Below are 288,358 nucleotides of genomic sequence, written 5' to 3'. Positions count from 1 at the left end.
AATCTTCAAAGCCTTTACGTATTTGAAAAATAAAGACTGGGTTTTTGATTAGCATTCATGGTGTTCCTTTGAGACTGTGTTAGGCTTTTTAAACCCTTCTTCAAATGTTTGTATCAATCTTGTTACTTCAGGACTAGCTACCATCCATCGCCTCAAAACATCTGGGTTTTCTGTTAATCTTACTCCACCTCCATCCCCCTTAACGTAAGCATTGCTGTTCATGCACTTGGTCCAATGCCATTGCAGAAAATAATCTCTCACTAATGTCGGCAGTAAACTTCCCACCTGAAAACTCCTCATGAATTCTCGGGTGTATCTCTGGCAGATTTTTCATGTCACGTCAATGCACTGGAAGCTATCTGGTGGTTAAATAGAAAGAACCAAGGAGCTCACATAGGACTCAAACTTGAAGCTTGAGATTGATGTCAAAATTTTCAGAAGCGAATTCTCTAGTTCCATCATTGTACTCCAATATGCGAAACTTTGAATTATTTCACAATTGTCTTCACACCGTTCTTAAAACGGAAGAGGCTCATTGGCACCATGTTTTTCTCCATGTCCATTAATATATTGAGTATAAGCTTGTTTTAACAAGATAAACAGGGCACATAATGACACCTGGTGTGCATATCTTGCCCTTGTAATATGATGCAATTTGATATAAGACTGAGCTCTACCCGAAGATGTTAAGCCAGCCTGAATGATACATTCAACCCATCCACTGCCATCTGAAAGATCTCCTAGTCCACTCATGATAGTCTTCTCCAGATGTAGGGCCACGATCATCACAACATATCTATCTTCACCAAACTTTTCAGGACATGTCCACTGAGCACGTTTTGCAATAGCATACAGGGGACAAATAATATCGGGTAAGTTTCATTGAGATAACTTACAGCATCTGCTACTACTGACATTGAGTGTCTAATCATAGCAAGAGGGTGCGCAACGTCTGGAAACATAGGCAGTAATCCACAGAGAGTTAAGTGTTTTTCTCTACTTAATGTCAGAATTAACTTTTATGAAGTACTGTTAAAAAGTGATATTATGTCCTAGCAAACAAGATTGGAAAATTATTTTTCACAACGTTACTATGCATGATATCGGATTAGTATTGGCAGAAACATTACGAATACTCTCATGTATTTTTTTGGGTACATTAAGGTCACGTGTTTTCACCCGGGATCATTTCAGGAGCAAAAAACATTTTTAAAAAAGGTTTTCAGATATATTTCCCGATCTCCCCCAAATTTTCCTTTTTCCATACCTCACCGGGGTATTTACAGTATTGCAATCGAGAAATTGTATCATTTTAAAGAAAATGAAGTATTAGCCATAAAATTCATTGGATTATTAATTTATCCAGAAATTTTAGATGGCAACTTTCCCTGTTAGTTTAAATTTCCTACTTACAAACAGGATTAGGAAATACTTTTTTCTCATGTTATTATATACAATATTCCAATGTTATTTGGCAAAGAGATACCATAAGCCCTTTGTATTATTTTAGGGTACATTAGGTTCGCGTACTCTTACCTGGGGCGGCTGTAGGAGGACTTAAACTTCCAAAAATGATATTTTTTAAAGAAAAATTCCCGATTTCCTCCAAATTACCCTTTCCTTGTACGCCATACGGACATGCGCCATGTTGCATTTAAAAGCCTGTTTTATCCTGAAGAAAATAACGTATCAACCATGAAATTCGGATGAATAGTGTTGAAGCAGTAGCTACTTAAAATGAACATTCTGAAAAATAGCCCTATTTTTCAAGATGGCGGCCATTTTCCAATATGGTGGCCAAAAACTTATGGCCTACCTCTAGATTTCTTCTGCCGAGTATAAACAAGTATTCCTGAAAGTTTATTTTTTTTTTTTTTTTCAGAAGTGCACAATTCTTACAGAATTGCCCACAACTTCCGCACTAGTAAGAATAACATTTAAAATTTATTATGAAAGCTGAAGAAATAGTTATTCTTCTTATAGACTCTCTTACAAATAAGAAGAAAAAATTCCTAGAAGAAATCCCTCCCTGTAACAGAATTCCCCACCTCCAAAGATTAGCCAGAATGGGAATTAGGCAGCATGGGGATTATTGAAGTTTTCGTAATCTGGAAATAAACTTTTGGTTTGCTTTATATATATAAAATGCCTGCTCCCCTAGAAAAATTTGCAGGCTACACCCCTAAATGACTATGTAGTGGTTTCTGCAAACGTATTGTATTGCATATTACATTAGTAATTTAGCGGTTTTTTTTTCTTATACATAACAACTATCAAAACACACTGTGAAATATAGTAACTGTATTGCATAATAAATGTTCTTTGTTTAATTTTAAATTTACTGCGTTCTTAATGCATACAGTTGGTAGGTTAATGTTCACTCATGAAATGTCCAGTGAGCTCTTGTCCTAATTAAGTAAACTTTGGTGGATTTTTGTCCTACTATTAATAAAATATACTCCACACAGTATATATATATACAATTCTGAATGTTTGCTTGGTTTCAGAAGTCTGGCAAAATATGATTTTTAAACATTTTTCTTTTATTTAATTTTTTTTTAAAGGAATTTGTCTTGGGATTGTCTTATCTCCATTTAAAGAAACGAATTTCTTAGCCACTTATATAATTAATTCTTAGAAAGAAATAGGTTATATTATGTAATTCGTGTATAAGTGTAGAACAGATAATGATAATAATAATCTTAGTAGTACAAATATAGCTATTACCGTTGGAATTAGCTACGTTCGTAACATTATCGCCTACTAGTTGTTGCATTGTCGCAATTTCGTGTGATGGTACGTCTGTGAAGTTGTCCCGCCCACCTAACGAATTTTTCTTTTTCCTATCTACATCGTTAGTTTATCGTTAGTTTACGTTAGTTTTGCTAAAATTATCGTTAATTTCGAAAAAATAAAATTTTTATTCAACAAATAAGTGGGCAGGCCAACTTCACGGTTTCCCACCCACAAACGAATTTCAAAAGTTTTTCATATCACATCGTTAGTTTATCTTAGTTTACGTTAGTTTTTCTAAAACAATCGTTAGTTTTGCTAAAACTATCGTTAGTTTCGCAAAAATAACGATTTGATTCTAGAAATAAAGTTTCCCACCAACTGTGAGTTAGCCCGCCCATATTGAATTCTCATAAAATTCCAACTCATATCGTTAGTTTACGTTAGTTTTGCTAAAATTAACGTTTGTTTTGCAAAAATAACGATTTTATTCGAGAAATAAGGTTTCCCGCCAAATGTAAAGTTTCCCGCCCATAAAGAATTATATCATAAATTTCCATTTCACATCGTTAGTTTATCGTTAGTTTACGTTAGTTTTACTTTCCTTAGGGACATACTGGACACATTCCAGTGTACCTGACGGAACATGATAGGCATATGCCTGCTATGTAATTGTGCTGTTAGGGTTTACATTTGGCAGGAATCTTCATTTCTCGAATAAAATCGTTATTTTTGTAAAACAAACGTTAGTTTTAGCAAAACTAACGTAAACTAACGATATGAGTTGGAATTTTATGAGAATTCAATATGGGCGGGTTAATTCGCAGTTCGCGGGAAACTTTATTACTAGAACAAAATCGTTATTTTTGCGAAACTAACGATAGTTTTAGCAAAACTAACGTAAACTAACGATAAACTAACGATGTGATATGAAAAACTTTTGAAATTCGTTTGTGGGTGAGGAACCGTGAAGTTGACCTGCCCATTTATTTGTTGAATAAAAATTTTATTTTTTTCGAAACTAACGATAATTATAGCAAAACTAACGTAAACTAACGATAAACTAACGATGTAGATAAGAAAAAGAAAATTCGTTAGGTGGGCGGGACAACTTCACAAACGTTGTGATGGTGGCTAATTTCAGAACTAAAGCAAGTGAATGAAAAAGGCACAAGATCTAATCGGCCCAAGTCCTAACCGACATAAGACCTAAACGGCACAAAACCTGAAAATCATTTCGCGGCACAAGTCCTAAACGGCAGAAGTCCTAAAAATCATTTCGCGCCACAAGTCCTAAACGGCACAAGACCTAAAATTTAGGTCTACTGCCTATATTTTTAGGACTTATGCCGTTTAGGTCTTGTGCCGTTTAGGACTTATGAATGTCACCCACGCGTGCTTATAAAGAAATCCATTTCTATTGTATTTGAAAAATGCACTAAAACATTATATCAGGTAGTCTAAAATGTATTGAGCCTTTTGCACACGAAATGGCATCTGTGTACAAAATCTCAAGAGTGTATGAGTCGCAGGATCTTGCATCGTTTGGCCTAATCCTCGTTTCGCCTAACCAATTATCTGACACTTTTATGACAAATAAGAGATAAACTTTATGTCCGCCATTTTAGGCGAAATAAGGATACTCGTTTGGCCTAATCCTCGTTTTACCTAAAATGGTGGACTGTAAAAAAATCGTGGAGATAAAACTGGAGGGAAATGTTTCGAAAAAAAAATCCTCTACTATGTGAAAAACAGAAATACAGATGCAAAACCAGTTAAATCCCTTTTCCATATTCAGTTTCATAAACTGTTAAATCCCAAACCTGCAAATAACCTAATGAGAAAAGCAGAATCAAACTCGGTTAATTCCATATTTCAAACAATTTGAAGTTTCGTACTGTATAGGATTAGTTTAATAATCTGAATATTTATTGCAACTCTTTGTAAATCATTCGAAATTTTATTTGGCAGAATTTGAAGTGTGTGCTTTCATTATTTTTTTTAATTATTGAACTAAAAATTGAAAAAAAAGAAAATGAAATCTTTAGTTTTACGTCCCACGATTATGCCGGTTAGGTTAAAGGAGACGGTGATAATGAGAAATGAATGAAATGGTGGAATGAAGAAAATGGGACGAAATGGGAGAACGCCGAGAGCTGGGATCGAACCAGGGACCCCAAGCACCGGAGGTGAACGCTCTACTACTGAGCCACCGCGCACCCTGGACTGAAAATGGAGACACTGTTCGTGAAACTTTTCTGTGCTTATTTGCTTTTCTTTAATAATTACTAGACAAATGCATGCAAAATCGAAAGAAAACGATACTCTAAGCAGCGATGATCATAATTTTGTTATCAGATAACACCAAAATTGTCTAGAAAACGTACGAGGGTCACTACGAAAGTTTTGAGATACGCATTATTGTGGCACAGTATTTGAATTCCAACAGTTGCGTTCGGTAGTGGTATCCAGAGCGAAGAAGCGAAGCAAGTTTCAACTCGCTTCACCTATCGGCGTAGCCGTATCGCCTTCACTTGTTTGTTGATGTGAGCAGTATTCGGCTGTCTAGAAAGGAGCTCGAAAGGGAACATTTTCGGGCAATGATCTGTTACGATTTCAAAAGTGGTTTGAACGAGACACAAAGCCGTGACCGTTTGCAGGGGGCACTTGGAGACCTTGCTCCTTCCCGTGCTATAATTTTTCGGTGATTTTGTGAATTCAGAAGAGGCCGGACATCGCTTAAAGATAAAGAGAGAGCTGGACGTCCGACAACAGCTGTGTCAGATGAAACCATTGCAGCTGTGATACAAATGATTCGAGAAAATCCTCGAACAACTTTCAAGGACATTTAATCTACAGCGAACATTGGATCGCCAGCAGTAACAAAATTCTTCATGATCATCTTCGGCTCAGGAAGGTTTCATCTCGTTGGGTGCCTTACACTTTGACTGAACAGCAGAAGCGCATGCATGTGGAATGGTGTGAAGAAATGCCTGTAAGATTTGATGGAGGCAATTCTCGACGCGTCTCTGACATTGTTACTGGTGATGAGACTTGGATCTGTCAATTTGACCTTGAAAATAAACGCCAGTCTACAGTTTGGATCTTTCCAGACGAAAATCCACCCACGAAAGTGAAGCGACCGCGAAGTGTGGGGAAGAAGATGGTCGCAACTTTCTTCTCCAAATCTGGCCATGTTGCAACTGTTCCACTTGAAGAACAAAGGACTGTTACTGCTCAGTGGTGTGCTACTGTTTGTCTAACAAAAATGTTCCAGAAGCTTCGGGAACGGCGTCCAAGAACTGGATTGCGTGAGATCCTGCTTCATCATGACAACGCGTCCGCACACACGGCCAATATCTAGGGTGACCAGACATACTCTTTTTAAGAGTATTATACTCTTTTCGAGGTTCATATACTCTATACTCTTTTTTCTTCCCAAAAATATCGAATTATACTCTTTTGTGGTATTTTCAATTTCATATAACATTTAATGCATTTTCCCATTAAAATCGCATTTTTTCCCCGTAAAAACTTGAACGTTGACAACAGTGTTTAGTACTTCGTAGTAGCAGACCCGCTGCGCTGTGCTGCGTTTCTCGTCCTCGTTGCATTGTAGGGTTGTCAGATTTTCTTTTTGCAAAAGAAAAAATAATATAACTGTTTTTATTACTTAGTACTAAAACTATAGTAAAGACGGCAAAATTAAAGTGATAAATTTATCTAAACTTTCAACGTTTTAATTATTAAATTGTTAATTAAATTGATTGAGTACCTAGAATGATTTATATTTTCGGAATTTATATCTGGTATTTCTACAGTTCATGACACGGGGTTTTGTTTTCCCTTCAAACTGAGTCAGTTCTTGGTAGTAGGAATCGCACAGTGATTATTATTCTAATTAACGTGCGTACGTACACTCAATCAATTATATTATCGAGGATTGGAAGGATTTATTTTATTAACAATGTCGCGAGGAAAATGTCAGTATAACCAAGCGTTTGAAATAAGCTATCCTTGCATTAAAAGGGCCCACAGTAAATATGTTTACAAAGCATGGTGCACGGTATGTAAAAAGGAGTTCTCTATAAAAATAAAGGGAAATATGATATAGAACAACATATAAAATCTAAGTAGCACACTGAATGCATATCAACTTCCGAAGCAGGTAAGTTAGATAGTTTTTTCACCACAGAATCTTCAGAAGAGCTAGATTTAATTCGACTAGAACTTGTGTGGTCATACCATAAGGTTAAACATAATCACTCTTTTAGAAGCATGGACTGCACCAGCGAACTTTTGAAATCAACAGTGAATAAAAAATTTGCATGTGCGAAAACGAAAACGGAGGCTTGTTAACAAATGTGGTGGGAGTGTGGTCAGAAAATATTTTAAGTAATAGTGTTAAAAAGGTTCATTTCGTTGTTGTTGTTTGTGATGCTTCCAGTCGTAAAGCAACCAAACTCATGCCTATTTTAGTGCGGTACTCTGAAGTAGATACTGATAATAATGTAAAAACATGTCTTCTAAAAATTCATAGCATATCAAATGAAACCTCGGAAACTGTGTCGAACGTATTAATGGGTACATTACGTCAGTTTTGTTTGGAAAATAAGGTAATCAGTTTTGTAGTTGCACCAGTAAATTTTGGGAGCATAAAAAATAAAACAACAGGAAACGTGCATAGCGAACTAGAGTGCAGGTTGAAGAAAAAGTTTTGCCTATCGGGTATGGGGCTCGAGAGTAATACCAATCGTTGTTGAGAATTTGTTTTTTAAAATATACAACCATTTCAGTATTTTTACTGTAAGAACAGAAAATTTGAAAAATTTTTGTGAGTTCATTGGCTGTCATTATGAGGGTCATAGACGAAATTCTTGTCTCTACTTCCATGTATAGAAAAAAATATATACGTCAGTATGAACCACTTAAGGGGTACTTTTTGAGTGATGAAAATGCTCCAATAGCTATAGTCAACTTCTTTCGAGACGAAACACGTGAGTTGTGGCTGTATTCCTGCATACTCAGCTAATCTTGTTCACTAAAACAATTACAAAAATTGAGAGGGAGGATGTAACAGCGACTGAAGTTTCTGTTGAATATTTTGAACTTCTGAGGAAATACAAAGATAGAATTAGACACAACTTTTTTCCCGTTTTCTGCTAGAAATTTACTTACGAAACTTGTAAAAGAAGGGAATATAAAAGAGGAATATGCCTACTCAGTGTCAAGAAGGTTTTACTTTGAAGTGATAACATACTTAGAGATGTGGTCACAACGTTTCTTCGGAGAAGTAAACAAGATGAAACATTTACTACTTGGCACATCAGTTACCTATGAAGAATTTCAGGAGTCATTTGCATATTTCTATGAGCAGGTAAAACATGTAGACAGTTCGTTGGAATTCAGTGATAATGATATTTTTGACACTTACTGTGCAATATCCAGATGTGTTAAAGAACACCTTGAACAATGGGAAGAGAAAAGAGAGACAATGATGGGCAAATGGAAAATAGTGTACAAAGATTTAGTGCGGGCTGGGTCAAATTTAAAAGTGATTGTGCCACTCGTGCAATTCTTGTTTACTTTACCGGGCACTATGTTGATTGGAGAGGCTCTTCAGTGCTATTAATAACACTTACTGGAGCGAGGAAAAAAGTCAACTCACAGTGTCGACACTGGAACAAGTGATGAAAGTGAAGTTCAATGTAAGCATGACCTATGAAGAGTTCAGACTGGCAATAAAGGATGACATTAACTTGCTCAAGAAAGTAAGATCGTCGCAGAAGTATGAATGATAGTGAGTAAAACTGTTTTAAGTATTTAACTCATTTGATGCGCATTGGATAAAATACTGTAATTCATCTTGTCTTCATACTTAGTCATTTTTTTTTTTTTTTTTTTTTTGGATATGCTCTTTTGGATTTATAAAAATCTGGTCACCCTACCAATATCACAATTCAGTTTTTAGAATCTACGGAGGTCAAACTTATGACTCATCCGCCGTATAGCTTTGACCTCGGCCCGTGTGATTTTTTTCTGTTCCCCAGGATCAAAGATCGCATGCGTGGGAAGAGATTTTGCAGCCCTGAAGAAGCTGTAGTGGCTTACGAGAATGAACTTTCAAAACTTGAAGAAAAATACTGTCAACACTGCTTCCAAGAATGGTTTTCAAGGATGCAAAAGTGTATACAGTGTAATGGTGAATACTTTTAGAAAATGTAAGTGTTAAATTGATTTTAAGTATGTAAGTTATTTCACATCTCAAAACTTTCGTAGTGACCCTCGTACAAGACACATGAAAAACTGGAAACGAAATGTAGCCAAAAACACAAGGTGAGTGGACTATCTATGGTTAAAAGTCGTTTGTTTTGTATTTCAGGGTAACTCTTTACTTTGAACAGAACATTGTTGGATTAGGTTCTTCTCTAAACGGTCTCTTCAGCTTCAGCAGAACCTCTTTCTTAAAATGTCTCATGTCAATTATCATTCAAAATTATAACATGCTTCTGGTACAACATGTTAAAAATTTTGCCACTTATTTACCATTTCTGATTCTCTTTCTGCCACTGTTTTGCTCAAACTCAACATTTGCACATTTTGTTTTGCTATATTTCAAATTCATATACTGGGATAATTGGCAAATTAATATTCACCCTATATTAGTCCATAAAAGGTTACAAACTCTTCCAAAATATAGTCATTCAGTTTAGAAATGTATACGGATAAGTATAATTAACTCCGCTTGTAGTTATGAAGGGTTTGACGATTGAAAGCAGCTCAAAGCTCACGTTTTACAAAGAGGTTTTTGAGGAATAGAAAACCGAGAAAATGGTGATGCACCAGAGGATGACGACGATGTGGATTTCCATTTAGTAGATGATGATGGAGTAGAGGAGGTTACATAATTCAATTTTATGCACTTTGGATCCATTGTTTTCAATTTAGAACAAAATTAATGTAGCATTTATGTATCCATATTCATTTGTGCCAATCTTGTGCAATGTATAGTTGATAATATATCCCCCCCAATATTTTAGTAGGCATAATACTAATTTCCGACTCTGACTTCCTTTCTTTTAGATAGGTTTTGTATCTTGAGCCTCAACAAAAATGGCCGCTCGTCCAGATGCAAAAGCTGTTCTTTCCATTTACTGTACATACGCAAAACTTGTTAAACCCAAACTATTTTCTTCAATAACGCAATTCACAGACTAGTGTGATTATACAGCTTTCGACAGACCCAACACTCACATTATTTTTAATTTTTTAATGTTCTCTGGTTTCTAATGTTATTTTACATTATGACGTGTTTAAACAGTTTTTCTCGATTTGTCACAAATTTTAAAATGTGAATTTAACGGGTTTCTCTATTCACCTACTCATATATATTCTAAATATCCATGGGGGGCCGCGGTGGCTCAGTGGTAGAGCGTTCACCTCTGGTGCATGGAGTCCCGGGTTCAAACCCTGCTCCCGCCAAGTGAACTTTGTGGTGGACAAATACCGTGTAAGTGGGTTTTCTCGGGGTTCTCCCGTTTCCTCCCACTTTCTTCATTCCATCATTTCATTCATTTCTCATAATCACCGTCTCCTTTAGCCTAACCGGCATAACCGTGGGACGTAAAACTCAAAGATTTCATTTCATTTTTTCTAAATATCCATGGTCCTAGTAAATACATAAAAAATTTTGGTAATCCTAACTCCTCAAAAATAGTTAATATAATATTAATCTATATATTTTGCATTTCTTAATAATTAATATACTTGGGAATTTTCTCTTGTATAATTTCCCTCTAGTTGAATTTCCACGATTTCTTCTCATTGTCCGCCATTTTAGGCGTAAAGAGGATTAGGCCAAACGAGGATCCTTTTTTCGCCTAAATTGGCGGACACAAATCTTATAATTTATCTGCCATAAAAGTGTCAGATAATTGGTTAGGCGAAACGAGGATTAGGCCAAACGTAGCGACACGGAGTCGCAGTGGGTTAGATCCAGGCTTGCCAACCATACGATAATTTATCGGGCGACTCATACACTCTTGAGATTTTATACACAGGTGCCATTTCGTGTGCAAAAGGCTCAATACATTTTAGACTACCTGATATAATGCTTTAGTGCATTTTACAAATACAATAGAAATGCATTTCTTTGTAAGCACGCGTAAACTAGTCACAAATGCAGAAATGCCACCGTTTACAACCTACGTGAGATTTACAGGGTTTGTATGATAAGTAATGAGACCAGGTCTGGAAACATTGTTTTATTGATCTGATCTGTACAGGGACTTAAAAGCTTTCGAAGTACTCTCCTCTTGCGTCGATGCACTTCTGCAATCGATGTTTCCACGCTGCAAACGCCCCCTGGAAGTCAGCAGCCGGCATGTCCTTTAGAAATGTGGTCACGGCTGCTTGGATGGCTGTGACGTCTGCAAAACGGGTTCCTTTCAAGCGTGGCTTCAGCTTCGGGAAGAGGAAGAAGTCGGCCGGGCTCACATCTGGGCTGTAGGGTGGTTGTGGAAGGACTTCCACCCCAATCCGGGTCAAAAAGGAGGTCACTAAGAAGGCGGTGTGGGCAGGGGCATTGTCGTGATGCAACTTCCACCGGCTAGCGATCGCCGGTCTTTTCCGCTTGACGCTCCTGTGCAGTCTCTCAAGGACTTGTTTGTAGAAGGCGGCGTTGACGGCTTGTCCTTGGGGTACAAACTCCTTGTGGACCACCCCCACATTGTCAAAAAAAACAATCAACATTGTTTTCACCTTTGACTTCGACATTCTGGCCTTCTTGGGGCGCGGGGACGCAGGAGTGTGCCACTCCGCGCTTTGACGTTTCGTTTCAGGGTCGTACTGGAACACCCACGACTCGTCACCTGTTATGACGTCATCTTCAAAGTTAGGGTCACTGTTCATGAGGTTCAACAGTTCCTGACAACAATCAACACGTCGTTGCTTTTGTTCGTCAGTCAACACTCGCGGCACCAGTTTCGCACAGATTTTTCTCATTCCCAATTGTTCCGTCACAATCTTGTGCACTGTTGTGTGGTTCATATCGAGTTCATCAGCAATCAATCTCAACGATAATCGACGGTCTGAGTTCAGGAGATCCCTCACTTTTGCCACAGTTTCGTCCGTAGTCACTGTTGTCGGGCGTCCAGCCCTCTCCAGATCCTCAACGCTTTCCCGGCCGTTCCGGAACGCACTGTGCCAACGAAACACCTGGGCTTTGGATAGGGCTTCCTCTTTGTAGGCCTCCGTGATGAGAGAAAGCGTCTGAGTAGCCGTTTTCCCCAGGCGAATGCAAAATTTGATCGCATAACGCTGTTCGATGGAACCCTCCATGTTTGTTGATTTTCCGCCGTGACAAGAATGTTCACAAGGGCTTTGTCCAAGGCTTGTCCGCGCTCCACTAAGGCTCGGAGCCAACTGACGCGCGGTGCGTTGCTTTGCTCGGACCCCCCCCTACATCCTCCATCACCGACAAACCCGCTCCAGCGACACGCGCGCCGCGGCGCGGCGAGTCTCATTACTTATCATACAGACCTTGTAACTTGAAAGGGGAAAATTTTGTTTTGTTGATGCGAAATTTGTCTCAGAAATAAAGGAACACTGCAAGAGATCAATCACAAACCTCGTAAGAATGTGTACTTTTATGTTAAAACACACGAGAAGAACCACCAAATTTCTGTTACTTTAAACGTTGAATAAATTAACAACAATAGTGATGAAACAATAATTACATAAATTTCTATTTAAGAAAGAGAAAAAATAAAAACTCCAACATCTAAAATTCCAGAAGATTGAAGAATGAATACAAGGAACTATTTGTGACGACAGTAAAATAGAGGTGCTTGAAAGGCGTTTAGAAGTGTCCAGCTCATTAGTTTGGAGCTATGATGTAGTGCAGCCCTAATCTATAGAATGGTACAATTTGCCAGTTAGTGGATGGAAATTTAAGTCCTTGAAGTGCTTGAAGAAGACCGACTTATTCACTCAGTCAGATAGTTGGATTATATTCATGAGTGGTTGATTTTAAGATGTAAAAGAAAAATGTGCTCAAGAATCGATAGTTATCGAGAGACTGGAGCTTAATCCTCTAATGATACCATCGGCTGCCGTGACTCATTGGAAGTAAAATCAGAGTGGTCTTCAGGTTGCCCCAGAAAGTATTTTGTTCCTTCCTTTCAAAATTAATAATAGTTGATATAGGAGCAAAATTTTATTCAGCACTACGAAGGAACTTACGAAACCAGGAAGGATCATTTTTCCCATTCTAAAGAATAAGTAAATCATACAAGTTCTCACTCAACAGAAGTGTTTACTACAAGGAAAATCAAAGAACTTGAATGGAAATCAAAATTTTTACATTCACCGAATTTATCGTATTAAAGAGTTATTTGAGGAATGATTTTCAAAATTAACCAAAATTTCTCCCCGAGACACAATATATTATAAAGGTAACCAAGAAAGTTCTGTCGCTTTTTCACCCAACACCTTCGAACATCGATATGTCATCTTAGACGTACCTGAAAGATCAAAAATAGTTCTCATCAGCATCGACGACCTTCTGCCAACGTTCTGAAAGGCCATGGATTCCATCGCGGTAGAACTTGATGGATCGTGAAGCGAAGAAGGTATCAAGTGCATTTTGCACCTTTACTAGCGATTTGAACTGGCGTCCTCTAAGGTGCTTGTGCAAAGAATGGAACAGGTGATAATCGGATGGTGCAGTATCCGAGGAGTATAGCGGATGCAATAGTGTTTCCCATCCAAGGTATAGAATGATCTCCCGCGTCATCCTATAGCCACTTGGGGCTTAGTTCTGCCCTGTAGCACTTTGCGATTAGAAGTGCTGGCTCCAGTATTTTCAGTCTTTCTTGAACACGACTCAACTGCTGACAGTTCATAGTTGCATTGATGCTCTGACGAGCTGGTAGCCCTATAATGGCCCCATGCACGAGAGGTAAGCGCTCTATCACCGTGTCCCCCTTGAAAAGAAGTTAATCTTAAGTTTAGGCAGTGTATATTACATATGAATAAGTAAAAAAGAAGTCAATCTAAAGTTTAGGCAGTGTATATTACATATGAATAAGTAAAAAGAATAAACACTAAAGGATATAATGAAACACGAATTATAAAACATCACCTTAGAAATCTCAGAGTTAATATTTTAATCAAGTACTAGCTGAACCTGCGCTGTCTACTCAGTGCATCGTTCTGTTATGACCATGAACCTCCTTCCTACTGTGCATGTCTTCCTTACTCACGCAAGTAAAGGATAGAAGACTCACAAAGGAAGTGTATTGCTATGTATAGATGTTGGAGTGAGTTTGTAGCACTTTTTTTCCTAATAAATCTATATTCGTCCGATACGCCTCACTGCGTCTCTTGAGGCCTTTGAAGTTGCCAACATGTAATAAATAGGTTTTGCCATTCAGATTTAAGCAATGTCCGGCAACCCGCCATACGTAACTTGTCTACTGGTTGCCTAACACCGTAGTTTCGGCCTGCAACAATCTTAATCTTACGTGCTCGAAACGGCACCTAAAATGTTGAATAAAGCAATAACGACACGGTTTTTGAAAATTTGAATGAGAACTGGACAATCTACACAAAATTTGGAATCGACCAAGGAAAACAGCGCGTTTCTAGCACATGTGGTTTTCGAGATCTCATTGTTGATAGGATTGGGGACAAACATGTAAACCTAGCATTTTAATATATAGACTAGCTGAACCTGCGCTGTCTACTCAGCGCATCGTTCTGTTATGACCATGAATTTTCTTCCCACTATACATGTCTCCTTACACAAGTAAAGGATGGAAGATTCACAAGGAAGTGATTGCTATGTGCAGATGTTGGAGTGAGTTTGTATCAAATTTATAGAAGTAACACGACATCAAGTAGAAATATTTTTTCTAATAAATCCATATCCGTCCGAGTACACGTCATTGCGTCTTTTTGTATGTTCCTAAAATCCAATAAAAAGTTTTTAATATTTCAAGGCATTATAAAACGATGTTAACGTTAATTAACACAATTGAGTCCTTTTGAAGTTGCCAATATGCAATAAGTTTTGCCATTCAGATTTAAACAAATCGCCTGCGATTTCCGTCAACCCGCCGTAAGTAATTTCTCAACTGGTTGACTAACACCGTAGTTCCGGCCTGCAACAATCTTAATCTTATGGGTTCAAAATGGCCCCTAAAATGTTGAATAGAACAATAACGACACGGTTTTTGAAAATTTGAATGAGAACTGGCCAATCTACTCAAGATTTGGAATCGACCAATGAAAAGGGCACATTTCTGTTACTTCTGGTTTTCGAGATCTCATTGTCGAAAACATTGGAGACAAACATATAAACCTAGCATTTTAATAAGTAGACTAGCTGAACCTGCGCTCTCTACACAGCGCATCATTCACATATGAGCATGAATCTCCTTGTTATTCCTCACATCTGTACATGTTTCTTTACAGACACAAGTGATAGACGTCTTGTTAAAAATTGGCAAGATATACCATAAAGGGGAAATTACTTTCTCAATATCTCGCACCGTTTGCAAGATTTGAGCCTACTTGCGGTTGGCGTTTTTAATTCATGTATGATCAGTGTTTTCTTTCTTCTTGCATGCAGTATGTAATAAACAAATACATTACACATTACACAATTAATTGTAATGTCAGTGATATATGGTATTAATTGGGCAAAACACTTCAAACAATAAAGATTCAACTTGCTGTTAAAGTGGAGAAATGGTTATCCTTCGTTTTTCATTATCATTTGACCATGAAACAAACGCCTGAGTGGTATGGAACCCCTGTGTACAATTATGTGGTGTTGGAATATATAATGTGTAGGGTATGATGCTTTAGTTTTTTTTTTTTTTTTCAATTTCAGCACTTCCAGTGTACCGGTACAAATGTAATAAAGAAATAATGACCATGTTTTCTTTTTTAATATTCAATTAGGACAATCTACACAAAATTCGCAATTGATCAGTGAAAACGTCATTTTTCTAGAGTCTGTAGTTTCCGAGATCTCATTGTCGAAAGGATTGGCCACAAACATATAAATGCCCACAAACGTATAGTTTAAAAGAACTCCAAAGATGGCAGCACAATTAATTTGCGTTGATTTTGGAAAAGCCTTATCAAAATACAAAGGCTTTGAACAATAATTTTAAAAAGATGAACTTTATATGAAAAAAGTCTACTTAAATAATTTATTTAAAGTATACATAGTTTAAAATATTTGTTTCTGTTAAACGTGAAATCATAAATAACCGTAAATCAAAGGTTTGAAATCAGAGGTTATAGGTTGGAGCTCAGGCGCTTATGTTTTTTTCTTACCAGCTGTGACGTGCCACACGTCAAAACAGCTGTTTTTTTTGTAATCCTTTCCCCGATCCTGGGACTTGCTCCTCAGATATTCACTAAGCAACAGCTATCAGACTTATCTCAGCCAAGGGTAGCTCGTTGCGACACGTTTAGACTGGGGCATTTCCTCACCCAAGCAACTATCCGAATTTGTTGCTTCTACCTGCTTACCATACCTTATTAGCTGTTTTGTGTTTTTGTGCTCATCTTCATGGCTACTGGATCTCATGCTTCTTTTAATCTTTCCTTGGGCCCCTCCGCTCCGTCTGCATCTGCCGACAAGCGAAGGGAGAGCTCTAAACGCACTACACGTAGTGACGTTCATCAGAATCAGCCTCCTCAGTCACCTCAAACAAAGCGCCATCACACTCTCAGCGGATCACCCACTGCATCTGATTCATCTCATCGCATGGACGCTGAAACTTCTTTCACTTCAGTTAAACCAGCTATTTATTCACTTCTTCTTACCAACTATGATCCTCAGTATCTTGATCTCAAGAAGCTGTATCATCGCATCACCAAATACATTCCACGGACAAGTTTAGCACAAAAGGCATCAACATTAAAATACCCGATGATAAATTCGCATCTACACTTCGAAATACTTATTCATACGAAATCTTTGGTAAAAATACTTCTATCTCTCAACTCAATCCTCAATCAGCCAGGCAACCACCGCCACCACGCAAGCAACCCGCATTATCTGTTGTCATCCGAGGTGTTGACCCATCCTTCACAGATGACGAAATCAGTCAGGAACTCCAACTGGACGGACATTCCATCATCAAATGTATCCGTATTAAAAACGCTCAACGAAACACCTACATAGTTCGAGTTTTAACTAATTCACACGACCCCATCTGTTCTCTTCTATCGAATGGAGCCTTCATCTACCGTAAACGTCACCATGTCGAGCCTTCTCGTTCTCCTGCTCCACTTCCTATGCGCTGTGAAAAGTGCCAAGTTTATAACGATCATCCAACCGGCTCCTGTCCAAACCAACTTAAATGTGGATTCTGTACTGGCCCTCAAAGCACTCGCAATTGTATTAACCTTAACCAAACTCCTAAATGTTCCACTTATAACAAAACTGGACACGCTACCTATAGTTACAAATGCAAGGCTAAACCTACTGCGAATCCAATCAAACCAGAATTAACAGTGCCATTGAAACCACATGTTAGCCAAGCTGCATCTGCTCCTCAGGATATCTGTCAGCCAATCACAATTACCAATTCTTATCGTTTCTCACAGTTACACTACAAAATATTCATCCGCTACTGCGCAACCATATCCTCTGCCAAGTTCAACAAACTGCCAAAGCCATCCTAAACATCAACTTCACAGCTACTTTCTCTGGCCAAACTGTTTACTTTCATTCAGATCCGTTGCAAACAGAAGTTTAAGACTCACTACCCCACCATCTACTACCTTATCATCATTATGGATATTACTTTTCTCTTTCTGAATATTCGTTCTCTACCTCAACATAAATTCTTATTTGAGCAGCTCTTTTCGAAAAACATGTGGCGTGTTTCGTTTTGAGCGAGACACATCTTACAGCCCGCACCCACGTGCATCTGCCGCACTATACTATGCTTCGATACGATAACCAGACACCAGCAACGAGGGCAAATGGTGGGGTCACTATAGGATTTTCTCCATCTCTTCCATTTCGCGGCACTACTATTTCAATACATCCCTTATCTGAACATCTAGTTACTACTTTATATTTCAAACAACTTAACATCACCGTTGCGACCATCTACATTCGTCCAGAACATCCTCTTCCATATCAGTTTATTCAATACATTTCAGATGACTATCACACTTACATAATTCTAGCTGATTTGAATTTTCATAGTCGCACTCACCGTCAGCAACAAGATTTCCGCAAATACCTTATCACGTATACCACCGGCCATTTTCATCCACTACCCAAGCCTACTCGACCTTGTAGTAATACAACGCCGGATGTAGTTATTTCTTCTCTTAATCTCCAGACTCGCTGCAGGCTAGATGACCTGGATCCTCTTGGCAGTGATCATGTGCCAATACTTCTGACTATCACAACTCCATGTTTTGCTTCTCGCACTCCTCCTCCACTCCCTCGCTCTTATCCCATGTTCGACAAAGCCAACTGGAACGGTTACCGCACCTTACTTCAACATCAGTTAGAAAATATCCCGGAACCTGAAACAGAAAATAACCTTTATGTCGCATTAGATACTATTACCGCTGCCATCCACGCTACCTCTGCCCAACATATTCCGCTTCGCACCGCTCATGCTTACAAACCAGCTCTACCTCCTCATCTTGCATTTATCAAATGTACCCTTGAGTCACTGTTTTCACCGTCAGTATCAACGCACTGTCCACAACTACCTGGTTGCTTATAAACGCCGTCGCTGGATCGCTACTTGCAATGATCTCTCCACCACCATTCATCCCACAAAGTACTGGATGAGGTTCCACCAACTCGCTGGCCGCTCATCTCGAACATTTTATCTTCTCTTAGATGAAGACGAACCACTTACTGACGATACAGCTAAAACAAACGCCTTTACTCATTATCTTCAAGGAATTTTCACTCCGCTTTCGCCTGATCCGTCTCTTCGCTGTCATCCAGCAGATAATTTAAATCTTTCATCACCAGATCTTCAACCTAATCTCAATCATCATTTACCAGCCAACAATCTTCTCACAGCTCCTATTACGGTGGAAGATATCCGCAGCACAGTCGCCAGCAAACGCAACTCCGTCCCAAGTTCTGACCGTATTTCCTACCGCCATATTAAAGAGGCTCCGTATGTTCTTCATTTACTTGCTGCTATTTATACGTTTATTTTACGCACATCCTTCATACCGACTCATTGGAAATCATCAATCACTCTCATGTTTTCCAAACCAAATAAGCCACCCCATGCTGTCTCTTCGTACCGGCCTATTCAGCTCACCCTTGTGTTTAGCAAAATTCTGGAACGAATCCTTGTCACACGTCTACACCATCATCTTTCAGCTCACAATCTCCTTCCTCTTCCTCAAGCAGAATTTCGGCCTTCATACAGTATAATGATCAACTTATGCGCCTAATAACCAATATCACAATACAGTTTAACACATCTAAACCTTCCTGCCTCGTCTTATTCGACCTCGAAAAAACTTTTGATAAGGTGTGGCATCTTGGTCTTATATACAAACTCTTTTCTTTCCGCCTTCCTTTGTGTTATATCCGTTTCATCTTCCACTTTCTCTCTTGCCTCCTTAGTTATATATCTATTAACAATCACCTCTCACATCCTGTTTTTCTCCATTCTGGTGTTCCTCAAAGTTCTTCTTTATCTCCGTTATTATACCTGTTATATGTGGCCGATTTTCCACCATTATCAGGCAATATCAACTTATATCAATTTGTCGATGACACCGCCTTTCTTGCAACAGCTAATACTATTCAAGAGATAAACCGCACACTGTAGCTTGCTATTGGTACATTTCTCTCATGGTGCAGACGTTGGCGACTGAAACTCAATGCTGCAAAAACACAGTCGTTCATCTTTATTCCTCCGAACAAACGTTCTCGCGTCTACCGCAACCCTGCCAACTTCTCTGTTCATGTAGACAACGTTCCTCTTCAGCCTCAAAACGCTGTCACTTATTTAGGGATAGTCTTTAACAGACATCTTAAATGGATTACCCATCTCAAGTCCATCTGCACCAAAGCCTACAATCGCCTCAACCTTTTACGCTGTATCACTGGTACTACCTAGGGGTTGAACACACACACGCTCTTAACCTACAAAGTTTTTCTCCGCCCAGTTTTCACCTTCGGTTTTACCGCCTGGATTGCCGCTGCTCCCTCATTTTATACCAGACTTCAAATTCTTGAACGGTACGCCCTCCGCTTAGCTTTCGGTATCCGCCTTCCTAGCCCAACACATGAACTCTACTATCGCACTCCATTCCCCCATATTCGTTATCACCTTGAAACTTTACGCCTTCGATACATTTCTTCTCGGTTCAAACTCATCATCCCATGCTTCTATACACAATGCATCATTTTGCTTTACATCCTTCAAATGTCCTTCTCCGACATACCCCTCTTTACTCTCTACCACTTCTCCTTACCCTCTGACAGTCCCGACCATCTATTCATCACAGACTACATCACCACCACGGCATCACCTCGCATCATTCCATCTTATGCACAGTAATAATCTTGTTTAACTGGGCTTTTCCTGTCTCCATCAGATCCGGAGTTGCCCCCGAATCAGGAGATAACCCACATCTGTTTTGCTAACAAAACCTGTTGTCGTGACGTCTATTGTGCTGCCAAAATGTCTTGAGCCGTGGCAAAAATGCGAACTAACGCTCACACCCTCACACACCCACGCATTGAGCCAATAATGGTTCAGCTGTTGCTAAGCGAGAGAAAGCTGGTGGAATTCCTTCAGCTGATAGCAGCGCTTGCAACGGAAGACTAGCGATCAAGTCAATGTGGCATATCTTTAGTGCACCTCACTTCCATTTATCCCATCACCTTCAGATATGAATATGGTTAAAGGCCATAATGTCCACCTCTTCCTTTAATTTATGATTTACTGCTCTCTTGATCAGTAAATGTCCTCCAAATATATTTATGATTATGAACAATATAATGTTGAAATAAAGTTTAATAAATCTAATTGTACCCATCCATACTTTCCTAATAGCCATCATTCCTTCACTCCACATCCCAATATAAAGGGCGGTACTCTTTTGGCGCGAGCTAGTCGTCCGTGACTAGCAAAAAAAAAAAAAAAACTTATGTTGCTATTGTAGCATTTTAATAGAAAGATTGTTATTCTGCTGGAACAAAATATTTAATCTTTCCTATATGTAAGAAAAATAGACTCTCTTAAGTCCATTGTATCTAGTGTGTGTGTCTCCTAACGGTGACACACATACTCCTGGCAGTTGCTCACTTAGGACCTATTCATACTAATTGAAAAAAAGTAAAAGCAACGTTAGACATGATAGTATACAGATTATACTAAGTTTGTAGGATACAACGCTTATCGTGTCTTAAATGTAAATAAATTTGTGGAAAGTATTTATGGCAAGAAAGATTTTTTTTTTAAGTTTTTGTTAGACCGTACATTTACGTAGATTACATATACATTTATATAATTGTTTTGAATTCCACTAAGCTCTAATAAAGTTATTTGATTCTTTATTGCATGCACATCGTATATTTTTCTTCGTAGCCTCTGATTGGTGTTGAATGTGCCTTTCCATGTCTGAAGCCAGAACGAAAAAGCCCTCCATGACCTTTCTAAGTTTAGCCCTAAGCAATTTCACGGCTTTACGTTTCGTCTTGAGGCTTTAAAGTTGTACACCTGGTCGCTTCTCTGCTGTGCTACCTGCTGCGCGAGAGAAAGACGAGATTGGAAAGAAAAGCTCCATGAGCTCTTGGTAGCTTTGGTCCCTCCCTAAGTGCTTAAAGCAAGTTTTATGGCATGTATAAAAGTAGCTCTGATAATCCACTAAATGTCAGGAACATTTCACGACTGGTTGTTAATCATTAGTGTTATTTAATACTCGAAATATTAATTAGTAGCACGTAATAATATAATAGTTGGAAGAAACTAGTACGTCAGACTGAATTTTGATCTAATATTTGTAAAATCTCGTTCAGTGTGTGGCAATGTATTATCAATGCAATAGTAAACTAAAATAGGGACCTCTTTCACAAGTGTACTAGTACTGTAATATTAGTGTAGTACTGATAAAATTCAAATTTCTTGCTGTATACAGTAAAAGCCTTTTGTGAACGCTACTTCTGTTAATTATATTGACAGAGCTAATATTTTCTAAGGACTTCTACTGTTATGCTAATATTTCTGTTTCATAATGTTGCATGGTGTATAGATCTATGTTGGAAACATTTAAATCGTATATAACGTTGTAATTTTGATTTGTAAGGTATTAACAATTGCCAGAAAGAATATCTGATCATTGCACTAGTAAAAAGTGCCCACACTTGGATAAATTTCTAATTGCGATTTTTATTCTAATTTGAAGGCTCTCAATCCAAATAAAGTATTTTTAAAACTTATACGTCCATGCTCGCGAGAAAAATGACCCCAAAATTGAAGTCTTTGAAGTACCACTTATTGCGCTTGACGTTTCTAAAATACTTCTATTGGACTTAGCACCTTCAAATTAGTACAAAAAGTACAATTAGGAATACATCCAAACGAGGACACTTTTCTAATTGACATAAGTGTTACCTTAAAAACTTTGAGGTCGTATTTCTCATGACCATGGAAGAATACGGTACGTTTAAAAATCAGCGGCGTAGCGTAAGGGAACGCCGGTATGCCCGGCATCCCCTATTAATAAGAAAAAATACGTATTTCATTGTATATAAATTGTTTGCTTGTAATTATCACAATTATTTCCACTGCAATCTTCTGGATGTGCTCTCTCGCCTTACTTTGATAAGCGGAACCTACGCATGCGCGTCACTTAGATGCACACTTTCTATCTTTCCTCTTGTCGTATGCTATGTTCCTTGGGCATCCAGGCCTACTGCAAGAAACGGGGTTTTCGTCTGCTTTCTGTGGAGTGCGCATGCGCAACTACTTGCTTTCTTAACTCCATTCACCCCTTGCAACTCTATATTTTGCTTTAGATATACGCTGGCATATCTTCAAGTATTTCCAACTCTATCTATCTTGAACTAAGCTATAGTTTCTGTACAGAACGTACGAGCGCTAACGTCAAGGAAAGACAACAAAACAGAAATGGCTAGTTCAATGCCTTTTTGAAGCATGTCGGTTAAGTAAATAATAGTATAAAAAATAGTTATACTTTAATCGTAATTAAATGCATCGTAATTGTAATCGTAATTAAAGGCAAACTTTTAATCTTCATCATAAATACATAGTATGTCCAGTGGCGTGTCCAGAAATTCTTTGAGGGAGCTCACACACACAAGCATAAATATAAAGCATACTGTAGAATCGCGGCCACCTATCTGGTAGTCCAAGAGAGCCAGCATTCTTGCCCCTCGCAAAGATTGTTTGGGCCCTTCAGTCATTAGCACATATCCCGAGGAGATGAGGGGGACATGTCCCCTCCACCCGATTTGAAATTGTGATGATTTGTATCCGAATGCCACAAAGGAAAGTGGGATGAAATTGTTTCCCTTGACTTGTTTCATTTTTTAAAAAGAATCGTGTTTTTTAATATTTCATTATCATTTATTATTGTTAGTCTATTTTCAAATATTTGTTTAATTCCTGTAACGATTCCTATAATGCTATTTTGATCATCATAATTTTGCTCAAATAAGAGTATTGTTGCGACATACATAGTTGATTTTCTTTCATAGTTTTGGGGAAGTCATTATTTATATTATTACAAAACAAGTGTCCTAAAATTTTAATGTGGATCATTGTGGATGCGTAAATAGAACCATATCAATTATAAATATGCATGTATTCAGATTTCAGAATGTGTTCACGACACTTGATACGTATCACAATTTTATCTACATCGCCTGGTATATAATGTACAACAGGTTCACCTCAGAAATCAGATTCATCTACCGTAATATGAGTTTCATCACCCCTCCCCCCAGAGTAAGCCTCAAATATGCCCTCCTTCCTCAAATCTGCCCTCCTCCAAATGTTGAAGACAACTCTGATCCTCCACAGCATTGTTTTTCAACTTCATAAATATTTTGAACATCGCTTTAAAAAATGGGAACGGTCTTACCCGTTCCCCGAACGTTGAAGACAGATTTGCGCCCCTGCCTTCAGTATCTGGATATCTGACAACGAAATACATACACAGAAACAGGCCCCCAGAGTTGATTTAAGTGCTTTCTATTTGCATCTACAAATGATATACGTATACACTCAGGTCCATATTCACGAATGGGTGTCTGAGTTCCGGACTCAAGATGACAAATTTCTAGGGGCGACTTTTTAAAGAACGAGATTGAAGTATGGTATGCGGAGAAAGAAGCTGCCCACGAGAAAGAAATAGAGGGAACTATACTGGAAACAATGTTCATACAACAGCGGAGCCGAGTTTTCTTGTCACACGGTAGTGGTAAGAAGAAGCTGAGACAATTGCTTATTGGCTTCTGACGTAATCCACGCATTTGCTTCTGTATGCCCACTAGGCCACCAATTAGGGGGCCTCCCCCCTAAATTTTTTTACAACCCTATATGTCCCATCGGTATAGCTACGTATTGCTGATTTTAGTAGTATTGTATCGCAGAAGTGACTAACTTTGGCATCCCCATTTCGGAATATCACGCTACGCTACTGTTAAAAATATCTTCTCTGGAATCAGTATCCTCAAATTAGTATAAAAGGAGAAGTTAGAAATGTATTCATAACAGAGATGGAGTGGGTCAGTGGGTCAAGTGGGTCAAGTTTTCTGGGTAGGTCAGTGGGTTGTGGGTCAACAGCATGTGACCCACCACCCACCATGACCCACTGCGACCCACCGACTCAGTCTGACCCACCGATCCACTCGAGGCTCAATGCATTGTAGACAGTATCTTCTGAAGATTGGTAAATTTGTCTTCGTTTTACTTTCAAGACCTTCATTTCCCTTCCCTTTTCATTTGTTTCTGTCTACTTACCTGAGGTGAGTTTATCTAACCAAGTGTAAAAGGAACTTCAGGAACTTATGGATATTGATATTTTTAATAGTAATAATAGCAATAGGGCTTATACTACTACTTGGCTTTCGAGATCTGTGAGTTTTTAGAGGAGCTAACTACTGGAAAAAATTCATTTTTGAATCACTGTAATAAATAAATGATTATATAAAAATTGAATGTAACTATGTATGCCTGATTATCACGATCAAATTGCAAAGTCAAATGGAATTACTTTTGGTATATAGTCAGGCCTTAATCCAAACTGGGATGTTATATTACTTTCATTATAATACATAATATCCTAAGGAGGTAGTGAGGATCCGATGATTATATAAAAATTGAATGTGACTATGTATGCCTGATTATCACGACCAAATTGCAAAGTCAAATGAAATTTCTTTTGGTATATAGTCAGGCCTTAATCCAAACTGGGATGTTATATTGCTTTCATTATGATACATAATATCCTAAGGAGGTAGTGAGGATCCGATTTTTGCGGGGAAAAAAAGAGTATATAGCAAGCCGTTAAACTTACGAAGCTGAAATTCAGTGTATTAACTCTTTATTGAAAATAAACAGAATGTGTCCTAGCATTTTTTTTAAATTCTCCTTTGTGGAGGGGGGCACTTTCTATATATGGAAAATTGGTAGTGAGTTGGTTTGTAAAAATGATCGAAAACGATCGATATTAGTCAAGAAAAAAAATCAGAAACAAAAAATACAGTGCTTTACTTCATATATCCATTGCTTTCTACTATAATAATTGTTGAAGCTTATGTTTATTATATGGAGCGCTTACAGCACACGGCACCATAAAGTTGTGAGAAAAATAGACAAAATTTGTACTGTAAACTTAATTACACGGAAATTTTAAGTTTGGATTGTACGCATAATTATATGGATAATTTTACTCTTCTCCCCCCTTCCCTTTTCGTTGGTTCACTTACCTTGGTTTGGGACTTTCAAATTTCATCCTTTTTTTCACTGAAAAGTATCGATAATTCATCAAGGAAATAATTATACTATGATAATTTAATTGAAATTCATAGTAATTTGGCCCATGGCAAACAGCAGTGTGGTAATTGAAGGGGAAGAAAGAGGGAAATTCCCATTCACCTCTGAACACTTTCCAGAAACCTCGTTCCCTTTCGCTTTCTAGAGGGGGAGGAAACTTGGCAATGGCATCAAACCTTCATGTGTAATTACAAAAATTAAATTTATAAACAAATAAGAAATTATCAGTTTATCAGGCTTTAATTAATCATTTATGCACAAGATTCCCTATCGAAGGTGTGATAGATGAAGTTTCTGTTCTCCATGAGTCGACATTACCAACTGACATGATCGATATGGAAAAGATGTTGTATTGTGTGAGTATTTCAATACTGACCAAGAAAAATTGTTATCAGACTTAAGTCTAACAAGCAGATTGTCGATGAGGAGTTGCAGAATAGGGTAGTACAGTAAAACCTGTCTTCAACGGACCCTTTATTAAACGGAAAACTGTCTTAAACGGAAATATTTCAAGGTCCCATGAATTTTGGAGAACAAAACGTGTAAAAGCCCCTTCATTATGCGGAAACTGTGTTACGCGGACAACGGAAAGAAAAATAAACATTTAACGGAAAATTCTGAGTTCCGGACTACAGCGTTTAGATGTTTCGACATTCTGTGAGACATATACATTACACTGTTTGCGATAAAATGTTCGTTCTTTTCTTAAATATTTCTGGACAGTGTTGACCTTCCCCAACCACTACTCATATTCACCCCCACAAATTGTCCTTAATCCCCGCAACTTAATCAAGAATCATAAGGAAGGTCGGAAAGAAGAAAACGAGATATAGGAAGAAGAGGAATACGATACCGAGTTCCAAGAAGAGTGTAGAATAAATACATATCAAAATGCTCTCAGAAGTTTAAAGGAACTGCAAAAATTTGCCTTACGGAAAAATGATTCTGATTCACTTAGTATAATTTCTCATGCTAAAGTGTGTGCGGAAAGTCAAGCAGCAATGCACACAGAAAACCCTGCTTGGCTATTAGAAAGATAAAGAAAACGTGTGCAGAGCATATTTTGTATTCATTTTTTGTGTATTTATTCGTAGAAGAAAGAGTACTGTAATCGAACAATGTACGTACAGCAATATATTTACTCAGTATGCCCCTTTATAAGCATGTATTAAAAAAAAGAAAGGAAAGGTCTACCTTCACTAAGCGGAAACCTGACTTTAACGGAAATTTTTGCAAGTCCCGCTCGATTCCGCTAAAGACAGGTTTCACTGTATTATGAATTTCCATGACAAGAGTGCGAACGAAGATTTCTCTTATGAATTTACAGATGACTGATATTAGAAATAGACTAAGTGCTCAAACATTGTCTAACTTGTTGTTCATCAATGTTAATGGCCCACCGCTAGACAAGCTCAAAGTAGATGTGCTAGTTTTTTCTTGGCTGAAGGATGGACATCATTCCAAACGTTACCAACAGGAAATAAGCCCGATTTCAGATTTGTTTTAAGGTGGCAAATTACGAGTTATGGAAAATGTATACTTGTATTACTAATGGCTTATTTGTGTTATTCGACTTTGTACCTAATTTTTAATAAGTCTCTTCTTTGTTTTAGGTAAACTACCTTGAATAAACCATACTACTGAGAAACCATAACCTTTTCCATATTGTAAAGGGGTATTTTCCTGTGAATAGAAGTTTCTTTTGGAATGCGTTCAAAAATTAACACTTGGAAGAATACTCTCTTAGTACAAGTATATTTTAGGCACAAACTAATTTACCCCCCATCTCGAAGTGCTTCAATTTCCTCACTGATAAACACTTCACCAAATTATATCGTAAAGATCAGATCCACCGTTATTGTAACAGAGTGTTGCTTGAGCGATTGACTAGAAATTCAAACTCCGATTAGTGACAATTTCACAGTCTTGTTTTATTACAAGTGTAAACTCTTTAGTCAGTACAGAAGAGGCCGTGGATCGTGTTCAAAGTTGATGACGATGGATTTTGGTGAGTCAGAGTAGGTCACAGTGGATGAGAGTGGTTCATGATGGGTGGTGGGTCACGGTGGTGGTGGGTCGTGGGTCATGGTGAATCGTGGGTCACGGTGGGTGGTGGGTCAGTGGGTCGTGGGTCACGGTGGGTGGTGGGTCAGAATGAGTCACGGTGGGTCACAGTGGGTCATGGTGGGTGGTTGGTCAGAGTGGGTCACGGTGGGTGGTGGGTCGTGGGTCACGGTGGGTTGTGGGTCAGTGGGTCGTGGGTCAAGTTTTCGTGGGTCACGGTGGGTTGTGGGTCAGTGGGTCAAGAATCGTGGGTCACGGTGGGTGGTGGGTCAGTGGGTCGTGGGTCACGGTGGGTGGTGGGTCAGAATGAGTCACGGTGGGTCACAGTAGGTCATGGTGGGTGGTTGGTCAGAGTGGGTCACGGTGGGTGGTGGGTCGTGGGTCACGGTGGGTTGTGGGTCAGTGGGTCGTGGGTCAAGTTTTCATTGACCCGCGCCAACTGATTCATAAGCGTATGGGCACTTTTTACCAGTGTTATAATTAGATGTTCTTAAAGAGAAATGATGGAACTAACTTCGTCCACGTGCTTAAATTTACAAAACTCTTTTGAATCATTTTTTTTTTAATATTTAAAGGAATTTTTCTATTAAAGTGAAACGCAAAATAGTAAAGTAGATAAGAAACTAGGCAGTATAATCTGATTAAGGTCAAAATAAATAAAATAAATAAAATGTTTCTACGTTCAAGTAAATCATCTTAGGTGGAAACAATATTTTGAAATTTGACCTTTATCAAAACTCGCAATATATATATATACGCAAATGTCTTCCTTAGCTGCAAATGCAAGTATGTCATTAACTTGGGCTCTCAATGTCTCAGTTAAATGATGATTATATTTTAATGATTATATTTTAGATCTACTTGTAAATTGTATGTGACAAGCTCTTTTCCCTTCGAGGGATAGTTCTACCTTATTCAGCTGTTTCTCCCTGTCACTTCGAAGATGAACTATTTGTTCTTCCATGAGCAAGGAGTGAAAAATATGTTTCTGTGAAAAAATCTTTATAAATATTAATAGCATCAGAGATAAGAAATCTTTTCATTCTTTAATATTACACCTACAAGATCTTCTATCCTATCATGCATTGTAAAGATCATCGAATCGCATACGATATACACTATTCTTTTATTCTTGTTGATTGCTTTTTAAAAAGAAAACTCAAGTGAATGTACTGTATATTTCTTCACATGGTAGAAAATTTTCTTTTTTAATTTCCTTCAATTCTATTTCCGCGTTTTCTTTTTATTTTACGTGAAACAAGGATTAGACAAAAGCATCCTTATTTCGTCTAAAATGATAGACACAAATCTTATCACTTATCTGTCAACTGTCGTATCTGGATGAGATATTTGGTTAGGCGAAATGATGCGACACGCATCCACCCGCGTGGACAAACTATACAAGATGAGAATTAGCTGATCCGTAGACCTAAATGGACATTTCTTTTCTAACCAAAATATTTAATTAATTGATTCAATCACGTAGAATTAGTTTTCAATATGACATTACTAAAAAAATCTCAGGATATTTCCTAGTTACGGAGATATAAAGCATCAAACAATGTCAAAATGCGCTGCGTAAGTCACAAAAACGAAAAAGATCTATTGATGTGACGTTACATGTCAGGTTCACTCTAGACAGTCAGACAAAGAGCTTTAGGGAACGCTTTTATCAGGGGTGCCCACAAGGGGGGGCTATGACGCAAAGTGCGTCATTGAAATATTGGGGGGGTTAAAAATCTATATAAATATGTTTGAGAGGGTGTAAAAATTAATCCAAAAGATTTTTTTTCATGGAGGAACACCTACGAATAGGCAATTGAGGGGCGGGGGTGCGTCTTGGACATGAGGGGGGGGCACCACTGCTTTTATAATGCGTTTCTTACTATAAATTACGAATAAATATAGTGGAATAGTAAGTGGAAAGTAACAAAATCAGTAAAATACTCATTCTACATAAAATAGTTGCTTAACAAGGCCTATTCTATTAGTTAAAAATACACCGTAAGTCCTGTGATTACAAATATTTTAGATAGACGTATACTACCAGGGTTATTTTAAGCCTAAACTAGGCCAGGAAAATTCTACGTCTAACTACTACATCAATCCCAGTTAAAAATAATGCAGATTGAGAATATCCAGACCAGCATACTACAGCTACAAATATATTGTTTTTTCTTATTTTCTAAACTCGGCTCCCAGCCCCTTCAAAGTTCATTTTCTGTTAGCGCCCTCATACTTTACTCACTCCTTACCGTACATATTGCAATTTGTCAGCATATACAGCTATTATACGTAATTTCAAATGTAGTAAGTATCTCTGTTAATAAGGCTACAAATAAAACATTTCTTCACAAAAAAAACTCCTTTAATTTCTTTCTATCATTTACTGTATTAGCAATTACTCAATAAAAATCATTGCTACAACGATGGTTTCGTATGAAATATTGTTTTAGTCCAAGAAGAACTCTCATTATATTAGCAATTTTATGGTCTTATTATGCTTCCACAAAGGAAATGGAACTTTATTGCGGCTAGCGTACGCGACTTAGGTACTGGAACCCCAGGTTCGATTCCCGATAGGAGCTCACAGTATTTTATAACGTAATGGTAATAATAAAATAGTGGAAATGTCCATTAAGAAATATTGCAAAATCTTGAAACTTGAATCAATTGTGATAGCGTGTAATTTAAGTCATTACTAACATTATAATTCATGTGAACTCCGTTATTGCTCTTATTGCATCTCAAAAACCTCAGTATCAATGTTCAACGGTATTTTTTGTTTATGTTTTTAGATTCCTTCGAAATTACTATAAAAAGGGAGACGATATTTTAAATTTATATACATATCAAACGATACCGAACACACCGGAAGAAAATCCTATGAGCTACGTCATGCGTGTACATTTATGTTCATGTTTATTTTTGATTGAAGAGACGACTAAAACGAAACGGAAGGAATGGATTGACCTTTTACACGAAAACTATTTTCTCACCATTGCTCTTGGGTGGCTGACTTTCGTTGATCTGAACCAGCGTACTGTTAGTCACGAACTTCATGTTTGTTTCCCGCTTTTGCTGGACGTTGTCAATATCTTCAGGAGGACAAATTCTTCTGTCCACTCGGGAAAGTCTTTGATTTACGGGAAGAGAACAATTTGTCACAATTGATACAAAGAATGTTTAGTGTTTGCCTTTGGCCTAAATACTGTTTTCTTTGGTATTGTGCTTTCAAATTTCTTCTGTAGAGGTCTTTCTAGTAAAAATGTTTAGTTTCAATGTCTGGTGTGATTATTTCTAATTATTGTATGTTAGTATTAATATTATATCTAATTATTATCTATTGGTATTAATCACACTAAAAGGGGCAGCGGTGGCTCAGTGGTAGAGCGTTCGCCTTTGGTGCATGAAGTCCCTTGTTCGATCCCAACTCGCGCCAAGTGAACTTTGTGGTAGGCAAATAGCATGTGCGTGGGTTTTCTCGGAGTTCTTCCGTTTCCTCCTGTTTTCTTGATTCCACCATTTCATTCATATCTCATCACCGTCTCCTTCAGCCTAACCGGCATAACCGTGGGACGCAAAATTCAAAGATTTCATTTCATAATCACACTAGTTGGTGTAATGCTAGAACTTTTGATAGGTGTACACTCGATCATTTTTTTTTTTAATATAGCGTGTTCCACCCTCGTACACACTTGTCCCTTAGTAAATTTAAGGTGAGTGTATGCTGGACTATAAAAATATTAGGTGGGTATACGCCATGTTCTACTGTATACACTCCATTGTATCTCTGATTACATTGTCTCAGTATCATAATCATATGATGCGATTAAAGAATAATTTCATTAGACTAATGCGGTTAAAATTCGAATAATAGGCTATTATATGGGGGCTCAATAGTAGAGCGTTTACCTCTGGTGCGTGGGGTCCCTGGTTCGATCCCTGATCAGGTAAGTTTGTGATGGACAACAACGTGTCCGTGAGTTTTCTCTGGGTACTCCCGTTTCCTCCCACTTTCTCATTCCACCAATTCTTCCGTCATCATCATTCACTTTCCTTAATGATCGTCTCCTTTAGCCTTAAGGGCATGATCGTAGCACGTTAAACTGAAATATTTAATTTCATTTGATTTTTCGAATAATATGATTATATTAGTTCTAACAACATTATGCTTCGAACAATTGTTTGAATAAAATTAACAATTACTCGAATAACGAAAATCTTGCATTGATTTGTGAGCAATTACTTGAATAATTATTGCAAAATCAATCTCTACAATATTATTAGCATTTAACAGACAGAAATTATACACAGATAAAACATATACCGATCCGGTAGATTCCAATAAGCTTAACAAAATGATACGGATGAGTGAAACATCCTCACATGCTTAGTTTTCAAGAAAATCTTATCTTTAAAACCTAAAAATCGATTCTACACGATAACTACGTCACCATATCAAGGTAAACAATATGACGTGCTTGAGGGTAAATTCGCATGTATAGTTTTCGAGAAAGTCAAGAAAAACTAATTTTTTATACCATTGAAAAGTATGATATACGTTGCCAATCTGATGCAGTTGTTTGTTTTTCTTCTGCTAAAATAGATTATTTATTTGTGCACTGTATATGAAAAATACGCACTGTTAAGTATCTGCTATGTATATTGTTTGACTTCTTCTAACAGTGACACAGAGAGACTACTCCTAGTAGTGAGTACGTATGTAATCCTAATAGTGATGCACATACCGCTTATAATTATTGGGAGTAGAACGAATATTCTTCGAAAGTCTATTCCAAGCGAATATTTTAACAGAATTCCATTGGACTATGTATTCAGGCAAAGAAGGAATCAATTAACCCAAACCTTAAACAAAGTACTATATAGCCTATCCATTAGTCTCTCCAACTCTTCTTCACAGCTGTTTTTTGACAAATTCTTTTCCACGTTAGTAGAGTCTTCATTGATTTCGTCATACCATCTTCAATCAGGAAGTATTCTAGACTGTATATGTTTCATGTAGAGGTAGACACTAGCGGACTGAGAAAGGTTGTTCGGAGATGCGAATCGCCTCCTGAATGATTAATGTAGCATTTAACTACAGAGTTTTGTTTCAAATCAGAATGAAATAGAGCAATATTTTATATTTAAAAAGGGCAAAAAGTAGCCTTTGAATGGGAAGTTGTCCCCACCGCCCTCCCCGTGGATACGCCAGTGCATGTAGATTACTGTACTGTACTTTTCCTAGCCGCGGTGGCTCAGCGATAGAGAGCTCACCTCTGCTTCTTAAGGTCTCTGGTCTGATTCCACCTTGTGCAAATGGGTTTAGTGATGGATATATAGTCTACTCCTGTGTGGATGGGTTTTCACGGGATCTCCCTCCCCCCGTTACTTTCCACATTCCTCAATCTACTTTTTCGTTCATTCAACGCAGCTTCCTTTAGTCTCGGAGGACAATCATGGGACGTTAAATTTATTCAATATGTATAAATGTCCTTACTGATACAAATATTATGTATCACTTGAGGAAATATATTTTTGAAAAAGTTCTTAGAGTTTTAGGATATTGCAACAGGTTACATTGAAAATTTGTTGGATGTGTTATTTGCTAGCTGGAAATGTGTTTCTCTAAATTTAATGTGACAGTGTGCTAATCGTAAAAGAGATTTAAATATTACACAATAAGGTTTACTGATGTTATTAGTGTTATATTTGAGAATTACACATGGCTTAAATTATTACTCTTTACGAGATTATACAAGGAAACCCTCTACTTCGTTTCTGCATCTTTGAATGTGGAATGGAACGAATTCACAGCAATGACGAGATACGTAGAATAATTTTTTTTCTTTATTGTATTATCGTTAAAAATAATTCTTGTAAAATTATTATCCTGATAGTACACTATACAACCTGTCTACTTTGGCAGAAATGTAGTTTAACTAGAGTTCACGTGCTGAACATGAGTACAAAAATACGTTATAGTTCGCTGCACATGCGATTCTTATTTTTTAAAAAAAATGTCATGAGAAGAATTATTCCTGTCGTGGTCTTGAAGAGATAGAAAGAGAAAAATGATATATCACATCAACCTGTGTTTCCTTCTCCTTTGTTCTGGTTTGTTCCACAAGTTCGTTTAATTTATATCTACTAACAGCAACTGACTTATATTTAGTTCCAGGAAAGAAAGAATTTGTCCTTTTCTTTTTCTTTTGAAATTTTTTGGTGGAAATAAAGAATACTGAGAGCGTTAACTTAAAACTACAGCATAAATCACGTAAAGCAAATTAATTTGTAATTTGTTATTAATTCATTCTTCTAGCAGGTGCAAATATAAGTTGACAATTTATCTATATTAAAAAGAAATCGGACGAAGCTTTCCCGGGTTGCTTAAGAGGACATTCCAAATATCAATATCTATTTCCCTTTTCTATTTTCTAATTTTACAAAAAAAAAAAAAAAAAAAAAAAGAAAGAAAAATGTGTTCAAAATCCTGAAAATAAATATTAGACAATTTAATAACATTTCATAAATATTAATGCCCTACTTTCCAAAATTGTCATATTGTTCCTTGTTGAGTTATTGACAAATATTATCATTATTATTATTATTATTATTATTATTATTATTATTATTATTATTATTATTATTATTATTATTATTATTATTATTATTATTATTATTATTATGAACGGTAGTTGAGAGCGAACTGAAAAATCTTTAAACCATAGATTAAAATAGTTAATACAGAGAAATCTGTTTTATGGACATCTCTCAATAGCGCACATCTTCATAATGCAAACAGATTTTTTTTCCGGCTGTGGAAGAATACTCTGCCTTTTACAGACGCTTTCAGACACGAACACATTCTTCTATTAACCTCAACGTTTCAGTAACCTCTTCATAAATAGTACTTTCCACTGCCTGCGATGTCTGAGTACGTACAGTAGTTAGAGAAGCCTTGTGCTACATAGTAGTTGACTTCTCAGTCGAAATAAATAGTGCTGTGAAGATTTTGTATTTTTTTACACTTTCCAAATCTTCAATTCAAGGTCAATTTAAAGTACTGTAAATATATTGAAACAACGCTCCGTAAACTAATTAATTTCCTAATTTTGTAAATTTTAAGGCTCAATAACAAATATCCAAGCAATAACTAGCAATAAAAAAAATCAAAATTTTCGCAATTTGTTAATTAAAATAACAATGATTTTGACCTCTTTGTGTTAACTTGTGCTCTTTTACACTCGCGCAATTTCTCATTCACCATTAAAAATATACTTGTTTTGTTTTTAAGTAAATATAGTATAGCACTCCTGCGTGGTCCGAAGACCACACGGATATCTTTAAAAAAAAATCTCTCTAGCAGTCGCTATGTCATAATACTTACTGTCACGCACATATCAACAGGAAATCATGTGACTTTGTAGTTGGAAGTTTCAACATTCCAAATATTTGTAAATGGAATGTGGTTTCTTTTCTGTGTGAAAAAACAAAAAACATTCTTGTTATGTACGTACGAAATGATAAATTCAGTGTTTTGTGCAAGCTATTTGTTTTTCGTGCATGTTGTATGACTTTATATTTTTCATTGTTCCTCTCAGAGAAACAATTTAAATTTTTAAAATATGTTAAATTCATATGTTTCAACTGATACGATATTATTATCGGGAAGAACAGAAGTTACTTTCTTAAATGTCTACAGGAGTTAGTACCTTAATTAGATTACAACATATTTGTCTAATAATATTTTCTAAAACTTTTGCTTTTCAGGCCAAATATACTAGTCCAGGAACTTTAGCATTTTTCTTCGGAAAAATTAGAAGCCAAGGTTTTTCTTCACAAAAACGTTCATTAGCTCATTCTAAATGACATATCAAAAGTCCCCGACTTTCTGCTGTACGCTTTCCCTGTTTTCGGGGGGTGGGAGTGGGGGAGGAAAACGCAATTTAAAATACTATCAAAATCAGCTTATTTGCATGTTAATCTTAATATTCCGAATAAAAAAAAACAAACTTTACCGGGAACGCTAAGCACATTTGCTCGTAAATGTTTCACAGGAAGTCCCAAAGAATATCGGGTCGGGTTTCAGAAATATGACGTCATCAAAATGGCTGACACCAGAATTTGCAGTATTTTGTGGGAATGGTTATAACTTTCCGCAGAATAGTGGTAAAACCGTCGTTTTTGTTTCAGATTGAAGATAATTAATTACCAAATGTACGGAATGAAACGTGCTGTTTGCATTGTTAATGTCTTTCGAGATACAATAACAAATAAACTAGTTTTTGAGTACCTGGTTTTAAGTATAAATGCAAATAACCCTGTAATCATAAAATATTTCAAAATATATCTTCAAACAATGATTGTAGAGCATTATAAAGCCTTTCCAACGGTACCTGTACCTGCAATTTTTTGTATTTTGAAATGTAAGGAAGGTATGTTCTTTTATTTAATAGACCGACTCTTATAAACACAATATAAGCCTACTTTTTTAATTTTGAAAAAAAAAATGGATATAAGATTTATTATCGCATTAGAATCCGTAAGTCACACACACCTCAGACACAGATACAAAAAGGAGGATTTACAACGTTGGGCGATAGATTCTTATCGTTTGTAGAATGAGAAATGTAAAATTCAGAGTAATAATGAATAAGAAATGTAAACTATTCAACTTACCTGAAATTGTTTACTTATTGAGTTCCTTTGCTGATTGATAAATAATAATTGTAATTATAGCAGGTCGACCTGGTTTGTTACCTCTATTTCTTCGGCGTTCATGTATATTTCACATTCAGAGATTCCTTCCGTTGGAGTGACATTCAAACAGGATTGTCCGTGACAATTTGCACAAGCAAGAGAGCAGAACAGACCAAGCTTTCGACATCCATACACATTGCCGCATCCTTTAAATCATGAACAGAAAATCATTTTTAAAAGAGACGGTGGAGCAGGTGGCTGCGTTGATCGAATTGGTACTAACAAATTGTCTTTCATAACCCAACCCCACTCCTCAGGATTTAGTTGGTTTCCGAGTCATGTTTGTACGTGGTCATAAACCCGAAACAAATGTTGTTGTGCTGCAGCTGAAGTCGGTGGTAGGGCTTTTAAATTGACAGACTTATTTCTCTTCACTGATTTGGTGAAATAATGATAACAGTAATCATTTAGTGAAATGTCATTTGCAGATGCACCGTATAAAAAAAAAAAAAAAAAACAAAAAAACTGCCATTTTCAGTTATTTCTGCATGGGAAACATTACTTCGATTAAAAATTTCTACGACATGTTTTAAATCTTGACGTTTTTGTAGTAATTTCAAACAAGCTGATTTCCCCTTCTGAAAAATGGCAGATGTTCCATCACAGCCTGAAAAAGCATGTAGAAATAAAATGTGATTTTTGCATACACCTTCTAAACTTCTTGATGGGTAAATCTTCGGCTCTGTCTTTCCTTTTCCTGGCTTCAAGAAAAAATTTCCAAATTCGGCGGATTTCGAGCGGTTTGGGTACAAAACCTCGCGGACCAAAACCTCGCCTCTCAAAACCTCGCGGCCCAAAATCTCGCCTGGCCAAAACCTCGCCCCCCTAAACGTCGTTGGCCAAAATCTCTCGGGGCCAAAAAATCGCCTGGCCAAAACCTCGCCACCCAAAACCTCGCGGGCCAAAACCCCGCCTTCCAAAACCTCGCGCCCCAAAATATCGCCATACTCAAAATCTCGTTGTAATGATCTCGCGAAACAACAGAATTTCGCCTGGTCTAAATTAAGCGAGACGTAGTGTCGCCTGGGAAGAAATGTCATCAGGATAAAACCTCTTCACGACGATTTCTTCAATGTAGAATGTTCTATCGCCAAATTTACAAAACTTATTAGCTTTTGAAACTTGACATTTTGTATAACTCTTCTTGCACCACAAGGGCGCAAGCTCCAGATAAGACAATATTTTGCGAAATGCATGCCCTAAGAAGGAATGGAATGGAAGGCCTTGAATGAATTTTGCCGTTCTCCAGATCTAAAAAACTACTAAGCATAGAACCTTTACGTTTTGGTACAAATCTTCTCCTTGTATCATAAGAAGGTATGTTGCAAAATGCTCCTCGTAAGGGAGTATTAAAGTTTGGATAATTCTTGAGCGTTGGCTTGATCTCTGGACCCACGAGGCTTTGGCGGCGAGGTTTTGGTCACGCGATGTTTTGGGTGGCGAGTTTTTTTCCCGGCGAGATTTTGGGCGGCGAGGTTTTGGGCGCCGAGGTTTTGGCCACGAGAGATTTTGGCCCGGCGAGATTTTGTCCCGCGAGGTTTTGAGCGGCGAGGTTTTGGCCGGCGAGATTTTGGCCGGCGATGTTTCGGCCGCGTGAGTGCGGTTTCTACAATGAGGACATCAGCATCATTCTCTGCTTGTTTGACCCAATCAACCTACTTTTGTTGTTTGCATTGGCGAGAAGGTTTTCTTGGCTCGTAGTCGCAACCATGTTTCCATCAAATATAATTGTTGTTGATGCTGCTTTTGAGCACCGTCGAAGTTGCTCCATACCTTTTACATTTCTCTGAGGATTACCATATCCATCAAATACAATGACAGTGTTTTGACCGAAGTGTTTTTCCACATATACCACATATTTATCACAAATATCCATGAAAGAATCGTATTGACGCCACACCACTCGATGAAGAAGGAACCCTCCATCAACGACGTAGTTTGCGTTTCCGAGATCAGGATGAACATTGGTCGGGTTGAAGATGTTGAATAAGGATGATTTCTTCGTTTTTCTCATTCCAGTTGCATCAAAAAGAACCATTGGGTAAGGAGCCAGTTCGAAATTTAAACATGCTCGAAGGTCATCATCTGATCTTTTGATTACTCTGAATCGTTGAAACAACAGCAGTAGATCGACAGGCACATTAACATCATGTACCGTAAGGTGATTGTTCACTGTTTGAAGAGAAAGAACCCTATCAGTACGAGAATATTTTGTCATGAAAATTGTCACCAACTTTTCTTTCCATCATGGTTGCTCCACTCTTCAGTACATCGTAGCAGTTTATCTTCCCCCCATTACCTGTAACCCCTGTTGCTATACACATGATCACTTGTACAATTGGGAAAGGGTTGTGAGCACTGAACCACTCTGATACACTTTGTACTTTCCTAACATCTTCTTGGTCCAGTTTGATTCGAGATTCTTGTGCATCTACATTCTGTTCTTCACTTGTGAACGAAATCCTACAAAAGTTTTCTAGTCCTTCAGAAATGTTGCTCGCACTTAACAAACCAACAACAAACTTAGTTAAAACATTCTCTTTTGTACTTCTTCCATGCACAAGGCCTCCTCGTATCTTTGAAGAGTTCATGAGTGACTGTTCTATTACCATATCTGTTGGAGTTCCACTAAAAAATTTGTCTGATTGCTTAACAGTGAAAAAGTTTGCAGTAAATTTTCTATAGATGTCTCCATCCATTATGTTCTCCAACTTTACCATGTCTTGTACAAACAAGTTGGCACTTTTAGTGTACAAAAAATGTCCTGCGGCGTGGAAATACGAAATCATCCTCTTCACTGCAGACAAATATGCTTTCCAGTCACCCATCCTCTCTGCCCTAATAAACTCTTTGAGGATTAACACCATATCTAAATACTGGTCCCATAATTGTGCAGTTGGACCTCTCTCTTTTAGTTGGTTTTAGTTACAAAAAAAAAAATGCAGGTACAGGTACCGTTGGAAAGGCTTTATAATGTTCTACAACATTTATTTGAAGATATATTTTGAAATATTTTATGATTACTGAGTTATTTGCATTTACACTTAAAACCAGGTACTCAAAAACTAGTTTTTCTTTTTGTTACTGTATCTCGAAAGAAATTAACAATGCAAACAGCACGTTTCATTCCGTACATTTGGTAATTAATTATCTTCAATCTGAAACAAAAACGACGGTTTTACCACTATTCTGCGGAAAGTTATAACCATTCCCACAAAACACTACAAATTCTGGTGTCGGCCATTTTGATGACGTCATATTTCCGAAACCCGACCCGATATTCTTTTGGACTTCCTGTGAAACATTTACGAGCAAATGTGCTTAGCGTTCCCGGTAAAGTTTGTTTTTTTTATTCGGAATATTAAGATTAACATGCAAATAAGCTGATTTTGATAGTATTTTAAATTGCGTTTTCCTCCCCCATTCCCACCCCCCGAAAAAAAGGGGAAGCGTACAGCAGAAAGTCGGGGACTTTTGATATGTCATTTAGAATGAGCTAATGAACGTTTTTGTGAAGAAAAACCTTGGCTTCTAATTTTTCCGAAGAAACGTCCATTTTTTGACTAAAGTTCCTGGACTATACTGTATATACTAAAAATAAATAGAGATGGAGATTATTTCCGTGTTTTGCGTCCATAATCAACACCTAAATTATGAAGGACAGAGCTTACTATAAACGTGGACTCCGAAACACGACCAGGACTTGAATTCGGTGCAGTTGGCAAACAGATCATTACGCAAGATTAACCCTTAGTTATGGCTATTCGAGAATCCGTTTCCGATACGTTAGCTCCGCGGCGAACGCGACCTAGGTGGCTACTCGGTAATTTTATTTTCGCCAGAGTTATAAATTATACTGTGAGCCAGTCAGGGTTTCCAGGTATTTTTTGCCAGGTCCAGATCTATAATAACAGAGTTTCAATACTCTGCACAAAGCATCTTCCAAGCAACTGTTTCTTGCTAAAATCCCTTTGCCTAGGAACACGTCTTTACTTTTTTTCCTTCCTTTAGATATCTTTTAAACAGCAGGTGGTCTATTGTTCCGAAACGCACTAAATACGCTCGAGCCGACGTATTCTGCGCGTTGATATTACTTTCGCGTTTGCAGCGCATTCTGATTAGCCATTCGCATTTAAATACATGGTCAGCGTATTTCAAGCGTACACATGATCAATAAAAACGCTTCGCGAAAGCTTCAAATAGCCGCCCACTTACAGTAGAGGCCGATCTCCACCACATTATCTTGCCTTTAGTGTTGCCCACGAGATGAAAAGATTCTCGAATCTTGTTGCCAACAATAGTTCACTCAAATCTTAGAACTCAAACAGTATTACATGCTTCACAGTATAATAGCTATAGTGATTATACTTGAATATTGAAGATCACTTATCAACATCTAAAAATACACCACACAATAGATTCCAATAATCAGTGCTTTTATTCTAATTTTTTACAAGCGGTTCTATATATACAGAATGTACACACATGTATATTTAGAGAGAGTATGTGTGTGTGTGTGAAAGAGAGAGAAAGAGAGAGAGAGAGAGAGAGAGAGAGAGAGAGAGAGAGAGAGAGGAGTGAGTAGATGGGTAGATAGGTAACTCTCTTGGGACAATAAAAACATACAAGTAGACAAAGCAAATCTTTTACTGGATACCATAAGTGACAAGTAGAGACCTACACACCATCCTAATATTACAAGGTAGTGTGACGAAATTAGGTAACACTGTGAATATCTTGGAAACGAATTATCCAAGACAGATGGTTGTTGAAAAGTATTGGAAGCACCTTAATCCAGCAATGGATCGACAATCATTGATAACTGTATGTATGCGTCACCTTCACCACTACACTCATATGAACCCAGTTCTCATTCTTGATATCTGAGCATTTGAAATTAAGAAATAAATGCTTATACAATACCTTGTTCTGAGAGACCATATGTTTAAGCCTGTAGCTGTAATAATTTCTAAAAACAAAGATAGTTAAACTAAAATTTACTGTTCCTGGCTATAACTGGGGAAAATTTACTGTTATCTCTGGGTATAACAAACAATTCTGCAAACTCTTAAATATTTTAACAACCGGTTCTAGCGAACCGGTGCGAATCGGCTGAATAGCACCACTGCCAATAATAAATTTGGTTTAAATGCAATTACATTACAGCCTTCATAGACCTCTCTTGATGCGAAAGGCTTTTGATAACTCCTAGATAAAGTTAAGGAAAAAAAAAAACAGAGCATAAATTTTGTACATAAATTTACAAAACGAGTGAATAAAATTTTCGAGACGAGACGAAAGAAGTTTGAAAGAATCAAGACAAGACGAAACGAGAATAAATTCTTCGAGAATCGAAACGACATTAGAGTTGTACAGAAATTTACTGGATAAGACGAGAAAACCTTATTTCCCGTCTCGTCTCGTCTCGTGGGAGACACTGATTGGCTTCAAGAGGGCTAGATTACCGGACCACACCAATAAAGATGAGTCACATAAGTAGTTACATCCAAAATTGCTTTCGAAATTCCTATGTGACGCATCTTTCTATTAAACATTATGTGTATTCATGTATCGCAAGTTTTTTTTTTTTAATTACTATTATTAAGTAATACAAATAAGCTTCTCGTATAAATGATTATATTAGAATCTCTCACAAATTCATCTACTTCCTAACTGAATAAAAGGGAGATAACAGTGGTCCCGTAGTAAAGCACTAAATAGCTGTGCGTCCAAAACATGTAGCCCCATGGGTGAGAATATTGTGTTGCCATTGTTCTTCAGTTTCATGATACCACCCATTCTCTCATCATCATTCACTTACATATTCATTCATTTCCAGTGCTCTAGAAGAAGTAAGTATAGAATGTTAACTAAACCGTTAACCTTTCGAAGGTTCTCGCGTGTTATATTTTTGTATTTCTCTATCTTTTTTTTATACCGTGATCATTAGTTATTCTCTGATCTGTTTTCGCCATACTCAGGGTGTGTGTACAAATTATACAGACTCTGAAAAAGCTTACGACGAAGTTAACGAAATGATCGTCAGTTCAAAAATTATGAAAATATGATATTTATATCTGAGAACCTTTGAATAATGTTGAACTCTCGTCAAACAAACTTTTTAAACTACAAAAAAAGTTGTTGTTCAGTGGCGACTTTATTATTATTATTATTATTATTATTATTATTATTATTATTATTATTATTATTATTATTATTATTATTATTATTATTATTATTACGATCTCAAGCCTACCATTTCGGTACTCTGAAATCACTAAATCACACAAAATAAGAATTAGGGTATTCTTACGCAGTTTGTGTCATATTCAATATAGATAGAAATATGATGCAACCACACCAAATTAAAGTATAAAATTCATTACATCTAGACTTTATCAATATGTTTTATCCATCAATGTGCCTTATTGAATTATATTTTACTGAATTATGTATAAAAAGATAAATACATGGATAGTAATATTGATTGCATACGGAAATACATGCACATGATACAAAAGTAAAATAAACTGGATAGAACGAAAGGTTAAATACAAATATTTCCTCAATCGGTATTTTTTTGAAAATATAACATAATTTATATCATTAAAAATATAAAAATATTAAGCATATGTATGCTGTACTCCAAAGCAGAATATCAAAATATAGACTAATTCTGACTTTTAGCATTACTATTCTCCAGTAACAATTTTAATTTAGATTTCAGTTATGCACTACTAATGACTACGAATACCTTTTACACTAGCAATATTACTAATTACTAGTGGAAAGGAGTGTTTAGGAGGAAAATTGTCCAGGAACTATACAAAGGTTCTATTCCACGATTTTCCTGGTATGAGTAAGCAACATTTTGGATAGAACCCGAAAGGTTGGCTAGTCAAGGTTAGAACTCAGTAACTAAGGTTATGAAACTAGAATGCTAACAGTGTGTGAGCTATACCTAATGTTATTATATTCTCGCTTTCTTTCTTTCTTTCTTTCTTTCTCTCTCTCTCTCTCTCTCTCTCTCTCTCTCTCTCTCAGCGGTTTGCAACCTTTTTTGAGTGCCGTCACACTTTACTGAACGCCAACAACATTGCGATACATTTACTTGATCCTTTTATTAATAATAATAATATAAATTATAGTGTTGTGGTGTAAGAGTGTAAGTTTCTATGAAGTAGTGACTCTATGTACAGGGTGTTCGGAAAGTCTCCATATACACCAGTGTGAGTTCCATTAAATTCTTTCAAAAACCAAGAAACACATATAATCTACAATTAACTTATATTTATCACAATTTTTTATACCAGTGTCAAATTTCACATAAATATAAAGAGTGTGGTAAACCTTTGCATAAAATATTGCTCTCTGTGGCTTTTAATATGTCACGAATTAGATGCATAGAGACTTTCCGATAGATGCTGAGTATTGTTGTTACCATTGGAGGCGTTGACTGGTGGTCTATCTCAAAATTGATTTTAATTTAGATTTCAGTTATGCACTACTTATGACTACGAATACCTTTTACACTAGCAATATTACTAATTACTAGTGGAAAGGAATGTTTACTAGGAAAATTGTCCAGGAACTATACAAAGGTTCTATTCCACGATTTTCCTGGTATGAGTAATTATCATTAAATAATAATTATTAAATGATTTATGATTTTTATACTCTAAAATTTTGCGACACATCCTATGGAACTTCATGGCATACCAGTTGAGAACCATTGTCCTAATTAATTCCATCAGGTATTGTTCAACATTAAAAATCTAACTTACGCTCAGCACCCTACGACACTGTTTACACTCTTCCCTATGATAGTATTTACAAAATGTCATTAAGTTAACTAAAAATTGTTTCCACATGTTTTCTTATAAATCAAAAACCTGAGTGTACATTTTATGTCATAATTGACTGGCAGTCAAATTATTGTGCCATGTAAAAGATCTTGAAATTAAATATTAGTTCCTTTTACAGTAACTTGTAAGTATTAACTACTTCCAGAAAATCTCCCTATTGCTTTTTGTTATTGAGTTAATCGGACAAGTAGAAAATAGTGGTGGTCTGTAATTCGGTAATTTAACTTGGATATTTCTTGAATGATGTATGTTACTTATCTACCAAATACAAATATACATTTCCATGCAAAACGTGCTCATCTTATTTAGATGTAGCAGCACTAGGGTTACCCATAACACGAGACGAGACATATTTTTCGTGATGGGATACAAGCATCACTTTCCAATAGAAAAAAAAAACACGTTCTGAAAGAAGACATCACTTTCATTTGGTTTATTCGAGACGAGACAGCCTTAGCTCTTGCCTCGTAGCAAGTAACAAATTAAAATTTCTAGAAGTGTACAATCTCTAAAGTAACTCGCACGGCAAAATGGCGGGTTCATACAAAATGAAGCATGTTCAGTAATTGTTAACGCATAAATATACATAGGAAACAGTTTATCTTTCATGATTCATTTCAGCGATATCAATATGACTAAAAGTTTGTAAAAATCTCACAAAAAAGTAAGACATATAAGATTATTCATGAAAACAATGATTTATTTCCATAACTCACAAGAATCGATGCTTCAGTCACTAATGTATCACATCACAATTATTGAAATGTGACAGAAACATTAAGAAGTTTCAGTAAGACATGTTTTGTTGCCTATTTCTGCATTTTTTAAAACTATATTCTCGAATCGCTCCTTACAGAGATTTTTGGTCTCGGTTTTTCGTTTAATATAAAGGTAACCAAGGATGTTCTGTCGCTTTTTGTGGAGGTATGTCTTCCATTGGCCCTCACACCGTGAGTTGAATGCAAATGGTGATAAGGTGAAGGTCAGTTGGTGTGCGTATATCCAACATACTACCTGGTTGTGGCAGTTTAGTTACATCGTGAGCTTGCGTAAGGACAGAGTGAACATGGGACCTCCACAGAGCGTCATAAAGGTGTGTATGCTGTACGGACGCAAACTGGGGTCAACACCACTGCAGCGGGGCGGAAGATATGCCAGACCTTTGGTGAGGGTGTTATGACTATACGGGCAATTCAGCGGTGGTTAAACAATTTTATGGACGGTGATGAAACACTCGAAGACGCACCACGTGCCGGAAGACCAACACATATACAAAATGAAGATCTTCAGGCAGTAATTGAGGCGAACAGTGGTCAGATATATGCAGAACTGGGACTACAATTCAGTGTGAGTGGAGAAAGCATTCAGCATCACCTCCATCAACTTGGGAAGTACTACAAGTTACGTCGATGGGTCCTATATGATTTGGTTCCAGACCAGAAGGCAACGCGAGCAGACACCTGTGTTTCTTTGCTGTCTCGTTTGAGGAAGGGGCCATTTATGGATAGGGTGTTGACATGTAATGCGAAGTGGGTCCTGTACGAAGCTCCACGCCACCGTCATCATTGGTTAGCATTCCATGAACCGGTTCCAAAACAGCCGAAACCAGCACTGCGCCAGAAGAAGGTTCTCCTGTGTGTTTGGAGGACTGCTCGCGGCATCGTGCATCGGGAACTGCTACCAGCTAGTCAGAGCATCAACGTAACTGTGTAGTGTCAGCAGTTGAGCCGTGTTCAAGAAAAACTCAAAACTCTGGAGCCAGGACTTCTGAATCACAAAGGGGCCCTCCTGTTACACGACAATCCTAAGCCCCACGTGGCTAGGATGATCCGGGACACCATTCTATCCCTTGGATGGGAAACATTATTGCATCCGCCATAGTCCCCGGACATTGCACCGTCTGATTATTACCTGTTCCATTTCTTGGACAATCACCTTAGAGGACACCAGTTCAAATCCCTGGTAGAGGTGCAAAATGCACTTAATACCTTCTTCGCTTCACGGTCCACCACGTTTTACCGCGATGGAATCCATGGCCTTCGAGAACGTTGGCAGAAGGTCGTCGATGCTGATGGGGACTATTGTTGATCTTCGAGGTACGTCTTAGGTGACATATCGATGTTCGAAGGTGATGGGTGAAAAAGCGAGAGAACGTTTTTGATTACCTTTATAAAGTTATAAAATAATAATAATTTCTAAAATACAGAAGTAGAAGAGGTAAATATAAGAGTGAGTGGTGAAGTACGATTTCCTTGACCTTACAAAACAGGCAATATTTACAACGTCAGGAACTGATTGTTTCTATTCTGATATTTTATTTACATCAATAACGCGAATGCTGAATTTTATTGGATAACATAAATACATCAATTGATAGCTGGAATGAAGTTCCTGTCTATAACTTAGGTAGTTAATAAAATATCTTTCTCGTGTACTACAAGCCATTTTTGCAGATAGCACAAACGAAGGGAACTAATGCTTGATTCGAATGCGTGTCAGCCCAAAGCATCGAGCCTTTAGGCACTCATGAAAACAGCCTTTCGAATTTTTTTACGCGTGTCACGCTACTATGTGCATGCAACGGGTCATTTTACTTCTGGAAGGACTTTCGTGGAATTTTCTGGCCTCCATGAAAACTAAGGATAAGAATAACAATAATAAAAATAAAAGTTGAAATTGTTGTAACTATAGAGAACTAGTGCCATGTCCTTAGCCTCGAGTGTTCTCAATTTTAGCGGAAAAGTTTGTACTCGTAAAAGTAGAGAGCAATAAAGGCTGATGGAATGCTCTCGGCCAGTTTTGTTACCCAACGTTTCTGTCAATGAAGAGCAAAATCTTCTTTAAAATGATTTTTAAAACACATTTAACCTAACGATAAATAGTATCGAGAAATCACCCGATCGTCTGTGTGAAAATAAGGTAAATGGCCGAAGATTCCAGATGAGTCATCGAGCTTTTCAATTGCTTCCTCTTCGCTGTTACTATAAGAACGGACAACCCAGAACGTAAGATATTATTCGGGTGAAGTGTGTGTGTGTGTGTTTTTTTTTTTTTTTTTTTTCTTTATGAAAATTATTCAACAAATATAAAGAACAATACCATATACGAGGAATGACAATTTAACTTCCTAAATGGCTGCGTAGTATGGTTGCAAACGAGGAAAAACGAGACAAGTTTTTGTGACGAGGTACGAGGCAAGACAGAGTTCTTCCAATAAAAACAAATACCTTTCTATGAGACATTACTTTCACGATACTTTTTGAGAAGAGCAGTGGTGGCTCTTGAGAGAAATCACGTTGGTAAAAATATAAATTTTATCCCTGGAAGCTAAGGGAAGGAAGTTTCGTTCAGCTTCAGAAAGCTTTACACAAAAATTAGTACATTAGTTAAGCCTGTCACGATAAAAATCTGCCAGTAGAGAGGAAAGATTGTTAAATCTCTCGTAAGACATAATAACATGAACATTCATGTTAGTAAGTTACATACTTTAAGGAGCACGAACATAAACATCAAACTGAATTGATTCATTTATTAAATCTACTGCTAAATCAATAGTGATTTGTATGTAAACTTCTGCATAAGAAAGGAATGATCAAGTATACAGCATGTTCATTGTGAGAGAGTTTCTGGCGAAAAAAAAAAATCTATTACCGTTTAAGATCATCCTGTTAATCAACCATATACTTAACTAGCCTTCAGCTAAGAATAAATTCCGCTCCCAAATCTCCGCATTTTCTCGGCTTACGACATCGTACCTCGTATTTCAACCTTAGCTTCAGTCCTTCCTACGGTAAGAATATATTTATGGTGTTATTCTGTCCGAAAAATTTAAACTACTTCCTTCCCCCCCTCCGCCCCATAGAATACGCAACTCAATTAATGTGAAATTAGAAAATACCGTCGGCCCAAGTGCTGACTGTGCTCAGAAATTCATTCAAATGGTTCATTTGATTTTCCCTGAGGATAAGACTGACAACCTCAAAGTCATTTTTATATTATTGAGAAAAAAATTAGAAATTGCCCCCTCCCCTCCTCTAGTTAAAATCAAAATTTCCGGAAACACTGTGGCTTATGTCCACTTGTTTTGAATAAGGAGTTTATATACTAAATTCTACATCCTTAACACGTCTCTAATCTTTAATGATTTCGAGTTATAATAATCTTATTATGACAATTGCAGCCCCCCCCCCTTTCTCTTTCCTTGTAAGGGAAATGTCAAAAACGCTTAAATACGTTTGTAATCATTTTAAATGAAAAGTTACAATTCATTCACAGAAGTCTCGGACCAGGGATGATAACTTGGCACGAACAAGCAAAGTAAAATGGATTTGAGATTTGAAACATTGTATATCATATAAGAAGTCTTTATAGGTCAGGTGCTTGAAAATCTGTACCGAATAAGTTAAATAAATATAGGACGGACCTAGTAGACGTTCAGGAAGTTAGATGGGAAGGAAATGAAACAGAAGTCTGGAAATTTTATGTTCTTTTACGGGGAAGGAAATAAAGCTCACCAATTAGGAACAGAGTTTTTTGTTTACGGGTTGAATTTGTTAATGATAGACTTCCTTTTATTACTCTTAGGGGTCGGTGGTGTGATATTATTGTTTCAAATGTGCATACCCCAACAGAAGATAAGGCTTGACAATATAAAAATAGTTTTTACAAAGAAGTAGAACGGGTATCTGACCAACTCACACGATACCATATGAAAATTCTACTAGGGGATTTCAATGCGAAGGTAGGACGAGAGGATATTTTCAAACCGATTTATGGGGAATGAAACTTTACATAAAGAAAGTAAAGACAACGACATTAGACTCGTGAACTATGCAATATTCAAAAACCTTACCGTAAAATTTCCACATTTTGACGTTCTTAATACATTTGGACCTCACCAGATCAAATTGATCACGTTTTAGTAGATAGAAGAGCAGAGCCGGTTCTAGACATTTCTTAAGTGTAAGCAAACAATATTTAAGCGCCCCCATCTAAATTATAATAAAAGAGTAGAACATTTTAACGGACAGAAATTATTCAAATAATTGTTACAATTGCAAATTTCTTCAATATTGTAGTCTCCCTTTGTATATTAACGAAAAATAGCGAAATTATAACTAACTGACGAATACTGAACAAAGTTTCAATTTTAGTTATTAATAGATTTTTTTTTTTTTTATTAAATAAGCACAAGTAAGATATATACCTATGATGTATTTTGACAAGTGTAATTGATGCATAAAAATCGAAACAGAATAAAACTTATGAGCCTCAAGTCTAGCATTAACATAGGTTTGATTTTGACAAAGAGATATACTCTTATGCTTCATTAAAGGCATATTTACATACTATTTTCTAGTTATACGATTATGGTAATTAGCTTAATTTCTCGTTTTCTTTATTACTAAAAAGTTCATATTATAAAGAACTGTTCTGGCTTTCTACTTGGCAAAATCTCTTATTATTCCATTCGTATTCATTTCATTGAGTATGCCATTTTTAATGGCTATCAAAGCTAGTCCATTTAATCGTTCTTGAAATCGTAATTGATTTCAATCAATTCTTTATTAATTTTACCTGAACTTCTTTAATATACAATAAATTATAAAAGTGTGTGCCTTAATCGATATTTGTCTTCGATCCACTGGTGGAACTTCAAAATCAAGTCTCCCGCACAAAAATTCTTTTCAGGACCCCTTAGATCCATAAAACAATTCAATCCTTTCATGTCTCTTTCAACACAGACGTTCGAAATCAGGCAATGAGTAGGCTCTAACAGAATGTAAACACAAGCAGCTGCGAACCCTAGATTTCTCATTTGGGTCCGAAGATTTCTCGAACTAGCCTACAAAATGCAAATAATTTTGTGTATTTGCCTCCTGAAATTGTGCTAATTTTCTTAAAAATTAAAAGTTTTTTGGGATCCAGATACTTAGACCACTCCGTCGGTGCATCCCTGAACACAAATAAATAATAATCAAAACTCTACTCTACATTAGGACGATTACCAAATGTTTAAAAATATCATTCCACCGAAATTTAATACTAGAAAATGAATTGACAATGTTACACTGTTATAATACAACAAGCATATGTATACACTGCTGTAATTGACAGTGACGGTTCTTATAAAAGAAAAAGAAAAAGAAAAAGGGTTAATTATAATCCTAATGACTTTTCGATTTTGATTACAGTTATCCTTTTAGTGAACTTTTGAGTGAACTTTTTAGTGAAGACTAATTGTATTGAAACAAATTTTGAAATGCATTAAATTTAACATCAGATCCGTAACCGAAAAGGCCTTATCCATTCCATTTTAATTTAACAATTAAATTACTGCACTGAAGTAAAATAAACTTAAAATTTGAAAAGTTTATAGACTTACAAATTCTTCGTTAATAGTAACTAGTATTGACAACTCCCCACTTTAACATTTGTATGATTATCACTTTCGAAATTTTGTCCCGAAGTCGAAAGAAACTTTTTAGATCCTTCACTTGCCTCTCATCATCTTTCAAGTTTCGTAGCTTTCGTTTTCAATAAAATACTCACTTCATTTTTTATGTCGTTGGCCATAATTATTACAAGAGAAACGAAGTACTATTAAAAAGTTAAAAGACACATCATTCTAATTAACAAAAACGAAACGACTCAGGATAAAACCGAAAATGTAGATGAATGACAGAAGTTGACTAAAAGAGCACTAAGCAGTGGGCAGCGATTGTGAGCCCCTGATATTAGGAACTTAAGTTAAAATTTCCCTTAGAAATGATCAAAAAATCCATTTGTACCGCCTGTCTTTTCTTAGTATTCGCCCCCCTCCCTAGAGCAATGGACAACAAAAGCTAAAAGCTTGAACTTCAATAATGTGCATTTCATTTACGCTGATCTTTCTCCACCGTTAATTGTGGTAATTGAACCGAAGCTCTATGTGGGGACACTGTTTATGACAAGACAGAGCACCCCTGAAGACATTTTTTTCTACTTTAATAAGGTCACCCAATCCATAAGCAACACGTGCAATTGACTTCCTTTTGCTCTTTGATCCGTTCCCGTTTCAAAGACTATTTGGCAATGATATTCTACAGCAATGTCGCGGAAGGGTTGCTGGGAGAGGAATAAAGAATCAGTTATATTTGTATTTTGTACATATGGTGGATTGTGGAAAGAATGTCACTGCCTTTAGTCGTACTGTCGTAGTGCTTAATATAACATCTATTGGAAAGCTAAATTTTCCTACCTTTTATCTCATATTCACAAAATCTTCCTGTTTCCCTCTTTAAAAAGATTATCCTCTAATTCCCTGCGCAGCGGGAAATTTTCCTCAAACTAGCATCACTTGTGAGTGTGCATTGGCGCCAATTGATGTAAGAGTCCATTCAATTGTAAAGAAGTGTTTTACAGCCAACCACGCAAAGATTCGACTTTATTGTCCTTTTGATGTATTTTATCTGTATCTCAGTCTGTACAATATTTATGTCAAGTTATTTGGAAAACTGTTCATCATAACATTTTCTCTAATAAGTATTCACATTTAATTAAAACACAAAATTCATTTTGCAGTTTGGTGCTTTCTTCACCTGACGCCTTCCATGAGCGCGTAGTTCGCAGGATTCAACATCTGGCCCTGTAGAAGAGGACACTAGCGTAACTGATGTTCCATCATTCAGAGAAGCTGACTCGAACACTGATCACTACCTAGTAGCAGCAATAATAAAAGAAAGATTATCGTTGAATAAAGGAAACATTCAACATCTGCAAAGGGAGAAATTTAATTTAAGGAAGTTAGAGGAGAGCCAGGTAAGAAAGGAATACCAGATTGAAGTGAACGTAGATTCTCGGTTTTAGAAGGTTCTGAGTATACTAGTATTCATGATACATGGGCTGAAATTAGGGATAGCATTAAAATTTCAGCAAAAGAAAAATTGGGGTACACGGAAATATATAGGGACAAACCATGGTTCGATCAGGAATGCAGTAAACATAGCAGGAAAGAGAAAACAGGGAAAACTGCGTTGGCTACAAAATCCGAACGATATAATTACACAAAATTTCATTGACATTAAGTTGGAAACATCCAAAACTTTAAGAAAAAAGAAACGCGATTTTTGAAAGCTAAAATTAATGAACTTGAAGATAATAGTAAAAACAAAAAGTTCGGAACATATATAAAGGCATCAATGAATTTAAGGAAGGCTATCAACCCTGCCCTTATATTAAAAAAAAAAAAAAAAGCCAACGAAAGAATTCTCACCAATACAGATAGCATCTTGAATAGATGGAAATATTTCTTTGTCGATTTGCTTAAGACGCAGTCAAAATCTAATCCTCGTGGAGAAAGGAAAATGAACACAGCAGAACCGTATATTTCAGAATCTAACCTAACAAAGGTAAAAGTCATTATAAAGTAACTCTTATGCATTAATTGCAAATTTGAAGCAAAGTGATCGATCTTTATTGATTATTCATAGAATTTTTTAGTGTATCTTTTTTTTTTTTTTTCGTGAACGAACACGAAATGCAAATAATTTAGTTTAGCATACCAGCGGAAAGCATAATGGCTTTGAAAAATGCTGTTCGCAGAACAAAACGAAAACAGCTTCTCCCTATTTCTAATGCTGAAAATATATTTTCCATTGTTTACAATGAGAATTCCTACAACAAATGCTTTTCCAAGGTTATGTTTATAGGCATCCCGTTTTCCGATGATTATTCCTCAATGATATGTCCGATCGAGACATAAGATCCCTTATGACACTCAGCGTGCGGTCTCGAATCACCTTTTCAAATTTGAACGGTTCAGGCATTTTGGAGGTGTATCGGGACAAACAAACGCCTAACGATATAAATCGACTAAAGAGGAGCATCGCTTTGAAAAATTGTGTTCGCAGAACGAAACGAAAATATAAATTCATCCACTTCTTCTACATTATTACAAGAAATATTTAGAACTATGAAAGCATTAACTGAAAAATATTTAAAATTCAAGTTTAAGAATTAATGATAATTTTAGGTTATTATGTCTCGTTAACTATTGTGTGTATTGTTATCTTGTTAATGTTATAATGGAAGATGTAATAAGGGCATCAATCTCACCTTAATACAATTGGATTGAATTGGATTTGAGTTTAGTGTCACTTTCAGCACCGAGACTGTATGAGACGTATACCATATTAAGGTAGGTAGAACCTGAATCGCACCAGCTCTCATCGAGATTTCAACCCGGGTCTCCCTCGTAAAAAGATAATATGTTAACCACATAGCCATGAGAGTGTTTTTGAGCCTGTTGTTGTTGACCAGGAAAGACGTTTTTTAGTCTCATAATATTACATTTTTGTCTATTTTCTTGAAAACTACGCATGAGGATTCATCCTCAAGCATACCATTTTATTCAGCTCGAAGAAACCTATTGAATGATATGTGTCTCATCTTTGGGTGTGTTATTTTTTAAATTTATTTTTGTTGTTCTCATTCTTACTAATGTATAAGAGAACGCGTATTGTCTGTCTGTCTGTCATAAGATTTTTATATACAAAGAAGTCATCCAAATTTTGTAAACAGCTGGTTCTAATCTCGTACGAAGTCGTTTTTTATTTTCTACTCAGGGGAGGGATTGGGGGTCACACGTTCTGGTGGTTCAAAAAGTGTAGAGTACCTAAAAAATTCCTCAAGTTAGACAACTCGCTCTGTTCTACTGTGTTGCAGGTTGCATGCTTTCAATCCGTACTAAAAACGGGCATTTCTGCTAGTACGCTAGTAATATTGTAGAATTATTCCTTACGATGTTTCTGTTAACAATGATTTGACTTGTTACGATGTATCGTACCAAGTTTTGTCTACACTTATTTCGAGATTAATTTATTTTATACTCCGCCAAAATGGTATTCTCGCTTTCGTACACTATTCTCATTGCAATACTAGCTGCAGTTTAATTATTTCCAGACAACATTTTTCTTCCGTATCGGTTCTTCATTGCACTAATAATTTTTCTCTGGTGGAACTATCATGACATTATGTCGACATCTACTCTCTCTATATGAGGATACATCGTCTGCGTATTCAAGAAGTGATTCAGACCACTTGATAGTAGTTTTCTGTTACTATCTTTAAGTTTTCTAATCAGGTTTCTGAAGTAAAGATGACGATTAACGTAGATAACGCATCCAATAATAATAATAATAATAATAATAATAATAATAATAATAATAATAATAATAATAATAATAATAATAATAATAATAATAATAATAATAATAATAAAGGTACATCCTCCTATTCGCAACTTTCCAATATGATGTGGTCCTTGAGTGTGGAGATTCTAAGGATTTTGGCCATAGAGGAAATGATATGATCAGTACCACATTCACGTTCTACTATGCTAAGGTACAGCGTTTATGGCGTGTGAGGGCGTCGCTCCCACTTCCCTTTGAGTGTTGTTACCAATTGTGAGAGCTGCTGTGTTGTCATGTCTTGTCTATCTTGCTAAAACAGATAATGAGATGTATCTGTCACGTGCTCACCTGCTCGCGCTCTAGTGCGTCTGCATAGGCACGGGGTTACTGCCTTCATTTCAATCGTCTAACTTACACACCATTGATTGTATACATTTGTATCTGCATTGATTGCATACATTTCAGGTTTCCAGAGGCTGGCGAATCCCTGAGGAGAGTAGAATCATAGAATAAATCTTGGTCTCATTGTGGAACTAAACTGGGCTTCCGTTTAGTAAGTTGACTAGAGATAAAAGTGAGGGGAAACGCTGGGAATGTCGTTACTCCACTTCAAAAAAAAAAAAAAAAAATCTATGGCATCCCCTACTTCCTAAAAAATACAATGAGCAAAGATAGGCACGACGGACGGCGTGACTTCATGCATCCTCCTACCTTTTCAGATAATAATAATAATAATGTCTGAAACGCAGGTATAAATTTGGTGCAGTAAGAGGTTATTCACGTAAGTTTGATAATAAATACAGACAAATAGAGTGCATAACAAGATGCATATACATTTGCTCGTATTTGGATGCTTGACTTGCGACCCCACCAACCTCCTGTCTTCTATTGATAAAAAAATCCAAACTTATCTGAGAAAGAAAGTCTTCCTTCACTTTTCTGAAACAATAAATAATAATATCTACAATATTTTATCGTTTAATCTTTGATTTTTGACCTTCAGAAATATTTCAAATGAAAGAAATAACAGACTGACAATTTTATTTTTAGCCATACGTCAAACATATCGTATTGTGTACAACATGACCATTTATACAAGGATAGATAGCAGTGTTGTGTTCTATATTTTTGCCGTCAGTAAATGGATTGCCTACTCAGCTAACAAGTATAATAACGTCAGTCACTGTCACGATTATTTAGCATACAATGAGATCTGGGTTCAAGCCTCAAGGCCACGATTCGCACTAACATTTTCCTTCTTCTGTATAAATCGGCTGGGTGCGGTCTTCTCAGAAACATTGAAAGTTACTCGTTGTTTCGTCATCTCCCCACCTTAGATCAGGTATGGGAGGATAGACTGTTCCTGAGATGAATAATTTCTACTCGCGGATATTTAATAGCGAACTATATGTTGAAGTTGAGTTAGAAAGATTCTATAATACCTAAATGGTTGGAATTCTCGCTTCTGAAGTAGAAGTTTCGAGGTCAGTTTTGATGCATCTCAAGCTGGCTTCTTTGACATGGAGTTATAAATACACACACACACACACACACACATACAAAAGCCAGATTTTAGGGAAAACAGAAAATGACTTGTGGTTATCTTTTCAGGTGCCACTTTTGTTTCCCTGTACGACTCTACATTAAATACTTGTGAGTCCTTTCTTCAGTCCGGGACCTGGCTGCCTTGATTACTTTCCAAACTCGAAATGACATTGATTGCAAACATGTATGAGTTATGCAACCCGCAATATCGAAGTGTCATGTTGCTTGCCTATCTTTCAAAGTGCCTGGAATTTATATACTGTATCTTGTCATATGTATTTTACTGGTTACCTAAACTCAAACTAGCAGGCAAACCACTATAAACCAAGGAATAGATAGAATATCATTTTCGTTTTAGTAATAAAAATAAAAATAAAAACTCTTACGTTTTGTTCTTCGTTTGGGGACGAGTTCAATTTACTAAATTAAATTCATAAATGACTATTTTAAGAAAAATGTTAGTTTATCACTGTAATAAACTTCATTATTCACAATATTCCTTCTTTATTTACTGTTATATCCTGTCAAAATGTTTGAAATAAGGTATTTTGGTAGCGTTTTAACTTTCTCATCCTCTAATTTTAACAGGCTCAATAAATAAAGTTATAAAGTTAATAAAGTTTTGGTTAACTCATAAATAATAATAAGTGTTATTTATTCCATGAAATCTATTACATTTCAGAAAAAAAGTTTAGCGTCCCATAATTATGTACTGAGGCCAAGGGAGATGGAATGATCATAATGAACAAAATGGTGGAATGGAGAAAGTGGGAGAGTGAGAGAACCCCGTGAAAACCCACTCACATGGTGTATTTCCAACTCAAAACCCACTTGACGAGAGCTGAGACAGAATCAAGATCCCTACCCATTGCTAACGCTATTAAACTTTTTATTAAAACACTGTAAAAACAATTAGTCGAAACTAGAAACCCAGTGCATCCACCGACTTGGCCATTTTCTTTCTTATCAAATGAACTATTTTCTTTGGTTTTTGAATCTTTTCATGATTTTTCTTTAAAATACAGCAATTAAATGTATTTTTCATGATATAATGGGAAAAGCAAGGTGGAATATACTATTATTCTTTCATCAAAACTTGAATATTTTAAGTCATTTTTTTATTTTATTTATTTTTAAAATTTTATTTATTTATTTAGCCCTTGCATCTCTAGATCAAACTGAAGAATCATGTTTGATACAACCTCATTGTTGAAGAATATCAAGCTTTAAAAATTAGGGAGGTTGGTTGGGAGTTCAGCGTCCTTTACAGCAACGAGGCTATATGAGACGTGGACCTACAGTTTAACGTGGGATCAGACCTACACGAACTCTCAAACCCGGGTCTCTCGGACTAGAGGCGCGTACGCTACCTATGCAATCAAAAGACGGTCCACAAGAGAGAACATTCTGAGGTGTCTCAGTGGATTACGTAAATAGATGAATAAATTTAAAAAAACTAACCGTAACTTGATATTTCACATTAGAAATATTTATTCGTCAGAAATTAAACAGTATCAGATAAGCACATACCTGAAAAAGTTTGAAGAAAAGATATATGCAGTATTTAACGGTAGAGACATTCTGTTCAAAAGATGTAAGTTTTTCAGGCCAGACATCCTGAGTGAGGTTTTTTCACGGTTTTTCTCATGCACACCAGGGAAATGCTGGGATGATAGCTAACATACATGTTCAGGCCGCTTCCTTCTTTTCGCGTATAGTGTGATCGCTGATGGATGCCATCCCCCGTACGTGACGGGCCCAGAAACATGTTTAAACGAATATAGAAATTATAGTTTACATACCGTATATCTACACGCGAAAGGAGACGCATAAATGCATGCGGGAAATAAGTTTATTCCTCACCGTGTAAGTCTAATGGTATTTGAAGAGTATACAAGCTTTGATAAGTTCCTTCTCGGGATACATCCCGCAGAATGAAGAAACTGAAAAGGCAGAAACGAATGAATACCAAAAAAGGCACAAGCACGTTGTCATATGAGGAGGAATCGAAGGACGTTCCTTCATTGGAGTTGATCGCGCTACAACTCATCCGGATATTCCTACTTCAGATTCCAATAGTCAAATATTCAGATTCTAATATTCAACTTTGCGACTAGTTTAGTAAGATCAAGATCTAGCTTCTTAAGTTTACAGTGAGGCCGCGGTGGCTCAGTGATAGAGCGTTCATCTCTAGTCCCTGGTTGGATCCAAGTTCACGCCAAGTGCACTTTCTGGTGGGCAAACACCGTGTGCGTGGGTTTCCTGAATGTTCTCCCTTTTCTTCTCACTTTCTTCATTCCACCATTTCATTCATTTCTCATTATCATTGTCTCCTTTAGCCTACATGGCGTAACCGTGGGACGTAAAACTGCAATATTTCATTTTCATTCCATTTTCAAGTTTACAGTATGGTTAGCAGTTAATTGATAACTAGGAACAGAAAATGAAGTTATCAGTATATATATATTGTTCATATATATTGTTCATGCATATGAAGAATTGTATCATCTGTAAAGTCAGAGGCACTTATTACGAAGTCCAATTCTCTACACGGAGAAACATAACCACATTATTTCTTGGATGTTCTTTATTGTTGTGTAACTGTCCTGAAAATAAAATAAAATAAAATAAAATATTTTGTTAGGAGTACTCCCATATCGTTCATATATACCTCCAAATCAATTTAGCTGATTTTATTAGAACTTGTCATAGGTCTACGTCTTTGTGAGTATGTCACCATTCCCAATTACCAGTTGACTAAATATATTTTTCTTTTCTTTCTTTTATACTTTGTGTTATCATGAAGGCTATAGGATACATACGTGTATGTTGTAGGTGAAAGGTGTGCATTTAATACATTCCAAGGTCACGAGACACATATTAAAGTTTATTACGCAGCAAATAAAAGCATTTTATGCTTAACTTTTGTCAATAAAAGATAAACAAAAATTGTTTTTATTAGCGTAAGAAACCCTAGAATATCATAACTTAGAATATTCTTATGAACTTAATAAAATACAAGTACTATAAAAATGTATAATAAAATTCTATAGAAACAATGATGGTTATATTGATGTTATCAATTACATATGAGAACAATGTAAACTCACTGAAAACTAGAGATAAAACAATCATATAAAACATTAAAAATACTCCAGTGCAATAATTTCAATAATAAAAATTATAATATATAGAAGTTATTATTGAGCAGGGCGAGAAGTGTGTCCGTTTTATCTTACATGTAACCGGTTTTCTTCAAGACTTTTAAGGTCCAAACTGCATATGTAATAGTCACTCTGTTTGGTTAGTTGGATCGGAGTTCAGCGTCTCTTTCAGCACCAAAGCCATGAGACCTGAACCTCAGAACCAGTCAGGCGTTCAGCTATCAAGACTCTTCTACTGGAACCTCTTGCACCAAAGACACGCGCAGATAACTTAGTTCTGTGACCAAAGTGATGCCCGGGATATCTTCGTCATTTCTTATAGATTTTGGGGCGCTGAGTCTCAAAATAATGTCAGAAATTGCCTATTACATCACGTTTTCCCCCCAAAATCATCACCATTATTGTAATCAATCGTTAAATAGGGCAATTCATATAATTAAAATGTATGGCCTAAAGTTGTATTAATTAAACATGTATGTTAAATTAATAAAGTCTGTACTTTTTTTAAAGCATATATATCTGTTTTCCTTCCAGCTTATCACTAACTAACGTGATGAGGAATGTTCTATCAGTGGCCTAACTGATTCAAATCAGTTTTAATTCTTAGCCAGTGACTACAGCTACGGTTATTAAGGTTTTGATTAATTCTTTAGTTGGTCTTTGTTCGTATAGACTTCACTTGGGAAACGTTCAATTTCGATTCTTCAGGGTTACAAGAGGATATGTTAATTCACCAAATAGTTTTGGTTACATCTGTGGTAAGTATATATTAATGAAACAACAAAGAAATATCACGGATTTTCTTAAAAGGTTACTTTTCCTATTTTAGCACAAAGCTGGGGGATCAAGGCAAGTTTTGGGCAACCCATAAAGTGTGTAAATGTTGTTTTGAGAATCTTCGACTATGGTTGAAAGGTGCAACGTGTGTTTTTCGTTTTGGAGTGCCAATTGTGTGGCGTGAACAGCAGAACTATAGTTCTGACTGCTACTTCTGTTCGAAATGAAATGAAATCTTTAAGTTTTACGTCCCACGGTTATGCCGGTTAGGCTAAAGGAGACGGTGATGATGAGAGATGAATAAAATGGTGGAATGAAGAAAGTGGGAGGGAACGGGAGAACCCCGAGAAAACCCACGCACACGGTGTTTGTCCACCACAAAGTTCACTTGGCGGGGGCTGGGATCGAACCCGGGACCCCAAGCACCAGAGGTGAACAATCTACCACTGAGCCACCGCGGCTCCTACTTCTGTTCGAGTATTATGACAGGATTAAATAAGGAAAACAAGAATTCTATTTTATACCCTAACCTCTCAACTGCAATAGTCCAGTTGTTCATAATTCTGACATGCCTGTGCTAAGATCTCTCTCTCTACACTGGAACATATAAAGTTGTATTCGGATAAGAAACGTCCTGAGATGAACCAGGTGATTTCTAATTATTCTAAATATGGCATGGCGAGGATGACGTGGCCCGAACTTTTTTTCTCAAGAGAAGTTGAATTACCTAGTTAGGGATCTGGGTCTGTTTAAGAATTCTGCTGAGTTATCAGGATCAAATCAAAAACCTTACTTTGGCCAGGTACAACTTTTTCTTGGTATCGATCTCGTGAAAAAGTGTTTGTTACATATTTCCCTGAAGAGTAGTGTTTATGGATCGATGCAACGGTGTAAAATAAAATACTTTGTATACATTAATTGCAAATTTGGAGCGAAATGATCGATCTTTATTGATTACTCATAGAATTTTTTAGTGCATCAATTGTTTTCGTGAACGAATATGACATGCAAATAGTTGGATTTGGCATAATTATCAGCGAAAAGCATAATTGCTTTGAAAAATTGAAATTTCCTTTAATAATATTATAAGTAAAATTATATGATACACAGTTATTTTTCAGAGAAAATCTTAGAAGCTTAGATTAGTTTCGAAAAGTAAATTACCTAAGGAAATACGCATTTAGTAGATATGATTAGAGCGATGCTGCGGATGATGTTACTATTAGTATTAAGAAAGTTTTCAAATTGACGAGGAGATATTGGATAATTTACATACTTGAGTTATTCTTGTTTACAATAGCTACTTTTAAAAATAAATTTTCTTCTTTCCGTTCTTGAGATTAAAAATTAACTTTCGTTTTTAAAGTTAATTTTCCCTTTTGTTTCTCTCCTTCTGTCATTCTCTAGGATATTTTTTGCTCGGTGCATATTAGCAAGGCCGCCTAATTTGTCAAATGACACATAGCACTACTGGAAATGGATAAAACCGGTTTTTTATAAAAACCGAAAACCGGTTTCTATGGATAAAACCGTTTTTTATAAAAACCGAAAACCGGTTTCTAGAAAAACCGAAATCTGAAAACCGACATTTCGATATTCTCCAAAAACCGGTTCGGTTTTTCACCGAAATCAGTTTCGGTTTTCTCCAAAACCGGTTCGATTTTAACCGAAACTGGTTTCGGTGAAAACTTTTGGAAAACACAAAACTATTTCCGTGGAAACGGAATCGGTGTCCGGAGAACAACGAAACACTATTCTGGTCAGGAATAGAATCAATTTTGGAAGAAAAAAAAGTAACCAGTGTTGAAAAACTGAAACCGGATCCTGTGAAAAAACCGAAACCGGTTTCGGTAAAAAAACCGATAAACCGTTTTTGTGCCCACCACTAAGCACTACAGACATTTATAATCACTCTCCTTCCGTAAGCCCCAGCACTTAAGTAGAGTATGGCAGTCAGCAGCATGGGATTTATTAAATATATTTTCCTCACTTACAACACTCCAACCAATACCGTGAGTGACGTATCAAATTAAATTCTCATATAACTCTTTTTGTTTTCAAATAATAATAATTGAGTGTAGTTCGGACAATGAAGTATGTCAAAGGGTATAAGGTTAATGGAGATACCATCTTTATCCTTACAATAATCATTATGATTCTGACTACTTGAACTAGATCGTGTACGAATTCCCCCAGACCCCACTGCATAAAATATTAAGTATATTATCAACTACATTTGTTATCACACCAGTATTAAAATATAAATATAATGCTAGCTCTACACGGCCATCATTCATATATGAGAATGAATCTCCTTATCATTCCTCACAACATTTGTACATATTCCTTTACAGAGACAAGTCAAAGACATCTTGATAAGAATCGGCATGAGGTATCATAAAGAGAAGATTCTTTCGATTATTTTTTCAGTATCTCGCACCATTTGCAAGATTGAGCCTACTTCCGGTTGGAGTTTTAATTCATGATTAGTGTTTACTTTCTTCTTGCATGCAGTATGTGATAAACAAATACATTACATACACAATTAATTATAATGTCAGTGATATATGGTGTTCATTGAGCAAAACATTCCAAGCAATAAAGATTCGTGTTAGCGTGCAGAAATGTGTATCTTTCGTTTTTCATTATCATTTGGCCATGAAACAAACGCCTGAGAGATATACAACCCCTGTATGCAACTATGTTGTCTGGGGATGTAGAACTCATAGGATATGATGCTTTTTCAAACTTTCAACACTTCCAGTGTACCCTTAAATACGTAATAAAGAAATAACTGCCTCGTTTCTTAAACATTGAATTAGAACTGGACAATTTACGCAAAATTTGGAATCGACTAGTGAAAACGGCATGTTTCTGGCACTTGTTTTCGAGATCTCATTGTCGAAATGATTTGAGACAAACATATGAACTTTTCTTTGGAGACAAACATATAAACCTAGCATTTTAATATATAGATTAAAAAAGAAAGAAACAAATATATGAGGTTTGTGTATTAACCACTTAACCAATAACACCATTTAAATCTATATTTCATATTTCCTTTAACTATAAAAGAAGACAGGCCAGAAGACATAACAGAAAAAGAAGAAGACATTAAACTCTTCAACACCGACACTGTCTAATTTCCAAGATTATGTAATAAAATTAGTATTTTATTTCATAACACCCGTGAAGCAAACAACAATTCTGTATGATTATAGATTCATAGTCGTTCCTTCTACCATACTTTACACTCATAATACCTAGCTTGCTTTTCGTAATACTCGGTACTGCTTCAATAACATTATATAGTCGGAAACACAAACATGTTAAATCTTTTCCATGTGAAGTCGTTTGAGACCAGGGCTGAATTAAGGGGGAGGGGCTTAGGTGAGCTATAACCCCGGGCCTCCAGGTGGTCAGGGGCCTCCACTCTGATCAAAATCTCAACTGGGTATCTAAAAATAATCATGAAGATGAAATCATCATCATCATCATCATAAAAAATAAAATATGACCAAAAATATGAAATATATTCCCTTAATTTTTCTACTGTATACTTTCACAGAAATGTGTTAGGTGCAGTCAGCAGGAGCCATATATTTTCTGTAGCCCTGGGCTCTAGATGGGTTAATCTAGCTCTGTTTGAGACCAAGTAATTCAAACATAACCACCGATTCTTACCATTTGTAGAACATTTCATAAACGTTTTAAACATTCCCCACGCCACAGTCGCTGGGAATTCAAACAAAGCAACATATCATGTAGGCTCTCTTCAATTATATTAACCTCGCGAATATTCTAGAAATTTCCCTCTTTGCCTTTTTTAGAAGCAAAATTTTTGAAAACTGCAACACACGCTTTCGGTTATTATTATTATTATTATTATTATTATTATTATTATTATTATTATTATTATTATTATTATTATTATTATTATTATTATTATTATTATTATTATTATTTTAAAAAAAAAGAATTTAAATATCGAATTCCACACTTCCAAATTAAAGAAATCATCGCACTGGGCTTTTTCCTGGATAAAGAATAAAAACTTGAATATTATAGAAGTTGCCCTACTTTTTCCCCTTTAGAAAGGAAATTTTCGAAAATATTTCAAAGTGTTTTCTCTTATTTTTTAAATCAAGAGTTAATATACCGAATTCCATATCTCTAGCTTAAGCATCACATTTGGGAGTTTTTGAATAAAGAATGGGAAATTAAAAACATTTGCTCTCTCTCTCTATTCCTTTAGAAGTGGAATTTCCGAAAACGCAGCCTAAAACATGCGTTGAGTTCAGTTACTTTTACTTTTAATGACTTTATATGCTGAGTTTCAACTCATTAATTTCAGGGACTCGTGAAATACTCTATTGTTTCGCAGCAAGTTTTTAGTATATATATATATATATATATCTATATATCTATATCTATATCTATATCTATATATATATATATATATATATATATATATATATATATATATATATATATATATATAATTATTATTATTATTATTATTAAAAACTTCCTCATCCCATATTCACGTTTCTGTTCATGCTAATTAGTATGACTTAGGAGTTCAAGAGTGGGTCATTCGTATGTTTCTGAATACAAGATGATTCTGAATTCAAGAAAAAACCCATTTTTTAATTAACAGATTACCAAAAGGAAATCTACACTAATACTGAGAATATTTTCGGAACTTAGTATAAAGCTGCACTAAAAATCAAATCAGATATAACCTCCCTTAGTTTTAACTAAATCTACGAAAGATAAAGACTAAACTTGTAGGAGAGGAAGAGAATAAGAAAAGCTCTACATCATATTTCGCGAAAGCAAGATGAACCAACATTTTTGGGCACAAAATTGCGAAAAAAAAGTCGTCTTGGATTTACTAATATACGGTAGTAGTATTTATCTATATATTAAAATGCTAGGTTTATATATTTGTCTCCAAAGAAAAGTTTATGTTTGTCTCAGATCATTTCGACAATGAGATCTCGTAAATCACAAGTGCTAGAAACGTAACGTTTCGGCTGGTCGATTCCAAATTTTGTGTAGATTGTCCAGTTCTAATTGAATATTTAAAAAACGTGGCCGTTGTTTCTTTATTATATTTCTCAAGGGTACACTTGAGGTGTTGAAATTTTAAAAAGTAAAGCATCATATCCTACGAGTTATACATTCCAACTCAACATAGGCGTACATAGGGGTTGCATATCTCCAGGCGTCTGTTTCATGGTCAAATAATAATGAAAAACGAAGGATAACCATTTCTCCAGTCTAAGATGAATCTTTACTGTTTGGAGTGTTTGTCCAGTGAACACCATATGTCATTGACATTATAATTAACTGAGTATATAATGTATTTGCTTATTACATATTGCATGTAGGAAGAAAGAATACACTAATCATACATGAATTAGAAACTCCAACCGGAAGTAGGCTCAAATCTTGCAAATGGTGCGAGATATTGAAAAAATAATCGAAAAAAACTCCTCTTTATGGTACCCCTTGCCGATTTTTATCAAGACTTTCACTTGCGTCTGTAAAGAGTTATGTACAGATGTTGTGAAGGATGACAAGGAGATTCATGTGAATAATGCTCTGTTTAGAGAGTGCAGGTTCAGTTAGTCTATATATTAAAATGCTAGGTTTATATGTTTGTCCGCAATCCTTTCGACAATGAGATCTTGAAAACCACAAGTACTAGGAACGTGCCATTTTCACTGGTCGATTCCAAATTTTGTGTAAATTATCCAGTTTTTGTTCAAATGTTCAAAAACCTTGTCGTTATTGTTCTATTCAACATTTTAGGAGCTGTTTTGAGCCCATAAGATTAACGTTGTTGCAGGCTGAAACTACGATGTAAGGCAACCAGTAGAGAAGATAAGTATGGCGGGTTGACAATCATTACAGGCGCTTTGCTTAAATCTGAATGGTAAAACCTATTGCATGCTGGCAACTTCAAAGGCCTCAAGAGACTCAATGAGGCGTGCTCGGACGGATATAGATTTATTAGAAAAAATATTTCCACTTGATATCGTGTTACTTCTACAAATTTGCTACAAACTTACTCCACATCTATACATAGCAATTCACTTCGTTTGTGAGTCTCTTATCTTTTACCTCGCCTTTTGCGTGGGAGACCCGGGTTCGATTCTTGGCGGGAGCTCATGTGGTTCGGATTCCACGTTAATCAGTAGGTCCACGTCTCATATGGACGTTAAAATCAATCAATCAATCAATCTTATCTTTTACCTGTGTGAGTAAGGAGACATGCACAATAGGAAAGAAATTCATGTCATAACATAACGATGCGCTGAGTAAACACAGGTTCAACTAGTTATTATTATTTATTCTTCGCTGTCCCTTTATCACATTTTGCTATCTTCATAATTAATGTGAAGAGGCACATGTTCAACCTCAAGGGTCTGAATGAAATATTTTTAGAACTTCTTCTTTTTTTCATTTGTGCGGGAAATCCGAATTGTAGATTGACGATAGGGGTGTACATGCTTCGAACCTAACGTTAAGCTATAGTTCACTGTCTCATATACCTTATTCTTAAACAAAAGAAAAAGAAAAGAAAGAAAAAGAAAAAGGAAGAACATGAAATAAATGAACTCTGTAAACACACACATCTCCAAGAAAAAATATTGCTTTTTAAAACCAAAGTTATATATTTATTTTTTCTCATCATAAGAGGTGTGAGTGTACGAGGGTGAGAGAGAAAGAAAATAATTGTAAACAAGGTCTGTTGTTCACACTCCCCTTCCATAAACTTACCCATTTCCTTTTCGTACTGAATTCGCTATTCACCACAAATAAAGGGGAAACAAAAGGTGAATAATTGTTATCTGAGAAATCACCACAATGAGCAGGAAATGTGAGGAAGAAAAGGTGGGCGGAAGTATCCGTCTGTCTAGCTGTTTGTGCTCTGTTCGAGAGGGCGTTGTATTATCCTTCTCCAGTGTTTACAGTAGTAGTACACTGAAGCGACCATCCAGCGACTGGAAGGAAGGAACAGATTGGCGCGCAACGCTTTTTTTATTCTTTCTTTTTTAGCCACTTGTACTTTTTTTCATTGTGTATGCTGCGTACTTTTTTCCCTACCTTCCTTGAACTTCACCTGGTTGTCAACTGGTTGCTGTGCGGGTGCTATAAGCAAGTTGTAGACTCCTTGCAAGGTTTCCAATTGTTCTACCAATTGTAGGATCTAGCAAGCGAACCTGTGAATACACACCACAGCACACTGACAGTTCGCCTTGCTCATCGTGGAACCTCGTGCGTGCATCGAAGGAGTCCGAAGATTTCGTAGGAGCGCTGCCGAAAAGACAACGCTTGTGTTTACAACGAAGTGGCGTGATTTTTGTTGTGCATATACAGTTCATCGGTGCGTGTTTTGTGCTAAGACAAACAATGTATCGGATTTGTTTTAAAATAAAATATGTTTCAAGTAGACCAAGATTATTTGTGTACAGTGGATACTTAGTGCAAAGTGAAATTTAGTCTGCTTTCGCTCCAGGATTTTTCTGTACTTGTTTTATTAGAATATGAAATGGACTAAAGTGCGGACAAGAGAAATACATTATTGGAAACTCACACTGATTTTTTAAGCAAAGTAAGTACTGTTGTTCTCACATTATTACTTGATAATAGTTCAATAAAGTTTCTGCTTTAATTAAAAATATAGCAACTCCACCTAGCTTGTTTGCTGTGTTTGTCTCTTTACATATCAACATTTTATTCCTGAACGGGTGAGGTCAGCATTTACAAAAATTGTTTAAAGGCCAACATGTGATGGAATGCGGTAGATGGTTGTGTTATTGCAGAACACGTGGATCAATTGGAGTGTTTAGGAGTAGTATATGAAAAAAAAAAAGAAAGAAAAGAAAAAAAAGAATACTCCGTTACTGACTGTATGAGTATTTTACGCAAACCTGAGGTTGTTTGAGAGACCATAGGTTCGATGTCGATACTGATCATTCTCACTCACTTCACGACTAGTGTTCTTAAAAACATCACATTCGTATTTTCATAATTTAATCTTGAATATACACATATAATACATTTTGTATAGAACATATCATTGTGTAAAGCACAGCAACTATTGAATAATAAGTATATCATAAGCATAGTTAGACCAACAATATAAACTACCAACTTCATTTAGCTACTATATGAATACTGCTGTCTGCCAGGATTTGTATCCTCAGGGTTCTGATTTAATTCCTGATCCCTTAGATTTGCACAGGCGGTCATTTACATCTCAGTTTAGAATGAACTTTACCTAAGTAGTGATTATAATATTAAATAATTATCAGTTGTTGTTATCAGTTGGCCTATAATTTTATGGCTCAATTTCATTCGATAGTTGTTGTTGTTGTTGAAGATGTGAGTTTAACGTCCCTTTCAGCAACATGGCTATATGATACGTGGATCTACAGCTTAACGTAAGATCTGAATCACATGAGCTCCCACCGGGAATCGAATCCTTGTCTCTGCCCCGAAGGCACGTACGCTAACCATACAACCAGGAATAAATTCTTGGTTTAATAGTACTAAAACTTAAGATTTCTTGTAGAGATTATTATTATTATTATTATTATTATTATTATTATTATTATTATTATTATTATTATTATTATTATTATTATTATTATTATTATTGACAAATAAATCTTACCATGTCGTTATTAGCAAATCACGCAGGCTTAATATTAGGTTGTACAATCTTTATATTTTTCTATTGAAAAAAATGACAGATTTCTATTGAATAATATTTCCAGTTGTGTATTGTATAAATTGAAGTCAATAAGAACTTACATAATCAAATGCATGTATGAAAAGCAGGGAAAAGTTATAAAGAAAGAAAAGAAGTAATGTCAAAAATCTTTTTGTATTTGATAGGAAAACATCTCCAAGTTTTTTTCTTTTTTATTGATTAATTAAGGTCAAAAGCAAACGTAGCATCTTAGAATGTAATAAAATAAAAGAAAATACTAAACTAAATCGTGTTAATTGATTCAAAATTTAGTGTCTATAAATAATTTGAGAAGTTTTCAGCGTAAAGTCTGTACGATGCTCTATGAATTTTAATGAAAATTGTATACTTCTAGTCACCTGGTGAAGTTTGAGAGCACGGTGGCTCAGTGGTAGAGGACCTACTTCTAGCGTGAAGGATCTGTAGTTCAATCCCCGGCCATGCGAGTCTCTGTAATGAACAACATTGTGTCCGTGAATTTTCCTGGGTTCTCCTGTTTCCTCTCACATTCTCGCGCCACTAAATATTTCATAATCATTCACTCATACGCCATTTTTCATACGTCTCCTTCAGCCTAAAGGGCATACACGTGAGACGTAAAACTAAGAATTACATTTTATTTGGTGCAGTGGCGTATTTAAGGGGGACTTCCGGGCTTAACCCCCCAAAATGTTATTTGTTATATTAAAGTAAATTAAATGTCTTGCAGAATTTCCACATTTCCAGGAATAAAGTTAGGAAAGACTCCCCCCGAAACAAAATCGTAAATATGCCACTGATCTGATGGAAATATGTGTTTATCGGTAGTTATATAGTCAACAATAGAAGTTTTCTTCATGTTCCTAATGTAATTTCATCCTCTCTCTCATTATCTTTTAGCGTATTATATTGGCCTGCGAAAGTGTATATGGAATACTTTCAAGTTGTATTGACATTTTCAGAAACTTAAGACAAGGAAAGACCAGAGATAGTGATACACAACAAATATCCGTCTCTATCTGTATTCACGAAGATATTAACCCCTTCAGTGCGTAATTTTCAGATGCGAACTGCTGTAAAAAGTTTTTTTTTTTTTTTTTTAACTTTGGATGTTGATTCTAAATCTGTTTCAAAATCACTTACAGCAGAATCACTAATTAATAACTCTTCCTCGATGTCAGCATCGTTGAAATATCGTTTTGAAGCCATTACTGTGCTGTCTGCTCTCAAACAAAACAAAGAATGAAAACTGTATTTGACGAAGCACAAACTCTATTTTAATTTCTTTCTTTCTCCTCTTCTTCTTTTAATTAAGCAACAATTGATACCAGCTGAGCGCAAACTCGCTAAATATTGTTGGGATAACATTACTCATACTATGGGCAAGTATATTCGCCATACGCAATACAAAATAGCCAAAGCAAAATGAAAGCGTATATATACGCCATCCGCACAGCAGGTGCGTTTTGAAGACACGAGTTAACTCGCCACGCACACTGAAGGAGTTAATGAAGAGATAGAGCTTTCCTTGGTGACTTATTAGTTCTAGAAGCAATGTTATTTTTACTTCCGAATCAAATTTGCGTTATTTGAGTTAGTGGAAAATATTGTTACGATGGGCATTAACGTCCGCAAAGGATCTTCCTTCTTCGTATTATAAGAAGCTTTAGTACCTTACCAGTGGCGTATTTACAATTTTGTTTTGGGAGGGGCTTTGCTAACTTTCGGGGGGGGGGGGGTTGCCTGAAAATGTAAAAATTCTGCAAGATATTTCATATACTTTACTATAGTAAGTAAGATTTCGAGGGGGGCTTAAGCCCGGAAGCCATCCCCCTAAATACGCCACTGTACCTTACTTAAATTGTGAATTGTAGTTCAGATTTTATGTATTTGCGAAAGAGATGCCAAGTCGCCTATCGTTTTAATGATCTCTGTCTCCCTTAGTTTAAAGAACCTAAACATGGGATGTTAAGCTAAAAGAGTTTACAAAATTTCATTTACAATATCTAAAAATTTATTGGCATTATGGACATCATTGGCTTAGGAAAGAAAGTTCAATGAGTTGCATTCTATCAAAGCTCATTATTATCCTACTTGTTTATGCAACCAAACTAACATCCATGTATTGCAGTGAAGTTTACATTCAAGGATGTAACTGCGATTTTCAACGTCCGTTTCTGATGCTGCACTGCATACATGGAAGCTGCAGTTGAATAGACAAATTTACATGTGCTGTTTTGATTTTTAACATTCTACAAAAATAAGCCTACATTAAATTTTGAATTTTTGATATCTAATAAATAGTATTTACAATGAACAAAATGTGAGCATTCATTATAGATTTTCTCGATGTTATCGTGTATGAAAGAGAGTATTTTGGTTTCATTTGGACATTTAGATGTTCACAAATTATTCTTAATAACTATTCTTAATTTTCGTAAACTACTAACTACGTACGTGACTACTACTGCATACTCGTTATACGTGTCACTGGGTGTTTTTAAGATTTACTTTAGTTTCAACACATGCTTTATTTCTAGATTACGTAGTTGCATGAGAAGCACTTTTTTCGTTGTGTAATTTGTGTGAAGAATATTGCGAAGAAAACATTCCGTGATGTCTGTACTGAAGTTTTTTTTTTTTCTTATTCTCTTGTGGAAATTCCTTTTCTTGTAATTGAGAAGTGAACGAAAATGAAGCCTTAGTACACGTTAACGAGAAGAATATGAAAATGGAGTTTGCTAAACTATAAAATTCATAGAATTTCGCCTGAAAAACTTTTAGGAATCACTGTCTTCTATTCCACTTTTTTTTTTTTTTATTGTATGCAATTCGTTTGCCTTCGGAAAATAATTGCGAAACCAATTTGTTGTGTATTTCTATCACTTCTTCTTCCGTTTTTAAACGATTACCTCATTTAGAAGTGTTTACTTACATTATCTCGAGTGCTGTTTTCCGATTGCATTGGTTGCACATGTTCATTTAGTTTCTTCATCAAGGTGTAGCTCACATTTATTTGAAAGAGGAAGATTTAGTGTAACAGCATAATCCCAAATTTATCGATAAATCAATAAATAACCTTTTCAGATTATATTCTTTCTTGGATGAAACCATTTTCCCAATTTCCATTGTTTTCATTGTATTTTTCTTCTAGTTATTGGTATTAAATTTCATATAAACTGATAGAATATATAATCAAAATAATTTTGCTTATGTCAAATATAATATATCTACCCGTATTGAGACAACTAACTCCAATTCTATTTGAATGACCTGAATATTTTGACGAGATGTCAGAACAGAACTGACAAGATAAATATTCTTCTAAAATTAACGTTTCACATTAACTGAAATTTGAAGTAAGCCTAATATCTCTTGACGGCCAAGTTTGCCAGTAGATATATGAGTGGTCGAAGGAGTTAGGCTAACGGTCACGATGTGAGATTGTCATGGGTTCGAGTCTCACCTCGGGCATGAATGTTCTGTGTCCTTCACATGCAATGTGTGTGATATAGAAAAATCTAAGTTGTCGGAGAATGATAAGAAGAAATGTGCAATGTGTGTGATATAGAAAAATCTAAGTTGTCGGAGAATGATAAGAAGAAATGGAATAAAACTGTGGCTGGTAAAAGTGTATTTCTGTTAGTATAGTCTTTGATTCGATTCCTAGTGTGAACACAAATTCCTGGTTAAAGTGCCATGTGCTGGTTCGGATCCCAGTTTTAAACCCTTTCGTAGACAGTGATAATGGGAATTGTGCTTCTCATGAAAAAATCTAAGGTTGCAGCACCTTGCTTCGTTGGAAAACGTTATTATCAGTATAGTTGTGACTCATTGTCATATAGATACATACATTTTGTCAGATCAGATGATAGTCTTCGGAACTAGAATATGAAACATCTCAACGGATGTAGTGTTAATACCGTAATTAACCGACTTTGTTGTGTGTATGTTCAGTCATAATTCCGACATAGATGCACCAATTGTAATGATTCTTCTTTTGTTTGAAACAGTATATCTTCATGGAGGTTCCAGATAAATTTCATCATGGTCTAATTAAAGTATTTGGAGCTAGTGCTAGACCAGAAATTCATCAATGAAAATGTTAATACCGAAATTCATAGTATACTTCCGTAAGGCGTAGACCGATTTAAAAAGAAATATATTTGTTCATGTATGTTTTGTAGGCCGACCATTTTTTAAGCAAGTTAATGTCCTATCTGTGGTTGAATTACAGTTTAGCATTCCTTTCAGCACCGAGATTATGTGAGATATGGATCCTCACCCTCGATTCGAACCACGAACCACATGAATCTACATAACCATGTGTTGTCCTACCTTTAGTTTAGGCAAATGTCTAAATTACTGGAGTAACGAAACAGTGGAAAAAAATAAACGAACTTGAAAAATAACTGACTTTTAAAAAACTCTAAATAGCACAAAATAATTGGGTGGTCCCATCCCAAAACGGACTAATTACATTTTCGATGAAATTAAAATTCGTGACATTTGTGTTAAGAACTGAAAATTTCATCACTCGCCATAGAATCCATTCATCACAACTCACTCCATCCCTTGGCAAACTAAAGAAGCTACAAACTTGGTTCATTCTGGCATGATAGAACTCACAGTTCACAAAATGTCACTCTATCTCAATTTCATTACAAATGTAGTTAGTCCGTTGTGGCATGGGACCACCCAATTCATTACTATTATCTTTGAAAGAATTTAAAGTTAGTATCAAGTTAAACAAATTAATGTCTAATACTAAATACCATGAACAGCTTCAATGGTAATTTTGTGAAGCATTAGTTTGTTTGGCTTGGTACCGACTTCAAAATTTTTAAAGATAAAAATAATGAATTCTCTCTAACTCTTTAATCTATGGCCTATGGAACCCGGAGGTTCAATGCCGTGTTCACAAAAGCTCTCCACTGACTTCTATCCTTAGCTAACTGCATCCAGTTTCTACTTTGTATTCCAATCTCTGCGAGATCCATCTTAATATTGTCCAAAATAATGAATTATTTATGGTTAAAAAAAAAAAAAATTGAAATCGACACCAAGCCAAACAAATTAATGTTTCGCAAAATTACCATTGAAGCTGTTCATGGTATTTAGTATTAGACATTAGTTTGTGACTTGGTACCAACTTTAAATGTTTTGAAATGTAATAATAATGAAATATTTTGTGCTTTCTAGAGCTATTGTTGAAGTGTGTTTATATTTTGAAAAAGTTTTTTTATACTAAGCTTTAAGATGGTCGTTGTCATTATTCATTCCATATAGTTTTTTCGTACACTAGCACCATCTGTATAACAGTTGTACGGAATTGAATTCTGCATATCAGTGTCCAATTCTCTGCTGTATGTTCGTTGTTTTGAGATTATCTATAATGCATAAGGAGTAGGTGTTACCTGAGTGACTGCAATACACTTAGTTAAAACCTTAAAACACTTGCTGTTGTAACAAATAAGGTTGTTGACGAGACAAGGAAAAAAAAAAAAGGTTTTTGTAATTACAATATATTTATTCTGTTTATAAGAAAAAGCGTGACAAACCAGTTTTGTTAAAAGTTTATTTTTCTTTTTTCTCTCTCTCTCTCTTTTTCTCTCTCTCTATTGTCTATTCAGCAAAATAATAATAAAAAAAATAAGAATAATTTTCTAAGGTGGTTTTCGGATATAATTTCTTAGATTCAGAGGAGTCGTGAGGATTGTTATTGGGGGGAGAAGTAATTGAACTGTTTCATGTAATGTCTTACAGCAACATTACAATTATATTCTTGGGCTGAATAATTTTATAACTGTGGTAGGAGTAAATATTATATACCGGGAGATGTTTTGATTTTACCCCAAAAACGTTCTCTATTATTATTATTATTATTATTATTATTATTATTATTATTATTATTATTATTATTATTATTATTATTATTATTATTATTTTATTATTATTATTAGTAGTAGTAGTAGTAGTAGTAGAAGTAGTAGTAATAGTAGTTATATTCCAAACTATTATTTCTTTGTGTTTCTTTACTCTCTTTGAGAATGATGAATCCCATCATCACCCTCACCAGTCCTATATTGTCTTCCATGGAACCGTCAGTGTTCCATTTCTCTGAAAAAATCTACTTAATGAAATTGCTTCTTCTCATCCTGATAATAAGATGGACTTACATCTAATACGGAATTATCGTAGAAACATTTTTTTTTTTTAATTTGTAGTTTCCAACAACCATCATACATTGTACTCCTTTGAATACAAATTATGTTGAGAGTATCTAACGATTTATCGCTATTGATCGCGAAGGTCGGCATTATGAAACCAACTTAAAAGATAAATAAATAAGTAAAATTGCTCCCAGGTAGGATGAATAAAGAAGGTTGAATTTTCTGTAAACAACCTTCGTCGTTGAAACTGATAATAAAATTATTGAAAGAAATGAAAACGGAAAAAGTACTTGGCAAAGCGTACAGAATAAGCACTGTTGTAAACCAGCCTTCAACTCTTTTTTTTTTCCCTCCATTTTGATTAAAGAAAATTTGGAGAATCAACACAACCAGAGATAAAAAGAGAAAACTAAAGAGAAAGAGTGATGAAAGAAAAGAAAAGACTTAAACGGAAGAAGAGAGAAGGAGAAATTGTTTGTGTGAAGCTTGAAAGAAAGTAGTGGTTTGTATGATCAATGGTTCCGGGTGGCACAAGGGTCTGAGTCGATTTGCATGACAACCAGTTGCCTCTTTTCAAGTGAACGAATGCAAGTGCAGTGGCACAAAGGAAGTCGAGATTCACAGGTGGATGCTGACAGCTCTTCTTTTCATTTCCACTTCTTAACACTATGTTCAGGAACCACTTCTCAAGCCATTAGTTTAGTTCAAATAGAGATTAACGAAAAGAAAAATAAGTAATAGGTGTGTTTGGCTTCACATTTTTAATAACCAAAATATCTACGTATCATAACAACATAAATTTATCCACTTTGCCTGAAACAAAACTGTTCCAAGGTTGAGGATATTTATCCGTTTGTCCTACTTTAGAATAAATGGATTTTATTGTTTTGTGGAGAAGCCGCAAGGAATTCCACTTTATCCTCGAAGGGAGAACGAGTACAAGGACAGTTTTTGTCCTCGTCATGCAGTTCTTGTACTGGACAGTAAATTATGTATATATATGGTATATTTAATGTGTTAGTGTTTACTGAACATATTCCAGAAGCAAGTTTCTTCAATTTGTTCAAAAATCTACTAATAATGTTAGGTCAAAGCAGCCCTACTGTTCGTTAGTCGTAATTTTCTTGTTGGTTAAAGTAAATCAGAGATTTCTTTTTGTCAGTATGCCAGTTTCATCTTCCATGTCATCCTCGGACTGTTCAAGTATGGAACTATTTATTATAGCGGACCCTTGTACGTTGCTGTAACTTCTTGCTAAGATCTTCGTCAACAAAGAAGTTTTATTATGACCACGTAAGTGCGACTTATAATATTGCAATGTTAGTACAAACGTCCGTCCGTTACTCCTCACAATAACTCTTGCACGGAAGTGTTTCTTAATTCATTTTTGGCAATAAATAAACGATTATCTCGTCTGAGTTCGTTAATGCATTCAATCCGTTAAAGTAATGGGTAACGGTGAGTTATGTTTATCCGTCATTGCACTCGAACGAAAAGGAATTTCCGAATTCTTTCTTTCTTTTTCTTTCCTTTTTTCTTTTTCTTTTTTTAGCGATATATAGTCAGAACAATTGTCTAGACCGAGTTCGTTAACAGTTTCAATCCGTTTATATTTTAACGGATAACGGTGACTTACGTCCGTCCTTTACTCCACACCATAACTCTTGAATAAAAACTAAATTTTGAATTATGTTGTTGCAAACTAGTAGAAGTTACACAACTTGCCGTTAGATAACAGAAAAGTCCCTCCAACGTTTGATCTACCGGAAGAAGTTGAAACTTCTAGTGCATGATCCTTTGTACTGTCTACCAGTTGATCAGTACACTCTAATATGCAGAAAGGATATTCTTAATAAAATTAATTTTGTAGCAAAATATATCCTCCCCGCTGGTCTAGTGGCCAGCAGACATCCCTTTGTTCACGAGCTCCTTGCTTCGACTCCCGGTGGAAGAACCTTTAATTTTAAACATATCTACTACGGTGGTTCGGATTTAACCTAAAACTGTAGGTTCTTATATAGCTTCGGTGTTGAAAACAGACACTTAACTCCCTCCAACTTACCAAACTATTCTAACAAAATATATTTTCGTTATAACCACTAGCCTATATTGGGATGATACACTTAAAGATAGGTCCTTATTGATATCCTTCAAGGTATTTTATTAATTTATTTATTATAAGATATCTTCACAGCCTTCAATGCTATCCCTTTTCTATCCCATTTAGGCCAGGATGATAATGTTCATTCCCCATATATCCCGTTTGATACACGAAAAGGGGAAGGGAAATCGTGAATGACGAACAGTAAGCAGGTGATCAATACGTGAGGGATGTAGAATGAACGTTAAAGAATGGGTTTAGTAAACCATGAGTCACTGACTGTCGTTAAACCAAAAGCGGAAGTGGGCCTTTTCAGCACCTGTCTGAGCATTTCCTGTTGCTTCACCAAGTAATGATACATTAACACCAGTCTTTCTTTTATCTTATAAGATTGGAAGTAAGGACAACGATTAAAGGCATCAATCAAGTTAAGTATTAGTTTCTTTTGTATGTGAGTGGGATCATGACAAAGAAATTGTTCTTCTGTTCATATTTCCCCTCCTGTGGTTTCAGTATAGAAAAATCTGTAGAATAGGGAAAAAATATATTCGTTTTCTGTACAAACATCTTGAAATTTCGTGTACATATTCAGCGTAATTTTCATGGAAATATGTATAGTGAAAAGTATAAAACTTTTCATTTCCTCTCCATGATTTGTTTTATTACTTGTTTCGCTTCAGATGCAACTTTTCTGCTTCAGATGCAACTATGATTCCATTCTCTGGTCTTAAACCATCTCCATCTCCCTTCGTTCAGTAATCCATAACTTTACAATTAATCAATCCAAGATTTTCCTCACTACAGTTTCTGGAAAAACGAGTGGTCTCTATAGACTGGAACTGACAGCAATAATATATAACTTATTTATTAGTTGAGCAGTAGGCCATCTCATTTGAGACCATAAAATTATTCATATTGAAATAATAGTGCATCTTCTAAAATAAAAAAAAATCAAGAATAAACATTCTCTGTAAGTCTGTGTATGGAGGAGTGTGCGTCCTACAATGCCATTTTAATTGGAAGCATGTCGGACATGCAGAAAAAAAACGGAGACAGTGTATAAAAGTAGACTAAAAATATAATATATGGTAATGAACATTTATGAATATATAATTTTCTTCGAAGATTGAACTGTAAATAAATGTAATAAACGTAAAAAAACGCTGTAATTTGGTGAGATTGTTGTGTTGAATATACTGGTATAAAGAAATATTTTTGTCTCAATGTATTTTACGGGAACCGTGTGAGAAGACCTCGCAGGCTACAAACCTTATACAATCATCGCTGATTTTTAAAGTATAACCTGGGTATATAATTTAAACTAAGATCAATCTAGTTTTAATTAACAATCTTTTCTTCAACAGACTACAAAACCAGGCAGATGCTTGAAGAAAAAAAAAGTTTAATGTATTAATAATTTGTAGTCGTGCTATCTATATTATTGTTTCTTTTCAAAGTAAGAATAAAGAATTACGTTTGATATAGACCTACTAATAGTCTATTATGCATGATTTCATGGAATATTATGCATAGGGCTAATTTCACTCTATGATGCATTTATCGTAATAGAATATTGAAAATATGAAACACATTAATAATGTTAGTTTTTAATAAATGTGTCAAATGATGTATATTGTATGAATCACTTTTTAAACATTTCTGTAAATATTTTCTTCATTCTACTCACAGTGAGGAATGGTTATTTCGAAAGTAAATAGCATCAACATATTCCATAATTTTCCATCGTTTTTTATTTATTCCATTTGTGTTCTGTGCGAGTTCCTTGTTCCATTTCTCTGTCTGGAATATTAGATAATGAAAGAAATTACAGTCCTTTCTATGTTACGAAAATGTTACAAGCAGTGGCGGATCTAGCCCGGGCCGAGGGGCCTAGAACCCCTAGTTTTCTAAGGGACAAAAATAATTTAAGCTATTGATATGTACATATCTTTTAAAGTTTATAGTAAACTCCTAATATACCTATTAAACTGGGTTCTGGCTGACCCCCCTCATTTTTCACCTTCTAGATCTGCTGCTTACAAGTACATTTTGAGTTTTAACGTGGAGAATTTTAATCTACGATCATGTTTAAAATAAATAAATAGAAACTTTTCTCTTGAAAATTCTCTATTTTTACCCATAGCTAATAGCTGTAAGTCTTCAAATGGACAATAACTTTGTTGCGCCTTTTTCTGCGGATAGAAAATAAAGATAAAGAAAAAGATAGCTATTAAACTTTTAAAATGTAACTGTAGAAGTACACATTGCTTCATTTGTGAATATATTTTACAATTTGTGTTTGACATAATTGAAGTTTTCTATCCTGGTCATTTTTATTCAATAGAGGGTCCCAATAGAATGAGAAAATGATTCTCTCATGTTTGTATGTTGCTTTTATATCCCTGTGTATTGTGTTTGGTTTCTTGGAAGTGGATGTCTGTAACATGTGACTCCACTCCACTCACCTGGTTCTTGCCGCAGGCACCCACCAGCTACCTAGAAGTATCCCTTGTGCCTGTCATGACTACGAAGGTAATTTACTTCAGTGGAAGGTTAACCTACACCCCTATATGCGTTGATCGCTTCGGGAAGATTGTGTTTTCGTGTTGGAAGACCGTTCCTATAAACATGATATTGAGGGCACAAAAATGAGGTTTCTTTTCCAGTTATACCATAGTATATTGTTGGTTTGACAAGTAATCTTTAAACAAATTGAATTGAATTCTATTTATGCAACTATGCATATACAGATTGGGAAATATATTGTTTTCAAAAGAGTTATAAATTTAATACACATCATTTCACTGTACTTTCAGCACAGTATGAAGTAGAAAAAATTGTTTCTGATGAATGCATTGTATTTTCTGAAATAAAGCTTATTCTATGACAGGAAATATTGTGCAGTGTAATAACTGAAAACTTACGAATGTATTGAAATAAAAAGTAATTTTTAAAAAGCTTCAAAGTTAGAATAGTTTATTTACCTTTTGAATTTGCAGTGCACAGTCTTATTATTATTATTATTATTATTATTATTATTATTATTATTATTATTATTATTATTATTATTATTATTATCTGATCCCTCAAAAGTCTTGCAATCTTTCCTACAGTTTAAATAAAACAAATTCGGATTTTCTGTGGCGAACTGTATTGTTTATTTACAATCGATGGTGGTCAGAATATAACTTTTTGAAATAAAATTGATAGCCAAGAGTTTTTGAACAGGACTGTACATTACAGGAAGAAAACAAACATAGGTAATGTTGCCTATGAGACGAGTAGACAAGATAGAGCTTTGTTCGAAATACGAGACGAGACAGAAACACTTTCTAATAGAAACAGGCACACTTTCCAAGGCGAGACATCACCTTCACGATCATTTCGAGACAAGACAGTTTCAACTCTTGTCTCGTAAGCAGCCATGAGCGTAGATACGTTCTGAGACTAGAAGCTATAATTAGACTATACCCTACATCTCAATTTTAAGATTTTTAAAATTAGTTGCAAACGCTTCTTCTCTCCCAATTGTTTGTTCATCGTAGAAATGGTATCGAGACAAGACGTGTGAGATTTGCTCAGTCTCGGTCTCTCGTCTCGTTTGGCAAATAGCGGTCTTGTCTCGATCAACAGATACCTGTCTCAATCTTGGTCTCGGCCTCAATTTTTGATGTTGTCTCTATAGTCTCGAAATAAATAGTATCATTTTGCAGCCTGTCATTTCCTCTTTTTATTTTCTTACTTCATTCTTCACTGAAGAATTATTATGGACCGCGTACTCATTAATAGCTAAAAGAGTAACGCTTACTGCTTTCGGTATGTGTGTTTACGGATTCTATTCTTAGCTGGTGTATTAAGCCTTCGATAAAACCCGAATAATGATTCAAATTCCATGTAAGCAATAAATCTTGTCTCATACAGCTCAGTATTAGTTATACAATTACACTCGAATCAGTCAACTCCAATACTATAGTTATTTCCTTCTCGTCGAATTGTTATTGATTTCCACATACCAGATAATGCATTCAATCCGTAATTTCGTTATAAATAGCGGGTTTGTATCTCAAACTATGGTCCGCGTGAAAGATAAAGAAAGAGAGAAAATAATTTTTTGTAGCAATTATATTAGTTAGTAAAAATATTTTTTTTTAGAAATGTTAGTTTTTTTTCTTTCTTTCTTTTCTTTTTTTTTTTTTTTTTTTACAAGTTTTCAGTTTTATACAAAATAATGTAAAATACTGGTTTGTAGCACTAACGAATTTTCTACGTTAATTTGATGTTCTTTCTCTTTTCATGATTTTGCCCCGTCCTGTTCTGAAATTTATGCTCATACTTCACCAATCTGAAGAGCTCCATACTTCACAGCTCCTCAGTTTCAAAGGAAAGTTGGTAGTACAATTACTTATAGGATCCGTTGTAGTAAAACAACAAAAAAGTTTAAAAATATCTTTCTCTGGAAAATTCTTGAGCTGTGTGGAAAAATAATGTTGGGATGTTGAAACCTTATGTGCTTGCTTTACAAATTTAGGTTTCGCAATATGTTGAGAACATGTTCTTGGAATAATTAAAATGACTACGAAGAGAATAACACAATATTGAACCCCAATTCATTCTTGTGTGCTGTTCAAAACACGTTCAATACACGACGTTATCAGAGGTGACATTTGCTCCCTTTCCCCCGTGAATACGCCAATGAGTGCGGCCATCTAAGAGCAATTGTTCTACTATTGTGCATGTACTCAGTGTTTCTTCCAGACGTATTTTCGCGGAGCTCTTAGAGTGCCCCCCAGAGCAGACCAAAATAATACGTCTATATAATAGTAATTAGAATAGTACCAGCAATGTACCCCCCCCGGAATACTAAGTGTGCCCCCAGAATATTTTCTGAAAGAAACATTGGTTCTACCGTTCCCTCTCACGTTCTCATTCCACCAAGTATTTCTCAATCATTCATTTTCATTAATCACCTGTCTTCTTTATCCTAAATGACATAAAACTAGAATTTTCATTCAACAAGCAAGGTTGTATAGCATGCTTATAGTAAGTTCTTTTGATGTGAGAAGAGAATAGGTCCTGTCTACACAAAATATGAGTTTGCACGCGCGTGCCAAACTAGGCGGAGTAATAATTAAACCCATTGATGGGTTAGTGAACTACTAAATAGTCTCAAATTGTGTATAAACTAATATATTTGGCATCATGTTTATGAAAATGATTAGGACACAAGCTATTAGTTTAGTTCTTTTTTTTTTTTTTTAACTAAGAGCTGCTTAATTGCGGATATTTCCAATTTTAAAATATCATTTTAGTGTCTCTTGCAATGAAACATGCACAGGAAAAGAGCTTATGTGTAATTATTTGAAACATGTTTGGTTATTTGCCCCGCAAAGACGATCAAGTATTGGACACGAAAGCTTCAAAGACAATACCTTCGCGTTGGTTAAGAAACGAAATGAAAAAGATTGAGGCCATTAACCTTCTGCAATAGTTGCCAATATTCATAGGCGCCTGACTCCTGGAGGGCTTCAGAGTGTGACATGCATTTCGGACATTCGCCAAATGCCCAACCAATGAACAACGTTATGTCGTACGCCGAATAATGTATTTGAGACCTTTTCGTCTCTCTCTCTCTCTCTCTCTCAAAAAAAAAAAAAAAAAAAAAAAGTAAAAATACATTGCCAACGCCCATGGGTGTACATCAACGTGTATTGTGAAGCTTTTTTCTTTGAGTTATGTTTAAAAACCAACTAGTAGGTATAATGGGAGTTTTTAAAACGGAAAGAGGTTACTTCTACAGGCCGCCGCTTTTCCTTACATGCTAATGGCTACTGATTCGCTATATGGTGCGAAATTGTAGTTCTTTTTTTTCGTGCATTATCATAATGATTGCTTTCACGAAATGTGTTCATCTGGCGCGTTTGAGCTAAAATGAGACTTCTTAGCTATTATTATGAGAATAGCAGCGATTGTTTAAAGATTGCTACAGTTTTAACACATGCTTAATATATTTTTACCTGTTCGCCTTGTATCTGTGTGAACAAACTAACTGTATATACGCGCAACATTTTTTTTTACCCAAACCTTGTTGAACATGGTAACGCCTCCTTCCTTTTCGTTCCCGTCCAGAAATTATTCTTGTGAGAGTTGGTGAATCCAATTCACTCATTCACACCAACAATGAAGTCATCATCATCAGCAGCACCTCTGCCTCATTGATTTGATTACTCATCTGCTTATACTTCCAGCTGCGATGAGTAACAACTCAATTTGCGCTAATGTTTTAGATTTTACAACTCATTGCTCAGCCTTTTCTGTCTTCAATGTTGTATTGGTATATTTATCAATGTGTGTGTACTCTATTTGTGTATTTAATTAGTGAGAGAATGCTTGAGTAGTAATTTGATGGGAGGTATTATCAACGCAAAGCTCATCTCTGCTTTTTTTTTTATTTTTAGTGAATTACTTAGACATGAAGAACATCAACAATGTAGAAAGTAAGCCAGGTAGTCTACAAGTACTATTAAATACACTAATAACTGTTTCCAAATCTTTTCTTTTAGCCCTTTAACCGCCATGACGTATCAACGCTATCCTCACTATTTTTATAAGTTTATGCCGCGTGACACTTATGGATGTCTCACTTTTTTTTTTTTCGAAGATAATACACGTGCAGTAAGCAGAATCAGTCCAAATAAAATGAGAAAAATCAAAATTACGTTTTGGCTCCATAGATATAATTATTGCTAGTACATTGTGGCAGTTAAAGGGTTAGACTACAAATTTCATTGTACAGATTATGGCGTCATACTGATTGGATATACAAATTTATTATACTATACGAAAAGCTTTGAAAACAATTTTTAATTCAGATAGTGCAGGTAGGAGTAGTTTTGGCGCACCACATTTTGGAAGATTTACAGGTAAAATTCAGTATTTCGGATGAAAAGACATGTTTATAAGGAATAGTTTTTTGCAGGCGACAGAATTAAATACAAAATAATACAGCGGTATTTTAGGTTTACAAGTGTAGGGTTACTAATGTAGAATCATTACAAGTGCCTTACGATGGATAAAATGAGTGAGTGCATATGAAAGATGCCTCTATTAGATGCTATTTTCTACCGACGGCATATTTCTGCACAGTTTACAGAACCTGTATTTTATATTTACAAGTGGAGCGTTACTAGTATGAAACCATTACAAATGCATTGAAAGTCGTATCGTTGCCAAAATTCCGTTTGAGCGCATACACACCATCGCTGACTCGGTTAGATGGCATTGATGCTTTTTAGGGACCACCTAGCACAGGTTAATTTATGTTTTTGCACTAGTTTTTATGCTACACATCCGAAAGCCGTATTTATACGCAAATCGTAAAAGAGTTGTAATTTTTCAACAATTACTTCTAGTGGTCCCCTTGAATTTTATCTATGCCAAATGAGATAATTTCTTGTTAGCCAGTAGAAACCTTTTAGGAGACAATAAGAAGAAAATTAGTGAGAGAATTATAATTTTTCAACAATTCTTTTTAGTGGGACGTCAAAAGTAAACCTGTATGATTCAGATACTTGAGTTCCTTCATAAATTTTTACATGTTCTGTAATACACTTAAATTCAAAGAAATGGGGCTCAGCCAAACTGTACTTCTGTAATCGACAGTTACCATAGCATAATCATTATAAAACGAATCAACAATAAACTATCTTTCTTGAATGTAATCCAGCATTATTATGTTCAACACTTTCTATCTTCCCAACAGAGTTGGTTCGGTTTCAGTTTTAATCTCCATTTTCAGCACCAAGGCTACGTAACATGCTATACCCATACTATACTCATAGCTTAGAGTGAGAACCCAACGACATTAACTCTCATTGGTAATCGAACACGGGTTACCCACGCTTTTGAGAGAATATAATATTTTCTTTATACTGATTTATGCAAACCGATGACAGAGACGATGAACACATATAACGAAAGATGCTTCATATATTCGTCACCATTTTTTAACTTAATTTCATAAAATTTTCACCGTGTTTCTTTGAATACTTTTCAACATGTGAAAATCACGAGCTACCATTGCAGTGGTTTGCCTCTCCCGAGGATTCTCCAGATTCCTTGTGTAAAAGAATCCATTCAAATTTTAAAATTTCTTTGTATGACAAAATTTATGGGGTTAAAATTAGGTGATTGTTGTGTGGTATCTATTCCACAGACCGTTTTCTCCAGATCCAGTATCCGAAAGAATTATCATCCAACGAGTATCACCCCCTTCATAGTTTCCATATTGTACATCCACCCTGCATAATCGTAAATTTTACCTGTGATGTTATGTTCACAGATATTGTTCCTGACTTTCATTCAATTTCTCTTTCAAACACCAAAATATGTCTACCACATTAATACTTAAAAGTAATGGACAGACAAATACAGTTTACAACAAGTAATACAAACGACTCCATTTAAGAGTACTAATAACAAACTAAAATTCGTTTCACAATACTGTCAATATGAACAAACTGAAAGTACAAGTAAGTGTAAGTTTTTCTTTCCTTCTTGTTTTAAATCATGAATACAAAGTTTGCCTTGCCATAAGGTTTGTACTTTTGTGACAAGTACTTTTGTAACTGGAAGCGACACAGTACAAACATTTGAAATGGACGTCATCACCTCAAAAAAAGAAAATTAAAATGTTGACTTTCTCTTCATAAGAAAATTTCGTATTCTTCATTTCTGAGTGGCGCCAGCAAGAGCGACACAAGTGTTCTTTTTACGAAAGTTCCTTTAAATTTTTTTTCTTGTCTTACGCTTTGCAGTTATTGTAATTATCCAAGTTCTTTTTTTAATAATGTAAAACATTTGGAAGAATAAACAAATAGATAGCTTGATTCAACGTATATTACACAGAAGTTTCATAATAACTAATTATAACTGCTTCATTTACAGATGAGGAATCGTTTTCTTAAGCACAATACTAAGAATAGCTTGTTTTCTGCCATTTTAACGTTTCAAGATTATTTAATATATCGTGGTTCATCTTTAGCAGCCAATACAACGTTAAATAGCGGAAAATGATATACGATATATAATTGAATTTGTACTTCTATGCATTTTCAACGAAATGAAACTAATACCGCTATTTCATATGTCTAAAAAAAAAATAGTTTAGAAACAGTGTTATTCTAAGGCTTTTAGAAAAGATATGGGGACAGAGATAATCTCAATAATTATTATGCTGGACTGAGCTCAAATAATGTTATGTATCGGACTTTTCATGTAGATCAAAATTTTGTATAAAATCTAGTTTATTAGGGAACTTATTTAATAATAATTGGATTTACTATTAAAGATTACACAAGCTTTATATACAGTTAATATTATTCGGAGCATTCTTATGTCCAAATTTGATTAGCTTAGAAGAAAGTAAACATGTTGATCGTCCTCTACACTGCTCTAGTGGATAGCACATGTGTCTTTTTTTTGTGCACTGGGTTCTGGGTTCGATTCCTAGTGGGACAGCATTGAATGCTTTACGATGATTTGGGTTCCACTTTGGACAGTAGGTCCACGTCTTGTACAGACTCGGTCGTGAGAAAGGACGCTAAACTTTTTAAAAAAGTTAAACATACATAGATTTTGATCTAAATGGAAATTTTATGTTTGAAGGGAGACTAGTGTTTAATTGGAGTTCATTGAAATGGGACTATAAGAGAAGCTTGAATCTATAGCAAAAGGAGATTAATACATGATGCTTATTGGCTTATTCACGCTTTCTTTAGTCAGGGAAAAGGCAAACGGCAAAAGATGAGAACTAGTCGTTTGAAGCAACTATATGCAAGTTTTTGTATATTGGCTGGCTCAAAGACCAGTCTGGTGTGAAACTTGCTGAAAATTTACGTAGAAGAAGAAAAACTAATAAATATGTAACTTCATAGCTATTCTTCAAAAGTGTGTTGAGAATAGACATTCTGACATTTATTCATTCTTTTTACAGTTTACATTGCATTTATTTGTAGGTTGGGGTGATGATGACTTAACATGAACATGAATTTTAGTCTAAATAAATATACTTTTCATAAATATACATTTAAACGACACTGCTTCTTCTCGGGTCAGCAATCTTTCGGGGAATTTACCGAAGTTTTCCACTCTTCCCTACCCTGAGTCAAACTTTTCATTTCCCTATATCATATTTCATTTGGTCGGTATATTTCAATCGCGACCTTCTGGGTAATTTTTTCTCCTGCAATTCCCTCCACAGGTAATAGCGTAATTTTTTCGGACCTCGTAATGTTTGAAGTACTCTTACTCCTACCATTTTTGTCACTTTCATTTGATACCTTATCCACCCATGTCGTCCCTGCTGGTCGAGTGGCTAGCGCGCGCACCTTTGGTGCACGTAATTTCAGATTCGATTCCCAGTCGGAGAGCTTTAAAATTTGCATGGATGACGGTGGTTCAGATTCCATTTCAACTGTAGGTTAACGTCTTGTATAGTTTATATAAAATTATCCTAAACATACCTCTATAGCACCAGAATTCGAAGGCTTTCTTTTTTCCTCTTCTCCCAAAGTACGTATCTTCTATCCATACAATGTCATACTTCATATGCTTTACAGCTAAGAAAATTAAGTTTGGACATTGAGAAATTACAGTTGATATCCGATGATGGAGGTTGTTCAGTTGACGCTTTGGTAATGAAGGAGTACTTTTATTATTATTATTATTATTATTATTATTATTATTATTATTATTATTATTATTATTATTATTATTATTATTATTATTATTATTATTATTATTATTATTATTATTCACTAATACGTTAGTATAAAAATGTCTTTATTATGGGAATGGTTAGAAAAAACGTATATATGTGAATGGACTATCGGTATATCAGTGAGCCCTGAACGTTAGTAGGAAGCAGTTAGCTATGTGTGTAGTTAAGGTACTGACTTCCGAACTTCAGTTTTTCGATGCGAGATCGAGACATGTTCTATTTTAGCTAGTTCCCAATCAAACTCGAATAGAGTAATTTATATCATCATGACGAGAAAAAGTGCTTGTCACTCAAAAGAGAACATTTTATCATAAGGAAGGAAAATACGATGAATGACTCAACACAGATGATACAAAGCATATGCAAGCATTGAATGCTTAATGTTATGAAGTTGAACATTTGACCTCAGATGCTATGTACAAGACCTCACAAAAATAAGACGAGTCTCCGTGACGAGTTGTGGTAGTAGTCACGCGGTCGACCTCCTGTACTCTTCCAGTCTCCATCAAGATATATACAGGGTATACGCCTTGTCTTGTCTTGCGTGTGCATCTCACTAGCAGATGAATACCAACAACCCTTGCTTGTCTCCATCAGTTAGAAACTTTCCTTCACGACTTTTAAACGAAATGCGTTTTTTTCTTCTTAGCACTAACCCAAGTACTACATGAAAGAAGGTTTTAATGATTATTATGACACCACTTCAGTTTTCTTTACTGTACACGCACTTTGTTTTCGTGTAAATTGATTTTTTTAAAATAATTAAAAGTTTGTTAGCCTCTGTATATTCTATCTTAAACACAAAGAAATTAAGTTTCAAAGTTATTCCGAAATCCCAAACCGCAATTATCCCACCGCGTAATACATTGGATATGCAACAAGTTAAATAATAATAATAATTACAAGCCGGTTGCACCGAACTCAAAAGCTCCCGCCTCCAAAACCGTGGAACACGGCCCTGTTGCCGGGCTATTTATCCAGTAATAACAATTAGCACCAACATGATGTTGGCTATTTTAGTTGAGTGAACTTGATTCTTTTAGTAGTATAGGCGCCTGATATGTTTTTCTAATCAGATTTGAAAGCAGCCCCTTAGCAAAATAGGGAAGGCCGAGATGATGTTTTGAGGAGCCTAACCTGAGCCCACCTTACATTTATGCATACAGTACGTACCAACAACAATCAACTAAAAGTTTTAGAGGAAGCTGAAGGTGACTCAGCCACCCTGGCGACTCTCTAGCTACTTGGAAGCAAGCTATTTGGAAGCTGCAAAATATAATTTTGAGGAGCCCTTTGTTTTAGGTATGATTTTAATGAAATTTTGACATGGAAAAAATGAAGAAAAATACACTGAAATTATGGAGGTGATGTGCATAAACGCAGTAATATGTAAGTAATGTTCTTCCATTTCATAAAGTAATCTAGACTAGTGGCATTCAACTTGGGATATGTGATGACTTTTTAGGCAGTGGCGATTATAGCGAGTAGGCCGGGTAGGCACGGGCCTACCCAAATAGTTTGAAATATATATAAATGCTAAAAGATACAATAAAGAGTAACTATATTTTCCACTATTTGTATTAATGGTAGATAATTATTTAACAAACAGCATCATCCACTAGTATAAAAGTAATTTCCTACTGTCATTAATCAATCAAATGTATATATGTATTCATAAGCGAGGGAGCGGGCCTACCCAACACTGGCGCAAATCCCGAGGGGTTGAGGGGGGATATGCCACCTCCAATCTTGGAACTGAGGGGGACTGTCTCCCGAATAATCCGATTTCAAATGTGTTTTTTGGGAAAAAATATGATGATTCGTGTGTGTCCGATCGCCACTAAGGAAAATGAGATGAAATTGATGTCTCCCCAGAATAAGCCTCTAATCTGCCCGCCTCCGAATGTTGAAGACAACTCTGCTCCCTGATCCTCCACAGGATTGTTTTTCAACTTCACAAATATTTTCAGCATCGCTTACCAAAAAAAAAAAAAAAAAAAAAAAAAAAGGTCTTACTTGCCCCCCCCTCCAATGTTGAAGACATTTGCGCCGCTGCTACCCAAAATTATAATCCTAAAGTCGCCCCTGTTTTTAGGGATAAAATTTAAAATGACATACCTCTATTCTGTAACATAGTTCCATTAAATTTGTAGCATAGTTCTCCTGCTCTATTATACAACCGAGTTATTTAATTAGTAATTAATAATTACTATAATTTATTTTTGATATAGTTACTGTAATTTGAAGGAAAATAGCTTAAATCTGGGGCTACGTGCTTGAATGGGAAAGTATAGTTATGGTTACACGGAAAATTGATATTGAAGACTATCAAAACAAACAAGAAGTCAAGAGTATTTCACGTTATAAGAAGTATGCTACATTCAAATGCATGTTATATTTTACTTTCTCGCATGTTCACTTAGGAAATAAAAAAATCATCCATTATATATCTATCATATATGGCTAAGCTATATGCCTTCCCTTTTCACCAACTCAAGAAAGTAACCTTGCAAGCATCAGAAAATGTTATTCACAAATTCGAATTCACCGTTACGAGCAAAATGCTGACTCTAGTTCGTCTTGACAAAGTAATGAACAATGAAAACACAGAAAGACTTCAAAATTCTTGTTATTGAAATGTCGTGTGCTTCATTTATGTCACGGACTCTTTTTCATGGTGTAAAGAGTCTTAAGTAATATTTCGAGGAAGAATGACCTCATAGTATTGTTCAAGTACTTTTGAGTATGTGTCGCAATAACATTTATAACAATCCGTGACTGACCAAACAGAAAAGGTAAAAGTAGATCACGTGCACTTCGAATATACGAGTCCACGCTATGCCACATAGTCAACATATTTCATCATATTGAAACAAATAGAGAGGAACTTATTGCTTGTCTGGCGGAAAATCAAATACTGATCTTTCACTTGTCAGGACGGTGTTTATGAACAACTCAAAATTCTAGAGATGAAACAGGATCCTGTGTCGCAGTGCACAGATAATAAACCTTTGAACATATACATGAACTTGGGTGGCTTCATAGTGGTCCCAGCATCGACTAAATACTCCCATTTTTGTCGCATTTGCAAAATTTACTTTCTTCATCAACAGCCTTTGCATGATAAAGAACTCTCATGATGAATATTAGCAACTAAGACCACCAGAATAGGCTAAATAGCATATAGCAATGATCAGTTACGTCTCGCCTTGTTCAGAACGATCCCATATTTCACAGTAGTGTCCACCTCATCCCTCGAAAACTGCGCGGAACGCAAAATGTCTCGCATTTTAAAAGTCAAGAATATATTTCAAGAAGAAATACGAAACCTATCAACATTGGAAATTGTGACTGCAAAAGCTGCAACAGTTGTCCCTTGAGATTGGCTAGGAATGTCTTTGGAAACAAATAAAGGGAGAGTAACAAAAGAAGTTTATCTGAATTAATTCTAAAGTTAGGTGTCAACTTTCGCTGGGTAGTTTTCATATACAACATCCAAAAATCATTTTTCATTTCCGTTGGTAAATGTCTTACTCTTAAATTTATTCATCCTGAAACAACTGATTGACTTCCAGTTGTCAAATTTGTACTTTTATTTGCAGTCTATAAGACACGCTTTCGCTTCATCTGTGATTATTCCATCCAAGACAGTAACTTAAAAGAAGAACAATCTGGTCAATTGGATCATATTCAGCTACGTTTTTTAAATTACCTTCAGTCAGTTTATGCTTCCAAAGTACAAGAGAGTGATTGAAAATTCCTTTTACAAACCGGGATATTCATTTCCCTTCCACATTGGTTACAAATATGTTGTGTTTGGTTTCAGAGGAATCAGTGCTTGTGATCCCTCCCCACAATCCATCTTTATTCTGTACTCATGGTCCCAAATGATGTTTCTTTTCTGCATATTCACTGTTGCTCATTATGCTAAACGTAATAATCATAAACGAGTATGTCACCAAGTCTGTCACCTTAAATTTTACACAATTGTCTTAAATGGAAACCATAGCATGTGATATAGCACAATAGTAAATTTTCGTAGAAATTGAATGGCATTATTGTTTTTGCTCTACCGCTAACCATTGCGAATTACAATCTATTATCGGATGTATTTTAAGTTCCCAGTCACGCAAAATCTTGCGTGAAGTGTCAACTGTAATGTTGGAACACGCACCCACGAGTCGTTCCTTGAGATGCTGAACATCCCTAATTTTCGCCGCATAAACAGCAGACTTCGCATGACGCTACAGGTAGTAAGTAAACCAATAGCGTTAGGTCAGAGGAACGAGGGGCCATTTCTAGGCATCTTGCCTACCAATCAACCCATTGAGAAACTGCTTATCGAGGTACTCAGGGGCACAGGTAACATAATGGGGTGGGACGCCATCGTGCTGATAAAACTTACGGAATGGCCCATCCTCCGATATCAGTGGTGGCAGAATTTGTATTCTAACATGTGCCGATAACTCTTCACCGTTATTATACCACTGATCAAGAATGGACCCACATCGTAAGTCCTCACACGCCACACCACACCATCATCTTGCCGGGAGCAATTGTGGCCCATTGAGCGAAATTGAGACGACGATCTGGATCATCATCTGTAAGGTGTTGGTGAAGTTGCAGCTTATAAGGGTGCCACTTATTCACTGACATAATGCTCATGATTGAGGTGCGACTAACACCACTTTCTTAAGTTACGCAACGCGTGCTTCTATTGGGACTTTTACTGAATGATGCCAACACTGCCACAGTTGTTGCCGTACGTGGTCTTCCAGTCTTTGGTCGATTTGCCACAGATTCAGTTTTCGTGGAATTTCTCCAGCACTTTAAACACAGTACCATTGCTGATGGGAGTCCTTTCCGGATGGCAGTTGTTAAGATCGTCTGTAATCAACCTAGTGTTCCGTCCTCCAGAGGTTAGCACGATCTCAATGCGCTCTGCATACGTTAAGGCTATCTTCTGCTAGTAAGACAACAGTCATAACTTCGTAATGGTTAGCGCTAGAGTAAAACTAAAAGTGCCATTTAACTTCTACGAAAACTTGCTATTAAATGACTTATCACATGCTATGGTTTGCATTTAGGACAATTGCATAAAATTCGAGATGCTCGATATCATAATGAGGTGTTCTCAAAACATTTACCTCCATCCCTAACTCCCACCTACGTCGTTACTGTTTTTTTTTTCAGAGTGTACCACTTAATTAGGATGTGATCCCAGGCTTGCCAACCATACGATAATTTATCGTAATATACGATAATTTAAACCTTAATACTTTATACCATAAGGCCCTTGCGATAATAGGTCAATATGCAATAATTTTAAAACGCACTTTCTTGCAGTTTTTGAATGTGCACATAAATTGCAGATGTTTATTAAGTAATTATATAAAACACACACACTGAGGTTTTACACAGTTATTATCGTTAAAATAAATCAATAACAATTTGAAAATTGGCGAATGGCAACCCTGCATCGATTCTTTAAATTCAATTACGTTTACGAGGGAGAGTTCGAAACTGAAGATTACTAAATAAGTTTATTATATATTATTGCTATTATTAGTAGAATTATGCGTGTTTATACAATTATCAGATGCATAACGAATATGCGATATATATATATATATATATATATATATATATATATATATATATATATATATATATATATATATATATATATTGTAATATACGATAATTTAAACGACAAAAATCGATAATTTAGATCTCTGTGGTTGGCAACTCTGCCACACATTGTTTGCACAAAATAGAATATTGAGATGAGACTGTGTATCTTTTTTTTATTATAATTTTCTTATACTGTATAATACATTAGCAGCTACCATTCCGCATGTCATCTTGGTATCACATACGGTATGTAACAATGCAACCAGTTTCTGCAAACTGTGACACCGAAATGAGAACGTGAATCTGATGGCTAAGTATTACTCTTTCGTATAACAGTGGCGTGTGGGATCTCTGGTTCGATCCCAGCTCTCAGCAAATGGGCGTTGTGGTGTACAAACATCATGTGTGTGGGTTTCCTTGGCTTCTACCGCTTCCTCTTACTTCTTCATTCCACTATTTTATACATTGTATATCTTTGCCTTGGAGCATAATTGTGGAACGCTGAATCAAAAAGAAACAAATAAAGAAAAGAAAAAGAAAAATGGGAACATTTCCTTGTAACGTAATATTTCTGAGCGAAGAACTGTTATCAGAATGGATACTTTTATACAATGTCCTTTGAATTAATACAAATGACTTATTGGCTTAATTTCATTAGGCGAGACATTTTATTTAGTACTAGAAGAATATCCGTTCTTCGCACGGGGAGAATACGTTTAATTTGGACATAAAGGGCACCAAAATGTCACCAATATATATATTTAGAGACTTGTATGAATTTGTCTCAAGTAAGGCTGAGCGGTATTTTCAAATGTCAACATATTGATATCAAAGAATTATAATAACCTATGTGGGGAATTTCGTTGTTATAGGATCAAACTTCGGTATTTTGTCGAACTAGATTTTTCAGTAACCAAATGTAATTCAGTAATGTTTCAAATCCCATCGAGAGGCAAAAAGGTTAAAGAAAATCCTCCGAACATCTATTCAAGCTGAATTTAGTTATAATGATGTTAGTTTCTTCATAATGGAGCTTGGATTGTTCGTTTATTCACGTCTGTGATACATCTGTGAGTATCACACTGGGGACTCCTCTTCGTACTGATATACGTAGTTTGTTAAAACGAGAGGAGAGCCTCTGTAATAAAATTGTTGAAATTGCGTGAAAAACTAGAGAACATCTGCTCTTCATTTCAACGGTTGAGCAAATATTTGCATTTGCACGTGATGAATCATCTCTCGATTCGAGATAAATTTGTTGATTTAACGAATGTTTCTGAAACGTAGTGGTGTTCAAACATGATACGACTTTATATCAATCTTCATTGTGTTACATAAAAATAAATTCTTGTTCTGCAGGATAAAAATCATTAATAAAATGTATCTAAAACTTTATCAGACTTCTTTTCTATGGATAGGAAGGAATAAGTTTTGTTATTATAGGATTACAATGTCCAAAATAATGTTGACCTATCAAATAAAAATAGAACATTATATATTAAATTTATATCCGTTATTTCACGTAGCATAGCTATTGCAATGTGATATTTAAAAAAAAAATCTTAAAATTGTTTGAATTGCTGCTACCTGCGAACTGTTTCATAACATTCAGATAACAGTTAGGATAATCAAACAGAAGGAAGCTCTGCAATAAGTCACGTTGGCATCATTTTCTATTGGTTCCACAAAATCCTCTTAACCTCTTCACGTAAATAATGTGATAATGGGAGGACATGTGAAGAGGTATCTTCAAATTGTCTTTTGTTAGGCATAAATTCATAAATAAGTATAGGATACTTCATGGAAGCATTCTAAATTACAGTAACATAACTAAGGAAGCAAGATGATTGGAAAGTATTATTTGAAGCTTCGAGATCTTCTTGTGTATTTCGTTTATATCATCACAAGTTTACCCAAGGGTACTTCATGTTTTTTGCTCGATAAGTAGTTAACCAAAGAAGAAAAGATGCATTTGGTTCAGAATATATTTTTGTGCTGTTATATTTTAAGCTTTAGTGTTTTCACTTTGTGACTCATCATTTCATGAGTGAATAATACTCGTGGAAAAAAGATGCCTAGTCTTCTGACAAATGAGTCATTAGTATTAGTAATGTAATGAGTTAGTAATGATTCATTTTACAGAAATTTAGACCTGTGAAAATCAAATATATAATACAATAGAACATTGATTATTTTCAAGGTGAAACAGAGGAGATTATTTTAAATTATAGTTATGATGATAATAATAATTTTGTCAGTGTATATGATATAGCAACTTTTTAAAGCCCCTTCTTGTGCTTAACGTTTAAGAGAAATTACATATTTATATTTCGCACGCATTTTTACGACTTACGAGTTACGTGGAGATGTTTGTACAATCATCAGCTAGCTTCTACATGCTAGTCACCGACTTGGAAGTTAATATGGTGTCCATTAAGGTCTTCGGAACAATCTTCCGTTAATCGTGGTTCAATAATAAGGATTGAAATATTACCAATATTCTCTCTGTGCTTCTCCGTTTTATTGTGACGAATTACTTGTAGGAAGCCAGATCAAAAAATGGATTGGTTGATTTGAAGTTTAGCTTAACTTTTAACACCGAGGTTATACAAAACGTGGGCTTACAGTTTAATGTGGGATCAGAACCACATGATCTTTCACCAGGTCTGCTAACCATATAGCCACAAGGGAACTTTCAAAGGACGAAGTTACGTTTAAAATTGCTATTTTTTTAAACTACATATTGTATCATATTTTAAGCAATTTGAGTACAGGATTGAAAATTATTCCGAAAACAAATTTGATAATTTGCTGTAGAAGTCTTAATTTTCTTTTCTTCAGAGAACTATTTTCCATCTAAAACTTCAACAGTTTATATTATTCAAAGTAAATGGAAAGTGTATGAGTAATGCCAATCCAGTCTCCAATCGCGAATGGAATGGAGAACAAGAATGCTGGAATAGATAATTAGCCAATCAAAATGTCTGAAACAATTCCCAGATACCTCCAAAATGGCTGCTGTCTTTACTCGTATAACTTCCGTTTACTCTATATTGAGTTGTTTGGACCGCCATCTGAAATAGTGAACTCGATTATTTCAAACTAAAGAAAATAGATTTAATTGCCTTAACCAACAACCACCAGCTGTTGTTCTTGTAGTATATAACCTATAGTAGTAGTAGTCACTTCAATCAGTGTTGTGTGACAATTGAAACATAATTATTGTAATAAATAGATCGATAGTTAATAGAAGTTCGATTGAGAAATAGACAGACGTACTCTCTGTAATATGTAATATGTTTCCTTTAGACCACAGTATAGGGTATGTGGATTTCAAATAAAATTATAGTGTACTCAGAAGATTTTAGTAGTAATATTTTAATATGACGGAGCATATGTGTTCAAAAGATTGTCATTTCCTATCACAGAATTGGCGTATTTTTTGGCTTACTGCCAACCAGCTGCAATCGTAAGTTTCAGAGACGTTTTGTCTCTCCCATACCGATACTTGGCCATTGCATATAGGCGTGGTTCTCATTAGAATGTGTGATATACTTTTGTAAATCCCGTTCAAACATGTATATATATACATAGCATGGGCCCACCCATTTTTTACTAACCCACCCAGCAGTGTAGCCATCTTTACGTTTGTTTGTTTTCTTTAACTCTTGATAATATGGCTTCACAGAACACGAAATAGTTTCAATTACAGCCGAAAAGAAGAAAAACTAAGGAATTTGTGGTCTCGTGGATAACCAATCCAACGGGACTATTTGTGTTTTTTATCTTTCATAGCTGTTTTATTCGGAGCGAATTGCTAGAAGACGTAGACGAACTCAGTTGACCTTCTCTGACTTGCTGAACGAGTGGTACTACGGGCTCCCTTGGAGGCAATGACGTTTTGTTGCTTGGCCTCCATAGAAATTATTCAATGGAATTCCAGCTATCTCGGTGTCTGTGTCTGCTGTGCTGCTTTCTCTAGTCGTTCAAGTTTTACGTACTATAGTAAATGAAGAAAAAGAATTCTATGACTTACATTTAAATACTTCCTTATCCTTATTTATCAATGATTTCTGTTAGTAGCTGTTTCTTTTTCCTTCATGGTTTGTTTATCAGTAGAAAAAAAACTAATAATGACATTATCACGATTATTCATTATTCTTCACTAATTGTTCTCTGATTTAGTAATCGCATTCAACGAAATTTTAATTTGCTTTTTATTGAGATATAATCTAAGTAGAAGTGATTGCTTGTTATGAGCTGAGTGTAGTGATTTGATCCCTGATCTACGTCAGAAGATTAAAGTAAATTTGATTTTTATGTTATATTCTATCAATGTCTTCAGAAACTAAAAGGAAACAAATATAGATTTAGAGATGACCAGCCAAAAGACAATAATACAATTAATATGTTATACATTTCTTTTGTCACGATCGTCTCATTGTTGATTGTATAAATCTATTGAAACTATTTGAAATAGGCTTGTCAGGACATAGCTGAGCCACATTTTATTATCAGAATCAAATATATGGATCAGTAGTTTTGAAAAGATCATGAGTCAGAAAAGTAAAGTTATGAGAAAATCGAACAAAAAATTGTTTAATTTTTGAAAATCCTGCTAGAGATGAAATGCTCGACCTTTGTTTGAAAAAGTAGAGTTTTCTTGTGATTGTACCACGAAATGAATACTGATTCATATGTTGTCTAAATCTCCATTGAAACATTTGAATCAATGACCTGGGAAATATTACTGAAGCATATAAGTAGTAGCTATTGAATTTTGTATAACATGGAATCGAAAATTGTTGTTATTTTATGATCTTAATCAAGGTCGTAAAATCACTGAAATATTACTGTTACTTCAAAAAGAAGTATCAAGTGTTGTATTCTATAATATGACTTCAGTTTTTCAAATTCCATACCTGTAAAGCACTCTTTTAATACATAATTAATGTTCCACATTTTAAAATAGAAGGATGTAATCTGAATTTCATGGCTTGATCAATAGTCGCCGAAATAGCAGTCATTTCTGGATTTTCAAAGTTAAAATTGTCCACTTCCCCTCGCAATACATCTTATGGTAGCACTGAGTAGAGCTACGAAAGAAAAGGTAAATATTTACTTAATCATTAAAATATAGATGACAAATTTTCCGGTGATAATAGTATCAGTAATTTACGATCAGTTTTAAAAAATACCACTTTTATTTTCAAAGTTCTCTTCTTTCTGCCGCAGGTACACACACAACGCGAAGCTCTTATGTCAAATGAAGATTTGAATTAGGCATATACATCATGCAATAAGGTTGTCTTTGCAAAATAAGAGCAATATTATCTGTCATTTTTCTTTGAACTTTATTAAGATGGCTGATATGAGTAAATTTAGAAGTGTCTAACATGGAAGTGAAATCCTGATTTGCATACATCAATACATTTTTTAAAATTTATTTTTCTTGGTCTTTAATATTATGTATGCACTTACGCAAATGCAGGAGAGACATTTTCAATTTTCTTTGCCAATAAGATAAATTTCCAAGTGCATAAATTCCATCTCTCTCTCTTTTTTTTGGGGGGGGATTAGTATTTCACTGTGGCAAACAATATGCTCTATGAATTGATATGAAATACAACCGTAAACGTTCAACGGTATTGACTTTTAGGTATAAAAAGAAGTAATAGACTCGGGTTTTATTCCCGGCGGGAGCTGCTTATATGGTTCGGATTCCACGTTAATCAGTATGTCCAGGTCTTATATAGTCTCGCTGCTGAAGGGGACGTTCAACTCAAAATCAACTCAACTCAGAAAGAAGTGATGATTAATGGAAATTAATGATAATGAAAGAATTGATTTGAATAAGAAGGTGAAAGAAAACGGGAAAATCCATAGTAAAGTCTTGGACACAATGTTGTCCACTACAGACTACACATGACCTAGAATCAAACTAGAAACCTTTTACACTAGATCTGAGTGTTTTACCACTGAGTCAAAGTTTTCTCCAAGTGCTTTATTATTGCTTTGAGAATATTGTCTTGTGTGTTCTGCCCGAAGACGGATCCTAGCTCTCTTTCGTAACGTGGAAAGAAGTGTCTAGCACTTCTGTGCATGTGGAAAATTAGAATTTACATAATTAGAAGGGAGGGATAGTTGGAGAATTAGGATATATCGTAGGTTTATACAAGAACTAAGTTCTTAGCGTCAACAAGCCAGCAGATGAATCAAACGAACTTTGAATGGGGATGCACACGGATGGGAGTTAAGGCTGTCTCTTCTCGAAAATGTATCGAGAAAGTTACGTCTCGTCACGAAAATTCTGTTTCGTCTCGTCTCGTGTGCAACCCTAACCTCATATCAAGTGACATCTTGCCTGTATATGGATTTGTAAAGCTTAAAATTACGAAAGAAAATATGCATTGAGGATCAAACTTAAGTGAATACTTTTGTGTCTTCAAAGTTAAGAATGATACGTTGGATTTTAAGATTCATTTTTAGCACCTAGGATATATAAGATGTAGTTTAACATGAATAACTACTCGGATTTGTATCAGAGTAGTTATTCGCTTGAAGTAAGCACTTGAATCGAGATTCGAACCGAGTCCATAGTCATCTTTGTATTATATTTTCTACTTAATCCAATGCAACAGAGATACGAACACAGAAACTTCGAGGACACAGTTGAAAAGTTTGCCCATAGACTCTACAGAGGGACTCGAACCTCAATGGGTTTGGTTTCACGTTCGGCAGCCTAAACCCTCAGCCTCTCGACTACACCCACCGGCTATTCGGCCATGAAGGGACGCTTCAAACCTAATATTGCAAAACCATTCATAGAGTCAATTCGGATAGACTCTGCTGTTCGTGTACATCCTTCGTATCAATTTCTTTTTTTCTTTCTTTTTCCTTCTCTCATTTCACTCTTCAATGTAAGCCTATTTGCTATATCTACAAACTGTTACTGTAATAATAATAATAATAATAATAATAATAATAATAATAATAATAATAATAATAATAATAATAATAATAATAATAATAATAATAATAATAAAATAAAAATAAAAATAATCGCAAAGCCTTGTTTGAGTATATGAAAAAAAAAATGTAAATGATAGTACAATATACGTTTTGAAGTTTCGAAAATCCTTACTATCATTATAATTCATCGTATTTTCTTAGTGATTGTAACACGGTGTATTTGCCCACAAAATGCTCTATAAGCTTCCTACAAAACATTAGAAAAGTATTCACGGACTGTTGAAACTAAAAATATACAATATGTGCTCAATAGTTGGTAGGTATTGTATGTGTATGTGGAGTTTCTGTAGAAAAGAAGCAGGTGAAAACGAACTCAGTAAGCCGTGAGTGAAACCCTTAGCTCTCCATCTTCACGTCCCACCCTCGCTCCCAACCCCGTCTATTCTGCGGGCTGTGTTTGTCGCTGTGCCTTCAGGTTCTGTGTAAAGCTTATTTTGGGACAGGAAAAGTGAAAACGGCGTGGCAGGTGTTGTGGAGGTGCAGTGTTTGAGTTTTTCCTGAAGTCTAGTTCCCCAATCACCCACCTTGTGTTCGGTTGTGTGCATTGTAAACAGTCCACAGCTGACGCCGCTGTTGTTACGGTACACCTGACTGCCTTCAGCCCCTTTGCCCTTGGTTTACTTCCATTAAATCCATTCTGGTCCTCGCCTTTCTCTCCAACCACCTAGAACTTCCAGAGATAGTAAAACTCGTCCAACGTAATCTGTTTTTTACTAATGTTCCGTTTGCTTCTGCCTGCAGCTTCCGATGCATGTTAAGTAAGTCAGCAGGTGTCCTGTGACTGAGAAAGAAATCTTTGTTTCTGCCTTACAAACAAGCTCTTCAGTGGAAATGCTTCATTTGACAACATAAGGCTAAGTGATTATTAACAATTGTATTTGGCTTACCAACATAAATCAGAATATTTTTATTAGTATCGTTTAATTTATTACATTTACAGAGACAAAGGAAATTACGCAAGAGGAAACAACATACTATTGATATATCTATTACGGCGTTTTCAAGAATTTAAATTTCCCCTTCCTTCACACAGTGCAATTCCAATTATCCCAATTCTAGTCATCTGGATCTCCAAATATTCGAAAGATATCAGGAAATTAGAAATTATATTTAAATACTTATTGAATTATATTAAATTAATACTTATAGAAATAAGAATTGTAACTTCCTATTAAAACCAATGTTAAAATTATTTAATTTAAATGTTCTGTAGTTTTTTTTTTATTTTATTTTTTTTTTATGTTTGAAGTAAAAGTGATGTTATTTTATCCGAATTAAGCCCAGAAGACATTATTGCGGATAATTGGAATTTCTCTGTGCTTTTTATTATCATTTTCAAAATATCAGGAAAACAAAGAAAATATCGAAATTTATATATGGTGGTAGTTTAATCTATACAAGACAAGTATTGCAAACCAAAATAAATATTCATAATTGACAGGATAATAAATTGGATATTTTTCTTTAAGTTACAAACTAATGCAAGAGATCTGATCACTATTTTATTTTCTTTCTTATTCTCCAATGAAACGAATGGTTTATCCCTAGTTCGATCCTCGGTCAAGTAAGTTTGTAGTAGTGTCCGTGGGTTTTCTCGGAGTACTCCCGTCTCCTACCACATTATCATTCCACCAATTCTTCCATCATCATTCACTTATCTTAATCATTGTATCCCTTAGCGTAAATGGTATTGTCGTGGGATTTAAACTCAAAGATTTCATTTCATTTTTCTTTAAAATGAAAACAGAGGATATTATGTAATTTAATAGCCTTAATCTTTTATAGCATGAAGGGTTTGGTTCTCGAGATAGTGTATACAGTATCTGTTTTACTAAAATGCACCGCAATGAAAGTCAAAATAGCGATATTTCGTAACAAAAGAAAGAGAAAAAAAGTACTATAATATTTCATGTAGCAGTTCTTTTATAGCAAGTCAAAGAAAACTTTCTTTTATTATTGTATTTTGCTAGGACGAGATCATGTGTAGTTTCTTGTCCGCATCACAATCAAAGTGAAATTGTGAGAAGAAGCCTTTCAGGGAACAAAAAAGTGTCGAAGAGTCACGTTCCTCCAAAATCCTTCAGGACAAAAAAAATACGTGTTCTTGCATTTCCTGAGTTGCTGATCATTTTAGCCACTTTTCTTGCGTGTAGGTGTCGTTCATGCTTAGTTTTACCTTGGGTGTCTTTGGAAGTGTAAATTATTTTTCCAGAAGTTGACTTTTCATGTTTCTGAAATGAATACAAATCTTGGAAGCGTCTAAGCGGCTGGTTAGCGTCTAAGTGGTAGAAATATGAACGTTCTAGTTATCGGTCAATTGCCAATTGATGAGGGGAAGTAATTTAGTTAGTTATTATAAGAGATAGACGAAACATATTTGGATGGAATTTCCGTTTCTCTTTTCATAAGTAAAAGCGACTTCTTGTTATGCAGATATTTTAACCTTTGTGTTTGTGAATGGTATTTTAAACGATAATGTAACTATTTTTAAAGTTTTATACGCTTACATATTTTGGAATTCAATTTGTTTTGTATGATTCAAACTTTTTGATGGAATAACCAAACTGAAATTTGCCTGTCTAATTTGGAGCACTTTCTCTTATTATATTACTATGCAAATTCAGTTTTTGAAGAGCTTCGTGGCTAAATGGTTAGCGTAAGCGCCTTTAGCGTGGGAGACCCGGGTTGGATTCCCGGTGGGAGCTCATATGGTTCGGATTCCACATTAATCAGTAGGACCACATCTCATATAGCCTTACTTCTGAAAGGGACGTTAAGCTCAAAATCAACTCAACTCAGTTTTTGAAACTCATATATTTTAGAATCTTTCTCTTTTTTAAAACGTATTTTCATTTACAAATTTTACGTACCCATTGTATTTTGTATACAACTACTCCGTTACTATTCTCATCATGCAATGAGCATCATGTTTCTGTAGTAGATCCATCTTAGTCTGATCATTCTGATTCAGGACTCATTAGAGAAATAGTAGATCGGACTTACTTGTGAAAAGAAGCCTTGACTCTAAAGTAGCTCCCAAATTATCTTCACGGCGCTGGCCGGTCGTTGCAAAAACTAAAGTTCTTAAAAAATGGTTGGTTAAAATTTTGAGTGTGTTTGATTAATTATATTTTCTTATTTTTCTAGTTACCCCAAAACTAAAATAATTAACGAACTGAAGAAAACTAAACTTCCTGAAATGAAAGCCCGAAGAGCTTAAGTCGACCAGATGATCAGTTGAAATTGGGAAATGTATGATCAGCACACTGCGAGTCTCATCTCCGTTAGTATTGATTTTCTTTACTGTAATCTGATGTCTCTTTTACTTAGATAGTTCTCCAATTGCTCTCACAACCTAGGGGAACACTACCTGATTTTCTCTAACGAACACCCATCTGATATTGACCAGACCTGACACTGGTTGACTCTATTAACGTCACGCAAACCGGTAGTACAGCGCCTCTAAGGTATTGATGACTCAAAAATAAAATAATAGGATTACAAATTTACAAGTAATTCCTTAATACCTAACGAAATATTAATCTATAATAGGCATTGTTTTTAGGGAATACCTCTTCTCTGAATATCTCAATCCAGTGAGATGATGAAAATGAGTAAAATAATTAAAGCTCCCTCCAATACTGATTAGTAATATTGACATATTTCTTATAGTATACAAAGTAGAATTTACAAATAAGTTTCAACAAACTTGAATAACAAATGCCAACTTCCGACAAATCACGCAACAATATCAAATGCAGTGCAATGACATATCTTACTACGCATTTTTCTTTTTGCAATCTTATCATTTCTCATTTGGATGTTGGTCATTACATTGGAATTGCTTCATTTAGAAGAGACATTTTATTTCTTTTCTATAGTAAAATCAGCCAGTGAGCTCTTACGACGTTAGGGCGGAAACTGAACTACAGACTTAACTGTAGTGTGAATATTTGTGTTGGATTCTACCAATATCAAATTATTTTGTTTGTGTCTATAAAAGTTTATGATAAATTTCTTTTTAATTTGTGAAAACTTGATTTTTTGTTTCAATTAATTCAGTTTTCTTTCCAGTCGAAAGTGCTTTGCCCTTGAGAAGATAAAATCATTTCGAGCATGTCACTTTCTTTAAAAATTTTCATATTGCTGCTGGTCATTTCATTTGGTTATGGACTTAACACGCTTGAGCAGTGAAATGATAGATATAAATGGAAAATAATTTTTCACACGTTTTAAACACATTTGTCTCTTCCTCTTCCAATTTGTAGCATATATTTTTTTTGTGTGTGTGTTCATAATCTGTGTATGTCAGCAGCACGAGAGTTTCACAAGACTTAGATGTTTTTCTGCTCCTCCGAGCACGAAGCAGTCGTCAGTCTTCCACTTGTGAGCCTCCATCCGTTCCACGTGTTCATCTCTACAAAGCATCTGCCGAACGTCTGTCCACGCTTCTCCAGCATTTTGAGATGATTTATTTGGAGAGCTGGCCGCGGAATGATGATCAGCTCCGAAAGACTGCACTTGTTGTTGCTGGCAGCGAAATGAACACCCTCTTCACTAAACTTCTATGCACTGACTATTTACCTCATTTATTTATTGACTTTAAAATATTCCTTTTTCGTTTTTCCTTTGTGGAATGCATTCTTGTATTCAAAGAAAGTTTAAAACAAGCCCATTTTATGTTATAAAAGGAAACTAGTCGTTTTGTATATCCTTTGTGTTTCTCTGAAAGAGTTCATTATGTTATGTGTATACAGCAGTTTGGAAATTCATAGAAAGACAGTACAGTAAAGAAAATTTAACCTCTGTCTGAGTTTTAGAAGATACTTAAACGGAAGTAATACATAGAATATATCATAACAGATAACCAGTAACAAATTGTGCGCTTTATTATTATTATTATTATTATTATTATTATTATTATTATTATTATTATTATTATTATTATTATTATTATTATTATTATTATTATTATTATAAGAGATGAAAAGTTGTTTACCACAGCTATGGATGTGGATCTACTCGCAGAACAAGTGGAAGATGAATGGCACAAGTCAATTTGTCAAGTTATTTATGCGTATGTCATTTTATGATCCATGTAGTCCAACATATTCGTCTAAGTACTTGTAACCCTAACTACAGCCCAACATCATTTCAGATTTTTATTCGGGAGGGGGATATTCTTCACCGATATAACAGTTTCAGCCTTTCTATTAGTATATTAATATACAATTGATTAAACAAATGTGTATTTTTCAGACTCAGGGGCCAGTTGCAATTCAATATGAAAATTACAAGATTTTTTTTTCTTTGTCGGTGAAATTTCTCGATAAGTTTGACATTAACTCTAATCGGATAAATATTTTCCGGAATGGCATTCCTACTGATCTATGGGATTCAGTCGCTGTTCTTTGCCCTGTGACCTGTTTGATAAATCTAGTAATTTTGTGGTGTAATTTTATTGATAGACAGTGAGAATTAAAAAGCAATTCTTAAGGTAACACCATACAATGCTGAAAATGGATCAGAAGTATTGTATTATTATTTTTGAGTCAGTTACTGATGCTTAGTTTGTTTCTGTTTCCGTTTACAGAATTGCCAGAATACGAACACCCGAGAATTCAAACAACTTGGAATAAGAACGAAAAATTCGTGCAAATTTTGCCCCGGAATACGAGAAAGCTACATTGAAATCCTAATATCCATGTTGTGTGTAAGTGTGTGTTGTATGTATGCTTCCCCTTCGCTTGGTTCACTTTATACACTTTGTCGTTCAATTCGTTGTCGGAAGCTGTAATGAAAAGCATCATGTGTGAATTTTCAATACTAAATTTATCCTTTAGTATCGTTTTTTTTTTTTTTAAATGGTAACAACTTAGTGTGTTCACTATGAACCGAAAAAGTTCACTTTTATTCACTTATTATTATTGTCAATATTTTCCCTTAAATCCAATGTATTTACTGTTAAAATGATTTTGAAAATTCGAGTTCGTGGGACTGAGGAACGGTTTAATCTAGTTGAAACCTTTTAAAGGAAACATCATTTTCTTGAAACTCGGAATAATTGTCTTGGAATTTTCTTTATGTGCTAATGATGGTACGAGTGTTGACATAAAATTTCTAGTTTAAGGTTTCTACACTCTTCAAGTTAAATGAGACAAATTAATTAAAGTGAATGATTATGAAATAATTGATGGAATGTCAATGTGGGAGGAAAGGAAGAACTTCGTGTTTATCCACTACAAACTCACTTGGCCTGGAGTTTAACTAGGGATACCTCGCACCAGAGGTGAACATTCTACCACTAAATATTATAGTGAGCTATCATTAAATATTATAGCGTGTGAGTAAACAACATCTGTTTTGAGATTTATTTCGAAGAACTTTGAAAATCCAGGGGAGGTTAGTTTCTCCCCTTTCTGTTTTGCCTCACCCTGCGGGCGACCATGTTGATCATGATTTAAATTTTCGTCCTACGAGAAGCCAAAGGCCTCATTTGAAATTTATAAATCAAATTTGTTTCGTTTACTGATAACAAGCAAAATAAGTGTGACTCAAAATGTGACTCAGTGGTAACCGCATCCTACTCGTTCTTGACTCGGGAATATGTTCGTAAGTACAAGCACAGAGAATCCTGTCTGTGGCATCTGAGGCATCTACGAAGATAGTGAATAAAAAAATCTAACATGAAATAAAAGCCTAATGGAAAACCACTATTACACATTGATGTAATATTTAATGAAACGCTTTTAAATCATTTTTATAACTTGCAGGTGTCCTTGCTTGTGGTTTCGCTCCCATCAGGTAGGTAACTTTCTTCTTGAACCAGCTAATCCTAGCTCTTTTTACGCTTATCTCAGCGGGCATATAAGTATCATTATGTGAGTGGGTTTTTATATTTCGTTAAGTGACTTTAATATTTGTTTTAGTATTAAGCCAATGGATTTTATTCCAGTGTTTTCCTCAGAGACTGTAGCGAATGGTAATAAGAGTCTTTTAATTGGAGGTCGAGCGTTTCGTCATAAGTGCTACTCCTCCCTATCTCATTTTCTGTCAACAATAGAAAGACGTGTCTTGAGAAAATGGGTTTTTAGTGGCAGCAGACAACCATTGAAAGAGTGCAGCGAGGCAAAGAGACTTATTTTGCTCAGAAGGAGAGACCGGCATCAGACTTTGAGGAAAAGTGACAGTCATAGGGGGAGAACAAGAAGTAGAAGGGAAAAGTATAAATGCATCATCACTGTTGACCTTCTCGAAATTCAGGATCAAAGGACACGGATTTTCAATTTACTAAGATAACGTCAATTTCTTTTTCTTTATGGGTTACCATTAGTTTTAGTTGACAATTGAAATATAGTTTGGGATAGACATTTGGAGGGGGGGGGGGAAATCGTCATTTTTTGAGGTCAGCATTATATGTACTTTATTTTTTTAGGTGTTACATAGGTCTAGTTTGTGGACTAGTACTTCTTGAATAACAACCCAGCTTTTAAGGACTGTCAAAAGATTGAAAAGTAGAATATTTCGTTTGCAAAATGATATCCCTGAAATCTGCTAAAAGAAATATTAATCATGTCCGGACTATTGAAAATTACAATTAAAATCCATTAGCTCTTTGTTCCTTTCAAGAACTTAAAATTTTATTCCTCTGAATATCACAGAGCATGTGTAACACTTTAAAAAAAAAAAAACGCAATCCACGTGAGTCGTTCAATGAATACATTTCCCTAAGATGTAAAAAAAAAAAAAAGTTTTATGATACATTTGTAAACTATACATACATGTGTAGGTGGGTTCTTCCTCACCTCTCCACATAATTCCCATTGAGATTCAAGCATTTGTCTCACCGTTACACCAATTTATCCAAACTCCTTGCTAAAAATCAGGACTCTTGGCTATTTAGAACTCTCCTCATATTCAGCTTCATTTCTTCATCACCAGCTGACAGGACACCACGTCGCTTATGTCCAAACTGACTCTTCTTCAGCGCCCCAGTTTAGCGCGGAGTTACTTCCATTTTTTTCCGGTGTTCAAGATGAACGTTTCAAAGCAGATAAAGAAGTAAAGCGGAATGTGAGGAGTGCTAAATAGCCAGAGCCCTGATTTTTTGCAAAGGGCCTGGACAAATTGATGTAACTGGGGATTATGTGGAGAGATGAGAAAGGAGCCACCTGCATATGTATAGTTTATAAATGTATCTTTTTTTAAAAAAAATACAGCTTGGGAAAAGTTATATATTGAATGACCCACGTATGTGGTTTTGGAGATTTTTCTGTACTGCGTTGGAGCCAGGTCAGCATGGATGGTGCATACATACTCCTCATAGTATATATGTTCCGTACATATTTTCTAGATACTACTACGTACTCAATTCTTTCCCTCGTATATTTAATTCTATCCAGAAGGAAAATTAGATCGTACATAAGAATGGGCTTGTGTAATCTCCGTACATAACCATGGTTTTATGTGTCCTGCACGTACCGACCGAGGATACACATGATTACCGTCTATTTACACCTATACAAATTTATCCTAGCTAAACAACAGACCTACACGAAGCCTGATAAAGAAAATATTGTGTAAGACACAGAATCCTAAAAAATTCCGCCTCTCCGGGTTTTCTTGGTTAAAAGTCAACTTTCTTTCTTTCTCTCTCTCTCTCTCTCAGTATACTTACCTCTTACATTCATATTGAAAGTATTTCTTATAAATAAAAACTATATTTGATACTAAATTATCGAATATTACGTTATTTAATATCCATTGACTACCGGTAATACATAATACAATCTATATTTCTTGCTGATAACATAAGTTGCTATTCCCAGTCGACCCCCAAGTTTTAAGCTGGAGACTCACGTCTCATGTAGACTGCTAAAAAATAGAACTTGATGAACTAATCTTCCGAGCAATAGTAAATATTTTTGTATTAAAGAAATCGATATCAAGGGAGATACAGTGGAAAAAATAAATGTTAACGAAGTTAAATTTATATTTAGATGGCCATAATGATCGTCGGTAATTTCTAAAGAAATGATATAATTCTAAACATAGTAAAGTTTACTGTGACGAAAGTGGCTTCTCTTTTGTTTACCTAATACTAAAAATCTTCTAATTTGTGTTGGAAAACCGTCATAAGTTACTCTTGTAGTATTTCCACACATGTTGAAGACTTGGTTTCGTTATGCTGTTAAAGCTATTGTATTTCAAACTTTGTATCAGTAATTGTTTTGCAATTATGAATAGCATGAAAATGACACATTTCTCTTTGCGAGAAACAATGGAAGCAAAACTGATCGCGGACAATTAAACAGCATTAACTATGTTACGTAAACCTCTTTGTTCTCATAATCAGAATGTTCCTTGCCAAATGTTCTTTAGTCTGAGTCAATAGAAGACTTCTTTCTGTTTTGTGAAATAAAAAAGCTCGCTCTTTCGTTTCTTTTAGTATGCACATTCTGGTGTTTGTTGTTCTTTTTAAATAGTTGTCACATCACAGTATACAGTAGACAAAATTTATGACAAATATATCCTAAATACATTTCACATTTACACATTTACCAAAATACATTGCTTTGCTCGGAGCAAATTAAATGTTTTGATTTTCGAGAGGAACATCTACAGTTTTTTCAATACAAATATTTGTCAGTGCAAAGAGGTCAATTCGAGTTCGGCGAATTATCAGGAAATGTGGTGGTCACTTACATGTCATCTTTCGCGGTCCACACTGCATTTTCCGTGGGACATCATGCTTGATACTTATGACGGGAGGATACCTTAGTACAAATTTAGATTAGAAACAAAATAGAATAATACACTATACCACCAATTATCCGAACTTCAATCATCTGGTTCGCCAATCGACAGATATCAGGTAATTAAAAAGAAATAAACTTTTTAAATACGAACTTTATGTATATTCGTTCATAAAAATATAATTCATTGGAATTCCTATAAATGCATGTATCTTTTAACTATTTAACGTACTAAAATCTCGAAATGTAAGTAAATACTGTATTTTTAAAATTGTTTGTAATAAATTTATCTTATTTTCAGTATTCATTAGACCTAGCTTTTTATTAAGCAAACACGATTTTGCATTTTTCTATTTCGTAGCACAAATTATTATTATTATTATTATTATTATTATTATTATTATTATTATTATTATTATTATTATTATTATTATTATTATTATTATTATTATTATTATTATTGCTTCAATTATCGGACTTCTGTATGTCTGATTTGCATCCAGAATTTATAAGTCCATATAACTGGAGTTAAATTATAATTTTATTTATACGGAGTTATTTTTTGTTTGAGTCTAACGTTTACTATTACGCCCCGAAGCTAAGGAGGGCAGTAATACTCTGTAATGGTGATGAATACCATTCTGGAATAAAGAAAGTGGGAGAAATCACGAAAACCCCAGAAAACCCAAGCACTCGGTGTTTATCCACCACAAAACTCACTTGGCGGGAGGTGGGATCGAAGCAGGACCCCGCACCAGAAGTCGTCATTCTACCAATGAGCCACCGCTGCCCTGAATGGAGGTATTAAATAATATGAAAAATCGATAGGCATCTTAACCTCAATATTTAATTTATGTATAAGATGAATCAAATTACCAATTGAATAACGATTTGATTTTGAATTTGTGTATTTTGTTGACTACAAAACGTAAACGTCAGGAAAAGCGAACTAATAATATAAATTTTACATTATATTCTCATTTTTATTTCACTTATTAACAAAGTTTAAAAAAAAAATATTTTACATTGAGAAACCAATAACATTAACAATGTAAAAGAGATTTTGTAGTCGGCGAGGGTTATTTATTAAATGTAGCATAACAACATTCGCTTGGTAGAACTGGCTAAAATCCTGGAACACCTTAGTTAGTATATACCCTGCCTCGGGACTCGAAACCAGGACCTTCTGATTGCTAAGTGCAAACGATAACCTTTCACGTGTGCTTATTCAGTAGTAGCTGCAGATTGCATAATGTTAGTGTATTTTTAAGCCTTACTTATTATATAAATGGAACATACATTCAGCAGCTAGAACATTATAACTATCTGTTTCTCTTTTTCCACGAAATCACTGTGTTGACGTAAGAGGCACAGGGCACAGCAGAACCTCTCGCCAGACGGTGAGATGCATCTCACTCAATCAACCAGTGTTATGCTTCTACATAGAATGGAGAAGGCTGGCGATATACTTGTATTAGAGTTTGATTGCTAGGAATGAGATCTGAAAAACAGTGCGACTTGTCGGATGTTCGCGAGCTGTCGTGGTTAATGTCTTCCAAAGGTGGAAAAAGGACAGTGGAACCAGAAGCAAACCACAAGAAGTGAGGCGTCCATACCTCATTAAAAATGCATGACATCGTTGACTGTCGAGGTTAGTACAACAGGATGGGAAGCAGAATATGCCACAATTAACAGCAGACTTTAATTGTGGACAAAGCACGTGTATGTCTGAGCACAGTTTACCCTACACTGTAAGATATGGGCCTCCGCAACCCACATGTGTGTCAATATTAACCGCAGGATATCGTCGTTTACAAATTGGAATGAGCACGTGTCCATCGTCATTGGACCGGTGAGCAATGGCGCAACGTTGCATGGTCCAATAAATCACGACACTGCCTTCATCACATCAATGGTCAGGTCAGAATTCGTTGTCTTTCACGCTCGAGAGTACACAATAGAATGACGACAGGCCGGTGATGGCTCCATTAAGATTTGAGGCATCTTCACATGGTCATCCAGGAAGCTGATAGTGTGTGTGGAGAACACCATGACAGCTCCTAGCTATCGGAAGATCAATATTGACAATGTACACCCATTTATATGGGCCATATTTCCAGCTGGCAATGGCATATTTCTGCAGGACAACGCTCCTTATCACAAGGCGAACGTTGAACTGCAATTGTTTGAGGAGTACAGTGGTGCATTTCAATTGCTGTAATCACAGATAAACTTACCAGATCTTAACCCAATTGATCGCTTTTAGGGTGTCATTGAACGTCAGATCAGTATCCATCACCAACTTCGCGAATTTCACAGGAATTAAGTAACTTATGTGTGTAGATGTGGTGTACTATGCCTTTAACCACCTACGAAAGCCTCACTGCTCCCATGCCAAACCACATTGCTGCTGTCCTGCGAGCTAAAGATGGACTTATTGGATGTTAGGTAGGTGGTCATAATATTTTGACTTGCCAGTATACATTAATCTTCTATCATTGAGTGTGTATCGTATAGATAAACAGTGCTGATTAGTTACCCCTGTGACCATGCTATCGTTGATATCGATAGCAGTTAAATTATAAAATTTCCCGATTCCTTTTGATGTTCTGAGCATAGATAAATATCTGTGCACGCTCAAATCTCGGATCTAAGTATATAAACTATTTCAGATTGTAACCGAATTCACTGTCTTCATGGACCTCATAGCAGACAGCACTCCCTAAGAACCTATCAATTTAACTACAGACGATAAAAAAAGTGCAGTATGCTTTCTCTGTACTAATTTACGCTGAGTGACACACCTTCAATTAGACATCGAGCAGAAATCTTCCATAAGATCAGCGTGTATCTGCTATTCACGGAGAGCGGTTCTTCTACTCAAGATTAAAAGTTTATAATTATCACTTGCAGCAGCTCTCACTATCCGAAATCCAACCACCTCTTTTTCTCCAGAAGCATTGAAGTTGCATCAATTAAATCGTCATCTCATCATCTACGAATATCTCGCATTCATCAGGAAAGCAGTGACAGTCGCGTTTCCAAACAATTTTAAATTCTTTCACCACAAATACTTCACCACATCAAATAGGAGGCAGGGCCTTCAACACGAAGACTGGAACTTAACAAAAGAAGCTTGTCAGTTAATAACTTCTACCTTCTTCTGCCTCTTGTTCGTACAATCAATTAAGTCACACTTGCTTCCATACTGTGCAAGCAACCTGTCGTAATGTTGTTTCCAGCCAGAATGTATTGACTGTAAAAATTAAAAAGAAAAACGTAAGTTCTCAGTTGAGGCTTAGTGAAATTTCATGTGTGACAACATGTTCATTTACATACGTGACATCATTATCGTCTGGACATTATACAACGCTACACAAAAACTGTCATTTTGTAAAATCACATGAGTCAAACGTGGTGCCACCTAAAGACCCAAATTAAATCAGTAGACACACCTGTAAGAAGAAATTGGAGTATGCAACCGTGTGACTGTACATCAACACGCGTATTTTCCATGAGACATGTTGAGAGGTAATGAGTATTCAATGAGTAATGAGTAATGTAGTACAAATCATTAAGTTAATTTAAAGCCCATACTAAAATATTACTACATTTGTGTGAGATTACAAGTTTGAAGACGAATCACTTGCCCTCAGATAAGTGTATGTGTATGCAAAATTTATTAATACAATACTTATTCATCAGAAAACTTTTCAACTTGACTTCATGAGCCCTCCCCGCTTATCTAGTTACTACCGCATGCGCCTTAGGTGAACGTGGTCCCAACTTCGATTCCAGGTGGGAGAATAGAACGCATTACCATGGTTCGCGTTTCACTTTAAACTGCAGGTACATATCCCATGTAGCCTTGATGCTGAAAAGAGACACTACATTCAGCAAACAAATAATTTCCCTGGCAAAAAATATAATAAGGTGTCAATAAATGTTACATCACCTCGGACGCAGATTACTGCTTTGATTTTATATGACATGCTATCATTGTGGAAGAGGATGATGTTCAAGTCCAGTTTGGCTCATCCCTGGAACAACTGATTTCGCAGAGTGGCCAACGTAGAAGGATGTTGATGTCCTCTCTTCACAGCCCATTCCAGTATGTCCTAAATTTTCTCGATAACGTTAACATCAGATGAATTCGCGGGCCAGGTGAATGTGGGATGTCCACCTTATGTTCAGCAAACAATTCCCACACAATCCTGGCTGGATGAATGATTCAGTTGTCGTCTTGATACTGTGACTCAAGGACATGACCATCTCGCAGAAGCTGGACAAGTGGCAACACCTCATTATCCAGAGGACATGTAATCCACAGCCTTCATGCGTTTGGACACTTCTATCAAGGGACCCACACAGCACTCGAAATACACACACACAAAACATGACATACCACCGCCTTCTGTAAAACCTTTTGCACACACTCAGCTTTGTAGGTTTCTTCGACCCGACCCGCCGCATCACCCTTGAACATCCATCATTGAAATAGACGCAGAACTGGGATTCGTCTGACCAGAAGATGTGTCGCCACTGGCTTCTAATCCAACGATGGTTCCTCGCCCACGAAAGGAGATTTTCCTCCTGTATAACAATCAGCCTGGGGTGTACCCTGCAATGTAGCTGAATATCCTGTTCTCAGCATTCATTCAGTTTCCATCAGTATACAGCACTCAGTTCTCTTGGCAGGGTTCACTCAAAGACTAGACTACCGAGTCCTGAGATGCACTCTTGCAGCAATTCCTGCCGGGTTTAGAGGTCACTAATTTCCTCAGACGTCTAAGGTCGCGGTCGGACATTATGCATTTCCTGCCATTATTGCTCCGAGAGGATTGATTTCTGTCGGGCGTACTCTACTCTGCATGGACGGTACTATCCGTGGATTCAGACACGCCAACGAACACCGCCACCTCCCGCAGAGTATGCCCATGTTCATGTCCGAAGACAATGGCTCGTCTTGCCACTCAGTCACATTCCTTCTTCGGTCCATGGTTCAACCTGTAATGAAATGATACCGCATCACCATGAACGTCTTGCCAGCCGCGTCTTGGTAATGATATAGGTTCTAAATGTTCGATCCCAGTGTGAACTATAATGATTCTGGACCAAAAGACTATAGAATCTTGTCGGATAAGACCCTAATTGGCAACTGTAACTTTTTATGTTAATTTTTGGTAACATGGATTTAGCGGCAGTTTGTCTTCCTGAGACGTAAATGTAGGGTTTTAATATGTCAGCATTTATGCAGACATATGCGCATTTTGAGAGTAAAAGACATCTTCATACACTTTTCGAAATTACCTTATTGGTTCGTATTTTCAAAGCTCAATTGTATCATCAATTTAATTTAAGATATTTTACGCGTACATATATTTTCAAAAAAAGAAATTGTTGAAAAAAAATCAGATATACTGAAACATACGAATAGGAGAAGTTAACATGATGCTGTGTAATACTCTGATTATTTTTCGTATATTTCAGTATATTTTTCATGTTTTAAAAACAAACTTGATTGTGAAACGTAAAGTAAAACTTATCACTATTGAACTGAGAGTTAATGTTTATAATTGTAACGAGTTAGTCAGATAAGAGTGTGTCCGTATTATGGCATTTCACAATATGTTAGTGGTATAACACTGCGCCAAATGTTCAGTTAAAATTGAATTTATGCTACCATTCTATATGTTAACAATGTCAACTAGTGTTGTAATTATATACCAGCCACCAGTTTGAATTAGTTCTATCACAATTGGATGTTTTCCACAACAATGAATGTTGATGAATGTCCATAATGATCTGTTTGACCACACGACTGGTTTCTATAGGAAAACTCACGGTGTCACTTCTTAACGGTGGCAATATCACCTAATATCTGTACCATCTCATTATTACTCTGCTAGGACGTAAATTCTTTCAACTGAATGTACTTTAACACTCTTCAGTTTTCTCCATTTTGCTGTGTAATATCGCCTTGCCTTACAAATGCTCCTTTAAAAACAGAAAAGATAAAAGTCACAGGCCTGGCTTTTGGACACTGTCTATAAAAAATCTGCATTAATGTATAACGTAATAATTTAAAAGTCAATTGAGAGGAATTCTGAACATCAATGTTTTAGATACTCCTTGTACTTTTTATATGAAAATTAGAATGTGTTCCTGTAATATGAAATAGCTTTCTACAACTTTCGAAAACAAAATGACATCTGTGTAAAATTGTTCTATCTCACCATTCTGTTTTTAAAAGAAAATGATTATTAATTTTACAGCTTATTAAAACAGTTACTGGAGTTTAGAAAATTTAAGTTGATAGAATGAAGTTTTTACTACTATTTTCATACAAATGGTATTGGATATGTATAGTGAATGTAGCATTGGATTCGAAATTTTTAATTGTGGATTACATATCTTTAATGCCATTGTATTGTTCTAGAAATGTGAAATATTATTAATATTGACTAATTCTTTTAACCGATAATTTTTAAGATTCAACATGTACTGAAAATGGAAAATTTTACGAAAATTGAGTTCATTTATAAAGTGCACAAGGAACTGATTGTTCTTTCTGTTATATATATTGAAAGATGGGTTGATTTCTGAAAATCTGAAGCTTTTAACAATGTGACAATAAACTCTGGTTGTTTAAAGTTTATTTCATTCTGTTTGTTTTCATTGAAGCTGCTGTAAAACTATATATTAATGCTATACAAAGTGTAATTTTTCGTATAATCTGAAGTAGTTTTGATTTCGTTAGAAGAAGCCTATACGTTTACGCGATTGGGGATACGCGTAAAGCGATTATATTTCAAGTTGATGTTTTGAGTGCACTTATAATATATTTTCTACTTTCTTTAAAAGTTGAATGCAGTGTGATAATTTAACAAACCAAATAAATAAGATATGGCATATGCAAGATGGTGAAACACATAAACAAACATATTTTATAACAATAAAGCTTGAATGTAAGCTAAAAGAAAAAAATCACATGAATCACTTTTTGTTAAGCATTATTAAATATTTATACAATAAGAATTTCTTTCAATGAATCTATATTATTTGCTTCGACTTATTTGCTGCAGTGCATGGTGTCACTTATCGATAAGGTGCAAATGAGAAAGATAAAACTAATTCCTGTCAACAGAGAGTTAGTTGATATTTTCCGTAGGATTTGGGTTGCAGGTGCCTAGCTGTTGACTCACAGTAGGTATTGTGTATGCTAATGACTGCACTAATTAGTTTGTTGAGACTGTGTAACAGTATATCCTCCTCTGCTTCATTTGCTTCATCGTTCATATTAACGTTACTTATTCTTTAAAATATGAATACTTTTTTAGATTTATTTTTCTTCCGAGAATTTAGCTGCAACAAGCGGCAGACATTTAGAGACAAATAAAAATCGCACTTTTCGTGGAAACATTTTAATTTTACTTATTTATTTCGTTGTTTGTTTCAATGTGAACTAGAATGTCATTCATTTTTTTTTCTTCTAGAGTAGAGGTGAAGTACATGCAATGTGTCATATGTGAAGACAACATTTACGATTCATAGAATCCTATTCATTCACTTCTAAATACAATTTCTAAGGTCGCGTTTTAAGAACAAATAATCCTTAGAGAAAAATTACAATTACAAACAAGACTGTAGAAATAGTTGTTAATTGTTAACTGCAATAACAACATTTCAAGTACAGAAATGCTAACATGGAGACTAGGTAAAGTCACTTATTACAGGAGCTTGACTCACTTGAAACATTATTGATTAAGAAATTGAAATAAGTTAAAAGTCAAACTTACTCAGTTGTACTTCGGTATTCTTTAAACTTCTTCTTCGCACTTTAGCAAGGTTAGTTTAAGATTAAAACATGTGGATCTTGATCATCCTTCATTTTACTTTTCTAAATACTACTACTACTACTACTACTATTAATATTAATAATAATAATAATAATAATAATAATAATAATAATAATAATAATAATAATAATAATAATAATAATAATAATAATAATCACAAGTGCAGTACATCTTGTACGCGATGTACAAAATTCATCCGACATTGACCAAATTAAGCATAAAGGTAGATCTTGACATGCTTAATATGCATGTGAAACATTTTTCTATCCAGGTTTTTGGTTCCCAAGTTATTGACCATCAAATTTAGAGTTGGTCTTAGTCAATTGTTTTGCAAAATAAATAAATAAAATTATTTTTTTAAAAAAGTCACTAATTACTATTCAGGACAAGAATTAGGAGAAAATATGTGGCACAAACCCGTTAAACATTAACCTGTACAAAAAATACAGGGTGACGCAGTTAAACGTAGCTCGCATCCCTTTTGAATGCGAATTCAATATTTCGACTTCTGCAGATGAGTAAACAGCTACAAGAATGGACAGTTTATGATTGTTAACATTGTTGAGCATCATCAAGGATGATTTGTTAAACCCTTTCCACTATATCATGAGTGATGAAGCATGGTTTCATTTTTCTGGTCATGTGAATTGACAGAACACAAGGTAATGAGCAACTGGGCAACGGAGAACCCTATTGTCAGCAACCGCTCCGTGGTTTTAAAAAATCGGCATTTGGTGTGGTGTAACAGGAACGCGCATTTTTGGACCGATATTTTTTTTTGGCACTACCCTCAACACGGTTTCATATATGGAAATCTTTGATGGGGCAACATGCCACTTTCCTGAGGTATTCCTGGAGCGAGTCCATGATTTCTTCTCTGAAGAACGAACAGTCAGCGAAGGATTGTGACCACCACGTTCGCCTGATATAAGAACATGTGATTTCTTCCTGTGGGGACACCTGAAGAGCAAGGTATATGAGACTAATCCACACACAATACAGGAACTGAAAGACAACATTAGTCATGAAGTTGCCGACATCGATATTCGAACTTTATGCCGGGTGTATCTAAATATGCTTACACGTGCAGAGCTGTGTATTGATGTCGCAGGGGGTCGCTTTCGACATCTTTTATAAATTTATTTTTCAGTGTATTTTTCTCTGTATTTTTTATTGTAAATAAACAGCAACTCCATTTCAGCTCTTAATTTATGTAATTTCACTGCGTTTCCTTTATTTTTACACGGGCTACTTTTATCTGTGCCACCCAGTAGTATTAGAACCTAGTATTTAAAACAAGAATTAGGGGAAAATACATGGAACGAACGTCTTAAACGTTCATTTGAAATTAAACATTAAGTAAATGAAAATGAATAAAAGATAACACTTTTCTGCAATCGGGGAACTGATTACTTATTTTATATGTTATAACTGTGAAGTTACTGAAAAGAAAATCCATAACTCAGGTGCTATTTTCAATAATGCCAATAAACAAAACAGCTATTCCGCATGGAAATTAGCTAAACTCAGGTGTTTCTATACATATTAGGGTATATCATTATACTTTTATATATAACGTGTTCTACGTACTTACCAATGTGGGTATGGGCGTTGAAAAGAAACATATGTGTAATCGTATTTTGGAAATGACAAACTACATAGAATTATAACAGGCCCTAGCGATTGTGTATCCACACATATGAATTTTGTTCTTTATCTGTTAAATCTACACACATGAATTGATCCAAGTTTTAGTATTGTATTTATTTTATCATAGCGCATCGTTTTATAGAATCTTTCATTTCATTCTAACTTCTCAGAGATAAAGTACTTCATGTGCTTACTGTTATTTAATGTGGGTTTATTCAATGCAATGTTAATCAAAGAATAATACAACCTCATTCATGTACTTACGAAGTTCTTTGTTTGTAATTCTATGCACCAATAATAATCAATGGTTCATTTGCGTTGCGGTGCTTCAACACTTCGTTGTCAGCAATTGTGAATCTTTGTAAAGGTTACTCCGAAATTTTACTTTATAGTGTTTAAAAGTCTTCTTTTTATAGTGGGAAGGTCAAAATATCTGATAGTCTGTTTCTTCATGCTTTGTAGCGTTATGTAGGAGAAACAAAAGAGATCCTTTTGTTCCAAACAAAGTGTTTGATTGTGTTCATTGAATATATGCGTATGTTTTTATATATACATTTATTGATTGCGTTTTGTTGATTGTAGTGTTAAAAGCGGTGGCATGTACAGACGATAAAATGGGGCGTGGCTCCACTTCTATCATTTTTAGAAGCACGTTTACTCACAGTGGCAACTGATTTACACTTTTCTCTTGCTCTCAACTAAACGAATTTTTGTCTTTCCTTATCCATTGTTCTCTCATTAGACGTCTACGGCACTTACTCATAGTTAAAAAAAATAAAAAAAAAAAGAGAGAGGGAGAGAGAGAATTTATGTTATTTCTTTTCAGGATGCAAGTAAGTGTATTCTATTTTCTTAGAAGACATGTATTAAGATATTTGTGTTTCACCAACTTTTACAGAAATTCTCAGTGTTTTGTTTCTGTAACCCAATAAGACCTGTATATACTAACAGGACCGGATCCAGGATTTTCTGAGGGGGGGGGGGGTGAACCAATAACTATCAGTACATTTGAATCAAATTTATTTTTTTAAATGCCTTTAGGCATTTGTGTTGTGTATGAGGAACTGACTTAAACTATTGTGTTTAGCAAAACCGCTTTCTTTTAAGCCCGAAACGGAAACATGACATGAAATTTTAGGAAAGTATTGCTATTTCCACTGCCAGTTTCTCACTTTATATAGTGTATATACAGAACGGAGGGGGGTGTACGTGCTCCGGTGCACCCGCCTAAATCCGGCCCTGTATACTAGTATATACCAATTTACAAAACAATAATACACATATATTCCATATTATCTTTATCAAATATTTTCAGTTAGCTGATGTGTTAATACTGAGTTGCGCGAACACTAGTTAAGAAAAAGCACCACGATATAGGAATAATCAACCGTAAGATGGAGGTGACATTACTTTTATGAACTTTTGTGCTACACTGGATTTGCGATCGTTATTATGTTATGCATCAGAACTTCAAGGAAGCCAAAAATGATAGACATTAACTTTGTTCTGGTGTGGACAAGAAACAAACATGAGGACAGTCAAACACAATCATTAGTAATATGTAAAAAGTTTTTATAACACTGCTTTGTAGATGTCTTTGCAAATCATTTTAGGTTTTGAATTAAATCAAAAGAGAAGCTGCAATAAAATTTGTAGTACTGTACAGGGTGGGCCAAAAGTAGGTATACACCCCTGCATTGATCAAATATAGCATTCTAGCTTATGGGTTTATTTGCCACGGCTGTTGCGAACTTAATATATAAGTAAAAAGACTTTAAGAACAAATAATAAATTAACTAAGTCTATCTGATGGATAACAATAAGAAATTATATAAAAAGCAATGAGTTGATCAGTATGGGGCTGTATACCTACTTTTGGGTCACCCTGGATATTCATTACCACTGTTCTCAGATAACTATTTTAATTCAAGGCATAATGTTGCTTAAAGGTGGAAAACTAACCTTTTCCTTTAGTTTTGGAAAATAATGTATTAATATTCACAATACTTTTTTCTTTCTAGCGTTCTCGTGAGATGGCTCCGATCGTGAGTGCGACGGGGCGCATCTTCTGATGCGATGACGTTGATGCCCGGCACGCTGCAGGGCGGTGACAACGGCGTGGACATAACGCAGTTGTCTTATTTAATGTCACCGTCTCGTGATTCAGTTGCGTTCACCAGCACCAAAGGACTCCTCAATGGCCCCGGCCAAAACAACTGTTTCCTCAACAGCGCCGTGCAGGTAAGTAACGATATTCTCACTTCGTTCACTAGTGTTATTGTTCTAATACTCCTAACTACTATTTTCAAGAACTCTTGTTGACGCTGTCAATGTAATGAATATACTAGACAAAAACTCTTCATCACTCTAGCCTAGTGTCTTACTTATATGCATCCTTTCTTTTAACCTTGCGTTGCAAAGTACCGAAGCACTAAAAGCATCAAAAACATGAGATTGTCAAACATGATTATGTTGTACGTTTTTTCCCATCCACTGAACCTATGTTTCAATTTATTCAATTCGACTTCAATCATCCAAAGAAATTTTTCTCCCAAATGACACTGTCAGTTAAGTGCGTTAAGGAAGTCTAATTATAAATTTAGCACGAACGAATTAGTTCAAATGAATTACGCCGCAGGGCAAGAGGGGAAAAAGTACAAAGTAAAACACTAGTGTAAGTCACGGGCGTCTCTGGCGGGGGGACGAGGGGGACACGCTCCCCAATATTTTGAAGTACAAAATATTTAATACTTTATCCTAATTTAATTTATTTAGTAATGACAGAATAACATAAATAATAATAATTATATTTATTTGGAATATAATATTTAGCCTTTGAAACGATTATAATCGAGTTTTTGATATGCCTTAGGGGGTTCGTGAAGGTAAGAAGAAAGGTACAAATGGAATCGAAGATAATAAACAGGTTGAGCTGGGTAGTATATACCATTTAAATCATTTTCTTTGTTGCCCCCCCCCAAAAAAAAATGCATGCCAGAGACGCCAGTGGTGTAAGTTGTGATAATCTGTCCTTCATCCTTTATTTGGAACTCTACAAAATGGATGTACTTTACTGTATAATTATTGTGAACTGAAAGAACACACACATTACAGGTATTAGGCCCTACAGTTTTATTTGCAATAATTGTGTTTTGAATGAAAGATTTGAGGTCGTATTATGATTAACAAGAGTTAATCATAATGGTTCTATTTTATCAAAGATATTCTGATTCTATCATATCAGAGATACTAAATACGCAGTATATACTATTTAATTTAGGTGAATAAATGAAGCAATAATCATAATTCAATTATGTTCTTCGTGTGATCCTAACTTAGTACAAATTACATATTATTAGTGTTGAATAAAGTATGTATGGTTTGAAAGAAAGTTCTTAAACAGCCGAACAAAATTCAGGTTTCTTTGATTTACATCCGGATAACAAGGTGGAGCTTTTTAAGGAGAGACGTGTGGTCATGAGTTTTAGAACAAATCTGAACATTCTATGAGAAAATAAAATCATATATTTAATATCAAGTCTCTATATGCATTTTCTTTTATCGATGATTGCACATGCGCTTTCTGGTGAAAGTTAAAATGTAATCATCTTTGTGGATTTTGTGCAACTACAGAAGAAGTCTATTATTTTTCATTGGTCAAATCTGGAAACGCAGAATGTTATTGTTTTATGTTTTATGCTTGCCGTATTCGTGTTGAGAATTATTTGTTTCAATTTTAAACTATACATTTAAGCCTATATCTTGCATAATTGGTTTTACCCTTTCAAAACATCATTGGGAGAGTATTCTGTCAGGTATCGGGAAACTGATGTTTTGTGCATTCTGCTCCGGTTCGTGGGCAACCTTACTTCCACGAGAAGAAATACATAAGAAATATTAATGAATGAATCAAGTGATTTCCTCACTTTGAGTACAACGAAAGTGAATGGTTCTAACAACGTGGCTGGGAATTATTGGCGGGAATAAGTTGTGTTTGGTAAATATATTGACACTTCTGAAGATAATTTATTACAATCTTCGGCTGTAATGACTGAAGATGTTAAATTATCTATTGTAGGCAGGAATTGAACCCTTGAACTACAGTGGTAGATTTCTAGGAAGTGGCTTCAGGCAGTGATGACTGTAGCAATTTCTTTGTATAACTCGTTCTAGTCTCCAGTGTTTTAAACGGGTGTAAAAAGTAATTGACTTTGATAACAAAGGTTTCTACAAATGGATATTTGGAAAAGTAGTACTTATTACTCCCTTTCTCTCTCTTTTTATAATACATTCTTTATGAGTGTGAAAGATCATCACTATTAACTCTCTCTTTCCGCGTAGAGATTGAGTAATTGCAATTGGATCTAGAATTTTACGTCTGTTGTCTCGTGTTCTGCTTCATTCCAATAGATTGGCCCCAGTTCAACTTCCTGTGGAATCATATTCTATGAAGATCTGCTCTGGTTCTTCATTGACAGACGTCTGGATTTCAGTTTTAGCTCACCGGTTAATGAACCCTAAATGGCATATGGGATTCGTTTTGCTGTATTTATAGATATGAGCAACGTTAAATGGACTTTTAAATGTGTTTTCCTTGTCAAAGAAGAGCCAATGTTGGTTTTATAGAATTTTGTAAAGTGGCCCTGTTTGAGGATAACAGACCAACTTTGTCTTTTCAGAGTACTAAACAGGTTGCAATCAGTTGCCAATGTTCGTAGTGGATAGAGTTTACAGGATTAACCCTACACTAATTTATTTATTTACAAATTTTATTGAAACTTAAACCTTTTAAAGGAATTAGTCTATTATGAAATATCTGTATTACGTAGTAAATTGATGTATTCTTTAAATAGAGAAACCAACTGTACTAAACTGTACCGTGATCCTGATTATAAGTACTTCTAAATAACCTTGGCTTATAAAGAAGTGAAATATGTTAGCTATACTACACAATATTTATTAGTTTCATTGATTACATATAATTAATGCTTCTGACAGGTGAGTGTACGACAAATTTATAGGTACAAAATTTTCAGCATCCGCATTCCGAAGACAATTTAAAACTAAAAGAAAAGATATAAATCATTAATACTTATTGAACATTGGTAGGATACTTTAATCTGATTAACAGGATTTACATGATGTTACATATTATCATATAACAAGAAAATCCCTGATAAACTTCTGAACAGTTTCAGTTGGAAATGCAATAAAATAAGTGTTTCCATCTTAATAGAAAACATGGAGTAAATCAGGCAACACCATCAGCCTGAAGTACATGTATAATAGTGAGACTTAAAGAGAGAGAAAGAAACAGAGACTTTTTTCTAAATACTGTTAATGTTATTAAAGTTTGTATAAGTAAATAATCTAGAAATGTCGATAAGACAATTCAAATTGTGCAGACACAGGATTCTGAAAAGTTTTTAATTAAAAAAGTTAGTTGTTTACAGGGTAATTTTCAGTTGATGCAGATTTGACACAAGCAAAATTCTTCGTTCAGAAATCTTACTTATTTTTTTTTAAAAAAAGTATAAACTTTTTAAACAACTTTCTGTGAGCAAGGTGTGTATATATTTGTGTATGTATGTATGTTTGTGTGTAGATAGAAATGCATATCTTCGAGAAAAGATGATGACGTTTTGTAAGGCTGCTGTGCAGTAGTGATGGCACATGGATAGTTGAGTGAGTGGTTTTGTTTGACAACTCAAGTAGCTTATTGAGTGCAAAAACAAATACAGTAGCACCAAAATTCACTATACTTGATAAAAACAAATGTTAAACTGTATGTAGGTAAGTCAGTATATTTCTTTGGGGTTTAATCAAAGACATCGTGTGCCGTGTTAAAGTCAACAACGTGAACCGCCTGAAAGTAAGAATCAAAGAGGTAACTGACGCAAGCCATGCTTGACAGAGCTTGGTGTGAAATTAATTATCGCCTGGACATGTGTCGTGCTGTAAATTATGCACACATAGAAACATCGCATGCAATAACATTGTAACATACTTTTTTGCCACAGTGCAGTGGATCCAGGTAGCACTGCATTTGTTTTTCCATGGAATAAACTTTGAGTTGCCGAACGAAAGAGTATCATTCAACTGTACAAATGCCATAGCTCCTGCATAGTTGTCTCATAAACCCCCGCCATTATTTCTCGAAGACCCTGTTTAACTATTGCATATAATTTGAAGCGTGAAGCGTATGACGAGAAAGGTAACCTTATCAATATATATTAATTAGGTTTACTTTCCTGTGGTAGAAACTTGTTGGTTGATTTGTAGTTTAACGTCTCGTTCAGCACTGAGGCTATATGAGATATGGATCCAAATTAGTTCTCACCGGGAATCGAACCCGGTTCTTCAGCGTCAAAGGTGCTTATGCCACGAGGGAATTAAATTATACCTATTATATGCCTAGTAGAATTTCATTAGAGTTCATAGCATATATCATTAAAGAAGATATTTAAATATGCAATATTATATTTAGAAGATATTTAAATATGCAATAATTTTATTCATTTCGATTTTATGATTGGTGTTACGTGAACCACACTTTTTGTCGTGTGTTTTTGTATGTATTTTTGAAAGGATTGTAGTGTACTTAATTTGGAAAAAGTCAATTTACAGACTCTATCGAAAATATAGATGGAAACGGGGAGAAGGAAGGATTTCTCTTAAAGACTCACAATTTCGTGATGGATGTAATTGTCTTTATTTCAAATACTGCAGAAAATGTACATATGTTTCTTGCACGCTAAACAACAAACATCCTATCAAGTATCTGAAAGAAAAAAGCAACGATATTAAGTTTCTAATAATCCAAGAAGACAAGGGGCTACTTAAAAAAAAAAAAAAGAAAAGAAAAGAAAAGAAAAGAAAAGAAAGAAAATTACATGGACATTTAGTTACATGTCTTTTGTTATGTAGAGGAAGCAGTTAATTAAGATTTTTTTCTTTCATTACAACTTAGTAGCATTTAACGTTAATGAGCTTATAGTTAGAAGAGAATTAAAAGGAATTTTCGTGTAATTTAATCGAAGGTTGATGGAACTTAAAAATTGTTTGTGTACTTTCTTTTTAAATATAGTTTTCTTTGTGATTCTTATTTCTTTTAAATTACCAGCATTATGTCTTGTAACTTGAAGAAATACTGTTGCCATTTTCTAATTAACACCGCTACTGAAGAAAATTGAATCTTTCTAACATACTCATAGAGTTAGATACATATTTTGATGCAGGGCGGTTTTGTTCTCACCCACACCGGATGATAATGATAATAAACTCATTTTGTATTGTTAGCCCGTTAGAAAAGAATTGAAGTATTAAACTATTAACAAGAGCTATGTATATAAAATATTGGTAATTTGGAGTAATAAACACGATTCCCCAGAAAATATCAACTTTTTTTCTTTTTTTAATGAACAAGTAAAAGATATTTGAATTTTAAGAATATCATCTCTCATCACCTAGAGATCAAGTCCCATATAAGAGTTTGTGTTCTAGTTCTAGTTCCAAGCTCAAAATTAAATTTAGAAGCAGAAATAAATTTTTGGAACGGAAGATTTCTCTATTAGAGACGGTGGACTGGATGTTGAGAACGGATTATTGTGGTTGTCCTTTTCCATTTTCCATCAAATTTAAGGCGCTATTCATGATTCTAAAGAATCCGTCTTCATTCCGTGTACTGTACATGGTTACCCAATGTTTCTTACGAATTGAGGATAAAGGAAAACTATCTTACGTCCTCAAAACTTTCATATAAACTATATACTGTGCTTTGGATATGTATATAGTACATAATCGGCATGAAAAATGCGTAACACAAAATAATAGTAATTGAACGGTTGAGTGCCAGAGCCGCGTAAGTGCCAAAATACGTAGAAATTTTTCAGTTAGATCCATGAACCGTCCTAGATACCATTCTTTATCCAGGGAGACATTAATTTATCGGGAAACATGGCTCATTTAGTGCTGGTAGGGCGATGATTTCTTGTTACATTGTTAAAACTTACGGAAACATTTGACTTTATGTCCAATTTTCTCGAAAGTATGAACGTGGCACATAGACTACTCTGGCACTCAACCATTCAATTAATAATTGTACTGTTAATATTTGGAACTGCTAAAGTTACTCAATATTAAGTTTTGGAACTGTTAAAGTAGGAACAAACAGACATGAATAAATAGGTAGATACTGGCAACTGGCAATCGAGGTGAGGTTAGATGAGAACCATAGTATGTGAAAGTTTCTTTGTTCGTGGCAAGTGTCCTATCAAGGATGGCAGAGTGATGATGATGATGATGATGATTAACAACATCTTTCCTATCATCATTCCCTATTGTATTCATAGTTATTTTCCGATAAGACTTAGCATTGCTTCATAAAAGAGTGGAAGTGTATTAATACATTTTGAGAATGAACACAAAAATATACGTACACAGTTTATTTAGTAACAACAGTCGACAATAAAGTTTTGGGATACTGATGCATTGCACGTTCCATCTTTTGACGACCCACTTTCGGGTCACGGGCCTAAGTTTGGGGAGGAGTAAAGAGAAGACACAATAGTACACTCGATGGAATGTGCGTCGCCTGGATTATCGGAAGGAGACAAAAGAGATAAAGGGAGGAATTTAATGGAATAATAGCTGCAAGTCATTGCCAGTTGTCAGATATACATACATTATTTGGGAAGCCAACGCACTCGCTCGTACGACTCATCCATGATGGTATTTTAAATCTCTTGATTATCAAATACATTGTTATTGTTCTCCACGAGAAAGGCGTTGTTGTAATTGTTGTCGATCTTCCGTGCTAAGAATTTAAATTCTATTTGTAAATTTTGACAATTCATCCATCCATCATAGCTTCATGTTTTATAGAAACGTGTAACATTTTTAAAAGCCCTTTTCTTTTGTACGTATTTCCGTTTCTCATAAATATAAATTATCCGAATGCGAGTATAAATGAACGAACGATATGTAATTTGATGGACTTATAGGCTGTTACTTGGCTGCGTAATAACAGCCTAATAATTACTGATATTACTCGCATTTTCAAATTAAAATGACTTGATTTTTGGTAAATATTTCAAGTATGCTATATAATATGTATGACCTATAAATTTGAGCCCTGATAAGTGAGAACTAGAAACATTGATGAAATCTTAAATCGAATATGATATGGTTAGTGTGCTTGATTCGTAATCGAGTAGCCTCCAGTTCAAATCCGTTAGACCGTCAGGGATTTTCATGGTCGTTTCTCATTGACAGCAGGCGAATGTCAAAATTGTGCCTTTAAATACAAGGCCACATTTTTTCCTCTGTTCTCCATTGTTAGTTCCTAACGACAGTAGCATTAAATAGTCTTGCAGGCCGTAATAGGAAATAGGTTAACCAGATAAACAAATAAAGACATTTCGGGTTCGATTTCTGGAAATATCTCTTTATCACCAACAATCCTCAAAGTTGAATGATGATCTAGGCTGCAGTTGTCTGAAATAACACAAGCGCACATAAAATAATTTTGCATATAGATGATTGACGATACCCGATAAATTATTAAAATAGGCTTAAATTAACGTTATTATTATTACTGCAAGCTAAAGAAGAATAATACATTTTGATACCTTACCTCCCTACTACTTCTAGCGTATTGTTCATTGTATGCATTTTCCCCCTGTAGACTAGTGTTGCGTCACAACCTTTATTTAAGACTTGGACTCATATACTTTATAAGTACGTACGGAATCCCGCAGCAAAAAAATAAATAAATAAAATAAAAACCAGTTCGCAGATTATGCAAACAAATGAAGTATGTATTTGCAGCGTTCTCTTAAAAATTCAAATAAACTACGTACTATTCCCTTGGCATTAATTTTATTTCTCTGGATTTCTGTCATAAATTTACGAAATTATTACCGTATTTTTAAAATGTTTCCTTCCCTTTTGTAGGAAAATAATTTTCTTCGAAGCTTAAACTAGACCCTTATAGAATGTTGGTATACACCGCTTCAATCGCTTTGCTGCTACAGGATCATAATTTATTGTTCTGCAATCAAACAAACCACTGAAATGAGTCATACAGATTTTCTTTATTATCGACGGTGCATATCTGCGACACATGTTCACCACCATTCTCAACATATTTCAAACGTTCCACCTCAATATGTAAAGATGGAAGGCAACCCTTGCAGCTTATTCTCTCCAGGAAATTAATCTCCCATTGGTGTCCGATTTTGAGAATTTGGTATATTTCCAAATTCTTCATACGGCAAAGTTTGTGAAATTGAGGTTAGGTGATCATGATGTTATAGTACAGATTCTCTGCTCCCAGTCCAGCGTCTGGGAAGTGTATCATTCAGTGGCGTTACTGCAAAATAATCTAGTTCCTTGCTTGAAGAATCTTCATCAACCACGTGGTTTTCTCTTTAGTGTTTCATCGTTGTTTTCTAAAACATGAGTACCCAATATATGTCATGTGATTTATACGGAAATAAATAACAAAAGTGTTAAGATAATGGATATTTATATACTATAAAATCATTAAATGAGCTGAAACACCTCTGAATTATACACTTATCTGGAATGTGACTTTCTGTATAAAATGAAACCAAGTATACGAATGTGTAATCAGTTGTAAACGTTGAAAACTATATCGTTCATGCAATAAAATATAACAATTATTTAAGAAACTGTTATTATAGAATTCACTTCGTCTGTTGTCTTAAACATTAACCAATAAAACATGTAACGTTATCTAAGCTATTTCGCGCTTGAAATATTTCTCCATTCAATCTGCGCATAAAATTAACGAATGGTATTGTAAATACGGAAACACGGGCTCTTGCTGATTGCATTCCACCCAATGAAATAGACAGAATATAAAAACAAACAACCTGTGATTAATTTTACGTAATGGCCTTGAGCGCAAACACAACAAAGTTTCTCTTTTATCAATGTAAAAGACTTAATTATGAACTTCTGCCATAATGCCAGGCAAATTCTTTTGTTCTTTGTATTAGCACCAAGCTTTGCAATGCGTTTGATATTTGTTATATTCAGTAGTTTCTTTTCCTTCTTTTTTCTTCTTTTCTTGCGTGTATGTAGTTCAAGAGTGGTTCTTTAAGTGCATGTCCAAATAGATTTTACTATCTCGTGTTGACTTAAGTAATGCATGTTGATTTTAATGCAAGCAAGAAACTAGCCGACAAAGAATAATATATACCGGAGATTAATAGTAATATTAATAATAAAAAGCCCTTTGGTCATACTTATACAGTGACGAACTGCAAAATAAATTGTTATCATTCTCACATATGTATTAATAGAAGTATCGATAAATATTGGCTGATAATTTATGAAAGATTAAAGTTTGTGCATTCAAGTATTAGTATTGCCACATCGTTCATTTACCTTTCTGTAGGAAATGTTGGCAAATTGATTTGTATAAGATGAATCATTAGCTCAGCGAGTGGAGCGTTCATCTGAAATATGAAGGGTTCCTGATTCGATACCGGCTAGTATAAGCTGTGCTGCCCAGCACTGTGTTTACAGGTTTCCTCGAGAATCTCCCCTCCCCCAGGGTCTTTATCAATTCTTTCATTATCATCATAATTTACTTGCATATCATCCGTCTTCTTTATCTTAAACTTTAAACTAAAAATTTCATTTTATTTTGATTTTTAGCACCTGAGACCTTGTACTGTCGATCGAGGTAGGCACAGAAATATTATATGAAGAGATTGTTTGTCGATCCGCCCCATCTAGTGGAATCTACAAAAGTCGAAATGAGTAAATATGATAAAAGTTGTTGGACGTGAAACGATAAAGTGTGAGAAAACCGTATTATGAGAAAATTTTATGGAACAACAGCGAGCACACTAGCTACATGGTTGTACGGATCAGCGTCTAATTCACACTTGTTTCTACGCCATTATCATCATAAGCATACCACCATCAATAGCTAAATATTTGCCGTTCATTGAAAAGTTTTAAAGCATTACGATACTCTGCTATCCTCTTTGTGTTGACGTAGAAGTTACTCGTTTTTATATTCTATCAGTTGGTATCAGATCTTCTTGTTCCTGTTTTCTCTTCCACCAAACGTGTCTCTTTGTTCTTAAACAATATCCAAATTATATTCTTTTCCTCTTTTTAATTACCCCTCAATATTGTTCTTTTCATCCTTATTAGTCCTAACACTTTCTCATTTGTTCTTCCATTTCATTTAGTTAATTTTCTTCATACATTTCGATAACTTCAAGCCGTTTCCAGTCGTTTTTTACAATTTAGTCACTATCTGTATTTTTTTTTTTTTTTTGTTAGCTTCAAGTCTTGCAACTTAAATTTCAAGCACTTTCATTAATAACCGTATCTTATAGACCGCAAATTTGGGTGCACTATTTATGACGTCATAAATTATAACTTCATATTGCAGCGTTTTGAAGATACTAACTGGCTTATTTTATACACTTTTTTGTATATCTTAGTTGTCTTTATGTTATTGACTATTTTTTTTTTAAGTGAAGGTGAGCTTAGTGAAGGACCTTAACCCTTTATGGACGGAATTATTTTCCTGTTGAAGAAAAAAATTGTTTTCGGTATCAAGCTGTGATCCACACTGAAGACGCCAGGCTTCGCTACTTGTCAAAGATAATCCTCGAAACGTAACGGATATGAAACGTTCGTCGTTTCGAATAAAAAAAATGCTCGGGCTTGCAATACAACAATGCGTTGAAACGTTACAAATTTGTTTTCGTCGTTCATATCGGGTTAATTGTTCTCTCGTAACGACATATCCTGTTTCGGTATGCAACCAGCAATGCTTTGAAGTTGGCATGGACAGTATAACATCCAGGAAATCTTCGTAAATTATATTTCACGTTGCCGATAAATTTCATATTCCGATAAATTTCATGAACTGATTAAACGTAAAATCTTAACAGAACGCAAAAAAAAAAAAAAAAAAAAAAAAAAAGTTACAACATTTAAAATGATACTTTCATAAAATTCACATACACATATACGCACACAAAAAAAAACCCACCGGAAATAGTGTTTTGAAGGCGTAAATTGAAGAAATGATACTAAAGCATTGAGTTCGATTAATTATAATGCATTATATCCACTTACGCGTACTCAATAGTTTTCTTTTTTCTTTTCTTTCTTTCTTTTTTTTTACTTTTAGTCCCGTTTCTTCATCTTACCTTATCAAGAAAAAAGTTTGAATAAATAAATAAATAAATAAATAGATAGATAATAGTAATAATAATTTAATGACTGCGCTTCAATGAAAAAAAGAATACTACTCGTACTGCAATAATATCACTGCACGTAGTTCAGTATTATGATATCTTTCACATCGTTATTTCAAGGAATCACTTCAAGATTTTCTTTTACTCATGTAGATCAGACGGCTGTTCGGTTTTAGCTCTTCAGAGCTCCGTTCCAGGGAGTTTAATTCCATTTATGCACTTATTGAAATATTTAATATACACAGTGGTGCTATTCTATTTTTTTAACAACCGGTTATATATATATATATATATATATATATATATATATATATATATATATATATATATATATAGAGAGAGAGAGAGAGAGAGAGAGAGAGAGAGAGAGAGAGAGAGAGAAATATATAAGGAAACAGACCATACAAGGTAGACAAAAACACATCTTTTACTTGTACAGAAGTGTCAAGTAGAGACAGCATCCTGATAGAAAGTGGTATGACGAAATTAGGTAGCTCTGCGAATATCTTGGAAACGAATTATCTAAGATAGATGGTTGTCAAAGAGTATTGGAAAGATCTTAATCCAGCAGTGGATCGACAATTGTTGATAATAGTATGTATGCGTTTCAAATATAAATAACTCACCACTACATTCATGCGAACCCAGTTCTCATTCTTGCTATCTGAGCATTTGAGATTAACCCTTAACGGTTCACTATCTTTTCTGACTGTTTCCGGCACTGCTTGCAAAACAATATATCCACAGACTACCTTCCGCGTAAAATTTACCAGAGTTGTCACCAGGAGGTAATAGCTTCTCTGGATCGCGGAAAGTATGTACACAAATAACCACAAGGAACAATACCTAAAAATAATAGTCTTCAAACGCAATAGGCAAGATCAAAATATGTGTAGCCAAATGGTTACGAAAACTCGTTAAGGGTTGAAATAAACGCTTATACCCTGTTCTGAGAGATCATGAGCCTTATGCAGAGTCGTTCTGACGCCTGATTAGAGTCATACTAAAGAGTTCGACTAACATATGTTTCCTGCAGTAGTCAGGCCTTTAGTATGACGCTAAACATACGTCAAAACAACTCTGCATAAAATATCATAAGTTTAACCCTGTGATTGTAAGAATTTCAGAAAACAACGATAGTTAACCAAAATTTACTGTTCCTGGGTATAACTGGGTAAAATTTACTGTTGTGTCTGAGTATAACAAACAGATATTTTAACAACCAGTTCTAGCGAACCGGCTGAATAGCACCACTGAATATATACAGTATTTGTATACAAAGTATAATTGCCAATGAGAATATCGCCAAATAAAATTTCTGTTTTAAATGTTTCCTAGTATTAAACTTGACACCAAATATGCTAACTGTATTATGTCTTGAGTCCCTGTATTCCACTGGAAAGGCAAACAAAACAATAAAAATATAAATGTGCCTGACTCTATAATTGCTTTAAAAGTCCTGGTTTCTCTTCTTGGCTAAAATAATAATAATACCAATAATAATGTATTTTACAAATAATATTTATGATGTTTCCCACGCTAGCTATGTCCAAGGGTATCTCGTGGCTTCTAAACTTCATTCTTCAAATATAAGCTTCATTATTCTTTTCCCTCTTTTTTTCTTTTGATTTTCTTTTCCTTAATATGACTGTCGTGCCAGGTAAAGCATATCGTGAAGGACTCCAATAGTTCTTTGGCTTTTAGTCTAAAAGTTTTTTTTTTTTTTTTTTTTTTTTTTAACTGAAATTAAGTTTAGTTTACAATTTGAAAGTCAATTATGCCTTTAAAAAATGAACTGTCTACAGGCTATACATGTTACTGTATTATGCATTCAAATAATTACATACATTTGTTAGAGATGTTAATGCAATAGCTACCTTCAAGATCGTCCCATTTTTCTACAACTTCTTTTTCTTCAGCACCGTGTCAGATAATAAAGAGATTAAGTCCGAAACACGTAATCCTGAACATTACGAAATATTACGTTCAACGCAAGAAGTTTTAAAAAGGAAAAAAAAAAAAAAAAAAGAAGAAGTGGCATTAATAATTATAAAGGATAATTATATATTAGTAATGCAAAAATTACCACGTGGTTCCGGTGACGACATTAAGTACAAGTCATATGTAATATAAGGGAAGGGGATAGATGTAGTCATGATTAAAACGACACACACACACGATTAATGACACTAGCTATCCTACTCAAAGGGTAGAATGAAAGCTGATTGAAAAACAAAGTATTCGTTCATACTTTCATTCATTGATTTTAATTAATTTTGTAATTAACATTTATCATAGTAAGTATTCGAAGATTGCAATGTTTAAAAGAATATTTTTATTTGTATTGCAATGTTATTTCTGTTTTTAAATCAATGTACAAATCAATATGTAGTGCTATAATTAATATATAGTACTTGTACTTATCTTTGACAGGGATTTGGGGCGTATAGTGACAAAGAGCTGACTTCTGATGCGAGGTGTCCTTAGATCGATCCTAACTCATGTAGGTTGTGGTCATCAACATCAAGTCTGTTGGTTATCTCGTTTTATTTCCAAATTCTCATTACATCAATACTTTCACAATCATTCCCTTTTGTAATCAGTCATTTCCATTAGTCATCGGTCTCCTTTAGCCTACAGAGCTTAACTGTGGCACATAAAATTGAAAATTGCATTTAATTTCATTTGACAAGGATTCTAAAAGTTTTAGGAGTGGCTTGATCTTCAGTAATCCTGTTAAGTGATTATGATTAGAAGTACCTTGAAAAATAAAAAAATAAAAATTAACACTACTTGATTTTTAAGAGAGAAAAGGAATAATGACATATTACATTCTTCAAAGTATTAATGAACGTTGTATTTATTTATGAAATATTTATAAGATTCATCTACTTCATATACAGTATTTTCATTACAGACTACACAATAATTTCTTGTTTAATTAATAAGGTCCCCGCTCGTTCTTCACGCTGTTTATTTCGCGTTCTTGCTTCGCATTCGGGAGGTTTGAGTTCAAATTGATGGCCTCAACCCATACAGAAGTTTTTCAGACTTTTTCATCATTTACATAAAACGAGTGCCAAGAAGATATCTTCTAATACAGACCCTAGCCCACTTTCTTTAACTTCATTTCTCCTTTTATTATTGTTAGTTATTTCAGTGTAAATTGATCACGCATATAATATTTGGAAGAGCAGACTTTCTCAATCTATTTTGTATCATGACCCTCCTTTTATCGTATCTTCTTGCCAGCTATCCACGTGAGTAATTAATTTTCTGTTTGTAAGTAAGATTTTTGATTCGTATTACTGCGTAACATTTACAGTTTCATATGATTGTAAGACTTACACGCATATATACAACTCTGTAGGGAATAAGAAAAAATTGCAATTAAAGTGTTTATTTATTTGAAATTTCGTTCATTATTGTTTAACTATAAATATGAAAATAAAAATATGTCTATCAAAACAAGAAATTTACAACTTTTTTTTTTTAATTCCGCTTCTAGATTCTAACTACATTTACTCTTTTCACCTCTATTCAAGACCCCATATATTTCTCTCGCGATCTCCCTAGGAGTCCTCACCCCCAGATTGAGAATACGCGATTTACAGTATACTTCTCGTTTCTTCGACTTTTCTCATAGTATATTTTCCATGAAAAAGATTCAAATGCTCAGAAAAGTTGCTAGCCCATATATTATTATTATTATTATTATTATTATTATTATTATTATTATTATTATTATTATTATTATTATTATTATTATTATTATTATTATTATTATTATTATTTAAAAAGTAGTTTTTAATAAAAATAGAAAATTTGTTTCCTACAAGTTCGTATCAATAAAGTACTTAAAGTACTCTTTTTATTTGAAGAAATAGAATATTGAAAGAAAATAGGACATTTAAACAAAAAAAAATATTGAGAGCTCTAGCTACAGAGAATATAACTTCTTTCCTTCTCTAATAATTTATTCTAATTGGGTGTGTTTTCATCGTATCTTCCTGAACATAGTAATAGACATCCCAAAGGAAGTATTTTATTTTATAGGTACAGTTGAATCTATCGAACTCTCTAATTCAGTTTGCCGTTCCATCATTAAAGGGTCTCTTATTCGAAAAATAGAATTTAAGTACAATATAAAAATTTAATTTTATCCCATTCAACTAATATTTAAAAATGCGGGGGAAACTAATATTATATTCTGAGATTTTGTTTCTGAAGACATTTCTAAAACACTGTCTCAGGATGATACGTTTGGTTGTAAAAGCACTTTTTAAGAATTTTATTTGCATAATGTCAAAATTGTGGAAAAACTACAGTTCAACCAGCAAGCATTCGAAGACTAAATTTTAAAGAAATATTTTAATTGCATTTCTATTGTAATAAGTAGCTTTTATCCATGTTGAAAACTTATAATTTGGTTCGTTTCTATTTACTTTTGTTTTCTTTCTCACTAAAATATGTAATAGTAAATTTGCTATATATAAGGTAAAAGAAGTCTTTCAGTTTTTTGCGTCCCACAGACTGAAGGAGACAGATGTTTAATAAAACTGAATGATTTTGAAATAATTACTGGAATGAAAAATCTATAGAAAACTTATGGACATTGTATTGTCTACCACAAACTCGCGTACCCTAGAATCGAACCAGGGACCTCTTGCACCAGAGGTGAGGACTTCACCACTGGGCCACCATGTTCCATTGTTGTATAAGGTATTCACCGATATATTAGGCAAATTTGGCACGGAGATTCATAATGTTCAATTTTAAAGTCGCAGACAAGAAAAAGGTCATGTGTAAATAAAGATGATTAATATTATAGGTTCTTTCTCTCGTTGTGATTAATTGTATCATTTACTAAGATTTCATAATCTTCTCAGTTCTCGGTGGTTTTCATAATCTTCTAATTTTGTCCTTTGCATCCCATGCGTGTATCTAAATTATAGAAATAACTGTAACTTTAGTTTCTTCATTACACTTGAATTAAGAGAGCAAATCCAATAGTTTACCTCTTCTGCATTATGCAAAGAAAAGTGATAAAAAGTGTATGAGAAATGAGTTAATTATTAGCAAGCAAGTATTACTATACTGTATATACGTACATAAGTATATAGAGTCATATACCCATACATCTACTCGTTATTGCAAAGGTGCTTAGTACAATTACCAGCAGATTTCACAAAAGCTGAACAACGTGTTATTCTGGTTCTCAGTAAGGAGGGACGCGGGGCAACTTTGTGTTTCGTACATTATTACTGTTTGTTGTTGTTTTCTAAAGGCAAGATCATTTAACTGTTCTAATACATAAACACTTTTAGAAATTTATGGCTCTTTTGTTCCTTCAAGTTCCGCAAAAATGATTTTTTATTCTTTGTTTTCTGGCTTCTTAAATTTATTTTTATGCGTAATAATACTATAGACATAAAGAATGTTCCGGTTGTATTATCAACTTTTGGGATCATATACTTCATTCAGTTTCATCTTGGTTTCAACAGTTAGAAAAAAAATCTTTATTACTTTCAAAAGCTTGTATTGTCATTTGCTTTGTTTTCCGTCTGTTCTTGAAGAAAACAAGATGCTTGTAACAACAGAATAGGCAAAACTTATTATTATTATTATTATTATTATTATTATTATTATTATTATTATTATTATTATTATTATTATTATTATTATTATTATAATATAATGCTGATGTATTCAATTTCAAAATACAGAATTAAAAATATCACTCGTCTTCTGCGAAACAGGAAAAATAAAAAAATATTTCTTTCTTCTCAGTATTTCTTTCTTCTTTGTGTTGTGTTGACCAGTAATGCTAAAATGTATGTTCATCATAATCAAATACTTCATTTAACTGGTTTAACGGATGGCTTCAGAAACGCTCCGAGGCGATGGCAAGGAACAGAAGTTTTCTACTGTTTTTTAGATAAAGAGGCCTATTTTTGTTAAAAAGAAAAAAGCTAAGGAGTCAAGATTTTTTACAGATTATTTCATTCAGGCGTAAAAGTGAGAAGGGACGCGAGGGACCCCGTTCCCCCACTTCCAAAAATATTTATGGCGTTTCCCCACTTGCTTAAAAATTACAGTGGACAAAAATAGGCATAGGGGACGGCGTGATGTCATGCGTCTCCCTACCTTTTCAGATCCACTTTTACCCCTGATTTCATTGCAATTGCAAGTACAAAAAAGTTTCTATTTTGTTGTTGGATGGAATAAAGAACACAATTTAAATTTTTAGTATTTTCTTCCAAAAATTTCTTCGAGAGAAGTTGACTTTTTTTTTTTTTTTTTTTTTTAGCTTCACCACTCTGTTATCTGCTGTCATTAACTTGACAACAATTTCTTGCATTGGCGAAGGAAACATGAATTTAATCATTTCTTGTTTTCAGAAATTGAAGTGTTTTTTTTTTCTTCTTTATTACTCGAAAGCAGCTTTTCATTTATTGCTTTAATCAGGATGCTTCGGTATTTCCTTTTTTGTCTTTTTGTAGAAGTTCTTCTGCAGGCAAGCATGTTTTGTACTCACTTTATCATTTTGTAATCAATTTTCAGAACCTATAAAAATCTAATTGGTCATTTTTTGTAGTTCATTAAGGAAAATAACATTTTATAGTAACTCGAGTTACTCTGTCAAACATTATTTCACCCTTCCTGTCTTTAGTATTCTGTTCTAGTGGCTGTCGATTTTATGTTTCTTCCTTTTTTGCATATTGCATGTACTACAAGAAATGTTACTAATTAATATATTTACTATGGAAGTGTAATACGGTAATAGTATCGCAGTAAATAAGCATGTCCGTAGGCGCACCCAGGATTATTGCTTAAAGGAAATATTTGAACTAACATCATAGAACCGTTTCAAACTGATATTCTCATGGGTACTTATAAATATACCTAGATATATGGTAGGAATACAGGAATTACACGTACAAAACAAACCTAAGATGAATATTTTGAGAATATACCTTCATCTTTTGATGAGATTGTCACACACAAATTGAGCTTTTTTTTTTTTTTTTTTTTAATTGAAACGTTTTGACATCAGTCTATAAGAGCAATGAAGATGCGTGATAAGTTACATATTCATTGTATATTATGTTAATCATTGCTATTGAATTTTCAGTTCCATATTGTATCTTTATTAATTTTGACTGATTAGTAAAATAGCTCGATCCTAATAATAATAATAATAATAATAATAATAATAATAATAATAATAATAATAATAATAATAATAATAATAATAATAATAATAATAATAATAATAATAATAATAATAAATAAGAAAATAATAATAATAATAATAATAATAATAATAATAATAATAATAATAATAATAATAATAATTTCTCTTCTACTCCAATTGTTTCTAAAATGATTGTTTATTTGTTTGAAATTTCATTCATTATTGTTTAACTATAAATATGAAAATAAAAATATGTCTATCAAAACAAGAAATTTGCAACAATATATATATATATATATATATATATATATATATATATATATAAAGTCCACTACTAGATCCTAATTCTAACTACATTTACTCTTTTTACCTCCATTCATCATCAATGAGAATATCGCCAAATAAAATTTCTGTTTTAAATGTTTCCTAGTATTAAACTTGACACCAAATATATGCTCACGAAGGCCTTCTTCAAATTATCTTGCATGATTTTGCAAAAATCCGTATTATGATTTAAATACACGTTGTGTAATGGAAAATATGAGAAAATAGATATTAATGTATTCAGACATAATTAATGTATAATTAATGTATAACTAATGTATAATTAATGTAGTTTGAGAGTTATTATTATTATTATTATTATTATTATTATTATTATTATTATTATTATTATTATTATTATTATTATTATTATTATTATTATTATTACAGTAAAACCTGCCTTCAACGGACCCTTTATTAAACGGAAAACTGTCTTAAAGGGAAATATTTCATGGTCCCATGGATTTTGGAGTAAAAGACATATAAAAGTCCCTTCATTAAGCGGAAACTGTGTTATGCGGACAACGGAAACCAAAATAAACCTTTAACGGAAAATTCTGAGTTTCAGACTACATCGTTTAGAAAATTTTTAAACATCCTGTGAGAGAGTAAACATATACTGTCTGCGATAAATACTTCGTTCTTTTGTTAAATCTTTATGGGCAGTGTTGACCTTCGTCAATCACTACTCATATTCAGCTCCCACAATTTTTTGCTAGTCCTAAGTAGCATGTCAGCTGTCAGTCTTCTTTGTAGGCGTACTTCTGTTCCGCTTGTGTAGCAACTAGCCACAGCCAACAAAAATGAGAAGAAAACTGACAAAACAAAGTTCTGGAAAAAAGGAATTGAGGTAAAGCAGAAGTTATATATCTCCATCACGTGTCGTGAAAACAAGGAGGAAAGAGTTCAGAGGACTTTCAAAATTCCAGAGAAAGCTTTTCTGTATCCTGAAGTATACCGCAACCAAGTAGTAGCAATGTATGCAAAAAAATCCTGCTTGACTATTGGGAAAAATAAAGAAAAGTGTGCACAGCATATTTTGTGTTTATTTTAAGTTTTTTTTTTTGGGGGGGGGTATTAATCCGTAGAAGGAAAAAGTACTGTAATTGAACAAGTCGCGTACGTCAATATATTTTCTCATTACGTCCGTTATAAGCATATATATATTTTTTTTAACGGAAAGGTATATCTCCATTAAGCGGAAACCTGTCTTTAACGGAAATTTTTGCGAGTCCCGCTCGATTCCGCTAAAGACAGGTTTCACTGTATTATTATTATTATTATTATTATTATTATTATTATTATTATTATTATTATTATTATTATTATTATTATTATTATTATTATTATTATTATTATAAGGAATAGTAGAAACTAAACCATTAAAGAGTCCTCTCGGGTATATTGTTTCCTTTTCGATTAGAATATTTAGATTCGATTCCGCTATTTGACTATTCATGTTCGCTATCATTAACATAATAAACCTTTATCAGGAACAATGATGAAATTCGTTCAAAACCAACTCCTTTTAATGATCAACATATGTATTTTGTGTGTCGCTATCTGTATCTGTAAGTTCTCGTCAAAATTTGATTTGCAGTTATGTGATAAAGATAGGCTCTGTTATTGACATTTCCCCATTTCCTTTCGCTGTTGAAGCCCAATTTCCTTTTTCGTGTTACGTAGGACTAATATTTTTGTGCACGCAGAGATTTTCCTTTTCCTTCGCCACCGGAGGAGCACTTGACCTTAAACTTCTCGATTTGCGACCACGCCCACTTCCCTTTTTTCTCTTCTTCTTACACCCTGCCACAGGAGGCAATTAATAACGGAAAGAAACCAGTAACAGAACATCACGTGGCGAAGGAAGAGAAATTATTCAACCGTATTACAATCTTTTTACCTTCTGTTCAATGAGGGCTTGTGGTCTCTTGCCACCAATAGTTTCTTTTGGCTGGAGATTTCACCAACACCACACCACATCTGCTTTTAGCATGAAAGAGTACAGAGCTTCAAACTATGATTGTTGTTTGGTGAATTTTTGAGATCGACAAAATTTTATCCCAGTATTGTTATTATTTGGTGAAACAAAGAACAGAGTGGGGAAACTTCTTCCAACTTTCGTATTACCCTCTCCGCAGCTGCTGGTACCCTCACACTTTCTATTAGCTGTTGTTGATTTCATCCTATGTTACGTTCATGTGTAATACCGAGGGTATTAAGAATATGATCTACTATTAATGTGAGCTCCGAATCACGACCGGGGCTTGAATCTGATATAGTTGGTGGCTGTGGCCATTTCCCACCACACTACTTCGCCTCCAAGAGAGTTTATTTGCAAGACTACGCCACCAGTCCCTGGTTCTGAAGATACAAACATATCGAATATTTCTCCCACACATGTCACATTACGCTTTAAAGCAAACAACTTCTATAAAGGATGAGTAAGTCAATATAGGGCTACTTACCACAAAAAAATAACTATAGATGAATAAACATTATATAAACTTATTAAGTATTTTCCAGAAATCTTGTTAAATACATTCATTTTCTCTTTCTTGTTAAGACTTTTCATATATATGTTTAAGAGTTCAATGGAAGTAATGCTCTCTTTATATGACTATCATGTAATTATTCTGCTCATGTGCACGGTCAACAAAACTTTTTTTTGTTTTGTTTTAAAGATAAATATTATTCCAAGTAATGAAGTATATTAATTTTTCTGTTACGTTAGAACTTTCGAAATTATTTTTGACAGTCTATTAGATGTATCACCAGAAACTATGTTAGTGTATTTGAGATGAGCAAAGTCGTTGGTGTTGATAACTGAGCAGCCATTGATGTTGAAGGGACTGAATATGTCCTACAAGTTCTTCCTTACAGCCCTTAAAAAGTAGAAACTCTCCCTAATTTATTTCATTGAGCTAGACCAAGCTTTGAATTTTGTGCAATTAACTATATTTTGCTGTAGCTGAATTAATATTTTCAAGATTATTTGTGATTTCCTGTATTTTAGTGTGAAAAAAAAAAATGTTTAAAATCATCGTACTCCCTCGCAGACCTCAATCGCCTAAACTTTCTACGTAAGAAAGATGAATTTTCTGACACCTTACCTTTTGTGTCTGTGTATGGGTCAGTTTTTTCATTGCTACAACAGTGCACTAAAAGTGGCTTTATAACGGAAAAATAGGTGAAGGAGTCTATATACTATTTTCTCATGACATTTGGGGACAGTCTAATTAATCACCAGAAAACCTTTATTTTGTTATCGATTTTATTTCGGAAAATCTTGGATATCTACTACATTCGTTGCCAAACCTATATGTAAATTATACCTACGCACACACATTCAGAAACAAAACGCAATATGGACACACAACGCACGTGGCAAGTCACTCGATGGAGATTTAATCACAGCTACACAGATTGGATTTTCGAATATTCTTTGTTTTCAAAAGCCATTAAGCCCCGACACAAAATTAGAAACTTTAAGTGCTTTGACAAAATAGTTCTAATTTGTTATATGAAGCAATATGCCAATAACATAGTTTCCAATAATGTATTATTTTTTCGTTATCGTAAAATGATACAATAACCAAGTTTTTCAGTTGCTACTTTAATATATTGTATTGTTTTAAAGATTGGTTAGAAGCAGTATCATTGCTGTCATGGAAAACAGTTCAAAGTTATGTCATTCTCTATTCCATCTATCGGTCCGGGAAGATGAGCATTGTTTAGTTGCAGCTTGATCAGTTAACAGTTACCACAGGAAAGAAACTTTTGCATTCCCAAACGCACTCTTATCTGAGATATTGAATTGCCATATACATACGAAACACCAAACTTTTTCAGTTGCAGCAGCTGAGGTCTACTTCAATTGCTACTACTGCTATTTCTTTAAGTAATGCAGAAAAGGTTAATTTTAATATCTACTACACACGGAAAACACTCGCTGTGTTTTGCAGTTCGTAAAATTCATATTGGTCTCTTTATATTGCAGTAGGAGTTAAGCAAAATATTTACTATATTTTTCTTATACGTATATCTTTTCGTTTAAAATATAGCAATAATTCAATTGCAGCTATATGAACAAACAAATAAACATTTCAATAGAAAGAAACGAACGAACCTTGTGTTTGATGTTAGAAAAAGATCTTGGTGTGAGCATGTTGGCAGCGACCTAGTCGTCTGGAATCATAAGAAAATATATGGGCCGTTTCGTTCCCCAAACAGCGCCAAGATTAATGATGCGATCCGAGGAGCTGCTGCCGAGAATTAATGGTACTTGCCTCCTTGAACTTTCAGTCTGAAAGGCTCTCCCACTACCTTGGGTCACTTAGCAGCTCTGGATACAAGATTTCAGAGCTTGAAATGTATCTTGGAAGGTGTCTGTCTTCTCCTTTGGCTAGCTGGTGGTGTAATAATTACTTTAATATATATAAACATTACTATCAACTCTCACTAAGGGAAGCACGCAAACCTAAATTAAGAAAGAATATAAATCCTTTTTCCAATCTTCTAAGTATTTTTCTGCCACTGTGGGCGAGTTTTCTCTATTTAGGAAATTTGATCAGCTGATTTTGCTTTACGAGTTAATGCAGCACCGAGGTTATGAAGAATACATGGACTCTGAAACTTTGGTCTTATGAAGTTGGCGAGTGTACATTGCAAACCATCATGCAAGATCACTCCCAGGGACAGGTCCATCCCCATCATATCATCATATCATCTCGTTTCCATAAGGGGTGGAGAACAGAACCACGTCATAGTTCTTGGCTTCTTAAAATTTTCTAAAGCGTATTTAATGGGATAGGTTGGTTGGTTGGATTGAAATTTAGTGTCTCTTTCAGCACCAGGGCTATATGAGACGTAGATCTGTAGTTTAAGGTAGAATCAGAACTAGTGTAATGCGTTCACATTTGAAGGCCTCCCCACCGGGAATCAAACCTGAATCCAAAGGCACAAGATCTAGCCACTAACCAATGGGCAAGATTTTTTTTTAATTGGCGCCCAACCATCTCTTTTATTTTTACTTATTTTATTATTATTATTATTATTATTATTATTATTATTATTATTATTATTATTATTATTATTATTATTATTATTATTATTATTATTATTATTATTATTATTATTATTATTATTATTATTATTATTATTATTATTTTCTATCTATAAATCAAGTGTGCCCCTTACAATTTATTTACGGAAGTAAAAGTGCTAGTTACCGAAGCTGAATTTGTAATACTATTAGTGCAGGCGTATTTCATAACATAACCTTTTCTTCTCTATTTGAAATATATCACCGTAGTTGTAATTGCAGTAGCACATGACATATACATAAACACACTCCAATAGATTCAGCCCAGTTCTTGAAAAGTGCAAGTTTGCCACAAAACTATTGTACTATCTCCCGGTAGCTAATAACCTGAACCCCCCGGTGCTATATATAGCAAAGGAGTACGTGTCGTGTCAAAACGCGGTATACGTTTCTTTATCAATCACTATGGGGAGGGGGTACCGCTTTCTTTGACGGTTTGTCCACAAGAATTTAGCATACTCCTCTTGGTTTCTGATGGCCAGTGATCTTCTAAGATCAAGCTATTTTAATTACTGTCAGTACCTTTTATTTTTAATTCGTGCAGTTTCAGATTAATATAAAACTACTTAATTTCTAATGATAGCCCTTAAAATTAGAACTATATAATTATAATTTATTTAAAATGGATTTATATGTTGCTAAATGTACCATACATAATTCCTCTATATCATGCTAATAACTTGTACAGTGTATAACATGCATTTGCACTGTTCACAACCTCCAAAAACCTGTTTCTTATATCCAAAATCTCAAGTCTCAGCCACCTAGAGTAGCTTAACCTTGAAATGCGATTTTAAAAAAAATAAAGAAAAAATCCACAAATTAATTGCTATACTTGATTTTCTGGTAATAATTTGCTATTGAAATGGTTGAAATTAAATATGGGGAAAAAGGAGCTGATGAACTGTGTCCTGCAGAGAAAGATAGTTCGTTTTCTTTATAAATGAAGAAGCTCGAAATTCTATTATTTTTGTCCTCTAATTTTGCATACATTAATATCTATTTTCTCATATTTTCCATTACACAACGTGTATTTAAATCATAATACGGATTTTTGCAAAATCATGCAAGATAATTTGAAGAAGGCCTTCGTGATATTTACGAAGCTATAATGTATGATAAATAACGCATTCAAATGAAGGAAAGAAAATTTTCACACTCTTATGCAGCATTTTTCTTTAGAATAAAAGATACCCTCTATAACGTATCGTTGCACACCGCAGAAAAAAAGCAGATACAAAATATACACATATAAGGTAACTGCAGGTATATGCGCCAGTGCAGTTAAATACGCTAAGTGTTCAGTGCTGGGACGTTTCCGACTAAATCCGCTAAAATGCTACTCCAATATGTGTCACGGTCTTGGACAAGTCCGATTTGAGAATACTCCGAGAGACAACGCTGATACCACCATTCCGTGCAGGGTTGTTTTCTGCGGGAAGATTCCATGGAAGGACGTATTATTTCTATAGAGATAAGGATCCGTTATTAGCACCATGCTAACTCAGAACATTGCCGATTGTTTACGGCAATGTACGCCTTATTTCGTGTCCGTCTAGAAACACTTTCTTTTGTAAATGTGATTTCAGTATTTGTGATTCCATGTCTACTAAATCAATACTAATCATGGTATAGTGAAATACGCCAGGGGTTGTGCAGGACTGACTGCAGAAGACAAAGATATTTTCATTTGCCCCATATGTTCCATGTGATATAGGTGTAGTAGTTTTTTTTCTTTTTTAAAAAAGTCACAATACAGCAGGGTTGCCAACCGTCCCGATTCTGTCAGGACTGTGCCGATTTCTGATTTATTTGTTCCGCGTCCTCACCGGACACTCGTCGGGACGCATATTGTCCCGATTTATCGATTTTCAAAGTTAATTAATATTTTACTGGGTTATTTTTACAAAGGAATAACTTACTCTTTTACACACACAGTTTCATGCATTGAATCAACTTAGCAAATTTGTGTTTTAATTTGACTCATGAAGAAATAGCAGCTCGTCTTTAATTTATAGTTATTACCTAATTGTTTGAGTTTGAAGTTGATAATCCAGCCGATTATGATGATAGTATATTCTATGCAATGTTAATATTTTTTTTGCAACCTCTGCATAAAAGCGACTTCTACCCCAGTGGCAATAACACTAGAGCCCACTTCAACATGCGGCCGCCAAACCAAAGAAAAGAGTTGATAGTCTGTTGATAGTCTGTTTAGTTGATAGTTATTTAGTTGATAGTCTGTTTCAGCCATTCTTTAAAGGAGCTCATTTGTTTGTGATAAAAACCAAACATTCTATGTAGTTTTCTTTATAAACGTTTTTATGTTAAATAAATCACAGTTGTTTTGGTTTGAATTTGTCGTATGATGATAGCCAAAGAATGAGACTTGATTTTAGTAATACTTTTTGTCAGCAATTACTTAACAATGTTGTGCACTCATTTGTGATAAAAAATCTATATAGTTTTCTCTCTAAACCTTGTTTATATTAAATAACTTGCAGTTGTTTTGGTTCGAATTTGTTGCATACATGTATATTGTTTATACCTAATGATGTACAGTGGGTGGATAAAATAAAAAATAAGGTGCCGCATTCATTCAGGTCCGTGTTATTAAGTTGATTATGTACGTTGTTTTCGCCGTACGTGTAGTCGGCTCCGGGAGGGGGGAAGAGAGCTCCAACACCGAGTGTCCCATCCCGATTTTTTCTTAAGAAAAATTGGCAACCCTGCAATACAGTGACACTGTTGGTTTATCTTCTTATGGACTAAAATTTTTCAGTTTGGAGTTTTATTTCAACTTTGGAGATTATCATTTTCACATTTTATCTTTTTATCTTCATCGTGCATTTTGTTATACTTTTTTTTTTTTTTTTTTTTTTTTTGCTTCAGACATGTTATGTTGTAATATTTGAGTACGTATAATACAGACGAAGTAAGCAGTTGCAAGATTTATTACAGGTTTCTAGTAGTATCCTAGACTTGGCATAATTACCTGCACGTGGTGGTAAATACGCCACTTTGTAACACTTTTTTCTTTTACCTTGGATACAAAATAGAGGAGAGTCGCAACATTGCCACAAAATAGAGGTGAGTCGCAACATTTTTTTCTACACGCGGAAAAGACGACTCTGCAACACACAGGTCTTGTTCTTTGTTTTTCATTACAATACAAAATACATAAAAAATACAACAACCTTAACATGGCGTATTTACCTGCACTTACCTTATACAAAAGATTGACAACATGCATATTATTGGTTGGAGTTGGTTGATTGGGGTAGAGATTGAGATAGAGATATATTCTTTCAGAACCGAGACTATATGAGACATGGACCTTCAGCCTAACGTGGGATTTGAGCCACACGAGCTCCTACTGGGAATCGAACCTGGGTTTTCCGTGTCACAAGCGTGTAGACTAACAACATATCTACGAGAGAGCTCATGAATATTATTGGGTGACATTAAAGAGTTACAATGACAACTTCGCCCAGGTTCTTCCCAACTCGTTAGAAATCCTATAATTTGAACATTCTTGTTTCTTAAGCAATAAATAATCTTGATCTGATCTTTTACTATGTTGTCCTCAATCATAACAGATGCTTTCTCTTCACATGTTTTGATCATTTTGTATTTTTGCTCATGCCACTAGTTCCCATTAACGTAGGCAGATCTGTCAAGCATAGAAATTGTAAACTAGAGAAAATAAATTTACGCTCAAATTTAAAGTAATTGTATTAATATATTCGAACTGATGCATTCGTTAGATATACTATAGTCTACTTTGAACATAACGCACAAGGAAAAAAGAACTTAAATTGAAATATTAATGTGTGTCACCTTTGCTTTGTTCTACATACTATCTACCTTTGTCTTGGACATTGAGTAAAAAGCGACTTCAGTAACATTGTGCTTTAAGCTTTGCTCGGGTAACTCGATATATGCCTATTGAAGGAAGAAGTAATACGCAGAAATAGTTCAAATGAAGTTTGCAAATACTGTACATATTCATATATGGAAGGAAGCACTGATACTGACTGATAAGCAGGGACGTAGCTAGGGAGGGGCACGGGGGGCACCGGTCCCCTCAAATCTTGGCTTGGTCCCCCCAAATATTTATTTAAAGTTGTATGTTACAAATTGTTTTTATCTGACAATAAATGAAAAAGTTATCCATAGTAAACTGAAATTATTCATACTTCTAAGAAAAGGTTATTTTTTAAAATTTATTTACAGGCTATTTCTTAAATGAGTGGTAATAAGAGTATAAAATCAGTAACTTTGGGGGCTGGGCGTCATCTTCGTTAACATTGCGAGGGTCTTCCAGCTCTGAGTGATTCCAGCCTGATAGTCGCCTTGAGGTACTAAGTGCTAAAAATGTATGCGAATGCACTTTTTGTAACCGACTAAGACAAAGCTGAAAGGTCGATTCGACTCAGAGGCTAGGAGGATGCCCCCTCCCCCATTGCTGGGTTTTGCAATATAGTGTCTTATATTTTAATTGTTTTACGAGAAGATATTGAATGTAAACTTACGTTCTTATTTTTATTATATTTAACAACGATTCTGTCAAAACAGAGAAGGATGGAATATGTAAACTACTTAGACTATTATCTGTGCTGGCGCTGGCAACACTGTAGCTGAGCGGGAAAAAAAAGTATATTTTCTTCCTGAACGTGGAGTGCGCTGTGTTAAGTTTACTATGTATGTGTTCTTGAAATTAAGTTGAGTATGGAGAGATTTATAAAATCAGCTTCTTGTGAGCGTTCTTTCAACGTGCATAAGAGGCTCAAATCATATCTTCCTTGTAAGTCAGGCCAGGACAGAACATCAGTGTTAGTCACACTTGAACAAGAGATAGCTTCTAAGCTTGAAGAAGAAAAAAATATTGACATATTCGCAAAGTCGTCACATAGGCATCTAGAGACCTGCACCGGCCGGGCTTGGGCGGGCCGACACTGATTTCTCTTCAGGTCGGGCCGGGCTGGGGCCGATTAATTGCAATTCGTTAATAATTATTGACATTCGTTAAACGATAATTAGAATAAAGGCAAACATTGAAGAAGTGTGCCCGTGAAAAATGTTACAAAATGAAACTTCTAAAATTTATCGGGCCCGGGCCGGGCTTGGGCCAAGAATTTTAAAAAACTTAACGGGCCGGGCCGGACTCGGGCCGAAAATCTCCAAAACTTTTCGGGCCCGGGCTGGGCCGGGCCTACGTACATTCGGGCTGGATTGGGCTCGGACCGAAACATTCGGCCCGTGCAGGTCTCTATAGGCATCACAGTTTGTGTCCAGCAAGTAATTTGTAAATGCAGTGTGGCAGAACCTTGTCAGATGATACAAGAACAGTATTTTAAAAATGGTGCTGTAATATTAGGACAATACTTTACCAATTACTATTTTATTGTATATGTACTTCGATTAGATTTTTTATGTTCACGAAAGTTAAAGTAATTGTAGGCCTCTGTGATATTCATGTTATTTTTGAGACGCACGAAAGACGCAGTTGAAATTATATTGAAGTTTATTAGTCTAGCATATAATGTTTCTTCAACTATGTAGAATATTATATTTTAGTCTTGATATCCTGTTTGTTTAGTTTAGGTAGCCTCTTGGAAATCAAGACACCCTTTTACGGTAGTGAACGTCTGTTACTATATTATTTGTAACTATTTTCTCAAGCTACAAAGAATATAAAGGTACAAGGCAAAAAGTTATAGGCTATATAAATGTATCAAAAAGTATTTATATGAAGTACTGCGTTTTTTAATGTTCTAGTTGGAATTTATTGCATGAGTAAACACCATTAATACATAGTTGAAATCATTGCTTCATTATCGCATTTCGTAGGAGAGATTCTCTTTTTTCTTCTAACCCCCGAAAGAGTAGTTAAAGTTTAATTTAGAACAATTTATTGGTGAGCTCTCCAAACGATTCTTACGTGTTGATTATCCGCAGTTGCCGCGCCACTATATATATATATATATATATATATATATATATATATATATATATATATATATATATATATATATATATATATATATATATATGGGTTATTCATTTGCAAATCCCCCCCCAAACTCAGAACTCTGGCTACGTCCCTGCTGATAAGTATACACAAAGGAATCTGGTTTCACGAACATTACAGCGTCATGAATACCTATACAGTATATTTCTGTGTGAAGTTGCAGATGCTTTGTATTATACACATTCGAAACTGTATTTGGTCCTGTAATCTAGCTCTCCTGAAGGCGAGACAGGATTATATGGTGGAGAACGACCTGTACTGCTATGAGGATTGATCTCTGTAATGATGGTCTGTGTACCCACGAACTGCAACGAGTTTGAACTCTCTGAAGCATTGTTGCTCAGAGTCCATATTAATAGTACATTCTATCCTACATAACATCGGTGTTGCATAAGGGCGTAAAACACAGTAACTCGAGTTAGCATTGAAATGTTTTTGTATTGGCAAAAACTTCCCGTCCGTACAACTATAATATTTGTTGTATAACTAAAAATATTGTACAAAGATAAACAAAACTGTAAATATATATATTTCCTGACTTCTTCTCACGCAATTCATTCATATAGAAAAGAACAGTGGCAAGATCAGGGATGATATAACCAGAAAAAAGGTTTCGATCTCCAATAAAGTAAATAGAATGAGGTTAGGGTGCCCATTCTCAACAAGGCACTAGAAAATATTGAAAAGGAAGAACTGTTATGTAAAGATAGTTTGGTATGAGGTTAGTACTTGGGATTTTATCCGAGCAATCCCAGAAGGATAACGACCGAAAGATTATTCAATAGACTGCTACTGAATCGACAGTTGAAGAAACTAACCTTTTGTGTGTGTGTGTGTAGAGGGAGAAAAGAATTACTTGCAGCTTTCAGGTTTCTGAATTCTGTGTTTATTTAGCCTAGAGATACGTTAGAATTTATATGTGAAATTTCGTTTCGTTTATAAACAATGTTCAAGTGAAGAGTTGTATTTCTGTCGTATATGAAATTTGAGGAGGCGAGGCTGCATTCCGCTCGCTTTCCTAGCTACTCAGCTGCTGACCAAGCCACTGTTTCCGTCCCTGCCACGCCCCCTGAACGATGGAATAGCATCCAAAACAGTTCATTAGAGGAGGGAAGAATGCTGCTATTTCTTGCAACTGGTCAAGTGGCGTCTTTCTCGTTTTCAAGGTTGCGTCACAGACTTTAGGTTGCCGGAGTGATGATCAGAAATCAGTTGATTTAGAAACAGCAACCAAAATCAATTGAGAAGCGCATGATAAAAAAAAAATCTTGCTGTTGGAGAGTAAATAGGCCCTATCATTAATGATAATATAATTGAGTACATAAAAAATATATAAAAACATTTCGTAAGTAATACTCTGTTCGCTTATTTGTTTATATCTAATTAAATCCATTTTACCAATGAACAAGAAAAACATTGGAAACAAGTTGATTGCAGTGCCTATATTTAAAGATGTAATACGAATATTTTCCTGGTGGAACTGATTAAAAAAATATATTTAAAAAATAGGGTTTCTGGTTCAGGGATTCGAATCCAGATTTCCAGTAGCGAAGCTATAATACGAGCCAAGAACTGTAGGAAGCTAAGAATTCAGTTACATATACAAAGCGTTTACAAAAATTATCGAATTCGGGAGATGTTTTCTATATACTTAATTCAATATGCAGCCTAATTTGGTAATTTTCGATTTCAGTAGTTGAATGATAAATCCTCAAACATAAATGAAAATTTAATGTTTCGTCTGAAAAAGGTGTTGTGAAAGAACGGTCTCGTTTTGAGAAGTATATATGAGAGAGAGAGAGATGGGTGTGTGTTTCTGTTGGAGGAACTCTTAAGTCGTCTCTCATCTCGTCACAAAAATTGTCTCGTCTCCTCTCGTCTCATATGCAACACTAAATACATGTTCTGTGTGTAGTAGACAAGGTGTTAATTGCACAAATATGAAATAAAAACCGCAATATGTTAGCAGTGAATACTTTTTCCCAACTAAGAATCTTACATAGTTACTGATTGCCAAACTTTGATAATACTCAGTGCAATTATGTCCTTTTATTGTTCTCTAATTTTAGGAACCCAATTCGCATGCATGATAAACCGAACTTAATGATGAATGGATTCTGTATGTTCTACAATCCCTGAGAATAATAACATGGTAAAATATTTATAGGCAGTTTTACAATCATGTATGATAAAATGTTCGCACATCTTGAACACCTCTAGCCTTCTTAGATTTTTTTTTTTTTTTTTTTTTTTTTTTTTTTTGCCTCTCCGATGATACGATTTTGAATTGATACAGGTATTATCATTAAGTAAACACGTTATTTTATATATCACATAGTGAAAGTAGGCTGAGGAAATTCTCAACCAGATCTGAGTGAAGCGAAGACATGGATTATGGAAGGAATAATCAACGAAGGTCATGTTCACACGCCATCCCTTCCCGTCGGTAGCATTCACCTGCACTGGATCCCAACATGCGATGACTTTCAAACATATATGACTTACGTATATCTATCATGTATATGTTTGTACTGTGTGAATATTGCGCAATGAGCATCGTAAATTTATGGTTACATAAAGCAAAGAAGCATATAATTGAAATTAACGTAGCGGAAATGTGGATGTTGTATACTGCGCTATAAATTGCGTTGTAATTTTAATGTTTATGATTAAATCGGGTTATTTTCGGAAGAGCTTCCTTTGTTGTCCGAGCTACAAAGGACAGTAATTCTAGCTTGCTTATATTTGAGAAGATACTTGTTGAACGAAATGTAGGCCTAGTAACGGAATTCAAAATTAATACGATATTTTTTTATATACGAATAATACTTGTCTACAGATGAATCAATTGCACTACTATGGCAGGGGCGGATTTAGCCCGGGACCGGCGGGCCTATGCTTCCCCAGTTTTTTGAGTGACAAAAGTAATATAAGCTATTAGGTGTTTTTCGAACTTTACAATAAACTCATGATATACCTATCATAGTCTGGGTTCTTGCTGCCCCTCTCATTTTTATCTTCTAGATCCGCCACTCCCACTCTCTACATATAGGGCTATGTTCAATATGTTTGACTCTATTGTAACATTTTAGGGCCGCGGTGGCTCAGTGGTAGAGCGTTCACCTCTAGTGCGTGAGATCCCTGGTTCGAGCCCTGCTCGCGCCAAGTAAGCTTTGTGATGGACAAACACCGTGTGTGTGGGCTTTCTCGGGTTCTCCTGTTTCCTCCCACTTTCTTAACTCCACCATTTCGTTCATTTCTCATCATCACCGTCTCCTTTAGCCTAACCGGCATAAGTGTTGGACGTAAAACTGGAAGACTTCATTTTTCTATTGTAACATTTTATATTTACAAGTAGTATGTGCCTCTCTGTCAGAAGTTTGGGGTCACTGTTAGGAGAAACCAAACAACAATACATATAATCTGCTACTTAACGGTGTATACTTTTACATGTAATATATATAAATAAAATTTCAGCTGAGTAAAACTAACAATTACGTCAGTGGCAACAAAAGGCACTTTTTAACGGCGGAAAATATTTTTTTCTCGAAAGCTACGCATGAGAATTTACCTTCGACAATTATATAGGTAAACAATAAATAATAAAAGTTTAAGACAATAATAATTCTGAACTGTATCTCAGTAACCACACTGTATACTCTTACCTTGTTAGCGTCATAATAAAAACCATGCTGACAGTATACCTCAGTATCAGTTTCATGTTAAATAAAAGTGGCGTGGTTATCGTACAGCATGATTTTTTAGGTTTAAAAAATTACTTTTTCTCGAAAATACACATGAGGATTGATACTACCCATATCATGTTGCTCAGCTCAATAAGATCTATGGACTGGTATATCTATCACATTTGGATATCCCTTCTAGAATTTTAGTTAAATTTCTAAAGTTGACTTCTTTAGGAGGACTATGTTGGCCACTTTCTACGTAAGATGAACGTACGCAAGTTTTTGTTTAATTGGTTATTAGGACTCACTTCTTCCGTAACACTTTACGAGCTCTAAATGCTTCATGTTATGTGGAAAGATGCGACAAATAAAGGCAATCGCTGAGTAAGCATTGGTGGGTAAACACTTATGAAGAGGAAGGCTAAAAGACTCAGAAGTGCACTGAAATCACACAAAACATGTTCAAGGAAAAATTCTTGTTTGTTGCTCAATAAGGCAGACTTCTCAATTATTTAATTGAAGACTCGCTGTAGAAAACAGTATAAGTGCCAACAACAAAAGTTACTGTAACAGTAGAGACAAGAGGTAGTAAATTGTGCCCAAGCGTCACAAATTAGAAAATATTATTGCTTAGAAATATAACCTAGCATATAACGAAATATGGAAATTTAACCCTTTCACTGTGGAAGGCGACGGAAAAAAATTTCCCTAACCTGCGAATGTCGATTATAGTCGACGTGTTAAAATTTGTCTGTATCTTGGTTTTGTCGATTGTAGTCGCCAAAGGTTTTCTGTGTGATTTCTATTGTTTATCGAAAACAATAGAACACACACACACACAAAAAAAAATGAACGGTACAACTTTGGCGACTACTCTCGACAAAGCCAAGATACGGACAAACAAATTTTAACACGTCGACTATAATCGACATTCGCATGTTAAGGAAATTTTGTTTCTGTCGACAAAAGTCGACTTCCTCTGTGAAAGGGTTAGGGCATAAACGTATTCAAAAATAAAATAAGAGAAAAATTTGCAAGGTACCACTTATATTGTTTTCTACAGCGAGTCTTCAATTATTCATTGAATTTGCCTGTTTTTACGAACTTTTGGGCCTAAATACTTTATTGATCTTTATAATATTGTAAGTCGTATTTTTAGTCATTCTAAACAAAGTACGAAATTCAGTCGGAACATTTGAACTGCAGAGACCTAGTGTATAAGTATCTTCTAATGCTTTTAAGACCACCTATTTCCAATTAGTTTTATTGGGTTGATGGTAGGCTTTTTTAGCTTGAATATATAATGTATTATATATATCGTATTGTCTTCGTTGTACCACATATGTATGTGTAAATGGCATAGCATCTTGATACGTATAACATGTTAGCCAACATATTGTATTTGATTCGTACATATTATGCTTAGAGATAGTTAATTATTTACAATATATATAAGCGTTAAAATTATTCTGTTTCATTTTGTAACAACTGTGTCTGAGAACTATCATTTGAGTTTTAAAACAAAAAAGTATGAAAAGCATCATTCAATAGCATGGACCTTATCTCTTCATTGAATTTACTGTATAAATTTCTTGATTCAGTTTAATAATTTGTGGTAAGTGATAGAACAATTTTATGGGCGTCCAGAAAAAGAATTTTAATGTGTTTTAAATCTATAGCTCAACCATGGTGACTTGACTGCTACCAGAATTTGTAACCGAGGATAAAAATTTGTAATCATTACAAAGTCATATGTAGAAGTTACAAAGCAGACATGATTCACTCTAAATAAACTATTGTAAATAAATAGATACCGTAGTAATGCAATATAACATTAGCTCATGAATTACAGTTATTTCAAGTGTCATAGACAAGCTATATATGAAGGAACGTATTATTATTATTATTATTATTATTATTATTATTATTATTATTATTATTATTATTATTATTATTATTATTATTATTATTATTATTGTATCTGTCTTCTTGTAAGAATATAATTTGATAATGGTTTTGCAGAGTAGACCTACTTTTAATACTGATACTATGCGTATAATCGGGAAATGAATATTTGTGGTAAATTTCATAGGAAAAGAATTATAAATACGAAAATTAGAATGACTAAAACAAAATGTTGCTAAATGGGCAAGAAAGTTTTGTTTTCGTTTTATTGTTCTTATTTACTGCTCTTTTGACATCAGATTTGCAACATACATGTCTTTCCTGATTATACACATACTAACATTATAAGAAATACCGGGCGAATTCGTTATCAGATTATATTCCTAGAAAAATATATTTATAAACATGCGACAATACTTCTGGACATGAGTGTACGTTACACAATCTAATATCATATGTAAAGCGGTGATAGTATATTTAATTTATAAAATTTCAGTTTGTAGTGAGTTTTGCGATTATTTCGTGTGGTATTTCCGATTTTTTTTTTTTTTTTTTTTTTTTTTTTTTTTTTTTTGTAGTTTAAATACCTCACATGATCTTGCATCATGGTGAACATGAACTAAAGGTATCAAAAAGCTCAAAATTGTATTATATGAAAATATAAAATTTTGAGCATTTCAAAGTAATATTATCACTAATCTTGTCTACTGTTTTCTGTAGTCTATGGAATACAACAATAGAAGAGCTACTCGGGTGACGTTAATAGATTGCCCAAAAGAGTGGAATTTTAAGTTTTCTTTTGATTAGGATGAGCTACCCATACAGAACGGAAACCTCTTGTTAGTTTTGTAACTGATTACTTAACTGACACTTTTCGATTATGATTAATATATTGTATTGTATAACGAAAATTTTATATTTGCGTATTACTTTTTACTTACATACTACCTTTTATATTACAATCAAATTTCGAACTTTCGGATATCAATGGATAGAATCACCGTAGGAAGCCATGATGAAGATTCTTGTGGGTTTTCTAAATATTTTTTTTCGGGGCGAGGGGAGGGATGAAATTGAAATCCGGTCGATGAGTCGCGGGATATTAAGTAATAATTAAATTTCTTTTGCACATTGTACTTACTTCAGTACTTTCGGTGCGTGGGAACCCTGCTTATATCCTCGGCGAAGTAAATTTGTGGTGGACAACATCGTGTCCGTGGGTTTTCTCTGGGTACTCCCGTTTCCTTTCATATTCTCATTCCTCCAATTCTTCCATCATCATTTGCCTTATTCATCGTCTCCTTTAGCCTAAAAAACATAATAGTGGGATCGATTCAGTTGTAGTAAGAGAACACTCTGTATAGTCTTGGTGTTAGTAGGCAAGCGATCTTAACATCTCACGGATCGAGTTCCAACTTTCGTCAATAGATGGAAGCACTCAACCACTCTTCGGAATATTCTTTTCACACGGCGCTGACCCTAGAGGTTGATCAACTAGAAAGAGAAAAAATAAGACGAAATGGAAAGAGAGGGGAGTTCGCGTAATGATTATGTGGTGAAAATAAACAAAAAGATTTCAAACATACATCAAATCTACACAGAACAAACCACGGAAGAGACGATGTAGGAACTATCTGCGCAAAGCAAGAGTAAAAGTCTAAAATATTTTTCATAATTTATAACATAACAAAACCATAGGCCTATTTAAAAATTTTCTTCGTTACATAGCTATTATTTTAAACACCACAATATATGGCAGAAAAGTAAAACAAATTCAAATGTGTGGCGATAATATGTATGTAGTTTTAAAAACTAAGAATTGCATTGCTTCAGGTTTTTTTGGAAAATCGACAGACATGTCAGTCATTTTAATTTTCTGATTTACAATAGCAAATCTTTAACTTGAGAGTAGCAAGCATCATATAGCAGAGGCTTTTATGCGTGACCTGGTAGAAATCATTACCCTGGATTTGACTTTCTACTCTGAACTCAGTACAGCTCCTTCGTGACTAAGCGCTTAGCGTACATACAAGCTCTTGGCGTGAGAGACCCGGGTTGGATTCCGGACGGGAATTCATGTGGTTCGGATTCCACATTAATCAGTAGGTCCATGTTTCATGTAGCCTCGCTGCTGAAAGAGTCGCTAAACTCAAACTCAGCTCAATCTTAACCCAGTATAGCTTCTCATCTACAGGGCGGGCAAGAAAAGATATGAACCCGAGAGGTTTATGGAGTTAATTAAAGAAGTTTGTCTTTCCTCCTCCTTTATATATTTACTCTGTCCATGTCCTTCCGGGAGGCAAAAACTCTCAAGAATACTTCATGGGTCACCACCAATTTTGACCAGATTGTAGAGACGAAAGTTAGGAATCGAGTTCAATTCCTATGTTATTAATTATGGATATCATTCTTGCTTGATAGGCCATCCACAGTACTTTTGAGATTAGCGGATCAGTATAATGCTTAGGATAAAAATACAAATTATTCATGGAATACAACGCTAAAATGAAACTTTGCTCGACGAATCTACAAACTTGAATATTTGCTAATGTTTCAAATATGCATTTATCTCAATAGAGTTTTTGATTGGGAAGTGGAGAATGAAGGAAAATACAAAAAGTCAAATTCAATTTTGATATTCTGTACGCTATGAGAAACCAAACTTCTTCACGGGGTGTACATTGCGACACTGCTACTTGATTTTAGTATATATCTGAGATGTTCAAATGCTGCTCTCTGAATTTTCCTGCTATCAACGCAACTGTCTGTTGATAAAAGAAACCAAAAAAAGAAGCGACCGTTCTATCCGAGATTTTTTTATTAATATTAGAAAGGTCACTGATTGACAGGATTTGCATGCGATTACCATTACATTCTATTTCCTTATCCAACGCAATCACATAAAGAAAATCCTGTATTTTGAGATAAAGTATGTGCTTTTAATTATTTAGTCTATTCGAAGTGTGTTACTGATAAATTAATTTTAAATCCTCATTGATTTTGCTGTTAGAAGACTATTACAGTTTTTACTTTATACCTTGGGATCGCTTTCGTATTTGCTTGTTTTGACACTATTATTATTATTATTATTATTATTATTATTATTATTATTATTATTATTATTATTATTATTATTATTATTATTATTATTATTATTATTAGTATTAGTATTAGTATTAGTATTCGATGTTTGCAATTGCAATTGATGTCCTATTGCTTACATGAATTGAAAATACAATAAGTATTGAATTTTTTTTGTAGATTTGTGTGGTCATGCTAATCGTTTTTTTCTCCGATTAATTATTTGTTCTGTATGTATGTGTTTTTAAGTCTTGTGTTTTTGGTAGTAATATAATTAATTACAGTATTTCTTTTCTTGTAAGTAAAAAACAAAGTTTGGCTAATAGATCGTATCAAAGTTTACCAATTTGTAGTGTTGGTATCCCTGTCTAAGTTACCGCAAGCAGCATGGGTTCTTATGCGTGACCTGGTAGAAATCACGACTCCGAAGGTAGACGAAGGTGCACGAAGGAGTTAAAAGACTCCAGCGAAGAAGAGGACAGACAACTAAACAAGAAGTGTCTGGAAGTTGTCTTTCTCCAGAAGTTGATTGCCTAAACTTCGGAAGTGATTTTATGATGCTGATGGAGCTTTTTCATATGTCAACTACTGTAAATAAAAGAAAATGAAACCAGAAGAAATATGATGGGAATTAGCTTTTCGTTTAAATTGTTTTGTCTGTGTTCATATAGTATTAAACATAAGCTCTCAATCTTTTTTACTGTCCCCTTTTAAGCCTCCTGTGTAAACTCTGCAAACTCCAGGCCACTCTAGTTATTCTAGTGCCTTTGGTCATGTGATCGTGGGTTCGATTGTAGATGGGTGAAAATGCATTGAATAATTATCATAATGTCTTTTAGCCATGACATTTTACGAGCCTGTCTTGATGGCATTTCATTCCCACTGGAAGTCCTCTGTCCGAAGTTCGATATTCTCCCAACAAGTTCCTAGCGGGCAGTATCAATCGTACCCTGAAACTGCTATTGGTTGTAAATATGAAGCCAATAACATTTACTATGCTGCCGATAAATAAATGATTGGAGAATGGTCTCCAAAGAGCTCTTTCATAAAATAATTTTGCATAAACTCATATGTGAGCTTAGGTGAATCGAGTTTACGGATGGGGTGTCACAAGACAAGACAAAACAAGGAAATACCTTCCCTTTGTGACCACATAAACTAGTATTAAGTTGTGAAGTTCTTACCTGAATACATTTATTAGTTGTGAATGGTCTGAAAGCTCAGTTTAGCACAAAAGTAGAAATCTCAAATGACAAAAATATGAATTCGTATGTGTCTTTTATTTGCCACTTTTTTCTTCCTCTACGTAATACAGTTTTAGATGTGCTTACAATCAAAATACAAGGGACGGGCCACTACACTTAACTTTCTCGCCCCCCATTTCTTAGATTGAATCGTGAAATGAAAATATCAGTGAACAAAATTATAATAACTATTTACTGAAAACTTTGATTTCTATCCTTTATTTTTCCTGTAACTCTTCTCAAAAATTTCATTTCTAATGCCGGTAGTTTTTGTTTCTGTCTTTGATTGGTAGACTGTTATTTTTGTTTCCTGGCTTATTTCTTTCTTCCCTAAGAATCCATGTTAATGGTTAATGACGCCATGTAGTCTGCCTGTATTTGTTATTTTGCCGTTCAGTTCTCCTTCAATCTTCCGTTTTTGTTAATGACAATTCTCAGATATTTAAATTTGTCGACTCCTCCCTCCGTGGTGTATTATGCATTGTTTATTCGTCCTTCTGATGCGCATTAGTTTTGTTGTGTTTCCCTTGTTGATCTTCATATTTTGCTTACTCAGTTCGTAGTTATTATATCTGTAATGTACCATTACAGTTGAAAGTAATGGCAATTTTTTTTACGCACCCTGTACCTAGTAATTTTTTTTTTATTCAATTTCGGTTTAGCTACACAATTTATTTACTCCCTTTACTTCGAATTAAATACAATGAATCGAAAGGTTTCATTAATAACCATATTCCCACTGTATAATATATTTATTTATATTTTGATTAAGTGTAAATCCCATTTACGGATATATAACTTGAATAGTTACAATGTTTACCATTCTGACGTCATACCGAAACATAGTTCCGTTATTGGATATAAATTTCCTTAATTTCAGACCAATGTAGAATTTAGCCAGGTACCTAATCTTTCCCTCACCCCCTCTCACTAGTCCGTAGTCACTTTCAGATCCGGTTATATCTGGATTTACCAAATTTCCATTCGTTTTGTAATTTCCGCGGCTAAAGTTTTCGTTCTGATTGGAGGAATTCTCCTACCTCTGGCTTTTTCGGCGCAATGTTATGAGAATAATCAAGAACGACTCTACGAGCACAGCCGTGAAAATCAACTTATACTGGCTGGTAAAGACGTGGATTTCGAGTGTAAAACAGGTAAAATTTAGACTAAATGTCATCGTAAACGTCGTGTGATCAATCAGGAGCCAGGAAACCCATATTTTTGTTGAAAGAACTGCAAAACCAGGGGAAAATATCTGATTCAGGATTTCGGTTTGCAGGAAGCCATGTTTGCTGCCCAGATAGGATAGACAATATAGGAAAGTGATTTTTTTTTATCTTTTCAAATTCAATTAGGGATTAGGGAAATTACGACCTGATTAGTGCATGTTGGTCGTGTATTAAGTAAATGTGAATTATTATTATTTATTTCGTAATTGCATGTATGTAGTAGGTTTAATAGTACTGTAAATAATCATAATGGCAGCTTAAGTTAGTTCAAAAGGGCTCCTATCCCCTTTTCTGAATTGAACCGGTTCTAGCGGGGGAATGGGTTAGTTATTGTTCGTTTTAGGGCCTTTTCCCCTTTTAGGGGAAGGGTCCCTACATAAACCTCCTTAAGGTGCCCCCCGGGCATCAACTTTTGGTAGTCATTATGTAAACAATTGGTCAGGTCAATTGGACCTAGTGTTTACCTTTCTCATTTTGCCCCCTCTAAATTAAATAGAGCCGACGGTATATATCAGAAGGGAGTATTTATTTTGTCAACATGCATGTAACTAAATGGTGCATGTTTGGTTTAGTTAGTTGTTTTATGTATAGTATTAGCAGTGGTGTATGTAGTTAGTAGTTTTGTGTGAGTGTGTGAATTTTCGATTTGGACAGTGTATAAATATGTGTTAATTTAGTACCATTTTCCTAACAGAAATAAACCAGAGTAAATATTAAATTTCTGATTAATGAGTACAAGTATAGATTTCAGTACACGGTAAATTATGCCTCCACTACAGCGCCACAGCGTCCGGTTTCGGTACTCAATTGTTTGTTGACAATACGACATCGCATAACTTAGTGATCTAGGTTGTCGGATTTTAGTCATTTATTCAAAAATTACTTTCATTGGACATGGTTTTCGGTTCAGATGAGTATACCTTCGTATAAAATAGCATGAGATCTTACTGTACTGAAAATTTCAGCTTGCTAGGGTCAGTAGAAATTGAAATATCCGCCGAAATAAAGAATACCTATTTTCTTAATAGAAGTAAAGCCCATATGCTGTTACTGTTTGTTTAAAAATGTAGTATTAAATTCTTTTTTCCCGTGGCTGTCGAAAATTCCATTGTTGCTTCAGTTTTATCAACAAATCAGAAATAGATTAATCATTGACAATTTAACTTTCCGTAAATACATGTATGATTTTTTTTTTTAAACCTGCAAGGTAAATACAATTTGGGTGCTTCGAAATAAAGAGTACGTGGTTCGATGAATGTGATCGTGTGGTGGTTTGAGCGTGATAGATTGTGATAGTTATATATATATATATATATATATATATTTATTACTGCGTAATGTAGATATGTGTATGGCCTGCGTGTAAAATGTACGAAATAGGGTGTTTATAAAATATTACTTCGTGCGAAAATTAGTAGATAATGAATGAACGTAATGATATGTTAATAATATGATATATAATATGAACGAGATGACGACCCCTATATTTAAATGGATAGGCCTAGTGAATTTTATATAGTGAAAATATGAATATGTTTACGAAAAAAAAAAAAAAACTCTCGCGTTTTGACTTCCACACCAGTGCATTCATCCAACCGAGTTTGCTACTTGAATGTAAATTATAGTTGGGAATTGTGTGTTACTTTGCATTTATGTACCTCATAATAACAGCCCCAGATCTTAAGCCTTTCAATAGATAGAGTAGTATCATGTGGGAATTATTTCTAAAGGTCGACAGAAATGATAATTAAGAAAACCAACTGCTATATTCTGTGATCATCGAAAAGTACAGGTTTCGGTCATTTATACCTTTAACATTCATTGCCTCTCAGAGATTTTTTTTTTTTTTTTTTGTCGCTTACTTTATTTAGTTATTGTGCAGTGTTCATATAACTCAGTTCGGACTATCCGATTAAATTAACTGCTACTAAATTAATATGCATGTTAATTAGCGTACCCGGACGTCGACCCTTAGTCCCCTTAAGTATTTTCATGTCTTTTCTTAGTTTAATTAGATGAGGGAAATTAACGACGTCCCAGACTGTGGCATGTCTGCGCTGGGTAGCCATCGGTGATGTTTGGATATTGAAATCACCGATCCAAAATTCAGTTTATTTAATTTTTTTTTATTTTGGCAACCTCTAATTAGGGATATCTTAGCTATTACTCTAATTTCATTACTATTCTGGAATCTTCTAGTTTCCAAGAGGTCGGATGATTTTTTTCTTTTGAAATTCTAAATTAACGCCGTCTCTAACCTTCCGGAGGATTTTCGGGACCCTGCTGGTTTGGGCCGGATACGGGGATCGGATTTCAATCTTACAACCAAACTCTTGTGGGATTGGGATCTGATGGACACAGAACTTGCATCCTTGGCAGCAGGGCGCTCCTTGAGTCTACGTATTTGAGTAGACCACCCTTTTGGCATGTTAAGAATATTTTGGCTATGGATTTTGTTGAGAGCGAAATTCGACTTTTATCTTTGTAGCGTTAGTTATTTCCCACTTAAGTCTTTGGCGCCCCTATTCTTCGTCTTCCTTCTTCTCTATCTCTCTCTCTGTCTTCATTACTTCGAGATTTTTTTTTTCAAATTTTTCAACCTCCCCCCCCCCGGTTTCTGAAACTCATGAAAACGTACAATATTCATATCACTTATTTCGATCGTATGTACTAACTGAGACATCGAGGGATGCAATTCGTGGAGGTATTGCAGCACATCTCGGGACCATTTTCGCGATATTCAATCCACCACTGGAGAAATTGATGGGAAGGTACACTATGCTTTCGGATTCCTAGAAACATTCGTTATTCATGGATCATACAAATTATATCCATTGACAACTGATTTCTGGTTTTTATTTCTATTGATTGGTCATATAGTGTGTATGTATTAGTAGTCTGGGCCCACTAGTTTCCAATAACATTGATTTTTTTTTTATATACATCTATATATGTGCTTACATAGTTTTAAAAGTTACGTGCCTGCTCAATTTGTTACATTTCCACCTCTTATGTCACTAAATAACACCAACTATTTTTGTATATCTACGCGGATCTTTAGTAAATTGAAAATGATTATTGATTATCGGGTTTATACATAGAAAGTACAATGTTGCAACCTTATGAGAGAAAAAAGTGAATTTTGATAGTCAGGGTTTTTGTTTTGTCTTTGAGCCAATAAAATATAAACATTTATAAAATATGAATACTTGTCGAATATGAACGGTTATGTAGAATTTAAACGTCGACAAAATACTACGATGGATATTAAAGTGAAATTTATTGTATTGAATAATATGAATATATATATATACGAGTATGTATGTAATGGGCTCGGTATTTACCCTGGTTTTGTTTAGGTTGCCATAGGTTTTTGACACCCGACCGTTACCAACTATTTGTGACATATAGTGTTACCGCGTATATTGTAATAAATTACATTTTGTTGAGTGGTTACTGATGTCTGTAACTATTAAAGTTGAATATAATGTTAAATACCGCATGTAAGTAAAACGAGTAGCAGGTCGTAAGATAAGTAAAATAACCCTAATCCTCATCCAAATTTATTCGCAAGATCAAAGTGAAATAAATAACCTACGAAACAGTGTGCCCCACCAACGAATCTTCTATCAGTAGACTCTGAAACAAATCCTTCCCCTACGATCAGAAATTTAACTATTCAGTGACTAGAATCTTTTGACTACAAGATCTATACTATAAAGAAAATTACTGGTCTTAAATTTAATGAAGAGAAATTTAGTTGATAACTTAAGGTGAATACCGGAATATGGAAATATGTTCTCAATATCTGTGACTGGATTCAAAATTTTTTTTAACCTTGATAAACTTTGAAATTTTATATTGAGTGCGTCGAGTGACGAAATGAGAAATATAAATATATATGTGATATGAAGCGACTATTTGTCTATAGCTAAAACAAAAACAATTAAACACTCTCCTGGACACAAACCACAGTGCGAAAAGAGAGTTGGAAAAAGGAGCTATTATCGATGTGAGAACAAAGACTCATAAAATCGTCGAAATGTCTCCTCTTGGGACAGAGACCTAATAAAATGTTACTGAAGTGTTTTTTTTTTTAGGATAATTAACCAATTATATTTTTTTTTCTTCTTTTTTTTTTTCGCAACGATATATATATATATTCATTACATTGAATCCTAAATGTATTGATCTTTGAATTTTTTTTATTTTTGTCTTTCATTTTTTTTTTTGTCAAATTCTCTTTTATGTAATTCAACTTTTAATATATATATAGGAAGATAAATGTGTTATTTGGTCTTGATAAAATTAGCGAATTTCTATGCATGTTAATGAAACATTCTTTCCATGTATTAAATTTTTTCCCTGTTATGTCCAACTAATTTTTCTTTTATTGAAATGTAATAAATGTATATAGTAATGTAGTTAGGTTAGTTTAATTTAACTAAATACAACCCGAAGTATACATTGTCCTGTATGAATGTGTGTGTGAGTGAAATGTAGGTTCATTATTAAGTGCATCCATTATTTTGACATATATGTGTGACTTATTATAATTAATGGTAGTTATCAATTAAACTCATTGAATGTTAATACTAACTTAAGTTGGCTCTATGAAGGAAGTAAAAGGGACTGAAGTAGCCTGAACGAATGATCAGCATGGGAGAACTGTGAGAGTCAAAATCTTCTACGAATATGTAATACTCTGATTTTTTTTTTCTTTGTGGTCGATTCTAACATGCCATCAACTTCGTCTTTTATTTTTCAAATATTGGATATTAGTGGAAATATTGAATAAACTGTAAACTTAAACTTTCTCGTCTATCTCAGATCTAGATCGGGATAATTTGGTAGTTGGGGTTAAATGGATCTAGATCGGGGATGTATGGGTTAGCATGCGTCTACCCTTAATCACCTGAATACCAAATATTAACCCAATAGCTATTGGAATTCGATAATTATTCACTTTTCTTTACCATATTTTTCAAAATATTCAGTAACAGCTTCCTCTTTATCACCTTCTTACTTTACCTCTTTCCTTTTCTATTTTCCTTTTCCTTTCTTCATCTTCTTCTTCTATTTTTTAATAAAACTGAAAAGGGGGTCGTGACTGGGAATCCTAGATGTAATAAACACGGTCATGTATTTAGTTATTTTATTTCATTCTCTTTAGAAGTCCGATAAAAAGTTTTCTCGTTTCAATCGAATCTAGTATGTTCAAAATTAAGAAACGGTGGTTTCAATGGCAACGACGACTCTCCCTTTTACATATCTAAATTTGTGTCTAGATTAGCTTGTGTATTGCAAAAATAACTATGCCATCTGCGTATACTAGTTATGATATTTTTATTGGTTTGAGATTCCAGTTTCTTACTTGGATATTTTGACTGTGTTTCTTTGATGATGCCGTCCATTAAAATTCTGAAAAGGTATATTGATAGTTTGTCTCTTTGTCTTACTCCTACTGAGGTTCTAAATTCTTTGGATCGATTATCAGTGGAGTAACTACAGTGAGTAAATTCACGGTAAACTTACTAAACCTAGTTAAAAAAAAATCACAATAAGTTATACACTTCCGTTTAACCCAGTGGTCCCCAACTTGGAAGGGCGTGGAGATCGAGCAAGGTAGGCGCAAGCTACTGACAGAAATAAACTGCTTTGGTAATTACAATTATTACGAATTTAACAAAATGGCGTTAAATTAAATATTGTACAAACTCAAAATAGTTATTGACTAAGAAATGTGATAGCACTAACAACGAAGCTGGTAAAAAATAATAATGCACTAGAATACTATGTGGAGGTTATCCTGAAATAATAATAATAATAATAATAATAATAATAATAATAATAATAATAATAATAATAATAATAATAATAATAATAATAATAATTATTATTATTATTATTATTATTATTATTATTATTATTATTATTATTATTATTATTATTATTATTATTATTATTATTATTGAATGTTTGAGAATTCAATCCTGCATCTGAAATCTCAAAAGGGGTCAGGACCAAAAGCGGCAAGGAAGAGAGGACGTAAGGTATGTAGGGTTCACGAAGGAAGGCGTCAAGTAAACAAGGTTGGGAACAACTGGTTTTACATATTAAGTAACCATTTCACCTCGACATATTTCTCCCCTATCAATATGGATATAATCAGCCACTTCAATAGACATATTACAGACATTCTCGTCTACGTTATCAGCATCACATTGCATTTCATTGGAAGGACTGATAAAAACCTGATCGTTTCCAGCATGTGCCACAAATGATCCAATACTATGTGGATAAAATGACTTCATTCGTCCTCCGTTGTCATATTATGTATTCCAGCCTTTTCTGTATGCATGATTGCCTCTGCCGCACGGGCTCAGAGACAACAGTTTTTTTTCTTGTTGTAAAAGTAAATATACATATGTGTAGACTATGTATGTTGTTGAGTATTGAAACAGTGAAGATGGGAGTCTAATGACGCATATCGTTTCCATCAAAAGAGCCAGTGAAGAAAAATTCTTCCTCTGATGACTTACAAAATGGTCGTTAGTGTCACATTTGACTTCTTTCTTCTGCAACCGACGTCTCTTTTCCCCTTCGTTATGCCAAGAGGCGGAGAGGATGAAGCAAGATGTTGACTCGCTCTTTTTGGCTTATCATGTTACCTCAATGTAGGATGACGATGCAATTTGCTGGCTTATATAGGAGGAGATGCGATATGACGTTGTGGTTTCTGTTTTCGCTTGTTATTATTTCTCTTGAAATATAATCTCGAGAAGCAAAAGGAGTTTATTTACGCTGAATAAAATGAATGCTAATGAAACCACAGAAATAAGTGCATTCATCTGAAAGACGATATACCATGAAATTGGTTTAGACCATCAGAGGAGTAAACAAACAATCATGTTAATTTTAACATTGTATGGACATAAGTTATTACTGCATATCACAAGGGAAGGAATTTAGGATCCTCACTACACTAAATAACATTTTCTTTTTAAAATTTTAGTAGATAACTTAAAGAGAGTGAATGACATAAAAAAAAATCAGAAAATGAGCCAGATAGCATGTGCAAAATGCCACGAGAGAGGATCAGAAACTAAGGTTACAAGGCCGATATTTCTAGAGTTTCATCTGTTATAGAGGAATGAGGAGTGCGCGGTAATTTTATTACATAGAGTTGGCAACTATGCAAAGTTTCAGCCACCCGCCACCTATGACGCTAGTTGTAGGTAAATACAAATGGCGGCTCGTCTGGAAAACTGGTCTCACATGTGGGCGAACGTAACCACGGTTGAAATTCATCGGCAGCTGGAGAGACTGTAATGTATCCTCAGCATGTCGCAGAATGATGTCAAAAGTTCGCGGCTGGTATAGAAATCGTCACCGGTGAGGAGCGCAGTGGCCGACCCAGCATGGTATCAACAGATTTGAACCACAGCAGGGGCATTATCGATCACTCTCTGTACAGCCCGGAACCCGCTCCAAGCGTCTTTCACCTGTTCCCGCATTTGAAGGAGCACCTAAGAGGTTCACATCAGACGAGGAAGTGAAACACTTCGTGTTTATGATAACGTGGCTGAACACACAAGGGCAAGCTTTTTACCAGGAGGGAATCTTCAAACTCATCCCACGATGCGACAAATGCCTCAACCGATATGGAAACTATGTCTAAAAATAACTTAATGCACAGTATGTACTATCTGTTGGCTGTATTGGTTGTATAAAAAATATATACACGTTTCACTGTAGGCTCTATAACCTTACTTTCTGATCACTCCTCGTATTACATGAGCTAACAAGTGAGTTTCTTTTCACAATGTGAAACTATGGTAGACTTCCAAACTATGGGAGCTCAATACTCAAACTTGAAGTAATACATATATAACTACTGTTTGCAATAGATTAATAAAATCAAAGGCATAACTTTTCCTCGCACCCTGAATCCATATCAAAATGCCATTACTCACTATGTCCTACTGTTTTTGTCCTATGGCGATAAAGGTTGGAACCTGTAATCTTTAATTTGAGACGCTTCCGGAACGAGTAGATGGTTAAGGGAAGATAAGAACTTACTCTTGGGAAACTGAATCGATTGCAAGAAACTGCATTTCGATATCTCTACGGAAGTCAGTATTAAAACCTGAAGTAGTACATTTAACCACTTCCGGTTTTGGCAGTATTGTGAATTTTGATGGTATATTCTCTTGACACCCTGAATCGATTGCAGAAAGACGCTTGTAGTTATATATTACCATTTTTGTTCTGTGGGGTTAAATGTTGAAGCTGGAAATCGTTTAGAACCACTTGTGATTTGAATAGAAAATTAACGGACAAGATGGAACTTATTCTTTGGACGAGGAAATAATTGTAAAAAAAACTGCATCTCGATATTTCTTACCGTTTTTGCTGTATGAAAAAACCGGAAGTAGTAGTAAATTTCAACCACTTCAAGTGTTGGTAAAGTGTTGCGAGTTGTAATGATGTGCTCGCTTGAGAAACTAAACCGATTGCAGAAAACCCTTGATTGTTATCTATTACCAATTTTTTTTTATGCCGGCAAGTGTTGAAACTGGAAATGAAGCACTTCCGGTTTGAATAGATGGTTAATGAAGAAGATGGAATCAAGTCTTGGGACAATGAATCGATTGCAGAAAACAGCATCTCGATATCTCTTACCGTTTTTGCTTTGTGGAAATAGGTATTGAAACCGAAAGAATATTAAACTTGAACTACTTCCGTTGTGTGATTATAAACATTGAAACCGGAAATTGCTAACTTAAACTACTTCCGGTTTGAATGCAGAGTTAACAGAGGAGATGGAACCTATTCTTGGGACGCAGAATCGATTTAAGAAACTGCACCTCAATATCTTTTACCATTTTCCTCTGATACCTGCCGACAGACAGACGGACGACAAAGCTGTTCTACAAAACTTCTGACACGTATTCATAGCATAGTATGGCAAGGCTAATAATTGTTTTCAAGGTCTTTCGTATAGGCTAGAACTTGAGTGCGCAAAGTCATAAGTTGCGCACCCAAATTACTGGCCATGTTTGTTTGGAAACAATAGTTTATTTAATAGCATTTTGCAGATACAATTGTGTCTACTTTCTAAGTTTTTAACGTCTGTTCTCTTTCTGTTATTCACTAAAATATTAATTTAAAAAAAACGGGAGTCAGTATATCGAGGTCCCTTAATGCACCGCTAGTCTTTTATCATATAATTTACCCTTTAATTTATTCACCAAAGTGGGTTTCCTCGGGGTTCTCCCGTTTCCTCCCACTTTCTTCATTCCACCATTTCATTCATTACTCATCATCACCGTCTCCTTTAGCCTAACCGGCATAACCGTGGGACGTAAAACAAAGCTTTCATTTCATTTTTTTATTCACCAAAGCTACGCTACTTTTAAAGAAAGACCATGGTACTGTGGATAGCTTACATTCAAAAGATCATGTTTGGTTTGCAATTCGGCTTCCAATAACACCATTATAATTGACTTTCTCGAGCAGAGTTCGCTATCTCTTAATTGAAGTAGCTCTTCAATTGCCTTCTCGTATAAAGTCTGCACCGACAATTCTGTTCCTTTCTTTAGAATCGTCACGATCAAATTACTTCGTGAATTATTGGAACTACTTTTTGTGAAGTGTAAATCTGAATATGCAGTGGCAAAGAAAACTAAAATTGAATGCTGGTTTTGAATATAAACCAAAATAATAATAATACCTACCTACCTACATACATACATAATAGTCAATATTTTAAATAAGTACAAAAAGTAATGTTGTAAATCCTTTAAATGTTAGAACAACACAATTTGTAGCTGTACAGTAATGTTTATAGTTTTGAATAAAAAAAGTAATAAATCACAAGTATTCCTTAAGTAAAAAAATAACCAAAATAATAAACTTTCTAACAAAATAATCAATTTTTAAATGTAATAGTAAACTAAAAAATATATTGAAAATTACTATGATTCTAACAAAAAAAATAATAATACAAATCATAAATGTCAAAATTGGAAAGCCAAACAACTCTTAAATAATAGCATTAATAGGTTCTAAAATAAAAGTTATACACTCTTCCTTTTTTCATTCTTTTAATAAATACGAGTATTACAACTTTGTCAGTAACATTAAAAATGAAATCTTTCGTAGCAAATCTTTAAAATTTATGAATTGTGTAATTTAATTTACATCTCTAAAGTCATGTTATAGTTTACCTTTATATTTGTTTGTTAATACCCACGTTGTGTTTATTCTTTAATTATACAGTCAAACAAAATTCCTATTAACTATTATAAATTCCAAAAAAGTATTAATGTTAATTATATCACTATCTCTAAATACGATACTACCAAAAAAAACTTTATTTTTATTATAATAATCAAATGTTATATTAAATCTATTTTAACACATAAAAACACCCATCAATTTATTAACAATATAAAAGAAACTTGAAATTAACTATCTCTCAGTTCATTTAGAAATTTAACCATAATCACCCGAATTACATTTTTATTAAAATAAATATATATTTTTTAAATGTTACATTACCATGGAACATAATATTAGTAGGTAAACCTGAAGCTTTCATTTAACTGGATTTTTAATATTTTTAAAAACGAAAGTTGTCTTATTCAGAAATTAGATTATATTTATTGTAAACGATGTTTAGTCTAATACAAACCGTATTCATTAAAAAGGAAGGCAGGCCAATTCAGAATGGAGTTTGGAACCGTTATACTATGCAATGATTTTTGAACTTTTGTTGGTGCCAGTATTCTTAAACTGAAGAGGTTTGTGTAGTGGGAGGGAAACCTTTTTGTTTTATATTGTTTGCACACCGTTTTTCCATTAACGCTTACAAGAGACTTTAACCAAAATGAAACACTTGACTGCACTCTTTACTAAGCGATGTATCTCAAGTGGGTGTGTATGTGGCTGGGCTGGGCGGGCAGGGGTGGTGCCTCCAATCTCTGACTCATATGCGAAGAGAACTGTTTCTTTTCGTTTGTCTCTATAACCCTTCAAGCATAGCTATCAAATTTTCATTTTTGGGCTTTCCATTTATTATAATACTTTCGTTATATATATACAATATTGTCCTTGATTACAATTAAAGACTAAATATGAAACATATTTGTAAATAAAGACAGAAAATATTCATGAACAACACTGTTTTTATAAGAAACTTACTTAAGGAATTTTGTAGTTACTAAAAAATAAATGGTCAACCAATGGTGAACTAGCTCCATGAAAAGGGATAGTAGACGGGCACCATACCAGTTGAACGGAGAGGAAGAAAGAGTATTCTGTCCATATCTATAATGACACATTATTTTAATTATGTCATAAGATACAGATTTGAAATAATAAAGGTATTTCGAACAAAAGAGCTGTTTTAGTTTGATTTTTAAACGATATCTATGTTGTGTCTGTGTTCGAGCATAATTTCGACACACGTGCACCGATTTTGATTATTCTTTTCTTGTTTGAAAGAGCATACTTTACCGGTAATCCCATATAAATTTCATCAGGATCTAACGATACTCTTCGGAGCTAAACCATGAAACTTCTCAACAGACGATAGTGTTAATATCATGTTTATATTCATCTGTAACGCATATAGGGCTATATATTGATCACACATGTTTCGTAGGTTGACGTAATTTATAGAAAGTTAGTGTCGTACCTTTACTTTAGGTATTTAACTTAACCACTGGGGTCACGAAAAAGTGGAAAAATTAAATAAATTTTGAAGGAAAAAATAACTGACTTGAGAGACGTACTAAAAACCAGAAAATAAAAGCTAAAAGGTGCAAAAAAAGCACAAAATAACAATAATAATTTTGTAGTATCAACATGAGTCACACTTAATCATTTTCTTTCATTCTTTATTTTCTTTTGGGGGGCACAGTGACTCAGTGGTGGAGTGCTTATCTCTGGTGCCTGAGGTCACTGATTCGATTCCCGACCAAGTACGCTTGTGGTGGACAATATCGTATATGTGGGTTTTCTCTAGTACTTCCGTTTCCTCCCGCAATCTCATTCCACCAACTCCTCTTCCATCATCATTTCCTTGCGTCAATTATCCGCCTCCCTTAACCTACAGGGCATAATCGTGGGATATTAAATTGGAAGATTTCATTTCTTTCTGTTCTGTTTTATAAATACACAAGTTTATCGTGATATTGGTATAAAAATGTGCTTTGTACGTACAGTCGCCGCAAAATTTTGTATAGACAACTATATGTTATTTTATCCGTAACTTCGGAATGAGTGAATTATTTTAATTTTCTTCTAATGTAGAGAAAATTTAATTTTCAGTACTGTATAGAACAGTCACATTAATAAAAATAATTTTATCACTACATACTGAAGGAAATGAAACTTATCTAATGTAATTTTTGTACACAGCAACTAGGACATTAAATAAGTTTTTTCCCTTTCAGCTTATAGCCATAAAATTGTGATTTTTACCCATGTGACTTCCCCCAAGAACCGCCAATGAAAACTATATTCCAATCCAAAGAACGTTCCTGTAACGAAGGTTACAGTTTGACCATTCGTTCGAAAGTTATTGACGAAAGAACGCGACATGTAGAATATATACTACAGTTTTGTTCTTGAATGTACATTTACGAATTGAAAAAAAAAAATGCAATCGTTGGTTCAAACTTAGCATACATCACAAACATTTGGAATTGAACTACTTAAGTAGTGGCAGTGTTATTCACATAATCTTAAAGGAAAAAAAATATCAAATTGATACTGATAAGAGGCATGCAAGCACAGCGTACTGTACTGATAAACAAGAAAAGCAAGATACACTTGAATATAACTGAGAAAACAAGGCAAGACATACATATGTATTAGGATCAGTACAATACAATAAAACATTTGGATGTATATTCAAGAAATTATTTTGAACCTGATCAACTTGGTATAATCCATATAATGAAAATTATGGGATTTAAATTAGCATTGAATTGATACCGGACAGTCACTTAGGCTACATTTGCCGTAGCTACCATAACGTTTGTGCTGTTAACATGGCTTTAGTGAAATGTTTGCTTGCGTTGGTACCTCCCATAAAGGAAGTTCCTTTTCTTTCAAGGATGTCAAATAGTTAAGTAGGTTACGTGCTTAGTAAATAGAAGATTCAGATGCAAGACAATCAAGGGGGCTTTTTATACTGATAGCTATATGTAGTGAAGAGAAAATATCGCATGTGAACAAGTGTTTGTTGGTTTCAAAAGTGTAAAGACAAGATATGTTGATTGCAGTGTGAATATTAATTCATACTTATTTTTTTCTGACAAAAGAATATTGGTCATAGCGCTATCCATTAAGCACTTGAAATGAAAAGTCTCAGATGGTTTTATTTCATGATTATTTGAGACTACAGACTTGGTAATACGCACAGTCAGTGATGTATTGTTAAAATTGTTGGTAGATATACGCTCGACCGTAGGTATAAGGTGTACCTGCCCTTATATCTCGCTCATTACATCCCTGATTTAGAGTACACTAAATTATAAAACTATTGAGTGGGTATACACTCCATTACATTCCTACACATGGGGCATAAACAGCATCAAACGAAGATTCGAAACAGTGACTTAATGGTATATGTTGTAGTATAAAATTGACATAATTTTGTAGTCATTTAATGTTAATTTCAATAACATACATGATCTTTAAAAATAAGCAAATAAGTATCTAACACACTGACATACGTAAACGCATTAAACAATTTATCAAATGAAGCTATTTATTTATATGCACTAACCAGGGTCCATAATTTAACATACTTATAAATGTCACTAATATTCCTAAGACGTTTTCAGATATCATATGATGAAAGGTTTTTAGTTCTTTATTTCCTGATTTTATTCAAATAAACGTGCAAATGAGGTAAAAATAAGTGTATTCTGAATGTAAATTATATCATTAAACCAAATATTTCAGTTCTTAAGGATTGTAAGTAGCTTCTTGGAATAGATCCAGAGCTTGAGTTGAAGCTTAGGCTGCACTAATCGCAAAGGAAACGGTTAGTGAATTCACTAATTTATAATATATCGAGCAATTTCGTTAGTACTCATGTAATCGCTACCAAACGTGAACTCAAAAATGAATGAAGACAACAGAATTTCAAAGCAGTGTTCCCAATCTTCGAAAATACGATATTTGCAATGAGTACTCAAATAAAAAGACAGCAATAATTAATAACAGGAAACACATAATAGTAACAACAGTGACATTATAAAAAATCTAACAGCATACAGAGAATGGGACGAAGTGAAAAAAAAAAACATTCAGAGGATATCCACCAACACTGAATACTCAGGATATGGTTGATTCCTATTCAACAGAAGAGAGAGAGAGAGAGAGAGAGAGAGAATGAAAAGACCATGGGTAGGGGAGATCAGGGCTGGTTGACACAGGGGTTAGGTGACACACTGCAAATTAAATCCACGTTTAGGGGTTGGTATCCCCACAATACTCATATCATAGGAGTGGCTACGTACGACGCAGTTGCTGTTGTACTTTCATAGATATAGGAGAGAACTTCAAGAGTTGAGAAGAAAAAAATGTTTTTTAGAGGGTGCAAGTAAATTTTTATAATTCTAGTTTTTATGTAATTTGAGGTAGTAATTTATTAGTAAAGAAAACAACGAACGACGCATTTCAAAGGTTACTATTTCACCTACAACAGGCATTGAGATAAACAGTGTATGACTCATAGTCATTGTTAGCGGAAGCAGTGTGCGAATTGAAAAATTTTCCCAGGGGGGATGAATTTCACCCATATGCCCACCCAGTCCTCACACACACACACACACACATATATATATATATATATATATATATATATATATATATATATATATATATATATATATATTAACAAGTACAAAACAGTTGAGATGTGAGATCTTTCATAAATTTTCACTCAAGTAATATTTAGGTTAGCTACGCAAAAGTAAGAATTGTTCCATTTTTCTATCTTATCTTTATGTCCATTTAAAAATACTCCAGAGGGGGAAAAAGTTATCCCTGTCAGGGATAAAATTTTTCTTCTCCAGGGTAGGAAAGAGTTTTGTCAGGGGGGGAAATCCCTGGCATCCCCCCCGCCAATTCGCACCCTGAGCGGAAGTATAAGCTGACATGGCGCGATGGGGTTGGTCGACACAAAAGGCCTGGAGTAGATTGACACGTGTGAAAACCAACCCCGTGTGGTGATGAAAGGTATTTTGAATGTATTTTGTTAAGTCTTAAGTTGAATTTTGTTTCATTTTCAGAAGTTTGACATTTCCTTCTTTCAGTTTGGTACTGTAGGCCTATATTTATTGAATGAAACTTCATTTCACTTCACGTCAACCAGTACTTCCCTACCCTCTACCCCAAATCACCCCTCCTCAAACGCTTCCGATTTAGCACGTCTATTTTCTATCTAAGAGAGCATTATTTTCCACTCTTTATTTCATTGGCTAAGCACGTAATGATAACAAAGGGGGGGGGGACTTCGAAGGGGTGTTTGCTGCATATCTGACTTGCATTTCTGATCATTGAGGCGAAGAACAATGTTTCTTGCATTCCTAAAGCAGCAGAAGAGTTTGCCGAGCGGAATAATATCATTTTTTAAGGTAAGATGGAGTCAGGAACTGTGAAATGATTTTTCTATTGTAATATAGATAGGTGGAGACCTACTGTTATTTTTTAAAAGTACTGAAGAATAGGGTGAAAGTAAAATAGGAAGTGGAGGGGGAGAATTAAACATATTCAAACAATAAATTTTCTTTAGTTTACGTCAGTATATCTAAAATAGGCTACCACAAGAAGTACAAATTGCAACATGTCGTTATCTATACCAATAATAAACCAAACGAATCATGGATCCAATGCTCACATTGCAAGAACTGGGCTCACGAGGCATGTATTGACAGAAGCAAATTCTGTTTGTGTCATAATTGTGATCAAGGGACGATGTGTCTGAGTGGAAAACACATGTATGTAACGTTTTGTGATTTAGTGTAGCTAGGCTTACTTTGTTGTGAAATAGCTACTAGGTTGTTGTATGATTTACGTTTGCGTTTCGCGCAGGTTCTTCTTTTTCTTCAAATAAAATAGGATCTCCTTTTGGTAAGCGTGAGAAGTTTATTGAAGTTCATAAGAAAAAATAGAAGTTACAAGTTCCACAACAAACATCTACAAAATCTCACTGACTGTTCTTGCAGTAAAATCATTAAAGTTCCACTTTAGATAAAGATTAGAAACACTAGATACGACGAAATACAAAAATATATGAATTCGAAGATATATATATATATTGTTCCAAGATTCTAGTTACATGTAAAGATATATGTATATAGAACTAAGATACTATTTACTATTTAATTCTCGTCCCTAAGATGCAGTAGTCCTAGATACAGACCGCAAAGAGTTTAATAGCAATATCGAAGTGCTTCCCGGAATGTGCCGAGCCTAGTATAGCAACTAGTATATAAAACTATCGTAAGCACAAAGATCAAATCATCACATGAGTTTAGGTCGACACGTGGACGCACGTGGAGACCTATCATACAGACTTTGAAACTGGACTTAGTAATCCATGCTCTCACTGCGTGATGTACACGCGCGTACATTATCATACTTCCTTGAAAAAGAAAACATTACAAAAGAGAGTATTTTGAAAGTACGTACACTATCATCACATATGTGTGACCCTTCAGTGACCCTACATCCTGTTCTTGGCTGGCACATTATCAATAGCTTAAAGAATAAAGATTCGTCTTTTATACAATATTAACATTGACTTCAAAAATAATATAACAACTATAAAATACACTAACTTATAATCGAACCCCGAACCTTTATATACACTATGTACAGTGACATTCCAGGTAAGTACTGCTAAGAGGGGAGGTGCATCGAAGGTGATAAACAAAATAAGAAAAAGAAAAGAAAAAGATAACAGTAAATATATGTTCATACAACACCTCCCTCCTTTTTTGAATTTTCATATCAAATTGCGAATTTGGTTGCGAATTTGGATACTGAAAATTCACAGTCTGATATGAAACATTAAAAGATTTTCTTTTTTTTACCTTTCCTTACGTAGATTAGGACCTTTCTTAGATGGGACAGCTACCTGTAACTCATCTGTAATCTCAGTAACCTGCTCAGCAATTCTTGACATGACTACAGGCTCAGTGGTATCTTGTTTTTGATTTATTTTAGTAATAATAAAAGGTTTAATGCATATTTGTTTACAACAACTATCATCATCAAAATACCTTTTGAAAAAGCGAAAACATTTACATCGGTAACAACAACAAAATATTAATATTAGAGCTATCAGAACTGTACCAAAATATGAAAACCAAGAGAGATGAGTTACCTTTTCAGAATGAAGTAGTTTCCATTGTTCATCATCTATTTTCTTTTCTACTTCCTGGATTTTATGGCTTGCTACCTTTAAATCACTAACCGAATTAATTACATGTTGAATAGGTAGGTTAATTTGCATATCTTCCAGGTATATATGAGAATTTAATATTTCACAACAATTATCAGTAAGATTTAATTTCGGAGTAAAGTCTTTACCTGTAACATTGGTTTCATACCATGTTTGTGTTTGGAGGATCGCCTTCAAACCATAAGCTTTACAATTATTATCTAGATGAATAATACCTGAATTTGTTAGAATTAAATCATAAGGTTCAAATCCATTACATAATATTGTCATTTTCTCTTCCTGTGGAGCAGCAAAAATCCACTCATTATTATTTAAGGTTACAAATATACAATGATCAATTTGTATCACATGTTTATTACAATCCATGGGAACATAATGAACATATTGTAATAATTTCATTTCACACTCTTGATTTATATGACTAGACAAGATAGGAAACGTTTGTTTACACAAAAACCAATCTTGTTTAAGAATCTTACATTTATTGAACTCAATTTCAGTCATTTTTGCGTAATATTGCTTAATTGAATCAACTAAAAGGTAAGGTTTTTCAGGTTGAATAAAAACAAATTTATTTGTTGTATTCTTTATTTTAGTAGGGAAGGGAGTTAACTTATATACTAGATAACGAATGGAATCTGTCAAAGGGAGACGAATTACGTAGGATAATATTCCATTATTGATAAACACATCTAAATTAATTATTTTCAACAACAAGTAACTATTCCTAGTACTTGTCCCAATTGGTAAAGATAACGCACTATGGAGGTCACTTTGACTAGCCTTCCAATGTTGGATTATTTGATAAGGAGTGATTATGTGAGGCTGTAATACACCTTTCTGTGCATTTAAAATTGCTTGCAAAACAATTTCATACTGATCCTTTAAATCTCTTAAATACCTTTCAACTTTTGCGATATGTTCATTTATTGTATACTTTAAATTTAAATCCAAAAATGCTTCATTTAAATGTCTCTCTCTTTTTGATATCTCTTTACTTATATGCTCTAAACCTTGACTCAAAATATTTTCGTTAGTCTCCACTGTGTGAAGAGTTTTATTAATACCTTGTAGGGTAGATTTAACAATAGTCATCTGCTCTTTACTCAATTTCAAGAAATCTAACTGTTCTTTTTCTAATTTATTGATTTTTTGAGTGTAATAATTGGCATCTTCATCGTCCAAGGTGCCAAATAGAAATTTAGCAAGGTGACCAATACCATCTATTAACCCTCGTTTTCTTCTACTTTCTTGCGAAGAAATTTTTGTTACTTCTTTTATTATTTCCTTAACCTCTTTGATATCAGATACCTTAGTCAAAACTTGATTTACGAACACTGTAGCACAACTTGTTTTATTTGATTTCACCACTGAGTGTCTACACAGGTTTTGTGTCCTATCTACGTAAGTTTCCAAGTTACGAAAGCTTATATCTAGCTTAGTTAAGTTAACGTAAGAGACCAATTGCCAGTAAGTATTATATAACTGAACCTCTCCTAAAGAGTCATAATAAATACCTGCCGTATTTTCAAATTTCTTTATGCGTGCTCCAAGCTCTAGACTACTACATATAAGAGAAACCAGTAGAATAGCTTTAAGTCCTATCATTTTGAACAATCCTGTAAATATAGAAACGTTATTTTACTTTCCTTACCTTTGTTTTTTTTTTTTTTTTTTTTTTTTTTACAAGATAACATGAAGAATTTGAGTCACTTAATAATACATCTTTAATCTATTGGCATGCACAGTCATCTCTTGTTTGCCAACCTTTAAGGTACAGTTTACACCTTTTGTTCGAATTATATCGTACGGTCCGCGCCAGAGACTGTCAAGTTTCTTTGATCTGCCGCGGCGGACTGACTCATCATATAATAACACTTTATCTCCTTTCTGAAAAATGCATTCGTTTTCGTTTCTATCATAATATTCTTTACTTTTCTCCTTTTTGTCAATGAGGTTTGCTCTAGCTAATCCGTGCATCTCCTGCAATTTGTGTTTCAACTGTTTTACATAATCATCGTAATTGTATACAACTTCAGAGGGTTTTCTTTGTAATACACCTGGTACATTTACAGGTTTCCCGAATAACAGTTCGAAGGGAGTGTATTGAGTGGAACTATGAGGAGTGGTATTATAACAGAAAGTAGCATATGATGCTAATTCGTCCCAATTATTCTGATTTTCTGCCACATAACATCGCAAGAAAAATTTTAAAGACTGATGGAATTTTTCTATACCACCATTCGATGCCGGATGGTATGGGGTTGTATGTAGTTTTTCTATTTGTAACAATTTACAAATACGCGTGAAGACATCGCTCAAGAAATTACTTCCGCAATCAGACAATATGCTGTGTGGAATGCCAAATTTTAGCACTACATTCTCGACAAAGGCTTTGCTGATTGTATCAGCATCTTGAGAAGGGATGGGAATTGCAATAACAAATTTTGAAAGGTTATCTTGTACAGTCAATAAATATTTGTTTCTGTGTTCTAAAGTTTCTGGGAGAGGCCCGACTAAATCTAAAGAGACCTTTTCAAAAACTGTACTGGGAGTGTCAGTTATTACCATCTTCATTTTTACCTTTTGTTGTGTGTTCCTATTCTTTTGACATAATTCACACCCTTTTATGTAATCTTCAACATCTTCCTTCAGTTTTGGCCATTCTTTAATGTCAATATTATTTAAAGAAAGGTACTTCCTAATCTTTTCATAACACCTATTCATTCCTATATGTCCACCTAGAATTTGAGTATGAAACTCTTCTAAAATTTTGTTTTTCGTTTCTAAGTCTAAAGCTTCAGCCTTTTCTTTCTGTTGTGAATCACAATTTGATACCCTATCTTCTTCTTCAATAACATCTAAAGAATACATTCGTGACAAGGCGTCAGAATTTGTATTTAAGCTTCCTTTCTTATACACAATTTCGTATTGATATTCCTCTAAAAGTATTCTCCATTTTAAAAGTCTAGATGTCGGATTTTGTACTCTAAAAACCCACGTTAGTGGCTTGCAATCTGTGACAAAAGTTACTTTTGTTCCGTAAATGTATGGTCTAAAAACTTTGCTAGCCCACACTAGAGCCGCCAGTTCCCGTTCAGTCGCTGAATACGATCTCTCTGCTTTATTGAAAACTCTACTAGCATACGCAATTGGAAGATCTTTGTTTATTTCACCCTGTGAGAGAATAGCTCCGCAGGCAAATGCTGAAGCATCCGATGTGATTATAAAAGGCTTTTTAAAATCAGGATACTGCAGAATTGGAGGAGTTGTCAATTTCTCTTTAAGCGAATCAAATGCAACTTGTTGTTTGATTCCCCAAGAAAACTGGACGTCTTCTTTTAATAAGGACGTTAAGGGTAAAGCAATTTTACTGTAGTCTTTTAGAAATTTCCTATAATATCCAGTAAGTCCTAGAAATCCCTTAATTTGTTTCTTATTCTGAGGAACAGGAAAGTTCTGAACTTTCTCCACTAATCTTGGATCTGGTTTTACTCCGTTAGGTGTAATGACATGTCCTAAGTATGTTAATTCTGGCTTTAAAAATTCAGTCTTATCTACACTTAACTGCAGGTTGCTTTTGCGAAATCTTTGCAAAATCTCACGTAATCTACTATTATGCTCTTCTAAAGAACTAGAGAAGACCACTAAATCATCCAGGTAGAGGAAACAACTCGTACCTGTCAGCCCTGCTAACACTGTATTCATCAATCTTTGAAAAGTGGCCGGTGCTGTCGCCAGACCGAAAGCAAGTCGCTTGAATTGATAATGATTTTCAGGTGTACTGAATGCAGTTATAGGTCTATCCTTTTCCCTAATATAGCATTGATGGTACCCACTATGGAGATCTAAACTGGAAAAGTAACGCGCATTGGCTAAATTACTCAAAATGTCGTCTATGTTAGGTAACGGAAAAGACGAATGGACACATAGATCATTGACAGATCGATAATCGACTATTAGTCTATATTTCTGTTTTCCTGATGCATCGAGTTTCTTTGGAATAAGGAAAATAGAACTGTTCCAAGGAGAAGTTGAAATTTCTATAATGTCTTGTTTTAACAACTCTTCTATTTGTCTATTTAATTCTTCCTTATGACATTCTGGCACTCGGTAATTCTTTTTGTTAACAATTTTGCCTACATGTTTAGGATCAATAACAATTTCATGTTCAAGAACATTTGTAGCAGTTAGTTTGTCTCCTGGTAGAAAGAAAACATCATTGAATTCATCGCAAAGTTCAAGTATACTTTCTTTTTCTTTGGGTGGTAAATGACCTAGCCTTAAAAGCTTATGAAGTAATTTTAAACGTTCAGTTAAACTTTCTGAATTTGACTTTTGTGGGACCCTGTCTTTTTCACATTGAATATTTAAAACATGGTTTTCTTCTAATTTCTCTAACAAGGAGGGTGTCCGAAGTGTAAATCTCAGATTTCAAAAATGTTTGTGCAGATCGTTAGGGGGGCTCATAGAATAAAGATCAGCACAACAAATTTCGGCGGAACCCCATATTTGGATGGGGCAGTGCCCCTTTTCGATTTTCGGCTTTCATAATAAAAATCGGCCTTTGCTTTGAAAATTGACTTATTGTTGTGGACAATCGTTATCATTCGTCTTCATTTGCGTAAAGATACTACAATTGTGGGTCAGGGATCCCTATGTGTTGGGGGGGGGGTCCGCCTCACAAATGTGATATATGTTCCAGCTTCCTTTTGATGAGCTGAATTCAAATATGTTATTAAAAGTTCTTTGTGGAGCCCATGTGCGGCACAGTTCTCTACCTAGTTTCTGGGATGCTGAATCACAAGTTGAAAGAGAACTGACGGGCTTGAAATTGAAGTTTAGCAGAATCAGTGATTAGTGTATGAATTGAAGCCTAAAAGAGATTTCATGACTGTACATGACATGGATGTTCGGAAATGGACAACTGAAAAAGCGAAAGAAGTTAATCTTGAAAACTTTAAGGGTCCCAAAATTGATGCACCCGTTTTAAACGGAAACATAATATTGTTAGCGAGAAATAACAAAATTCGTGTCGCGATCAGACGTTGACACTTCAGAAGAAACAGAAACTTCGGCCATATCTTTCCAGCTAGAAGTCAGGGATACGTTACCGGAATTTGATATAGACAATACTTACAATTCCGATCAAAATGTTTTTGCAATGGAACTGTACTGTAATCCTATGTTAGGCATACAAGGTCGGAAAAAAAGTAGAAGCTTCTGCACAATCCAAAAATGCCTTATCTCATTGCTATACAATAATATCCCTTATGTCTGCCAATGGAAAATTTGTTGGGCCATTATACATTGTATTCCCAGAACCGACAGGAAAATTTGGAGCACAGGTCAAGAAAACTTTATTCCAGCCCCAAAATGTTAAGGCTTCTGCATCAAAATCTGGAAAGATGAGTAAGCTGCATTTGGAGGAGTGAATCCGTGACATTTTCGTTCCTAACATAGGGGACAAAAGTGTCTTGCTCGTAGACTCATGATCATCTTTTAACGAGAAAGAGACGCAGCAACACATTCCGGACGAAAAAATGCTATGTAAACAGATTCCACCGGGAGCAACTTGGGCTGTACAACCACTGGATATTTGGGGCTTTAGAATATGGAAGAATTTTGTAAGGAAAGTGAGAGATTTCGTAATTTTACACCAAATTGATATACAACTTCACCACGTAACAACATTATAAAATTGCAATCCCTAGTTTATGAACAACTATCATCGCCAAGGTACCATGATGTGTTCAAATATAGTTGGTATAAATTAGGATATGTAGATGCGAGGCCACCAGAATTTGTTAATCCTGTGAGTTTCTCATTTTCCTTAAACGACACTATCATATGTGATGACTGCGAAGATATAACATTCCTGAAATGTAGTTGGTGCAGCAAAAGTCTTTCCGCGGAACACTTTTTCAAGCAGTTTCATTTCTATAAAACATACAATGCATAAAGTTAGCACGAATTCTGCCAAACTTCAGTCCTTCAGTTCTATTTCAAGCCCTTCAGTTGTCTTTCAACTTTTGATTCGGTATCCCAGAAACTAGGTAGAGACCTGTACCACACACGTGCTCCTCAAAAACTCGGAATTGACATATTTGAATTCAGCTTGTCAAAATGAAGGAACAACATGTATCACACTTATGAGGGGGACCCAAGTGGCGGATCTAGCCAGGGGCCGGGGGGAAGCCCCCATTCTTTTAGTGACAAAAATAATTGAAGCTATTATTTATATCTTCTTGAAAGTAAACTCATGATATAGTATCATAGCCTGGGGTAGGCCTCCCCCAGTTTTTACCTTCTAGATTCGCCACTGGGGACCCCCACACAAACAGGGATCCTCGACCCATAATTGAAGTATCTTTACGCAAATGAAGACGAATGATAACGATTGTCGACAACAAGAAGTCAATTTTCAAATCAAAAGGTCGATTTTTACTACTAAAGCCGAAAATCGAAAAGGGGCACTGCCCCACCCAAATATGGGGTTCCGCCGAAATGTGTTGTGCCGATTTTTATTCCATGAGCCTCCCTAACGATCTGCACAAACATTTTTGAAATCTGAGATTCACACTTCCGACACCCTCCTTGTAAGTCTATCGGATCTAAAGTTATATTCTCTACTGAAGAATTCACATTTAACACACTAGCTATGCATTTATTTTCTTTCGCTACTGTCAAACAAGAAGAAAGAAAAACACCCGGTTTAATCTCTCGTTTTTCTACAATTCCAATTCCTGTGCTGTTTGTGGGAACAAAAACTAACTTCTCGCATCGAGCTGGAATACTATATGTCAACGGTAGTATAAGCTTATCGCTGCCCTTAAGGTCAAGTTTCTGGCAAGCATGTGTTGACAAGGGAGGAGGAGGAGGAGGAGAATGGAATTCTAACAAACAATTTTTTTTGTTTCAAAAAATCACGGCCAAGAATGTGTCTGTCTTTTGATAAGCATCCTTCAGAAATAACATGAAATTTATGTGAGAATTCTACTCCTTTTATCACTAATGTTAGATAAATAGTACCTAGTGACCTAGTTTTAACATTGTTTAATCCTTTCAATGTCACAGTTTGTGTTGTATCAATATTCTTTCTAAAACTGCATGGAAGTGCATGGATTTGCCAAAGACTTAAATCACTGCCTGTATCTAAGAGAAAAATTGCATCAGCATGCAATTCTTTAATGAATGCCGTAATAGTACCTTCTTCTTGATTTGTTACTATGCAACCCTTCGTGTTATCTGAGGTGCAAACAGGTTGCTCATTTACATCCATTTGCGGTTTCCCTGACCATTACAACTTGAGCACATCTGACTACTGCAGGCTTTTACTTCATTAAAATGCAGAGAACTTTGTTCTTTATCACAAATTCTCTCATTTCCACTAGTATTTACCCTACTAGTATTTCCACTAGTATTTACTTTACTAGCAACATGCAAACAATTGCTATAACCTTCCGTGCCTCGCGCGGCGCTCTCGGAAAAATTACAATTAACCCCTCCTGTGCCTCTCGCGGCGATCTCAGGAGAATTACCATTAACACATCCTGTGCCTCTCGCGGCGATCTCAGGACAAATTTCACAAACGTGTACCGTTTTCATAAACTGATTAGAAGAATTTCCTCTTTCCTTTCTTTTCTGTAATTTGCATTGAGCTTTGGTGTGACCAGGCTTATGGCATAGGTAACATACTAATTCTTTCTTTTGAGCTTTCTTACTATTTACATTTGGAAAGGGGAGAGAAGTGTGGGAAGTGATCTGTGTTTCTTCTTCTAGAGCGAGTTCGATAATATATCCTAAGGATGTATCATCATCGCTTTTAGATCTTACAATCATTTGAATTCTGTCATTTGTTAGCCCCTGAATAAAACTTGCTTTAGCTAAAATTTCAACAAGTGCTATAGCTCCTGGCAATTTAGATGCATCTATAACACGAGCAACGGCTTCGCGTAATTGACTCTGAAGAGTATCTACTTTACTTGCCCATGAAGCAATTGAATCAGCTTTGGTTTGTCTAGCACTAAAAAGCTGGCATGCATAAAAATCAATAGTTCGTCTAATGGAATAATTTTCTATTAATATTTGTTTAACAGCTTCCCACGTAGTAGTGGTTTTTCTAACTAACAATTTAGATCTAGCATCCCCAGTTATTTTTGCTTTAACAAATTTCAAAAGGGTACTATGCTTAGCTGGGTCAACCAATTCAAAAGCAGCGTCTACATTAGACAGAAATTCTTCTAATGCTTCTCTTTTTCCCGAAAATGGTACCGAAATTAACTTTAGTGCTTCTGACACACTACAATACTCTACTTCTGTATCAGAAGAATCAGCACTACCACTGGTAGCCATTGGCAATTAGTACTTACGTTAAACTATACAATTTAAATTTACAAAAATTTTGTTAGCGACAATACCTTTCTTACACCTTCTGTTTTGCCAAGTATTCCCAAGATTAAACGAATGAAATATTTTAATCCTTCCCTAGAGGAACGGTGAATACTAAAGCCTTCTATCCTAGACTGTTCTTGTCTTGATTTTACGTTATTCACTTCACAAGTAAACAACAACCGCGGTAACCAAAGAACAAATCTTTTCTATCTCCAGGCGTAACACTTTCAAATTTTGGAAGTTCAAACAAGCAATGAAAATTGTAACCAACCTTGAATTTCCTGTGATGGGGGGTGCTGCTGGCGTCGATCCTGGTACTTTCCTGATGTTGGTTTAAAGATGAGGCCTCTGGATTTCCACAAGATCTCGGCTTGGAATGTTGCTCAATTGGGACCAGCCACACTTGAGAATGGTACTGCTTACTGGATCTCTGGAACTGGATGCAATAAAACTGGAACACTGGAACGGTGTGTACGCCGAGGTATCCGCTACACCTTGAACAGGCAAGCTTCTTGCACTCACAGTAAAAAAGGTGTTGTCGACGAAGTGCGGTCTGTATCTGGACGTAACTATATTTTAAAACGTATCAGCTTCGTGTCGAAGAACGAACTCTGACTACAATGATGAATGTTCAACTTGGTAACTGTGGAACGTGCACTGGAATCGAACTTCGAGTACTTCGGTTGAGATCCTGCCCAGCTGCCACCACTTTATTTTCCTGTTGTATGATTTACGTTTGCGTTTCGCGCAGGTTCTTCTTTTTCTTCAAATAAAATAGGATCTCCTTTTGGTAAGCGTGAGAAGTTTATTGAAGTTCATAAGAAAAAATAGAAGTTACAAGTTCCACAACAAACATCTACAAAATCTCACTGACTGTTCTTGCAGTAAAATCATTAAAGTTCCACTTTAGATAAAGATTAGAAACACTAGATACGACGAAATACAAAAATATATGAATTCGAAGATATATATATATATTGTTCCAAGATTCTAGTTACATGTAAAGATATATGTATATAGAACTAAGATACTATTTACTATTTAATTCTCGTCCCTAAGATGCAGTAGTCCTAGATACAGACCGCAAAGAGTTTAATAGCAATATCGAAGTGCTTCCCGGAATGTGCCGAGCCTAGTATAGCAACTAGTATATAAAACTATCGTAAGCACAAAGATCAAATCATCACATGAGTTTAGGTCGACACGTGGACGCACGTGGAGACCTATCATACAGACTTTGAAACTGGACTTAGTAATCCATGCTCTCACTGCGTGATGTACACGCGCGTACATTATCATACTTCCTTGAAAAAGAAAACATTACAAAAGAGAGTATTTTGAAAGTACGTACACTATCATCACATATGTGTGACCCTTCAGTGACCCTACATCCTGTTCTTGGCTGGCACATTATCAATAGCTTAAAGAATAAAGATTCGTCTTTTATACAATATTAACATTGACTTCAAAAATAATATAACAACTATAAAATACACTAACTTATAATCGAACCCCGAACCTTTATATACACTATGTACAGTGACATTCCAGGTAAGTACTGCTAAGAGGGGAGGTGCATCGAAGGTGATAAACAAAATAAGAAAAAGAAAAGAAAAAGATAACAGTAAATATATGTTCATACAACAAGGTCTACGTTAGCTATAGGTAAAAGTATTTTGCAACTTGTTCTGTTTCGTTCTGTTTTAGTTGTGAAAGCATAACTTAATGTCAATTATAGGCCTATTCCAATTGATAGTTCTTTTTGTTGTAGGAAGAATTAATACGCAGTTTTGATAATACTTTTGGTTGTGCTTGGTAGGTAGGAAGCACAGGACTGATTCCCTTTTAAAGAAATTGTGAACTTTAGCCTGCATAGTATACAAGTTTTCAGTTGCCTACAGTAAACCTAACACTCCATGTACATTATTTGTACTCAATTGTTTAAGGTAATAGTACTAGTAGTCATTTTCGTACTTATTAACTAGAATGTATAATTTGGAAATACACTGAATATGAAAGATAGGTACAAAATATTTCAATATATGAGTGTGTCCACTTACCCCATACAGTGTGTCAACCAACCCAGACACGGGGGTAGTTCATACATTTCACTCGTGTCAAGCTCCCATAATATAATACAGATAATATTCGACATTGTTTTAATTAGTAGGAGAAAGTATAACGAGTTTGCCAATACTTCCTTTCCTTCTCTAGAAAATTTACCTCGCCAGTTACAGCCGACAAATGAAAAAGTGTGTCAACCATCCCCGGTCTCCCCTACTCTAGACACATTCTCGCTTTCTATTAGTTGATTAAATACGTTACTGAAGTTCATGCTTCAACTGAAGTTCCAATAATTATATTAAAAATAAATTTTGGTTATACTGAAGTAAGGAAATTGAGAGCAACAGGTACATCCTGGTTACTTTACTGGATCACTTACGAGTGATGGACCCAATTAGAAAGCTTTGTGAAGAATTAGAAACAAACATTATAAGCTATTAGTTGTTGCTTGAACCCTTTTCACTCCAGGCTTTAATTGACTACTCTGGTCCTAAATACTTGATTTTAACAGATTGTTAACATTATCAGAACAAATCTTTTTTCGTGTAAATTTATTCTCTCATGGTGTTAGTATAATAAATCTGACAAACTGTCATATCAAGATGTCGAGTAATACTCTCCTCGGAATCGGAATCGGAATACTCAGCAATAATATAAGTAGATTCTTGTAGAGTACTCGTGACGTCCTTAGTATTAGCTGACGCAAGCATCCTGACTCACGCACATACGTCATTGCTACGGAAGGGGTTAACAATGTAAAAATGTTTTCTTACATTTCCTTTCTTAACCAGTATTCTGATGGACCTTAAGTACAGAAATTGATGAATCCCTTCTGTATTGTGAGTGCGTTTTTACTTTTTACACATTCACATACATGCGTTTCCAGTTCACTGATAGGCCAACGCGCTTGTTAACACTCTCTTCGTTTAGACATCTCTACATCCCATCCTAATTTGTCCTGTATTGTACTGTACAAAAACATTTGAAATTCCGAAAAGCATGTGAACTAAAAGCATAGAGTCCACTTTTCTATCCCTTGCTATGAGTAAATAATTCTCCAGTTCGAGAAATCCCATGTATTTCTTTCTTTGTAAGTAAATAGTTATTTTCATTCAAATAACTAATAGTGCAGATTGCCAGAGAGAATATAAGCACCAACTCGTTTGATAAAGGGCCTTACTTATATAGATTGCAAGTATAGGTTAATCCTTGAAAAATATAAGGAAACAATATGTAGCAGTATGAACATCCATGTTCATATTTTGAAATAACTCTTTTCTTTTCTCTCTGATCACGTGACTGTTTGACAGTGGCTTCTGAAGGAGCGTAATAAAGATTACCAAGCGTAACGAAACTACTCTTATAACTTCCGTTGCAGCCATTACAACTCCTTTAATTTCACAGCTGATTGAAGGGTCCGGTCGACTATTTACAACGTTTGATGGCAGACGTTTCTTCGATAAATCAGGTTTTTCTTTTTGTTGATACGTGCTTCTTAGAAAAAAAAAAAGGGAAAAAGAAACAAGGTAAATGTAAATTAAAGGTTTTAATAATAATTATAATAATTAGTGCACGTGCCGCTGGTGATTGTGTATCCGTAAAAATCAGTGAACCAATACGGTATGGGCAAAGAATGAATAGAAACGATGTTTCGATCAGTTGTTGGTAAAATGAGGATGAATTAAGAAATAATATGTCGTTGTTTTGTTGCTATTTGTTTATTCTTTTCGGGGAAATGTGTTTAATAACTCTTCACATTCTTGCGACAGTTCATTTTCAATTCCAGCTAAATCATTATTGTCAACGAATGAATGTTAAATCTTATGCCATTATATATTTAAAGTCTAACATCATCATTATGCTTATGCCTATTCATTTCCAAGATTGTTAGTATGCCCAGTAACAATCTGGAATTTCATTAAAATTGTAATATGAAAATTTAAATGTATACAACGTTATCCTTTAGCATTACATAAATATACAAACTTCGGTAAAATAAAATACAGAAAGTGATCCTTAATTTGAGCAGCTTTCCCTACCACATATGCAATAAATCATTACTACACGTCAATTAATATTCCTCCGATATAAAGCTCTCTGATTTCTTACAGTGGTAAGCAGCCAGAAGCTTTACATGGGGTACTACAAGTATAAAGGCACTGAAAAAATGGTGGTTGTTTGTTATTTATTACTAGATGGTTGTTGCTATTATTAGGTGGTTGTTGTTATTTACTAGATGAAATGCTCGCGTTCTTCGCACAGGGAGAATAGAGAATGGAAAATATTGAGCTCTCTCTCCCACTTAGGACACACATTAAAAAAAAAAAAAAAAAAAAGTGTAATTTTTGGGATATATTTTGAAACACCTTACACCTTAGAATACGCCTTTTAATCAACTTGATATGATAAAATCCCAGCTTGGGATTGGTACTAACTATGGTCCAAAAGTCATTTCAAACAGCTTAGCCGTTTTCCCAATCTATCTATAGCAAGTTATAGATTCAACATTAATCTAGGCTATTTTGGACACTTTATTTTTCACCCTTATTGATCTCAACGACCTCGAAAACTATGAATTCGACATCAACATCGGTCGTTTCCGATTATTTTTACATGTAACTCAAAGTTGGTAACAGGAGTGTCTTTATATCCACAGTTTTTTTTTTTTTTTTCGGATTTTAAGTCACATGTGTCCTAAGTGTGATTGAAATTGCTCCTGGCATTCCAAACTTATGGAGGAACATACACACATATATACATATGTAGTGTACTCTATGTATACAATAATTTGCTAAATAAGGTTGGATAATTTTCTTATTTCTATCTAAAATATCCATCTTCAGAATTTTAATTTTCATCTGTTTCTTTTTAATAACGCCTTCCTTTTTCCCCTTCCTTTCTACAACTTTCCACCTCCAAATTTACTCCCTTTGTTCTCGTACGTTGTCCTCCACTTGCTTCATTCCTTATTCGTGGCCTGTGTGTTGTGGAATGGAGTGGACACTCTCCATAAGCAGTAAATTTACTTTTGTGAGCGTGTCATGGGTCTACGACGCGGCTGACCTTTTGAGTAGTAGTAATAGTAGTACTAGTAGTAATAGCCTCTACGACCGCCTTCGCTACACATACATACTTAAAACAACCTTTTAATTTTCTTTATAATCCTTTGTTTAAGTGATCTTGTTCTTGCAACCTTCCACTTTGGAAATGTCATGGCATCCATATACTTGCTTTTTTTTTTTTGTACACATGTATGTTCTTTTTTTCAGTTTTCACGTCACTCGCGATGGAATGCAGAAATATTTTGACGCCGTCTTTTTAAAGCCCTCTCTTGCGAAGCGTAATTTTAGAGGCAGTACATAAAGGTAAAATGAGACTTGTAATTAGAGGCGAACAATACAGGTATCAAATGGAAGTTGTAAATACAGAAATTACTTTGTTTATCATAAGTTGTAAAATGTAAGGGAACTAAAATTCAAACAAGTCAAATATTTTCAATCTACACTCATATATACGTCCTACAGTACAATTTGCCCAATTCGATAGAATTATAGATCTGTTTGAATTTTACTTCTTGTAAGTTGTAGGTTATTACATGAGATGCTGTAAAATAAAACGTACTCTATTTTATGAAAGTTCGATTATAGATTAATTTTTCTGGATCTCTCCTTGCACTTGATTTGTTGTCCATAGCTAATTCATTTATGCATGACAGGATGTTCACGTGAAGATTTCGATTTGAAGTTTGTTTTGCCCACTAGACAAAGATGGATCATTCTTAATAATTCGACAGTTGAACTTCCTTTGAAGGTGTATTATTGGTATTTTTTTTTTTTCTTTTTCAACTTGTTAATCATCTTTGCCTTTCCCGGGATATTTAATTCAATTTTAGTTTTAAAACATATACTTCCTGGCATAAGCTTCCTTTGCGTGCGATTGTCGCAAAGGGTATTTATTCTAAGTGTTTCTAACTTGTAATGAATGCGATGCTCCATTTCCGGCACATTGCATAAGGAAGTGTGGAGTACTTTTATGGGTTTCGTGATATAACTTCGCGATTAGCTGTGATTCGGTGAATTTGTTGAGAAAAAAAAAAAAATGGAATGAACATTTACTATGAAGAACACAAAAGAATGGAAAGTGACTGGATGGGTCGTCGTAGTAGTAGTAGTACTAGAAGTAGATGTGATTGTGGTTTGATGAATGGGTGGCGTCTAACGGGACCATGAACAATACAGAGAGTTGTGCCAAAAAAAAATCTCACCTCCCAATAATAATCTGCATACACCCTAAAGGAATTTGGCTTGTCTCCAGATGTGTCACATCAACAACTGACAGTTACACAATAAACTATGAAATAGCTGTATTCTTATAATTGTAGAAACTTGATCGTATAAATTTTATGAGCGTTTAACGAAAAATAAAATAAAAAAGTTCAAAGATGAGATTTTATACCAATTGATACATCTCATTGAGTTAAACAATCTGTGTGTGAATCCTCATGCGTAGTTTTCGAAAAAAAACTATGTAAACCAGATGGGTAAATGTGAAGGGGAACGCGGAGAAACGTCGTTCCCCCACTTCCAAAAAAATATCTATGGTGTCCATCCACTTCCTAAAAAATAAATTACAATAGGCAAAGATAGATATGGGGTGAGGGCGTGACGTCATGTGTTCATCTATCTTTTCAGATACATTTTTACTCCTGATGTAAACAGATTTCTTTTCTCTAAATCTAATAGTTGATGTTGTATGGTAACCATGTCACATATTAAGATGAAACTGATATTTCATCAAGATTTCATTGTGAAGACTACAATACACGTATGTTAAATGAGATGTAGTCCAAGATTATGATTAGCTTTGATTTTTCTTTAAGTATAATAATGTCCAAAGATGAAGCTTATGTCAGTCGATAGATCACATCAAGCTGAAGAGATGCGTAGTTTTCGAAAAAATCGAAAAAACAATGTCGTTCATTACCAATAATAATCGATAGCTTTTTTTCTGTTGAAACAAATTGTTTATTTGTTTATGTACTGTACTTGTAAAAACAAACAAACAAACAAACAAAATGCATTGTTATGTTGCCATTGTATCTGTTGTTGATTGATAACACAGCCACACACATACACAAAAACAAAAGTTCTGTGCAGAGTACCCCAGGGTATAGATTCGATGTATTTTGATACACAGAATCAAACTTTCGAAACCCCAGGTCAATTGACCGTGTCAATTTTGTTTTATGGGCGAGAAATGTGTGACGGCCCTATGCAAAATCGCCCGAGCGTTTCGCCCATTTAAAACAATGACAGCCAGTCGTCCTGGGATTTCGGAATTTGGATTCTGTGCAACAAAATACATCGAATTCATACCCTGAGGTCCGCTACACAGGACTTTTGTTTTTTGTATGGCTATGATACATGCATCCTCCCTATCCAACATTGCTAAAGTTTCTCGTCTTAAAAAAAAAAAAAAAAAAAAAAAAATTAACTGTTGATCGTCCTGGGATTTCGAAATTTGTATTCTGTATAACAAAATACATCGTATCCACATCCTGAGGTCTGCTGCACAAAACTTTTATTTATTTATTTATTTATTTTTGTGAGGCTGTGTAATTTTAGCAACATTCAACTAAAACGTAACTTTAAAAATCTGCTGTTTATTTTTCAAAGTTTTGTTTGTTTCAATTATATTCAATTAGATTTAATTAGCTTGAATACTTTAATAGCGTGATGAAGAAATTATTCTGCTTAATTGACTTTTGCCTGCGTAATTTTATACCATTTTCCTCTTTTTACCTCTCTATTTCTTTATTTTTGTTTTATTTCTTGATTTTGTATCTTAAGTTATTGTATTGTTGTACTCGGAAACCACACAATGTGCTGTATTTTTGCTTACAAGCTGTTCGCAACACTGAAATAAAAGTTATTATTATTTATGTGGTACTATAGCTCATAGATACCCATAAAGATACATCGAATTAAAAAGCCAAGTACCAGCATCATGATTTAAAATATGTTTACAGACATTTAATTGAAATAGCATTGTCTTCGGAAAGTACTCGTAATTAATCCATGTCTTTATTTTTCCATTTACGATGGAGACGAGAAGTCGAGAAATCAAAAGTAGAGTTGCATGGAATATCCAGATGGTTATCGACTGAGTGTCTGGTTGTTTGTATACATATGGTTGCTGCTAGAATAGAAGCACATAACAAAAGTCATTCTTCGTACGTGTTTATTACTGACACCTCCATGTACGGTTGGCAAACAACCAACAACATAATCACAAGTACTGTCTGATGGACACACTGTGGAATTAGAAGACACATCGAGATGGTAAGTACATTCAGAGAGCTTTAAAACAGTGGCAGGTAACAGTGGTGTAACTAAAGGCTTAGGGGCCCTCCCGCAGACAGCGTGGAGTGGGACCCCTTCTCTATGTCTCACTTTCCGATTTGGGGCCCCCTGATGGCTTGGGGCCCTTCGTAATGCGGGGTCTGCGCAGCCCTTATTTACGCCCCTAGCAGGTAAGTGAGCTAACTACAGAAGTGGTCTTGTCACAATTATATTGCTGTCAGAGTGTTTACTTGAGATGTGTATAGTGTCAGCATTCTTCCCAGTTAGTTAGTTTGAATGTTAATATTATTAAATATGCCGCCAAAACATGTGAGATAATGAAATTCTGCAATTTACCAGTACTAAAAAATCCAAAGATGAGATAGAGATATTGAGCTGAACAGAATGATAAAGGAGACTGTAAATCCTCATGAGAAAAAATGTTTTTTTTTGTAAACAAAGAAAAAAAGATGACTGTATGATAATTACGCTGGCTATGAGGATAAAAATGATCCTGAAATATATCCTGGTCGTGATTTACGTTATCACACTAGCAAGACAGTGGAATACAAATATGATTAATGAGAAATAGCTGAGAAATATGATAAATTCTTATAGTTTAAATTTTTAAACTGTAATATTGTCCTGAGATAAGATATATCAATCGATATATCATATCGAGCTGAACAAAATGATATGCTTGAGGATATATTCTCATGCGTAGTTTTCGAGAAAAAAATAATTTTTATGGAACGAAAAGTACGTCGTTCATTGATATTCTTTATTCTACCTCTAGAACTTATTAATTCAAATACTAGCTGAAATACCCGATCTTCGTACGGGGAGGATTAAGATTTATGCAGTATATCAGATTTGAAAGCAAACAAACCAGTGAAATAAATAAATAAGGAAGAGCAAATACCTTCGGCATTATTCCTGTGGATTCCTGGGCCAGCTGATACGTTTTTTTTTTCTCCCTAAACTTAGGTTTAAATATCATCTGGGCCGGCCTGGTGATTCCAGAATCTATGATCTCGACACTAATATCGGTCGTTTTGAATGTTATTTTCACCTCCTTCTCCCCTTGACTATAATGGAGGCTAAAGTTGAACTGAGATGTCGGGACGTCAGCAATGTTACTGTTCATCTCAGCTACTCCAAAACTATGGATTCGATGTGCTTTTTTATTTTTAGCGGTCATTTTCGATGTGCTTTTTTGACCTCTCTCCCTTCTGCCGGTGACGATGCGGCTAAAGTGGACTTGAATGGCATCGATTCTGTTACTATTCATCTCAGCGACTCCGAAAACAGCTTCCTCATCACTATATGGTTAGCGTACTTGATTTGGCGCGGGAGATTCGGGTTCGATTGCCTGTGGGAGCTCATGTGGTTTGGATCCTCCTTTAAGCTACATCTCATGTAGTCTTTCTACTGAAAAAGACGCTAAACTACAATTCACGCAACTATTATTCATGATCCGAGGTATTTAACCTCTCCTTTTTTTGTATTCATTTTGAGCTCCTTCCAATATTTTCCTCCCCAAGCCGAAAATCGAAAAATCGGCTTCGTATGCGGTTAGATCTGACAAAGATCTATCTGTGGACCAAATTTGGTGACTCCTTATTATGCGAAAGTCTGACGACAGACAGATATATTATTGTTCTGGATTTAGGCAGGGGCGTCATTGATGGGACAGAGAGGGGCCATTGTCTCCTCTAAATTTGAGATTTATATAGGCTTTAATAATAGAATAGTAGTAAATCAGTGAAATTTTACTTATATCAAGGGGTCTTTCCCCCTCCCCCCAAGCAATATCTAAAATGACGCTTATGGATTTAGCATTTTGTAGATTTCTGGTCTTTTGGCATCTATGGCCATGGTAGCCCATCACGTTTGAGGGATGACGACTTCCCTCGGCGTGCACACGATCCGGAGAAAGAGAAGGAAGAAAGGATCGTTGAAGGAAGGAAGCGGCCTGGGACTTATATGTGAGATACCACCCCGGCATTTGCCTGGTGTGAATGAGGAAAACCCAGAAAAACTTCATTCAGGATGAAAAAGCTGTTTACACTTTTTCGACTACCGGGAATCGAACCTGGGACGACTCGCACCGAAGGCGAGCGCGTTAGCGACTACGCTGTGCGGGCCCACCGTATGTTATTGTTCTAAATATAGATAGATGTAGGCCTACTGCATATGTAAAATATATATATATATATATATATATATATATATATATATATATATATATATATATATATATATATATATATATATATATCACTGTTGGTAGTAGATTGCATCTGTTTTCTGTTTTCTCCTAATGCTAACACATAATGCTCATATATACTAACAGTAGTGAGTCACTACTTGTAATCAGACAATTACATGTAAACATCTATTAATAATTGTAAAGATAATTATTCAAAAAATGTAGTAATTGAAAAACGTATTCATATATCCTTCAAATTATTGCAAAGTTCAAAATATTTTCATGAATAATTTTAATTTAATACTAGCACATACAGTTGTGGTGTACACAAGGGGGGGGGGAGGTTTAATCCTCCCTTCAACAAGGTATCATGCAAAAATAAACATTTAACATATTAAGATACGTATACAAACACATGAAATTATATTAACTAGGGATCCTGAATGCCCCTTTAACAAATTTCTGCGTGCGCACTAACTTATTTAAATGAAACTTTCACTACATTGCATTGTTTGAAAAATATTATTTGAGTACATTGACCATCTTTTAATTAGATATTGATTTTTTTAAAAAAAATTGACGGAGAATTCGTGTACTTTTTTCTTTCTGACGGATCCTAACCTGCTAAATTTACAATTGACTTAAAATTCATTATAATTATTATTGTACATGTAGATTATTGTCAAGTTTTATTATGTACTATTCTTACAAATGCTGTATTTTTTGCCTACTACCTGTTCGCAACACTAAAAATAAAGTTATATTATTATTATTATTATTATTATTATTATTATTATTATTATTATTATTATTATTATTATTATTATTAATAATAATAATAATAATAATAATAATAATAATAATAATAATAATAATAATAATAATAATAATAATCTTGAATTTTCTGGCTGTTTTAATGAGACTTCCCACAGTTGTGAAAGATTAAAAGATATTTATATTTTTAAGCTGAGAGCTTCTCTTGTATAATCTGACATACATATAATTTAATGAGTTTCTTATATTAACTTGTATTTAAAAAAAGTATACTTACTAGAGAAAAGAATAAATATTGTAATATTATAAAAGCTAGGATTAATGACTATAATTGAACTTAATTTTAGATCTATCGTATATAATTTGCTTCAATACATTATATACTATGTACTATATCTACCTAGGTACGCCATGCCTACACTCGGTTTCTTACAATACCTATTGATAAGAAGACATTTGCCCACGCTATTTGTGGATGCGTGGGAATGACTACTATAGCGAAACGGATACACATATACATAGGCATAAAACATATACACGCATGTCTTCAAGGCCATAATTGAGTGCTACCAGCTACCTTAGTGTAACATGTGGTCTTCTATAGTAGTTCGTTTACCAAAGGGGATTAGAAAAAAAAAAACATTTATTTTACTTTTTTGCCCCCCGTATATGTATGAACCTCTGTTTCGCGTCACTGAGTTTGCCAGTTGTGATTTCCCCAGAGGGCGACAGGTGTAGAAGACGCCCCAAGATACACTCAAAGACTTTCTTGGCTGTTACCTTTGATTTTTCCAACTAGCCTTTTCGTTTTCTCCTTTTGTTTCGACCTGATGCTTTTTGATCTAGATTTCCTTCCTTTTCTCGCTTTTCTTTTGTTTTATTTCATCACCCTTTCCTTCCTTCTTTCATGCTTGTTCTGTCATTGTTGTTAGAGGTTGTAGTAACTTAATCTGGGGAAATAGAAGTTAACCAACTCCATTTGGAATATATTACAAACAAGGTTCAAACAACCGCATGGTGATGCGTGAACTTTAAAAATATTTTCCGCATAATTCAGACTTTTTAAATTGATTACAACAGTGACGTACCCATAATTTTCAAAGCATTCATGAGGTTCAAAGCATTCAGTCTCATATTCTTTCAGGACAAGGGTGATTTTTGTTTATATCTTGATTATGGTACATTTTCCATAACATATTGATCAAGGGTGGGGGCGGAGGGTTAAAAACCTTAATTCCTTAAAGTTTCCCATGAGTACACCACTGATGTTAGGAAATGGGCTAAATGTATTTCTACCAGTCCGCGATTTGTTCGTCTGTTTCACCATAACCCTCATAAATTTTTTACCGATTTTAACTAAACTCTGTATTTACGTCCGGAAATAATTGTATTGTTTGGGGTTGAAACTTGAAATGTGTCAAGAATATGAAGATCTGTATTTACTTCTTCCCAACTAAGAGACCTATATAAATGTATGTTCCATAAATTTCGTAAAAAACATATTCGTTTTTGATGCAATATTGCTTATATTATTATTTGAGTCATTCCCACAATCTCCATTTCTTGAGTTTAAAATCAGCAGGGAATAAGAAAGTGATTTTAATTTCATTCTTCCGATTAAAAGAGAATCCTTAAAAAGAAAAAAAAAGTTTGACTTTAATACCATATTTGCAACATGCCGTATACTTTTCTAAGGCTTCTCAATCTGCTTGCAGTTGGAAGTCGTCGAATAAAGAGGGAATGAAAGTGGCTTTTTTCTTTCTTTTTAAAAACCGTTCTGCTTAATTATCTAAGAATTCTTTGATTTATATGAAATATACTCTGTGCTTTGTTTCAGATTTGAGAATTACTTGTTTGGAGTTAAAATTAGTAAGAGGAAGAGGATGAGTTTGTCCCATATTTTGAAAATATGTTAGAAAAGAAAACAACTTAAAGTCAGATTTTCATGAATTATTTTGTATATTTTTTTCAGGTTTTCCAATCAAATTTGTTAATTCATGCACACCAAGCACGATATCACTAGTATTAATCTAGTAATATGCATGTAAACCACTAAAACCAAACCACTTACCGCAACAGCCCATTTGAGGGCCTGAACCACTCCAACGCCATCTGTCAGCGACTGGCTGAACTACGTCCAGCCTAGCGATGAACACATGATCAACGCGCTGCATTACCCTGTTCCTAACCGTTTGTATGACCTAGTGGCCGTCACGTCACTCCACAGTTTGCCCCATGACGTTAGGTGGACGCCAAAAATTGGGAGGTATCGGCCGGGAATCGAATCCGGGACCACGCGGATATGAGTCCAACGCTCTAACCACTAGACTATGGTGTCCCCCAGTAATATGTTTGTAGGAATACCGAAAATATAGAAAAATCTTATGAATTACCATGCTGAGTCTACATTGCCTTACGCGTACGAAATCGGAACCTATTTCTTGCTGATATCATAAGTTGTAACCGTATCAGGCAATAAAAAGCTGTAAACTGGCCAAACAGCACATATTTCGATGCCATAACTTGTAATTTTCTTGACCAACAAGGTTCTTAATTCAAGTAGCTCCAATTACCTCTAGCTGCTGAAGAAACTTTGTGCTTTCATCGGGGATGTAGCTGAACGTAAGTAATCTATCCATATCTAAATTACTAGGCCTTATGCTTCAATAAAGATGAATCGAAGGCGTCATATTTTTATTATAAATTAAGTATTCTTCTCATATAATCCAAATATCATTGTTCCATTGACATTATGTGTGAGCAAAGTCCTCCTGAAGGATGTATTAAGAGAATTAGCATAATATCATGCAATTATCATTGAGCTAACCTATACAAGAAGCCTTTGTAGGAAATGGTGGAATACTGACGGTAGATTTTACACTTAATATGAACAGTAATAATCATTAAGTAAAACGACCTCTTTATGATATCTAATTCTTCTGCCATCAAAGCAAAATGTCTGATTATCATCTGGGAGATTCGAATTAGAAAAGAAGAAACGTAACAATAGACAAATGATTCTAATACAAAGGGATGGATGACCTCAGCTTCCCCCTTTCTTATTTTTTTTTTATTCTTATATCTTCGTGATTATCGTGTCTCTTCCTTTCCTTTGGTTGTCGGTTTCTGAGAAATCGTTGAACATAATAAGAGTGTGTAATAGACACAGACGAAGGAGTTTCCCAGGGGTTGTTCCAAATGAAGCTCCCAAGAGGTCGCTACGCTTAACTGCCAGGGGGAAGGGAGGGGAGCTTTGGCTGTGGGAGAGACGCAGTGGCGTGTGGCGAGCGTGGCCGACAGACAGTCATCTGTTTACTAATCGTGGTTCACAACCTGTTGTAGCTGTGTACTATAGCACCTGTAAATATACCTTTCTCTAGTAGCTACATGTGGAAGTCCCTTTTTTTAAAAAAAAAATAAAAAAATAAATTACAAATTATGGATGCATTGGCTTCATAGATGGAGGCTAGATAAACTACATTTGGTTCACACATGGAGGTCAATTCCCTCTTAGATGACGTAATATTACTCAATTTTATGTTTAAAAATTTGACTTCCACTTACAAATAAATGTTATCTCGTAAAATATAATTTTGTTAATATTTCGTTTAGTTTCATCTGATTTTAATTTAGAGGCTCTAAGTTGCCTCTAGAGCCACGTTAAAATCCCATAGTTTTCGATTGGTATGAACAGTTAAGAAATAGTTTGGACACGAATTTACCAGCAGATTGTGTAGGAGATCGACTTCATGAATTCAGGATATTGGGAAGAGAAAAAAATCAATTGAAATTTGATTCTAATATTACAAGACATAACTCTTAAAAACTCAGAAGTCATTTTTATTAGGAAAGAATGATTTATTAAAGGTTATTGTGTAAGTGAAATAAAGTTAGTAGACATCGCTTTTTGTATGTACTAAATAGGGCATCAACAAAAGCATTCACTATTTAAAAAGAATTCTAACCACTCATTTGAAAAATAAGAATCTTCAAATTCTAATTGAACAGTAACTGCACAAATCTGTAATTTTGGGCAACGAATTCAAGTCTATAAGCTTCCACGTAGCTGAGCTTCGTTGTATAATATTATTGGCATATTGGACTACAACAACAGTTCCATTTTATACATAAGGTCTTCAACTCGATTTCCACTGGAAGATTTGACAATTTTTGACATTGTTATGAGAACAAATGGAAAAGCTTCTTAAATTAGTACAAGTTTGACCATGTTCAGATGAATTGTTAGCTTTCTCCCTTTGCAGTCGTGAGGCGCTGGACTCGAATTCCGCGATCGGCTATCCTAACTAATTATTCAGTTTCACATGCGAATAGATTCAGGTAAAAATGAAAGGATAATGCAAAGGCTCTGAATTCTTTACTTCATGAGATTCCTCCCTGTTCTATTATTAAACGGCGTTTCTAGTGTAAAATGACCTTCCAGCTTTAGTTGAAACTTTGTAAATAAATACATTTTATGAAATACTAATCTATGAGTATCGAAAACACAATAACGTTGGAAATCGATATGCTGACTGCGTGTCATCTACTAAAAAAAAAAAGTAGTTGAACATTCGGAATGTCTCTATGCTATTATTATTATTATTATTATTATTATTATTATTATTATTATTATTATTATTATTATTATTATTATTATTATTATTATTATTATTATTATTATTATTATTAGTAGTAGTAGTAGTAGTAGTAGTAGTAGTAGTAGTTAGCAATATACATAAAAGAGAATTACAACATTTGAATAGATGAAAAATGCAATCTATTTGGAATTAACTTGATATTGAATAAATAAAATAATAAGAAAATCCATACAAAACATATTCAACAAAATTATATTATTTTATTAAGTAGATAAAGGTATGAAATTGATTTGTTTCTTTTAAAAAATGTATTCCATATTAATGATGAAAAGTAAAGCATAATTTTGTTATGTTATTTATTTAGTTAGTTTCTAAAAGAGGGTTGCATGTGCTCGGATGATATAGGGTTACAGAATGGCGCCAGCTCCTGAGAAAATAAAGTATAAACAAGTATAACTTGCATGAAGATATCTGTAATTAATTTACTAATATTTTGTACAGTGTGTTGTTTTCTGTTTTCTGCTTTTATCATACAGAAGGTAAATAAATAAATAATTTTTTTTGTGTCAAGAAAAGTGCTTAATTTAGGGAAGGAATATTTCATTTAACATTTTATAATTGGCTTGAGGTAGCGTATGCTTCATTATTTAGTTGCGTTGAGTCAAGAAGCTCTTTAAACTTATTATTACAGAGCGTGAGAATCAGCGCCATTTTCTGTTACTTCGGCGTGAGAACTCTCATGCCCCGTTTCGTGAGTCATCATACCACCTTCTTCTGATTGAATGCAGAGAAGCCTAACTGACTGTGACTTCTGCGCATGAATCAAGTGACAAGGGTGCTCTCATCTGATTTTACTGTCACACGAGAAAAAAAAAGAGCGCCATTTACAGTAAGCTCTTGCGTAATTAATGAAACATAAGAGAACTAATGATTTGCAGCTTATCTAAAATTTCGATCTTCAACCATGCAATGACATTATTACTATACTTTACCATAAGAATTTATTGGTATATAACTACGAGTACTAATAAAGCATGGTAACTAAGTCATGTTACCATCATTGTATTGAATACGATCAGAAACAATGTCAAATGTTTGACTTAAAATTATTTGATATTTTCGTAGGGATAAAATATTGCAAAATTGCTCTTTTTGTCGTGCCATGAAGAATTAGAAGCCTACACATAAACTGAACATTAAGTTATGATAGCGCAGTCGGTAAGATATCTACCTACCAACTGGACGGTCCGGGTTCAATCCCCGCTAAGGTTGGAAATTTTTATCCTGTTATTTTCGTTCCGATTGTGCCTCTGAAGTTCACTCAGCCTATTTAAAATGGGTTCTTTGAAGCAACCTGGGAAAGTAAAGGAGGCCGGAGCGGGGGGCCGAGTACATCACCTTCATGAATGCCGAAAAAAAATATGGAGCCTTTGCCTTCATTCCAGCTCTTGAAATTTAAATTGAAATTAAAGTGACAGTTCTTTGCATAGGTAGAGTAGGTTAATGTTCAATAAGTACTATGTTCAAGTACTATGTTCAATAAGAACCCAAGTCAATAAGAACCCAAGTACTATGTTCAATAATGCATTTCAGTGTAACCATTATTCTTTGCGAAAAATTAAACCCCATTCCTTAACCAGGTTGACCTAAGTAGTAAACCGTTCATCTTAAACGGTTCAAACCTTTCCTCATTTTGGCCGTTTATAAATACAAAATGGAAAATTAAAATAGGTTAGAAATTGTCACAGTAACCTTCTTGAGGACCGTAATTGCGGAAAACGATAGGGCATAATTATATCAACTTATATTGAGTTTGTATACTAAGATACATCTATCTAACTATAGATGTCGTGAGAAACTATATTTTTGGCACAAATTTTGAACCTTCCCTCTCTTCTTTAGGATACGCATTTAATGAAAATAACATTATAAAAACCTGGCTATGTTCAAAAATTCTTTTCAAATGGTTCAGCCGTTTCCCCATGATAATGAGGCAGACAATCTCTATTTCATTTTTATTAAGAAAAAATATAGAAATTTCCCTTAAGAGCCTGACTTACTAAAAAAAAAATATCATTTTTCTTTTGCTTGTTTATTCGTAAGTGAAAGGAGATAATGATATGCAACTTACCACAATCATAGATAATGTTGTTCTACAACAGAAAATATGAACCTGAAGAATTTTCAGTGTTGCTATCCATAGAAATTACAGTGTTACCAGAATAACAATTTTCCTAAAATCTAAGTTAAGGCAGCGACTAGAGGAACGATCTCAACTCCAATTCGTTACGTATTTTGTTGTTTTGGTTTGCTGTGAACTACTTTTTAAATAGCATTATTATTTAGTTTTAATAACTGTATGTTAAAACTATTTTGTTTATTACAAACTAAATACAACTATTATTTAGAAAGTAGTAATTTCTCACTGTAATTTCTATGGATGGCAACACTGAAAATTCTTTAGGTTCATATTTTCTGTTGTAGAATAACATTATCTATGATTGTGGTAAGTTGCATATCATTATCTCCTTTCACTTATGAAAAACAAGCAAAAAGAAAAATGATAAATTTTGTATTGTTTTTAGTAAGGCAGGCTCTTAACCCTTAAAAGTTAAATTTACAAGAACGTTTGGGTACGTATGCACATGTTTTTCATAAGCTTTTAGTTTTGGTTTATAACCAAGTTTCAACTATCTGACACAAGAAAATCATGAAATGTATATGTTATTTTTTAAAAAATACATTTTATCCCTTACCTCCTTAGGATATGCTTTAAAGGAAGTGACGTGGTAAAAACCTAGCATCAGGAAAGTGATATTTTTCATAAATTCATTTTAAAGACTTAAAGTTATCCTGTAATGATGAGACAGATGATGTTTTGAATCTGGAGGAAAAAACAAACAAACAAATGACGCTCTCCATCTTAAAAGTGGAACTTTGGAAACCGCTGGAACACGTGTTTGCGTACTTTTGAGCTCGCTTGTAGCTAAATGGATAGCATTCTCATCTTTGGTGAAGGAAGTCGATCGCTTTCCGGTGGAAGCTAATATGTTTCGGGTCCTACACTAATCTTTATTTCCACCTGTTAGTACCCTGGATGATTAAGAGAACTCTAAACACCATATAAACACACAAATAAGTAATATCGTATACTTTAGAATATTTCTGTACAGAATGTGTATTGTTCCAGTAAAATGTGTATTATTTTCTTATGATCGTCTTAAGGGAGTAGCTCCGAGTTACATTATCACACTATCAAGAATATTGATCTCTTCCCCTTGTGCTTGCCAATATCTAAATGGTATTTTTGGAATGAAAACATTTGAAATATGCAACACTCAGAGCTTTTCCGTGTTTCGGGTTGCCTATAGCAGAGGAAACAATGGGATTTTTTCTTTTTACACCTGGATGATCATTATAATCCTAAATATTTTACGATCATTGGGAGGTCATATATCGTAAACTTATAACTTTTCGTGTATTATGGCCCTTGAGTGTTGCCTATTTGAAAGGTTATCTTGCGGTTAATACTTGTGCTATACAGCAGAAGAACGTAACAACGAAAATAAATTTTCATTTATGAAAATAAGTTCATTGGATTGACGTAGAATAAATAACATAAAGCAGCGTTACCTAATCTTTCTGATGTTGCGCACTCCTTGTAGTAATTGCTAATTCTCCGCAGATCCTCATGAAATGGAAAATGATTTTTAATAAACATATTTTGCATATCGTAAAAATGAAAAATGATTGATTATATTTTTACAATAGTAAACGTGTAATTTATGACAATGCGACATTGCTATAAATGGATATAGTAAAAAAAAAAAAAGAAAAGAAAAAGAAAAGAGAAAACCCCACGATCATACAGCTAGGTCTAAAATGCAACATTCATTTAATGTGATGGATTATGAATCTTCCTGCCCAGGTTGGTAATTCTGTTATTTCTTCCTTCGTCTTTTAGTATATTATTCTTCTCAGTGAGTTGAAACTGAGATAATGTGCATTACAAATATCGCAAGTGTGAGCAACATGATAAGATAAAAATAAAATGTTCCACAGATCCCCTTTCAATTTCTCATGCACTTCTCTCGAGGATCCGCGAACAACAGTTTGGGAAACACTGATATAAAGCATACTAGTTGATTGATTGGAGTTCAGCGTCCCTTGTCAGTACTGAGGCTTTATGAAACATGGATTTACACTTTAAAGTGGGATCCGAACTACCACAATGAGTTCAAATTTCAAGGCACTCCCACAGGGAATCGAACCCGAAATCCCTAGCGGCAAAGATGTGAACACTGATTGCTAGACCAACGAGGGGTATAAAGTAAATTAATATGAAAACAATTCGTAATCAAAATTAGAGATAAATTGTAGAAATTCCAATTTATTTTTCACAGTCAGTGTATGACTATCAACCGAAGACATCATTCTTTCAACTAGAACGCACTGCATCGGAAATTGCTTTATCTTTACATTGATTTCATTTTGCTTCTTCAGTTTTTGTCTCTTTCAAAATATATAGAACATCACTCTGTTGCCAATAAAAAAAAAAAAAAAATGCAAAATTTCTACAAACTCTCATTGTCAAACGATACAAATCACTCAATAGAAGTAAAGAATGAAACAAAACCATGAAAAAAGTTTAATATTTGGCATCTTGTAGTTGAGTACTTCCATAAATAATATTTCACAGGCAGATAACCAAACTCTTGGCGATTAAATTATTTTATTCTAACTTATTTACTCAGCATCATGGAAAGTAATAATAATAATAATAATAATAATAATAATAATAATAATAATAATAATAATAATAATAATAATAATAATAATAATAATAATAATAATAATAAACGTTATATGAACATGAACAAATGCAGATTTAAATTTAGTAGATGATTGGGTGTTGACGTGACGATAACAGTTTGGTACCCAAGTGCATCTAGTATATATTATCCAAGCCTTTAACTTAGTATTTCCTTACTTTGGTTGATAATAGGCTTAGCATATTTAATAGAAATCGAAAATTTAGACATACAAATATCTCTGATTTTTTCACTTTCTTTGTGTTTCTTTTTATCTATTTTTCTTATTTTATTGTTTTTGCTATTTACCGTCCTAGTCTAGAATCTTGTTTCGGTGTTAGAAAATCCTGGCTTGTTTTGCAGGAACTTTCCATATAAATTTGATAGTCCTAATGTTTTGTGACATACTTTTAACAACAATAAACCCAAATGCTAGTACATAATGAATATTTTACAGATTTTCAGTAGTTTATCAGTTTTATATTAAATTTGCTTTTAAATTGTGCATTTGTCATCTCGTGCCAATCTGTGAATGGTGAATTATAAAAGAAGCATCGAAGTTTGCTTGTGGTTTCATTGTCAATGCTAGAAGAGAGAGTGTGTAATAAAATTCCCAGGATACAACTGTGTTTTATATCCGGATGTTTTGATTATGATTTTTTTAACAGCATACAAATAAAATTTTCATATTTGATCAACTAATGGAAGTGAGTATCCTCTGTTATTATTGTAAATGAAATTTCATTTTCAGGACAGCAATCAGTGTCCTGAGACCGTGATATTTCAAATGTAGGGATACAAGTCGACCACTTCCGGCGTCCTGTCAAAAAAAGCTAGGGAAGAGTTTCCTGTTTTACAGTACAGTGCATACAAGCAAGTAGGGCTCTGTCTGTCTGTCTGTTGTATGCATACACTACGCCGGCAATATACAATCATCATGGGCAGTAAATAAGCTGGTAACACGAGTTCATGACTATTTGCGGGGTAAAGAGAGTAACGGGGATTTTTCGTTAGGGTCCAATGGCCTTTTGCTGTACGTGCGCATGGTCTAACCGTACTCCCCTATCGCAGAGAAACATATTGGACTGATCCTTTCCCGCCAGGTAGCGGCAGCAGACGAAGAGGCCATGGAACAGCCAACCAGGCGAGGCGAAGGGCCTGTGTCCATGAACGCAGGTGTAGTGGAGTAAACTCCCCCTTCTCTCGTAGCAACAAGTTGAAGTTCTCGTAACTCTTGGATACAGCATAAAAACATTGGGAACTTGGTCAGCACTATATTTCGCGTTTCGCGAACCTTTTTTGTTTACATTGTTTATAAAAGGATTTTAAAAATGGGTAAACTGTTCTATTTCATAAGGATATATGAAATGAAACTGTATTGACCTAAATAGAACAATCTAAACATTTATTTGTATTATTTGTGTCACCGTCAATTTTTCTGTATTGTTTGTGCTTTTCTCCGTATTTTTCGCCTGCAGCTATTGTGCGGTGGAGTTGTGATCCGGAGTGTAGCTTTTCCTTCGCGTTTTAGTGCGGTGATTAACGCAACCTGAAAGCGGGAGTGCTTTTCTAGTGTCTTCAAAGATTTTGATATAAAGTGTATAAAAACGGATAAAAGTGACAATATTAACGTGATATCAACATGTTATTTGGTTTGTGCTTCCATTGCAGTGTGTGTTTCTCGGATTTTGATTGTTTGTCACGCTGAAAATGAAGGAGAAAAAGTGGCCCAAACGACATGCCTTATACCAGGTTACCAAGGTAAGGATTTGGCGCGAAGGAAAGGGGGGAGGGTCCCTCCAGTCCTGTCGCCATTTTTATTGTTGTTTCTATAGGTTCTGCTTCGCTTTTAACTTAGGTGCAAAAAGGGAAACGCAATATTTAAGTGCTGTTGCCCTTGAAGAAAATTTTTAACTTTTATGGTTTGTCTGTGTTATTCTTTACACTTTATCGAAAAACCTTGGATACGCCTCGGGAATGTTTACTGTTTCCAATATATATATATATATATATATATATATATATATATATATATATATATATATATATATATATATATATATATATATATATATATATATATATATATATATTGGTTATTGTTAAGTTATATTACTCAATTAAAATGCTTTTAGTTTTAATGTTATAACTGATTTTAGAAGCTGGTTTGCGAATTTAACACACAAAATTAAAAAAATGGGAATGAGGAATGTTTTTATGTGCACATTCTCTTCTTATTCTAGAAAGAGTGTAAATAATGTCCAAATAAGATACTCGTTCCTTCAAACAGATACGTTCAAGTTTTCCAGTTGTTGACCAAAACTAATTATGCTCAAAGTACATCAAAGAGTTTCAAATATTAAAATCCATAAATTTCAGATAAAAGGGTTTTCGTCAATTTTCTTAAGAATTCAAGACATTTTTCATCTCATCCATTATTCAATTTATCCTAAATTTAGCAGATTCTTAAATTTTGTACTATATTAAATCGTCGAATATGCTTGAGTATTGGAATAGATAGGCTGTTGCCGTCTTTTCTATGTTAAAATATTTGAGTAAAACCTTCATAGTTATGTTTAATATAACAACGTTTAAAGAGATAGAGAGTGTATAAACGTAAATCTCTATCAAAGAACACTTTTTACCGCATTAGGAGACTTATTTTTTGTATAGCCATTATCCTTGTTCACACCTATTCTCTATTTCTACAAGAGTAGGTGTGTAAATGTATAAATCTAAAGTCAGTAATAGAATGAGCGTTATTGTTATGCAATTAAGATCCGTGTTTCACAGTGGCGGATCTAGAAGGTAAAAACTGGGGGAGGGGGCAGACAAACCCAAACTGTGAAAATGTATAATGAATTATTTTTAATATTCAAAACTATAAATTTCCAAAAATATATAAACAATAGCTTCAATTATTTTTTTCACTTAAACTGAGCGGTGGGAGGGGCTAAGCCCTCCGGCTACGAGCCAGATTCACCACTGATGTTTCATACCTGTTGCACTGCGTGTAGATATACAATATGTAATGTCTTGGATTTACGCAAATTAACTTATTACGGAGATCATAGCATTCTCTCGTGTGTGATTCACAAGTCTAATACATTATACTCTTTTAATTCAAAAGGTTCTAGTTTTCAGTATCAGTTGATTATCTTTGTAAAACAAAGACTGTTATCAAAAACTACTAAATATAATCTTGTGGAGATAGTTATGTTCAAATCAAGCCTACATGACACTTTCATACTAGTAAATGATTTTTAGAATAGAGAGTAAACATTGCTTCAATTTTCTGAGGAAGACAGTAAAAAAAAATATACTTGGTTATAGGATAATAGATATATTCCTTTCACTGGCAAAAATATAATGAAATAGTTTGTTGCAAGTTTGAAACTTATTTAAATGTTCTTTTAAACAATTGTACCTGTTCTAAGAGTAGAATGAGGAGAATAGAGAAGCAATGTAAATAAGGAGAAAGTATAATATAAGAGAAAATCAAAGAAGAAATTGTATAAGTAGATGAAAAATGTGGGAATAAATCTAAAGGCAATTCCAAGAACAATGAATAATCATTTACAAAGGTTTATGTCCAGTTACAGATTGGATTTATTATACAGTATATAAACTTCGGTGTTATTAAATTACGAAATATGTAACTACAAATTGAAAGAAAAAAATATGAGGAAAAAGAATTGAGCGTTTCTTGAAAAGAGTATTAACCTCTAAGCGCATAAAGCGTATTGATGTTGTGTTGAATATAACATGAACGTATTACCATAGATTAATAAACTGACTTAATCTATGTTATTACATACAACTCCTTGTTGGTACTGCCACGCTTATTTTAATGTTCTTAATAGGTTTATCAAGTGATGATTTCAGAGGAAATTTTCTCTCAGGATCTAAATAATTTCCCCCGGGGAGTGTTCTCTGATCGTGCTCAACATGGGTTACCAGTATTTTGGCTTTAGTAGTTTTCACCTAATTTATTGAAAATTTCCCCAGAGAAGTCTTTTAAAATCACAACTGGGTTTATCACCTATGACTCACATTTATTTATTTATATTTTTAATATTGAAAAATTTAATATATATATTTCAGTTACTGCTTATAGGCAACAAATGAGGAACAAGAATGAGAATGAGGAATAGCTAACTTTTAAAATTATTTTGTGAATACTGAAACATTATCAAATATCAAGATTGCAACAGTCGAATCCCTCTGAAATCGATGCATTTGTGACACAAGCTTTTTCATAAACGCTCCTCCAAGAATTAGTGTCACAATAATAATAATAATAATAATAATAATAATAATAATAATAATAATAATAATAATAATAATAATAATAATAATAAACATATTCATTGTCATCTTATAAAGAAGATTATGTTATCAGTCGGCCTTATGTCACCTGCTTTGTTTATTCGTATCTGTGTCTATCATCTGTCACACGCCATATGTTGTCTTCATTGTTTTTGTTTTCAGAAAACGGAATACAAAAAAGAAGAGGAAAGAAAGGATTGAGAAAAACAAGTGTCTGGAAAATATAAAAGATTGTTGTAAGCATTAAAGTTTAATTGACAATTTAGAAAGATGGACAATTTATTAAAACTTCAGGGAACTTTGTTTACGCACTCCAAAAGAATAATAGAGTGTGTAGTCGAAATTATTCAAATTAATTTTCCAAGAGAGCCCATCATGTTTCCATTATTTCTTTAGTTTCACCACATTTCCCGCATTGTTATAGGTAGGTTTAGGTTCGTTATCATTTCAGCTATAACTCAACAAAAAGCTCTTGTGGCTCCTTCTAATGCAACATTCACCTTAATCTGGAAGTTCGGATTATTTTTGTATTAATTTATTTGTATTTATTTTTGTACAAAACGAAGAGACTTGTATTAATTACTTAGGTATAGTACAGTAGTAGCAGGAAAGGAAGTAGAAAAAAAGGCTAATCTTGTCGGTGAGTCGATGTGGAGTACGAACAACAAATACGAATCGAATGGCTAAGAAAAAAATAAACAACAAATATGAGTGTGGAGTAGGGTTGCCAACTGGCCGGAAATATTACTGTAATTTTGAAAGCCGGTGACCGGACAAACTTCTTACCAGTCCCTTTATGACCATTTATTTTTTTTTTTTTTCAAATTTATATCTAGTTCGAAGCAATTTTATCTAGTTCGAAGTATAGATTTAAGAAGTAACTTTCATTCCGTAAATCCAAATTATTATCTTTCACCATCTGTTTAGGTAATTTTAAAGAGACGATAGGAACTGTATCAGGGAAAGTTTGAAATTTATTTGTAAGGAATTTTACACATTTATTGAGAGTGAGAAAGGACTTCTTAAAGCATTTTCCTGTGGTTGGAGTACAAGTTTAATGAATAAATTCCATTTTCCAAATCCAAATTGTCACGTAAAAATTACTTTTGTTAATCTGTTTCGGTAATTTTAAAGAAGTGGCAGTTACTGGTAAATACAATAAAATGATCAATGCCGATTTCAGTTTCTGATTTATAGCACAATGTATCTGTTAAGCTTATTAGTGAATGTACTAAAGATATGCAGAATACAGGTGTTAATACTTTTGTTCATGATAGTACATTTCTTTCCTATGGATAGATTCGAACAGAAATACTTCACACTTAGACCTATATCATAGGGAATTTTTAGGGGTTGCCGGTTTTTTTTATTTTCCAGAGTTGGCAACCCTAGTATGGAGAAAATAGGAGAAAATTATACGATGTGATGAGGAAGGACTGAGAATGATAGGGAAGAAAAGAATATTGAAGGCAATTAAAAACAAGAAAGAAAATAAATTCTGAAGGATGTAGTAGAAGAAATGTCGTAAGGTAAAAGAAGGAGGCGTGAGATTAAAATAGGTGACCGATACGTCATCTGAGGTCCACAGTACATCGAAATTTCTTAATTTGCGACAAATGATCAACCAGTGGTGGCCGAATGTTTTTAAGATAATGACAATTGTAGACACACATTTGAATCTGAATCTCAGCCTCCACTTGAAACCATTTTTTTTTTTTTTCGAGGAAAGTGCTTTCTGTCTGCAAACCCATGTCAGTAGTTGTTGGATGTCTTACAGCACTAGTTCTTGGATTTTTTTTTCTTTAACAAAACTAATAACGTTAAAATATGAAGTTCTCCCTAGTTTCAGATCTCTGTTAATTGCCACGTAATTTGATCGTTCATTCTGTAATTTTATGATTGACTGAATGATTGTCGTTATACTGCGATAATATCTCAAAGACTCTCACGGGGCCGAAGTGACTTAGTGGTAATGCGCTCATTTTTGGTACATGGGTTCCCTGGCTCGATGCCATCTTGCTTCAAGTGCGCTTTGTGGTGGGCAAACACCGTGTGCGTATGTTTTCTTGGAGTTCTCAGTTTTCCTATCACTTTCTTCATTCCAGTATTTCATTAACCGTCTCCCTTAGCCACGGAGCACAATCGTGGGACATTAAACTAAAAACAAAGACAATAACTAGTTACTTTAATAGTATGAACCCATCCCATTTTTTCAAGCGTTTATGATATTCTCTATTTCTATGATATTTTCAAAATTGTTGGAGGAAAAAACTAATTACTACAACTTCCTGTTTGTGGTGTACTCGATCTCGGAACTATTTGAATTCATTTTCTTTTTGCCAAGTCGACATGCAGTGACGTTGAGAGTGTGCTGCTTCCACTTAGTGTGCACAGTAATAATACATTTGTATCAAAGAAAATACTATCGATGTCAGTCACCATCATTAAACTAATTTTGAAAATCCAGGTAAATAAAAATTTTATTTCTTTGCGACTTTTATCCTTGCTTTAATGTTATTTTCACTCTACCAACAATATTTTCACTGAGAAAGTGTCTATAAATGTGCATACACAATAACTTATGAAGTCGAAGATAAATAATGCAGCTTTTTTCTTTGTTTAATGGCATCTGAGAATATTTTGTTATACAAGGAGTCCGTGTATGGTTTCCATAAAAGTCGAAATCTGTGGGTTTTGGTTTCCTTCTAAATATACAAAATAGCAAATCTAGGTGCGTACTGGATTTCAGTTGGTGCATTGTAGTAAGTAAAACGCAAGTAAAAATTTTAAGAACTTGACGTATTTCTAGTGTTTCTGTGAAGTGACAATTACTAAGTTACGGGCGTAATTTGACTCTTCATCTTTATTGTGATTCTTTGATACACAATATCAGTGAACCTTGGAGTCGGTCAGCAAATAGATTCAACCAACTTCAATTTTCGTTGTTTCTTTCCGTTTATCCTGAGGTTACCCTAATCTTTGCTTATAAAGATAGGAACAGAGTAATGATGTACTTTATAATTTCTGTGTTAGTTATTCAAAAATGTGTACATAGTAGTGAAATAATAACTTTTGCAGTTAAAATTAGCATAATCTCTCAACAAAGATCATCGCCAGCTGCTACGTATTGATATATGCATGTATTATTTTCTTTTCAGATGAAAATAATTTAAGAACTGTTACGCGACAGAAATGTTCGTTTCATAGTAATTTCCCGAAACAAAGAATACATACAACTCTTGCTGCCTGTGTCTGCGCTTCTAAGAAGCCATGCATGTATGCAACTCTCAATACATCGTGGTTGTGCGGCGTACATAACAACGCAGGATAAATATCGGGGAATGGAGTAAACCGTTTTTTCCCCTCTCTTTTAATCAATGTTCTGAATTAAGAATTAGTAACGGCGATTGGTTATTCCTTCTACCCAGTTTCTTAATTAAGAGCAGACAGCGATGGGTGCTTACAGCTAATTTATTACAAATATTACGAATGTAACAAAGAGATGGTAAATTAAAAACTATACCAGTAACCCTTGAAATAAGAACGAAGATTCCATTAAGAACGAAGTTTGTTAAAAGTAGTATTGTACCACAACGTTATATCGAAGCTTTGCTGGAAATAAATGCAAATTGGTTAGAATTATTATTATTATATTGTTATTATTTTGGAAGATTTTAGAATTCAATGCTCCATATGAAATCGTAAAAGGAGTGGCAAGGACGAGGGAGGGGTACACGTGAAGTATGCAGGGTTCACGACTAGAGTTGCCAGGTATACAAGATTGGAAACCACCGGAAACCATAATAAGGATGTTAAAAAATGTAAATGTTGCATTTTCTTTTTTTTTTCTTTTTTTTTTTTAATAATAATCTGAGAGTGAGCTTCGTCTTGGGTGGAACGCTAACGTTTTAGTACTGGAATACAAGCTTGGATTTATCATCATGATGAATAAATCCATGTGGTTTGGACCCTACGTTAAGCAATAGCACCATGTCTCAACTGCATCGGTGCTTAAAGGAGACTATTTTGAGTTAAGTTAATGATACTAGTTATAAATAGGAAACTTGTCAAGGCATCATTCTGTGAGTCACATTAATAGGTGTTGCTGTTTGTGTGCCTGGCGCCAATTATACGATTCATTTGCAGCCTATTTGGCGATTTAAAACTAATAGTAATAATAATAAATATTCTCGGTCTCGGCTCATAAAATTGTAGTAAAGTCGTAGAACTTGAAACTGAAGATTCACTCCAGATTAGGTGAATATTTGTAAACGTTTTTAAAAAAATCATAATAAGATATTGCATTTTTCTAACTCATGTACAGTAAGAAGTTACCGTTAGACCAATTACGACGTATTTCGTCTAGCTACTATATGTAAGCGTTATTTTTTTTCTTTTTTCTGTTCATGAAGAAGCATTCACGTGGAAGTAGTTACCACTTTTGCTAACTAAATAGAAATAAAAGGAAATCGAATCTCCATTTAATATATGAACATAAGTAGTAGCCGTACTCCGTATTTGAGAGCAACTAAAAAGTCGTGACTGTCAATATTTGCTCTATATATTCTTAGACCCCATGCTCCCAGATGTTGCGTGATCTTCCATTTATTACTCTTGTTTAATTTTTCTGACGATGTCAGGTGTAGCACAAAATGGTATAATGTAAACCAATGCATTGCGTGTACATTAATTTCTTCCCCTCTTCCTTGTCATGATATTGCATAATAATTAATTCAGAAGTAAAGAAAAGTGCATTTGACAACGGGGGAAGGAAATGATCGCCGATATGTTGTGTATGTATGTTCTTCCCACATTTGATGACTGCAATAAAATGGCCATTAACTGTGACAAGAGTAAGGAAACAAATCGTCAAATCAATTGTTAGTGCATAAGTTTAATGGCATTTGCTCATCCTGATCACAGTTTTTTTTTTTTTTTAAAGTAATTTCAATTCAAGTTGACATCGTTAACTCCATGAACAATGAGTTGGATAAAGTATTGAACTACCAGAAGAACAATTGCAGTGGTAGATGAATTCATACATAAAAGATACAATAATTCTTTTTTGTTCTGATATATATATATATATATATATATATATATATATATATATTGTTGGTACCTGTTAGAGTGAAGTGCTTGTTGAATACTTGCGTTTCTGAATATGAAAGCCATATTCACTTTAAGAAAAATATTATTCCTAAAACTTAAAAAAGCACGTGTTCAAGCACTAATTTGTATAATAATAGTAATAATAATAGAAAAAAACTGTAATTATAATTACTAAAGATTATTCAAAGATGCTGAAGACTTTTTTTCCTTTTCAATTTTCTTTAAAATAACAGATATTCAAATTTTTACCTCAAACCCGTAAACTTGAATTTTGACAGGGAATAGGATTTGTGATGTAAGGTTCTACTAAGGAAAAATTTTTGGAAATTCGACGGGGAAGGGAGAAAGGGGGGTGGCAGTTATTATCTTAAAATGTCCATATCTCAGAATCTCTTCCGGTTAGAGATTTAAAATAATTAGGCACAAGTTTCACTATTTTTTCATAATTGCCCGAGAAGGGAATAAAAAAAGGGTTACGATTGCAGTTGTGATACGGTAATAAGGTGGTCATATCTCGAAATCCCTTAAGATTAGAAACGTGTTAGGGATGTGAGAAGTGCGAGGCCGTAGGTCGAGTAAGTGCTAGTCGAAGACTAGTATATGGATATAAGTTCTGAGTTAGTGACTGACTAAATTCATTAACACCTAGGCCAAACGCCAAACATCTTAAGCTAGAAACTTGAAACTTTGACAGTGCATAGGATTGTGACGTAAGATCCACTAAGGAAGTTTTGTTGTTGTTGTTGTTGTTGGAAGTTTGACGGCGAAGAGAAGGGGAATAGGATGTCAATTATTACAGTAGAATGTCCATATATCGGAATCTCTGAAGGGTACAGATATAAAAATTGGGTGTGACACGAAATTTGGCATTTAGACTTTTCATTTACAATAATTAAAAGACGTGTTTCCGAGTTTTTTAAAAATATTCTAATTCGATTCGATTTTGGTTTTAGCTTCAATTTCAGCAACGAGGCTATATGAGGTATGGACCTAGAGCTTAACGTGGGATCCGAACCACATGAGCTTCCTCCGGAAGCAGAGGCAAAAATATGAGATGCGAAGCTGTAGGCTGAGCAAATGCGGGAGTCTGGGGTGAATTCCCGAGCTGCCGAAGGGTAGTTTAATAATAAATAAATTTGTTAAATATAAGCAATTAGAGCATCTAATTAAACACGATTTGTAATATGTAATGTATAGTGGGCTGATATCTTGGGCGCAGCAACTAGTATTAATTTAGAACGAAATGAGTGTACATATGAAATGTAAATTATAAAATCAAGGTGAAAGTCTTAAGTGTCAGATTAAAAAAAAAGAAGAAGAAGAAATTATGAAAGTGTATTACTTTAACGACGTTTGTGAAACGGTTTTTCGGTTAAATGCCCTATTCTCAGTAATTCCTTCTGAGAATTACTGTACTGTGTAAATCTTCATGTGTCTATTATCTGACCTATTTTGTAACTAGTTTATGATATAATAATTCATTATTATGTGTCACCCGACTACTTCATTATATAGGCAGAGTCTTCTCATAACCAACTGAATGTTCTTCTGGGAACGTTGCTATTGTCATCTACCACAACATTAATGCAAGAGGCACACAGATTAGTAGGTTTTGTTTCCATAAAGAGAAACACAACATACGAGGAGTTACACGATGTGGGCAGAATGATGTGTAACTTTTCCTTTGTTTTATATCTCCTTTTTGATAATAGACAGACTCTGTAATTGTTGGCTTTTAAAAAAGAATAATATACCGTTTAATGGAGCTGTTGAGTTTCTTTTATTTCCATGTTCATGTTGACAGAGATATACATAAAAAAGGAAATCGTCAAAGTTGAAACTTCTATGTATGTTGTGCTTGACAGTCACATGGAATATTCTCATAATTTCCAGTGTGCCTTATCTGATTTTTTTTTATTATTATTATTTGGATTTGATTTGAGTTTAGCACCCCGTTCAGCAGCAACGCTATGTGAGACGTGGACCTTCAGCCTAATGTGGGAACCTAACCACATAAGCTCCCACCAGAAATCAAACTCGGATCTTGCGCGCCAAAGGCTCGCACGCTATCCACATAGCCACGCATGGATAGGGAGTTCCTTGTGTGATTTAAGAGATGCTTTGCTGCAATTCTGAAATTATAAATTTGTAACTTTACTAATGAAATGTTGGAAGTAAAGTTTGCGGAAAGATTAATAAATTGTGTGCTGTTTCAAGCAGGATCGCAACTAGCTGAAGCCTCATCTTGGAAAACTCAAATCTGAAAAGAATCCGATATAGTTGGTACCTAACTATAGCAATGTAGTTATACAGGATAGGTTTAAGTACACGAATATGCAATGATTAATAGAAAAAAACAGAACTTTACAGGCGCAGTTACTGAATCACTTATCTGACAGGGCCGACTAATAGAGTAAATAACCTAGTGCAATTTGTTAAAACACTTTAAGAAACATCCTATATTTTGATTGATTACGTGATAACAAGGGACCTAGTAGCAGTTACGTTTGTAATATGCAGTATTTGCTTGTTCATTAAAGTTAGTAACAGAAAAACATATGCCAAAATAGTAGTTCAGATTTATTAGGATGGGAGATGTTCTGATTATGATGTTATAATTGGAAGATCGAGCTTCAAATTTTGAAGAAAACTGTTTTTAACATACACGTTTTAAAAAATTAGTGCAATATGATTATGTACTACTAAAAATAGTTTAAAAATTACTTTGTGCCAGTGTTAAATTCGGTCATTTTACTGAAAGGGAACACGTGCAAATCCAGAAGTGGTGAGGACTTGAAACCGAGGACTGCAAGCATTATAGTAATAATGTGGGGCGATAAATGAGTAGAACTTGAAGCCATTATTGAACCCAATACTATGTTGAACCAATTGTAAATGTTAAAGTGTACACTAATTTCCCAATTTTGATCTATCGTAATATTTTTTATTTACTTTATTACGTTTGGTGTATAAATTGTTTGATTAACAAATATCAAATAAAGTACAAAATTTTATTTTTAAAGTGCAGGCAGATAACTTAGTTGGATCACGATAGAAATAAGTTACAAACTTTAGATCTGCATGAATATTTTTTCGGATTTGTTGACTAGTATAAATAATATTACCGAAGTTCTGACTAAAAGTACGAGAAGTTTGTCTCCTTATAAGTTAATTTTCGTTGGAACAAACTAAAGCTGTCAATGTAGTTATAACACCGTACCCTCCGTTTATTGCGAACAGCTTCTTTGGCAGACTAATTTTCAGTCATTAATTCGGATCAGGTTTTCTATTTGAAGGTGAGCAAGCATCAGTAAACTAGATATTTCTCCTTCCTTGAAAAAAAAAGAAGACAAGAAATCGCATTCCAGAGGACTTGTCGCAAACATGACCAAAGTGAAAACTAAATAAAAATGATGCTAAGTTGAAACAGTGCCAAATCAGTAGCTGGTTACGGAAGAAAATTTGTAGTTTCATTTACGGCAGATAGTCTTTACTGAAGTAATTATGAAAACAAAAGGAAAAGAAAGTAACAAGTGTAAACAAGGTGAACAGATTCTCACGTAATATTGAATTAATTGTTGTGAATTCCTATTTCTGAAGTGTGTTTATCTGCATTTTACTTTCCATGGTTTTTTGCTCCACTGTTGTGCCTACTAGACAAATGGAATTGATTCAATATATATACTCAGGCTCTACAAATAAATGTAGAATTTGTATCACATTCACTCCAATTGGCGATCGGACCCAAAATTTCGGAACGAAAAGCGAACGCTAAATGTCAGTTGCCGTGCTCAAAGTGAATGAAAGTTCTACAGGTAATAGCATTCTATTCTCCAATCGAGAATAGAAGGTCCATTGAAGAACACTGAAACAGACGATTTGTCAAGATGTCCGAAACAATTTCAGATCCCCCCAAAATGGCTACTATATCATTATCTATAACTTTTATGTAATCTGGTCGTGCTCTTTTCCTGTTTGCATACCTATAATAAATAAATAGCCGAATTGAAACTAAAAAATAAAAAAAAAAAATAAATAAAAATTAAAGGAAGTAAATGAGAACGACGATTCTAGTGACACTTTTATAATGTGGCAACATCTTAACTACTTAATTTACAAGGTTAGCCATGATTGCAGGTGCTTACGTGAAGGAAATGATCCTACACTTTTCGGCAGGCAAGTGTCACTGTTTGCAGATAAAAGAAGAGCTAAGGTTGATTTTATTTCCTCAGTTTTTTTCTACTAATATAAAGACACCTGTATCTGGAACAGACGGTGGAAGAGTGAGTCACCGCGTCATTGGGCCAGATGTTCCAATAGTGGATGTGTTGCGTTCTATGTATGTGTGTTGGATTAGCTAATAAAATCGCATCTGCTTTCGATATCTGCTATATTATGCTTCTAATGATAATGAAAATTGATAAAAAGGAAAACGTCAACTGACAAGGTCATGATACTTTTGTTGCTGCTGTTATGAATTGCAAAGTTGATGTGTATGACAATTGTTCATGGTTGCACAGGAAATTAATTATTCATGAATCATACAGCGGTATGAAAATAAATTTTCTTTGTATATATATATATATATATATATATATACTTTTTAAAAGCAAAATATATTTTTTCCACTTTTTGAGGCCTTTCGAATCACCTGTTTTGAACTATTTAATTAAAACAAGTAATTTATGCTGCACACTTTTTTTTTTGTATTTCGTACAAATATATTTCTGATAGAAGAAATAATTTATTGTCAATTCAGTGCTAAGGGTCTCTGCAGTACTAATTGTTATTTGATTAAAAATAAGACAATATCGGATTTTTTTGTTATTTTTTAAAGCTATCTATTGTCCGTAAAGGTTGTACTAAAGAAACTAATAGAAGCTCGAGAAGTTTTCTTACAGACCTGATGACAGTTTATGGCATTCCCGACTCAAAAGTTGAGTTGATTTTGAGTTTATCGTCCCTGTCAGCAGCGAGGCTATATAAGACGGGACCTACTGATTAACGTGAAATCCGAACTATATGAGCTCCCGCTGGGAACCGAAATCAGGTCTTCCAGGCCAAAGGCGCGTACGCTAACCTCTTAGCCACGAAGGAGCTCCAACTCAAAAGTCTGTACTATATGAAAGGGCATTGAATGGAACAATTAGTTATTTAATAGGATTGCTAGTTTTAAATCGGGATATTGCCTGTACAGTTTAACACACTATAACGCAAGTAGTGACACCTATTAGCGTAACAGTTTATTATTAGGGCTAGTGTGACTCATAGACTAAGACGTTTACCATTTATTATTGAGGTGTTACAAGTAAACAGTGCCTTACTTTCACATCTTGTACATATTATTCATTGCTATATAGTTTGTTTTTTTAAAACTCAGACAAGGGGTAAGAAGTGTAATGTACAAACTGAACATTGATCGTAAGTTCATCACATTCTGATATATTTTAAAATATATTACATGTTTAACATGGAGTTAGCGTATTTGGCGAATGTCTGCGAGAAAATAATCAATATACACAATTTACATATTTACCGATTCAATTCATTATTATTAATCAAACTTCCCAATACCAATTTAAAATTGGGTGGAATTTTATTTTGAAGTATCTGTTACGAATTTTCTTCTGGGAAAATACTGGGTAATTATAATATTGACAGGGAAATTGTCTTTCAAATTATTAACGTGAACGCAGAACTACTTTATAAAGAAGAATAAAGCAGTAGTCATATTAGGTAGTACATTCAAATGCAGTCGCATTTTGCTGGTGACTGGTACTTTTAGATATTTTTTCTACGTCATATTGTCACGTATTCACAGCTACACAGAACTAAAGAAGGTCAGTCCATTTCGTTGTTGTAAGCATTTTGCTTAGAAAATAACATTAGATTGGCACGTTTCTCAATGGTTTTTGCCCATTATCACGCGGCTTTTAAATAGAAAAGACTTCCAATATCAGCAAATTGTAAGACTTCACATTTCATGTTTCATAACTTCACGGTTATTATAAACCCATTGTTTCTATTGCCTTAGCGTATTTTTTTGTTCAGTAGTATTGAAGTCCAGTGGTTTGGGGTAAAGTTAATAAGCTGCTGCCTGTTGGACATGTAAACTTGAACGACCTATTTTCTTCATTATTAACCTTAACATAAGATTGAACTCTAAATTTTACTTCCATAAGTTCTTTATTTATATATAACATGGGTTGGCAGATCCATTTACCAAACGACAATATATCTGGAGACTCTCAGTAGGTGCCCTGAAATTGTCGTTCATTCGGAGTTTCTCCTGAAGTTTAAATTGTTGGGTCCCAGTTCGATTCGTAATTATGGACATGGTCCCCTTTATAATGTTTTCCCGAGACAAAGCTGAAAGTAAATATACGATATTTTCCTACCTTCTTTCTTTCTTACAACAAAGTAAACAAGTAAATTTTTGGGTCTACATTACGTTTGGTATTCGTATGTACAACTTCAAGCAAATCATGAATATATGTAAACATTTATAATTCAATTGATACAACAATTATGATCTGAGTGACCGTACTGTAGCATCAAAAAATTCATGAAGCGGCTATTTTATCGGTTTAGTGGCCAGGAAGAAGAAATATGTTTCCACTTCAGACACTTCTTTTTCGTTGATTTGCATGCATGTGTAACCATGCATTTCGTGGCGTGCTTGATTGCTGCTCATGTTAAAGCGATATCTTTTGACCGTGAAAAAGCAGCGGTACTCTTCTACTAGTCAGGTGGACAATCTCGGAAATCCCTTTCTTTTATAGTGTAATTTATTCTCATTTTCTTTCAAGCTCCAAAAACTGTGTCCTTCAAGTATCCGAAGAAGGTATCTAAGTAAACATATAAAGTGAACATACTGTAAGGAGTCAAAAGAAAGTTATCAAGAAACATATCTACCTGTTAGAACTGAAAGCATCCAAGACTACACTCAGTTTTTGAGGTCATCAATATTTAAGTTATACACAAAGCAAATAATGAAGGATATGTATAGTTTCGAGTGCTTACTCGGATAAGTTACTTATGATCAAGGTTCGAAAAATGTTCTAACCTAGGTGCGACAATAATACAAATCCAGTTTGATACACAGGCCTATATATTTTGGCCTTATATTATAATTACTGGTAAAAAAAAAAAAAAAAAAAGGAAGAAGATACAAGATTACCTTAGTATACAGGCTATTCCTCGAAAATAACCGGTTGCAGACAATGTAAGTAAAGTTTTACAAAGCAGCAGAATACGTTGTATGTTTATGTCCATGTAAATTGTTGTACTTTGAGCGCTGAAATACGAAGTATATTCTGTTCTGAACGGATCAAAAACCTCTAATAATAGGGCCATTTATGTTAATAAACATTAAATCATTAAGGCCGTCCAATCCCATTGAAGATCTCAAGTTTCTCTTTATTAGGTTCATTAAATTAAACCCTCTCTAATAAGAAAATGAAATGAAATCTTTGAGTTTTACGTTCCACGGTTATGCCGGTTAGGCTAAAGGAGACGGTGATGATGAGTAATGAATAAAATGGTGGAATGAAGAAAGTGGGAGGAAACGGGAGAACCCCGAGAAAACCCACGCACACGGTGTTTGTCCACCACAAAGTTCACTTGGCGGTGGCTGGGATCGAACCCGGGACCCCTAGCACCAGAGGTGAACGCTCTACCACCTCTCTAATAAGAAAAAATAATGTGGGTGCCACTGAAACAATACGAGAAATCTGAAACGTGTCTCTGGCGCAACTTTTTTTTTTTTTAAAAAAAAAAAGATCGCGGAACTTCATCCCCTTAACAAACACTTTGAATTCACTTCATCGTGGAGAATTATTGGTTTTGGTTTTTAAAAATTCATGGTAAAATTCAGTAGGTACCAGACTTGTCCATGGCAGAATTCCAGTCGCCATGACTACCTGGTAATCGGGACTTTTCAAGCTGTTGTTACGAACCAAATTTCTTAACACGTTGTCTTTAGCATTAAGTATAAATGTGGGAAGCATTACCTCTACTATAGAATGAGTTGCGCATCAAATATAATTTTAATACTTGGAGTCATTACTCTTGTTTCATGATATAATACAAAATGATGTATACATTAGCGATAAAAGAGGAGATATAAAATTTTATTGGAAAGCACGTCATATCACAGCATTTATTTCGTAAAAAATCAAAGTGAGGGAATATTCCCGCTGTTTTGTAGATCTATTCAAGTTATTCAAATATGGATGCAAGCACACGCAAAGTAACTATCACTAATTCTATTTTCTTCGATTCCTCTGTAAAGATTTCCATTATTGTTGAATCAATAATAAGAATAATACACTCCATAACGTTTTAGACTTTGAAAACTTACGAATGTCTAACATCATGGTAGTTAGCATTGTTTCATTATTTGATGTTAGCATAATACCGATCTTGTTTGCAATAAAACATACTCTGCTTGAGAAAATGAATCATGCGACTAAGTGGTCTGCTTCAAGAATATATACAGTATATAGTATTATTTTTCGTATCCAGTTGCATTTTACAGTAAATTTATTTGATATTACCAAAAAAAAAAAAAAGTTGGCAAAGATTGTTGACAATTATATTCAACTTCAATTAGCATTCAATTTTTATAACATTCACCTCATTTCATATATAGATTAACAGTCAATTGGTTGAATTGGTTGTATGTATGTATACCGGTAATCAATTCAACCAATCAACTGTAGTAATTTATCCATCCGTGTGTCTTATTGCTGCCTTTTTTGTGCTTCTTTTTCTTCATTTAGAAAGGAAATTTATTTGAGAATTAAGGCCAGAGGAAGAAATCAATTTTCCATTTCGTAGATTCGTTTTGTTTTGTTTATATTGATAGTTATGGGAAAAAATAAAGTCTTTCAAAGTTTGTGTACAGGAGTGGTTGGGAATACGTAACTACGACTTCTTGTTACAATAAATTATGTAATAAACTTTTTATGAGTTTAATTGGATGTAATACCATTCGTTGATTTGTATGATGTTAAAAAAAAGTTATTTTTTAATCTATATTTTGTAATTCCTCTCTTAATCTCGTAGAAACGCTGATTTAAAGAGAAAAAAGGCAAAAAAAAAAAAAAAAAAAAGTAATGGGACAAAAATTAAGCCATCTGATTACTTTTAAAATGTGTTTGCTGCTACAGCTGAATTAGGTAAAAACAATGAACATTGATGGCTAAATTAAAATAATATATTTCCAACTCTGGAAATTAACAATGAAACCATTATAAAATGACTTACAAAGTGGAACAGTTAGTATATTTTATTAATCTCAAACTGAAACACTATCTAGTGTACTAGTCATTGAGTATACTCACATTAATTGTATATTACGTAAAAAAGTCTGTAGTTTTATAATGATGATTTAGACAAAGTAAAAAAAAAAAAAAAAAAAAAAAAAAAAAAAAAGCGTGATGACACTTTATCGTTTGGTGTGTCGATTTATTGTAAATCTTTCGTTCAGGTTAAGGTATCTTTAAATATGATACTGTTTAGTTGTACTAAATATTCCTGATATCTATTATGCTGAATTAGGGAAAGGGATACTCAATATTAGAAAAAAAACTAAATATTTTTTTTCTTAGCTTTGCGTCCTATGCTCTGTGGGTAAAGGAGAGGATGATGATAACGATCATTAAAGAATGGTGGAATGAAGAAAATGGGAGGAAACAGGAGAACCCGGAGTAACCCATGTACATGGTATTTGCCTGTGAAAAAGCTCATTTGGCTCAAACTGGGAACGAACCAGACTCTACTCACCAGAAGGGAACGCTCTACCACTGAGCTAGCGTGATCCCGTAATCAAAATTAAAATACCCAGTATTTTATACAATGTCAATTTTAGATTAACTGTCATTAGGTGACTTCTTTGATTTCTATAAACTGTGCTTTGCTCTTACGCTACATTTTTTATAGTTAGTAATATAATTAATGAATAATATATATATTTATGATTTTACAATTACTGTAATTACATTGTAAACATTCTTATTGAAATGAAGATCTGTGTGCCAGTTAAACATGTGATTTGTCTTCTTTCTTCAGTGGCATTACTTTCCTTTCATGAAGTAGTTTTGTATATTTTTGCATATCTTATTGATAAGATTATATGTAATTTATTATTTCGCTAAATGCTTTTAAGTATTATTGGTAGTTTTGGGCATTTTCATCCACTGAAACTGGTAAACTACTCGCAATGAAATTATCTTTTGTTTATGCCTTGTAAACTAAACGAGGTAGCTAATAAAGAGAATGAATGAAACTAGGAGAAGGAATATTTGAAACTGTTAGTACAATGAGATAATGAGAGAACTAAAAAGAAAAAAAAGTATTATAACCCATCAGTAAATGAGGAGAGGGATTTTTCAAGTGTGTATCTAAAGCCGTATCACCGATGCCGTATATACCGTTTCCATCAATAGCAGTATATCCTATATGAATCTTATCATATTACTCTTACACAAATACACAAGTATATATTACTCTTATATCATTCTGTTCATATTATAATTTATTGTTAACGTTTGATTCAGCTATCATTTTGTACCCAAGAAGTCAGCAGAGAGAATTAAAGACTGTCTCCCGTATATGTTTACTTGAATTTGTTAAGAAAAAAAAATGGTGCTGTTTTCTCTTAACCTGAAAAACATTCTTTCTAATCGTACTATGACGGCATAATGGAGAACAATATGTTGAGAAACGGTACTTACTGTCAAGACTAAGTGATCTATTACTAGTTCGTGTGTTTGTTGAAACTTTCTATACTTACATCTGTAATTCTCTCCCCTTTTAATAATATGTAGAAAACTATTTTCAAACAGTATGTTCAATATTGAACATTTGGTATGACAAAGAAGAAGGAGTATGTATTTATTTTTTTTTTCTCTCTAGGTTTTGTGGCATTTGGATATCTTCCGGCGGAGTTTCCGGGAGTTTTCTGGACATGCCTGCATGGCTGAATCTTGCATATTCTGCGCCTTGAAGGTATGTTCTTATTATATTTTCTTTTGTAAATTTTCGCATGTCGACAGTGTACAAATATATTTCTTCTGCATAATGAGTTTTTCCTAAGAGTGAAAAATGTATTCACCAGATTTTTGCTATTATTATTTTCTCGTCTTAGTCAGTATTTAATTTTATACAATACTTAAAGAAAGTACTTTTGCTAGGTTGTGTTGATTCTTGGTGACCTTATAGGCTTTATATCAAGCCTGTAATAAATAAATGTCGACTAACTTTGGACTTTTATGGAATATCTGTAGCTAGTATTCTAAATTGTGAATACATTGAGGCATAATAGGTAAGAAGTTATGAACACTCTGATCATTGTGCAATCGTGACTTCATTGTACAATTATTGTATAATGTATATCAATCTGTGAGAATATCGGTCTGAAGTTACTTATTGAAAACAATAAAAAGAGTTCAGAAGTTACCTTGTAATCACGCTTGACATTAGAAACGCACAAAGAAATTCTCTTTGAGCACGATTTATGTAGAGAGTAATGGGTGTCTTATAACTGTCTGATTTGGAAAATCAAGCAAAATGTTCTCGTAGCAGGCGTTGTTTCAATCAGTAGCTGTAAAGTTTCTCGCTCATGCCATATTATTTCACTGCGGGTGAGTTCTTCATCTTCATTACGTATTCGGTCAGGTCCTGAATCAAGTAAGGTAGATGCAGTTTTTTTTTTTTTTTTTTTTTGCGCCACTTGTCGCATGTGCGGAAAAATTTAACCAATGAAAATTTGTCCCGCCAAAAACTAGTACGTGACGTCATCCAGCCTCTTGTTCGATTAAGCTGATTGGGTGCTTGTGTGGTCCAGAGTTCAAGGATGCTGCTGCAAAAGTTGATGATGCATCTCAGTTCCCGCCATTTCTTTGTGCGTTTTGTTGTATACGTAGCCTTGAAAATGATTTGTAATGTCTTTTTTCTAGAGACAAAAGCACGCTTTACATGTATAACGTGGTCTTAAAATATAGAATTTAATGGCCGTGTCTTATTATGTGCCTAGAACTTTTCGCAAGTCAATACGAAAAAGGTTAAACTAGAAAAAGATTTGGGTGTATGCGACACCGTTGGAAGCGGAGATACTTGTTTTATTTTTAGGTTGCAAAAAGTTGTTTTTGCAAAGAAAAGTTGTAGAAACAATCCCGTAACAGTCTTTCAATATTATTGCAGTTTTTTGTGTTTGTTTTCTTTAAAAAAAAAACAACTGTCGTGTTATATTTCACATGTAATATATCTGTTTTTTGTTACATGGAAAATTTATCTAACCGTTTCTGATCATGTTTCTTAGCAAAAGGTATTTTTTCCCTCGAGATGAGAAATTTTTAACTTTTTCACCTTATTTATTTGCATTTAAAGTAAATTATGTACAATGCAAGTTACTTAATATTGAATTATAACGAGTATTGCAGAAGATTGGACAACAAAAATAGAATCGGTTGTAATTTGAGAAAAAATAACTAAAAACATTATATTTTCTTATCTATTAGATATAGGATTGCAGAAGATTGGACAACAAAAATAGAATCGGTTGTAATTTGAGAAAAAATAGCTAAAAACATTATATTTTCGTACCTATTAGATATAGAATTGTATTAATTTGTAATGAACTTCGACTTTCTTTCTTTCTTTCTTTTTTAAGATTCAGATAATGCATTGCAGTTTCGTTATGACTTAATTTAATCGTTATATGTTTTCCCCTTTAATTTCCAATTAACAATACTAAACCAATATATCTGTATATAACTGTCAGAAACTAAGAACTCTTTACTTAATTATCACATGGAAATATAAATTCATTGCTTACTACAACATGATAAATAATGATCATACATAGCAGCGTATCTTAGTTTGTGAGGAACTTTAATATTCTGTTAATAAGAATGCAAATCTTAAAAATATATATTAATAGAAAATTAACGATAGGAGTTGAGTTGATTTTGAGTGTAGCGTCCCGTTCAGCAGCGAGGCTATATGAGACGTGGACCTTCTGATTAATGTGGAATCCGCACCACATGAGCTTCCGCCGGGAATCGAACCCGGGTCTCCCACGCCAAAAAATTAATGATAGGAAAATGAGCGCTTACACATTTGTTTGAAAATGAACAGAAAATGAGAGGAAAAAATCCTATAACTTATTTTTTTTAGAGTAAATGTTGCAGGTCATTCAATCCAAGCCTGAGAATCAAGAACTATAGGAGGGCAAATAGATTTGAATTTCCTACAACAACCACCTTGTTACGAAACATTTCAATCATCAAATGTAGTGTAGTATATGTGAATACTGTGATTTCTGATGCTTACATTTAATGATATTATACAGAAGAAAGCAATGACAGATAATGATTGAGAAGAAGGAAGGAAAATGCTATATTATGTATAACAATCAATACGTGCCATAGAGTTTGTGCAGCCTAAATTCGAGCAGCGTGTACAACGTCAGAGAATTTCGTGATCCGAAGTCTGTGGCCTCCACCCTAATTCAGTGCAATTCACGAAACAAGATCATTGTATTACTGAAGTCTTGATTTCGTTGTGTCACAAAGCATTTGTAGATAAAATAGTTCTTATTTCTTCTTGAAATCCATTGTAATTCAGTCACACCAAGTTCTAGTTCGATTGTGAGTTCGTGTTAAATCTATTGTTCTAATTGTCACTTCATTTTCTCAGAGAAGAACCCAGAGGGGGAAGCGGCAGGAGGGATTTGAAAGGGAAAAATAACTTTCTACTAGAGACAAAATGTTGAAATATTGTAAGTGATGCAATGTTAAAATTTTATACCTCGCGAGAGATGATCAAATTATTATGCACAATTTACAGAGAGTCCCTCCCATTGGTCTAGTGGTAGGTGCGTGCGCCCATGGCGCATTTGGTTTCGAGTGTGATTTTTGGTGGGAGAGATTTAACATATCAAAGCATTGCCATGATTTGGATTTCACTCAAACTGTAGATCCATGTCTCTCATAATCTAATGCTAAAAACGAAAGTTAAACTTCAGACAACAAATAACAGAGCATCCTGCTCCTGTGTGGTTATGTAACCCACAATAATTAATTGGTGATTTGGTTGCTGACTTTCCAGGCGGTAAAAGCCAATTGTTTTAAATCGCAGATAAAGTATCGCAAATCTTTCCTTCTATTACTTTCCCGGTGTAGAAGTCTGCACGAGCCGGAATTTTTAGCCCTGGCCCGGCCCGGTCCGTGAATTTATAATGTGAGGCCCGACCCAAGTCCGAAATATGTTTTAGCTTTTAGGTCCGATCCAGGCCCGAGCTCATGTGATAATCAAATGAGCCCGAATTACAGAAACTTAATAATTAACGCTAAGTTGTATTTTTATTTAATTAGAGGTTTAATTATGCATTTCAAAAGCTTACATGATTCAGAGAAACTAACTAAATAAAGGTTATCGTTTACACTTACTAACTGTATAAATTCTCGAAAGAAAATGGTCATTTATATAAATTCCGTCTCCCTTAGCCTCGGTGCATAAACGTGGGACGTTAAGCTAAATATTTCATTTCTTTTCATTTATATAAATTCTCATGAAATGGAAACATGAATACTTAAAATCTTTAAAACAAAATACCAATGTGTGTAAATTCTTATGCAAATGGATGTGTACTAAACTTATTCAGGTAGTCCTCAAAGCAGTCATTGTCGATTGCTTGAATAAAAAGAATAGAATCCACACTCTGCTGCTCAAACTTTCACTATCAGATAAGATAAGCTTTACTCTACACATTAGTTTTACTCTCAATTCCACAAAGATAATCAGATTTATTGTGTGGGCGTCTCAAGTTACAAATTTAGATGTGCTTCAAAAGTTCTCCAGAAAGAACGGTCCGATAAATATCTCCAAAGTTAACAGTATATTTCCAAAGTTAGGCCCGAAAAAACCCGAGAAATATGGTTGTGTGTTTAAAAATTTACGGCCCGAGCCCGAAGTGATCTATGCTTTATAGGCCCAAACCCGTGCAGACCTCTATCCCTGTGGGAGCTCATGTGGTTCGGATCCAAATTAAGCTGTATGTCCACGTCTCACATTGTATGGTTGCTAAAAGGACGCTAAACTCAAAATCACATCTCGTCTTTCGTTACTTTTGAGTGACGAAAGGAGAGAAGGAAGTATGATGATTGTTTAAAAAAATTGTAACTCATTTGGCCTGAAAATATATACGAGGAGTAGTTTATTCTTGGAGATGTGTTTTTCGGATGATTTTCTCAAAAATGACTCACGCAGTTTTGTTCATATTTCATTAATAACTTTATAATGTTTTGTAAATTATTTCTTACGAAAAAGATCATAAAGGATAGTTTACTCTTCGAGGGGTCAGTGTTTTTGACAGTTATGTAAAATACAACTAATACGATGTTGTTTTTATTTTATAAACAGCTATTTCATCAATAACCCTAACATATTGCATAAGTAATTTCTTATGGAAAAATCTACAAGAGGTAGTTTACTTTTGAGGATTTTTTTTTGGGGGGGGGGGGAGAAGAGAGCGATGTTTTCGGAAAACACCGTATAAGTAGGCCTATAATTTTGTTCGTATTTCACAAGAAAATGTTTCATTAAAACCTGCAGCACATGATTTAATTTAAGGAATTGGAGCGAGATAGTTTAATGCAGTTGCTCGTACCTTTTATTTTGCGTTGATGTGACGTAGTAGGGACATATGCTTATTAAAGTAATAGGGTAGTAAAGGATTCTTCATTCCTCATATTTATTCTGAAATAGTTAAGCGCTACCCGAGCTACCTAAGGATCAGATAAAAATATCAAAATGTCACTCTTGATAATTTGTGCTTATAGCTGAACAGTAATTTAGATAAGTACATGTTTGTATACTTACTCTACATTACATTTGGATCTGATTGGCTGCATTTTTTAATTAAGCTTCCTTAATTGTAATCTAGCCTATAACATTACAGTAGTGTAATCTTCATTTGTAAATTGAATGAGTTTTCTTCTTCGAGAAAATAAGATGTTTTTGGTAGTCACAAGTTAAAAAATATAGGCTAACTAGGTTTTTTAAGAAGAGTTTATAGTATGTATGAGAACTGGTGTTATCACTCTCGTTCATCCTTGGCTCATAGAAACGAAAGGCAAACGCTATAAAGGAGTTTATAAAGTTTGAGGAAAGAAAATAGCCATTAATGTTTGCCCTGTAAGACTATATTTTCAGAATTTTGTGACGTCATTAGCATTGTATTACTAATATCGGGAATTGTTTTGAGTATCATCATACTTTCAGGCATCTGAAATTGGCATCAGTTAAAATTTTTAGCAGGAATATATATAAAATATACAAACACTATTTTTACATGTTTCAAGTAGATATCCTATTCATCTGTATACAGTATAAATTGGCTGTACATAATGAAATCATAACATGAGGGGTGATATGTAAGCCGTTACATACTTCTTGTAGTTCCCATGAACAGATGTACTGGTGATCTGCTTTGGCTTCATTGTAGTATTGGCCATGTGTTAGTCAACAGTGGTAGTGAAGCGCCAATAATACTGTATGAATTGCGTAGTAAGTCAATGAGTGAAAGGCATTATCCTGTTTTGTGTGCCATGATTACGTTACATACGCGATGGGCATTTCCCTTCTCCAGAGACCTCTTGTGGTTAATTTAAAAATAATGAGGATCCTCTTCCGTGGGATAATCTCCCTGCAATGGATCATCTTTTCCTTTCGGTTGGTTGGGTTTTGCTTTTCTGATTCCCCAGACACTGAAGGCTAGGGGAGCAGAGGGAGAGATCATTCACTTTACATTGTCAAGTGCGTGAGAACGTGTACGCTTATTGCGATGCTTATCGACTTCCTTTTTGCACATTAATTGCTCACTTATACAATTGTCTTGTTTCTTAGCGAATGACAAGCGTGTGCCTCACTTGCCTCCTAGGAAAGCCTCGTACAGCAAAATTCTCACGATTCGATCTCTCCCACCTTAACCCCCCTAGCCTTGCCTTCGCTCTCATTCATAGCAATGTTCAAGAGTCTCAGAGGGAAACGTGTGAAAAAGTGATTTATTCAAATCATCGTTTGAGAAATAAGAACTCGTTGTATTATCGCGTTGTAAAATGAATATCAATGCATTTACACGTAAGTAGGAACGTGTATACAGTACTTTTTTCTTTTTTGAAATCATGATACGTGTGCAAGCATTTTGCCAAATTTTAAGTCAATTGATATATGAATATTTGTTTAAAAGGATTAATTTATTAAAGCACTATCTCTTTCTTTATTTGCAGCATGAGCATTTCTTAGTAAATTGCAGAGGTTTTTGCGAAAATTAGCATGTTTTGGAACGCGAGAATCATTACATATTAGTCATGTTGAATTTTGTAAACCTGGCTGTTCACAATTCTGATTGTGACTCCTCAATTTCCACCAGTCTGTTAGATATTTTGTGCGTAGATAGTCTCATCTCTAATTATTTTGACGCACCTTTGGCGTGAGAGACCCGGCAGGAGGTTATGTGGTTTGGATTCCGCGTTAATCAGTAAGTCCACGTCTCATATAGCTTCGCTGCTGGACGGGACGTTAAACTCAAAATCAGGTCAACTCAAACTATTTTGCTTAGACTGAGTTGGTAATTAGTGATCCGAACTTAGGAGTGGGTAATGGATAGAGGGGTTAAGACGATAGAGTAAGATATGCTATAGGCATGTTGAAACCCATGTATAAAAGAGATTTGATTAAATGACGTCTATAAGTGGACATTGTAGTTTTCATTTCAAATGTGCAAACTGACTCGATAGTCAAAGATCAATTATTGCAAATCCGTTTTTGTCGTAAAATCCTGCTTCATATTGTCTCCCCACTTTCTCCTGGGCTTACCTTCTGGTCTCTTCTTTTGAAGATCATACCTATAGTATTTAAATTAAATCCTATAAATTAATTTGAATACTATAAACCCCACGCGCATTTCCCTACGTATGTTCACCCAACCTCTTTAAAGTGGTTACTTATGGCAACCAAGGAGAAGTAAAGAGGCCAGAGAAGGTATTGACTACATCACCACCATGAGAACCATATTCAAGAAAGTATAGTGCCTTTACTTTCACATTTAACTCTTGGGCTTTTATGGTATTAATGGAAATTCGGATGACCTTTCCTATTCACTTACCAGTTACAACTTAAATTTACTCACCTCGTGTATCTTACTATTAAATTACTATTGACCACAAAGTTTTCCGCTAGTACGTTTCAACTTTTATTCGCGGTAAAACTCTTATATTTAGTGTCTTCAATTATTCTAAGTAATTGTCATAATTTCGCAATACGTAATTAGAACATTCAACATAACCTAATTCCCTTGTGTAGATTTTTAGAAAGAATTTCAAATTGGAGCGGAAATTGGTTTTAGATTCAGAAATATTCATGCGCATTTTTTCTCTCAGAAAATAATAAAAGCAGATTGGCAGACGATTAGTTGCAAATATTTTCGAAACTTTATACGTAATAAGATTTTCTTTTCGCTTATGGAAAACATTTGTACTTTGATGGGTGAATTCTAGCTCACTCAGTGGTAGAGCGCTCAGATTTGAAACAAGATGTCCCTGGTGTAATCCTCAGTCAAGCGAGCATTTAGTCGACCTGGACAACATTATATCCGTGGGGTTTGTCGGGGTTATCCCATTTCCTTTCACATTCTCATTTTACTAATATTCTATAGTCATTCACTTTCATTAGTCATCCGTCTCTTTTAGTTGAAAGGGCCAAACCGTGAGATTTTAAACGAGAATTTTTTTGAAACATAATTTTGATTTTTTTTCAGGAAGGAAAACAAGATTTAAGTTGTACGAGATCATGGGTAAGTATAAAAGAATTGGGTAAAGATCGGCCTTTTTCCACCTACGATAGTCATAAAAAGTAAAAGTGTTCATAAAAAGCTAGTATATAGTATAAATATGAAGTTCAAGCATTAAACTTCACATCTAACTACGTAAGATGTATGTAAAGTATATTGTAGCAAATCACATAAAGAACACCACAAAGAAAGCATGCTTGTTGATATTTAACCAGTTGAGACGCTTTTTCAAACTTGCAACAACAATTTTAGTATGAAGCGCTTCATGAGTCATTATACGTCTTGTTTCCGTAAAGACTACAATTAATAAGCTTGGATTCGTGTAGTGGGGTTCACGAAGTTCCTCATATTAAAGTTATTGTTGCAAGTTCGAAAAATCGTCTAAATGGCAGAATATCAACAATCATACTTTGTTTGTGGTGTTCTTTGTGTGATTGGTTACAATATACTTTATATACATATTACGTAGTTAGATGTAAAGTTTAATGCTTGAACTTCATATTCATACGATATACTGGCCTTTATGAACAGTTTTACTTTAATAATGACCATCATAGGCACAAATATAAAAAATAAAAATGACCGATCTTTACACATCTCCTTTAAACTTTACCATCGTCGAATCACTTTGCATTATCCAGCACAACTTTTAACTTAAAAAAGTTTCCTGAAATAAGAGTGCAGGCTAAAGAAAAATACCAATTTGTAATAAAATGATTGGATACACACGGGAATAATTTTAGCAGTCGTAAAGGCGTGAATAATTCATATCTATTCATCATTTAAAAACATGGTTGAAATTAACGCTTTCACACTCCGCTGAGTAGAACGGAGTAAACATAGCGTTACATTCGGAAGTCAATAGCAGAGAAGCAAGTGCTCTTCTCTGTACCTTACATATCCATTAAACAGAGTGATTCTATGGATTAAGTTTTCGACAGTGAAAGTGAATTACAAACATTTCTGCTGCAATATAAGATTAAAAAAAGAATGAGTCTGTTTATTCAATTTAAGCCATCGTTTCTTACAAGAATTTAGTTCTATATATATGTGTGTAGTAGCATGAATCATACGGTAATTGTATGAACTCTTGCATGCTACTTTTCTATCCTAAACCCTACGATGTTTGGGCACTTGCTTATACGTAAGATTTCACGTAGTTACCGGAAGTAAGGGGGGAGGGATCGAGCGAGACGAGTGTGTAGTAACAAATTTGATTCCTTTCGAGACATTGCAGCTGTAATTCAAATGCGACTGCTGTAGCAGTAAACTGGCACGAGATAGAAACAATGATGTGTAAATAAACTGGTGAAAATCAGTTCTATACTACTTACAATAAGTAGCCTGCCATTACAACAGAACTCTTCTGACCACGAAATTGAAGTTTCATAGCTTTAGAATAGAAATAGTTGAAAGTCGGACTGATAACGGAGAGCCATTTGCAGCAAAATTCCTGCCATTGTAGTTTCTGTCTTTTTTCAAAATATCTGCAAAAATAGAGAACTTGAACTTCGCGATTTAGAACTGGAATACTATGAGATATTATCTTGTAATAGATTGAAATACGTTTTTTTAGATCATGCCTACAACTAAGAAATAAGGTAAAAGGAACATGGTGGCTCAGTGGTAGAGTGCTTGCTCTTAATGTATAGAGTCCCTGGTTTGATCCCTGGCAACACGAGTTCGTGCTGGATAGCATCGTGTCCATGGATTATCTCGTAGTTCTAATTTTTCTCCTACATTCTCACTTCATCAATTCTTTCATTAGTCATCTCTCTCCTGAAGCCGAGCCTAGGAGACATAACGTGTGACATAAAATTAAATATTTCATTTCAAATAAGTCATTTTATGAATTAGATCGAATTTGAATTTAGTGTCCCGCAGAAGCTCTATATGAGACAGAATCTACAGCTTAACGTGGAATCCGAAGCACGTGAGCTCCGTCGGGAATTGAACCCAGGTCTCCCACGCCAAAGGTGCGTACGCTGTCCTCATACCACAAGTAAGCTCTCATTTTGTGAAATCACACTACTGATCATAACCTATTTATCAGCTATAAATAATAAGACTGTTTCATTACATCTCTTAAATTCTATGAGTACAATGCTCTACACATTTTAGTATATAGTATTTTATAGCATTGTTTTTTTAAAAACTAAGAATATCTCGGATTTTTCAGCGAATACCACACACGTACAACATTTACAGGACCATTGTGTCATCATACTGTGATATGTGTTAACTTCTTTTGAGTGTTGAAAGAAAATCAATGTGATTTCAGTGTTCGCTGGGTTTGTTTTCGGCTACCACTTAAGAACTTTCATGATTTTCAGTTCTGACCTATTGTTGTTTTCATTGTGATAAAGCAGTTTGGTGTTAGACTTTTCACACTTAATTTGTCACAAAGTGTGACTGACTTCACCTTGAAAACAAAACCTCTGGTATTGTAAAAGAGACCATCTGTCACTTTTTTACTTTGGATACGCCTTTAATTCACAATAACAGGAAATTGCTTTAGGAAATGGTTTTGTCATTTTTTAAAAATTTGTTTAGCTTTTCGTCCGTTCCTCCTTTAAAAAAAAAAAAATCTTATCCTACTCTTCTATTAACAATCAAGGAGGAGCTGCTAATTTTTAAACATTAAACATACTACACCAAAGAAGTGTTCAGGATTGAAATAATTGACCGTAAGGCTGTGAACGTCCCTGGTACGCTATGTGTGTTGTGGGCGAAATCTTTTGTACGCTAGAATTGAAGCTCTGGAAGAGTTTGCTTTACTACAGCATAGCATTAGATCTACGAAAATAAAAACATAATATGACAACATTATGTGATAATTCAAAATTAGAAATGTATCCTTTCTTTATTTTCTGTAACGCTAAAGGACTCCGTCTTTATCACAGTTAAAAAAAAACTTTTATCATTGTACATGCTGTAACTGTTACTCTATAGTTCGTGAGAGTGTAAGCCCTAATTAAACAGCACTATGTGATTAATCCATTTGTTAATCATCATTGAATGTAGTTACTCATACTAATACGTCATTTCATTCAAAGGGAGAAAACAATTAACAATACATGAATACCATCATTTTTGGTATAAATATTAACCAGGATGAAACCTAATGGAGTCGACAATACAGGGCAGGATGAAGCCAAGTGAAATCAACAGTAGAAGACTAGGGTGAAATGTAGTGAAATCAACATTACAGGACCAGAGATTCAATATATACGTATATTAGTCCAGCATTCTACTAAGAAAGAGTACGGGCAAGGAAGTTCGTGCTTTATCATTTATCGATGTTTTTAGGTATAAAATGAATAAATATTATATCTTAAGTATAAGAGATTCATAGCCAATGTTCGAATTTTTTTTCTTCTGACCTAGGTGCCAGTTCATAAAACCAGGTACCGCAATAATATAAATCCAATTTAATATATAGACTTATATTATGTTCAGATCTTCAATTATAGTTATTGGTATAAATTATTAATTATACATGTACTACTGGAATTAAACATGTTTGGTAAAATATATATTGGAAACATTATTTGTTGTTAACCAGGCTCATAAGTTGGGAATATTAACATAAGAAAATAAGGTGCCAGATTTATATCCATAGTAACTGGCGCCTGGGATTTTCCGAGGCCCGTTCACAGACATAATTAAACATTAGGTGCCGATCTCTTTTTAATCTCATATCGATTAATTGGATTAAACTTACATGACTAGGAAAATGGAATAAGTATGCCTTACCGTATATATATCTTTTAATTGTTTGGTACAATTCCAAGTTCAATTTTTTTTTTTTTTTTTTTTTTTGAAAATTCTGCTTCCCATTTTCAAACTAATAAAGATTAAAACTAATAAATCAGAAAAAGAGAAAACAAAATAGGTCTAAGTTAAAGTATTTGAATTTATTGAAATGAACTATAAAGCACAATAAAGATTAATTGCTCATAAAGGTTTTAATATCAATTTTTTTGCTACTTTTTTTTATGAACTTTAAAGTTCAAACGTAAATCTTAAAATATACTACTTTTCTTCACATAGGAAACGAATTAATTTCCTTCGTACGCAAAGCCTCGACAACATTTTATTCCAATTATTTATACTAGTTCTGTTTTTGTAGATTTTTCTTTATTTTTTTTTTCGCGATAGAAGATAAGTAATTTCGTTCAATTGTACGTGTATATCAACACCTGCGAAATTTCCGCAATAGATATGTGCTACTGTTTCCTTTGACGAGTTATTTGACGAATCTGCGAAAATTTTCACTGCAGGAAGAACGAATGTTTGTGGAAACTTCCTAGTTGTTTCCAAGAGGAGAGAGAGAGAGAGAGAGAGAAAACTTACAGATTGACGTCATTGACTTTCTTCATTAGTTACAATGAGTCGTATTGTCTTTGTTTGAAGCATCTTTCTACTACTATCAGAGACATCTTCATTGTTTGTAAAAAGAATGAAAAGTAGAAATGAATGAAAGAAGAAAAGGTATCATGAGAGCTTTCGTTAACTTTCATGTTGGAAGCTTGGCCTGTTGTTCTCTACATTTTACAGTATTGAGTTTTCTTATACACAGAGGGGAATTTGTATTGAGAAGATTTGATATAAGAATTTTATCAATTTTAAGAAATTAACGCGCTTATATGTACTCACTCAGTTACTTCGCAGTGTTGGAAGCAAACACGTTAGACATCAAAAATACGTTACCTTATATTTGAGAGGTACGTACTTAAACGATCTTAGGGTAGGATATTCAGACGTTTTAAACTGGACTGTCTCATTTTTCAGAAAGTCGTCCGAAATCCAGAGAAAAATCCGAACAGGAAACTCAGAAAATAACAATAATAATAATAATAATAAAATAGGCACTCAAGAGACAATCGATTCTCCTAATCCTGGTTCCTGTCAAATGTTAAAAGTTAATATAAAATTTCAAATTGGAATAACGTTTATATAAATAATAATATGTTTGTTTTAAAAAATTAGACTTATTTTTCACTGGCATGAGTGGCGACATAACAATGACTATACTTATGTGAATTGTCATATTATGCTAGTTTGCCGAGTTGTTTTGCAAGTTTTCTGTGTATATATACAGATACTTGGAGTCTGATCATTTTGACAGTGTTGACAAAAAATAGTAACCTTGTAGTGCTATATTTACAGAACACTATTAGCAAAAATGATAGTTTACAAGCATTCCTGACGTTGTTGAAGGTGTAGAATAGACTGACGGATACTTTTCTCAATTCCTGTAAATCCCTCACAGACCCCGTTGAGCGGAGCTTCATTATTACAAGATGCAATGACGTTACCGAAATGCAACACATCCCGGAGTTTCTCTCTCTCTCTCTCTCTCTCTTTTGCATTACGGTCAAGACTATTGATGGTGTAGCTTTGTAGAAAGTTAAATTTTAAATTGGTAGAACCACGGAGAAACAATCACTGAAAAAAATCTCACAATTGTCAATGGAACTATATCTGAACATACGCAACCATTTATGCATGTAATTGTGAGTTTTGCAGAACTTGTAGGGAGTAAGATGTTTAACATATTTTCTTCATGCCTCATCGGAAAGTGCAGGAACCAGAACTAACTATAGCGATCAGAGGCAGCGACTAACATAGAGAATTAAAGCTCCGAAGACACAGGATTAAGATTAAGATTTCTGGGCTTTCAGCATCTATGGCGAGTACACTATCCGAGAAAAGGGAAGAAAGAAAGGATTGGGGAAGGAAGGAAGCGGCCTGGGACCTATAAGTTAGGTACTACACCGGCATTTGCCTAGTGTGAATGAGAAAAACCTCATTCAGGATGGTTGGCCTGGAAAAAGCTTTCTATACTTTTTCGACCGAGTGTCACCACCGGGAATCGAACCTGGGACCGCTCGCACTACGCACGCGGGGCCACTCCGAATTCATAGGGTCGGGAACTATTTGCAGTTATTGTCAATTAAAATACTTTGGAAGAGTGTATCATTGTTTACTGACAGTTAATTAAAGTACGTATTTTGAGAAAATACATATATGCTCTTGACTTACATTATGGGAGATCCATTCTTCTGTTTTTATTTACTTCTTCTAAACGGCTTAGTCTAGAAAACTTTTAGCTTGGTGATGTTACATCGGAGCACGGATACTAACCAACTACAAAGTAAAATCCTTTTGTCTTAGTGGAAGAGTGAAAAACGGAACCAAAGGATGGCAATTTTGTCATTGTTGAAAACAAGGGATCCATTGTATGCCAAACCGAAACGTATGTAATCTACAAATTTACAACAATAAAATGAATTTCGTATTACGTTAATATCCCATTATAGCACTCAGTAGATTTTTAGAAAAGGAATTTCTGGTTTAACGTGCAACGGTTATATCCTGTAGAAAAAAGGGAGCAAATGAAAATAATGAACTGAATAAATATGAAAAGAAATCAATGGAGTGAGAATGTGGGAGGAAACGGAAAAACCCGAGAAAACCTACGGTCATTATGTTGTCCACTACAAACTCAAATGGTCTGAGATCGACGCAAAGACCTCTCGCATCTGAGTAAGCATTCGATCATGAAGCGCCGTGCTCCCATTTTAAATTAAAGACAGTAACACATCTGAAGTGTAGTTCAAAGCATAGTTTTATAGGGATGAATTGAAACATTATTTCATTTTATTTTTTTTTTTATGCAATACGAGGAAAATAACGTGTTTTACACTTTTAATAGAATTCTTGCATTTCCGTTTTGACGGTAAAGTTCGGAAAGAGTGAACAGTTGGTACACCTGCCCAGAATTACAGCTTACTCGTGACGTCAGTGGCGAGCGAGGTCTTTGCTTCCCGGTAAAGGCTGATGTGATAACCTGGAGGCATACGAGAACTTTTTCTGAGAAGAGTACAGCAGGCGACCAAGACTCCACGAAAACCTGAGACAAGCCAATCAATCGTCTTCAGCGATTATTTGTGCACGAAGCTTTTTCATATTGGGATTGTGATTGGTAATATCGCCAAATATCAATGGAAACTTCTAGATTTTATACCAATGTATTTTTTTGACGTTTTATTGCATTTTTGCTGTAGAGTTTTTGGTGGTTTCCTTAGGGTCATGAAATAGAAAGAAAATGATTCAACTTCAGTATTTACGAATCATTTCCTGCACAATTACCCGCCTCAGAAAAGGGTTAAATATTGGCTTCACCTAGCCTCAAACAAGTTGTTGTATTGATCGTGCACAATATATAAAGTTAAATTCAACAGTACTCAGCGAAGAAAATAGTTGTTTCATACATTTGCAAACTATCCTTCAACGAATTAACCACTGAGAATAGTACAAAGCCAGTATTTTAATCAGTCACGCATAAAATTGCTTACTCTATGATACATAGAACTTTAACCCTGGTGTTGCGTGAGGATGGAAAACACACTAACTCAAAATGCAATTAATCTGGAATAACTGGACTGATTTCATTTGTTTGTGATCTGAAATTTCGTAATTTTCTGTAACCAAGGTAAAGAGAGAGTTTCAGGCTTAGTTTTTAATATTCCTGATTTTACTCAGTGGGATGATCCTTCCAAGCAGTGGTGTACATGACGGGTGTTCGAGTTTTAATCCTCTCAACAAAATGTGAAAAAATAAATTTAGTACATTATTGTTATATGCTAAATATTATTTATGAATTTATAATATATATAAATGTTTCAACCCTCTTGATGAAATTCTGTGTACGCCACTGGTTCCAAGTATAGTTCAAGGTGACTCCCATTGAACGGGCTAAGGGAAACAAATCCGTGATATAAGTCTCAGGAGAGCGGAAGTACAACACCCCTGAAGAGAAAGTAAGGGTTTTCTTTCTAGTGAAAGATACACAATTCGTCATCGGGCGTATTTCCGTTATGTTTGTATATCTATTTACATAACCAAGAAGATAAGGAAAAACGCACGAAGAAGGGGGTAAAATTATATAGGACAGAATATACCTGTGATGGTTAGCATGCCACAATTTTTTGTCATGAGTAACTGGAAAACACACAGAGAGAAAACAGGATTTTTATTAGTTTTCTCCGCTTTTGTAATCATTATTTAAAATTTTGGTTCTGAATATGTTTTACGCAATAAAGTGTGTGACTATTGGGATATGAGAGGATCTTCCATGATTATGATACTGATGCGAATGTCTGTCAAAGCGAACAGAAATATGCGAGAGAGAGGGTAAATACACTACCAGCATTATTTAGGTGAGAAATTTTATTCACTACACAACATTATTGGCAGTTTTCCCAGCATTCCATACTCAAAATTCCTTTAGGAGAGGTTGAACTTGACGACTCCCATGAAGATCTCAAGAATAAAAATAATGAAACATATTTTTAGTTTAACGTCACACGCTTAGATACCGAGGCTAATATAGACGGTGATGGTGATATTTTTGATATGGTTGAATGAGGAAGTGGGAGGAAATTGGAGAATCCCGAGAAACCCCACACAACACGGTGTGTCTTCACCGCAAAGTTCCCTTGTCGCATGCTGGAATCGAATTAGAGATCCCACGTATCAGAGGTAAACACTCTACCACTGAGCCAGCGAAGCCCTGAAAAGTAGTTGTGTACAGTAAATTCGCTCTTTCGTCTACAGATTGGTTAGCGTTTGTGTCCTCGGTAGGCGTTATCTCGGATTCAAATCTTTGTGCAAGCAGATATTTTATGATATTAAGCCATCTTTGTTAAGGAATTGATGAACTCCTTAAAGTGTAAAGTAGAAAACAATAGACAATGATTTGGCTTATTAACTTCCCATTATTATTATTATTATTATTATTATTATTATTATTATTATTATTATTATTATTATTATTATTATTATTATTATTATTATTATTATTATTATTATAGTTTTGTAAAGAGGTGGGGACCTGATACATGTCTAAATTAAGCACTATTAGTGCTTTGTAAATACATAGATGTTTAAAAAATTGAATGCAAAACATTACTTATAAATCCTCAGAAAATTGTGTGACGGTAACTTCTATATCTATGCCATAAGTTACCATTGCTTCTGACACATTTTCTTGTGCTCAATGAAAGTTTTCACAATTATTTAATCTTGCATTTTGGTTAGAGGTGTCATTGCAGTAGATCCTCTGTTTAACGAACTTCGAATGAATGAACTTGGAACTTAACGGAGAGAATTTGACTAATGTAACAAATGTAGTTGGGAGGAAGAAACTGTTGGGGCAAAAATATCGACTACATTTTTAAAAGACCCGGAGAGGGATGCGATTGTAATATAGCAATGGCTAAATAACAGTACCACCACCACCACTGCTTGTTCGAGCCGGAACTTCGGGTCGTATTTATGATAATTCCTGCGTAGGTGCAGCTTCAAGTGTCAGTTCGATCAGCTCTTTGTGTTTATTGTATTTTGTAGCGAATCTTAGTCTTCTGGTACACGAGGTTGCCTCTACATATACAATTTCAAGTGTAATATCCTATGTTAAATATTTTTCATAACACAATTCACGATAATCGGACTTCCAATTATACGCACTCTCTTTCACCCCAGTCAGTCCGTTAAATCGATGGTTTACTGTATATGTTCGTGACGATTAAACTCTTAAATTTTGTCAATACTGTGTTCTTTGTTATTGTAAGTTGAGATGAATACGTTCCCGTTTCTACCTTATTTTTCTATCTTTGCGTTCAAGTGATATAAGATTAGTTTCATGTATCTCTCAAAACAATCGAATTTTCTCCAGTCCTTTATAAAAGCTATCCTGAACATCATCTCCCTTTTCTTCATGTTAGGAACCTAATGAGTGCCTGTAGAACCTCGGTTCTTCGGCGGGCCGAAAAAATATGTATCGTAATATTTGGGGGTTTATTTCCAGTCTACTAAGTCACTAGTTTGAGTACATCTATATTTGCAATTTCTATCTCCTCCTCTAGTACCTGAAATTCTTCTCTTTTACATAAATTCGTAGCATTCCATATGCTAACGTGGTTTCTTTTCTAACTTGGCTTCATAATGTCCTGCTGCAGACATTCTACAGGGAGATATTTATCTCCGGAATATTTTACCACAGGAAAACCATTAGAATGCTGTCTTGTTATATTTCTTGACAGTAAGCATCCTCTGTCCGTGAGACATTCTATTGTGCCGGGTATGACAGCTTGTAGAGCCAATGAGTGTAATTATTATCTTGACAAAAGGTTCATTTTTGGATAAAACCTGTGGAAATGAAGGCACAGACATATAGGACGGAAGTGAATAAGCGAAACATATACAAGGGAAACAATAATATTTTACTACCATTGCAATCCTTCATTAAGTTTATTATTTTTAATTAAATAATGCAAATTGCATAAAATAATTTATTATGATATTTTAGCGTCAGCTACAACGAGCGTTTCCAAATCAGAATCAGCGCGTTCTGTTAAGTATTCTGATTTCTCTTTTATCTTGAATGGAAAAGCTGTTAGCTAGACACACCCAATCCGTTTTTTACTCCTTCCCTAACTGCGTTAAGATAAAAGATGACGAAACATACTGTCCTATATTCTAACAAAACTAGTTCCTGAACAATAATACTCGATTGATATTATATCAACATCATCCGTTAAGTACTCAGTAGTTCTGCCGCATGAAAACACAGGAAAACTGTCCTATTAAATACTGATGGATATGGTTTACTACAGAAAATGCTCCATATAAAGTAAAGAGATTGATTGATTGAGTTTTTGAGTTTAACGTCCCTTTCAGCAGCGAGGCTATATGAGACGGGACCTACTGATTAACTTGGAATCCAAACCGTGGGAGCTTCCGCCGAGAATCGAACCCGGGTCTCCCAATAAAGTAAAGAGAGAAGATAGACATTTATATCCATAAAATCAAAATTAGCTAAGAATTGAGAGTTTTCAGAAGCAGAATATCACCTGAAGACCTATTGTCATAAATTACAGAATATATATATATATATATATATATATATATATATATATATATATATATATATATATATATATATATATATATATATATATATATATATATATATTCTAATGCAGAATGATGCAATAAATATAATAAAAATGCGTATAACAAAATATATTTAGCTTATGAATATGTATAAAATTATTTGAGTGAGTCTCTTTAAAACTCTGATCGACTGATTGGACGGAGTGCTAGTTGTGTAGGAAAACCCCAAGGAAGTTTCCCTGGGGTCAGTCGAGAGTAGCTATATGTGGAGCTGTACACCGCACACCCTCTTGTCAGTCAGTTAGATTATACTTTCTGCTTCAAGATTTATAGTAAATTTGTTTCATTTATAGTTGTTTGTGTATTTATTTAATTGGATCATGTCTCCAGTGACTAGGTCCTATATCACTTTTTTTTCTATTTTGTTCTTAGCTGCTGTTCAGTTATCGATCATGCGGAAAAAAATAGCTTTTTTCTACCTTACTTGCGATCACAGAGAGACGGAGAAGGAGGGAGAGAAAGAAAAATTGAAAGATTATGTCAGCTATCCCTGTCCAGGTTCGTGTTGTTTTGATCAGTGAATATCATTACGAATGTTTTGTTTAACTGTGATATTCATAATTCCTCCCTACTCCTCACTTCATTTTTCGTAATTTCTTCTGGTACATCGGGCGTGATTTTCTTTGTTCCTTCTCGCAGTAACTTGGTTCCTACTGTGTACCTTTACACATTTACAGTATGTTATTAGTGGAGTGATCTAACTCTAGAGTATCATCAATAAAATGACATAAAATGCTTTTAGACTAAAAAGACAGCATCACAGCTTTTATATTTTAATAGAATTATTAGTACATGCGTTTCACTCGCCCTTTTAATTATTGAGCTTACTGTCTATGGCTGCAATATAGCCACTAAACTAACTATACAGTCGGGATATGTTTGTTTGTTTTGTTCTGTATACATAATCTATCGTTTAAATGGCTGGTTGGTAGGTATTTTGCCCGTTATCACACAATTGTAGCTGTAAATTTCTTTAACATAAACAAATAGAGTTATGTCTCTTGAATAAAGGGTTTCCTTTCTCTACGTACACAGATAAGCCAGTTACGTTGAGTCTTCAAAGGAAGTTCTGCTTGTTGTGATCTGGATCTATAAAAAGAAGCCTTTATAAAAAGTTGGACATTATTTCTGCTCACGATTCTGCACGGAAATCGGAAGCACGTGCCCCGTGGTTCTTAAATGAGTACTTTCATTTAAAAGGATGAGCAAGACCACGGTTGCCAGATTCAGGTGAATTTATCCATTTCCGTCACTGAACCTTTTCTCCCACACCTTTCTCGAGAGAGCTTGAGAAGTTATGATGAAGAAAGAGTGTCCGGTTTTCTTTTCCCTCTGGGTATTCCCTGGCTTTTTCCTTCTCGTAGTTGTCTGTGTAAGCTGATGAGTACTCTAAAGCGGAACGCGTAGCGTAACGTAGGCAGGCAGTCAGGCACTTGTGAGTTTCAGTAGTATGGTGGTAAAACGCATGTTACAATCTTTGAGCGACTAATGATACTTCTTCAATATTACGTAATTGAACATAAATACTTTGGATGGATTACGGGAGTGAACTCTCTTGTGACTTTGAGTCTGGAAGAACTCTTATTTCGAGCAAAAGAAGAAAGGAAGTAAGTTGGCATTTGTTATTTGTGTTGAAATTGTGTTTCTAATGTGTGTATGTGTTTGTGTAGTGATTCTCACGTTTGTTGAAAAAAAAAAATGTATATGCATGATGACCTCATGTGTGCAGGGCAACGATATGCACAACAAGAAATTGCAAGTGATCACAACAGTCATAATTTTTGTGTGTAAGAGAACGAGACAATTGTGAAGTACCTATATTCTGTATGATGTGACATCAAATGTGAAGAATGGAACATAAAATATAAAATTTTATGTCTGAATTTTATATGGGATTAATCAGTTTAGTGTTTGATTGGAAATATCATATACATAACATAAATGAGGAAAAACCTCAGTGAAAAATCTTTACGATTATTTTTAGTTCGCCTTCGATAACAATACCGTCATTATTACTCAGAAGTATGGGAACTGAATTGAAAATATAATTGAACGTATCTTTAGAACCAGAAAGGATGATTTTATTCATAATAGAAACGAAAATAGAAAATCTTTCTCTACATAAACAGTGTTATGACGTGTTCTAAGGTTTTTTACATCAACATTATATATATATATATTGTGTGTGGGTGCGTGGGTGGGTGTCTGTGTGTGATAAATAGGTGTACTTTTAATCTAATTGCATAAAGTGGTTCTTGCGTTACAGCATTTGGTTTCATAAACCTAAACGAATATACGTTAACCTAAACGAATAAACGAATATCACAATCAGTTTTATATATGTCTCTGCACAGTATTTAAATTAGTTCCTAAAGAGAGAATCGAACTTCTAGTTTTCTAAATGATAATATCTGTATATTTTTTTTTTTTTTGTCCGAGGAAAAGCGCCCATTTTACGTTAGTGTTTGAAAAAAAATGACCGACCGATTAAGTTTTGAGAAATATTTTTCAATTATTCGAGCAAAGTGTGTGCTTATGAATTCGAACACTGTAATGGCCGAGATAAAAATCTCATTGTTTCAGTCTTTACTAGTATGAGCGAATCAAGTATGTATATTATTATGCTAATGGGAGGTACGTATAAATGAGGACGTAGATCATTAAGTAAATACTTTGATGAGTGTGTGATTTTGGAAGGCGTTTAAAGTGTTGTGTAGGCAACTAAAACACGAAAAGGTTTCTGGGACTGTAGTTTCCTGGAAGGCACTCTCGGCCAGGTAACGGTAGAGTAGTTTTCGCCTGCCCCCTCCTCGCCTGTGTGATGCACAGGTAGTGGTAGCAGCAAAGATGGCTTCTCAGCGTCACCGGGAATCTTTTCCTCCGTGTCTTTTGGGGCCTCTGTCAAAATTAACACCTACATGGTGTTAACAAAAACAAACCTTTCTGTTCATGGATTTAGGTGAATCAAATTATAGTTTGTACCTCGTTCAAATGAATGGACACGCAGTCTCGTGGCATAAAATGAAACTGTGGGCTTCCATTGTTCTCTGTTTGCGTTAAAAATTAAAAAGAAAATTGTAAGTATATCAGTATAATTGACTGAGTGCTTTCTTCGTCCCTGTTTCTTGCGTGTGTCGTGACTGTGAGTTACGTAATCCGAACAACGAAAATGATGAAGCAATTGGCATACTTTAAATGCTACGTTAGAAAAGTAGCCGCGTTGTCTATACGCGCACGTGATATTTATTAATTTCTTTTTTGAAATTTTCATCCAGTGGCAGTACGCTTACCTCTGGTTCGTAGGGTCCCTGGTTCGATTCCCGGCCAAGTAAATTTGTGATGGGCAACATCGTGTCCGTGGGTTTTCTTGGGATACTACAATTTCCTTTCATCTTCTTATTTAATCAATTCTTCTATCATCATTCACTAAACCTTAACCATCCGGCTCCTTTAGCTTAAAGGGCATAATCGTGGGATGTTAAACTCAAAAATTTTATTTCATTTTTATTTTGAAATTTTCATCAACCATAGTAAAGTTTCGGTACTGTCCGTCCAATAATTAAGTCTCAAAGGGTTCCTTGGTTTAGATTCTTAAAATATAGATTAGGTTCAGTAACTAAACTCATGATAGAATATGCCTATTATTACATAAACCTTTTAGGATTAGATTTCTGGGCTTCCAGCAGCTATGGTCATGTAAACCCGTCAGGTATGAGGGATGACGTCCCTCGGTGATCACACTACCCAAGGAATTGGAGAGGAAGAAACGAAAGCGACCTGGGACCATTATGTTAAGTACCATTCCGATATTTGCCTGGTGTGAATGAGGAAAACTTAACTCAGGATGGCTGGTTTTTGACCGAATGCCCCCACAGGATATCGAACCCAGGACCACTCGCACCAAAACCAAGAGCGTTAGCGATGATACTACACGAGGCCATTATTAGCCGTATAATATACGTTAGTATTTACGTATATAGTTGCACGTCCTGTATATGTATGCACATTTCAGAGGAGTGCATACATATACAATTAGTGCATGCACAATGCTCTAAACCAGCCCACAAAATGCTTGGCAATGATTCACATTTCCGATTGATTTCCAAATCATGAAAATTGTATTGCTTTACTTTGTTAATGATTTAGTAAATTTACATAATAAAAGCCTGGGTCGAAACCCAATGAATGATTCCTTTGCCAAACCAATCAAGATAATTGAAGATGTTATAATTGTGTGGGGATTTCCACTATTTTCTTTTATTTGTTTTAATTAAAAAAACAGCGTGCAGAATAAATATTATTTTATGTGCAATATTTCTTTCTTTCTTTCAAATATGTAATATTAACGAATTTGAGCTTGGACTCTGAAAAGTCGTGTACGTTCTGCCTATTGAAAACGCCATATTTCTGCTGAAATGACGTAAATGGTGCCCAAGGGCCTATCGGATGTATAAGCGGTTATCTGGTTATAGAACAAATAGAGAGAGTGTGATTTTTAAAAAGTTGATGATATACTGTAAAAGTGCACTATAATAATTTGGTTTCTACCACCTACGTTAAAGGAAACCTACTATTGCTGTAAAAACTTTAATTCTAGCATCATAACTGAATTGGATGAATTTGATAGAGTTCTAATTTTACAGAGACAAGCTTAATGTTACTATATTAGTTACTGAACCTCCTCACTATATGCATTATTTAATTACTCGAGATATACACTGTAAAGATGACGAATTAAATGTATTATGAATGATTTGTTAATAGATTAGCTTTGCACTATCACATCTAATTCATATTGGCTTCCACTTTAAGCTCTTATTTCATGAAACATAATTTAAATAATTAAGACCACAATTACTACTAGTATATATCAGTTTGTATTATGCGTAAAGTGTACAGGAAAAAATATTTGATTTTCACACCGCGCATATGATTTAAGTTCGAAATATATATGTAAATTTTACATCGTAAATTCTCGTGAAATCAACCTAATTCATGACTGCAACATATCTATTAGTACATTCGAGATTCGAAAAGTAAAACGAAATCTTTCAAGTTTACGTCCCACGATTATGTCGTGCAAGCTTAAAGTGATAAAAATGAATGAAATTGTGCAATTAAGAAAGTGGGAGGAAAGGAGAGAAGCTCGAAAAAACGTACAAACATGGGACCGAACCACGGACGCCCTTTATTAGAAATGCATGCCCTACTGCTAATTCCATTGATTTTTTAAATGTTTTATAAAAGAGAATCCATTTTGGCGACGACTTGTAGTTCCTTATTTGTTGCATTGGAAGGTGCACAAGGCTTATTTAATGGAATAACACTCATTGTGTACTTTCAAATCACTATTCTGCTCGACCGATAGCATACATGTAGGAAAAAATTCTACCATTATAAAGCAGGATAAAATTCAATTAAGGGAAAAAGACGAAATTTTTCATTCGTTATACTGAAAGTTCGAAATTCGCTAAAATGAAATGTTTTGGCGCACATTAAATAGGAGAAAAAAAAGATGCCTGAGAATAGTTTCGCAATTCGTAACATTTCGTTACGTTCGTTGCAGCGACATTGCCATATGGGTTGGCCTAAGAACTGCATAATTTCACAAAATAATGCATAGAGTGGCCCTTGTTATTGCTATCTGAAGCTACATTCTTCCATTACTTCCTTTCTTGTTTTCACGTTACGTTAGATTGTACACTTTTTTTTTTTTTTTTTTTTTTTAGCTGGCCCTCGTATAAATTAGTAAGCAACAGATCGTGACCTACCAGTTATACAATTTATTATCATTTTGTATGCTTTAATCTAGATGTAATCCATATTAATATATAGTCTATACAGACTGCAGAAGCTTTTAATACAAGAAGTAAATTACTAAAAAATGAATAAATCCTGGTAATAGCAAGTGACATGTGGTTACGAACCATTATTAAAATGCAAGAATAAAATAACAGATTACAATTATTTGGTAATCTTTTGGAGTTTAACCCTGAAAAAGCTAATCGGGAATCCGGCATTATAATGGAAAGATACTTGTATAATTATGGTAAAACGAACTATTATATTTTCTGCATATTAAAAATCAGTTCATGACTACCAATCATAAGAGAAACTTTTTTTTTTTTTCATCTGATGATACCATTCCATGGTTAATTAAATAGGAAGTAACATAAAAGCGTATGTAATTTTCTTTTTTTCCCTTGTAGAGTACCAACGAAATAAGCATTGATAGTATATATATCTCGTATGAGTTATGGTAAAGTAACTGTTAATCGTAGGGAAAAGGAAGGAAGTGCTGGCGGATATGTTCATGGCAGACATAATGTTTCGGATGTGTGTACTTTATGTGAATATATGTGTATGGAAGAGAGGGAAGGGGGCGTTGTCATGAAAATTTATGCAAATCAAATGGCTGAGTTAAGGAAAGAACACTGACAAGGGTATTGGAGTGGAACTACAGTAGTATGTCCTGCAAAAGTGAATGACTGAAATGTGTCGAAGCCATCGTTCCCATTGTTCTTTTAAGTGAAAATGCCCCACATAACTGTTAATATTGGACGATGAGGAAGATTTTGTTTTATGAAGATAAAAGTAAAAATGCAAGTAAATAAATAGAGTATCTATGTAGGCTCATGCATTATAAACCAAATAAATCAAGATTTAATTATTTTGACTCGATTTTGTTGCGAATAGTAATATTTAATTACATTTTCGGGTATGAGTGCTGAAAATGCCAAAGACCAACTTCAACAAAGCAGTTTATATCAAATGACATTCACACAATCCTCTTACGAAAACTATATGCATTTTTTAATTATTAACTTAAAACACTTAAGCAGCTGACCTATGTGTAGAAAATGTTTTGAATATTTGTTTCTGACTTTACTATTAGCGTCCTATTTAAATCACTGATCAGAGACAAGTATTTAATAACTTTATTATTACTAAATGACAAAATTCAAGAGAAATTTCACATGGTAATATTCCACATTAATGATCCGATATTCATTACAAGCCCTCATGCAGTTTCCTGTAATAATTTCTCTTTTTATTCGCTGGTGTAAAAGCGAAGTTTTTTCCGCGTTCTTCCTGTATGATTCTCTCCATCTTCCACCGTTGATATATTCAAGGTTAACTTCCCTGAACAAAGGCAATAGCGGCAAGAGACCATATACTGCTAAAGATTCTCACGCGTCGCGTAGGAGATCGGTGAGGTAATATGGAAGAGATTGCAGGGCATTTCCTGTGGCGAGCGGGAAAATGAATTGATGGAAGAAACACGAATGAATGATAAAGCCGGTTTCTTGGGTCCGTTTTGTAAATGTTCGGAAGTTCACGTGAGAAAAGCATACGATGGACGTTAGGAAAAATGATCATTTTACTTTTTGATTATTTCTTGACGACTCTTAAATACGTGATTTAAATTAGCATATCATTAAAACAACTTGATACCTTACAGTATAGTACCTATTTGTACCATATTTTTCACTGAAAGCAGTATGTACTTTTACACAATCTTCAATTATACTTTCATCCTTCCACGATTTCTTTTGTTGATATTTGTTGTTTCTTAGCAGGATTATTTATATTCTATTGGCAGTTAGTTTCGAAGCAATTCACTACAATCAACGGAAGTATTTGAGCACACATAACATACATTACCTATGTTTCATTTACATTTCCACATTGTAGAATAATTTATTTATTTATTTTAGTTTAATGTTCCACGATTTTGCACTGAGGCTGAGGAAGACTGATAATGATAATTAATAAAGCGGTGGAAGGAAATGGGAGAACCTAAGCACACGGTGTTTGTTCACATGACAATAAAATACAATTTTGAACATTTCTTTTTATTACCTCTTAGTTGAAACAGTGCCAAATATATTTATGGAAATAAATAAATAAATAAATAAATAAAATGGGATGTGTTATTGCCAGTGATAATGTGGACATTTTAGGTGATTGCTTGTATCCTGTGGTCCAGATGTTCTTTCCGACCAATGACGCAATTTCTCAAGATGACAGTGCGCCAGTTCATAGTGCAGGAACTGTTGAGGCGTGGTCTTATGAACATCGACATGAACTGCAGCACATTCCCCTGGTCTGACCAATTCCCACAACTCAATTAATGAACACTTGTGGTCAGTTCTGGAGCTGAGGTTTCGGCTCAGAAATCAGCTTCGGTTCTATCCTCATTGACGGAACGGAGTGCTGGTGTGCTGCAATACACATTCCTCTAGAAACCATACATGTCTTACACATCTAAATTTCACGACAAAACAGTTAAAAAAAAAAAAAAAAAAAAAAAAAAAGACTAACGGCAGTTTGACGCCGTATTAGTAAGCTAAGTTGCATTGTCTTCAGATATTACCAATATTTTGACAATCATCCGAATGTTGTGGATGTTTCTTTTATTATAAGGCTGTTCGTATGCTGAACAGAAGTTGCAGAAGTTGTTTGTTTCCTCAAAAATTGTGCTTTGCAACAAGTTAGATCTATCACAAGAAGTTTATTAATTTATTTAGTAACGTTTTCACTGCATAAAAGCCCTAAATGTATATTTGTTTTTAAAGCAAAGAACAGAAAATTCAGCTTGGAAGGTGTGAAATTGGCAAGGTTGGTAATGGTAGTAGTTGATCACGACGTGGACCAGATCGTGCGTATCCAAATGACAAGAACCAGATCTTGAGCCTCAACTGTAACACTTCACTTTCACCGGGACAGGAAGCTTTGAACAGGCAAGCAAAGCGAAAAGAATAAGAACAAGGGCTTTTGGGTTTTTGGCGTGCGTGGGAGGCTGTAGAGTATTGTTATTTCGTCTCCCATTGTGGGTGGATGCGTTGCCCTCAACACAATAGCATGTTCTTTTGCCTTTATACGAGGGCGTGCGGAAGGAAATATAAATGAGAACTAAGATTTAAAAGTAATTAGATGACTCATACAGATGAATTTTCTTGTTTTTTCTTCCCTTTTTAATGCTGGTTTGATTTTTTCTTCCTAAACGATTTTTTCTCTTTTCTTCTTCGATTGCATGGATTCTATAACCAGATTAACTTGTTCGAATATTTTTATAAAGCTCAATATTGGTGTACAAAGAATAGGTAATTTGCGAAAAATTTTGTGACTCAGTCCCATACAAACTGTAAATTATAAAACCCCAAGTCTGAATTTCCATCTCTAAAAAAATGCATATCAAGTACAATATCTCAAAATCTTAAGTCAGACATTCAGCAGAGTGTTTTATTCTTGTGGTAGTGTATGACAATTAGAACACATCGCTAAAAGCCTTTGTTAGAAATGTTGAAATTTGTTCAATAAGGTAACAGTTATATCAAAATTTCCTTTTCATCTTTCCTTTTCCTCCGTCAATGGGACGGAAAAATCAAAACACATTGTTTTAAATTAAATCTGGTGATACTGTATGCCAAATCAAGCTTCATACTGTATCTCCCTTCTTTTAATTGGTTACTGTCTCACATAAACAAAGCAGTCATGCTTGCTCAGTGACGTTTTAAACAGGGTTGTAATGTTCTCTTTATTTCAAATGTGGTATTGCTGCCAGAACCGAGAAAACCCTTTGAACATTTTTGCTGCCAATCCTGATTTGCCTCTAAGGAAACTTGATCTCTAAATTCGGCTTAAACACGCTGTTCTATGAATGATGAAGGGTGATTCGAGATAGGAAAATTGAAAAAAAAAAAAAAAAAAAAGATTACAGGAAAATTTCGGTATTGCCGTACCCCAACAGTATCAGGAGCTTTTTTCTGTGATTCTATATGAGATTGTCTCTATGATTGGCAGGGATAACCACCTGTTTCCAACATGTATGATGTTCTCTTCCTCTTCCATAAGTTCTTGTGGCGTTTGTTCCCGCACAACTACTGTCTACTTTTAAAACTTTTCAGTGGTTCTGCCCTCAGTATTCCCTCACTTCATTGTGCAGCCTTGATCTAATTCTACATTAATTATATAGTTTATACAAGTTTTTAGTTACTAATTGGTGCCTCCCCCCGCTTTGTGGGCATAGTTATGTTAGATTCATAACATTATGTTGCTGAGTTTTTCTTTCTTTTTCTTTTTCGCTTAGATTCCGAGTTCAATTACTTTATTTTTGTCTTTGATGAAGTTAACAGAAAGTCTTATTTTATGTCTTTAATATATCTTATTATCTACTGAAACTCATAAATTAATTGTGCCTTCTTTACTTTAATTCTAAATCTAAACGTATTCAAAGTTGTATGTTTTTTATTTTGAGCTTATGAACCTTCAATTATCATCACTAATAGCAATTTCAAATAATGAGAAAGTGCTCATACTTATGATATTCATTCACATGGATGTAGAAGAAGTAAAAAAAAAAAAAAAAAACGTGGATAGAGTATTAAAAAAAAAAAAAAGCAAAATGAGAGACGTAAAAATGATTGAGGATTTAAACATTGGAATGAAGTTTTCATTCTCTAATTGACTTTCGGAGGAGGAAATGGTCTGGTGATGTGGAGAAGACGTAATAATAGCTTTTGACGTTTTACCAACTTCTCATGAGAATAAGGAGGTCAACCGGTCCATTACATTTGCACTTTGAAGTTCTTCCTCCAATCACCTCACAGATATTGTTACTTCAGGCTGTATCATTTTTCCAACAAAATATTTATGTAAAGTTAAAACGTACCAGAACATAATGTATCTTCGTTTGCATTCCTTCAGGTTTTAAGTATCAAAATATGAAAGTGAAGAAGTTACCCGATTAATATATAGTATAAGTCTATATCCATACAACTCAACCCTATTTTAACATTGGAAACTAGGAAATTGTTTTAGTGCCAGATGCCGATGACTTTCTTCAGAAAAGAAATTTTCTCTAGATTTTCTTCTTCGCACAGTGCTATCTAATTTCATATTATATGTTAGTTTGAAAGAATTACAGTCGCTGAGAATTTAACGCTGTATGGTTTAAATGATTTTTCAGTAGGAACTTGCGTGCTTACTACACTTTCTAAATTCCAGAGTGTGAGTAACTTTAAAAAAAGTGAGCCGAGCAAAGGCACTTTTTTTTATTTATTTCGTTAAAAAAAGTAGCATTTGGAAATGGTAATTGTCAAGTCTTCCATTGTTAGAGAAGTTTTATTTTTATTTCATAAGTTTGTTCACGCATTACGTTTTTTCAGTTATTTTCTTTGTTATTTACTTTAGTAAGAAGTAAAATGAACAGAAACTTATTTCTTATATTTAAAAAAAAATATATACATATAAACGGTTGATTTGCACAAGGTTTATGTAGTATTTTCGTCAAAGCTCGTTTTATTGCATAAATTACTATGTTTTGGGTATGAACATTCGATGTCCACACAAGCTTATCGGAAAATGAAATGAAATGAAATTTTTCAGTTTAACGTCCAACGCTTATGCCCTTTAGGCTAAGGAAGACGATGATTAAGGCAAGTGAATGATGATGGAAGAATTGGTGGAATAAGAAAGTGGGAGAAAACAGGAGTATCCCAAAAAAAAAAAACACTGACACGATGTTGTCCACCACAAACTTGCCTAGCCGAGGATCGAAACAGGGACCTTACACACCAGAGATAAGCGCTCTACCACTGAGCCACCATGCTCCACCCCCCCAAAAAAAAACAGTCTACAAAAAGAAAAGACGAAACCTAAAAATAAAAATTTGGTCTATATAATTTCAAATTTGTGACACGGGCCCTTATCCAGATCCGTTCGTCATATATAGAATTTTAAAGTTTTCAGTGTGTTTCTAGCATTGGATCCTGATTACAATGCTGAACCAATTCCATTTATTTAGTTGCAGTAGTTCTTTTCAAGTCTATGAGTCCGGCTATAGAGAGCTATCTGAAATATGTCAATAAATAATGTAATTAAATTGTATGGTACTGACTTTACTCTTTGTACCCCATGTTCGATTTAAGAACTGCATACTTATATAAGAAAATTTACAGATTGATAACTTCTAAGTAAATGAAGATTAGTAGTTTTACTGTATATTGTTTTTTTTTTTTTTTTTTTTTTTTTTTTTTGCATTATTATCTAATGGAGAACCTGTAAGAAACTGTGCTTTTTGTACCTATTTCTCGTGTGCCATGATTTTTTTTTTTTTGATTTATAATAAATTTTAAAGTTTCGTTTCATATAAAATAGATAGAGCAAATAATACAAGGTTGTTTGTTATTATCATTACAGGAATTGTTTGCCCAGTTGCAGTACAGCCAAGAATCCGCCCTGCCTCCAGATGCCCTGCGAAGAGCCCTTGCAGAATCATTCTTCGACCAACAAAGATTTCAGCTTGGCTTTATGGATGATGCTGCAGAATGTTTCGTGAGTGTTTCATTCATATATGTTTGTTTTCTAACATCGTTCTGCCTTTGTTATACTCATGACAGTAGAATACACTACACTTTATGCTTCTGCTATATTAGTCAACTAATGTCATTTTACGCTAATGCTATCACATTGTGTCCATGGTTGTTAGTAGATTAGCTCGAGCGATGTTGCTCAAGCGATCTTTAAAAAAGTCACTGAATTTTTACTTCTATCTCTGGACATAGAAATAGTAAATTTATATAATCATGAAATAATGATAACAGGTTAAATAGATATTTATTCACTGTAAAACATTCAATAAATCAGATAAATATTCATCGTAAAACATTCATTTTTATGTATTTTTTTAATTATTTGTAGTATATAACTAATGTTAACAGGGAACTAGGAGAACTCGGCAGCAAAAAGATAGTTAATCGATGGTCTGCATAGCTCTTCTCTCAGTGTTGCTTTTTTGGCTGATCTCTGTGATCACTTCTTGACAAAATTTATCATCATTATTAATTTATCAGAAATACCATATACGCTTCTGAAACGATCATAGTACGAGTATATATATATATATAGTAAATTGTACAATAATGTAGTAATGAAAAGGAACATTTTTCTTAACGCCTCATGATGTTAGAAAGAATATACATGTATTTTTTTTCAGTCATTTCGATTGTCTTTTTTGGCAACTTTTGATAATTTGTTTGCGGAGCAGGGATCATGTTTAGATGAATCCTCGCAAAATGGATAAGTTTAATTAAGAGGAGAAAGATCATGTGGTTTGGATCCCACGTTAAGCTATAAGTCCACGTCTTATATAGTCTCACTGCTGAAAGAGACGCTAAACTTAACTCGATAAAAATAGACGCACTATGTATGGTGAACGTTGTTTGCCCAAATCCATCATATTTGCATTCAGTTTACAGGACATTTTACAATAGGACAATTTGTAATAGCTGTTTACTCTTTAAGTGGACAAAAGAATTAAGTGGACAGTATGTGTGGGAATAGAGCAATAGACGATATTTGTCAGAGCTATAGATATTGTAGTGTAGGCATCACCCACATGCTGTTCGCCAGTCCACTTGTGGAAGTGTCAGCAATGGGTGAGATGGAAGCTTTGGCGCCAGATTATTTCAAGTGTCGAGAAGCGTGGTGTCTGTCTAGTCGTCAGTTTACTTTCTCTTCCCTCAAATAAAAGTTACAGCCCACAACTCTTCTAATGATTCACTCGGCAGGTAATAGTGGCTTCTCCTTACAAACAAGATAAAAAGATTTAAGAAGGGACCAATAACCTGCTTTCTGTCGCCGTTACGAAGAGATAAAACCATTTGAGGAAAGTTGACAATTGTGCCAAATTACTATTACTACCATAATCTCGTCTCTCCTAGACATAATAAGCATTAGCTGTATAGACAACAATAAATTTTACTTTTTTTCTGATAATCCAGTGACCAGCGATATACATTTCTTTCACATTATTTACACAAAATACATTTATTATGAAAAACGAGTTGTACAGCACACAGAATCAGATTTACTTTTTTTCTTTCTTTCTCCATGACCTCTTTCGTTATGTATTTCATCAGAGGCAAACATTGAAGTCCTTGTTGTCTATAACCTGTTTTTATGTACTTATTTTATTCATTAATTTTGATTATTTCTTCTGTCGAAAAACTATGTCTTAAATTGTATTTCTTAGGTTCAATCTATGATCCTTACTTTTATTTTTTCTTTTGTCATATTTTGAGCTTTCCCTCCACACACAGTGTATCTTCTATTATTTTTTTTTTTAAGTTATTCTTTTCTTTCACTGTATTTTGAACTTTCTTATATTTTAAGCTTTTCTGCTCACAGTATATCTTCTATTGAAACTTGAAAAAAAGGAATTATTCCTTTTTTTCATGATCTTAATTGAGATTTTATATATTAAAATGCAGATATCAGTCATTTGTATCACTAAATAATGCCGTTAATAATTGTTTTCTAGCGTAGTAATTTAAATGCAGAAAAATGATGGAAATGAATGGTAATGATGAAAAATGACGGTGAAATCTTGTCTTCCAGATTTACTTCATCATTTAAAAAAGGAAATTTTGTTTTAAAATATGATCCGTATATATATATATATATATATATATATATATATATATATATATATATATATATATATATATATATATATATATATATATATATATATATATATATATATATATGTTGTTGTTGTTATTTTTATCTTCAAGGACAGCCGCTTATCATTACACAGTTTGTCCGAAGAAATTTTGTTCTAAAATGTGATCGTAACTTACAGATTAATTTATCTTGGTATTCCAACGATTTACATTACCAATAGAACAGAAAACAGTAAAGAAGTATAGTAAATACAAAGTTTTAAAAGATTCAGTTTAATTTCTGGATACCTCTAAAATGGTGTGATTTGGAGGACTTTCGGTTCCTTTTACAGATACTTTTTATAAAGTATGAAATCAGAGTAACATAGGCTCGTGTTTTATGTGCGTTCCCAAGTTAACAAACTAACATTCCAAATTAAACAATATACAGTATTGACTTTCTTGAGTATTGATTTTCCCTTTTTATTTGTTAGAAATATGTTACTTATATTCATATTTTTACCTATTAATGTATATCATTCTAGTATATTAGGATTGAAGCGTATAATTTGTAATAATATCCATGTTTAATTCGGTGTATCACTTGATCCAGCAAGCTATCAAATTCAGCATATGAAAGTTTTAAAGAAATTTTATCTTCATTAATGAAATAATCTTTATCAGAATTCTGAAATAAGAGTTCAGTTGTTTAAAAATTAGATGTTCAAAACAAATGTTGAGAAAATATGAGTGTGCAGTGTGCTTTGTTTGTGGTAGTGAACACTGGCATTTACTAAATTAGATTATTATTATTATTACTTGTATTATTAAATAAATTTCCCAAACGAATAAATAAAAAAATGTGCATATGTAAACGGAGCTACTGTATATAAAACAGAATTGAAATAAACAAGATAATTAATTACATTGAGTTTCTGTTTTACTTCAAATTCTATTTTCTAGAATATTGCATGGTAGATTATGGTATTGTTACTTTTAATTCCAGGAAAACATTTTGCTGCGAATCCATTTCCATATCGCCAGTGGCGAAGCAGAGGACATGTGTAGCGTGCGCCACTGTATTCCCCACCAAAAATTTGCCATGACATTGGTGGAGCAGAGTGTCTGTGGCGTATGTGGCGCCACCTCCGAGCCACTACCTTTCACGCAGGTAAGTAATTTTGCGCCAAGTCACACGAGAAAATTTATGTACTGGCAGAATCCATTGGCAAAATGGGATACACCCATATTCAAGAAAGCTGTAGGCCTGCGTTACAAGTTTTAGGCTTGTAATACTACTGCAGAATTGTAAAATTACAATTAAATGTACCATAGCACTATAACTATACACGATAAATTAGAGATACCAGGACTATCATTTACAAATTACTTTTATTGTTGTTCTGGAGTCTCTACTAAATTGTGTTGCTTTAAATACTTCTTCCTATTTATACCCGTAAGTGAAATATTTCTTTAAGATATGTTGTCTATGAATGTCTATGGATCCTGCCTATAGATGAAATTGAATCAGAACTTTTAAGTAATTATGGTTACTGATAGTATGATGACATAGAAAGTAAAAAAAATGCGCATTACAATACTTCTCCACGAATGAACTAATATCGTTTGAAATATGGTAAATATTAATGGTATGTGATGAATCGTTCTTCATATTAACGTATGCTAATCATACATATATATATATATATATATATATATATATATATATATATATATATATATATATATGTATGATTTTCCTCATATATAACATGGGAAATTTTGTAACTATTTTTAGTATCAAAATTCGAAACGATATTAGATCTTATATTCTTTGAGGCATAGAGCAGAGTTAGTTTTAAAGAAGATACTACATAATGATTTCATGACGTATCTAAGGAATGAATTTATGTATTTCATTATGGTAAACCTTTGTAATTTTTATCTTTTGTTCTTAGAATTATACTTGGAGACTTCTGCACGCTGTAATACTATTACTATTGATTTAATATCTCTTAATGCATAATCTTTTGTTTTTGTATTAATTTGTATACAGACTTTTTGCTTTCAAGGTAGTACATACCTGTTGTCGTCGTTGGCCCATAGTATAAAGGGTTAATGCTTCTCTGACCTTGAACTGGCCACTCAGGTACAAGCATCGAAAAAGACCAATACTCTCCGGTCCTGTGGCCCTCTCAACACATATAATGATAAAGCGATTGAAAAAAAGAAGTATGAAACTTCTTTAAAATAAATAAATAAATAAAAACCTTGGGACACTACACATCTGATGCTTTCAGTCAGGCTTAAAATTTTCCACTTTCTTCATAAAAGTTTCCATATTATATACTTCAGAATACGTATATAACCTTATAACCTGTAGATATTCTAAAGTTTAAATAAACCTCAACATTACCAAAGATGACAAGTATTTTACATAAGAGCATTATTTGTTGTTAGTCCTTTAATGAAAATGTGTTATTTCCACAGAGTCAATCGACAGAATTATGTATTGTTTACTAGTATTTTGTAATTCACCAGTTAAAAGATAAATTGTCACATTTATATTTTAGTCTCATTTCAGGGCTGAGAGAGTGATCTAAATAAATTCTCCAATACTATTATCATGCCAAAAGTAATTCCGTGCCTCGTTCAAATAACACAGTTAAATTAAATATTTTAGAGAAATTATTAAAAGTTCGTATAATCGATTTTTTCAACCTGTATATTTGGACATATTTCATTGCTTTATTTGTTTTAAGTAGACAGTTACAGTTAGTTTTTAGCTTATCAAATGAATTGGTCAGAATTATTTTATTTATTTATTTTTAAATGAAAACATGGAAGTTAGAAGTTATTCTCTTTTTTTTTTCTTGCCCACTGTTTTCAATTATATCTTCAAAATGTTCGTACCACGAAACAATGATAACTAACTATTACAATAACTAAACGTAAATAATAATTTCCTTTGGGTATTGGGAGGTTTGTCACGCACTCCGAAACATATAAGTCTATACCCTTGAAGGTTATTGCAATGAGTCAATAAAATTAACAGAGAAAGTAAACTTTATTTTATCGTAATGAAAATAATTAGTCTTCCGTTTTTAATTATTGTTTTTGTTTTAACTTTAATAATATAGAAATTATAAAGTATTATGATGTTAAGTTTAGAAACACATCTTGTGTTTAATTATTTATTTCTTTAAGAATACAAACGGAAAAGAAGTTTAGTTTAGCTGTTCATTGAAAGGCAAAAATAACGTTAAATCCACAAATAATGTGTTTACACTTTCCTCTGGAGGTATTGGGAGTAAAGAGCACCAGTTTGCAGCAAGTTCAAAGGCAAAATGCTGTGAATATATCTTTACGTATTTGTGTAATAAATTTTATATTGGAAAAAAAAAAAAATAGCATCCATTCCTTTATTTATTGCAGCTTGACATTCGAAAGCACCGAATATACCCTGAAATATATTGCAGAGCTCTCCAAAGAATGGCTCTTCAAATGAAAGGTTTTCTTACTTTAATATTTCCTAACGCACGTGCCAGATTGTGAAGTAAACTATTCAGTTCCTTGTTACCTTTGGAACTAAACTCGCAGTCATCTTCCAGAAAGTTTTGGAGCCTTGAATCCATATATTTTGGAAACTCTTATGTCATAATCTGAAGAATCAAACTCGTGTTTTCTAGTGAACATATGAACGAAAGATATAGCTTTTCTCTTCTATTGTTATCTAAGTGCACTGAATACTCAATAGAAAAAAAAAAGTACTTGAGCAAAAAGCATGCAAAAGATTGTTTGAAATCTACTTTTACTTGAACAATATAAGCTCATTCATCCCTTTGAATCATCAATGAGAATTATCGTATATTTAATCAGAAAATGTCACGTGGCATCTCTTGTGATTGTTCGAGATCTCTTTTACAATTAATTTGTTATGCCAATGTGTTTTTTATGTGCCACCATTGAGGCAAAAGGAAAAAAAAAAATCCTTTATTCACAACAGCTGGGATGATGAGAAAGGAAATGAAGCGAGGCACTTCCGGTCCGGCCTCCATTTCACCCAGATGACTAGGTTCAAAGGACAGCATTGAAAGCTCAGCAAGCGAAAGGTGGCGTCGACCGCCGAGCACTTGTACCGATGGAATGCGACACAAGCGCTAGGTGGAGTGTTTTTTTTTTGCTCTGGATAATTTTGATTCAAAGGATTTAAACCCTGAGGCCAATTCAACTCAATGGAATTTCCCTTCGAGGGGATTTGAGAAAACAAGTTGCTAGTTGTTGTTCTATGACTTGTATGGGATGTTGTTGACATATGTAGGTTGAGTGCTATGAACGTTAAAAGGGGAAAATGGACAAAACTGTTGAAGAAATAAAAGATGCAAATATGAAATGTTTTTATTATCAATATCCTTTTTATCTATAACAAAAATGGTAGGAAGGGTGGGAAAAATTTTTAAGATACTTCAGTACCAGATAAATAAAGACAGATGGCGTCACAAAACAGGTTTATCAATCACGGAATTGATGCACCTATCGCAGATTTTTTCTGTGGTATTCGCATTCATTTTTTCTCTTTCTGAAGTTTGAAATGAGCAAATATTTTCACAATGTTATTTTACTTTTTTTCTTCATCAGATAAATATTTCGTTGTAAAAACTACTCAATAGTAACCGTTCTTCAGTACATTTTCCGTTGATCTTCAAAAAATAAAAACTTATTATTGTATCTGAAATAACGAAAAAAAAAAAAAAAATTGAAAACCAGCAAGTTGAAGTATATGAAAGTGCATATAATCGCTAACGTAATACATGTAAATACTATATTACAAAACTATTTTTAATGTTCATTTGAGACGTAATATTAGCCTGTGTAACTACAATTTCGGAAGTTATTAAAAACGAAACTTTTTGCGAAGAGAAATTTTAAAACTGTCATTACACGAAATGTGGCTGTAACTAGTGATGATTTGAGAACTTCTCAACAGAGATGCGAAATTCTCCTTGTGAAAAAAGGTCTGAAAACGTCACTGGTTGTAACTCTGCTAGGCAATATATTTTTCTTCTTCTTCAGAAATTACATTCTTTGTATTTTTTTTGCATTTAGTCTTTGCACACACGGTGTGTTATGTATGAAAAATTTCTGATTCACTCACACAAAGTAAATACGTAAACAGTTCATTTGGGATATCGACTTCCTCTTAATAAAATGTATTTCTGAAAGCATATTGTACGCTTAGTAATAGTTTTTATACTATGTTTATGTGCAGATATATGTTTATGTATAAACTTTCATTTAAATTCACTGATTTTGTAATCATTGTTCACTTTTCCGAACTCTCTTTAATTTGTTCCATACGTATAGACTAATCAGATATGTGTACGTTTATGGTCGTTATCTGCAAAAGGAAAAATAAATCGTAATTTATATCTAGAGCATAGATTTAGTTAAACATACAATAGTCTGCGTTAAGGTCTCAACGTAATATGATGGTTCACTAATGATATCATGGACGTTTATTTCAGTTCTAATAATAGCATAATTTATTTCTCCAATACCAACACAATGCAATTTATAAAAAAAAATAAAACATTATTTCTTTTTTCTCTTCCAGAATGATTATTGTAGTATTTACGTATTATACTTTTGATAGTATTGCATTGTTGGTACTTCCGAGAACTCTGTTCTGTTCATAAATAAATAAATAAATAGCATTTATTCTTACTTAAAAAAGGAATTAGTAATGATATGTAATTTTTATTTCAGATGGTACATTATGTATCTGCGTCAGCACTTACTGCACAAGCACGTCAAAGCACAACCCCTGTGGGACATCCTGATCACTTTGGACAGCTTCTGAGGAAAGCTGGAGGAATGGGCGATATCAGAGATTGTCCTGTAAGTTGAAAACACAAACATTAACCGCAATTAAAGTTCTAATGATTGCAGTTATAATTTCAGCTCTATAAAGTTGTTGCAGATTATTCTCCGTAGTATTCACAAATCAGTTGCATATTTTCAAAGAAAGATTTTTTCTCCATTAATTTTGTTTAACGCTAATATATCTTAAGATTTAGTAAATCTATGGCAATTGTATATTTTTGTAAAATAAAAATATTTATACTGTTTTAAAACTTGATTCTGTATTTTATATATATATACGAGTAAATAGTTGTGTATTTATTTATTTATTTATTGGAATTTCAATTTGAGTGAATTAAAAAGTAGAATCGTACTCTAGTTTTATCGTTTTCGGTCTGGGCAAAGAGAATAATGAGAAAAACAAGCTATATTTTATTCGTTATTGCATTATTTAAGCGCGTTAAAAAAAATAAAATAAGTACATTTAATTTCTTGATTCGAGATATATTTGTTTATGAAATTATGTTGTTACGAATGATTTTACGCAAATCGATTTGAAAGAAAATTTGTCACTTCATACATTCAATTTAAAGCAAGTAATGGTTCGTAGAGGAAATCGGGAGAGATTGCTATATTACTATAGCATTAATAAGGTCAACGGAAACTAAAAATTGCTTAGCTAGATGCGCTGTTACTTTTTTGCAACTATATATTGGTTACTTTGTTGCAACTATTCGCTGATTCATGTTCAGTCGTTTGTTAAATCCATAAACCTTTGAATATGGACTAGCAGATGGTTCCAACTCGAATTATAGTTAAAGAGAAAAAACTGAGAGCATCTAAGCAAGCAAAATATAATTTTCATTCATTAATATATGCGCACGATGCTAGTGTTAGTAAGGTTAGTTACAAATACGTTCTTGTTTATTATCAATCAGAGCTACTAAATGAGTTCTCTTTTGCTTTCCAGAGTGCTTGTGGTGCCAAAATACAGATCTGCCGAACGCTAATGAACCGTCCAGAGATCGTGTCTATTGGTGTTGTGTGGGACTCGGAGAGGCCTATTCTTGAGCACATAATGGCTGTTTTTGCTACAGTAGGAACTTCGCTTCGGTTGAAGGACGTTTTTCATAATGTGGTGGATAGTCGATGGGCAGCTAATACAACACACAATCTTGTTGGAGTTGTTACTTACTATGGGAAGCATTATTCAACCTTCTTTTTCCATACAAAACTTAAAGTGTGGATCTATTTTGATGACGCTACTGTTCGAGAGATTGGTCCACGGTGGGAGCAAGTAGTGGAAAAGTGTAGAAGAGGCCATTTCCAACCACTGCTTCTTCTCTACGCAAATCCTAATGGTACCCCTGTATCTGCAGAAACTGCCCCTAAAAGTACATTTATGGTACCTGGACACAAACCACGAACTGTTCCACCTGTAAACAGTGGTAGTAACGGGAATTTTGGGAACACTACACCAGCCAATGGCTCTCGTTCATTTCATTATGGCTCTTTACCAAGAAGTCAGAGAAGAGCGGTGACACCCAATCCCGAAAAACCTGGTGACTTCGCTACTGATATCCGTCCACGTCGAGCTATCACGCCAAATCCTGAGGCACACATTAGCAATTCGAATTACGTTGCGAATAATAGCACATCTAACCCTTCGTGTTACAATCCTGATAATTTCCGGGATTATCAGAACATCAATGATCTACAAGGGTTGTATAATGGTGGAGACTTCGTTGATGGTGAGTGTATGGGTACACCGATCATGCAACAAAATGGACAAGTGCACACTAGCTCAGATGACAGTGGGGTTGTATCGCACAAACCTCCAATTGGTCCTCCGCGAAGGACTGATGGAGAAGAACCAAGTTATATCAGTCGAAGAGCTGTGGAAAGTGTGTTAAATTATCAGAAACGCCGACAACCCAAAAGTGGGGGACCCCAGAGTAGTCCGCTTCCTTCTCCGAATTCCAATGGATTAAGTGTAAGCAACTGTTTGGAACAATTTGAACAACCACAATTGCCAACTACAGCTGCTGATCCAAGTATCCCAGACCACCTGAATGTTCCACGGCGAAGGGACTCCGGCAATTGGAGTGGAGACAGAAACAGTGCATCATCATCTTCATCGACATCAATGGAAAATCCATACCTCTACATTGTTGGAAAAATGCAAAGGTATGTCATACATGTTATAACATTTTTCATTGCGTATATCAATTAATTGATTCCGAATATGTTGAAAAACCAATTGCTTTATGGCTATAAGAAACACTAGAACTAACTTTTTTATGTTAGTAATAACATATAACATAAGAAATGAATAAGGTATGCAAAAAGTATTAAAAATTTGAGTTGGAGATTAATATATTACGTCAAGTCACATTTTTGAAATTCTTATAACCACTTGATAGAACACTTTAATAGTTAGGCATGATTTACAACCATATCAGAGCAAAGTAGCCCATGAGAAAAATTAGTCAATTCAATAATATTAAATGGTGCCCCAAGCAACCTTAAGCTTTCAATGTATTTACGAAATACAATAGGAGACAAAGGTACCTCATAAGTTTGGAAAAACAATAGATCCAGGTAATAGATCCATGTTATGAAGATAATAACTATTAAATGATCAGAAGTAAGTGGAAAAAACGTCAGATGTGTGCTTCTAGTAAAAAGCTTCCCCCAAAACAGTGTCACGTGATTCCCTTTCTATTATTTTATTTATTTTTTTTATCTGAATTCATTGGTGGACTTCAAGATGACCACCTGGTGGTGCTGTACAATAATAGATGCGGAATTTTCCTCCATTACCCCATATCCAAGATACGGTGTCACTCCCTGTAGCGGTTCCAAACTTACAAGGTACCATTGCCTCATATTGTACACTGTCATAATTTAATATTATTCAATTGAGCTAATTTTTCTCGTGGGTTACTTTGGTTTGATATGAAATCATTTTGTGGAGTAAAACTCAAAAAAAGTTGGGAAGTCGGAAAGTAAGGACCACAGAATCAGAGATCACATTAGAGACACAAATATAGTGACTCCCGAACTGTCAAAACACTTGAAAGATCATATATAACATTGATCTTTGAAAGTATTGAGAAAACTTGTCTAAACAGAACGACAGGTTTATGAAACTGTCTACATCTAAACTACAAAATCTGAACTAAACACCGATGTAGGCAACTTGAGTAAAAATTGATACTAGTCACTGAATAATTTTCCAAAATTTCCCACATCAGTCAATGAGAATAATTTGTAAACAACAAGACATTACGCACTACCTAAAAACAAAATAAGAATGCAACGTAATTTTTAACATATAATGATTTCTTTCTATAAATAATTCTCGTAGTAATTTTAGTTTCTCAAAGCTATCGGAGAAGATAGCAGGAAGACTTTAGAAAAAGTTATAGGTTTGCAAATTCAAGGCAGAAAGCTGTTACAAGATGTTGTTTCTTTATGTTGATTCTCTGCATTTAATTATTATTAAACATTAACGATAATTTGTTAATTTACGCTGTTTATCAGTTATGAGAAATGCTTCTATGTAAGGAGTTATGATCTGTTCGATGAAATTGCATGTATGAATGAAGGTATAAGGCTCTTCACAAACAAAATGTACATAACCTACGTTTTCTTTTGAACATGAATATGCATATATGGAAGCTTTACTAGGGAAACAGACATTTTAATCAACAAATGTTGAAAAAACAAACGATAGCGCTATTAGATTGTTTCGGTCTTCAGACTAAACTATCCCTCCTCTCCTTATTTACCTTGTTGTATTATAAACTCGTCAAAAATACCTTCGTTTTCTTCGTGTAATTTGCATTATGAATGTTTATCAACGTAAATTACTGATCTGTAGGAGGACAATGTATAAACTAAATTAGTTTATTCTATTTTTGATATAATATACTTTTGTTGATGTGTAAACTACAAGTATAAGAAAGAAAAATAACTTCAAAATAAGTTTCTTCTTACTTGAGCTCAAAGGGAGTAATCGCATTAACTAATTAGAAGTGTTATTATTATTATTATTATTATTATTATTATTATTATTATTATTATTATTATTATTATTATTATTATTATTATTATTATTATTATTATTATTATTATTATTATTATTATATTGTGCACTGAAAATTTCTTTTTTCTTCACGATTAATTTTATGATTTTATCGTGTATTGTGGATTCCATATATCACTGTCAGTTATTTTGAGTTTTTTTTAAGTGTAGTGTTAAACAATTGAAACTTGTTTAAACTTATTATAAGTAAGCAAAAACTGTGTTTAGTTGGTTATGTTGTTTTAACTTAGCGTATGGTATTAAATGTACACTGAACTTCCATTTTATAAGTATCTTGCAAATTACTTTCATAAATGTTGTCTTTATTAATATTATTATATAATGATCACAATACGTTTCTTCAAAATGCGTGTAATGCAATGCATCTTATGTGGTTCAAAAATTGCTTAGCTCGTATCAGTACAACACAAATTTAACAAATTGTATACTGTGCTAGTCATAATTTTTAATAATAACAACTTTGGAAATTGAACAAACCATACAATGTTTCTCTAGTATGTATATTACGATATAAACAGTATGCATACGATACGATATTAATATACGATAGAATATTAACAAATGGTAATAATAAATATGAAATATTCTATTTCAGCAGGTCACAAGCTAATCAAGGAGTTCCTCGAAGTCCAACAAGTATAAAGCCTGGCGAGCTCTCAAGTTCAAGCAGCGGACCTTATGATCCAGGCTATGACTCATATTCATTGTCTTCCACAGACAGTCTTCCATTGCAACAGGGACTCAAACACAACCTCCAGGTTAGTTTTATCTTTTAAATTTATGCTTTCTTAAGTAACGTATGTATGCTGATCCAACCTGTAATTAGACTAGTTGTATTAGGGATATTTAATATCTTGGAACTTCTGTCAGTATGGAAGATGATATTCACTTTTGCATATTTTCCTAAATATTTTTCTTAGGACACACAAATAAAATTTGTTTGTAATTTGTGTTCTCATTATTTCTTTCACTTTATTGATATTATTTTTGACTACAACCTAAGTTCCTCTCCAGCGACTGCTACTGCTAATAACAACAACAACAGTCTTTTACTTTTATTCAATTACGTCAATTATATATATATACACAATTCCTTCTCTTCCTTGCACTCGTAGGGTACTAAATCCTTTGTGTATATACTGTATATATGATTCCTGTTAAGCGTGTCTTTTCACTATTTGTATTGAAAACGGTTTTAAAAAGGCCTCTCTGTATATCCGCTAGATTGAATTAATCATAGATTGTGTTCAACAAAAGTCTCCCATATACTTAATTTCATGCTTGAACATATATTAGTTCCAAAATCTTTCCACTTCCTGTTTCTTCCCATTCGATTGGTTCCTTTTCCCAACTCTTCGGGGTGGAATTCCCGAAATTCATGCATGTGAACGTGATTCTCTAATACTGTGTGTCAACAACTTCCGTGTTTCATGCCTTTAAGTCTTCATGTGTAACCCCTAATAATAGTACGGTTTCTTGTCCTTTTCGTATCTCAGCGGTTAACTACGAGAAATTTTATCCACTTGACCTACTCGTCGGTTTCCCATGTATACATGCACCATGGAATGCAAATATAACAAATTGGAATAGGTAAACATAGGTTAAATGCACTGTTAAATGTATTTAGGGGAAATGAATACACAGTTTACCTCTCAAAAGTGCAGTGAGCTATCAAAACATTACTTGGTTAAAGTGAGTTACGTTTTCTAAAAAATGAAGATTTCCACTGAAGTTGAAGCTTTAAGCATGTGAAGATCCTGGTGCTGAGTATGTTTTTAGGTCTCTATGGTTCTTGATAATGGATACTCGATAAAGTAGCCGAAATATTAGATATTATTTCCTCAGGAATGGAAAAAAAAAAAAAAAAAAAAGTTAATACTAATTTCAATTGGTAATATGTATTCCATTCACTTTTATTAGTCTTCTTGCTCATCCTTTTACACTATTGATGAGTTTCATGAAGCCAAAACGTATAACTGCCGTGAAGAAATACACTTTACAACGATTTATCCCAATAGATTTGTATAAGATACACTACGTAATACGTTAAGTTTAACATTTTTACGCACATTCTATTGTAAGTAAAAGTTACGTTATAATGCTTCTTTTTATCTTTGTCGATGATTTCGGTTGTATACTGGCCATTTCCTCTGAAGATTGAACATTAACTTCATTCATCCTGCTAAATGTCTTCTTTCCTTGAAGTATGAAGTGTACATTTGATTGTGGAGTACTTAAAGCGAAGTGTGTATAGCTATAAACTTCAACATTTCATAATAAAAGCTTTTAACACAATATAAATATCAGCAAAGAGTGGTTATCTTCTTAACTTCATTCTAACATTCAGGACTGCCTAGTTTGGTTTGTAAGAACTTTTAAATGGCTCTTGTTTCTTACTAAAAATTTTTATTTCTGCAACATCTTCGGCCATTTTATAAAAAAAAAAAAAAAAAAAAAAAAAAAAAAAAAAAATCCGTTAAATTCCTGATTATAAAATTCAATTGTTTATTTAAGTTTTCTGTATGTGAATTCAATTGTGGATCTTTTCTTCTGATGAAATAAGATTCATATACTGACATTTCCGCTAATGTGTATATTATGAAAGATCTTTACATCTTTGAATTCCATAAAATTTCCATCACTTTGATTAATTAAAAAAAAAAAAAAAAAAAAATTACCTGATATACCGCACGAAAGGCAAGATATGCTAGCTATTTGGATACAAAGCTAGATAAAAAAATGCATTAATACCCTCAAAAAGTTGCTGTGGTCTCTTCCTTACATTCTAACATAGTTGTCCGTGCTCTGGAAATCGATATCAATTATTAAATAGAATTTTCTGAACTATTTTATCTAGATTTTCAATAACTTATTTTAATTTTGTACTGACAATTACTTGTTCTTTCAGCTGGCTCAGATCCCGGAAGGGATGCAGGCTGGATGTGGACCTGTGTACCAGGCTCGCGTTCCGGGACCTTACACGATGTCTCTTGAAGTTGATGATTGTGAACGCTTATGTATGGAAGCAGATCAACTTCTTGATAAATCACGTTTAACGGAGGAGTCTTCAGATCTGGAGACAGCAATTGTTCTGTGCAACGCGGCTGCTCAGAAAGCTCGAGCTGCCATGGATGCTCCCTACAACAATCCCCAGACTCTTACCTTCGCCCGGATGAAACACAATGCATGTGTGATGCGAGTGCGAAGCCTCCATCGGCGACTGCTGCTTAGGCAAGAATCACGGAGCAGTGAAGAAGGAGAGGGCAGAAGAAATGGTAAGATACATGCATATATATATATATATATATATATATATATATATATATATATATATATATATATATATATATATGGTTATTATAAATGATTGGAGCGATTTCACAGCTCTATAATAACTGTAATACTGTATATATTGCGATAATTTTTTTCACAGACATAGAAAAAATCAAAAGTTTTTGTTAACAATGACAAATGTTCGATATGTGCTCTTTTAGTGATTCGACAGACATAAAGCCGAAAATCAAGTTTTTCCCACACTCGCCGCAGCATATGTCTATCAATGAGTTCAATAGCATTGTTGTTGCGGGCTTGCATTTCTAGCAGGTTTGCTGGTAGAAGAGGTGTGAATACTGAATCTTTCACATAACCCCACATAAAAGATAGTCTACGCATAGGGTTAGGTCAGCAGAGCGTGGAGGCCATGACATGAAATGCTTTCTCGGCGCCTTTCGCCATCTTGCCTCAGTGCTCACTGATGCGCTCTCGTGGGAGAAATCTGAAGTACACCTGCAACAAACAAAACTTTTTGAGTTTTCTACGTTACTGTTGAGTTTTGTTACATATCTCAATTACTAGAGCTACAGTGAATTTATGAAATCGCTTCAGTCATTTATAATAACTATATACATATGGATGGAAAATAAACATATAGTAAGAAAGGAAATGCCATAATATGAAAAATCAATAAGAAGGTGGTACGAATTTACTGTTACTAAAATCTTGGGCATCGACTGGAAGATGGAAAATGAAAGTTGAATAACGTAAAAGCAATTTTGGCTGTTGGATTCATAAGCAAATTGGTCTGGCTTAGGATACACATATTAATTGAAAATTTATATAGTAAAAAGAGAGAGAGAAAAAAATGAAACTTTATATATATCTTGGGTAAAATTAATTTCTCGACTTGGATAAAGATTGTTTTTCATAGAGAGCTACTAATCACTAGTACATGCCAATGCCTAACATATTAGCTTTTTTTTTTTTTTTTATTTTTATTTATTTATTTATTTTATTTTATTTTATTTTTTTTTTTTTTTACGTTTGTAAGTACGAACTTTATATTGATTTTTTGAAGGAAAAAGTAAGACACTTTGTATGGCTCGATATCCATTGGAAATCCATGTGGTTCAGATTGCACGCAAAGCTGTAGCTCCACATCTCTTGTAGCCTCGGTACTGCAAATAGATGTAGATTTCAAATTGACCAACACCAACCAACAAGAATGAAGGAAAGAAAAAAAGCTTCTAAGCGTTTTCGCTTGTATTGTTTGAACATCCTCTAGCGCAGTGATGAGCAAGGCTTTTTTAGAAGGGGAAAAAAAAACTAGGCGGGATTATATAGTTTATTAAAAACAATACTGGCTCATTTTCAAAATTCTTGTAATACTAAACCCCTTTAACGATTGAAAGATTATGAAGTAATGAGATGAATGAAATTTGAATGCTTGTCTAGAAGTCTCTTATAGCTGGTTCGATCAGGGATACACTGATTCTCAGAAGTGAAGTTAAATTCGTCATATTAGGAATCCTGTCGCGGCCAAATAGAATCTTTCAGAGGCTGCGTATGACCTGTGGGCCGTAATTTATCATCACTGCTCTAACAGAGAATAGGAATGTAGCATCAAGAAATAGAGGAGATAGAACTGATGTGATCAAACTGTCCACTCAAAGCCATATCCTTTTGTTGTTTATATGTGTTAATATGAAACGGACTTACCATATTTTCCTTCGATATCATGGGCTTTCAACATGAAGCAAAATTGTATAGGGAAAGAAAGTAAACCAATTCAACAGATACAGACGTGGTTGAATTGTGTTACTTTTTCCTATACAATTTGTTGTATATGATAAAAAGTCAATGGTTTGGATCAAAAAGAAGTGAGATGAGAGGGAGAGTGAAGAATTTATGATCAATTTCGTTAGTTCATTTCATATTCATTTTATCACACTACGGTAACGTAATAATCTCATGCGTGTTTGTCTATACACGTGACAATATTGTTAGTGTCGTACCATGCCTCCTTAATATTTTGATTTAATTTGAAAATAGTCCCATAATTCTCCTCAGCAGTTAAGGAAGCAGTTTCTCAGAGTAATAGAAGTTGCTTTAGAAAGAAAATTTATCGTTCCGAATGTCATATGCCGTAAAATACATGTAAACTAAATACTATCCAAATATTATTTCGAAATAGAGAATACACACAATAAATGGGCTATAAAAACTATTTTCATATTGAAGTTAGAAAAATAGGAAAAGAAGGACACGCGATCTTACGAACTTTGCCTGAACGTGTATACTCAGAACTGATTTCTTAGGATATTTAAATTATTAGCAGAAATTCGTATTAGCTTAATTACCTATTTCTTGCGAAGCAAAATACAGCACCTGCAACTCATTTCTTCGTATACTTCTGAAAAGTTTCTAGTGTAAGATTAACGAAGTGTTAACCCCCCTGAACACTTATAGCCATACTAATATACAGTTCTGTTATTATTATTATTAAAAAAAAAAAAAACTGATTCTTTGAAAACCTGAGTTCTTATTCGTAGATGAAATTAAGCAAGTGTCATTTTTCTTTGCCGAATTGAGATTGTTATTTCAATTAAAATTTTATAAAGAGATATGGATGGCCAGTTTATTTATTTTTTAAATTAGCGTGTGTATTTTTGCATAATGTAAGCAGAGACGCAAAAATGTTTGTGATTAGGAAAGGAGGGGTACAAAAGATACGAATAATAATAAGAAGAAACTATACAGGAAATGAAATGTACACTTACTATTCCATCATCAAAACTTTTGAGGTTCACTGTACACCATTCGTGCGCCTCTCAAGACAGACATCATGTGTTTAAGTAGCTTATCAGTATCTCGTAAGCAATTCTTTTTTCTTTTTAAATGATATATTCATTTGTCACATTACATGTTAAATTTGTGCAGAAGATACATGCTTCAAGTACAAACAAGTGGTCTAATTTGATCAACGATTTTTCCTTAATTAATGATAGTTGAAGTTTCGCTGCAGCAGGGCGCGCACCCACAGGAAGGCAAATGTCTGCACTATGGACGCACTCACGGAGGTCCACAAGGTCTGAATCCCTTCCAATCTTTCGATTTGAGACTCCTCCAAAAAATATTTTTTATACACACTCATCTGCTCTGCAGTTTGTAAAATTTAGAACGTTCCTATTGTGTGTGTGTGTTCAATTTATCTCTGTAAACAAGAAAAGGAAAGGAACTAAGTGCTAACTAAATATTAGTTCGAAATTAAATACTTTAAGTACTTATGTCTTTGACAGCTAATAAAAGTATGTCTTTGTTTTATTTCAATAATCGATCTAATTTCCCACATTCATTCTCTTTCAGATGGCTCACTTGAAGGTCGGCATAGTCGTGAAGGAAGCCGAAGCAAAAGAGAGGGATCGCATTCGCGACAAGGCTCAAGGGACAGTGGCCAGACGAAAGTATCACATTCCCGACAAAACAGCAAAGAATTGAAGAGTGCACAAGAACTTTCAGCAGCTGTAGCTAAAAGTTTGGAAAAGTCTTCCAAAAATATTGAGATTTATGCAACGTTGCCTAAGAAGAAAAACCGAAAAAGTAGTGAGAAGCCCAGAACAAATAGTGAGTGTCATATTACTGAAGACGAAGAGTACAAATTATATGTGGAACGGTGCAAAGACAAGGGGTCTTATTCTGAACTCCACAGAGGGCATCGGGACTCTCTGAGTTCGAACAAAGGTCGGGAGGGGAAGAAAAAGGAAGAACGGGAAAAGAGAGCAAAAAGTGAGGAGCGAAAAAACAGAGACGATTCTTCCGGGGCGGTTAATGAATGGGGTTTATCAAAGAAAGAGAAAAGTTCACTTCATAAAACATATTCGTCCGCAAGTGCCAAAGAAATTCTTGGGGGAGAGGACATTAATGCAATTAAGAGGGCTTCTCCTCCAGTGTCCGTTGACAATAAAACCGCAGGTAAAAAGCAACATAAAATCCGTCGCAAACTGCTCATGGGTGGATTAATTAGAAGAAAAAATAGAAGCATGCCGGATCTCCGGGAAGGACAGGAGGGAAATGGTTCTGGCAATTCGTCGCAGAAGGCTTTTGATGACACCAATGTTCATAACATGTCAAGACCAACTACTCCATCCGAAAAAACACTTAGTGGCTACCTTTCAGAAGGCCATTTGGATTATGGAAATCCGAATTTAGAAAGGAGTAAATTGATGAGAAAGAGCTTCCATGGCAGTGTAGGAAAAGGACTACACATTGCTAAAGTTCCACCTCCTCCACCTCTCAGAACAACGTCACAATTAAGTGTTAAAGTTCCCACGACTGCAGGAAACCAGCAAGCGAAAAATAACAATACAAGATCTGTCGGAAAAAATTCTGTCAGCGATCGACCTCCATATCCACTGCCTCCTGGTGTTGGCGCCAATACTTCTCAAGATGGGTCAGAGAATTCTAGTAGCAATTCCCAGCTACAGCAACAGTCGAAATTTTGGAGAGGAAGTGATGCAGTAACTAATAAAACCACTGATGGAATGTCCAACACCAATCACGGACATGAATCTCAAACACAACCATTTAGTGAAGCTAAGAGCCAGCAGGGTGACATCCAATCCGATTCATGTAATTACCATCTTCATGACCGGATGAGGGATGATCGAGGTAGTCATTCACAGATGGTAGGGTTTGTACCTTATTCTGGGTATCACGGAAAAGAATCATCGCAACAGAGGCTAGTCGTTCAAGCTGATGTCCATCAGAATGGTAGTGATAGCAATGATACAGTGTGTGCTCCTTCTCCCGACCATGTTGCACAAACCGATCAACCACCCAGCAGGCACAACATGCTCACTACATCAGCCCACAACTATAATCAGTTTGAGAACAAACACGGAGGAATGCAGCAGTCGTCATCACATTTGATCGGTTCCCATCCGTCCAGTGTAGATCAGCATGTAACAACACAAATGAATTTGCAAAATCACATTTCTCATGATGCAGATGTATACAGTTCAAATTTGCCCTTACCTCCGTATCCAAGTCCTTTAAATTCAGTTTCTCACTCGCGGCAAGGCAGTGAAGATTTCCCTCCTCCCCCTCCACCACATGAGCTTGCTCTAAATCAAGGGGAAGTTACAGAAACAACTTCAGAGAAGAGCGCTTCGCCTGCTTCTAATTCTATTGTAGAGAATGCTAATACGACCAGTACCCTTTTGGATCAGCTGCAACAGAAAAGAATGCAGATATTAAAAGATGCAGAAAAGAGTGAAATCGATTGCCTGCAATTAAGAAATGGTAATGTGCTTTCTAGTGAGGAATGGCTTAAAGAGCTTCAAGCAAAACAAGCAGCATTAAGACTGAAAAAATTCCAAAATGGTGCCATTGTAAAAAGTGTTCAACTACAACAAGCACAACAGAAAAGTTCTGATGTATGTGATTCATCGTCTCTTAAATCGAAGACTGTGATATCAGCCTCTCAGTTAATATCGGAAGAGGCAGTCAAAACGACACATCAGCAACAGCTTGAAACGATATGTGGAAAACCTACGTCTGTAAGAGATTTAGCATCACGTTTCGAACAGATCTGTCTGCAGCCTGAAAAGAAGGAAGAACCACAACAATCACCTGTGCCACATGTTAGCAGTAATACAAGTCCAAACGAAGTTTCTAAAGCAAACTACCCTGTTTCAAACGAACGGACATTGTTAACGCAAAGTGCTTCGATAGTGAACAGTAGCCATTTTCAGCCAACACACAACAGTGTTAGCAACATTCATAGCTTTAACGGTGTACATAGCGTGACGAACTCAAGTGTGAATAATACAATAAACAATGGCAGTAGCAACAATAGTAATAACAATATTGGTGCAAATAGTAACTATGAGTCTAAAATTCTTGAAAAATGTCCACCGAACTTACGAGAAAATCGTGCTGATACTGTATTCGATACAGGCGTTTTATCAGTGAAGAAAAGAAATAGTGCTGCTTCAACATCTGAATCCGAAAAAAGTTTGGGTCAGAGTGAGCAGGATGCTCGTGATTTGACAACAGACACTGACGGGGACTCAAAGAAAAAGAAGGGTAAAAAGAGTGTTACTTTCTGTGATCAAGTAGTATTGGTTGCTACAGCGGAGGACGAAGAACAAGATAGTTATATCCCAAACCCTATCTTGGAGCGTGTGTTGAGATCTGCGTTCCAGCAGCAGCAACAACACCAACAGAAGCTAGTGACAACTCAACAGACAACACCAAGTCCACCAACGCAACAGCAAGTACCTACACAGCAAAATTCAAACTATTTTACTCCACCAGCCCCACAGCAACAATCTTCGCCAAATACAAATTACAGTGTTCAACAAAAACCGCAACAACCAACAGGAAACCCGAACTATATGCACCCACCTCATAAACAACCGCAACAGCAAGTTGTGTCATCTTCAAGTTATATAAATCCTCCGCAAAAGCAGCAGCCTCCAATGAACTACATGAATTCGACACAGTCTATAGGACCTACAAACAATGCACATCACAGCTCTTCACCATATATGCCCCCACCAATGAACAATGTTTATCAACATAGTTCCAGCGAAGGAACTTCACAGTGTAATGGAATTGTGCCTGATCCGCAACAAATGCCCATGGCTACTCACACAGCTTCTCCGTACACTCCCGTTAGTGCTTTACAACCGCATGCGAATTCTCAACAGCAGAATTCTTCGTATTCTGTAACATCATCCAGGGCGGAATCCGCTGCCTCAACTACAATGCAGAAAACCTACCCACCTTATCAGCGGCTGCCACATTCTGTGTATCATAACCATCATCAAGAAGTGAAGCAGCCTTCCCCTGTGCATTATCCTCATCATCAGCCTCCAGTACAATCACATGATGCTCATCCTCATCAGCAGTATTCACCATATCAACATCTGCCTCCGTCCGTTCAGAATCAGCATCATCATCAACAACAGCAACAACAACATCAGCAGCCAAAATACCCTCCATATCAACACCCGCCACCACCAAGACAAATAGTGAAACATTCACACGGATACCAAAATGCAGGACAAATGATGAAACAATCGACTATGTACAACCAAGAAATGATTATGCAGAATGGTCGTCCTCCCCAAGGTAAAACTCAGCCACCACAAGGATTTTCAAATCCTGTTCAGAAGACTGTAGCTCCTTGCCATCTGTGTCGGAAGAAGCAAGTAATTGCCCCAACAATATACTGTGCTGATTGTGATTTTTATATGTCACGTTTCCGTCCAAGAACATGAAAAGAGAAAAAGTTACTATATAGTGATTGTGACTATAATATTAGTACCGTGTGCTTTACAACCGCTTTACAACTGCATTAGTACATACGAATGTGTGTGTAACTATGTATATTAGTGTGTGAAAGAAGTTGTATGTTACAAATATATATATATATTTTGATTCAAATTGAATTGATTGTATAATATGTAAATGCAAGTACCACGTACTTGGGTTAGCTGTTTTCGGATTGCAGATGTACAGTTGTTTGTTGAGAGTTGCCGAAAAGCAAACACATGTTATTTTGAACACAAAATTTTTATGTAAATGTGATATTGATTGTGTGCGTGAATAAATGATCTCAGTTCTATTGTTTTTATAAGCATATGAGAGAGTAGTTAGTACCTTTTGCTTCCATTTTTATATATATATTTTTTCTTTTTAGTGCAATCTAAATCACAGATATGTGTGTATATACATATGAGACAATGTTGTAGTTTTGTTAATGCTTTATGTATATCGGATAATTACTGCTGTTTTCTTTTGAAAGTGCAAATTATATATACCTACATATGCAATAATTGCAATAAAAATAAGAAAAATATTTTTAAAAATTTATATAAATGTGCCAAATTTACTATATATGAATCTCATTTCAATTTGTATCATTTTGTACATAAGTTATTATGACGAAATGCATTTCATACGGTTTTTACAAATTGTTTTATTTCTTATCCTTCTTAAAATATGTATTAAATAGAGATAAGTAAAAAAGAAGAAAGAAATTAATTATGAGAATATTGAAACATTAGGTAGATTTCATAGTTGAACTGTTCTATGTTACTCCCTTACACTAGTTCCATATATACTGATATAAAAATTCATATAAACACGTGTACGTAGGATAATATTTGCGAAAAACATTTACATCTTGAGGGTTTGGTGGTAAGAAAAAGCGCTAGAGGAAAACATTGTATCCAAGAAATATTGAACAAAAGAGTCTTTGGGTCTTTTCTCTATTGTCGTTCTTCAAGAAGAGAAAAATAAAGCAGAAAACAGGAAAATAGTCCGTCAATATGTAGTGTAGTGTGCGTGGCGTATATACTAGCATACCGTACACAATTTAACTTATTGAAATTATGCGTGCTTTGTTATTACCAATATAATAAGGCCATCACTTCCTTTCCTTAAAGTCTCTCAGGTTTCCTTGTTTAGCAACGAAGCAGTAGGGTTGCCAGATCTGGGAGTCCTCGGTTTCAAAATACATATTACAGGCATAAATATTACATTACTTATAATTGTGTATGTCATTTATGCCTTGTATGTTTAAAGTTATTGTAAGTTATTTACCAGGACTATATTTTTAATGTAACAGAAAGCTAGGTTTCACTTCCTTTTATTGTTGCGTCTATATTATCGAGTAGCATCAACAATTAATGATTTAATTGAACTAGAGATGAAAGTTAAACTTAGTTTCTATGGAAATGGACTGGACAATGAATTATATGTTTTTTAAACCTGTAACTTCAACAGTTAATACGAAAGATATGAATATACTAATTGTAAATTATTGAGTGCGCTTTCCGAGAAACCAGACGCACCAAGTCTGTTGAAATAATGGAGTATATTCTCACTGTCCAGTCAGTAATTAATACGTTGAACGAGCGTTTAGCGTAATAAAAGCTTTATTGCCACATGATGATAATAAAATGTCAATAGAACTTGTGATGGCTGATGTTTGTGTTTAAATGAACTTGAAAATTATCTTGTCAAGATTTCTACAATACGGTTTTGGAAAATAAAACTGTATTGATGCAGCAAGAAGCTCCAAAAATATGAATAAAAAGGTAGGCGTCTATAATCCTTATTTATTTTCATTTAATTTCGCATAGTACACGTTTAGTTAGTGGTAGTAAATAGTTAACAGTGATTATGAGTGTTGGAAAAGTAACGGTGGCAATACAGAAACATGCAAAAATCTTCGGTTTCAAATTTGCATCCCGATTACACAAATGCCACTATAGTCTCCTGCAGGGTGTCTACTAAAATTCCAAAATGAAATTTCGCGACTTTTTCGTGACCTTTTCTTTACCAAATCATAAAATTTCCTAACATTTTCAAGAGCGAATTTGGGTACGAATTAGGCCGAATTTTCATCCATGCGATAGAAACGTACTTTGCTTGCGATTTGGTAGCGTCTAAAGCCGACTATAGACATTTTTGGTGGTGAATTTTGACGTTTTATAGAACAAAATTTTCCAATCTGTACTTACATTTGTACAGTTTAAAAAAATCGTGACCCAAAAGCTAAATTTCGTGACTTTTTCGTGACTTTCATGACCATTTTCTGATTTCGTGACTTTTTCGTGACATTCGTGACTTTCGTGACCGATAGACACCCTGTCCTGGCTTCTCTTTGGTTCAATCTGGACACCCTGCAAAACATGATTTTCTGAAAGTTGACAAGACTAACGGTAAAATTGTTATGCAAGACTGAAGGAAGAAAGTAAAATATGAACACGGCCACCAGATTAATAGCAGTGTCTTATACTCGCATTTTATATTTTAAAATAAGTTTTACTTTAGACAATTTGTTTTGGCATTATTTTTGTAATATGTAGTTCAAGTAAAACATCGGATGCCAGTATCAAGACTTATTTATAGCAAATCTATTTATTTATAATAATTCAACATGAAACGTAATTTCGGACTCTTGTTCGTATCATTTTGGTTGCAACTAATATGTGCTGTAGCTATTGAAACCAATTGATGCAATTAATACAGGCTGTTTGTATTTAAGTCTGCAGTCATATGATTGCACCTCTTAGTGTCACCAATGGAAGAATGAGGGAAAGAAAACCAAAACCAGCGACAGCAAACATTTGTGTATGCACTGGAACTTGGTAGTTTCTTGTTCCTTCCAACGAGTGTGGTGCAGGAATGAACGCATCAGCTCCTTTCAATCACCAAACAATACACTGTGATACTAATACATAATGGTATTAGTACAAATAATGTTTCCGAATAAAAGCACTAAGAACTCATATCCCCCTGTTTTACATGTCGAGGTTAAGGCTATGAAAAACCGTATCTACCACCTAAACATGATGCAAAATTCAAAAATAGAAAGAAAAAAAAATACAACGAAGAAACAGACCCTCACTTACACACATGCACACACATAACACACGAATACTATATTGCTACATTAAGATATATGTATATATGTAGAGTGTGTGTTATAATATGTAATAAATATTAAGTTTTATATCCTTATGACGAGCTTCTCTAATGGCACTTCTGCATCTGCGTACATTCAACCCTGCTTCGATAACAATAAATTGTAAACTGCTCTTTTGAAAGACGCTACAGAGTTTGACTCACGTATTGAGGCTGGTAAAACATTGTAATCACGACAGGTTGAAATTGTGTATGATTTTGAGGAATAAGTAGATCTATGGAGAGGAATTGCAAGCTGGCTGTTAAACCGTGAGCTTGTGTACATGTCATTGAAATCGCTTAATACGTTGTTTTAGGAGGTTGTGTAAAATTAAGCGTTTTATAGAGTAGTACCAACGAGTGCAATTTACGCCGTTGCTGCATTTTGTCATTGTAGCTTTTCAAAGAGGAGCGTTACATGATCAGAGAATTTGTATCAACTTGGCTGAAGTACAGAAACTAAATTTTTGTACATGTTTCTGCAGCAAAATGTAGTTTACTGACACACACACACACACACACACACACACACATATATATATATATATATATATATATATATATATATATATATATATATGTGTGTGTGTGTGTGTGTGTGTGTGTGTATATGTATACAGGCGCGGATCCAAGGAGAAGGCTATAGGGGCTATAGCCCCCACCCTTGACGCTCAGGTATGCACTGGATAAAATGGGCTTCAATTTTACTTTCCTTACACTGGAAAGACCCACCATATATGGTTTAGCCCCTCCCTTGATCATATCTTGGATCCACGGCTGTATATATATGAACATAGTTATTATGGTGGGTCTTATAATAAAATTTACGTTTACAATATCAATGAAAATGTAAACTCAAAACTTTGTTTTCCATATGAGATGTTCAGTGTAAGCCCCCTTTGTATTCGACACACACAGCCTGTAGTAAAGTTTCTGCCATTCACGTCCTCGTAGCATATCACGATCGACTCGTGCAATGGCTTCTAACATTCCCAAAATAATAATAATAATGATAAAAAGTCACAGGGTGTAATGTCGGGTGAACGTGGAGGTCAAGGCACAGCATGATCAGTGTAGACAATCAATTCTCCCCGTAGCATCCTATTGGTCTCAATTCTGACTTCTTTGTGAAAATGGATGAGGGTAAGGCGTGCCATCCTGGTAGAAGATGAAACCGTGGGTGTCCTGTTAGAGTTGCGACAGAAGGTTTGTTTTTCGCTTGTCAGGATATGC

At 34.5% G+C, this 288,358-nt stretch overlaps 1 protein-coding gene and 1 long non-coding RNA gene across 6 annotated transcripts; one reads left to right on the top strand and one right to left on the bottom strand.

The window, feature by feature from the left end:
* Positions 1-67,162: 67,162 nt before the first annotated feature.
* Positions 67,163-284,637, top strand: ec (ubiquitin specific peptidase echinus). Of its 5 annotated transcripts, none has more exons than XM_081768705.1 (10): positions 67,163-67,767; positions 121,892-122,111; positions 229,981-230,073; positions 261,149-261,283; positions 264,401-264,565; positions 269,161-269,292; positions 270,227-271,443; positions 273,966-274,125; positions 276,276-276,642; positions 280,010-284,637. In XM_081768705.1, the coding sequence occupies exons 2-10, from the start codon at positions 121,947-121,949 to the stop codon at positions 283,927-283,929; spliced, it is 6,354 nt and encodes a 2,117-aa protein (XP_081624831.1). In that variant the 5' UTR covers positions 67,163-67,767; positions 121,892-121,946; the 3' UTR covers positions 283,930-284,637. The 5 variants fall into 5 exon arrangements, with proteins under 5 accessions (XP_081624831.1, XP_081624830.1, XP_081624840.1 ...); XM_081768704.1 differs by having other exon boundaries at positions 67,164-67,767; positions 273,963-274,125; XM_081768714.1 differs by lacking the exons at positions 67,163-67,767; positions 121,892-122,111 and adding an exon at positions 197,021-197,224 and having other exon boundaries at positions 273,963-274,125.
* LOC145693057 (uncharacterized) lies at positions 172,721-194,804 on the bottom strand. Its single transcript, XR_014132706.1, has 2 exons — positions 189,091-194,804; positions 172,721-182,044 (listed from the first exon to the last, which is right to left on the bottom strand). It is a non-coding gene; the product is annotated as an uncharacterized LOC145693057 (long non-coding RNA).
* Positions 284,638-288,358: the final 3,721 nt, after the last annotated feature.

This window comes from Thermobia domestica, chromosome 1, assembly GCF_964235325.1.
Source record: "Thermobia domestica chromosome 1, izTheDome1.hap1.1, whole genome shotgun sequence".
Taxonomy (NCBI): Eukaryota; Metazoa; Arthropoda; class Insecta; order Zygentoma; family Lepismatidae; genus Thermobia; species Thermobia domestica.
The sequence above is the reverse complement of the archived record's forward strand: the minus strand, read 5'-3'. Positions and strand labels throughout refer to the sequence as shown.

What these genes read in the sequence shown, in the direction of transcription:
- ec (XM_081768704.1), top strand. Translation starts at nt 121,947, where the DNA reads ATGACGTTGATGCCCGGCACGCTGCAGGGCGGTGACAACGGCGTGGAC. An exon ending in AGCCACTACCTTTCACGCAG is followed by an intron (nt 264,566 to 269,160) that starts GTAAGTAATTTT and finishes TTTTTATTTCAG; the next exon opens with ATGGTACATTATGTATCTGC. An exon ending in GCGATATCAGAGATTGTCCT is followed by an intron (nt 269,293 to 270,226) that starts GTAAGTTGAAAA and finishes TTTGCTTTCCAG; the next exon opens with AGTGCTTGTGGTGCCAAAAT.